At 46.1% G+C, this 288,358-nt stretch overlaps 1 protein-coding gene across 1 annotated transcript; it reads right to left on the bottom strand.

Annotated features, from left to right (window-relative positions):
• Positions 1–26,856: 26,856 nt before the first annotated feature.
• Positions 26,857–231,251, bottom strand: LOC138246797 (killer cell lectin-like receptor subfamily B member 1B allele A). The gene is made up of 6 exons (XM_069201559.1): positions 231,213–231,251; positions 94,273–94,377; positions 71,374–71,454; positions 57,683–57,846; positions 41,706–41,812; positions 26,857–26,992 (listed from the first exon to the last, which is right to left on the bottom strand). Exons 2-6 carry the CDS (start codon positions 94,313–94,315, stop codon positions 26,857–26,859), a joined length of 531 nt encoding a protein of 176 aa, XP_069057660.1. The 5' UTR covers positions 94,316–94,377; positions 231,213–231,251.
• Positions 231,252–288,358: the final 57,107 nt, after the last annotated feature.

Here is a 288,358-nt window from a genome sequence, read left to right on the forward strand (position 1 = left end):
GGCTAACGTCACGGAAAATTACATTAGCCGGGTGGGGGTGGCGGTATAGGAGAAGGGTTTTTGCACGGACAAATGTAGTTTGGCTGGTTAGAGTGAACAAAAATGACTCTAACCAGCCTAACTTCATTTCTCAATGCAAAACCTACCATACCACTTTACTCCTGTCTTATAAAAGACAGGAGTCATGCCCACCACCCCAGTGGCCAGCACAGGGGACAAGGGTCCCCTGGGCATGGCCATTGCACCCGGTGCCATGTAGGGGGGCTCATTTCAGGGCCCCCAATGGCACTTTAAAAATTAAACCAAATACTTACCTCCACTTTCTTGGGATGTCCCCTATCCTCCACTGTCCCTCTGGTGTCCCTGGGTGGGGGTGCCCCTGGGGCCTGGGGAGTGCACCTGTGGGCTTATTCCATGGTGTTCAACCATGGAAATTGAACTAAAGGTACCCTAACACCTGCCCTGACACAGGAGTTTAATAATGGTGCTAAGCAAGCTTAGCGCCTTTATTTAGGCCCGCCTCCCTCCCGTGCACCATTTTTGCATGGGAGGATAAATAAGGCGATAGGGCCTTAGAGGCATTTTTTGGCCGGGAACACCTACCTTGCATCTTATTGATGCAAGGTAGTTTTCCGCTAGCAAAAAATTACTTTAACTCCAATATTTTGACTTTGGACTATTCTAGAGTCAAAATATAAATATGGAGTTAGGTTTGCGATGAATCTGTGTAAAAAAAAAAAATGATGCTAATCCAGCACAGAGTATAAATCTGGGCCTTAGTGCCGGGCCCAAAGTTTAAATTTCACCTGCTCATCACCGAATACCAATCCTGTCTAGTCTCAATTCAACCTCATGCCTCTTCCATCCACCACCATCCATTCCCTGCCTTTTTACCTCACTCTCCTGGTTCTTCTTCTGCATTTGTCATGTTTTTAACATCTTCCTCTCTCTCCTTTGTCCCCCTTTTTTACTGATCACTCTTGATCCGGATCAAAGTCTATTGATTAAAAGAAAGTCCCAGTTCCCAAATATTACTGACAGTGGTCTACACCTGCAACCTCCGGCTCAAATTAAGCAGTGTCCTTTCTCCAGTTTTTATAGGAACCTTTTTTCATTGATTGTATGTTGCAAATGAAACCGTCCCTTCAAAATCACCTCTCTTGGACTTGAACTAAAATATGCAGTAGCTGTGTGACCTGTACACAGGAAAAAACACTTAGGCCCATATTTGTGAAAGGTTTGTGCCGCCTTAGCATAATTTTTTTTGTTACGCAAAAGCGGCGTTATATTTTGACATTAGACCCATCTAGCGTCAAAATATCAGAGGTAGCGTATTTTTGGGGGGAGCGCCAACCCACCTTGCGCTGAACTGCGACAATGATATGCAAGGTTGGCGTTCCCGGTCCAAAAAAATGACGCTGGCCCCCCAGTGCCATGTTTGCCTCCCTACGTTAAAATGACACATACCAAGGAAGCGGACCCAGAAAATTACGCTAAGGCCAAATAGCATCAAATTTTAACACTAGGTGTTAAAGTGATGTTAGGCACTTTTCCTTAGGGAAACACCATGGAGTCCACCATGGTGTCACTATTTTAGGGGCCACCCCCAACCCAGCATCATCACCACCCACACCACTGGGACACTACAAGTGGAGGGAGCCCATCCCAAGTAAGTATATGTGCTTAACTGTTGTCTGCCACTGGGAGCCACTTACATGGGGCCCCCTGACTGGCACTGGTTCTGTTGGGGTTGTCCTCGGTACACTGGTTCCCTGTGGTGGACATTGTGGTTGTTGAACTGTCTAATGTCCAGACTTGGACAGGCGCCATTTTTAGGCTGCTTGTGCGACCAAAGAATGATGCTAGGCTGACTAGCGGCAGAATTTTTGCCGCTAATTAGTCTAGCATCATTTTTAGCCCACTAGCGCCATTTTTTCTAATGCCATCTATCACCGGCTAGCGTAATTTTCTATACCGCTAACCATTACTTTGCACCATTGTGTGTCATTTTTTAAAATATGGCCCACAGATTGCGCTAGGGTATGACTGTAGCTCGTGTTCATTTTTTTGACGCACAACTGCAATAGATCAGTTGCGTGTCATTTTTCATAAATATGGGCCTAAATGGCCTATTTACGAGCTGGTTTGCATTGCTTTTGCACCACAAAACGTGGTACAAGAGCAACAGAAGCATTAAGTGAGATTTATGAAGCCACGAAGACCACCTTGTGTGGCCCTAAGTGGCTCATAAATCTAGAGTAAGGCAACACAGCGCAAAATCGCTGCATTGTCTTACTCTGCCCTGAGAGGCATTCCATGAGGACTGCATGGGTGTTTCCAGGCAACTCCCATGGTTTTTCATACATTCCTAGACTTACTAAAACTGGTAAGCCAGGGAATGCACTAGGGGTACATTGGCAGAACTAACAGTTTTTGGAAATCGGCGCTCTGCTTGGAGCATAGAGTTATCCAGACAGTCAGCACTTGCACTTTGCAGCTTATAAATGGGCTGTAGCACACACCAGAGCAGAGCCAGAGGGAGGCAGTTGCAGAAGAAGACTTGTCGTCGTCGGACAACAAGGAGAGGAGGACCGCCCGGAAGACCCAGGTAAGTCCTCATCTCTTTCTTTTGTTGTCCTTGTTCGTGCACACTGGTGCACAAACAAGGACTGAAACAGCAGCTTTCTCTGCCTACGGCCCAAGCCTGAATTCAGGACAATGCCATAGGCAGTGAAATCGGGTGTATTCAGGACTCCAGGAGGTTTACTGAACTCTGCGGAATTCCACTGTGTTTTTATTCAACTCTGCGGAATTCCGCAGAATTGGACTCCGTCAACTCCGTCCAGCCCTAGAATGCATTAAAAAGATACACCTTCACAGGAGAAGCGTAACAAGGAGAAATATCTTTATTTCTCCTCATTACTTTCTCTTTCTATGTGTGGTGCATTCTGCAGCACACATAGAAAGAGGAATATGCTCCCAGGATGGTTTTTGTGTAAGAATGTGTTCCATCCTGCACAAAAACAACCCTGCATATAATGCATGCACACTTGCACCATGGTGCAAGGGTGGCTGCATTGGAGCTAGGCTATCAAAAAGGCACCATCCCAGAGGAAAAGGCAGAAAGGCACCGTATTGTAGTGTAGCCATTTTTTAATGTAGCTTTCTGCGCGTTTGCTTAAAGTATTAGGCCTCTGTGCACTTTGTCCTAGATGCTTTTATTTAGCCTTGCACTGTTATTTTTACAATAACCAGTTTCATGGTCTTGTTTTATTTTCTTCTATCACACTGTTTAGCTTACTTCAGCACTGAAGTTCTCAAACAATACATTCTTGCTCGCTCTGTGCTTCAGTCAAGGATACAGTCTGGTACATGGTCGATAGACATGGTAGAAGTTTAGTCTTTAGGGTTCGTAGAAAGTACACATTCTTACGTAGGGACGTTTCTTAGAACACCGGCGTGTTAGTTATAAAAACACTTCCTAGTCCTGGTACACGTATGAGGGAGATTCCGACCAGGAACCCACAACTAGACGCTGACTGCCCTGTTGCGGATGCTGATCTTGCTCACAGGCCTTTGCTCAGGTATGAGGGTCAATGTCTTCCCGGGGGAACCTGAAAGGCAGGCTTAGAGCTTAACATGCTGTGCTCAAAATAGAACTTAGAAGAGAGAACGTAATCTAGTTGCACCTTGATAGCGTTATTCTTATGTTTCACTCTCCTCATTACTATTTCAATCCTACTGTGTTGTATGGTTCTGGTTATTGCGGCTCACGCCTTGTTATCTAAAATGCATTCGTTTTATTAAACCAATGTTTAAAACTCAAACTGCCTTTGTCATTTATATATGAGACCACACTGTGTATGAGAGAACTGGTTGGGATCTGAGTGACCACGACTTCCCTGGGAAGCACTACGATGTCATGCGCTCGGCTGCCCAATTGTGTCTCCCCTTTGGGAGAGATGAGGCACTGCTAGTTAGCCGGAGCTCAACCCGGATTTGGGGTGACAAGGGTCCTTCGCCGTGGGTTAGACTTAGTCCCCCACACTGTGAACGATCTTGCCGCCCAATAATCCAGTAGTCTCATTAGGATAATGAGAGCCTACGCAACAGTATTACCATGAATATACAAAAATTCTGCCCCTTCTCTGTCATGCAGTGCAGCGCAACTAGACGACTTGCTGCACTGCACTGCGTAATTTTTTCAGAAACAGGCCCCTTATAATTTATCAACCTCCATCTCATGATCTTTCAGGGATGTCAGCCTCTAGATGTGACAATGTGGCTAAAACCTTCAGCCTTACAAAAAACATGCTCCTTCCCCCAGCCCAACAAAAAAAGAAAACAATTTAGGCAGAGACCCAATGCCAAATAAAAGGCCGACCCGTTGTGCCACAGCCTACAAAAAAGTGGGGCCCACCCTGCACCTGTTGCCACCTAGTCTCCCTACTCAGAAACACCACCTCAAAAAGCCACATAGAACAGAATAGAATAGAATAGAACTCTGTCATTTGGTGGCAAGACATCACCACCCAGTACGCCGCTGCCACACTCTACCTTAACTTCCTCTGTAACGCACATATCAAGCCCCACCTTATAGAGCTACACAACCTACCAATCCAGAAGTGATGCTAATTCAAACTGCTCACCCATGCATACAAAGCTCTCCACAATGTCGGACCTGTCTACCTAAACCACTGCCTAAACTTCCACCAAGCCCCAGGCAACTGCTCTCAGGCTCTCTCTTCCTTGTGCAGGTTCCCTGCATCCACAGGAACAAGTCAGGAGGACGGTCACTTTCCCACACTCCCTCCAAATCCTGCAATGACGCTCCTCACAACATCAGAACCTCCGCATCCCTTCTCTAATTTTGCAAGAAACTGAAGACCTGGCTTTTCGACTCGGAGTCCAATTGGCCTACTGGATATCCCTTGGGTAATAAGTGCTCTATATAAATCCACATAACATAACCCTAATGGTGTGTGGGAAGAGGAAATTGCCTCAATGAAAATTAAAGACTTTCCTGTATAAGCAAGTGCTGGAATGAAGAGAGCAGATGGATTTTCTTCAGAATCTTGGGTGCAACCAACCAACCCCTTTTAAAATATCTTCTCATTTGAGGTTACTCCCATGGAGTACATTTTGGATTCGCAAAAAACCCTTAGGCTAATTCTGGAAAGTTACAACAGGAGTGCCACTCTTTCAAGATTCTTCTTCATTTCAATTCTTTATCAGACCGACAGCCCTCCTGGCTAACAAGCCCATTTAGAGATTGACAGATGTGGCAGGTCCACTGCAAACCATCAGATGTCAGACTCTACCACCATGATTGTTCCTATGCCTTACTGGGAGGTTTGTGAATCCAGATTGTCAGTTCACTCCTCTGTGAGCCATTCCTAGTCGTGGCTCATCTTCCACAGGGCCAATGGTATCTGAACAGGACTTGGATGTTTAGGGCAGGCTTCCCAATGTCAGTTTTCCTGCCTGTGTATCCCATTCTGGCAATATTGGACCAGGGCAGGATAAAGCAGAAACACTCCAATCATAAGGGGTTGAAAACTCTACTTGTCAGAACTATTTAGTATTTGTGTTGCCAACATAAACTCCTGCTTTGTGAGGTTGTTTCTGAAAAGCCAAACAATGCTAGATCGGCTGCCATAGGGTGGTAATCTACTCTGCAATGCATTTTCACTGACAGCGCTGTGTCAGTGGAGTGTTTTATTGCAAAAAAAACTGCCCCGTCATAGGAGGTCGGAAGCCAGGCAGTGGCAGGAGGTTTGCCTTATTGTAGGTGAGCAGAGATGTACAATGGCACATGTAACTTTTTATGTGTTTTACTCCACAGAGACAATATTTCTCTTTGTGGAGATACCCAGACTCAGAAACCTCCATGGAATCTGGAGGAGTTTTATTTGTATGTTACATTTTCCTTTTTTGGAAGAAATATTATATGTATTTCTATTGCTGGAATGACCACGGAAAATATTTTTTGAGTACTCACAAACTTATGTGCTTGTTTATGTCTCATTCATTTTGCTTGTTCAGCCTCCCTTACCCTCATATTTGCCCACCTTTAACCCCTTCGCTGGCAGGCCTTTTCCCCTCAGGTGCCAGGCCTTTTTTTTTTATATTTGGGGCAGTTCACGCTTAGGCCCTCATAACTTTTTGTCCACATAAGCTACCCCCGCCAAATTTGTGTCCTATTTTCCAACTTCCTAGGGATTATAGAGATACCCAGATTTTGTGGGTTCCCCTAAAGGGGACCAAGAAATGAGCCAAAATACAGTGAAAATTTAGTTTTTTTTAAAACAATGGGGAAAAAGGGCTGAAGAAGGCGGCAGGTGTTTTTTTCCCTGAAAATGGCATCACGAAAGGGATTGTAGTGCTAAAATCACCATCTTCCCAGCTTTCAGAAACAGGCAGACTTGAATCAGAAAACCCAATTGTTCAACACAATTTTGGCATCTTACTGGTACATACCCATTTTTACTATTTTTTGTGCTTTCAGCCCCCTTCCAGTTAGTGACAGAAATGGGTGCGAAACCAATGCTGGATCCCAGAAAGCTAAACATTTCTGTGAAATGTAGACAAAATTCTGAATTCAGCAAGGGGTAATTTGTGTAGATCCTGTATGGTTTTCCTACAGAAAATAACAGCTGAAAAAAAATAATATTGGAATTGAGGTAAAAAAACAGCCATTTTTCTCTACGTTTTACTCTGTAACTTTTCCTGCAATGTCAGATTTTTTAAAGCAATATACCGTTACGTGTGCTGGACTCTTCTGGTTGCGGGGATATATAGGGCTTGTAGGTTCATCAAGAACCCTAGGTACCCAGAGCAAATAAATGAGCTGCACCTTGCAATGGGTTTTCGTTCTATACATGGTATACAGCAATTCATTTGCTGAAATATAAAGAGTGAAAAACAGGTATCAAGAAAACCTTTGTATTTCCAAAATGGGCACAAGATAAAGTGTTGAGAAGCAGTGGCTATTTGCACATCTCTGAATTCCGGGGTGCCCATACTAGCATGTGAATTACAGGGCTTTTCTCAAATAGACTTCTTTTTTACACAATGTCTTACATTTGGAAATCAAAACTGTAGAGAAAGACAAGGGGGAATAACACTTGTTTTGCTATTCTGTGTTCCCACAAGTCTCCCGATACAAATGGTACCTCACTTGCATGGGTAGGCCTAATGCTCATGACAGGAAACACAACATGGACACATCACATTTTTACATTGAAATCTGACATGTTTTTTGCAAAGTGCCTAGCTGTAAATTTTGGCCTCTAGCTCAGCCGGCACCTAGGGAACCTACCAAACCTGCGCATTTCTGAAAAACAGACACCTAGGGGAATCCAAGATGAGGTGACTTGTGGGGCTCTCACCAGGTTCTGTTACCCAGAATCCTTTGCAAACCTCAAAATGTGGCCAAAAAACACCTTTTCCTCACAATTTGGTGACAGACTTCTGGAATCTGTTTCAGGGGGGCATCTGCGTTTTTGGTCCTGGGCTCAGCTGCCATATAGGAAAACCTACCAAACCCAAACATTTCTGAAAACTAGACACCCAAGGGAATTCAGGGAGGTGTGAGTTGCATGGATCCCCCAATATTTTCTTACCAGAATCCTCAGCAAACCTCACATTTAGCTAAAAAATCTAATGTTCCCACATTTCTGTGTGGGATAACCACACCAGGATGAATTTCCTATCACCCAAAGTTCCCCTCAGTCTCCCAGTAAAATGATACCTCTCTTGTTTAGGTGGGCCAAGGGCCTGTGACAGGGAAGAGCCAAAAACATGTTAAAATTGAGGGGGAACCAAAGCAGGTCCAAAAGGGCTGTTTGAAAAAAAACATTTTTAGACTGACAAGTGCAGCAGAATTGTTATCGGTTTAGATGAGACAATGCTGGGTGGTAGGAATTTTGTGGATTCCTGCAGATTCCCGAAAGTTCCATCACAAAAATGTGGGAAAAATTTGTGATTTCCAGCAAAGTTGGAGGTTTTCAGGGCATTGTGGGTAAGAAAATGGTGCAGGGTGCATTGGAAGCACACCACCCTGGAATCACCCAGATGTTTAGTTTTCAGATGTGTCTAGGTCTTGAGGATTTTACTACATGGCAGCGTCCCAAAGTCCAAAAAGTGCAGCCTTCACCATTCCAAGTGGGACGAGAGTTAGCCAAATGTAAAACCAAAACCCATAATAATCAAATGTCCTCTTGCTTGCTGTAGGATAAGATGTTTTAGTGTAAGGGGAGAGAGCTGAAAGACTGTTACCCCCTTCAGTTGGGGTGGGCGCTTCACCAGGCCCATACTGGGTGGTAGCCACCATCCCACTACTATATATATTTTTTTAATTCCCTGGCAACTAGTATGCTTTCTGCCCCCACGGGGAGTGGATCCGGGGTAATTGCCCCATCTGCCCACTGGTGGGCAGACCAACTTTGGCCCCATTTATTTGGGGTGGGGATATGGCCATGGAAAAAAAATCTTCCCTGGTCTCTGGTGGGCTTTCTGCCCCGATGGGCCTTCCAAAAATAGGCCAATCTGCTACCGGGGGGGCAAATATGGCCAACAATAATGTGCCCCCCATGGGGAGTGACCTTTGCCCAAGGGGCTGCCCCCCAACCAAAACACACACACACACCATCCCTGGTGCCTAAGTGGTTTCGGCCTAATAGAAATGTGCTGATCTGCCCCCAAGAGAGCAGAAATGGGCTTAAAAAAAAAATTGCCCCCCCAGGAGAGTGACACTTGACTAAGGGGTTGCTTCCCTTTCGTTAAATTGGCGCAAAAAACAAATCCCTGGTTCCTAGTGGTTTCAGCCCCCTTTGGGGGCAGATCGTCCTAATTAAAATAGGCTGATCCGCCCCCAATGGGGGGCAGAAATGGCCTAAAATAAATTTGACCCCCAGGGGAACGACCCTTGCCTAAGGGGTCGCTCCCCCTGCGTGAAATTGACCCACAAAAGTTAAAATCCCTGGTATCTAGTGGTGCCAAGGACGTAACCGTTATGTCCAGGCCACCCGAGTGGTTAACTCTAAAAATATAAGGACAGAAGATCTGCCATATTGGCTGTGCTCACAGATTGTTTGCCATCATAAATTAACTTTACCAATTTCGATACAAAGCTTCAATAATTAGTAATTTAATAACAAACAGTGGGAGATGCTACATTTGGAAACAGAATTCAAAAGTATCTTTTATTTAAAATAAAATCTGTGGTGTCATATTAACATTCCAAGGACATTAATGTCACAATATCTGTGTCAAGTAAAAACGAAATCAACAAAGCAATCAGCAAAGACATTTTGGGACAGATTTATGGAAAGTGGCGCTGCACTGAGTGCAGCGTCACTTACCCTGCGCTCTTAGCGCCCGTACCGCCACCATGTGTGCACCGTATTTAAAATACAGCACACCATGGCGCAGGGTGGGGGCCAATAGTGTCATTTTTCATGATGCTATTGATGTAGTCTGCTGGAGTAGCGCCAACATTTTGGAGCTACTCCTGCAAAGCACATAGGGCCCCGTTCTAAAGAAGGGAAGCTCCCTTTTAATGCTGCTCTTGAGCAGGCGTTAAAAGTGCCTAACAAAAAGCCACAAGGAAATCTCTTAGATTTCCTTGTGCCATTTTTTCACCACCCTAACGGGGGGTTGCAAAGTGGTGCAATGCATGCATTGTGCCACTTTGTAAATATGGCCCTGGGATCTTTGCCCCGTTGGGCCACATTAGCGTAAAAAAAAACAATGCTAATGTAGCGCAAGGCGGCAGTAGGGGCTTATAAATATGCCCCTTTGTGTACAAAGAGGTGCAGAACCTTTGACATTCCTACAGTTTATCTTCCTCCCTTATTAAGAGTGTCCTATTTTCCGTTACAATTTCCTTAAAAGATTCTCTCTCCTTTTGGCTTGAGTAGTCTAGTTATCGGGGCTTCCACTAGCTGGCCTGTCACAATCCCATTTATTTTCATTGTAAAGCTCACCTAGTACCATTATTTATGTGTCAGAAAAGAGAACTATGAGGCAGATTTAAGAAAAGTGGTGCTGCACCCAGAACAGCGCCACTTTTCATGGGGCCCCTTAGCACTCCCTACTGCCACCATATGTGAGCTGTATTTAAAATACGGCGCACCATGGCGCAGGCTAGGGGGTGCAATAGCATCAAAATATTTGACGCTATTGATGTACTGTTCAGGGTTAGTGCCAAAATTTTGCTGCTAACCCTGTAAAGTACATAGGGGTCCATTATAAATAATGTGTGCTCCTTTTAACACCTGCTCTGAACAGGTGTTAAAAATGCTGCAAAAAATGGCGCAAAGAAATCTTTTAGACTTTTTTGCACCATTTTTTCGCCCCCCCAAAGGAGGAACACCCCGTTTCATACATTATGCTTGGCGCAGGCATAATGTGGTGTAAGGGGTTACCCAGTGGCGCAACACATGCATTGAAGCACTTTGTAAATCGGGCGCGCTCTTAAATCTGGGTCTATATTTAAGAGGTTGTGGGCTAAGCCTGGGGCAGTGACATATGAAGATGGGTGGGGGTGGGGGATTCTGACATATATGTTGTTAATTGACCTATTGTGCTGGCGATGGGCTGTCTGGCCCTGTGGCATGGGGTTGGCCTATGGGAATGGTGTTGTCCCATTTACAGTCCTAGGATAGTTTTATGTTTAAATAGCTAATGTTAATTTGCTCATTGTCTTTGGTAATAGTGCAATGTATATAATAAAAATATTCTCCCTTTGTTCAATTCAGATATATATTTTTTAATAATGTTAAATGTAATTACTGTACTACAGTTACATGGATATACATTGCAAAGAGCAGGCCTGCACCAGCAGTGCTCACGACACTGCCATAAAAGTGAACAGTCAGGGACAGGCAGGAATTTTTCTCCAGATGGAAAGAAGACACACCAAGGAGGTGTTAACTGCAAATTGAAACCCAAGAGTAGTCAGGTACCCACAACATGAGTGTTAGTTGCCATAAAGGAAGGCTAATAGATCCGGGCTCTAGAGATGTATATCTAAGCCATAAAATACACAATAACAAAGGGGTACACTTATAGGAAGTCAGGACCCTAATGCTTTCCACTCTATGAAAGCTACTGTTCTATGATGATTACTCTGATTGAAATACCCATCTGCAGCCCTAGTGCTGCCTTCTGAAGAAAACTGATTGTTAGTGTCCCATCTGGTGGAATATATGAGCATATTTTAGAGGATAGAGGGAAGGTAGCTGGGATAAGAGGACTTATCACCTCTCAGTACATCTTCACATCTGTTGTCTGGTTTCCTCCTCCCCATGCAGAGCTGTGTATCCCTCCTCGTCCTCTTGTTTCCTTCTCTCCTTGAACTGCAAAGCTGTGTATCCCGCCTCATCCTCTGGCTTCTTTCTTCCCTTGAACTGCAGAGCTGTGTATCCCTCCTTGTCCTCTTTTTTTCCTCCTCTCCTTGAACTGCAGAGCTGTGTATCCCTCCTTGTCCTCTTGTTTCCTCCTCTCCTTGAACTGCAGAGCTGTGTGTCCCTCCTCGTCCTCTGATTTTCTCCTCCGCTTGAACTGCAGAGCGGTGTGTCACTCCTCGTCCTCTTATTTCCTCCACCCTTTGAAATGCAGAGCGGTGTGTGCCTCCTTGTCCATTGATAAAAATCTAAAACTGGGTTTATGAACAGAGGATGTGATCTTTTAATGTTTTTTCACAAAGTTGGCTGGTTAATCACTGTTGTCTGCACCATGCACAGAAATCAGAAACCACTGGCCCTCTGACAGAAGGTTGCACATTGTGAAGAACTGCCTAACAACCTGTGAAAAACAATTGAAGAAACTCAAGCAATGGACATTTTAGGCACTAAACTTCATGCTTTAAAAGGTATGGGGAGTAAAATTGCACCAGAGACAGCTGGCAAGTAATCCAAGTTCACACATCTCCCTTTTATATCAAAGTGTTCATGACTACTCACACTATAAGACAAAGCCTGATTTCGAAATCAGTGGCATGAAAGCTCTAAGGATTTATAGAGGAAATGTAAAATCCAGAGTTGAAGCTACCAGTTCATGTAACTCCACCACACAGATAAATCAGAAATCAGAGGGTTTCCTGTTATCCCTCAATTCTGCCTTGTGTCCTCAGTCTCTTTGCTTGTGTACTGTTACTTTGTTATCTTTCCCAATCATTCACTCAAACATACATTTACAGGTATAAAACGAAAAATGGAAGCCTGTAAATAACACTCATCTGAACATTTTTGTAATACAAAAAAGCTGTAACATTTTCTAATGTTTACCTATACATTATTACATGGCAAGCATTACAAATTTGTTAAAGGGCCTTCATTAACAACATTTGAACGCCATCAGTGGGAGGTAAAATATTTCCCTTAGTAAGAACATATGAGAACCTGCCTCTCCTGTTGCATCTCAAAGTCTCAGACAAAAGTCAGCTTCCTAATATCCTCAAGCACACAACAAATATAATTTGTTTAAAACGGTAGAGTAATGATTTGCCTCCTAGACAGCATTCTGGTCTTCAGTACATCCACTCTTTAGCAATAGGGTTTAGATACTACAAACCATACAAAGTTCTTACAAGAATGATGGGAAGAATTGGTCCACCATTGACACTCCTTTTTAAGAAAAACAGACAAATTGAGGCTTGTTAGAAATTGGCCTTCTAGTTGGCAGAGTTATGCAAACTGTCCAAGCAGGAACCACAATCGTAGTCAGGTTAAGTACAAACACGCCCTTGGTTAACCTGTGCTCACCCTTCAGTAGCTTGGCACAGAGCAATCAGACTAACTTAAGAGGCAATGTGTAAAGTATTTGTGAAACACTTCAAACAGTAAAGCAGTGAAAACACCACACAAACATAACCCACACCATGTTAGAACAATAGAGCTGAATTGAATAAATAAAACAAGACCAAAACGAGAAACATACGATAAATTGAAGTCTAGATATGAACTTTTAAAGAATAAATGCAAAATAGTGCTTAGAAGCAATAAGTGCTTACATACGATAATTGGCTGGGGACAAAGTCAAAGTTTAGGCTGACCGTAATGAAGCACATGCCAAAGACAGGGACCCACTTGGACCTGCTGAACAAAAGACCATGATCCAGAATGCGTTATTGGCGACGAGGATGAGAGGTGCAGCTGAAGCAATGCATCGGTGGCAAGCCATGCAGTGGATGAGATGCATTGACTTTCTCCATGAAACTGTGGCAATGTGTCAGTTCCAAATGTGATACATGGCTACTGCTCCTGCAGTAAGCGATGCATTGGTTCAGAAGGCTATGTGCTGGTTCACTCGTTGCAACAAAGAGAATACGCTGGTTGTGGCTCACGCATTGGCGAAGATGCACCGTTCCAATGAGGATGTAGCAGTTCTGGTTGTAGCAGCACTTTACATCCACTTCCAAAAGTCCAGGACTGGATTGGCACCACTTGGCAGGGCAAGCCTTGCAGCAAGAAAAGTTCAGGTGCTATAGCAGGGGGAGTTGGAAGTCTTTTGTGTCCCTGAGACTTCAGGAAACAGGAGGCAAGCCAGCTAGTTGTTGGAGTCAGTTTGGTTCTGGGATGGAGAGATGCAGGTCCAATCCTTCTCACTCCTTGGCAAGACGGCAGCAGATCAGCACAACAAAGTAGGAGTCCTGCAGAGAAGCAGCTCAGCAGACTGGCAGTTCTTGTAGCAGCACATCAGTCCTTCTTCCTAACAGAGTATCAACAGGTCTAGAAGTGTACTGAGATGGTGGTGTCAGAGGTCCAGTACTTATACCCAGTTGTGCCTTTGAATTGGGGGAGACTTCAAAGAAAGGTCTTTGAAGGGCACAGAGGTGTTCCCTTCCAGGCCTGTTTCAATACCCACTACGGAGGTATGCCACCCCGTGTGTGGAGACAGACACTGCCTATTCAGGTGTAATTGTCAGCTCCTCCCTCCTGCCCTGCCCAGGATGACCCTTCAGGATGTTGATGCCCCATCAGTCACACCTAAGCTCCCTTTTGTATGTGGCTGTCTAGAGAGAATGCACAAAGTCCAGCCGTCACCCCACCCCAGATGTGTACTGGAGACAGGGAGAAGGTACCAAGTGGCTAAAGTAAGAAAATGCCAACTTTCTTAAAGTATCATTTTCAGAACTGCATTTTAAAATCTGACTTTACCATAAGTTGTGATTTTTTAATATTGATTCCAGAGACACCAAACCTGACAAACATATCCCTTCCATATTGTGAATTACAGTTATAACATGTAATAAGGTAATCCGAATGCTATCCAATGAGAGAAATAGGCCTTTGCTGTAGTGAAAAATGAATTTGTGAGTTTTTCACCACCAGGATATGTAAAACTTAAAAGTAAATGTCCTGCCTTTAAATTAAATTGCACTCTGCTCTCTGGATTGTCCAGAGCCTGCCTCAGAAGTAAACATATACATAAAAAGGGAATGTTTGGGCCTGTCAAAAGGGTTACTTTTGCCAGGTCGAGATGGCAGTGTGAAACAGCACACACAGGCTCTGCAATGGAAGCCATGAGACATGATTAGAGGAATACTTAAGTGGGTCACACAATCAGTGCTGCTAACAACTCTCCATAACAGGACATCAGTGAGTGCTATGCTGGTGGTGCCATGCCCCAGGATGAGGTGATGTCATCAGCCTGTCCAATAGTGAGCATCCCTTGACACTTTGTGGCTCCTCTCAACAGCATGACTCAGTGCCCATCCCTGCAGACTTTCATAAGGTGATTAGGAAGTTGGAGCTGATTTTATTCCTTGCTGGGAACTCTGGGAGGAGATATGCCTGGAGCCCACAGTAGCCACACATGTTCCTCCAACTTTGTGAATAGCTTACTGAATGCCATTTCCGCGTATTCTGCCCTTTTGTTGGATAGTTCATGGGAGCAGCCGAGGATGAGGACATCGTCCAGTGGCATTCTGGCCCTGCATAAGATGTGGCATTGTAGGGTGACCGACTGGCAGCATTGGATCAACTGAGCCCTTCTTTTTGGGGTTTGTTGTCTGTCTTGTACCTGCAAGTTCTCTGAGCCTGGCAGAGAACACATCAATGGATCCACATTTGCACTGGTAGGCCTGACGTAGATTGAACAACTATCCGGGTTAGATTGTGGATTAAAATAAGCATTTACAGCTGGATTAGCACCGTCAAAGTCTGCATTGGCCGTTTTGTCGTGGAGATTTCAGAACAGCTTGAAGATTTCTTCAGCAGCATAGCAAAGGAGCAGGTACCATATTGTTTCTCCACTGGCCTCCTTGGTTTCCCTGAAATAGTTTTTTGTTTCCATGCTCACCTGCACCAGGATGGCACCATTGTGGCAGAGTCACTCAGCTCTCTGAAAGGCAGCAGTGGATTAGCAGAACCCCACTTGAGTGGTGTGGCCTGTTTCAGGGTTGAAACTGTTATTCTGCCCCTCTTGGGGGTGGCAAGTGTTGCTGACCAGGAGCAGCACTTGCACACCTTCAGGTCGGTGCTCATTGTGGGTTGGCCCTGGATATGGCCAAAGCAGCTGGGTGTTGGACTACGGACCAGGCCTTGGGGTGTCGCGGATTGGTAATGTGGGCTTAATGCACATGACAAATGATAGAGGTCTTGCTCACAAAGAAGTCACTCTCCTGTGGAGTAGGATGTCTCTGTCACTATAATGTGCTGCGCAGTTTGTCCTCCCTTCTTTTTCTCCCACGTGGGTGGCTGGTAGTATAAGCATGGTTGTTCTCTTTTTTTCTCTCTTTTTGTCTTTTCTCTCGCTCTGAGCCACTAGTGCATAAATGGCACCCCTCCGGGGTCTCCTTTGAGCGCTGTGCTTGCACTCTGATTACGCTTCATTGCGGGTAGCAAGGCAATAGCACTCCCCCTCAGCGCCAAGGTAGTGGCTCGGCTGTACTAGCCATGCACTGTACAAATAATAAGCCCGGATACATTTGGCTATTCTAGGGAGTAGCTGGCATGTTTCAGTGCATGAAGCCATCAGGATCGTTATTTATTTCTTAACAACACGCCTGGCATTACGATGGCACTATTATAACACATAATGACACATACCCATTAGAAGATGGCGCCCATTATCGTTTTTACCTCTGCATATTATTGCCTGACTTTTTGTTTGGTGACAGCATTAACGCAGGCAATGGAGAAACAAACCAGACTTTGCATGTTGCCAAAGTACCACACTTTTATTTGTTGTCTGTTGTAGGTCAGATATGGGGGTTATAGCATTACCGCCAGACTTGCCACATTGTAACTGTGGAACCAGGGTTGAGTGGCAGCATCGGTCAGTGGCAGCTGGTACCCTAAATAGTGAGGTGAGGCAACCAACCACTGTCCAGCATGCCTTTAAGATCACAGCAAAAGCTGTCAGTCGTGGCTGTTTATAAGCAGTGTTTATAACAAACTATGACTAGGAGCTCTGGCATTGAGGCTGAAGGCAGTGTGAGTCGCTTACAGTGCTTGTCAGTGGGAACTAAATAAAAAGAATAAAAACCTACTTACTCACTCCGCTGGCTGTCCTCCTCCGGTCCTCATGCTTGAGTCCATTGGTGCTGGCCCCAGAGCTGGTCTGTAGCAATTGATTCTCCACACCAATACAGATTCTGACCTGTTGCTGCTGATTATGTGTTGTAATTTAGTCTGGAGGCGTCAATCCAGCAAAAGTAAGTTTATTAGTATGTTGAGCTACACAGCAACAGAGGGAAATGAGCAGATACCTCTCTGCTGTCAACACAGAACAATCTGCAGCTAAACTGTCACCTTACAAGCTTTACATTCCATGGGTCCCTACATCGTGGCATTCTCACATGGAATGCACAGTACTGAGAGTTCAGTGGAGCTGAACTCTCCAGGAAACACATGACAAACACATAAGCACAACAAAAAACACAGCAAACTCATATAACATTGAAACAGTCACAGCATAAAGATGCAGACAACACACGTGCAAAAATAAAACACCATAATTGTTGAAATCCCACCAATGGTATGATGGTTCACCAATTCAGGAGAGAAACCTGCTTGGCTTTATAATGGTTCTGGGACTCTTTTGTCTAACATTACCTTGACGCTAACCACTACCTTTCTGAGAACAACTCATATTGTCTTCTACCACCATGTCACCAATATCACAAGATCCCTCACCATGAGCAGGTAAGTTACCAATCTTGACAACTTTTGCCACATGCTACCAGTGGCATCCCTAGACTTTGATACTGTTTCCACATATTGTATCTACTCTGACGAGAACACCGAACTTGCTCTTCCCTTTTTGCACGAGTTTCAGATTTTATGCGAACCACATCTCCAATTTTAATAAGAACTTTTATGACACTTGTCTTTTTGCCAACCCACGTTTTCTGTTTTTCTTGATTTTGACCTACATTCTTCTTTACCAATTCTAACAATTGCTGTACATCTGACTCACTCCTTGCCCATTTAGATATCCACGCAGGACAGAAACTAGTATTAGCTTTTCTACCTATAAAAAATTGAAAAGGAGACACCTTAGTGGTAGAAAGAGGCGTGGTGTGGTAAAACCACAGCATGCTGCACACAGCCTTCATGACCTAAAAATGTCAGCTTTTTGTCCACTTAATGCATTAATCCACAACTCTGTTCATTCTCTCTCGGAGTCCATTGGAATGTGGGTGGTACAAACAACTCTTCAATTGTATGACACAACATGACACAAGAAAAGATTGGAACTCCTTACTCACAAACTGGGTGCCATTGTCAGAAAACAAATGTTCTGAAAACCCTTCCATCAGGAAACTTTCCCCTAGAAACTCTACAATAGTACCAGCATTGGGTTCTGTGACCAATTTGAGCTCAGGCCATTTCGAATAGTAGTCCTTCAAAACAACAATGAACTTGGATCCTCCCGGTAATGCTTCATACTGCCCCATGATGTCAATACTTAATTTGACCCAAGGACCAGACAGACAATCAATAGGCATCAAGGGTGGAGTGGACTCCTTCAAACGTTTGTCAACAGACCTACAGACCATACATTTTTCCACAACCTCATCTACATCAGAATCTAGACTAGGCCACCATAATAACACGTGTATGTATCCCTTGGTAAGAGAAGCACCAAAGTGCCCTTTATGAGCATTGTTTATTATGCTACTTCTTAAGGTATGTGGGACCACAAACTTGTCTGGCCTTAACAGCATACCACCCTCTACAGATTTCATCAATTACTTTGCAGAATGGCTGCACTAGTGGAGAGAGAATTTTCTCTCTAGGTTAACCATGTTAGACCATTACAATGATTTGTTCCAAAAACTGGTCTTTAGACATAGCCTCTTTCCACTTTCTTTCTGACCATAACTTTACTTCGGGGATGTCTAAGGAACCACTAGACAATCTTCCACTTCCTTGTCTAACAAATTAGCACATTTGGTCCAGTGGTGACCCCTCCCTATTTTCAAATGGTTACCACCACCCTTGTGGAGTTCGTAAAAATGAATGTCTTGCAAATGTAATTCGGTCTGAAGACATTCACATATTTGGCATTTGTAAAGGATGCCCTAAACATACCCCTTCCAAATACCGAATTGTTAAACAGAAATTGTGTTTCAGTAACATGTTACCGGATCACAAGTTGTGCTCTGCATTTTTGCAGTCAGGAACGGACCCATTCTGTGAATCGGGATATTTTCCTACCAGAAAAAGACTTTTGTACATCTGACCATAAGTTATTACATTTCCAAATATGTATTTAGGAGAGGTGTTTGTGCAACACTCAGTGCTGCTGTCTGACACCAAAGTCTGCAACATTAGTACAGACCATCTGTTCTAGCTTGTTCATCTCTCTGTGACCTGAGCGAGAGCGCTGCTATATAAACATTTGGAAACTTTCTACTCTGTGGTGCTGCATGAGATTATGAGGCTTGTGTAATGTTTTTAGTTTTCTACCATAACCTTCCCACAGTGATTCTTAGTTACAAGGTATGACTGAGAATCTACCTGGAAGAGGCAGGGTAGATAATGTAGAAGTGTAGCTAGATTTTGCGCTAAATCATAAGCCATTTTAAAATACATTTATAAAGCCACCTCCATCACATATGGGACCTTAAAAATGTATTTTAGGGAACTTTGTTAAAAAATAGATAATTTTTCCACCATTCTCTCAAAACTATCTGAGGGCAGGAGAAATGAGGCAGAATTCTCTCATCGATCTTCTCCCATCTGGAAAGCTGTGTGACGTGAGTGCACTTGGCGCTCTACACGATTCAAAGGTCAAGACACAAGGTGTCCATCTACGGTTGTTCCACACTTGCATCGACACAGAAACAGGATTTTTTTTTTATGTTTTACCAATCCTACAATGTACGCCATATATTGTGTTTTCATTTTACCTTACTAGTGTGTTCTCTTGACTTTTGTTATACAACCTGTAACTTGCTGCCTTGTACAGTACATGTTTATGTCATGTTTGTGCTTTAGACATCTCTTTAAATAAATAACCTGCAATATTCCTGAGAAGGGTCAGGCTTTGCCAGCACCCCATGAAAGAATTATAATATTTTCGGACTACTCCTTTAAAGCCTAAAGGCCAGATTTCATGTCTCTGTCATAAACGTGAATGAGATCCTGTGTGCCTTATTACAAATGGCATAGCATACAATGCTCATGCAATGAAAAACTGCAGGCCCTATAACTGTTCACCAAATTAATGTGGAAAACTGTGCTTTAAAAGGAACTTTTTGACCCCATGTGTGCAAAATTCCTTGAGGGGAAAACCCACCTGAACGCCTCTTGAAAATGTGGTCTACGGTGTTCCATCTGTTTGCTCCTGGCAGTGTGGCGGCTGATATGACAAATTTGCCAGGGCAGTTTTTGGTTTCCATCCCTCCTTGGAAGTCACACCAAGTGTTACCAGACAACTGAATCTGCAAATGTGAAGAAGCCCTGCTATTGACATGCCGGGTAACATTTTTTTGTTCATACTTTTTTTCTGATCTTTGAGCGCGAGATAGACATGGAGATTGGTTATTCCATCACAAATCAACCAATAGTCAGTCAAAGTATGGTAGGCTTTTACACTCTTTCCTTCACTTAAAATTGTATTTTCTTAGAAGGGAGACTGGTGTTTAAGTGCACATGAGGCCTCCATCCCTCTGTCCATCGTTCCTTTGCCTGTCTATAGCCCTATGCACCTGCGTTATCCAACTTGTCATCTGTCTAACATGCGGCAATTTGAGCGTTACTTTATGTGTATTTGTATTGTTGTTATTTTCTGTATAGTTTTGTTTACTACTATATCTTCTTCAGTGTCGATAGATAGACATACTGTATTGATTTGTTTATTTAGTTAGTTATCTCTGTATCATTCTTTACAACTATTTATATAGTGCAGACCTATTCGCAAGGGCAGTGTAGCCCATGGCATGTAATAAAATAACTCAGGAAACCAGAATAAAAATAAGAAAAGGGAAGGAGTCAAGGAGACAATCATTCTTAATTCCTCATATATAGTTTGAAAAGGTTAGTTTTTGGACCTTTCCTGGAGGCTAGAAGATTTGAGCTGAGTCTGAATTCCTCTGAGAAGTGTCTTCAGGTTCTGGGAGATTCACATGAAAATCCTAGTTACTGATTTCTGTTTATGTGGTTTTAGGTCGGAGTAGGAGGCTAAATTTGCCTCTAGAGTTTCTTTGTCCTACCATGGTGTGGAGTTTATCAGGTGAGAAGGCTGAGGCAAAATACTTTGGTCCTCATTACTAGCCTGGCGGTCTTAAGACAAGTCCAATACTCTGCCCATGCCGTTGTGGAAAAGTTTTCCGCGGTCCTCCGGGCTGGAGATGAGCACCTCCAGCCCGGTGGACACCGTAATAATGCAGGCGGTATCACGATGCAGAAGACCGTCAGCATTTTTCTTGCAGTCACACCACAAGAAAAAGCTGACGGTCTTGAATCCTGGTGACAGGAATCTGCATTCCTGTTGCCAGGATTCTCCCACACACACATCCACATACCCTCACACTTGCACCCACATACTCCCACACACAAACACACCCGTACTCCCCCACGCACTTGCGTCATGCACCCCCATTCACGCTAATGCACAGACACCGCATACATGCATGCATTCCCTCCCCTTCACCGCCCCTCTCAGTGCATACATACATTCACACTCCCGCCCTCCTCCCGCCAGCGCATAAATACATTCACACTCCCCTCCTCCCTGCACCGCATTCACGTACTCACCAGGTCTCCCCGTGCAAACACACTCACCCGCTCTCACTCGCTCTCCCCGTACACATGCACCAACTTACACTCATATAATCTCCCCATCCACTTACACACATGCATACTCCTTCCTATCCACTTACATACGCATACACCTGCACTCCCACACTCACCTCTTCCATCCGCTTAATCACACTCACACACTCAATTGCTCAAACCTGCACACACGCATTCACCCTATCCACAAACACTCACACCCTCACCCCAATCCACTTACACACACACCCTCCTCACCCTGTCCACAATCACTCACACACACACACACCCACAAACACCTCCTCTGCATTCACTACATAGACACATGCACTCACAAACACCCCCCTCCCCTGTCAGACCATCCATTTACCTCATCCACAGAGGAGGTCATCCAGAAGGGGACGGGTCCCGGCGCTTCCACTACCAGCAGCACCCCACCATCAGGACACCGCCACACCGTATTGTCATAATACGGCATGCAGCGTCCTTTTGGCGTGGCGGCAGTGGAACTGCCTCTTCACCGCTGACCACCAGTACGACTGGTGTCAGAATTTCTCCCAATTTTGGGCGGATTTCCGAATTCAGTCATAATAGGGCAGTCTTAAGACTGCCAGCACTGGTGGTCTTTCGGCACCCACAGCTTCGGCGGTCTTACAACAAGACCACCAAAGTCGTAACGAAGACTTTTGTGTGTGAGGCATACCAGTTTTAGATCTGGCCGAAAGACAGTTTTAGTTTTATTAGCATCCTCATGTAGTCTAAAAATATAAACAAATAAAAGATACATTCATGTTGCATATTTGGGTCAGCTCTCTACATCCATTGGTCATTCAATGCTCTGTGCTTGGGCTGCATCCACCTCAGTCTCTGTACGCCTCATAGAGGTAAAGACGTGGCATTGTTTCGGTAGTAGTAGCTAAGAGTGAACTATCTTCAAGCTTTTTAGATCGAGCGTTAGCGTTCGGCCTGTTGTATACTAAAGTATACAATAGAGTGAGTTCCAGCATTTTGATTTGTTAGTTGCCGTGCCCTTCAAAAATCCGTGCTTGCTATTGGTCAGTTCTGCCTCTTTGTCCTGCCTTTTTTCCCCTTTGGGAGCAGCACAAAGTACTGTGTAATTACGCTATGTCCTATTTATCTCTTCTGTAAGGGACTTTTTTTTGGCTTTTGTCTGTTTCACCTCAACAGTGTGGGTGCTTGTTCAGTCCCTCCTCCCCACCAGCTCCCTCTGTAAACATAAACCAACAGCAGAGGGGGGCTTTTCTATTGCCAGCTCACCCTCGCTCTCTTTATTTTCAGCCTTTTGGCAAAAAAAGTCCACTCAGTAATTTACAATGCTAGGAGCTCTAACTCGAGCAAACACGAGACCATTGCATTCCCCACCCTACCCCCGGCTTTCTAAACTCCTAACCGGACTTTTCTTGGCACACAAATGAAAATAAAACACAGCCAATCGTGCTGTGTTTTTTTTTTCTTTTCATTTGTGTGGCAAGAAAAGTCTGGTTAGGAGTTTACAATGGTAATAGCTCTAACTCGAGCAAAGGCGTGACCCGTTATATTGAAAATGCTCATTAAATGCTCTGGGTTACGTCCGATTCTCTCATCTTCACAGGCTGCAGCAGCCCCTCCCTAACCTAGCACGACTATCAGACGGCCCCTCTCACACACTCAATAACAATGGACAACCCTGACCTGACACAGCCTGTGCTGCGCCTCAATGGACCCCTCCTTAGGGCATGACAAGGAGGAGTCACCAGGGGTGATGCTGCTTCTGAACAGCGGCGTTCATTCTCCCCTCCCAAGGACGATAAGCTGCTGCTGTGCAGGAGTTCTCTCTTTGTTATCCCACTGAGTGGTGACACCTCCATTCACTCTGGCCGGGAGAAATATCTCTTCTACACTACTTTAACAAATCCTGAAATAAACGGGAAGACAAGTCCTCTTCTTGCACTTTTATCACTTAATGGAGAGGCTCTGTAAGTGCCATCTGCAACATATTCGCCATGCCTTACAGGCAGAGGGTGGCCAGTCTTTTCTTTACTTTTGTCAAACGAGGGTCCCACCGAAAGTATTTAGGAGTTGTTGAAAAAATCAAATCTTTCATCATGGAATCCTTTCTCAAACAACATGCAAAATAATGCCCCTTCTTACAATACAAGTGAAACTGAAAGAGACAGAAGTATGTAGTTTAATGCTTAGGACGCAACAGTGAGTAATGTGCTCTCTGCTGGGATGTTTTCCTACATTGAACAGGTTTTATTCTGCACACGCCCTGCTCACCCATTCTTTCTGTGGTCGATAAATTTAATCGTAAAGTTAATGACACCTCTTACAGTGCCAGGAAATGACGGAAAATGCTTTGGAATGTTTTTACAACAACTCAAATTGTACGCACCTTTCCTCTTTTTATTCTGTGTTTCTGGAATGCTCTGCTTTTGGACTCTGTTACACTAGTGTCTGCAACTCATTTCATTCTTCCACACCGAATACATCATCGTCCTTTTATCACATTTCTGGCACGCTGTGCTGATTTTTTCCATTTGGTTGCCAATAGTGGGCTCAATCAATTTTTCTTGGGGGCTAAGGCTTATTCATGGCACAAGTCCTAAAGAAAATAAGTGGGGGGACTGACCAAGTTAGACACTATGCAAGTGACATGACGGCACATGACACCACGGCGTGTGAAATTGCACCTGGAATCACAGGTAGTGGCATCACAACCCATGACCTGACAGGAAATTACATCACAAGAAATGAGATCTAGTCTTAAGACCTCACACATATGCTTACCGCAAGAAAGCAAATGCCCGTCGTGGAGCAAATGGTTTCTTCAGCTTGGGCCGAGAGTAAAGTGCAGAATAATTGCAAGTTTTCCTTTGGAAAGTGTGTATTTTAGTGTTATTGCTGTTCTTGTTTATTTATTTTTTAAGACAGGAAAAAAAAGTGTGCAGGAAATAAAAGGTGGAAAATGAAATTAGCGAGGAAGCTGTGTAATTGAGCTAAGACGTGCAGCACCTAGGGTCTGCAAGAGGCAAAATGCTTATAACTCCTGGTATTCCCAGGCGGTCTCCCATCCAAGTACTAACCAGGCCCGACACTGCTTAGTTTACGAGATCGGGTGTATTCAGGATGGTATGACCGTAGGCAGGAAAAGCTGCAGTTTCAGCTCTCTTCTGCTCACCAAGCCCCCCGCCCGGAGCCCACTGCTCTTAATCGCACCTGCACAGGCTTACATTGGGAAGTCGGACATGTGCTCACGGCCAGAGGCCCAGTGCCAAAACCCACATGGAACACCATTTTTAGGGTGGAGCCTGCGTCTCATGCACTTGCACATGCGTTTCGCTTGCGTGACGCATTAGTAGTTAGAAAAGGGCTCGGAGCCCCGCCCATGTCACGTCAGTGTCTTTCATTGGTTCGTGGGCTTGCCTTTCAAAATCTGCTTACTTTCATTAGTGAAAGGCTTGCATTCATCATGCCTTTTCCGGTGGTTAGCCCTCCTTGAGCGCAGCGACCCAGTACTGAAAACATGCAAGGCTCGCTCTTTTCCGTCCGGTTTGTGGACTACTTTTTATCTTTTTTCACAGCGCGATCTCGCTTGGCAGAAGTCGAGCACTTTGCACGACATCGACCCTGTTACATAGTTAATTGCACTTTTGCCTGTTACGTAGATAATTGCACTTTTGCTGATAGGTTAAATGTGGCAGGAAAAGTCTGGTTGGGAGTTTACAACTGCTAATAGCTCTAACTTGGAGAAATGCGAGACCTGTTGCATTGCAAATGCTTGTTTATCGTGGTATTTGTTTAGTGTGACATCCCACACGTGTTCTGTAGCAAAGTCTGGTAAGGGTGGCTCTGTGGTTTAATGTGCCTGATTGCGAGATTGTATGGCTACTTATACACTTATGTTCCTTCAGCAAGACGCTGAAAAGCATCTGAAAGAAAATACGGAACAGGCACCAGTGCAACTTTCCACCAGCATATATGGATTGCATCAATCACACTTGTACTGAGGCAAGTTTCTGCTAACATGTGTTCTCCCTCACATATGCAGAAATGGAATGTGCACTGAATGCCAAGTGGAGAAACAATGTTTGTGCCAATTGACCACTGCAAAACATACAACATTTTGTACCAGTCTTTTGTTCCTAGTTTTTGAGCTAATGTTGATGTTAAATTGCACAGGTGTGCAATCTGTGTATTCCAGTCTCAGGCATGCAGGATCACTGTAGTTCACTAAACAATTCATTGTGGACTTTGATCTAGTTTGTAGATAAACACCAGAGAACCTTCTCTGAAATTACACTTCTAAGCAATGATCTCAGAATCAGACTGAAACATAGCATTATGAAGGCTGCAGTCCCACATCCAGTAACTCCACACCCCTGAAATTAATGTTTTCCAGGTGTCTATTGAACTGTGAGGAATTTACAGGTATTGTGGGTGGAAACCTATGTGATGAAAAAGTGGATTTAGGGAACATGAAAGGGCACCTAAATCTGTATGTTTTGGGTATTGATGCTTTTGCTTGGACATTATCTGTAAGATCTGTCTCCGAACCAATAGGCCCCAGCGTAGTCTTATCGTTTGGGGCCAGATTTACAACACTTTTCTTTGGGGTTGAATCACTGTTTTGAAACAGTCTTGCCAAAAATCCTTTTTCGTATTTAAAAAGCCATAAAATGTTAATTTGCTAATCTTTCGGGGAAATGAAAAGTGATGCAGTGCATTGTGCTCCCTTACATTACTTTGTGTCAGACAGGAGTTCCATGAGTTGTGCCGAGGCATTCCTGCACATCCACCCATTGATTTTGATGCAAACCTCTATCTATAAACAGATGTGAACATGGATGTGCATTACAATGGTGCCCCTGCCTGTGTATGTCTTTATGAACAGAAACATCTTTATTTCTCCTCATCATTTCCACATACAAAGGGTGAAATACCCTCAAAGGATAGTTTTGTGCATAAAGTTGCCCCTTCCTGCACAAAAACTTTCCTGGTAATGGACACACCCTTACACAGTGGGGCAATGGTGCCTGTGTTGGCACTAGGCATCATAAAGTGCACCGGGCATGTGGGTTTTTGGATATTGGCACAATGTGTGAAACTGAGGTATCTTCATTGTGGTATCTTCTGGCTAAAGATCAACCTCATAGGTTGGAGCACTTCCTGCAATCATCGATAACAATACAAAGATTCTGGAACTATCTCAAATTACTCATTGGTGAAGGGAAAGATGAGAGGCTGAGAGATGAGACTCCTCCCAACAATAGAGACGGTTTTAATACTTTGGAGACATGGGGCATGTCAAACTCGAAAAGGCCCTAACTTCTGCCTGGGTATCAGAGTAGCTGGAATGTGACCCACACACACCTGAACTCACTCCTTTAATTACTAGAATACTGAACAGAAGCCACATCCAGCCTGACGAAGGGATGTCTTTTGCCAAGTAGAAATAGAGTGTATATAGCTAGATACCAGAAAATTCAGGCAGGGTCAATCACACCTTTATTACCTGCACCCCTCACTTCCAGAGTGTTTACATTGCTTAGGAGGCGACAAATAGTTTACTGGTATTTTAGTCTCAGATGGTGAACCACTCAAGTTATTGGCTCTAGGTTTAATCCCTGGGGCTGGACATCTCTGCTTCCTTCTGGCAGATCCAGTATAGATCGTTGATGCAACGCGAGGATACAATGGAGCCTCTGTTCACCACCCCACACAAGTCTCCGTCATCAGGGCCTGTGACACGGAACCTGTTAAAACAAGGAAATTAATATGAGACAGCAGCTGTTATTAATAACTGTACAGACTTTTATTACAAAATATTGGCTGACAGACATGCAGCGTTAAGAAATGTTTTAGTGAATAATGTCTGTAAGAAAAAGCTTCCATTTGTATATTCTTTGAGGGTATTCCAAGGAACCACTTCAAAGATGCGTCGTGCAGCCGAAGTTATGCATTGCTTCAGAGATACGGCGAGGCTGCAATGCAAGGGCCTATGGAGCCATTGAGGATCCCGTTGAGTTGGCTTACAATGTGAAGTCTAGCTTTGAGGATGCAGCATGCAGTCAGGGCGATATGTCAGTTCCAAAGTACTGCAAGGCTGCAATCAGAGTAGGTTGCTGTCGACAAGAGATGCAAGGGCCCGCACTGATGATGCATTGCACAGTGGCGGTTCGGAAGGCACTGTGTGCTGGAGCGGAGATGCAACTCTTGCTACTGGTCTAATACACACAGCACCAGAGATGCATTGGTCCTGCTGGTGTTGCACTGTGCAACAGGGCAGATGAATCAGTTTTGCTGGATCCACAGAGGCTGGTAAGCACCGTAAGCTGACTTCCAAGGTTCCAGCACTGGTGTGGGACCACTTGGCGGGATAGACTCACATATGGCAGACTCCAGGTGCAGATGCAAGGATGTTGGAAGCCTGTTGTTTCCCTGATGCTTCAGATCAGGAGACTAGCACTTGGAGGCACTCAAGGTTCAAAAGATGCAGGTATAGTCCTTCTCTCCCAGGTAAGATGCAGCAGACAGAAGGACAGCACAGCAGCAGTTTTGTCAGAGCAGTAGTCCAGCAGAAGGCCTTCCTTGTAGCCGCAGGTTTTCCTCACAGAGTATCCACAAGTCCAGAAGTGTACTAAAGTGGTGGTTTTTGAGGTTCAGTATATATACCCAGTTGTGCCTTTGAAGTGTGAGGAAGCTTTTAGAGACATGCCTTTGAAGTGCACAAGTGCCCTGCTTTCCTGGCCCCGGCTCCAGACTAACCACAGCATGTATGCAGCCCTTTGTGTGGAGACAAGACACAGCCTTTTCAACAGTAAGTGGGACTGTACCCAGCTCCTCCCTCTCATCCTGCAAGTGATGCAAATCCAGTCACACCTAAGCTCCCCATTGTGTGTGGTTGTCTAAGAGGAATACACAAAACCTAATTGTCACTCACACCCAGTAATGTTACCAAGAGAAAGGCTGCAGGCACCAAATGATTAAGGCAAGAAAACCTTTTAAAAGTGGCATTGTCAGAATTGCAATTTAAAATCTGACTTCACCACAAGTTAAGATTTTGAATTGTAATTCCAGAGACAATAAGCTTGAACTTGTTACTTATTCATATTTGGAAATGTAATAATGTAATAATTTCAATGTTATCCTATGGGAGAGGAAAGCCTTGCAATAGTGAAAATGAAATTAAGGCCCTCATTAGGAGTTCAGCGGACAGGAAGACCCGTCTGCTGAACCTCCGACAGGGAGGTTGCAGCCACACTGGCTATCTCCCCACCGGACCCATTAAGACTTTCCCGCTATGCTGATGGGCGAAACCGAGGTTTTCACTAGTCAACCTAGCAGGAAGGTGGTGGCAGCATTGTCTCTGGCTCATAATCAAGCCAGCTGCAATGCTGTCACCTGCAGGGTGCACCAGCACCCTTGCAATGTTCACTGTCTGCACAGCAAACAGTGAACATTCCAAGGGTGCTGGGCATGGGGACCCCTGCACTGCCCATGCCAAGCGCATGGGCAGTGCAGGGGCCCACCTGGGTGCCCCAGGCACCTGTTCACCACCAGTCTTTTTCATGACAGTAATACTGCCATGAAAAGGCTGGTGTAGAACCAGGTCGTAATCAGAAGGCTGATTCTAACCTGCACCCACCGTCAACCCCTCAAGACCCCCGCTCCCAGCGGAAACAGCTGAACCCTGGCGGTCTGATGGCCAGGGTCTTAATGTGGAGGTCCAACCACCACAGCAGCAGTAGTCCTGACTGCCACCTCGAGTCTGGCGGTCTCAAGACCGACGGCCTTGTAATGAGGCCCTAAATGTATTTTACTACCATAGACAGGTGAGACTTCAAAGTACATGTCATGCTTTTTAAATACATTGCACCCTGCTCTCTGGTCCGTCCAGGGCCTACCCTAGTGTTGACACTTGTATTATAAAGGAAGGTTTGGGATTAGCAAAGGGTGTACCTTTCCAGGTCAAAATGGCAGTTTAAAAATGCACACAGGAGCACTGCAATGGTAGGCCTGAGCGATGTTTAGAGTGCTACTTAAATGGGTGGCACAACCAGTGCTGGAAAGTCTAGCAAAAATTAAGTCAGCAAAAACAGGCGGTTTGAAGGCAAAGCGTTAGGGAAAAATCACACCAAGGATGCAAGGTCTAGCAATCATCATATGATCCACTTGGACGGACGAATCATCACTAAAGTGCAGACACAGTGGGATTATGGGAAATGTTCTGCCCTGCAATGTGTTGCACATGTACAATGTAGCCTGAAATTGTACTTAGAAAAGTGTCTTTCAATAGTAATATAGGGAAGAGTTGCATCTGACTGTGCCCAGACCCGCTAAAACTACTCTAATATGTATCTGGAAAACCGTGACTCTTCACAGTGTTACCATCGGCCTGTGTTTTGAGTGTTTACATCATAAATTAGTATAAGTCCTACAGCCCATGCTAAAGCAGTCATACCCCTTAATATCATCAGTTATTGTTTACTACTATGGCTACTAAGATTTGTTATCAACCTCTTTTGATTCCATTGCAATTTTCGAAATGTATACGGGCTTAGAATTAACCCACAACTGATTTATGTCTGATGAAGAGTTTTCAGCTAAGTAAACCAGTTATACATATCCTGGTCCATTCTTGTGATATGCATCTGGTACTTAGGAGCTTGCAATCTCCCCCTTGACATCTGAATCCCTGAAATTTTTAACACTTAAATTAGTTTTTTCTTGTGGCCATTCCATCTGGTCGCAGATATGGAGAAAATGGAGCTTTGCTTTACCGCACCCCATATTTGAGGTTGTTCCAGGAGAAGGGTATGTTATACCCAGATCCTTCCTTTTTACCTAAGGTTTCTTCTGCTTTTCATTTGTCTCTGGATTTAGTTCTTCCGTAATGTCCCTATACAGAAGAGTTTCTTTGGCATACTCGTGACCGTCTGAGAGGCCTTTTATCTATATGACTAGGACTTCATCTTTTAGGAAGGTGGTCTCCAATAAAGCCCACCATACTACTTCAACTTTGATCAAGTATATTAGGAGGGTAATTTCTCTCTCTTATCAACATGATGAAGATGATCTTCCTTCAGACATACAAGGCTGCTGTACGAGGTGTATGTCCTCATCATGGGGAGCTATCAGGGCACCTTCTTAAAAGATACATGTGCAACTGCCTCTCCCCAAACCTTTATCACTCACTAAAAATTAAAAATGGGGGAGGTTTTTCCTTCAGATTTTTGAATGGCTGTTCTGTCCTTTTATAATTGAAATGTGAATAAAACACTTGGGGCCATATTTATACTCTGGTTGCGCCGAATTTGCGTCGTTTTTTTCGACGCAAATTCGACGCAAAACCAACGCCATATTTATACTATGGCGTTAGACGCTTCGGGCGCCAAAGTGCCCGGAGTGTGCGTCATTTTTTAGCGTGAACCCCTTCCTTGCGTTAATGAGATGCAAAAAAATGACTCCCAGGCCTTTACGTGGTATTTATACTCCCGGGCAAAAATGACGCCCGGGAGTGGGCGTGGCCAAAAACGGAGCATTTGCGCCGCTTTTTAACGCCTGGGTCAGGGATGGCGTTAAGGGACAAGTGGGCTCAAAATGAGCCCACAGTGCCCTCCCCTGCCCCCAGGGACCCCCCCTGCCACCCTTGCCCACCCCAGGAGGACACCCAAGGATGGAGGGACCCATCCCAGTGAAGTACAGGTAAGTTCAGGTAAGTATAACTTTTTTAACTTTTTTATTTTTTTTGTGGCATAGGGGGGCCTTATTTGTGCCCCCCTACATGCCACTATGCCCAATGACCATTCCCAGGGGACACAAGTCCTCTGGGCATGGCCATTGGGCAAGGGGGCATGACTCCTGTCTTTACTAAGACAGGAGTCATGAAATGGCGTCTGGGCGTCGTAAAAAAATGGCGCAAATCGGGTTGAGGCGATTTTTTTGCCTCAACCTGACTTGCCCCATTTTAAGACGCCCTAACGTCATTTTTTCCCAACGCCGGCGCTGCCTGGTCTACGTGTTTTTTTTCCACGCAAACCAGGCAGCGCCGGTCTGCTTGCGCCGGCTAATGCCATTCCATAAATACGGCGCCCGCATGGCGCTTCAGAATGGCGTTAGACGGCGCTAAATTTTTTGACGCTAAACTGCGTTAGCGCAGTTTAGCGTCAAAAAGTATAAATATGGGCCTTGGATGTTGCATTGTTCTTCGTGTTACTGTGTTTTTTTCTTAAACAGCTTGAGTGTACACTCACTGGTAAGGAATGGAAACAAAAATGTTTGGTTTTAATGCTTGGTAAGTTGGCTACTTCTTTATAGGTCATGTATTAACTATTTCTAGGGAGTCCTATTGGTTGGGTATATTTTGTTTTTGGTTTGGGTGAATTCTGTGTGTTGGGACATGAAGTGCTCACTGGTAAGGACTGGGAGAAGGAAGAAGGACGACACAGGTCTCTCTAGTCAAAGTTGGAAATCACTCTCCTTGAGGTAATTGAAAATTCGTGCATGCCCTGGACTTCTTCTCACATGGAGTGAGCGATGTCTTCAAGCTGGTGCCCATCTTAGTGACTTACACACTGGAAGTGGCTTGTGTAACAACAAATGCACTGACTTGAACATTTTGTATTGATTTTTCCTTTCTGGATCTCACTTTAATAGTAGGACTGTTTTAGTTCAAATTGTCATTATATGTCAAGGACAAGAAAGATAATTTAACTTTGACTAATTATTTAGAGTTTGAAGAAAAGACCATTTTTGTTCCTTTACAATCAGTTTAGACAAGAATAGACGATACACAAGAAGTAGCTAAAAAGATTTAAAACACATTTTTGTATTAGAAAGTCTCAAAGTTAAACTGTGATTGTTTCCTTGAGAGCACTGCAGACCAGTGAACTTACACACACTTGTGTTGCAGCACTGATGGTGTTAGCAGTAATGTGTGATTTCTAAATGGTTACTCGATAAGAGATTAGAAACCAAATTGTGGTGAAGCGTCTTCTTAAATTGCAAGAGCCTAGGCTCATCAGGAAGCCTCCTTAACTGGGTGACACAGAAAATATGGAACAATTACATGTCTCAGAAAAGCAATGAGACAAACACGTTAACAGTCCGGTCTGCCAGCACTGCTAATTACCTCACACACTGCACCACTCATGACATATTCTATGACATAAGTGATAACATTAGTGCTATATCTGAAATGACTTCAATGATAACACACCATGAAAGTGGGATGTGCACTATTGATACTTTAGGGCACAAGTTGTAGTTACTTGAGATAACAATACCATGCTACTAAAATAATTCCCCCTTGTGTGAAGCAGGGCCTGGGGTGGCGCAATACATTACTTAGGGGAGTGGGTGCATGCCCCCCTCCCTGAGCCTTTGGGTAGCCTCAGAGGCCCCATCCCCAGGAGCTGACATGAATAAATGGGGTGGGGGGACGCGGCTCTGTTCTGCTTTCCTTCTCTTATCTTATGACCGAGCTTACAAAACCTCTCTGGAATGCACTCCTTAGTCTAAAGAAGACATTTATTGTTATTATTACTTCACCCCGAGGTTCCTGAAAGACGAAATTAGTAGTTGGAAGCACACAAAGTATATAAAAGTACTTCTCAGTTGCTATGCACACAGCAAATACATGTGATTATTTTATAGGATAACTTCAAAGCAAAGCATAAAAGTCAAAACTGCATCTCTGTAGGGCCTATCACTCTGCTTCATCTTTCTGGGGCTGCAAGTTGATGACTCCGGTTCAACTGCGAGAAAGAGATTTTCTACCCAAACGGGGACAGGCAACTGATGTTCGTTCCTGTCTGAAGTCAAGATATTTCTCCCTCGTTGTTGCCCAGAGCCATCGTTAAAAGCAAACTCAGTGTGAGAACCGAATAAACCCGGAGAGTGGCCAATTCTCCAAACTTCACTCGTTCTCAGACTGGATTGAGAGGTAAACACAAAATCTACGTGCTCTTATCAGATAGGGTTTGGTGTGAAAAACACAGCTTGGTCTATCATATGGAAAAACGCAGCTTGGAAAAACACAGCTCATCTGCAATGTCTAACTCCACATTGAAGCCAATAGGCAGCTAACCTAAATACCAAATTTAATGTCTAACGCCATGTTAAAGCAAATAGGCAGCTAAACTGAATACAGAATGTAATGGCTAATGCCATGTTAAAGCCAATAGGCAGCTAACCTAAATACCAAATGTAATGTCTAATGCCACGTTAAAGCCAAAAGGCAGCTAAACTGAATACAACATGTAACGTGCTACTGGTAAACATTGAGCAACTAATATGCGCAGAGGTGAAACACAAAGTCATTGGTCAAACACAATTAATAGCATCACACTCCAAACTATGACCAATTAATTTTTGTTTAAATACCTCTTATTTCAAACAAAAACAAAAATCAAAAACACAAAAAACTAATTAAGCAAATCAGATTTGAATGACAAAAGCAATCACTGTAAAGCAATGGAAGTGGATTAACATATCAATCTCATATACATCTACACTGAAAAGACTGAAACTTATATACTCTCATTGGGATATTGAACAGTGTCTCTAAAACAGCGAGTAGATGTAGCATGAGTTCTAGTCATGTAAAGGTGCACGGTCGACCTGAAAGGTTTGCTGGAATGTAAGCGAAAGTCAGAGTTCCACACGAAAAAACACAGCCAATTAACTGATAAGGTTGCTTAGTTCCAGTGGAAGAATGTAATCAAACAAGTTGACAAACTTTGTATTGAACCCAGGTAGACCTTGAACTGAAGGCGCCAGTTGCGCAAAATGGATCCATGGGGTTTGAACTTTAATCAATCAGGTTCAGGTTGGGGGTTCGGTCCCTCCCCCAACCCCACACGCATACACCCGAAGGGAGACCACACAGCACACTTATGGTCAGTGGCGAGTCGTGGTAGCATCTGCAAAAGAAAAAAGTATGACTTTTCTTGCAAATAACTTTTGTCACTTGACGTGTGCCCTTCCTCTTCCTTTCCTTGTTTTATAATCAGCAGGACGTTTTTGGGGCCCTTTGTTATAATTTCTGCAGGTTCTGGAGGGTCACTTGGGGCTTCAACCCACACCTTAGCACTGAGGTTTGTATCTGCTGCACCACAGCTTCCCTTTCCTTGCACTGTCAGAAGGGCTGGGGCAGACTCCTTCTTTACCAAACCTCTATTCGCTGCACTTTTGACAAGTTGGGCACTTCTGTCTCCAATCTGTATGAATAAATCAGATTATCTTCTAGTTATCAGCATAATTTTGATTTCTCCTTGGTAATCTGCATCAATCACTCCCCCTAAAACCTGCCCAATTTGCCATATCGGTCCTGGAAACTTTCCTCTCCCCAACTGATTTTTGACTGTTTGTGGGACAGATTGCTGTTGTGCGGGCTGACAATTAAGACATTGTAAAATCATAGTTTTTATCAAATCTAGGGGAATGTGCATCTCTCTAATCTCTGCCCACCTGTAAGTGGCTTTTTCTCCCAGGTGTCCATATTTCTGGTGCACCCGCTTTGCTATCCCCACTAAGTCGGAATTCTGGGTGGACACTTCTATCTCTGAATTTTGCTCTTTAACATCTGCAAGGGAATTGAACCAGTTAGGTACAAGCCATGTGGAAAACCAAACAGCTAAACCATTGGCATTGATCAAGAATCAGTTTAAAAATGACACATCTCAAGCAGCTCTTGCTTTAAAGTCTGACACACATTGTACAACTCTGAATCAATAGTCAAACAAACATGCCTTTTATCCTCAGGGGACACGAATTCAAATGGTGCACTCAATTTCACTGGTGACTCTTTTACCTGTGGTACTCCCTGCACCCTCTCCTCATCCTGAAAAGGGGCGTGTGGCACCTGTTCATGTAGGGCTGCAGTGCCTCTAGCCCTGTTTTGCATATACCAGATCCAGTGTATGATACTAGCCTCCTTTGCCTGTCCTATACTGTGAGAGTTAGGTGAACCCATCACCCACTGCTTGTTTGATATTTCAGGTTTCAGAATTACATTATCATTTAATGTCATTTGCTCAGTATTCACTAGAGCCCAATAACAAGTCAAAAGCGTATTCCAAAGTTCCAGGGGCACTCTTGTCCTCCCCTGTTCCTGATTTACATGTAAATCAGTGTTTCCCTCTTGCAGTGTGCACAAATGTAAAGCCTGAAATATTTAATTTGCCAAATCAAAAGTGCGTAGCTGCTCATGTTTTTTCCTAGTTGCTTTGTGCCAAAGTGTTAAGATTTCACTCAGATGAGGGCTATACTGTTTCCAAAAATCAAATAAGCTAATGAAACTCGGTGTCTCTTGCTTAGTGCAAATAGTAAGAAACTCTAAAATCTTTTGTTTTACTTGAGACAACATCTGTCTATTTTCTGGATTCCTCTGAATTCCCAGTAACTGCACATTTTGCGACAGTACTTCTGCCTTGTCTGAATTAATTTTAAACATCGTACTTTGCAAAAGTGGTCTGAAAATCACATTCTTAGCTCTGTTCTCAGTGTTATCTGATAAGGAATGCACTTCAACTGCCAAAAACTGTGGGCTGCTCTGTAGATCTGCGCTCTGCACAAGAGACTCATTTTTTTTAACCTTCTCATTACTGAAATGGGAAAAGCCAGATTCTTCTAAAACAGCAGTTTTATAGATTTCAGCATTATCTTGCATTAATGTGTTCTGGCTAATTTGCTCACGTAAATTCGTATTTTCATGTTCTAACTGCCTACATCACTGCATTTTTCTGTAAGCAGACAAAAGTATCCTAACCCTTCTGTCAAGAACAAAGGAACATCATTTCTTTCAAAAGGCACATTTTCTAAATATGCTTCCAAGCACTCATCCCAAGACTCACACAGTCCTGATAAACAAGAAAACATGTTTCTCACAGCACCATAAGGCAGTTTAACTTCACATACATTTTCAAACATGGTCTGCCGTGCTTCTTTAATTCTCTAAACAACAAAAAACAATTACACTTTTAAATAGTGCACTTCCAATCTCTAACTCGGACTCCCAGACTGACAACTCACGCTAAAATGTTCTGCTTTCCTTCTCTTATCTTATGACCGAGCTTACAAAACCTCTCTGGAATGCACTCCTTAGTTTAAAGAAGACATTTATTGTTATTATTACTTCACCAGGAGGTTCCTGAAAGACGAAATTAGTAGGTTGGAAGCACACGTTTAAAAGTAGTCGCAGCAATGAAAGCGAAATATTTCAAAGTACTTCTCAGTTGCAATGCACACAGCAAATACATGTGATTATATTATAGCATAACTTCAAAGCAAAGCATAAAAGTCAAAACTGCATCACCGTAGGGCCTATCACTCTGCTTCATCTAACAGGGGCTGCAAGTTGATGACTCCGGTTCAACTGCGAGAAAGAGATTTTCTACCCAAATGGGGACAGGCAACTGACGTCCGTTCCTGTCTGAAGTCAAGATATTTCTCCCTCGCTGTTGCCCAGAGCCATAGTTAAAAGCAAACTCAGTGTGAGAACTGAATAAACCCAGAGAGTGGCCAGTTCTCCAAACTTCACTCGTTCTCAGACTGGATTGAGAGGTAAACACAAAATCTACGCGCTCTTATCAGCTACGGTTTGGTGTGAAAAACACAGTTTGGTCTATCATGTGGAAAAACACAGCTTGGAAAAATACAGCTCATCTGCAATGTCTCAACTGCAATGTCTAACTCCACGTTAAAGACAACAGGCAGCTAATCTAAATACCAAATGTAATGTCTAATGCCACGTTAAAGCCAATAGGCAGCTAAATTGAATACAACATGTAACATGCTACTGGTGAACATTGAGCAACTAATGTGCGCAGTGGTGAAACACAAAGTCATTGGCAAACACAATTAATAGCTCCCCACCCTGATCCTCAATAGGCCCTAGAAAACCCATCCCTGTGGCAGAATACCAATAAAAAGGGGAGCAAGTTCACCATTTTTCCCCAACCCTCTACGAGCCATGGGGGCCTTATGCCAACTTTATTAAAAAGGGAAGGAGGTGCAAGCAGCACCCTTCCTGACTTTAATAGTTTCTGGGGACCCTATCCCCAGGGGCAGATCTCCAATTAAAGGGGAGGAGTAGCGTGCCTACCCCATGAGCCTGTAAAATCCCTGGGGACCCCTCAATCACTATTTTCTGGGGATCCCACCCTGGGACTCAATATTTTCCATGTCTGCAAAAGAGCGGGTAGGGAAGCATATGTCTTCTCCCACACCGTCAGACAGGGAAGGAATGTCTGCTCCCACTCAGTGGGAGCTTTAAAACTGCTCTTGCCAGGCAGTAGCAGGCTTTTGTTTTCCTGCCATACTCCTGTGGGAAGGGAAGCACACATGACTCCCACCAGGCAGAAACAGTAATGTGGCCAGGGCAGGCATGTCAGCTCCCACTCAGCAGGAGCTTTAAACTTCTCCTACATGGTGAGAACAGGATTTTGTTTTCCTGACACACTCTTGCAGGCAGGAAAACTCACACTGTCCTGCCCAGCATTAGCAGGAACCCGGGCAGAGAAAGCATGTCTTCCCCCACTTCAAAAATGCTCCCGCTGGGTGGGTGCAGACTTGCGGGCAGGAAACTCACACTGCTGCCGCCCAGCAGGAGCAGAGAAAAACAGCTATTCTCATCGGGAGGGAGCAATGTTGGTTTCTGCAGCACCCATGATAGTTGCTTGTGGCGAGCCAGAAGTGCAGTGGGGGCCTCTGGGCTCTTACTGGAGTGCCCAATGTACTGTGAGGTGGCACCAGGAAACCCACCTGAAGCAGCTAAGGCTCAATGGGATTGGGTACCTGGGGCCACTACAGGCTTGCGACTTGCTCCCCTTTAAACATGTTTAGGCTCAGGGGGATTGGCTCTTACACCGAGCAAACATGCCTATTAGCTGCCCTATCTAGGGGATCCTAGACCCTTACGAATGCCCCTGACCTTCCAGCACTTAGAGAGGGCAGAAACATGTTGGTCCTTGTTTTTTAGACTCTACGAGACATTAATACTCAACTGAGTCCCCAGTCCATTTTAACCTACCTGCGTACACCTGTATTAGAAATGCCCATCCAGGACTGGTGATACATACAGTATTTTTACTCCTAACCTCATCTGGATCCCTGTTATTTATCCAGTAAGATTTATTTCAGCACTCCCTCGACTGTTCCTTTAACAACGAGGTTGAGTCCGCCCAGGTAGTACTATTTTACCTGGGTGGGGCTAGGTGGTCAAATGATGAAGCATGACACTATAATGTGTGTGAGACCACCTAGTCCGTAAAGGGAACTCCCCCTTCTGAGACACATCCCTAGCTATCCTTTCACGAACACCTCCATCTAGTATTTATCTACACCTAACTGGTACGAGTATCTGAGGACGCACTAATCCAGCTGCACCCTCCTCTCCGACCTCACACTTCCAGTGGTTTATGGATTTGTATTTTTTGCTTTGGGAGTACGTGTGGGGCGGCAGGACTCCCACCACTCTCTTTTATGTTTTGATGAAGTGTAAATATGTAACTATAGATTTACTATTCTTAACTCCACATCTACATACCTTGAAGATACATATATATTGTCACTGTACATAGTAAAACTTAGCTTACTATTAGATACTTATTTTCATGATATTTTTTCATGGATATTCTTGACATGAAATTTTAGCCCTCAATATTTCTGTTTCCGACATTCTGCCTAAATACTGAGGATAGAATGTATCACGTACAGCAAAGATGCTGCCTCAAGCTAGCATACTACTGTTGCAGAGCATCAATACAATGTTCACTGAATTCTACTTTTGTGAGTGTAACTCTGTCCCTAACTGCAGCGGAATCTCATGATGTTAAGATTATATTATTAGGTGCATAGGGACTTTGTGGAAGGAATATTGACTACAGTAAAGATACAAAACAGGAATTTATTGTGGGTGCCATACATTTGGGCAACAGAAATGTTAGATCCAAAATCTGCACCCTTTTTGCCACCAAGGTGGTTGTAGTGATGAATCTCGATATCCATTATTGTTATTTATTTTTAACAATAATATCACATTGAGTAACATACTGTGTGCTAAGCAAATAACATTCAAACCCGACATTCAACATACTTAACATAGAAGTAACAGTCACATATTGTATATATGTGTCCTTCATTAGCCACTACTAGAGTCCACTGCCTGTCTTTTGATTTCTTTATACTCGTTTAGGCCATTATTGAGAATTATTGAGATTTGAAGAGTGTCTGCACTTCCATCCCAGAAAGTCTCCATCCCTGGGACCTTTTACCACCTAATCTAAAACCAGCCACCTGATTTCATTGGTCTGGTGTTTGGCATTCTTAAAGTCTTATATTAATGGGGCTCCCTATGGGTAACTATTAAACCGACTACAATTGTGAGAATTTCTTCTGTCTCATTTGGCCTATTTAGGCCAAGTTGCATGGGCACCTTATCAAGTATATTATATCACACGTTGTAAAGCCTTTCAATCATTATTCCCTAATGTTGTTTGTGGATTTCACGCACTCTTGCGTAAGCTCACAGGCTTTCCATCTCCCAACATGGGGGGGATATTAAGGAGTGCTAGATGTTTAACTGGTCAAAGTGATTTAGAACCCTCACTCTCACAATATGGTCCCTAATGCTTCTGCCTTGTTAGAATGAAAAGAGGGGTTGATCAGCTGTGTGTAGTTCATCAATTATTACATTGCGATGCCTATACATCATTTTTTATCACATTAGTACAAGTCCATAAAATGGTAACACATACAAGGCTGTTATTGTTGGCAGTGTTACGAGTCACTGATTGCAAAAAGGCATTTCTTGCGCAGGACTAAGCCAATTTTCTGGCTCACCTGTGTAGACCCTTAGGATTTCCTTTGTCCAGTAGTTTGGTAATAAGTCTATCTGATTCTCGGAAGTAATCAACCCTCAGGGCACAATTTCACTTTGCTCTCATGAATTGCCCATAGGGAAGATTGCTCCCCTCAGGCTTCCGGAGCTGTGGCTAAAATACATGAGGAGAGTATTTCTCACAGTAGGCTACCAGTATAGGGTCTTATACAACTTCTTGTTCATATGTCGAATAGTAATGTCAAGGACGTCTGCAAAATACATGCTCCAGAGTATGATAATCTGCGGAAAGTGATCACATTGGTTTTAAATGTGTGTTGGGCCATAATTATCCATAAAGAGATTCGTCAGGTCAGGGGCAAATATTGAACCCATGGCAACTGCCTTACATTTAAGGTAATATGAGTTTTGGAAAATGAAGAAGTTCCTGACCGTTGCAAACTCCAATAGGGCTATAATGCAATCATGGGTTTCTGGCTGTTTTCAAGTATGGATCTAATTACTTCTAAAGCTTTACTTCTAATCTCTTTGTGGGAGGTTCATAAAGAGTGAGGTAATGTCAATGGTGACCAATATCTGTTCCTGGTGCCCTTGACTTATGCTTTAGTTGATCAAAAAATGGCTTCATGAATGTGTCCATGTACTTGCAAAGGTGCTCAAGTAACAAGCCACATCCATATCTGGAGGTTTATCCAGATGTTTGTGTATACTGGGTAAATTTTATATTTTGGAAATATGAGGACATTGCTTATCTTATTCAAATAGATATATTCACTCTCACTCAACTTATCAACATTTGGGGTGTGGAGGGATGAGTAGGCCCCACCCTATCTGGGCCAATTTGGGCAACGTTACCATCCTCCTGGGCTAACTTTTAAAAACAGGGGAGGGGGCGCGCAATAGGGATATAATGTATAATGATACATGGGATAAAATACCCCCCTGATGGTCATACATGTTAGCAATGTGTTATGTGAGCAGCCGGAGGCAGGAGCCAATATACCTTCATATGATCACACAATTCAGAGTTGCTACAGGTTACACATTATTGTAGAGTTGGATGGATCTTATGTCAACATATGCAGGTGAGACAGAACTCCCTGGCATGCCATGGTAGTCATGAATCTGTAAAACCTCTACATTTGAAAACCCCGTTGCTTCTAGCAGCACAGAAGATGCCTTGAGGTTTGTAAAAGTGTTGTTGGTGAGCAGGTGTCATTTTGCATTGCTGGATCCAGCTTCATTGTCATGAAGGCATCCTTTTCTGTCATTGGGACAGGCAGTGAGTAGGGGGTAGAGAAGTACCTGTCTGTTTGACTGAGATACTCCTTTATATTCAACTACAGTCACTTTATGTTACACTCTTATTCATCCAGTGAGGTGGATTGAGAGAAGGGTGCCTTGAATCCTGAATTCAGTGATAGATCAAAGTGCAAAATGCAGTAAAAGCACCAGCCCTTGTATAAACATGTACTTGATGCAGCATGCATGAATGCTGGGGTATTTTGTTGCTTGTGGGCATTCTGCACACTATGAAACCATTTAACACAGTCAAATAAAAAACCTGTACATTAGTGTGAATTAGACTTCTGTAATAATGTTAAAAATACATGTGGCAAACGTACACAGTTTCATTAAGAGCAGATCCATTAACCCAGGTCCAACGTGTCCCTGCAGGAGTGATGAAAAGTCCAATCCATGCCTGGTTGGAGAATTTGGATGTAAGATAATCCTGCACAAAATAAACACAAATATGTGTTAGGTAAAATCTGTGCAGTCACCTTCCCCTCTGCCAGGGCACAGCTATGTCACTGAAACAGATTGTATGGAAATTAGTGACTAAACTCAACATGCAATTAGATGCTCTCACTCTCTTATAGTGTGCAGCCCCCAGCTCCAAGTGCATCCTTCACACAAGAAAGGGAATAAACATATTCTCCTACAAGCCAGGAAAAGACAAAATTGTCCATGTTTGCTGAAGAGTTTGTGACCTTCCCTGGGCTTTTCTTTTACAGAACATTGGTATAAATTGTATTATTCCTGCTAATCACACAAATACTAAAGCTCTAATAATACAGGCTAGAAACATGACATATGGTCCAAAAATACATCGACAATCCTAGCTGTGCAATCCAATTATATAAATGGTACTTATGTTAATTGTTGCAACTGAAATTACATTTTGTGTTTACTAAGGTGACAAGTTGACCTATTTTAATGTTGCCTTCTTCAACAATATTGAATAATCACGATAATTAATTTCACTCTTCTGGGCTATCAAATGTTTTTTTTAAAGTGTTTGCCTAGTTTATGTTTGCAGGTAAGTTTTCCAATGTAGTTAATATTTTTAAATGGACAAAGGAAGACCTTTCTGTCAAACGTATAACTTGGTACAATGGAAAGTCTAGTACAAAGATATCTTTAAAGAACAACCTGGACCAAACATTTAATTTGAAAAATGTGGTCGCAAATTGCACATTTAGGGCCAGATTTAGGAAAAGTGGTGCTGCTGCCAGTGAAGCACCACTGTTCTTCTGCCCCTTAGCGCCCCCCTAATGCCACCATATGTGCGCCATATCTAAGATATGGTGCACATTGGCAATAGTTAGTAAACTAGCATCAGAATTCTTTACGCTAGTTCGAAGGTTTGCAGGATTAGCCTTAAAAATGTTCACGCTAATCTTGCAAAGCCCATTTAGGCCCATTGTAAACAATGGTGTACCTCCTTTTAATGCCTGAATGAGTGAGCTCTGAAAGTGCAAAAAAGAATGGCATAAAGGAATCTCTAAGATTTCTTTGTGCCACTTTTTCGGCCCCCATAATGGGGAAACGCCCCCTTTGCATACATTATGCCTGGTGCAGGGATTATGTAGTGCAAAGGGTTACAAAGTGGCGCAATGCATTGTACATTTGGCGTGGCGATTTTGGCCTTGTTGGGCCACATTAGCTTAAAAGAAATGACGCTAATGTGTCGAAAGAAGGCGCTAGGGGCTCTTTACTCTACCCCTTACATTTTGCAAATGAAATCTGTTTTTGTAAACCAACCAATAGACAGGCAGTTCATCTACACAATAAGGATTCAGAGTGTGTCACAATCTTAATACTGTGCATAAGACAGATTGCAAACTACAACTCAGTTTGGAGTGCATCACAGAGATGATGGCCTTCAATGTCTAGACTACCATGCCTTTGACTGCCTCTAAATAAACTTTTTTTATATGCAGATTTTTTTTCTTAAAGGAAATGAGATTGTTATTTGTTTTAAAAAATATAATTTTAAAATGTGTTTGAGAATTGCCAGTGGTCCTCTGGACTACTGCTTATTCCCAAACACACTTTTTCCAACATCCAGAAAGGGGATGGCGTTCCAAAGCATCATGACCCCTTTGGAAATGGGTTACCACATGGGCCGGACTGGTAACCCAGAGCAGCCCTGGCACATTTTGTCAGACCAGGGCCCAAAGTGTGCATAGCAAGCAGGCATGACTCTACAATGGGGCTTTGGGGAGGGTGATGATCTCCCGATAATGACAATTTGGAAAACAATAGCAAAAAGAGTGCATTTTACAATATATTTTTCATGATATATTCAATTGTATTAGTAGTTAAAGCATAATAAATAGCACCAGAATATCAATCTTTATTGGGGCTCTTCAATTATTCTCTCACCATCACCCCCTAACAGGGCCTCTCATCTCTCCAGAGCACCTCTCACACATGTATTTCATTTGTTTCACAGTGCCTCTCTTTCCTTTGTAGGGTGTTGGAACACTTTACATCACACACACATACAGATACAATGAATCATACATGTGTACATGTAGAAATTGTTATACAAGGCAAAGGGGACTAGTAGGTGTGAGATTCATTTCATCCCTACTGGTAGGCATTTTTTAAGAGTGCTTGGTAACAGGTTGCAAAAACTCAGGATTCAGAATGAAACACCTGGGTTAAGGTTAGCTTACTAATAACAATTTATTTCTGCCATAAAAACACTTTTTTAGCAACATTTGGACAATGGAAGACTGAGAAAAAAACATAACATTTTAACATATACCATGCAGTTTGCATGCAGCTCGTGGGCAGCAGTATATAGCTCACTGTGCTACATTATGATTGTGACTTATGAACTGCACAGCAAAAAAAGGGTCTCATAAAATACTTTTATGTAATCTGCACAGTACATGTTGTTGCAGCAGGCAATGTCACCCTCTATGCTACCTTAGATGAGTTAAAACTGCCACTAGACAAAACCCTGATCTCTCTTCAGCAGGTACATTAATGACCAGAGATATCTTGGCGCTTTTATTGTTGCCTGAAATCTGGTGGCTATATAAGGAGATTTACAGTGCCATTAAAACTGCTTCATTGCTACAATACCGGACCCACAGTAACATAAGCGTATAGCTTCCATTTTAGGACATCCTCGCTCCTCACTCCTCATCCCTGCTTCTCGTCCATCATCCCTACTTCTCATCCATCATACATCATCCCTACTTCCCATCCAGCATTCCTGATTCTCTTCCATCATCCCTACTTCTCATCAATCATACATCTTCCCTACTTTTCATCCATTATCCCTGCTTCTATTCCATCATCCCTGCTTTTCATCCATCACCCTTACTTCTCATCCCTGCTTCTCATCCCTACTCCTCTTCCATCATCCCTACTTCTTTTCCATCACTCCTACTTCTCACTCCTCACCCCTGTTTCCATCCATACTTCTCATGTTTTTGCCATGTCTGCAGGCTTTACATTTGCTGCATTTCCTAAATCATGATATGTGGTTTACCCAAGTTTTGTTTTTCGTTGTTATGATCGCAGGGCTGCTTTTTGCTAGCTCTACTCTCATGGCTCTTGCCCTTCTAAAGGTTATTCCAGGTTTACTGGGGGCTTCCTTCCATATTAGTGGGTTGTTTTTAATAAGACACAAGTGCTTGTGTAATATAGACCTCACTATTCCTTTCTGCTTGCTGAAGGTTATTAGCCTAAAATGCGGATCTATTGCTTTATGCCTTTTGGTCCCTTCATTCCCAAAGAACAATAGTTCTCTGGCCTTGGATTTCACTTTTGTTTGTGCTGTCTTTACACAACTTATGGGATAGCCTCTGATCAAAAATTTCCTAGACAGATGTTCAAGAGCCTGGGCTTTAGAGACAATATCATTACAGTTTCATTTTACTCTTAAGCTTTCCCCATAGGGGATACTATTAATTAACTGACATGGATGGAAACTGAATGCACGTGATAAGGTGTTCCGTGCAATGGACTTTCTATATGATTTCATTTCCAGTTTGTTCTTTTTGACGTAAACTGTGAGGTCCAAAAGATTAATCTCTTCTGTATGTATAGTGTTCTTAAAGTGTAGATTAAAGTCCTTATTTTCAATTTTGTATAGAATTTTCTTGGCACTTTCTTTTCTGCCTTTCCAAAAAAAAAAAGAGGTTATCTAACTATCTGTTTCAATGTTCCATATGGTCATACCAATTTTGATGGTTTTCTGCTTGGATCACCTGCTCTTCCCACCAGCCCACGTGCAAATTTGCATAGCTGGTGGCAAAGCAGATGCCCATCGCTGTCCCACGAATCTGATGGAATAACTCATTGTTGAAAGGAAACACGCTGCCTCTAAGCACCTCTGGATCATCCTTTATAGCACCTGAGTATTTTTCCACTAATTGACAGGTCTAGCATTTGGGAAATGTTGTATGTCCTTCAACCCATCAGCATGCAGTATGCTTGTGTAAAGAGCTTTACATCAATAGTCATCAGGAGGTTATCTTTTTCCCATGGTAAATCATATATTTCTTTTTAAGAAAATGTCCCATGCCCTGAATGTAAGATTGCAGAGTTTTAACGTAGTCCTTCAACATATTTTGATGTATTTTCAAACGTATTGTCACAGGCTGCTATAATAGAGTGCCCTGGTGGGTTATTTCCATCCTTGGGCAATTCTGGTATTAAATAAAGGATGATCTATTTTCAGGACCTGGTATTTCTCATATAAAATTAATCCTTGGTCTCGCCAATCCAACATTTCTTGATTATACTCAGCAAATATTTGTTTTATTGCTGCCACAGAGACTCTAACGTACCATTGTTCATTATTCAGTTATTTATAAGCTTCTGCCACATATTGTTTTTTAGACCACAATACCAGATTTTACCCTTTGTCAGAGTTTCTGATTACACAATTGGTTTGCGACTTACATTTATTCATCAATTTATAATAGCTTTCCTGATTGTAGTTGGAAGATTGTCTCCTATTCATGCTGGTAAAGAGATGTTTAAATTCCTGAGTCACTAGATCACCAAAGGTATCAATTGCATCTATTGCAGTATCTGGTACAAATTTTGACTTTTGGATTACAAACTGCGGATGTATAGTCATAGATGTTAATACCTTGCCCAACACCTATTAAATCTTCAGTGACTGTTACATTAACGCCTGTAATTTCATTCTCATTTAAAATAGGGGATATTCCTGAGCTGATGGAAATCCATGAAATAAACAGTGAAGTATCAGAAAGCCCTGATATGGACACAATGCAACTGCCCATTGCAGAGGAAAGGCCATTGAATAGTGAAGCATCACCTCAATGTGAACCAGAATTAGAAAATGGATTGACGGAGGAAATCAGACAGGACCCTGAGGAGATAACTATTAACATCTTAACCCTACATGAGATGGTATTTATTACTGATGTACTGGCACAAAGTGGATGCAGCCTCAGACCACATTCTGTCCCCCACTGCCAACAAGCAATAAACATTATGTATTCAGTGAGTTTATAGTAGATGATTTAAACTTAAGGAAAAAGTGGCTTAACAGAAGGGACAAAGGGAACTTCACACAGAAGAATTGGACATCATGACCCCAAAAAAGAACAACTCTATGATCATTAAACCATCAAAAAAAGGGATAATATTGTATTGATGGACCATTGACGCTATGTCATTATAAACCTCAATTAATCATGATGACGGATTATCAGAGTGTGAATACTTTTGAGGGTTAGGCCGATTGAACATGGGGAGCACACACAAATAATGATGGATATTCTGCACTTTTGCCTCACCCACAATGTGTTTTCAACAATAAGGACTACCTACAACAATAGGGAAATGCGATGAGTACCTCCTTCACTCCCACTTATGTAAATTAGTTCATGGCGTAGTGGGAGAAGGAGGTAGCCTGGGATGAGGGGTGTGATCAGTAAATGTAGAATCATGATTTATGTACACACTTTATTGATGACTTATTCCTCCTATGTGAAGGAGAGGAATTAGAACTGAATACTTTCGCCCAGAAGCCTTACTCAACAGTTCGAACATCTGGTTCACCACAATGCACAGTCGGGCACACTGTAATTTCTTGGATATTGAGTTAAGTGTTGCCAAAGACAATTAATAACGGCAATTCACATAAAAGCTACATCTACCAACTCAATTCTACTTGCATATAGTGGTCACCCAAGTGTGCTAAAATGGACAAATGTTGAGAGCAAGAAGAATATGCTCAAGAGAGCATGAAATTGGAAATTAGGTGAAGAGGATTATTGAGAGATTTATCCAACAAGGATACCCATTGTCTATTCTGGAAAATGCCAGTGAAAGGGCTTCTAAAATATAAAGAGATTCCTTACTTTAGCTACAAGACAGGAGACCTGACCAGAAAGATGAGCAGATACACAGACTCGCTTAAGAATTTAACCTAGCTCAATCCAACATAAAGGGCATCTTATAAAAGAACTGGCATATACTAGAGAAAGATGAACATTTGAAGGAGTTCATTGGCTCTGGCCTGCAAATAGCTTTGAGTAAAGCTATGGATGATATCCTGATACAAGGGTTTTTTGATCCACTACAGGAGAAGGATTGGCTAGTAGTAGATACAGAGGGCTTTGTCAAATGCAACTCCTATAAGGCCTGTCAACATGGATTGAACCAGAAATTCTACAGAACATTTGAGGGCCGCACTATCACGATTCTAGATAGAATTACCTGTAATACCGAATATGTTGTGTATGCACTGGAATGTTGTTGAAGTATAGTTATGAAATTGAGGATCAGGATCCTCCAGCACATGTGAGCCATCAAGAATAGGGAAAGGATTTACCTTTGAACAATATCATGGACGGTTCATCATACTATGGGATCACAAACATTAAAACCCACCTATGCAGAGGTGATAGGGATGAGGAATTAAGAAAAGAGGAGTCCAGACTGATACTTACTTTGGACGCAGAAGCTCCATGGGGACACAATATTGATGCAGAACTATATGTGCATTCATAGTTTATAAATATATTTAGAACATTAGTACTGATTTGTGCCCTCAGATGTGCCCCATAAGTCCTCGTCTCTTTTATCATGTTCAATAATTTCAATAAGGTTGGTGTTACAATTCTTCTGGGTCATATGAACTGTAAACACACACACTGCACTTTGCATTTAAGGATGAATGTATATTTGAATATGTTCTCTGGTAATATGATATCTAATCAATTGATACTATTTCCTTTTGGTGCCCTTCTGGTAGTAGGAATAGAATTAGAGCGTATAACACATTATCTGTTGAAATAATATTGGAGCATGTTGCACTTTTTCTTAAGGAAGATAAGTTGAATGGCTCCTTTGACATAAACATGTGCACTTTACCCTAAGGGATATATAGAAATGGCCTTCAAATAAGCAATATATTTTGTGCAGTCCCCTGAGGATGATTGTTGTAGTTTCCTGATTGTTGGATTTTCCTGTTTATATGTGAACCTTCTATACAGGGAAAATACAGTAATTGCTTGTAAAACAGAAACATTCCTTTTGGCATTTGTCAGTTTATGAGCATTATACTTGTGCTACTATGCTGCACCTTTGCTTGGTAAAAGAGTTTTGTTGAAAAGTCATTGGCATATGTGGTATATATGTATTTGTCATTTTGTAGATACTTATTAGTATTGTAATCATCTAAATTATGTGCCTTGGTTTAGAAAGAGAGTTACAATGTAATGATATTAGGATATATGAAATACAACAATTTTTTACTTGTACATCTTAGCACTTAATAAGTTATGAAGACTATTGACCACTTAATGGTCTCTTTGGTTGTGCAATAACTGAATGAATTATGAGGATAATTAATATTGCTCTATTATAACTGATTAGGTTTCACCACTTAGAATATTTTACCCCTCTCTGGTCACTAATGCGAACTGGGTATGAGCACAATCTTTCCCTCCTCGTTATTACTGACTAGATATGATTGAATTAATAATACATATGTGAAAAATGCTTTAGTTCTTCATTACTTTGGATACCATGCACACATATAATCTTTGAATGATGTACTATTTTCATATAGTAGGGTCAGAACGTATTTGGAAATTGCAAAAGAAAAACATTGTGTATGGTGTAGATTGGTGTAAGACGATTCGTGCTGGTCTGAATGTGTTGTAACTTGAAAAGAAAGGAAATCTTCCAATGAAGAATGTCACTGATTATATTTTAATGCATGGGATGTGACCTACCACTCAAGACTATAGAGTTTCTAATTACAATTGTGTCAAAAAGTGGTGGCTAAAATGAGTCACAATGTTGATAAGTTAATGCTCTAGTGTTTGATGGGCCAAGGACTACAAGGAAGGACTGTGTTAATAGGTAATGGTCACCATGATATCACAAGAGACCCAGTTGAAGGGATTTTTTGCATCCCTGTACGTTGACTGTTAACAAATATGGGAGGCTTACAATAAATCCCATAGTTGGATCAATATGGATTAACATGAATCGAATATTGTAAACACTCTGTGCTCTTCTATGTACTTACATACACATATATGTAGAAATGTATTAGATAAAGCACATTTAATTTAAGTAACATATACACATTTTTTATAACTAATTTAAATGACATTATTTATATAATATATAATCTCTTTCTAATATAATTTAAATTAAGATATTATAGTTAAATTATAAAACAATGCTTTGATGTTTCTTAAAATATAAAGTTATATGAAAAATTATCTGGTGTTGCAAGTCAGTAGTTTGGCACCAATCAAAATGTACATAGTGTGAAACAGTCCATAATATACCCACTGAAGAAGTGCCTGCCCCGAAAAGCATTAAGGCTCAAAGGCTTTGAAGCGTTGAATATAAAAAAACACCAACAATGTGTTGTATATTGAGTAATTGGAATGTGGAATTCGGGGCTCGGGTCGTAATGTGGAATGTGTGCTTCGAGAGATGGAATGTGGAATGAAGTTGGGGCTGGGAGAGCGGCGGTTGAGAATGTGCTAGCGAGACTCTTCGAAGGTGGCTCCTTGTTTATCTCCAAATAAACATAAAGTTATTCTTACCTCGCCTGGCTGTGTTTACGGGTCACAACGTAATTTTGGCGACGAGCGGTCTAGAAGAGTGGAACCACCTCGGAACTTACGCAGAGCCACAGAACACATTTCAAGGGCAGCAGCGGCACGAATCTCGGAGACTTCGTAATCCTACGGGGTGAGTTTTGGACGCGGCTTTATCTTCAGCCACATTCTTTGTTTCCATTGACACCCGTGAGGAAGTTTTGTGGCGGCTTTCAACTAAAGCAAGGTGCACGCGTTTCTCACACTTAGTGTGACCCGTGTGAAGGCTGTTTTGCGTCACGTGACCAAGCGCGAGCAGAGTGTGCGCGAGCATTCTCTCTCCTCGCTCCGAACGGGCGAATTGTTTTCAAGGTATCCTAGCAACCTAGATGAGCGGAGAAGCCTTCAATGGAGAAACACACATCACTGTAGCCGTATGTTCACGGTTGCACTTGATTAACTCTATTAATCACAGAAGCACTCAAAATGTAGGACTTAAAAGATTGTGACAGCTCTATTTGTTTAAAAAAAAAAAAGAATTACTACAGGCCTTGTTACGGCTGTTCCTGGACAAAGGCAGTATTTTTCTGTCCATAATTTTGCCTCCAATTGACTCTGTCAAGTTTCTAATAATAAAAAATAAATAAAAAATACTACAAGCCATGTTACGGCTGTTCCTGGACAACAGCAGTATTTTTCTGTCCATAATTTTGCCTCCAATTGACTCTGTCAAGTTGCTAATAATAAAGAAGACATTATGCAAATTGTCTCTGCTTCTCGACCATTTTTAGAGACACCTCAATGGTTTGATGCATTTGAAACATATTTAGGGGCTATTGGAGCATCACGTTACAGACCCAAGAGGAAAAAGTTTCTATTATTACATTCACTAGGATTTGAAGGGCGAGAGACGTTGAAACATCTTCCTGAGGTCGAGGCAGTGGATGGCAAAGAATTGGATGAAGAAACAGTAAAAAAACTCGTTCTGAGATTTGACAAACAGCTGAGTCTCGTTGTACTACGCCACAAGTTCTTCAAGAGGGTCCAGTTACAAAGTGAATCTATTGATGAGTTTGTGAGTGCTCTTCGTAAATTGTGTGCACAATCTCAATTTGGCGCATTCCATGATCAGCTGGTCAGGGACCAGCTCATAGGGAATTGTTGTGACAAACACATCCAGCAAAGACTACTTACAATGGGGGATCCTTCACTTGAAGATGTGATCAAGCAGGCCAAGAGCATTGAACTGGCACAATCATCTCTTAAAGAACTTTCGGCTCAACGCAAAGAAGATGAGAAAGCTAATTTCAACGTTGTCTCTACACGCAAAGAACAAAAGCCTGTCAACAATCAATTTTTCAAACGGAGCAATATTTGTTTCAGATGTGGAAATTTTCCACATGCAAAAGATTCTAAGGGTTGTCCTGCTAAGAATGTGGTGTGTCACAAATGCAGCCGCATAGGTCACTTTGCTAGGGTATGTCAGAGTGCTGGGAACAAGAATGTCAAGGTTAACAGTGTGTCTGAAACCAGTGAGGTATCAAACCAATATTTGGAGAATGAGTTCTGTGATATGATTGTAGAGGTCACAGATGAACAAGCTCTATCAGGGAATCCTGAGGAGTATGTGGATCCTTACGTGGATATTTATGTGGGTGGCAAAATTCTCCATCTGCTTGTGGACTCTGGTGCACGTATCACCATGATAACTCTAGACTTGTTTAGGAAAACATGGGGTTCCAGGAAACTGTTCCCACCCGATAGAGCTCCGGTTTCCTCTGAAGGTAGGAGGATAGAACTGAAAGGTTTCATTGAAGATGTTTTGTAATTCAAGGGGCGCAAGATCCGGGAAAAAGTGTATGTTGCAGTCAAGGGTCTCAACATTTTAGGTTGGTTTCATCAAGGCCTCTTTGGTATGGTGCTGAGACCCGGTACCAGCGAGCAGGTGATGGTAGTTAAAGACTATAGTGGTTTGAATCTGAAAATCCTCCATATGATGTTCCCTAGTGTGTTTGGGAAAAAAGTTAGGACGTATCAAAGGTTTCAAACATAGAATCAAAGTTAAAGAAGGCGCCATTCCCATTAAGCACAAATTGAGAGCGATCCCTTTCGGCTTGAGGGAGGACCTTAAGTTGGAGTTGGAAAAATTACACTCGTCTGGGGTAATTGAGCCGATTGAGTCTAGCTTGTGGTTGTCCCCAATTGTTGTTGCTCGCAAACGCAGTGGCGAGATGCGCTTATGTGTTGACTTAAGGAGTATGAACAAGGAGATTTGGGTTGACTCTTTTCCTTTACCCAGAATTAATGATTTGTTAGAGAAACTCAGTGGTGCGTTGTGGTTTTCCAAAATTGACTTGGCCTCGGCATATCACCAAGTTGTCCTTGAAGAAGACTCTAGACATTATACGGCTTTCAACACGCCTTTTAGTACTTTCCAATTTCGCAGGATGCCTTTGGGCATGCTGGAGCAGCCTCAGTTTTCCAGTGCATCATGTCACAATTGCTGAGGGAAGTTGAAGGTGTCCTGGTGTTCCAGGATGATGTACTTATTTTTGCAAAACAATTAACGGAACACGACACAGTGCTAAAACTAGTCTTACAGGTGTTTGAGGAGAATGGGGTGGTTGTAAAAGACGGCAAGTGTGAATTTTGGAAGAAGGAGATTGAGTTTTTGGGGCACGTGGTTTCGTCGGGGGTGTTAAACCGAGACCCGGGTTAGTTGATGCCGTTTGTAAATGTCCTTCCCCAAAGAAAAAGGAGGAGCTTCGCTCTTTTGTAGGATTATGTGAGTTTTATTCCAGGTTTATTCCTGATTATGCCTCCAGGATGAAATGTTTGTCTAATATGTTGAAGAACAGTGTTGCATTCGTGTGGGACAAGGAATGTCGTGAGACGTTTGAGTTGGTGAAATCTGAAATGACCAATGCCAAAGCTCTACGTCCATACGATCCCTTATTAACGTGTAAAATATTGGTTGATGCCAGCAAGTATGGGTTGGGTGCTGTTCTAGTCCAGGATACTGAACAAGGTGAAGCTACAATCAGTTATGCTTCTAGAGTGTTGAGAGAAGCAGAGTTGAATTACTCGGTAATAGAAAAAGAGTTGTTGGCGGGTGTCTGGGCAAGCGAAAAGTTCAGAAGTTATGTGTGGGGTAGAAGGTTTGTTATTGTGACGGATCATAAACCGCTGCTTTACATTCTCAGGGGTGATAGAACCAATTATACTACCCCGCGTATTGCTCGACTCATGACTAAATTGTTGCAGTATGACATAGAGGTTACGTTTTTACCTGGAAAAGTCAATGTAAGAGCTGATTTCCTCTCTAGATTACCTACTGAGGGGTTGGATGATTTTGGTTCTGAGGATGATAGAGAGGATTGTTTTGTTGCCAGTGTGGATCTTCCAGTGTCCAAGGCCTATAACAAAACTGATTGGGAGGTGGCGTTTCTAAATGATCCGGTGTTGGCCCAAGTTAAGGAATTTGTGACCAATGGATAGCCGAAAGAAAAGAATGTTGCTTTACCGTTACAACCGTTTTGTAAAGTTGCAGATGAAATTTCAATAGAAGATCAGATACTCTTGAGGGGTGAGAGGTGTATCCCTCCGCATGGAATTCGTTCTGGTTTGATAAATTCGGCACATGATAGACATTTTGGAGCGACTATGACGAAAAGAAGGTTAAGGGAGAATTATTGGTGGCTATCTATGGATAAAGATGTTGATGCTGTGGTCAAAGGGTGTGTGATTTGTAACAATTTCTGTTGTGTTGTTTGACTTTAGTTTGTTCAGCTAGTCACAGGTTGTTAGCATTAATGATGGGCAGTAACACACATACACTGACAGTGATGATTCACATTATGTCATTAAAACCTCAGAAATATTCTTATTCTATATTACTTTCTATGTTAAATAAGAGAGAATGTGAGCCTAAAAGTAATTTTAACAGAAGCATTTCTACCTAGCTCTGTGCCATCAATGTAAACCCAGTATCAATGATTTTGTACCAGCCCTAGCTTTTCTTTTATGGCTTATATTTAGCTTGCTCTGTCATAGCTATATAATTGAAGACCTACTAACTTACCTGCTAGGTCACTAAAACCTCGCCTAGCACCACCACCCTAAGGGATTTTTCATACAGTGGCAAGAAGCTTACCTGAAAACCCAAGATTGCCTATCACAGAAGCTTTAGATTTCTGGCAGAAAAAATCTGTGAGATTCCTGGATTAAAGTATACACACAGAATAAAAAATTCCTTCTCGGGTAATGCACCCATGGTTAGGAAATTCCACCTTCCTCCTCTCTGTTCATCTGCCTTCTCTTGTTGTTTTCACTGGTGTCACCATCCTATACTCTCACTCTTTGGGTGATTTCTAACCTTTTAATTTATGTTCTACTGTGTACCCACACTTCATTGTTGTGATTTGTAATATCTAATGTTCATTAAAAAATGTTTAATTGACAGTATTGTTTTCAAATGGCTGCACTCCAGCTGGGGTGCTATGTGCAGCAAAACTCTTGGGCTGAAAATAAGCTGTTTAGAAAATGAAATGAATAATATATTAGTGTTAGAAATGGGGTCTCTAGTTGGCAGTCCGTTTGCACCCTGTCCAAGTAGGGACCCTCACTCTAGTCAGGATAAGGGAGATACCCAGCTCAGAGAACCGCCTGCTCACCCCCTTGGTAGATTGGCACGAGCAGTCAGGCTTATCTCAAAAGCAATGTATGAAGCATTTGCACATAACACACAGTAACACAGTGAAAACACTACAAAGGACACCACACCAGTTTTAGAAAAATAGCCAATATGTATCTACATAAAACAAGACCAAATACGATAAAAATCCAACATGCAGTAATACATATATGAATTCTGCAAGTTACTTAAAAGCACACTTCCTTGAAGTCGATAGCTCCACCTGGGGCTATCACGGTGACGTGATCAACAAAAACAACAGTTCAGGTGGGCTGCAGTGTCGTGGGCCAGCGACCGTGTCGGGAAGACCCGTAAACAGTACCTTGGAAATGCAAGGCATTGTGATCCTCATGATGAGATCGAGTGCGGTATCACTGGCATTGCAGGCATCGGTTCCAGAGGTCGGTGCAGGGGTCGCAGGGCCCTAGGAGTCACACGCATTGCATATCAATACCGGGAGGATGATGAAGTCAGGAGCGCTGGCGTGGCTCGTGTCAGGGCTGCGGTGCAAAGCGGGATGATGAGACGTGCAGTGCGCACAGGTCATGGTGCAGGCAGTGGCTCAGTGACGGCATCCAGCAGCGTCAGTGGAACCAGGGCTGAGGTGTGAAGTGGGGCGGTGCGACGTGCGGTGTCACCAGGCCACTGTGCAGGCAGCGTCGTTGTCATTGCTGAAGCGCCGCCATCTGCAGGTCCAAGTTGGCAGTGTGAAGTGGGCCAGGCTCCGATCGGTGCCCAGAGGTTGTGGTGCAGACAGGGACATCAGGTGATGACACTGGAGTCGCTGGTGCTGGTGTGGGTGGACTGAGGTTATGGTGTGGTGGCATTGCAGTGGATTTTCTTCTTGAATAGCACAAAACACACAGTTCCCAGTGCTGTAGGCTGATGAGACTGAAGTCTTTGGTATCGCCGAGGCTTTCAACCGGAGGCAAGCTTTACTCCAAGCCCTTGGAGAACTTTCTCAAGCAGGATAAACAGCAAAGTTCACTATTTGCTCTCTTTTGAGGCAGATGCAGCAACTGTAGGCCAACCCAGCAAAGCAACACAGCAAAGGGGCAGTACTCCTCTTCCTCTTGACAGAGGTTCCTCTTGATCCAGAAAGATTCTAGCAGTCTGGGGTTTTGAGTCCACTACTTATACCCCTTTCTGCCTTTGAAGTTTCCCAACTTCAAAAAACAGTCTCTCTTGTTTACAGCATCCTGTCTTGCCCAGGCCAGGCCCAGACACACAACAGGGGGTTGGAGACTGCATTGTGTTAGGGCAGGCACAGCCCTTTCAGGTGTGGGTGACCACTCTTCCCTCCACTCTAGCCCAGATGGCTCATCAGGATATGCAGGTTACACCCCAGCACCCTTTGTGTCACTGTCTAGAGGAGATGTACAAACAGACAAACTGTCAAACTGACCCAGATGGGGAATCCACAAACAGGCAGAGTCACAGAATGGTTTAAGCAAGAAAAATGCATACTTTCTAAAAGTGACATTTTCAGACTAACAATCTAAAAACCAACTTCACTAAAATGTATATTTTTACATTTTGAGTCCAGAGACCCAAAACTCCATATTTATCTGCTCTCAAGGCGGAAACTGCACTTTAAGAATATTTAAAGGCAGCCACCATGTTACCATATGAGAGAGATTGGCCTTGCAATAATGAAACCTGGATTTGGCAGTATTTCACTGTTTGGACATGTAAATCACATCAGTGCAAGTCCCACCTTTAACATACACTGCACCCTGTCCCTGACGCTTCCTAGGGCCTACCTTAGGGGTGCCTTACATGTATAAAAAGGGAAGGTTTAGGCCTGGCAAGCGAGTACACTTGCCAAGTCGAACTGGCAGTTTAAAACTGTACACACAGACACTGGAGTGGCAGGTCTGAGCCATATTTACAGGGCTACTCATGTGGGTGGCACAATCAGTGCTGCAGGCCCACTAGTAGCATTTTATTTACAGGCCCTGGGCATCTCTAGCGCACCTTACAAGGGACTTACCAGTAATGCAAATATGCCAAACATGGATAAACCAATCAACAGTACAATTTACATAGGGATCACTTGCACTTTAGCACTGATTAGCAAGGGTAAAGTGTGCATAGACGATAAGCCAGCAAAACAGAGTCCAGTATACCATAAAAACAGGAGGTCAGAAGGCAAAAAGATAGGGGAGACACGCCAAAAGCTGCCAAGTCAAACAATTGGCTTCACCTGTATCATGGATAACTTACCAGTTCTGCTTGGTCCTGTCATAAATGCAGGCCAGGTATAACTGACCCCTTACCAGTGCTACCTGCACCTGTATCACTAACGCTTTACATGCTCTGCCTGCTTCTGCATCACTGATGCCTTACTGGTTCTGTCTGCTTCTGTATCACTAATGCTTTACCTGCTCTGCCTACTTCAGTCTCACTGATGCCTTACTGGCTATATCTGAATTAGTAACAGTGATACCTTAACGGTTCTGTCTGTTTCTCCATCATTGAAGTCTTACCAGCTCTGCCTGCTCCTGTACCACTGATATCTTACCATCTCTGTGCTTCTTTATCACTGATTCCTTACCAGATCGTTATTGTCCTCTATCACCGCCAGCCGGGAGTCCCTAGAGGTGCATTCTTCATGGCTCACACTCCAGCTCTTCTCATCTAGTTTTTCTGGGAAAAAATAGCACTTCTCTCCATGCTGATGCCAGTTTAGAGGACAAGATGGTATACAGTGAGCTGCAGCTGAAAGAAGAAATTAAATGAAAGGTTTATGTGGACTTCAAATATCGACTAAAGAAGATGAATAGCATGCCCCAGTCAAGAGTATCATCCTTTCATTACTATTTCAATATGCAGACTTAGCTGCTCAAAACTGAAATTTGTATCTGTTTTATGGCCCACGGAATTGGCTACTGGAAGGTCTGATTCGGGCCTTTCATCCTTCTAAAGCAGATATCTGTAATACTGTGAAAGTGCTATTTACAGTGCTTTAAAACTAAGCACTGATAGCAAATGTTGCTTTTAAGTTGACATTTACAAAGTGAAGACAAACACCCAAAGTTTTCCTGAGGCTGGCAAAAAGAAGAGACTAACAATATATTCCCTACAAACAAAAGGGGGCTGTATCATGAACCGCTGCACTAGCTCAGTGCAGAGCACAGGCGCTTGCAATGTATTACAGGCTTTCATTTATCGCAATATTTATCAGAATTTGTGCATGATTTTCAGACAACACAACGTGGAACAAAAGGAGACATAGGGGGTCATTCTAACCCTGGCGGTCGGTGATAAAGCGGCGGCCAACCCGCCAACAGGCCGGCGGTCCAAAAAAGTTAATTCTGACCCTGGCGGGAACCGCCAACACGGCCCGCCACATTAACACTCCGACCGCCACGGCGGTACAGACAAACAGCGCGGCGGTCACCGCCAACAGGCAGGCGGCAGACAATGTACCGCCCACACCATCATAACTCACCAATCCGCCACCTTTTCCGGGGCGGGAGCCCCGCCGATAAAAACACGGCAGAAACAGACTACGAACGGGAAAACGCTCACCGAAACACACCCCATGAGTACGGAGGACAGCATGGAACCCGAATTAAACATCCTACCTGCTCTCGTCTACCTGCTCATCTACCACGAGTACGAACGCCGGCGCAGAAGACAACGGTGAGTACTGCACCTACGACACACGGGAGGGGGGAGGAGGAAAGGTTACAGCACACACATATGCGACCCCCACCCTCCCAAACTATGTACACACCAATGCAGAGCAACAAGTCACAGTGACACCACCCAAACCCCCCGGAAAAATGCAAAGACAGTATTTAATTGTGATGAAAAATTTATGAAAAAAATAGGCTCTGAAAAATATAGGTCAACTATGCAAAATATCCGAGCCAATTAGTCCAGTACATCAAAAGGAAATCGAATTGTCCGTGGGCCAAAGTGTAGCGACACAAGGGCAAAGCCCACACAGGAGACCTGAGTCCTTTGGAGAGAACACTGCAGGGGCATCTGATGACAAAACTACAGGCACCTCAGGGGGAAGGGAAGGGGGGGGCACCACAGCCACATGAGTCCACGACGCCAGATCCACGAAGGGGCCACCATGCCCACTGTGCCATCCTGGGGAGTGCAAAGCCACAGTCTCACAAGTCTCTACAGTGGGTGGGCTGCCCACTGTGCCATCCTGGGGAGTGCAAAGCCACAGTCTCACAAGTCTCTACAGTGGGTGGGCTGCCCACTGTGCCATCCTGGGGAGTGCAAAGCCACAGTCCATCAGGTGGATTACAGTCTCCACTGGTCAAGGAGAAGGCATGGTGGCCACAGTGAACCGTTAACAGTGCTTGAGACGGCGGTGCCCAGCGGAGCGGTGCTTGAGACGGCGGTGCCCAGCGGAGCGGTGCTTGACAGGAAGGGCCCAGTGGAGCGGTGCTTGAGATGAAGGGCCCAACGGAGCGGTGCTTGAGATGAAGGGCCCAGCGGAGTGGTGCTTGAGACGGCGGTGCCCAGCGGAGCGGTGCTTGAGACGGCGGTGCCCAGAGGAGCGGTGCTTGACAGGAAGGGCCCAGCGGAGCGGTGCTTGAGATGAAGGGCCCAGCGGAGCGGTGCTTGAGACGGCGGTGCCCAGCGGAGCGGTGCTTGAGACGGCGGTGCCCAGTGGAGCGGTGCTTGAGACGACGGTGCCCAGCGGAGCGGTGCTTGACAGGAAGGGCCCAGCGGAGCGCTGCTTGACAGGAAGGGCCCAGCGGAGCGGTGCTTGACAGGAAGGGCCCAGCGGAGCGGTGCTTGAGATGAAAGGCCCAGCGGAGCGGTGCTTGAGACGGCGGTGCCCAGCGGAGCGGTGCTTGAGACGGCGGTGCCCAGCGGAGCGGTGCTTGAGATGGCGGGGCCCTGTTCAGCGGTGCCTATCTTCACGGCGGGCCCTGTTCAGCGGTGCTCTTCTGCACGGCGGGGCCCTGTTCAGCCGTGCTCTTCTGCACGGCGGGCCCTGTTCAGCGGTGCTCTTCTGCACGGCGGGGCCCTGTTCAGCGGTGCTCTTCTGCACGGCGGGGCCCTGTTCAGCGGTGCTCTTCTGCACGGCGGGCCCTGTTCAGCGGTGCTCTTCTGCACGGTGGGCTCTGTTCAGCGGTGCTCTTCTTCACGGCGGGGCCCTGTTCAGCGGTGCTCTTCTGCACGGCGGGCCCTGTTCAGCGGTGCTCTTCTGCACGGCGGGGCCCTGTTCAGCGGTGCTCTTCTGCACGGCGGGCCCTGTTCAGCGGTGCTCTTCTGCACGGCGGGCCCTGTTCAGCGGTGCTCTTCTGCACGGCGGGCCCTGTTCAGCGGTGCTCTTCTGCACGGCGGGGCCCTGTTCAGCGGTGCTCTTCTGCACGGCGGGCCCTGTTCAGCGGTGCTCTTCTGCACGGCGGGGCCCTGTTCAGCGGTGCTCTACTGCACGGCGGGCCCTGTTCAGCGGTGCTCATCCAGTAAGTCAAGGGAGCCACACCTGGGCTGGACTCCCTGCTCAGTCGCCCTCCGATCGTGAGGTTTCGGGACCCTTTGGTGACGGAGTCCTGGGCCCTTTGGTGTCCTCCCTTACAGCTGGGATGGGGCATGTGGGGCCCTCCTGCTCCGCGCTCCTGCTGCCTGACTTCTCCGCCCTGCTGCCCTTTCGCTCCTTAGATGTGGCTCTCGGGCCCTTGCCTCCCCTAGATGTTGTGGCTGGTGAAGTGGGCGAACTTTGCTCCTTGGGGGCAGCCGTGTCACTCCTCTCACGGCGGCCCTTTTGTTTCCTGGTCCTCTTGCCTGGGGGGGGGGCTGGATGTGTCCTTGCTGCTGATCGAAGTGTCACTGCTGGCAAAGGGTGGACTCCAGAACCCTGGAACAACAGTGACACTCGAAGCTGGGCTGGTGATGGCTGAGGTGCTCTTGGGACTCTTTGCAGATGGAGGGGGTGGGTCATCGGAGGGAAAGAGGTTAAGATTAGCAAGGAAAATTTTCTTAGGACCAAGGTAAAGGGTAGGAGAAGTGGTGATGGGAGTGGAGGCAGAGGATGTGGTTGTAGGAGAGTCAGGTGTGCTGTCTTTGGGTGAAGGTGCTGGTGCTGTAGGCTGTCGTGAGGTGGATGGCTGTTGGGTGGGTGGCTGCCTGCGTTTGTGTGTCTTGGAAGAGGGGGTGACAGACACAGTGGGAGAGGACACAGGGGACGTGTAAATGGCAGTGGGGGTGGTGACTGCACGCGTGCGGACTGTACTGGAGGGTGAGGTGGTGATGGAAGCACTGGCTGATGTTGGTGTGCATGCAGGTGTGAATGTAGACGCCACAGGGAGGGAGGAGGGAGACGAGGAGGAGGGGGACACAGAGGTGGTAGTGACTGTTGGAATGTCTGCATCTGGGTGTTGCTTGGGTGAGTGTTTGTGGGATCTGTGGTGCTTGTGTCTGGATGAGCTGACCTTGGGTGTTGAGGTGTGTGCAGGCTGGTCAGATGGTGTGTATGGGATAGGCTGAGGAACAGGAGACAGAGACAGGCTGGAGGCAGTCAGAAGAGGGAGGCAGGAAACAGGGACAATGGCTGCCGTCAGTGCTGAGGCCAGTGAATTGAACGATCGTTGATGGGCAGCCTGACCCGAATGAATGCCCTCCAGGTAGGCATTGCTCCGATGCACCTCCCTTTCTACCCCCTGGATGGCATTCAAAAGGGTAGTCTGCCCAACAATGAGCGTCCTCAGGAGGTCACTGAGCTCCGCACTGTTGGCAGCAGGGGTGACAGGGGCAGGGGCTGAGGTGCCTGGGGCGAAGGAGACGCCCGCCTTCCTGGGCGAACGGGCACGGAGCGTAGGCTGAGTGGCTGCTGGGAGGGCGGGGCTGGTGCGGCTGTACCTGTAGAGGCGGGGGGCACGGATGTTGCCGCCACCGCTAGGGAGCTCCCATCCGAGGACGTGTCAGTGCCGCTGGTGTCACCACCGGTCCCCGTTGTGGTGCTCCCCTTGCCCTCCGGATCACTGGTGCCCTCGGTGTCTGTTCCTGGGCCCACCGGGGCCTTGTGACTTGCAGCTCCCTCGTGCTCCGATGCCATATCTCCTCCGCCTGATGATGCTAATGCACACATGCACAAGAAGCTGAAGAAGAAGGGTGGGGGGAGAAAAACGAAGACCAGGTTGAGTGCATGCAATGTCAACACCGTTGGAGGAGAGGACAGACACAGGAGCCTCATGCACTAAGCCGCGCATTCGGGGTACACTACTCAGTACTTCTGACTAGGACAACAGATCTAGAGACGACAAACGCGCACATGTGTGATGCTAGACCATCAATAGCTGTACTTGTCACCCTACAGAGGTGGGGGCCATGCCTAAGGGAGAGGACTACACTACAGAAAGCGCCCTGGCCTAATGTCACCCACAGCCCTCCTCCCCCACCCAGACGCCTCCACTGCGCAGAAAGATAGGAGAATGTGCTGATACTCACCCCCTTGTGTCTGCTGTGATGTCCTCAAGCGCCCATCCAAATCAGGGTAGGCCACCACCAGGATCCGGGACATCAGGGGGGTCATGGTACGACTGGCACCCCTCCTAGGTTGGGAGGCCATCCCCAGCAGTGACTCGGCGGTCTTCCTGGTCCCGCGGCGGATGTCCTCCCACCTCTTGCAGCAGTGGGTGCCCCGTCTGTTGTGGACCCCCAGGTTCCGGACTTCCTTGGCGATGGCACGCCAAATGTCGACTTTCTGATGGGCGCTGACCTATTTGACATGTACAGGGTGGGAAGGAAACAATCATCAATGACCTGCATGTTAGATGTGATTGGCACCCCCCCACCAACTCTGCCATATGGCACATGCTCTCATGCTCTCATCTGTTGGGCGTTGCACTCCTCATTCGCCCCCCACCTCACCAACTTACATCCACCCCACTCCACACAGGCATAGCCCATTCCATGTGCACCCGGTGTACTTACCTGTTGGTCTGGAGGACCGTAGAGTAACGCATACTGGGGGAGGACCCCATCCACGAGCTTCTCCAACTCTTCAGACGTGAAGGCAGGGGCCCTTTCCCCAGTCGCAGCAGCCATTGTCCCTTCCAGACCGAGCTCACAGCAGCACTTGCAGTATAGGTCCTCTCCTGTGGATGATCAGGTCTCGAGTGATTAAGCAGATAGAAAATGGCGGTCACGCCCGCGGCGGTGCGTACCGCGGCGGTGCGTACCGCGACCTCCGGCGCACATCGTCATTGGCTCCTGAAACCCGTAGGCTTCAATGTTAACCAATGCGGCTTCGTATAGCGGTCTTCGACCGCCTACCGCCACGGTGTCCAAAGCCAGCGCATTGACCTCACATCCCATTGTCCCACTTCACAGGTCAGGCAGCCGCCATTTCAAGGGCCCACATGGCATGATTTCAACTGCGTCACACAGGCCTAGGCCTTGCATTGCCACACATACACGCCTTTCAATACATAGATAACCGTGTGCTATGCAAGCTGTGGTGAACGTACCTGTGATTTGCTTGACTCTGTGCTCCATGTTGTCCTTCCTAGGCACCGTCCGCTGGGACTTGCGAGGAGAAGGATGAATCCTCGCGTGTACCGACCGCTGGTGGACCTGTCAACAATGGAAGAACGCCACATCATACTACGATACCGACTTGACCGTGCCACTATCCATGAACTGTGTGCCCAGCTGGAGCCAGCCCTGATGTCCCCCATCCACCAACCCACAGGAATTCCCCCTCTGGTGCAGGTTCTGTCAGTCCTCCATTTTCTTGCAAGTGGCTCATTCCAGACAACAGTGTCCATGTCATCTGGAATGTCTCAGCCCATGTTTTCAAATGTTTTGTCTAGAGTGTTGTCTGCCCTGACGAAACTCATGCGGAGTTACATTGTATTCCCTGAGGAGGTTGATTTGCCCACTGTGAAGGGTGATTTTTATGCCCTTGGACATATTCCCAACATCATTGGTGCCATTTATGGGACCCATGTGGCCTTAGTACCCCCAAAAGACGATGAGCAGGTGTACAGAAACAGGAAAAATTACCATTCTATGAACGTCCAGGTGGTCTGTTTGGCTGACCAGTACATCTCCCATGTGAATGCCAAGTTCCCTGGTTCAGTGCATGACGCGTATGTGATGCGTAATAGCAGCAACCCTTATATGATGGAACAGCTACAGGGACAACGTGTGTGGCTAATAGGTGACTCTGGTTACCCCAACCTGCCTTGGCTATTGACCCCAGTGAGGAATCCCCGGACCAGGGCAGAGGAACGGTACAATGAGGCCCATGGGTGAACTAGGAGGATCATAGAAAGGACCTTTGGCCTCCTGAAGGCCAGGTTTAGGTGCCTGCATATGACAGGGGGATCCCTGATGTACTCACCAAAGAAGGTGTGCCAGATCATCGTGGCCTGCTGTATGCTTCACAATCTGGCATTGCGACGCCAGGTGCCTTTCCTGCAGGAGGATGGTCCAGATGGTGGTGTTGTAGCAGCTGTGGAGCCTGTGGAGAGTGAAGAGGAGGAAGACTCAGAGGACGACACAGACAACAGGGACAGAGTTATCCAACAGTATTTTCAGTAGCACACAGGTAAGAATCACCCATGCCATTTTACATTTCCTGAAAGCCTCCTGCATCTCAACTTGGTCTATTTCCCCCCAGTTCTTTTAAACTGATGTTTGATTTTCCCTTCCCTTTTCAGTGCTGTATGACCCACTGTGTGACTTCTGCTTGGTTAGCCCATGGACTTATGCTTATTGACCTCGGTATGTGTTCAGCACAAAGTTAACAGAACATAATTGATCTGTAATGTGTTCTACTTTTGTAAATAATACAGGCTGACTCCTGATTGATTTCAGTGCAATAAGTGATTTATTTTTAGTGCTATAGATTGGTACATGATGGTGAAACAGTGATGGGTGGGGGTGGAGTAATGTCCATGGCAGAGTCCAGTTCTCAGTCTCACAGGTGCATTGTATATATGCCTGTGGAAGGATGGAGCAGGGGCAGTTCAAGGTTGGACAGGGTGGCAATGTGGGACAGTGGGATGACTTCAGGGGGTATCTCATGCTGGCGGGGGTCTTGACATCCTACTCTGTCTATTTTTTTGATCTCAGGCTCCTCTTGCGGGGTGGTTGTTCTTCAGCAGGAGGTGGGGTTCTGGTGGGCTGTCGTTGTGGTGGGGCCTCCTGTCCACTAGCGCCGGCAGAGGTGGTAGGCTGTTCCTGGTCCGGGCTAGTGACAGGGGCCCTGTGTGGTGCCACATGGTCTGCCAACGTGTCTTCTATACGGTTGAGGGCCTGGACTATGCTCCCCATAGCGGTAGAGATGTTGGTGAGTTGATTGCTGAACCCCATGTAGCGTTCCTCCTGCTGTGCCTGGATCTCCTGGAACCTGGCCAGTACCGTCGCCATCGTCTCTTGGGAGTGGTGGTAGGCTGCCATGATGGTGGTGAGGGCCTCTTGGAGAGTGGATTCCCTGGGCCTCTCCTCCCCCCCCTGTCGCACAGCAACCCTCCGAGTTGCCCGGTTTCCCCCGGCCTCTGTCCCCTGGACGGTGTGCCCACTACCACTGCCCCCAGGTCCCTGTTGTTGTTGGGGTGGTGGGTTAGCCTGGGTGCCCTGTAGTGGCAGACACACTGCTGCTTGACCTGTCCTAGAGACAGAGGCATGGGCCCGCTGGGTGGGAGCTGTGCTGTTGTTCCCAGAGGGGGTTGGGTCTGCTGTGGCCTGTGTCTGGGTGAGGGGAACCGACTGTCCAGAGGTCCCCGATGGTCCGGGCTGGTCATCAGGTTCCGGGTCGACGGAGCTGCTGTCATCACTGGGGGCCTCTTCCGGGGGTGGGATGGACATTTCTGGACCCTCCTGACCGGTGTGTTGGCGTTCGGGTCCTGCATGGGTTAAGAGAGTATGGTTATTGTTTCTGTGTGTGCTATTGCGTGCAATTTATGTGTGCCCTTGTCCCCCAGTGCTGGCATTCCCTTGGGGGAGGTGTTGTGTGGGTGTGTTGTGGGGGGGGGATGGGTATGTGCAGTGGTCATGCTTAGGTGATGGGTGTCCTTAGTTTGTGGTGGCATGCAGGGGTTGGTGTTGGGTGGGTTGTGCTGGAGAGACATTCTCAGGGAGGATGTGTGATGGGGGGTTGGGGATGAGGGTGGGGGTGGGGGTTAGCATGCTTGGGGGGGTGAAGTAGTTGAGATTGTACTTACTAGAGTCCATTCCTCCGTGTACTCCAGCGAGGCCATCAGGGTGCAGGATGTTTAGTACCTCTTGCTCCCATGCTGTGAATTCGGGTTGAGTGGGTGGGGGTCCCCCGCCAGTCTTCTGCACTGCGATGTTGTGTCGCGAGACCATCGAGCGCACCTTTCCCCGTAGGTCGTTCCAGCGTTTGCGGAAGTCGTCCCGATTTCTGGGATGCTGTCCCACCGCGTTGACCCTGTCCACGATCCGCTGCCATAGCTCCGCCTTCCTGGCTATAGTGGTGTGCTGCACCTGTGAGCCAAAGAGCTGGGGTTCAACTCTTATAATTTCCTCCACCATGACCCGGAGTTCTTGGTCCGAAAAGCGTGGGTGCCTTTGGGGTGCCGTGGGGTGGTGTGGATGAGGTGTGGGGTGTTGTATGTGGTGATGGGTGTGTTGGTGTGTGGTGCTTTGTGCTTCTATGTGGTGTGTGTGATGGTGTAGTGTGCCTCTGTGTGATGTAGCTCTCTATTCCGTGATGTGTCTCTCTCTCTTTCGTCTCTGATCTTTGGTCGTAAGGGTTTGTGGGTGATGTGGGTGTTTGTTTTATATTGTGTTGGGTATGTGGGAGTGTTGTGTGTATGTGTTTCAGGTGTGTGTATTTCAAATTGTCCAATGTGGTTGTGTTTTGTAGATGTGTGTGTATTTTGACCGCGGCGGTGTGTACCGCCAATGGACTACCGCGGTTGAAAGACCGCCGCGTGAATTTGTGGGTCAGAATGACATGGGCGTGTTTCTGTTGGCGTGGCGGTGGAGGTTTGGTCATCTCCAGTTTACCACTGGCCGCTGATGTGGCGGCCTGCTGTGGAGGTCGGATTTTTGGAGGTTTGGCAGTTGTGGGTCAGAATGACCGTGGCGGTTTGCCGCGGCGGTAGAATGGCGGACTTCTGACCGGCGGTAAAGGCCTTTTACCGCCGAGGTCAGAATGACCCCCATAGGCTGCTTACTGTGTTGCCTGTAAATCTTGGATCAACCTAAAGAAATACAGTGAAAGAAGATAAAAACTGCTGCTGAGATGTGCGCTGCCCCAGGGCAGTGATGATGACGGGGCCCAAAAGAAGCACCAATGTTCACTCTAAAGAAAGAGAGGCCATTACATTTTGCCTGTCAAAGTGTCTGCCAAAAACATAAACTTTTATGTTCAACTTAATTTGGAGTAATATTTCTGCATACCTAAATACAGTGCTCAACAAGTGTTAAAAATGCATCCTGTCTTGAATCTCCTTAAAGACATAGAAAAGTTCATTCAAGAAGCTCAGAAGTTCTATTAAAACATTGGCATCTCTAAAGACAATTGAGCTGCAGGTCCATATGAACTTGTATAGGCCCGCTGCTCTGAACATTTCAATGTCCTAATTCACAGCCACTGTGGCTCAGTGTTACTAGGGCTTCAGAAGGAGGGAGGGGTGAATGATGCCCTGCTCCTGTGCTGCTCAGCTACTGGGTCTCCCTGGATTAACTGAACTGCAAAAAGCAGTGCAGCTAAGCTAGGGAGAACCAAAGGCTGGCTACAGCCCCTTTCACAGCTCTTCCTGCAAATGTACAACAGCTAACAGCAGTCATCCTGCACACAACTGTTCACTGTAAAACATCTGCAGCCAGAGCTGTGAACAAAGGCTTCAGAGCCGAGGGAGATCTTAACTCTGGTAGAGTGGGGATATCAGTTAAATATCAGTTTGCGAAGTAAGGCTTACCAACTTATCAGGGAAGAAATCCCTATGTCACAGGCAATGAACCTTGCACATAGTTAGGATTAACCAGGAGCAGAACAATAATGAACTAGTCATCACCAGTTCAATAATGTTTTTCAGTCAATGATAAGAGTTGGTGTGAGTTCAAAAGCTTTATTTATCAGTCATTTTAATTGTTCAATCTTTGTTGAACCCAGCATTGAATATCATCAATCCATAGTTAATAAAGCATAGTTTTCAATCATTAACAGAATAAATACATTAAGGGTCATATTTATACTTTTTGACGCACAACTGCGCCAACGCAGTTGTGCGTCAAAAAATTTAACGCCGGCTAACGCCATTCCAAAGCGCCATGCGGGCGCCTTATTTATGGAATGACGTTAGCCGGCGGAGCTGACTGGTGTGCGTAAAAAAAAATGACCCACACCAGGCAGCGCCGGCGTAAGGGAAAATGGAGCTTGGGCGTCAAAAAATGGGGCAAGTCGGTCTGAGGCAAAAAATCTGCCTCAACCCGATTTGCGCCATTTTTTTTTACTCCCAACCCCCATTGAAATGACTCCTGTCTTAGCACAGACAGGAGTCATGCCCCCTTGCCCAATGGCCATGCCAATGGTCATTGGGCATAGTGGCATGTAGGGGGGCACAAATCAGGCCCCCCCTATGCCACAAAAAAAAAAAAACATTACTTACCTGAACTTACCTTAAGTTCCCTGGGATAGGTCCCTCCATCCTTGGGCGTCCTCCTGGGGTGGGCAAGGGTGGCAGGGGGTGTCCCTGGGGGCATGGGAGGGCACCTCTGGGCTCCTTCCGAGCCCACAGGTCCCTTAACGCCTGCCCTGACCAGGCGTTAAAAAATGACGCAAAAGCGGCTGGACGTCATTTTTTTTGACCCGCCCACTCCCGTGCGTCATTTTTGCACGGGAGTTTAAATAAGGCGCACATGCCTTGGAGTCATTTTTTAGACGGGAACGCCTACCTTGCATATCATTTCCGCAAGGTAGGTGTCCACGCTGAAAAATGACGCAAACTCCAAGATCTTTGGCGCTAGACGGGTCTAACGCCAAAGTATAAATATGGAGTTAGCTTTGCGTCAGATTTGCGTAAAAAAAAACAACGCAATTCCGGCGCAAACAGAGTATAAATATGCCCCTAAGCGTGTTCCATGAAGGAAATAATCCTCGTTCTAAATCTCATGATGGATTTGGGAAAACAAGAAAAAAGTGTCAGTCATAACAAATAAGAAGCTCCAAACAGAGAGGTAAAGACATAAAGACATAAAGCTTCAGAATCAAATGCCAAATATCAGTCAATGCAGAACTTCCCATAAAAAGAGGTTCAAAACTCAGTTGAGTCTCAGAACAGCATAAATTTGGCAGGAAAGTGAATAGGTCTGGGGAGAAGATCCCCGGAAAGAATGTCTTGGAAAGTGTCTAGTAATGTATCTGAGCAATAGTGTAAGAGCCTACTCTAGGAACACACACTAATATAAAAAATTATATCTAAACATTTCCAACTTGTTTCTTCTTCCTCTCGTCAGCCAATCAGCTCTTAGAGTTTTCATGAGAACAAGGAACATTTCGTCATCTTATCGCAGAAACAATAGTCCACAGACAACAATGTTTAAATGAACCATTTTTTATCAAAACTTTGTATAAATCCATGAGGGTTCTCATCATTCAGTTTGCTTAAGAAAACTTCAGTTTCATTGCGAAGTTTTTACCTCATTTTACTAAAGGCAAAACTACCTATTTATTCTCTATACTGTCATTGACTGATTAGAAACATTTCGCGGAGTTAAGATAAAACATTTTACTACATTAATATATGCTACCAAAATGTGTCTATGGGGAGGTCTAAACTAACCTCTTTTACATTAAATCATAATTTTCACATCGTGGTAGCTTGTCAAAAGTTTAACATTTCACATTCGTAACCTAGGTCAGATTTGCAGAATTTGCAGTATCAGCTATTCAAGCCTATTATGTGTGAGTGTGATAACCTACTGCTTTTGTACTTGAATTAAAAGACATTGCATTTTCATTTAAGGTTTACATGTTAATTCTACCCATTATTGCATTAATTTTCATAATTTAAAAAAACACTTCTGCAACCTCCTCAAGCTCTGAGAGGCCTTCGTTTTTCTAATTTGAACCTTCTGCCCTCATGGGGGGGAATCTTCTAATAGCTTTCTAGCCTGCATTGCAGTTTTAAAAATCTGAGCTTTCAGCACCTTCCTGCATATAAACAATCACATCCTTCAGTGCATACACCCTTGCACTATGGTGCAAGGATGCCTGCGTTGGGGCTAGCAGCTAAATGTATCTCCGGTGCAGTGGGAAACACATGGGGGTGTCATATTCCTGTAAATACTGTGCATCCCTGCGTTTCAGAACTGGTGCAGTGCAGCGCTGCTGATTTTGGTGCAGCACCGCACTGCACCAGTTTGTACTATATCTGGCCTTTGTTCTGTTCTGTACTGTTATGCTATGTTATTTGCATTCATCCACATATTCCATCTGGCATTGGTACTGAGCCTCGCAATCAAAAACATATATATATCACGAGTTCTTTACATATTCTATTTATGAATGAGTTGAACTATATGCAGTTCAGGATTGCACTTCTGCACGTACTGAATGAGGAAGGCATATGCAGTCAACACATCACAGTACCAGTGAAAAAAAGAATCTCTCAAGCCAAACTTTAGACATTTGCAGCATGAGGCAGGCATTAATGTGTTTCTGTCTGTGGGCTTCAAAACATGATCTCATTCCCCAGGGTGATTGCCAGTAGAATTCCAGGGAAATGCAGACTTCAATCCTTACCACAGCCAAGGTCCATCAACAGGAACTCTATACCCATGGGCAGTATGCCCTGGATTGCACTGATGATGCAAAGTAGAGTTGATAGTAGAAACAATCAGGCAGGCTGTTTTGTTTAATTTTCTGTCCTTGGTGTAACCTACTTTGGGAATTGGCCTTTACCGACAGGATCGCAGGACATTCTTATATCTGCTCCAAGATCTGGCCTGGCAGGTGACTGGATCCAATCGTGGAAGTATTATAAGAGTGGGAAAGCTGACCGTGGGCTCCTCTTTTTGTTCATATCAGAGCAAAATGGAGATCTGGTGGAGGCATCAACCCTGGGCCCACTGGATGTGATAATTGTGAGATCTGTGTGAGCAAATACAGGTTGGAGAGGATGGTATGTACCCCATCTCTAGCTAAGGTCATCCAGAGGACCCTACTGGACCACTTGTAGGTCATATAATCCTACACTATACTGTGAAGAAGATACTTTTGTGATATTTACTTTAGTTTTGAGAAAATGAAGCAAAATAAACCTTGTTAAAAGAACAATGTGAATTTACCTGATTTATTGGTGCACTTACATTCTTCTCTCTGTTTCAGGCTCATCTTCAGGCCCTCGGTCTCCCTGTGTAACCTGAAAACTGAAGCAAGAGGAGTTAGAAGAGAAGGAATCATCAGAGTGAAGTGCAAAGGTGAAGGAATGGTAGAGAGAGGAAGTGGTCAGCCTTTGGATTGGTCCTTCTACACCTCGAAGAAACTGACCTTCACAACACTTGTGATTCACAAGCCTTCAGATCCTCCTCTGCCTTTTCTATGAAGCATGAATTATTCCTCTGTTTTCTGTTATTTAAAAATATCCAGACATTCATCAGAACATAAATGTTTAGCTCTCCAAGCTTGGAATTTGTACAGTATTGGACCACATTAGCTAGTCACTGTTTGTATGACATTAGTGTAATAGTTTTAGTGACCCTAAAACTAAATGTGCTCTAGAGGGAGGAAAGTAGGGCACCTGGAGTGAGACTGATTTTCTTGTTGCACTTTGCTGGTGTCGTTAGATCCCCAGATTTTGGAGCAAATAAGAACAAATGACCAGGTATATAAAGGCACAAACCCAGGTGTACCACCATAAATTACAAACAAAATGATCAGTATATGGTGCTCAGTAGAGGACAGAGAGACCACTTCAAATTCCGTATGTAAGCTGAGGCTTCTTAATCAAACACCACTGAGCCCTGAGCAATCAAAGATGCATTGATAACATCAAATGTTCAAATTTTCCAAAACAAGTAAAAAGGATCAACGAAAGACATATTGAGACCATGAGAGTACCCTCTAAAATTGTGTTACACATAATCATGCAGTAAGTACTAAATACCAACTAGCAACTCCAAAACATCCATCAACCCAGACAGTGTTACAAGAGTGGTCCAGCATGCCTGTAAGGTCTCCGGAGATGGAGGAACATATTACTATCAACATTTTCCAAGCAGGAATGGACGCCAAACGAAACCATGTCAGTAACTTGTCTTACCAATAGTCACAACATTATGGGGGTCATTACAACATTGGTGGTAAAAGCCGCTTACCGCCATGCAGAAGACCGACAACACACCGCTGTGGCCGCGGAAATCCGCCTCAGCTATTATGACCCACATCCTAAAATCCGACAAAATTCTGACACCCACACAAGTCCGCCACACCAAAGGTCGGTGATAAACTGGCAAAAACAAAACCTCCACCGTCACGCCAACAGAAATACGCCCACACTATCACGACCCTCGAATCCACGCAGCGGTCTTTCTACCGCGGTATTCCATTGGCGGTACATACTGCCGTGCTCAAAATACACACATATCTCCAAAACACAGCCACATTGGACAATTCGAAATACACACACCTGATACACATACACACACCACTCCCACACACACTCAATACTATATAAAACACACACCCACATTACCCACAAACCCCTACGACAACAAAATCTGAAAGAAGGCCAGAGAGAGACACCACCATCCACAAACTAGCAGCAACAGGCACTCAACCCCATCACCCACACTACTTCCACGCACAAAACACCACACACCACTACATATCACCACACTTATCCCCACATACACCACCCCACACATCACCTACACCACCCCATGGCACGGCAAAGACACCCCAGGTTCTCGGAGGAGGAGCTCAGGGTCATGGTGGAGGAAATCGTCTGGGTAGAGCCTCAGCTATTTGGAGCACAGGTGCAGCACACCTCCATAGCTTGGAAGATGGAGCTATGGCGAAGAATAGTCAACAGGGTCAATGCAGTGGGACAGCACCCAAGAAATAGGGATGACATCAGGAAGAGGTGGAACGACCTACGGGGGAAGGTGTGTTCCGTGGTCTCCAGACACAACATCGCGGTACAGCAGACTGGCGGCAGACCCCCACCTCCTTCCCCACAACTAACAACATGGGAGGAGCAGGTCTTGACTATTCTGCTTCCTGAGAGCCTCGCAGGAGTCGGTGGAGGAATGGACTCTGGTAAGTCAAATCTTAACTATCATATCCCCCACCCTTCTTGCATGCTATCACAGACCCCCACCCTCGCCCCCTTCCCTATAACTCCAACTCCTCACTAATGTACTAATAACACAAACCACACATCCCAACACCAACCCCTGCATGACACAACAAAGCATGGACACCCATCACTAAAGCATGCCCACTGCACATACCCATAACACCCCCCTCAACCATCATCACACAAGCCCCCACACAGGAATGCTAGCACTGGGGTACACGCTCACCCACCCATTGCACATAATGACACACACAGATGCAATAATCATGCCTTTCCACCCCTGCAGGACTATCCAACGTCACCAGACAGGAGGGTCCAGACATCTCCACCCCACCCACAAAAGAGGCCCACAGTGATGACAGCAGCTCTGACCTACTGGTACAGATGCTCAGCCCGGACCATCGTGGGCCTCGGGACTGTCGGTTCCCCTCACACAGACACAGCCCACCACAGACCTTCCACCCTCTGGTAACACCAGCACAGCACCCACCCAGCGGGCCCATACCTCCATCCCCAGGACACGTCAATCAGCTGTGTGTCCACCACTACAGGGAACCCAGGATAACCCACCACCCCAACAACAACAGGGACCTGGGGGCAGTGGTAGTGGGCACACGGTCCAGGGGACGGAGGCACAGGAACACAGGGGAACTGGGAGGGCTGCTGTGCGACAGGGGGCGGACAGGCCTAAGGAACCCACTCTCCACGAGGCCCTCTCCTCCATCATGGGAGCATACCACCACTCCCAGGAGACGATGGCAATGGTCCTGGCCAAGTTTCAGTAGACCCAGCGGCTGCAGGAGTAACAGTATATGGGGTTCAGGGAGGAACTGAGAACCATCAGCACCGCCCTGGGCACCATCGTAGGGGTGCTGAAGGAGATACTTAACACCAGGAGGGACACTGTGGCACTCCAAGGGGCCCCTGACACTAGCATGGACGATGAACTGCCCACCACCTCTGCCGGCGCTAGTGGACAGGAGACACCACCACACCAGCACCCCACCCCCTGCAGACGGAGAACCACCCCGCAAACGGTCCCTGAGATCCAGGAACAAGACAGAGCACGATGCCAAGACCCCCGCCAAGAAATGAGACCACCCTGATTGTCATCATACTGTCCCACTTTGTAACCCTGTCCATAATGGAACTGCCCCAGCTCCACTTCCTATGCCCACATGGGCAATGCACCTGTGAGACTAATAGACTGGACTCTGCCATGGACATTCCTCCACCATCACCCCTCACCATTTTACAACCCCCTCCAATATTTAGCACTGCAATAAACACCCTTGAAGCACAAAACAATCTGGAGTCAGTCTGTGATTTTGAAAATGTGTATTAGCAATGACAGTGACAAAATGCATTCTCAAATGTAATGTCAACATACCTATGTCACACATCTCAAGTCCATGAGGAATCTAAGCAGATGACACACGTTGGAAACTACACCTGTGTAACCGTAATGGAAATGTACAACTGAGTTATCATATAGTGGTTGAAATCGACAGACAGGATAGAGGTAGAAGTGTGAAAGTACTTGTAGTAGGCAGGAATGTAGTCTTACCTGTGTGTCACTGGAAATATTGCTGGATAACTGAGTCCCTGTTGTCAATGTCTTCTTCCTCTGCTTCCTCCTCATCACTGTCCACAGGCTCCACAGCTGCCACAACACCGTCATCTGGACCATCCTCCTGCAGAAAAGGCACCTGTCGTCGCAAAGCCAAATTGTGAAGTATACAGCAGGCTGCGATGATCTGGCACACCTTCCTTGGTGAGTAGAATAGGGAACCACCTGTCATATAGAGGCACCTGAACATGGCCTTCAGGAGGCCGAAGGTGCGTTGGATCACTCTCCTAGTCCGCCCATGGGCCTCATTGTAGCGTTCCTCTGCCCTGGTCCTGGGATTCCTCACTGGGGTCAGTAGCCATGACAGGTTGTGGTAACCAGAGTCCCCTAATAGCCACACCCGGTGCCTCTGGAGTTGACCCATCACATAAGGGATGCTGCTATTCCGCAGGATGTAGGCGTCATGCACAGAGCCAGGGAACATAGCATTTACCTGGGAGATGTACTGGTCTGCCAAACATACCATCTGTACATTCATCGAATGATAACTCTTCCGGTTCCTGTACACCTGTTCACTCCTGTGGGGGGGGACCAGAGCTACATGGGTCCCATCAATGGCACCTATGATGTTGGGGATATGTCCAAGGGCATAGAAGTCACCTTTCACTGTTGGCAAATCCTCCACCTGAGCGAAAACGATGTAGCTCCGCATGTGTTTCAGCAGGGCAGACAACACTCTGGACAACACGTTGGAAAACATAGGCTGGGACAACCCTGATGCCATGGCCACTGTTGTTTGAAATGACCCACTTGCAAGGAAGTGGAGAACTGATAGCACCTGCACTTGAGGGGGGATCCCTGTGGGATGGCGGATTGCTGACATCAGGTCAGGCTCCAACTGTGTACACAGTTCCTAGATTGTGGCACGGTCAAACCTGTAGGTGATGATCAAATGTCGCTCCTCCATTGTCAACAGGTCCACTAGCGGTCGGTACACCGGAGGATTCCGCCATCTCCTCACATGTCCCAGCGGATGGTGCCTAGGAAGAACAACAGTGACCACAGAGTCAAACAACTCAGAGGTATGTACCCACAGTCTACACAGAACACCATTCATACACAGAATATGGCCTGTATTTGTGTTGTGCGACAAGGCCTAGGTCTGTGTGACGCAGTTGGTAATTAGGCCATGTGGGCCCCTGAAATGGCGGCTGCCTGACCTCTAAAGTGGGACAATGGGATGTGAGGTAACTGCGCTGGCGTTGTACACCGTTGTGGTAGGCCGTCGAAGATGTTGCATTGGTTAACATTGGACCCTATGGGTCCCAGGAGCCAATGACGATGTACGGCGGCGGTGATGCTACGCACGCCGCGGACGTGACCGCCATTTTCTATCTGTTGAATCACTCAATACCTTATCTTCGACAGGAGAGGACCTACACTGCAAGTGGTGCTTTGACCTCGGTCTGGAAGAGAAAATGGCTTGTGCGTCTGGGGAAAGGGCCCCTGCCTTCACTGCAGAGGAGTTGGAGAAGCTCGTGGACGGGGTCATCCCCCAGTACACGCTACTCTACGATCCTCCAGACCAACAGGTAAGTACACAGGGAGCACGTTGTATGGGCTATGTCTGTGTGGAGAGGGCTGGTTGTAAGAAGGAAGGGGGCACAGTTCTGCGTGCAACGAACGACTGTGAATGCATGTGCCACATGGCAAGGCTAGGGATGTGGGCCACTCACTTAGACGGTGCAGTTGCTAATGACTTCTCTTCTTCCCCTGTACATTTCCATGTGCCATCGCCAAGGACAACCGGACCCTGGGGGTCCACCACAGACGGAGCACCCACTGCCGGAAAAGATGGGAGGACATTCGCCGCTGGAGCAAGAAGACGGCGGAGGCTCAGCTGGGGATGGCCTCCCAACGTGGGAGGGGTGCCCGTCGCACCATGACCCCCCTGATGTTCCGGATCCTGGCGGTGGCCTACCCTGATTTGGATGGGCACATGAGGGCATCTCAGCAGACACAAGGGGGTGAGTACAACATCATTCAGCGGACAGTGAAGGTGTCTGGGTGGGGGAGGAGGGCTGTGGGTTTCCCCAGGCCAGGGCGAGTTATGTAGGCTAGGCCCCTCCGTAATGCAGGCCATGTGGCAACCCACCCCACCTCTGTAGAGTGCCAAGTACAGGTATACATGCCCCTGTGTCATCTATGTGTGCAGATGTCGACCATAGCCATGTAGGCCATATCTAAGGAATTGCATCTGTAGACCCCAACAGCGCGGCGTAGTGCAGGGGGCTGCTGTGTCTGTATTGTCCGCCAACGGTAGCGGTAAGTCATGCACTCAACATGTCTTTCTTCTGTCGTCTCCCCCCTTTTTGTGGTCTCCCTGTTCTCGTGTGCATCAGCATCATCAGGTGGAGGTACAGTGGCACCGGAGCACGAGAGAGCTGCATCCCACATGGCCATGGAGGGCACACGAGACTCGGAATACACCAGTGGGACGGAGTGCGAGGGGAGCTTCACGGCGGTCACAGGATCGGCAACCAGCGACATGGACTCGTCCTCCGATGGGAGCTCCCTTGTGGTGGCGGCAAAATCTGTGCCCCCCACTTCTACAGGTACAGCCGCCACCCCCCTACCAGCACCTCCCTCCCAGCAGCCCCTCGGCCTTCGCCCCGTGCCCGCTCACCCAGGAGGGTGGGCATCACCTTCGCCCCAGGCGCCTCAGCCCCTGTCACCTCTGCTTCCCTCAGTGAGGAGGCCATTGACCTCCTCAGGTCACTCACTGTTGGGTAGTCTACCATTTTGAATGCCATCCAGGGTGTAGAAAGGGAATTGCAACACACAAATGCATTCCTGGAGGGCATTCATTCTGGTCAGGCTGCCCTTCATCGAATCCTGCAAACTCTGGCCTCAGCACTGACGGCAGCCATTGTCCCTGTCTCTAGCCTCCCCCCTCCAACTTCCTCCACCCAGACCCAATCCCCTGTACCCCAGCCTATCCCAAGCACACCATCAGACCAGCCTGCACAAACGTCAACACACAAGGGAAGCTCTGGCAAACATAAGCACCACACATCCCACAGGCACTCACGCAAGCATCACACACATACAGACACAGCAACATCCACTGCCTCCACTGTGTCCCCCTCGTCGTCGTCTCCTTCCTCCCTCCCAGTCTCGTCTACACTCTCACCTGCATGCACTACCACTACAGCCACTACGTCCCGCACTAGCACACCCACCACTACACCCCGCTCACGTGCACTCACCACCCCCACTACCATTTACACGTCCCCTGTGTCCTCTCCCAGTGTGTCTGTGACGCCCCTCCCAAAGTACACAAATGCAGGGACACACCCACCCAACAGCCATCCACATCACAACAGCCTCCAGCGCATGCACCTTCACCCAAAGTCACCAAACGTATACCTCCTACAACCACTACCTCTTCCTCCACTCCCACACCCCCTCCAGTTACCCGTCCCAGTGTTCCTAAGAAACTTTTCCTGACCAAGCTTGACCTCTTTCCCATTCCCCCCTCTAATTCATAGGTCCCGTACTAGCACCTCAGCCAAAAAATCTCCGGGACCAGTGATGCCTGTTGTTACAGGTATGTGGAGTGCACCGGGCACCAGGGCAGCCAGTGTGACACAGAGCCACAGCACAGCCAGCCCCCCCCATGTGAAGCACCAGAAGTTGGACAGTGCCCAGCGGGAGAGGGTGAAGACTCCAGCCAGCAAAGCCGCTCACAAGATCCCGGGGGGAGTGTCGACTCAGCTGTGACTCCTCCCAAGGTGGGGAAGGGGCAGAAGAAAACACCAAAGTCTGGGAGGAGCAGCACGGCGGAGAAGACCGCCATCATCCCGCTGGCCAGGAGGCCACAGCCAGCCCAATCGTCACTGGCCAGGAGGCCAGAGTCAGTGCCCAGGAGGGCAGCCCGATCGTCACTGGCCAGGAGGCCACCGCCAGAGTCAGTGCCCAGGAGGCCACCGCCAGCTATAGCCCAGCTGCGCAGGAGGGCCCCGGCATCCACAGCCGAGCTGCGCAATGAAGGACCGCCAGCCCCAGCCAAGCTGGGCAATGAAGGACCGCCATGGCAAGCACCGCTGAACAGGGTAAGCACAGCTGAACAGGTCAGAAACTGCAAACTCAAGCACCGCTGAACAGGGCAAAGACCGCCATGGCAAGCACCGCTGAACAGGGCAAGCACTGCTGAACAGGTCAGAAACTGCAAACTCATGCACCGCTGAACAGGGCAAAGACCGCCATGGCAAGCACCGCTGAACAGGGCAAGCACCGCTGAACAGGTCAGAAACTGCAAACTCATGCACCGCTGAACAGGGCAAAGACCCCCATGGCAAGCACCGCTGAACAGGGCACGCACCGCTGAACAGGTCAGAGACAGCAAACTCAAGCACCGCTGAACAGGGCAAAGGCTGCCATGGCAACAACCGCTGAACAGGGCAAAGACTGCCAACTCAAGCCCCGCTAGCCCATGGGCGGCTGGGACAGTAATGCAACTGGGACCGTCACGGGGTGAGTGATGCACTCTGGGCACCAGTCACCCTCCAGAACCAGTGGAGACATGCATCCACTACCTCTGTCCTTCACAGGATGAAGCACTCTGGGCACCAGTCCCCCTCCAGAACCAGTGGAGATATGCATCCACTACCTCTGTCCTTCACAGGATGAAGCACTCTGGGCACCAGTCCTCCTCCAGAACCAGTGAAGACATGCATCCACTACCTCAGTCCTTGGAAGGATGAAGCACTCTGGGCACCAGTCCCCCTCCAGAACCAGTGGAGACTGTTATCCACTTGAGAGACTGTGGCTTTGCACTCCCCAGGATGGTACAGTGGGCAAACCACCCACTGTAGAGACTTGAGAGACTGTGGCTTTGCACTCCCCAGGATGGTACAGTGGTCAAACCACCCACTGTAGAGACTTGAGAGACTGTGGCTTTGCACTCCCAGGATGAAGCAGTGGGCAAACCATCCACTGTAGAGACTTGAGATACTGTGGCTTTGCACTCCCTAGGATAAAACAGTGGGCAAACCACCCACTGTAGAGACTTGAGAGACTGTGGCTTTGCACTGCCCAGGACAAAACAGTGGGCAAACCACCCACTTGAGAGACTTGAGAGACTGTGGCTTTGCACTCCCCAGGATAAAACAGTGGGCAAACCACCCACTTGAGAGACTTGTCAGACTGTGGCTTTGCACTTCCCAGGATAAAACAGTGGGAAAACACCCACTTGAGAGACTTGTGAGACTGTGGCTTTGCACTCCCCAGGATAAAGCAGTGGGCAAACCACCCACTGTAGAGACTTGAGAGACTGTGGCTTTGCACTCCCCAGGATACATAAATGGGCATGGAACCCCCTTGTGGATCTGGCGTGGTGCACTCATCCGGCTAAGGTGCCCCCCTTCCCTTCCCCCTGAGGCACCTGTTGTATTTCTATCTGATGCCCCAGCAGTGTTCTCTCCGTTTTGATCAGGTATCTAGTGTGGGCCTCGCCCATGCATTTTGGGCCCAGTGGTCCACGGACAATGAATGGTGCATTACCTGCACTACTAATCGTGGTGTATATTTTGTTTCATGTGTAGATATATATATATATATGGATTTATTTGGTTACTGTATTTTGATATATTACAATGGTTCCACTCATTTCCTTTTGTCTTTGCATTCTTCCGGGGCGGGGGGGTTGGGGGTTGTTACTGTAATGTTTGGATATGCATTGGTGTGTGTGTTATAGTAAGTGAGGGTGGGGGTGGGGGTGTTGTGTGTGTGTGTCCCTGTCTTTTGCCTCCCCCTCCCCTATGTCGTAGGTGCAGTACTCTCCGTTGTCTTCGCCGCCAGCGTTGATGATCGTCGTATAGGAGCTGGAAGACTAGTGCAGGGAGAATATGGAGTTCCGGCTCCATGGTGTCGTCGTTCCTCGTGGAGTGTGTAGAGGTGAGCGTTTTCCCTTTGAAATTCCTGTTTCTGCAGTGTTTTTATCCATGGTGAATCCGCCCTGGAAAAGGTGGTGGATTCGTAGGTTGTGATACTGTGGGCGGTACTTTGTCTTCCGCCTGTCTGTTGGCGGTGACCGCCGCGCTGTTTGTTTGTACCACCGTGGCGGTCGGAGTGATAAAGTGGCTGTCTTTATTGCCGGTTTCCGCCACGGTCATAATTCCCATTTCTTTTCCGCCGGCCTGTTGGCGGTCTTACCGCCGCTTCAACACCATCCGTCAGGGTTGTAATGACCACCTATGTGTCATAGCCAGTGCACGTCGTAAGCTAATGGCAGTCCCAAATGTAACAGACCAGTTTAATCCTACAACTCAATGTCTAACCCTACCCACACTGTCAATAATAAAGACCAATATAATGTGACCAATAGCTTAATACCTGATTGAAAACAATGTTGCAACTGAAATGATAACTTATTACATCCCTCATCATGCAGGTCAAAAGATACTGTTCTTTTAGTGCCAGAAAGAACACATCAAGGCTAATAATGTTAGACACTGGAAGTGCTGACACTTCACCCCCACTTGTGTGCAGATTTAAAAGTTGAATATTGAAGTATTAAGAGGGTCTGAAAAGAAAGTTATTGGTAAATAATCACAAGACAACCTATTAGGAAATCTGTAGGAAACAGAAGGTTGCAATAGTCTTTGTTAGCACATAGTTGAAAAGAACAGTCTGCAAAGAAAGTTGTTGATAAATAATCGCAAGTAAGCTCAATAAGGAACTCCCAGTAAAGGAACATTGCTATATTCTTTTGTTAGCGTATGATTGACCATACATAACACATCGTTGAACATCATGGTGGACAGAGATCTGCATCATTAAACCTTCCTATGTCCAGAGAAAGTATTGAATTTCATGATCAATGTTGAGACCTCGTTTGTCTGTGTGAAATTGCATAAACCAACGTGCTTCCCTCTGATGTAGTTTCAATTTCCGGTTTCCACCCCTAACATCATTCTTGACCAAATGGATCCCATGAAAACTAAAACATAAGTATGTGTCCTAAACTACACATTCTCTAGCATGTAACACTAATGGGTATTTAGCATATTGTTGCTTTAAGGCTCTTAAGTGTTCAGCCAACATGTTCTCTAGGTGGCCTAATAGAGCTTCCCACATATACCTTATTACCCTTACACATAACTGAATAAATTACATACCGGGTGCCACAATCCATATGGGTATGTATTGTATATTCACATAAGCTGTGATACATGAACTTGGTTGTTCCATCTATAGCCCATCTACACTGGGAAGAGTGGCTGCATTTAAAACATCCTTTAGTCAATCGTGTTAACCAAGGTACTTGTCTCTTGGGTGTGGGGTAGCTAGGACTGATAATGTTCCGCAGTGTCTTCCCTTTTGATATGTAACACTTGGATGTTTAGCCAAAAATGGCTGAAGGTCTCTGTCCTTAATTAACAGATCCCAAAATTCTTGTAAGATTTTAAACATCTTATTAGGCATAGGATAAAACTAGCAACCAATGTGATAAAATTATAATGTTTGTGGTTCAGTTTTCTATCCACAAGTGTACTTTTGCGGTGTCAATGATGCAGGCTCCTTTGCTTGGCTTCTTCATCACAACCTTATTATATCCATGTATTAAGAATCTTTGCTCTATATTGCTTAATGTCTGTTTGAATGTTGCTTCCATCTCGCCCCCAGCATTTCCCCATAGGGGATAAAATTGATTTGTGATTTGGGATGTTCACTTGATGCGTGTAGAAGGGTATTACCAGCTATCTTTTTCCTATACATTTTGCTATGTGAAGACCATTCCTGATATATAATTGTAAATCCAAGAACACACTTTTCTCATCACTATATTCATATGTGAATGATAAATTGTATTCATTTGACTTAAGTTATTATTTTATAAAAAGGTCAAGTCACTCACAATAGCCAGTCGAAATCATAAAGCAATCATCACTGTAACGTCCCCAGTAAAAAATATTATGAGCCCCAGATGTGCACCTCCTCAAGTCACCACATAAAGCAATTCGAACAAGAGAGCGTAAATCTAGAACTCATTGATAACCTACGAAACAGTTTTTACCATGTTCCATTGATTAGATAAATATTGTTTTCTAGAATTCATCGTGACATAGTAAGAAGCATTTCAGTATGTTCGGAAAGTTCAATGGGCCTTCCGTTAAACAAATGCCATACTGCATTAATGTGGTATTCATGTATAATGCTACTATATAATGATAAAGTGTCCATAGTAAAAAACAACATGCCATAGTCCCATATTACATCATGTACCAGGTTCAGATTATGCTTTATGTTATGTATGTAGGATGGTAATTTGGAAACTAAGGAAGGTAAAATAAATCTTCAAATTCAGATATTCTCTTTGTTGGTCCACCAATGGCAGAAATACTTGGTCCGCTGGGAGGAAAAGGCAAATTTGTATGTATTTTTGGCGGTGTATACATGCATGGATATCTCGGGTGATGTGAAAACATGCAGTAGTATTCATCAAAATTGAGCAATCCTGAATCATTCTAGTATTTCAATTTAGTATTCCCCAATTTAGACACTTCAAACATAGAATTGTAACTAAGTTCTAGGTAACATCAGACGTTACACAGTTGACTAAGAATCTCATTGTCATATTCTTCCTTATTCATAATTACTTTGTTTCCCCCCCGTCTGCCTCTCTGATAACAATATATACACAGATTACGGGCATGTATATCACTGCATGGACCACAGAAAATAAGTGTACCAGATGGCTCCATGTTCCCAAGGTCATAGAGCTCCACTCCTGAGGTTCACTCTAACCAGAGAATGCATCGTGGGAGTTGTAGTACTGATGCACTTCCTTTGAGTCAATTAAACTACACATCTTAAAATAAATATTTGTTAAACAAAGCCAAGCAGTGGATCATTACACCCTCGGTGACCCAAAGTCTTCTGCTAACCTTAATCGTAAGGCACTCTGGTTTCCACCATCACACGCTGCATACTAGCAGCCCAAAGTGCCCTTTGCTGCCAGGCTGCCAGTGAAGTTTTCCATCACCCAATAATAGTGTTTCCATGGCAAGGTTGAGTGGACATCAATCCAAGGCTTACTTTAACCCCTTCTGTGCCCAGGACGTAAGGGTTACGTCCTGAGGCACAGTGCTGCTGTGCCCAGGACGTAACTATTACGTCCTGGGCACAGAGCTCAGAGGGGTTCCCCCCTACCCCCCCAAGGCAGGGATGGTAGGGGAAGCCCTCCCCCTTCCACCCCCAACCTCCCCTCACCCCCCGGGACGTCAGCGCGTGATCGCGCACTGATTGTCACAGGGCCTCCTCCCATCGCGCTGGAAGCGTCGGAAGAGAAATGCAAAGCATTTCTATTCGGATCACGTGGGGGAGGCCGAGAGAGGCTTCAAGGGGAAGGAAAGTTATTTCCTTCCCTCTGAAGTCTCTCTCTGCATTTCAAAAGCCGGATTGCAAAGCAATCCGGCTTTTGAAACGCCCACTAGACACCAGGGATTTATTTTTTTTAATGAAACTGGCGTGAGGGAGCAATCCCTTGGGCAAGGGTCGCTCTCAGGGGGAGCATTTTTTAAGGCCATTTCTGCCCGGGGGGGGGGGGGGGGTGGGCAGAAAGCTCTAGGCACTGGGCAAAAAAAAAAGAAATTGTTTTGTTTTTGTTTTCTTTTTTCTTTTAGAGGTGGGGAGCGACCCCTTAGTCAAGGGTCACTCCCATAGGGGGTAAACTATATTTAGGCCATTTCTGCCCCCCATGGAGGCAGATTGGCCAAATTTTTATGAGGCCAATCTGCCCCCAAGGGGGACAGAAACCACTAGACACCAGGGAGTTTTTTTTTTTGGTTCGTGAATTTCACGTAAGGGGAGCGACCCCTTAGGCAAGGGTTGTTCCCCTGGGGGGCAAATTTATTTTAGGCCATTTCTGCCCCCCAGGGGGGCAGATCAGCCTATTTTAATTAGGCCGATCTGCCCCCAAGGGGGGCAGAAACCACTAGGCTCCGGGGATTTTTTGTTGTTGTTTTACAGATGGGGAGCGACCCCTTAGGCAAGGGTCGCTCCCCTGGAGGGGCAAATTGTATTTAGGCCATTTCTGCCTGCTTTGGGGGCAGATCAGCCGATTTTAGGTCAATCTGCCCCCAAGGGGGGCAGAAACCACTAGGCACCAGGGATCTTTTTTTTTGCGCCGTCTTGCAAGGGGAGCGACCCCGTAGGCAAGGGTCGCTCCCTGGGGGGGTTGGGGGACAAATTTATTTTAGGCCATTTCTGCCCCCCTGGGGCAGATCAGCCTATTGTTATTAGGCCAATCTGCCCCCGGCGGGGGGGGCAGAAACCTCTAGGTGCCAGGGCTAATTGTTTTTTTTTTTTTTTTTTTGGTTTGTTTGTTTTTTTAGAGATGGGGAGCGACCCCTTAGGCAAGGGTCGCTCCCCTGGAGGGGCAAATTGTATTTAGGCCATTTCCTCCCGGTTTGGGGGCAGATCGGCTGATTTTAGGTCAATCTGTCCCCAAGGGGGGGCAGAAACCAGTAGGCACCAGGGATTTTTTTTTTTGTGCCGTCATGCAAGGGGAGCGACCCCGTAGGCAAGGGTCGCTCCCCGGGAGGGGTTGGGGGGCAAATTTATTTTAGGCCATTTCTGCCCCACCTGGGGCCGGCTGAGCTAGAGGCCAAAATCCACAGGTAGGCACTTTGCAAAAAACACCTCTGTTTTCTGTGAAAAAATGTGATGTGTCAATGTTGTGTTTTGAGCCATTTCCTTTATTGGGCGCTAGGCCTACCCACACAAGTGAGGTATCATTTTTATCGGGACACTTGGGGAAACATAGAATAGCAAAACAAGTGTTATTGCCCTCTGTCTTTCTCTACATTTTTTCCTTCCAAATATAAGAGAGTGTGTAAAAAAGACGTCTATTTGAGAAATGCCCTGTAATTCACATGCTAGTATGGGCACCCCGGAATTCAGAGATGTTGAAATAACCACTGCTCCTCAACACCTTATCTTGTGCCCATTTTGGAAATACAAAGGTTTTCATGATAGCTATTTTTTACTCCTTATATTTCAGCAAATTAATTGCTGTATACCCGGTATAGAATGAAAACCCACTGCAGGGTGCAGGTTATTTATTGTCTCTGGGTACCTAGAGTTCTTGATTAACCTACAAGCCCTACAGTATATATCCCCGCTACCAGAAGCGCCCAGCAGACGTAACAGTATATTGCTTTAAAAAATCTGACAGTGCAGGAAAAAGTTACAGAGTAGAAAGTAGAGAAAAACTTCAGTTTTTTTCAACTCAATTTCAATATTTTTTTTTCCAGTTGTTATTTTCTGTAGGAAACCCTTGGAGGATCTACACAAATTACCCTTTGCTGAATTCTGAATTTTTTCTACTTTTCAGAAATGTTTCGGTTTCTGGGATCCAGCATTGATTTCATGCCCATTTCTGTCACTGACTGGAAGGAGGCTGAAAGAACAAAAAATTTTAAAAATGCGGTATGTCCCAGTAAAATGCCAAAATTGTGTTGAAAAGTTAGGTTTTCTGATTCAAGTCTGCCTGTTCCTGTAAGCTGGGGAGCTGGTGATTTTAGCACCACAAACCCTTTGTTGATGCCATTTTCAGGGAAAAAAACACAAGTCTTCTGCAGCCCCTTTTTCCCATTTTTTTGAAAAAAACGAAATTTTCACTGTATTTTGGCTAATTTCTTGGCCTCCTCGTGGGGAACCCACAAAGTCTGGGTACCTCTAGAATCCCTAGAATGTTGGAAAAAAAGGACGCAAATTTGGCATGGGTAGCTTATGTGAACAAAAAGTTATGAGGGCCTAAGCGCGAACTGCCCCAAATAGCCAAAAAAAGGCTCGGCACAGGAGGGGGAAAAGGCCTGGCAGCGAAGGGGTTAATGAGTTGATAACCATTGGTGAAATGTCTCAGTACAGTTGACTGTAGCGTACTGTCACGTGTAGACTTTTGGCGCTATTGAAAAAAGGTCAAAGGTAAAGGGCATCAGATGCACTAGTTCTTCTGTCCCTACCACAGAGCCTTGCTAAAACTAGATCTTGAATCACAGATATTCTGCAGTTGACAAACAAGCCTTTTCAGTAACATTTGCCAGCAGAGGGAGGCTAGTTGGTTTTAGCATTAAAGGAGGACACGTCCATGAAGCGTAGGTTGAACAGTCAAACACCAATTGTTGAATATTTGTTCTTGAACAGGGTTGGCATGTCACTCCATGTAAGGAAGATACCATATAACCACTTGTGTGCTTTCATTTGAGTTGTGCCTGCTTAATTAATAGAATTGACACAGCAAGTCCTGGAAACTCGACTGAACTCGCTACACAATGTCCTCATACAATGTACGCACAGATTTATGTCATGCAAAGTGGCACACATTGGTACAAAGTCTTGCTAAAGTAATTGCTTTTCAGGGCAGATTGTTTTGCACTGGAGAGTAGTCCATAAAGTAAAGCAAAAGGTGCTTTGCACTACTTTGTATTGAGGGGTGCCATGAGTGGTACATGGGCATTTCCACAGGCTATCACCAATGGTTTTTGACCCAAAACCCTGTCTACTAAAATTGATACAATTAAGGGCTTCTGGCAAAAATATAACACCTCCTTGATTTTGGTGTTAATGAGAAGAAATATTATTATTTCCCCTACTTTTGCACACATTGCATGTCTGCTGCACTGACCAGCAATCACCCAAAGAACACAAAGTTTTAAAGTTAGCATAAGCATAGTATTTTGTACTGGAATGGTAAACTTCTAGTAACACAACCTATGCCAGACTATGGTGCAGAGGTGTGTGTGACATGATAAAAGTGACACTGCCTAAACACTGAGGCATGCAAATAAAAAATGCAAATCTTTTGAAAAGAAAATTATGGGTGTCACCTCGAAGACAGATGTACCTACAAGAGGCATAGTAACCCTCTGACATGAAGATATATTTTAAACACTTAAGGAAGACTTCAGACGAGAAAAAATGAATAAAGAATGGAAAGGTAAAAAGCATGGTGCAGTAAAGTATTGGCTCACCAGATGTGGCACCACCAGCTGTGGAACTCAAGGGCACTGCTTGTTGGGCAGAACTACTGGCTTTTAAGTACATATTCACCCTATGATCAAGCAAAATACCACAACTCACAGTGCAGGAGGGGTAATGGCCAAAGTGGGCTCACCCCTTGCCCTGGCTGTGTGCTGTGGAGGGTGCGTTACACATGTGGATGACAGCTGAACAGAAGAGTCGGGGAAGATGGCTAACTCAAAGACTCTGTATGTATGTATGTATGTGTGCATCGTTGTTTTAGGGTCTGTCAAGTTTTGATTTTACTCATGGTATATATAGCATATATTTTGTATGGGGCCTTTCAGAGTGTCTTCTACGTCCATTTGCCTGTTGGTGTGTCAGGCACACTGTTCATCCTCATAATACAGTATACAGCCTGGGGATTTTTTTGTCCTTCCAGTTTTTGCCTTTTTTCTTGGCCCTGATTCTGGGTGGTCTGAGGCTTCCGCTCCATCCAGTCTGGGATGGTTCAGAGCCGAACCTTTGCCTCGTTTGAACATTTGCTGCTCCTTCCCGAGTTTCTGATCTTCATTGTTTTATCTTTCCCGTGATGGATTCTGAGAAGTGTTGGTCTCCTCCCGCATATCGGAAACGGGCAGGCTGGCACTGTCGCTGCTGGGAACAGCCGCCCTGAGGCGCCGATGCAAACAGGGCGAGAGCTCGGACTTTGCCCGCCCTTGAGGCACAAGTGGTAGATAAAAATGTATCCGGTCACTGGAGCCTCGAACCCACCACAACAGGAATAACGTTTGTTAATCTTCACAAAAGGTAAATCAGCATTAGATGTATGCACGTCCTAACATACAACACGAGCCGCATGTGATCCACTGCTCAATCCCCCCCCCCCCCCCCCCCCCCCCCCCGACGCCTCTGCAAGTCAAACAATCATAACTGATACCAACACCGAGTTACATTGGTTGGAAAAATGAAGTCTAAGGATGGCCCTGGCCTGCTGCATTGTGGAGCACCAGTTAACATCATAGAAGAGTCTTGCTATGGACACTTGTATTTCTAATTCTGGCAATTGAAAAAGAGGAGGTTTTTCTAACCTGAGCATTAGATTGCAGTATGCACAGAAAATGTCCAGCTACCTACCCATGCGGCTATTGTCACAGTAAGATATGTTTACTTTGCATCCACTGCACACGCAGCTTTCTTTTACTTTGGAAATGAAAAGTTTATCAGTACAGAGACTGATGGCCTCACCCTATCGGCCCTATAATCCTGACAGGTGGTAACAATACTTCTGTGCCATCAGGGTAATGAGTACCGCACGAATACTACTCAGTGATATTGTAAACAGTAGGCAAAGTCTCATGGAGGGATACCAGGGAAAAACATTCGGAATTCACATGGTAAATCCGGGTCCCACGTCTTATTTCCAAACTCATGTGATCCCAGTTGTGCTCCCCAAACCCAGAATTATCGGTTCACCAGCTCGTGCACATTTCTGAGTGCGAAAGGAATACCGAAGATTTTTTCAAGCCACTTGTAATGAGTGCCTAAGTCTGAGTAACATAAGCAGTTACTGTCATTGAACAAACACCCGAGGTTTAGCTTGACTATTTGTCTAAACAATCCTAGGAAGCTCCAGAAAGATGGACTTGTTGTAGGACGTACTAACTGCTCCTGAACTTGGCGTACAATGCACAGTGCAGTTAAAAATGGTCTGTTACAAACGAGTGACCACTGCCTTAAAATAAATAACTAAAGTGTGTGTACAGCCCCCATAAGAAAAATACAACGTTAAAATATAGTGAGTGTGTTGTCCCCCAGAACTATTGCCGCCTATCCCTGTGGCTGTGAAGTCTAATCTCTTTCTGATTTCAAAAACAAAAGAGTTGGCATGTTCATGAAATGTGAAGCTAGCAAAGTTTTGAAAGGAATGAATGTGAGAAAATGCAATCCTGTGGCACAGAGTGAATTTTCCTGCTGCCACGCAGGGAGGGGACTTGCACTTGGCTGCCCCACAAAACTTGTTTAGGCGAGTCACTAATGACACTGGTACTTCCCTAGAATGAAGATAAAGGTATATCAACAGGGCCAAAGAAAGACCTAAGGCCTGATATGTTGTCCATTATAGATGAGACAGCAGAATGCAAGAACTTGGTCAATGTTAATTATGCATCATATGGTAAACTTTGGGAACTTGGAACTTTTACGAGAAGTACAGAGATCCCTGAATTCACCAAACTACACAACCTAAACAACAATTCACCCATGTGTACATGTGACCAAAGCCTCAGATGCCTGCCATCTTGAAATTGGCAATTTATCCCTGCCAAGGAAGGTTGCACACACCTTGAGATTATTACAGACATGTTGACATGCTTACAGTGAGCCATTGTGTGTCACACTTCTGATATGCATTGGTTTTGTCAATATACTAGCTGATTGGCCATTGAAACAAATGTAGCTCTTTTTTGTAGCCTTTTTTTAATATATTTTATTAAACATTTTAACTGCTCAACACAGTTTCAATACATCATAGCTCATTTCATCAATATAGCACATAGCAATAGGCAAGAGAGTCTGACAGTGAGGGATAGTAACATGCGCAGTGGTGTAGTTGTTGATACGCACACGTTCTTAGTGCTCAGGATTGCTGTGCTGTCTAATGCACTGTATGAGAGTAGTCAGATTTTTATAAAAGAAAGAAAATAACGAGGAAGAGATGTACAATTCTAACAAAGGAAGGGGAGAACAACTTGGTGACCACAGAGGTGGAAAAGAGTGTCCTTGACCAAGCGTGTGCTAGGCATAGGCCACATGTGTGGTTTGCTTTCGGGCAAAGGTGAAAACGGTTCTCAGGCATCCATTAGCAGGATTAGTTATATTCAAGAAATAATGAGTAACATATAGCCCAAGAGGAACTAGACAAGGTGAATGGAGAAACATTAATGCTAAAGGGCCCTTTAATTGACATGGTAGCCGACGATCACTGCTTGCCAGAAGGGCGTCATGGGGAAGAGCATTGCTTCATGGTTTGCCAGTAATGCATGAGTGCGGCTTTACAGTTGATACCTGTCATCCTTGGTGTTAGATACAAAAAGAGTTGTTAGCTCATCCCATTAAAGGCTTCAGGAGCAATTGTGGATGCCTTTAGCCTTTACCATCTGTTGCCATCCCTCACTGGCTTCCCAAAGGCACATTTGGGCACATTTGGCTATTAAAAGGGGTTGATCCAGGAAATGGACCAAACCATAATGCTTTTTCTAGCGTTTAAATAACCCTAATGTGCAGATGTCCCAGCTTTGCAGGTTATTGCCCAAAAGTGGGAGTGTGCAATATATGTCCAAAACATGTGCGGTAGGTCCACGTCTTGTTCTCTATAATGTGTGTGTGTGTGTGTGTGTGTCTCTCCACAGATGCTCTGTACAGTAACCGACTGCCCACTCCCATGATGTAAATGTATTGTAGTATTTCTTGGCTGGGTGGTTCCCTCAATGAACATGTCATAAAGTGTGTAGTGTGTGGAGCAGCACTTTGAATGCCTGTAATTGGGCTTAGGGTAGTTGTGGTGTGTGCTGAGTGCCTCCAAGGGTAACAGTTGTCTGTTCTGAAATATGTCTCCTATGGATTCTAACCCCGCCTTAGAACACCACCGTACAAGAAAAAGACTATAGGTGGTACATCCTTTTCCATTCAAGCACCCAAACTAGGGAATTAATTTCCCCCAAATATCCACGGATAACTATCTTGTCTTCAGAAGACTACTCAAGAGCTGGTTATTTCCTTCATGACCACCATATTCAAACAACAATGGACTGCATATACCTGTGTTGATAAATATTTTTATTCTGAATATTTGTATATTCTAGATATGTATAGTTCTTTAGGAAATATGTATTGCTACTATATCATAACAATACATTAAATTAAACACATGCTCTTTAAACCAGTTTAACAAATGTATATTTTCTCATGATTAAATATGTACAGGTATGTGAAAATATATATACATATGTGTGTATAAGTGTGTGTATAAATAAAAATAAATAAAATGAAATCTATAAATAAAATTAAAATAATAAATAAGTAAATTAAAGTAAAAAATAATAATAATAATGAATAAATAAATTTAAGAAAAATTAAATAATAATTAAAAAAGCATATAGATATATAGATATATATAGATAGATATAGATATATATATAAAATTATAAATAAATGATGATAATATACATTTTATTTCTTGTAAGCTTTACTTTGTCTACCCATCACCACATGACATCTATCTATCAATCTCTCCTCCATCCTCACTTTGACTCATCCCCAACCCATTCTACTACTTTTATCTCCAAAAATAACTCTGCCTAAGCTCTTCTCTCCTCTTCCACATCTAGCTCACCAAATCCTCAGTTTACTACCATGATCTCCCAAACAACCCTACTAAATTATCTCCCTTATTTATCTCACCTTTGACTCATCCAAAACCCCTCCTGCTAAAATGATCCTAACCCTTTCCACAGACTCTTCCCTCCTCCATCTCTCCTTTACTCATCCCAAGCCTCATCCTATTACTATAAACTCCCAATTAACACTTCTGGATTCTCCCCTCCTCTATCCCTCCATTACTCTAATCAATCCAACTAATACACTCAATTATCCTCTGCCTAAATTAACTCATAAAAATACTAAAACTGAACTCATATTTCCCTCTACTAATCAACCATTAATTCCTCTTGGGTTCCGGAGTAGCATGCTACTCACCGAAAAGCGCATCGATGCATTGTCAGGGGTAGTAAGCGCTATATAAATGCTATTACAATACAATACAATGGGTGTGACCATTTCAGTCATTATTTAACTTCACTGTGAGTAATGGAATTCTGCTCTTTCACAAAGAGCACATCAGTACCATGTACTTCTATGGGAATTAAGGTTTTTAAGACCAAAACATATTTGTATTTACTTGCTTTTATACTGGTGAGGAACTGGCATCTCCCCCAAAAAGAAATTTTTCGAAAAAAACATAGCAATTGAAGCACTGACAAAACCAAAAGGCTGGCAAGCAATACCAGAGTTTCTGGTTTTGACAATGCTGGTTTGTTTTAAGACTGGCTTCTGAGACAGCCGTAGCATTCTCACCAGGTTATCACAACAGCATGCAGTATGGAGCAGCGGGTGAGGCCAGCTTTGCCCACTGGATCCATTCTCTTTGAGTGACTGCATCTTGTTCACATCCACTTCAAAATACTGTATTTCACATCAATGATCAATCTGGTTCTAAGTGCTAAGTTTGTTTTTTCAAGTGTTTTGAGGACAGTGTAGCATTTTAGCTGCCAATGGTATGACTGTCTATGGTGTGAGTGCTTGGTTAGCTGGTGATGTATTCTTGTCTCCTTCACAAATAATAACAGTAATAAAATGCATGCCACAGCTGAAAAGGCTTATATTTAAAAAGTTACAGCCACATTAGGGACTGTTTTTAAATAAAAAAATGTTTAGTGCAAGAATATGGTGAAAATGTTTAGGTGGCCATATTTTATTTTTTCCTCTTTGTTTCACATTATTGCTAATAAAAGGGCAAATCTATTGCCTTTACCAATGATTACCTATTACATGATGCTGGTGCAATAGTAAACGCTGTTTGCAGAGCTGTGTCGCATTTCAAAACTGCAGCTCTGGACACTGGATTGAATAAATTGGCAGTGGAGGGTGCATAATTGTTTTTTTGCTATCAATATACATTATCTGGAAGGTTGTTATTTAATGTCACACAGATCAATGCAAGTCAATGATTGGTGCAGCGGTGTAACACAGGCCCCTGCAGTCCCTACAGCATAGGAGGAACCTTCTACCTAGAAAAGACAGTTGTTGGGATACTTATCAGGAAATATATGTTCTAGGATACATATGGAATATAGATCTACATTGAATGATGGGAGGGGCTTGCATGTGTGTATAAACGTGTCTGTGTATGCACGTGCATGCACGTGTGATTGTGCATGTGCATACACATGTGCACTTGTATGCATATGTATGTGGGTGCATGTGGGTGCCTGCATGTGTGTGTGTTGGTGTGTTTTGGGTCTCTAGGGTGGGTTGATAATGCATTTGTGGTGACTGAGACAGGGCTACATAGGTCTGAACCTGATTTTACATTAACCTCTCCTTCTGCTCCTGATAATTGGTATTACATTATTTGATAATCTTGAGGCTATTTCTGCTATTATTTATCTATTCAGCTACAAAATTCTCCTTGATTTTCCATGCTATATTTCTGTGAAATTATTCACTTACTCCAAACGCCAGATCCCACAACAGCCAGGACTAGTAGGACCATTAGGACTGCCAGCAAGAGAATCCATGGAGCAGGTCTGTGGAAACAGGGTCCCTGTAGGTCAGCTGCAAAATTAAATGAGGAAATATTCCATTAAGAATCCACAGGGATGCACAATTACAACCATTATGGTTACATACTCAGAGAATAAAGATCTGGAGAACTCCAGGTACAGTCAGAGATGTTGGAAAGCTCACCGGTTTATCACACATGTATTACCACTTACCCTTATCTGCCCAGTTGCCAATGAAGGCCAATTCCGCACTACCAAATACGTCTTAAAATTAGTTTATGCTCATGTATTTCACAGGTCTAAAGAAACTATACTCAAAGGAACTGCAGGAACCATGTATTCTTCATTCCATTGACCCAGGTTCTAATCTAAGCGAATGTGAACATTTTTCTCAGGATACGCAGAAAAATACATTAATATGCCAATTGATATCTACCAAATGGTCCATCAAGACTCTACATTTCTTGGCCAGTTTTGAGACCAGAAACAATACTTAGACCTTACTTCTGGGTTGGATGGTACTATTTGGGCAAATTGGCATATATAACCAAAACAGCATTGCAAGTTGTGTGTATCACGCTTTCACTCCACAAAGTTCGACAAGTAATGCAGTCAGCCTTTGCCTGGGAAACAATTTCAAGAGCTCTCTAATCACAGGGTAAATAAAATAATTATTGATGTAGTTTTGCACATTTTTGTTAGTGAGTGTTTTGGCAGTAAACCTTTTGTACTTTAAACTTCCTTCTCTGTGCATCTGTGTATTCTGTTCTGATTGTCATTTGAATAGATACCAGCCTTGTGTTAACATGGTAGAAACCATAAAGGAGTTCACTAAAGCCAATTTTCCTAGATTTTCAATTGATAAAGGTGCAAAAAAGTAACACAATCATTTGACCTTCTCAGCTTGTCATCTGTTGGGTTTAGAACACTGAGCTGTTTTTTTTAGCTTTGGGCAGATATATTATTATGTGTTTCTACTGTTCGGATGGCCCTCTACTGTGGGTTTGGGCATTACCAATATTGGAACAGTGAAGGGTGTTTTCATTGAGACACACCCACGGAGCAGAAAGTGATAGTATGATCTGCAATTACATCATTAAAATAATAATGTGCAGTCAGCTTGCACTAGGGCAATATAGTGCCTGCAGTGACAGCACCTGAGTTATTATTTACACCAGCAGCCTTAGACTGCGACATAACAGAATGGCCAGGAGGCAGAAGGAATAGTGTTCACCTAAACTACGTCGGTGATCTGCAGTGCTGCTCTTACGTATGTGCCAAAACTTGGACTTCTCAGCTGGTTTTCAGGATCCCCTTGGTGGCTGGCCCACTTATGGAGTTTGACCCTGACTCATGGTGGCAGTCCTAGCGGTCGCCCTATGGAAGGCCAATGACAGAAGACAACATGGGTGACTTGCCAAGTGCATGCTTGAGCACGGCCCTGCTGTGAGGCATTTATCTATGCTGCACTTCACGTCCTCCTTGCAGCTGGCACCATGAAAGGAACAACACCCTGCTCATGTCAGTTCCAGGTGGTATAATAAACTGGAAGACATCAGCTAGCCCTCTTGACATGAGAACTCACTAGCCTTGCTCAGCAAAACAGTGCTCACGTCTTAGAGGCCACCATTGCAGACCTCTGACTCTGGCAAACTCAGTGCCTGATTATGACCTTGGCGGAGGGGATTACTCTATCCCAAATGTGATGGATTTCCCATCCACCAAAAGTTTCATAGGATATAATGAAACTTGTAGTGCGGCGGGCTGGATACCTGTCAAATTTAGGATGGAGTAATCCCCACCGCCAAGTTCATAATCAGGAGCTCAGACTGTGAACACTTGCGGGCCACACCTACCATAGCCATGCTGCTGGTGCAGTGCCTTCCCAGGGATGGTAGCTGCCATATCAATTGTGAAAGACCACACTTTTGTAGGGATGAGGCCAGAGCTCATTCCAAAGGCTCACAAAGGATAGGTTTATCCACTGGTGCTTGGCATCCATCCCAGCCTTTGAGCCATTTATCTTGACTGGGCCACATCTGCACCGACCCCAAGATGGAAACTGTAGTTCAAGCGATTAGAGATGTACTTTGCAGCCATAGCAATTGAAGACTGGAAGAAGCCCATGTTGCTTTACCTAGCAGATGAGAAAATCTCCTACAGCTCTAGAAAGGTTGCAGAGGACAGACCACCTTTCACATTTGCTACATTAAATATATCCCTTAACAACTATTTTATACCGATGGCCAACCCTGATAACAAGTGCTTTCTACTGCGACTTGCCAAATCAGAACACAATGAATGATTGGGTTCTTTTTACACACATGCACACACAGAAAAAAATATAACTCAGTGAAATGGCCAGGACATGTACTCACCCAGACTAGATGGGCAAAATAAGAGCCCAGTTCATACAGGGCTGTGCATCAGGAAAAATAAATGTACAAATACTACTATACACAGGAAAATCCATGATGGACATCCTTACATTAGGACACTCCAAAGAACTCTTCAAAGTCATGGCTACCCATATGGAAGCAGCACTGCAGAAGTTGATTTAGACATAACCAATCAACCAAGTGTCTATGGGGCTTGCAACAGGAAAAAGTGAAAAACAAAAGGTACAGCCACCCCGCCGGTCATGCAGATGTTGCAACATTCGCTTCCTACACACGGGAGAGCCCTGGATGGGCAAGAAGGGTTTATTGTACAGTAAACTGAATCACTACACCAAGATGTCTCTGATGTCACAGATCAACACAAAGAAGGCAGTGAGTGCATTAGAACCCACACCCGACACACCAGAACATGATAACATGAATGACGATGGGCTAGAAGACACTCTTATATATCGTTTAGACTGTAAAGCTGTTCTACACTCAGTGAGGACCACCCTGGAATGTCAGGTGTAAGTGAAGGGCAGATCCTACCAGCTGTTATTGATACTGAGGTGTCTATCAACATTGTGGCACAGGAAGTGTTTGAGATTATAGAAAAAAGCCAAAATTCTGGGCAATCCTTGTGTGAGGTATTCAAATGGCAACATTGAACACCTTGTGCTAGCAGGTTTGTTTGCAGCAGACATCAGCCATGAGGGGCACTCTACTACTTCCAAAATACATGGCCTCAAAGAAAACTAGGGCATGGTGCTTTGTGGTCAGACTGCAAAAACAATAAACAGTTTGTGCTGAACAGATCCATGTTAGGAAAGGCTTGAGGTTGGAAGTATCCCAAACACTGTTTCATGGAATATGATGCTTGAAAGATATGATGTATGGATTCACATAAACTGGTCTATTCAGCCAATAGCACTACATCATCACCAGCGGCCTTCCAACTCATGCCCAAAGGGGAGAAGGAGTTGAAGTTGAAGCCAGGTGACAACATTAAACAGGTGAGAGATCCCACTCTGTGAGTGCCCCCAATTGTGGTGACTCAAAAACAGAAGCAGCCAGGTGTAGTAAGGATGTGTGTATATTTGCCTCCCTAACGCAGCCATCAAGAGGGAGAGACCCTAACAGTTAATGACATCTTGAGTGAGTTCACAAGTTACTGTTGGTTTTAGAAGATGGACCTCAGGTCAGAGTATCATCAACTCATGCCAGCTGCAGAGTTGCAATACTTAAATGCATTCTCAACTCAATTTGGTCTCCCATGTTACAGGCGCCTCACTTTGGCGTATCCAGTGGTTCAGAATTGTTTCAAGACACCATGGGGCATATTTAAGAAAAGTGGTGCTGCACCCAGTGAAGCACCCCTTTTCTTTTGCCCCTCAGCGCCTCTCTAATGCCACCATGTGTGTGCCGTATTTAAAATATGGTGCTTCATGGCTGTAGTGAGGGGACTAGCGGCAGAATCACCACCTGCTAATCAGCACATATTTATGATATTTAACTGCTGACATAGTTCAGCCAAATGAGCAGTCATGGCTAAAATCTGTTTACTCCTCTGATCACAAATCTCACACTTGGCAAAGCCAACTCACCATTTCATCCTTTTGGGGTCAATTAATTTAGTACCTTCATATTTGATAATATGAACACATATGGTTGTGGGAGGGGTGGCCCCTCGTCTAGGACATGGAGGTATTATAACCCCCCCCCCCCAGTGAGGCACCAGTGCAAGATACATAATAATATAAGAATTAAGTCCTGCTCGCTCTCGAGGTTAATGTTGTAGGGTGCTGGGGCAGGTTTACAAAGAAGAAAGGGTTGTCCAATCAGGGTGATTGGCATTGCTGTCAAGTTGCATTAGCTGAAGTCAAGTGCCCATGCCTGGCTGGACAGGTTTCTCACTGTGGCCAAGCCAACATGAACACTTCAGTCCTGCTCGCTCCCTAAGTTAATGTTGTAGGCTGCTGGGGCAGGTTTACAAAGAAGAGAGGGTTGGCCAATCAGGGTGATTGGCATTGCTGTCAAGTTGCATAAACTGAAGTCTAGTGCCCATGCCTGGCTGGACAGGTTTCTGACTGTGGCCAAGCCAACATGAGCACTTCAGACCTTGAACTAGCACTTTGTAAGGGAGCAGGGGGACACAGCACACACCCATGTTCTTCTGTGGAGCGATGAACTCACCTGTCCTAACCAATCCTTGCTTTGCTCCAATGCAGATTTAAGTATAAAAAGCATAAGAGAAAAGCTTGGATTGTTTTGGGCGAAGAAGCCCTTCACCAGGGCCACACTTTCAAGGCAACTATGGGAGGGATGATGAAGTACTTGACCAATCACTCTGTGGCTTTATACTTTTTTATTGCATTTCTTCAATGGTGAAATGATAGCATAGCTTTTTTCCCTCATGGCCAACATCAGTGATGGCATTGTGTACAAGGGGAGTGGAGAATATCAGTTGCATGTATCCTGTTTGCAGGCCCATATTCAGAGCACAAGTAAGCCAGCTACATGCCTGTACTGAGTTAATGGTTCTGCAGAGTTCAGGGCTGACTAAAGTGCAGTACCTTGACAGGACCCACGTAAGCCATGCTGAGCAAATGTACCTTAATCCTGATCGCAAACAATGAGATGCAGGTTTTTAGACCAGTGACGCGTTAGTGTTGATCCCGCAGACAAGTAGATGTGTTGGTTTTCTCCATGCAACGATGGCCATGCATTGATTCCGAGTGCGAATCACCTGTCCTGGGATGCATTAGTTCTGAAGCCGATGTGCTGAGTTTCTCCATCCAGTCAAGGGGATGCATTGATCATTCCCCGCAGTTGTGGTGGTGATGCTGCTGTTCTGAAGCAGTGGTTCTGATGGAGTTGCAGGATTCCAAGTGCAATGCACTGGTTCTGTTCCCGCAACAGTGGTGACACATTGATTCTGCTCTAGCAGCAAAGGATGCATTGGTTCCTCTGGAGCAAGCACCTGGGTTCACTTCCATTGAACCAGGCCAGGAGCAGTGTGAAAGACTTTGATGTCCCTCAGTTTTTGAAGAATAGGAGGCTAATCATCTATTCCTTGGAATCACTCCTGGTAAAGCGATGAAAGCCCAGTCAGCGAGAGCAGCAGGCAGTAGAATGCACAGCAAGGGAGCAGTTTTCCAGAGCAGCAATTCAGCAGTGTGGCAGTCCTTAGCATTGCATTTTTCATCATGGCAAGTTGGTTTCCTGTCCTGAAGTGTACTGAGTTGGTAGGGTCAGAGGTCCAGTACTTAAACTCAGTTTTGTTCTTGAAGTGGACATGACTTCAAAGAAGGATCTTTTAAATGCGCACAGATTCTTTCTTTCTGCCGCGAGGAGTATGCAGCCCTGTGTGTGTGGACAGAGCACAGCCTATTCAGGTGTAGGGGTGAGGCTGCGCCTGGCTCCTTCCTCCCTTCTCCTAGGAAGATGCATGAAGTCACACCCAGCCTTCCTTTGTGTGGGCCTGTCGGGAGGGAATATACATAGTGAACTGTCCCCTAGCCCAGTCAGTGATTAGAGACAGGCAGCAGATACCAAATTGGCTAAGAGCAGGAAAATGTCCAACGTTCTAAAAGTGGTATTTTCAGAATGGTACCTACAAATCCAACTTTACAATTAAAGAGGATAGGAGGTATTGTTACCACTCCATAGGTACTAAACATAATAACTCTGTCTTCTGTCAATTATGAATGACATCTTAAAATTTTAATTAGCAATACCTTATAAGGGAGAGGTAGACCTCTCTGTAGTGAAAAACAAGTTTGGGAGTTTTTCACAACCAGGACATGCAAAACTTAAAAGTGCATGTCCTTGCTTTTTAGTTACATGGTGCCCTGTCCTATGGGCTACCATGGCCCTACCTTGAGGGTGACATATGTATTAAAAGAGGAGTTGAAGGCTTGGCAAGGGGTTTTAAATGCCAAGTCGACATGGCAGTGCAAACTGCACACACATGCTCTGCAGTGGCAGGCCTCAGACATGTACAAATGCTACGTGTCTGTGTGGCACAATTAGTGCTGCAGGCTCACTATTAGTATTTTATTTAGAGGCCCTGAGCACCTGCAGTGCACTGTATGAGTGCCTTATAGGTAAATTAAATGTGCCAATTGTGGATATGTCAATCTAATCATATTTTAGGGGTGAAACGCATGCAACTGAGCCCTGGTTGGCAGTGGTAAAGTACTCAGAGTGTCAGTGCCAACAAAAAGAATAGCAAAAATGTGAGGCGAGCATGCAAAAGGTTTGAGGGAAGACTTCGCTAGGGCTGTCAAGTCTAACACACCCTGAGTTACTGTAGCCCTATGAAGTGTTAGGAGATGATAAGCGAAGCACCCCCAAGTGAGTAGCAAACAGGGGAAAATCCCAAAAAGTACAGGAAGAGCACAGACTGCCAAACCTGACCTGAAGATGTAAACCTGTTACATGTCATGGATGCTGTCAGATGGCGGAGGTGGATGAGGCTAAAAGAGGATGAGTTGTGGAGACCAACATACATACTTTTAAGGTAAAACACCTTGGGCCGTATTCCAGAGAGTACACCGGGGTGAAATGGCCATATACGCTTGCTTTGTACGCCCTCAGGGCACTTTGGTATTACAGAAGGGGCCGCAGATGCTTGTGCAGCCCCCTTCTGTAATACTGATATCGCTAGCACACATGTAGTGCCAGCCCTATCTAAAGAGGACGTTGTATGGGGTCCTCACCCCTTGCAAATGAGGGAATCCATTTTCCTCTGCTCTCGCGCCGTATTATGAACAGGGGCTGAGAGGCAGACATGCATTTAGGAGATGCACTGACAGTGCGCCACAAAAAGAGGGTGCACTTTCAGTGCACCTCTTAAAGAAGGGGGGGGCAAGTCCCTGGTCCTCCCAGACGTTCCCTTGCAGGCAGGGGCAGTCAGTCATTGCACTTCCTGCAACAGCATCTCTAAACCTTCTCAAAGTGCAGGCAGCTGCTGATTGCACTGTGAAACATGGAGCAACTTTAAATAAGGCGTTCTGAATTTCATTTGAATGCACCGTCCCTAGGGCAGCGTGTCTATGTGGCTGCCCTGACGGCGGTGTATTCACTATAATCGGGGGCACTTTCTCTGTGACACCCAGTGCACATGGCGATAAACCCATCTAACCCATCACAGTGATTCAGGAGCACAGATTCCTGGAGGCTTCACTTTTAGGCATCCTTAGCTACTGCTACTGCAAAAGCTGAATATTAAAAGACTAGCCCCAGCCCCTCACCACACACACATAGATGCCCCGCCCCAACCGCTGACTTCCTCCTGCAGGGACCTGGCAGAGGGTGACAGGGAGACAGCCAGGCAGAGTTTCCTCCGAATTTGGCTTTTCTACCAACAGACCGCACATACTTTCTTTTCAGTCAAAATTGCTCCAGAAAAAAAAAAACCTCAAGGGGATGGGCCCGCGACAGGCCAGTGCTTCCGGAAGCCCCAGTGGCACTGATGGTCACATACACAGCTTTCCCCCAAAACTGGCCAACTATGGAATATGAGAATGGAAATGTGATCAATGTGACAACATTGTGTGTAAAACCCCATAATATGACGCGCACAAGTGAGAGAATGAGGTGAAATCACTAATGTGCAAAGATATAGCATGTAGGCAGGAGTTCCTTGCGCTTCACAAAAAAACACTACCAAGGTTTAAAAGAGCGGACCACGTCAGAGCGCTTTTACATAGATGTCAACAAATGTACATTGTGTAAAACACACAACTAGCAGCAGAAAGATACCAGAAGTCGAAGCGATATTTGAAAGCAGCATCTTCAGAGTGTTATCTTCAGGATTGGCTACCCCACCTCCCCAGACACAGCTTATACCACTCCCGCCTCCTGCCTGACCGCAGCAGAGAAGAGGTTCAGTGGGGGCTGCAGTCAGAAGTGACAGCACTTCCGGTCCACACAGACAATGTCTGCTCGCAACATACCTCTTTTTAGGCATACCATGCTCCAAAGCAAAACAAAGGGGCATGGTTAAGATCTCCTAGCGCCTCCTTGCTCAACATTAGAGTCATTATATTTTTACTTTAATGTGGCCCAACAAGGCCAAAATTGCTGTGCCATACTTACAAAGTGGTGCAATGCACTGCAACATTTTGCGCCAATTTCTAACCCTTTGTGCTACATTATGCCTGCACAAGGTATGATGTATGCAAAGGGGGCACTCCCCTTTCGGGGGGGGCAAAACAAATGGCGCAAATAAATCTAAGAGATTTGTTTGCGTCATTTTGTTTGGCACTTTTAACCCCTGCTCAGTGCAGGTGTTGAGAGGAGGCACACCATTGTTTACAATGGGCCTCAATGGGCTTTGCAGGATGAGCATCAACATTTGTTATGTTAATCCTGCAAAGCTCTGGACTAGTGTAAAAAAGTCTGATGCTAGTCCCCTAACTTCCGCCATGGTGCGCAAAGTATTTACATTTTTCCCACCCTTTCTTTGCATTTTGTAAATTATTGTAGCAGGCAGTCTCCTCACACATATGCCATATTATTATTACTATTATATAATCAAATGCCATTGGATTGTATGGCTCAAAGTTGAGTGAAAGATGAGACTGGACCTAAGAAAAAAAAAACAGGTCGCATTGTGATAACTCGTCCCAATCTAGCTAATTTATTCACTCTGGGACTCGTTTTAGGCCAACAAATCTTTTGACTCTGATTGAAGACACCTTAGGACGAGATAACGGATCAATATGTCAATCAACAAGTCAATAACATTATCAATAAGACTCGGAACCCACCATGACCTTTCAGTCATGAATAACCACACCAGTTTAGTACGATTTTGTGATGTTTATTCCCTATTGATTACAATTCTACTAGTAAGTTTATTAGTCTCAGAACCATGAAACACATCAACATTGTCATAATATGGCAACTCAAATAAGATTTCATCAAAGCAAAGATCATGAACATTAGAACATACCACGACGTCAACATGGATTAACCTTAGCAGAGTATCATTAGCACGTTGTTCAACAAAGCATTGATTCAGTCATTTGTCTATTTGCGTCCGTTTAGTGAACCCCTTTAACTAGCTTCAAATTAGCATTGGCATGTTGGGCTTCATGCAAAACAATTTGGTAACAAAAATTTCGAAAAACATCTAACTAGGGTCTCCGTCATAAGAAGCAGTTGGTACCTAGAAAGGAAAGGCAAACAGACAATTACAATTTCATCATCATATAGTTACCCTCCATAACGGGTCAGCATACAGAGTCAGTCTTCATCCTCAGGATATCAGTTGATTCGCCATCAGCCAGGGAATTCAGCAAGACGGGGTAAAAAGGGACACTTCCCTCATAGGGAGAAGTACAGAATGGGCAAGGTAAGGGTAAGGATAGTTTGAAGAGTCAAACAGCAAAGTTTTAGGCAGAGTGGCAAAGTGTCTGGGTCATAGCAAAAGTTTGCAATGGCATCTCCTAATGGCTCCTCGTGTCAAAGGTTTTTATCCCTTTTCTGTTGCGCAGTCCCCTCATTTTTAATTGGGAAGGGTTGACACCCCACTATCTCCATCCAATGATTCTCCAGTCAAACCATCAAAATTGTCACCTCATAACAGTTCTCACGTAGTTTATTGGTTCTTGTGATTGATGTCTCCAGCGGGTAGAATGTCCGGTGTGATTTCATACTCTTGTGGTCCTCTCGCATCCCTAGTCACTGGTTCCATTGTCTGTACCGGTTCAGGCAACCTTGCACCTGTAACGAGTCTACACTGTTGCATTCAGCAAAAATGTCTCCTTGAGAGAGTCGAATTTCATGAGAGCGGATCTACTACGGTTACACTCATCTTCTAACTTCTGGAAAAGTACAAGTACATGTCCTTCAGCAAGTCAGCACACTGCACGTTAGAAAAACACATTTAATATGAGACCGGGCAGCTAGGCCTCGACTCATGCTTACTACGGCCTAGTGATTTATTAGCAAGCCTTTAACATATAACTCTTAATATTAGTGTAAAATCATACATTAACGTATCATTATTTCATCATTAGTCAATTTCATTATTCATTGTATATATTGACGGCCACTCCCCGTGGGCACATTTCAAGCGCACATTTAGCATAACACTTTAATACATTCTCTATGCAACATTATTATGCATTAGGTCATATACATTTCATGTTAATTTTGGATATAAGAGCTACGCTCCCTCACTTGCACCAGAGAGAAGGATTGCCATGCCTTACCATTCACTAGTTACAATCTTTATTTTGTAAAAATCAAAGCACTTCACCATTCTGAGAGGTCTGTACTGGTGCAGACTCGTGTTCACAGTACATTTGCTAAAATGCCACGAGGAAAAAAAATCACAGCTCAATTACTTGAAAACAAAGCTCTTAAGAACAAGGCTACACAATCTACAAATCCTTTGTGAAAATTCTTCCTTTCACATAAATATGCTTTAAAATGCACGGTTGGCCACTTCTGTTTTCAAACACTTCAGAAGGGCGAGACACCCAGAACGCCCTCTAGTTATACACAACGTTTGCACCCCACAAACTTCACGAGTCACCACCCACCGCTGAGTTACACACAGGAAAGCCACAGTATTAACTATATATAAACAAGTTGTAATAAATTCCTGCATTTTATAAGCTGAGAAGCAGGGATTGAAGAGTTTCCAAGGTTGGTAAGAGGCCTGCTGAGATCGGCTGCTCTACCCAGTAAAAGGGATCTGCTCCCGTCCTAAAGCCTGTCCATGGTGTAGTCTGGTACCAAACCCGCCTGAGGGGCAATAGTGCGAGACTGCTGAGGTGTCTGCTGAGCAGGGGCTGTGTGGAATACGCAAAACCAATGACAGTGTAAGGAGCGGAGGCCAGCAGCAACAGAGGTGGAAAAAGATGAATTAAGTCCCTTGATGCCAACCCCCAGAACCTACTTGTGTCTAGAAATCTTTCCACCCTCGGCCCACGGCTCGGGAATGCCCTCCCAACACACCTGACCATTCTTAGGAGCCCTATCTTAGATAGAGCTCTGAGTGGATGAATCTGTGAGTTAGCTTTTGCTGTTCACAGGAGCCACATGTTTAATATTCTATGAACCTAACCTGAAATCATTGGACGTGTTAGATGTATTGATTATAATATATAACATGGCCTATATAAAAAAACAGAGAGGCAGATTTATGGAAAGTGCCGCTGCACCGAGTGCTGTGCCACTTTCCCTGCACCCCTTAGCGCCCCCCTACCACCATCATGTGTGCGCAGTTTTTAAAATACAGCGCACCATGGCGCAGGGTAGGGAGCAATAACGTAATTTCACATTATGATATTGATGGTCTCTGCAGGAGTAGCGCAAAAATATTGGCGCTACTCCTGCAGGACACACAGGGCGCCATTCTAATGAATGGAAGCCCCCTTTAGATTTCCTTACACCATTTTTCCGGCTCCCCTAATGGGGAGAACAGCCCCTTTGCATACATTATGCCTGGCGCAGGTATAATATAGCGCAAAGGGTTACAGGGCACATGCATTGCGCCATCCTGTGAATACGGCATGGGGATTTTAGCATCATTGGGTCACATTAATGTCATAAATAATTATGCTAATGTGGCACAAGGTGGCGCTAGGGGACTATAAATATCGCTGTGCATTGGAAGCTTGAGTGCACCGTAGCAACATCAAAACACCGACTGAATTAATGTTTTTTTAGGAATGGGGCACTTAAGGACTGGTGTCTTTAGAAGTAATGTTCTTAGTGATTCTGGGTTTTTTGACACAGAACTCAGTGCATCTATGTATTATGAAAAGCAATGATGTGAGGTTCCCTGATTTTCTCCAGAGCAGGTGTCTGTCTTCTTTCAGATATTAATAGGAAGCTGAGTTCTGGGTGATTGTGTATACTATAGAATAGAGCTCTGAGTGGTTGTGTATTCTATAGAATAGAGCTCTGAGTGGCTGTGTATTCTAAAGAACAGAGCTCTGGGTGGTTGTGTATTCTATAGAACAGAGCTCTGGGTGGTTGTGTATTCTATAGAACAGAGCTCTTGGTGGTTGTGTATTCTATAGAACAGAGCTCTGGGTGGTTGTGTATTCTATAGAGCAGAGCTCTGAGTGATTGTGTATTCTCCAGAACAGAGCTCTGAGTGATTGTGTATTCTCTAAGACAGAGCTCTGAGTAAATGTGTATTCTCTAGAATAGACCTTTGAATGATTGTGTATTCTATAGAGCAGAGCTCTAATTGATTGTGTATTCTCCAGAACAGAGCTCTGAGTGATTGTGTATTCTCTAGAAAAGACCTTTGAATGATTGTGCATTCGATAGACCAGATTAAGTATTCACAAGAATAGCTAGAACAACTTCTGGGTGATTGTGTATTATATAGAGTAGAGCTCTTAGTGATTGTGTATTTTATAGAACAGACCTCTGTTTGATTGTGTATTCTCTAGGACAGAGCTTTGAGTGATTGTCAATTCTCAGGAAGAGAGCTCTGAGTGATTGAATATTAACTAGAACAGAGCTTTGAGTGATTGTGTATTCACTAGGACAGAGCTCTGAGTGATTATGTATTCTCTAGGACAGAGCTCTGAGTGATTGTGTATTCTATAGAGTGGAGCCCTGAGTGATTGTGTTTTTTTTTTATAGAACAGAGCTCTGGACGATTCTGTATTCTATAGAACTGAGCTCTGAGTAACTGAGTATTCTCTAGGACAGAGCTCTGAGTTATTGTGTACTCTCTAAGACTGAGCTCTGAGTGATTGTTGTTTCTGTTGTTTCTACAGAGCAGAGCTCTGAGTGATTGTGTATTCTCTAGAACAGACCTCTGAGTTTATTGTGTATTCTACAGAACAGAGCTCTGAGTGGTTGTGTAGTCCACTGAACAGAGATCTGAGTGATTGTGTATTCTTTAGGTCAGAGCTTTGAGTGATTGTGTATTCTATATAGCAGAGCTCTGAGTGAGTTGTATTCTTTAGAACAGAGCTCTGAGTGAATGTTTATTCTCTAGAAGGGACCTCTGAGCGTTTGTGTTTTCTATAGAGCAGAGATCTGGGTGATTGTGTATTCTACAGAACAGAGCTCTGAGAGATTGTGTATTCTCTAGAACAGACCTCTGATTGAGTATTCACTAGAACATACCTATGAGTGACTGTGCATTCTGTAGAACAGACCTTTGAGTGAGCCTGGACACTATCAGTCAGGCAAGGGTGTTGGACCTAGCCCTTTAACAGGGTCATTCCCCAAACGTTTTGCCTTTTTCCTCCTTATTTTTCTGACCCTTTTTGCCTGACATTATGACTCTGAGCTCTTTACCACTGCTAATCAGTGCTAAAGTGCATGTGCTCTCCCTTGTAAACTTGGTATGATTGGCTTATACCTACTTGCATATTTAATTTACCTATAAGTCCCTTGTAAAGTGGTATCTCTATACTCTGGGCCTGTAAATTAAATTCTACTAGTGAGCCTGCAGTGCTGCTTGCGCCACCCTCTGAAGTAGCCTTTCAAACCTGTCTCGGGCCTGCTGGCGCAGGGCCTGTGTGCGCAGTTTTCTGCCACAGGGACCTGGCATCTATATTTACTTGTCAGGCCCAGAACTCCCCTTTTACAACATGTAAGCCACCCCTAAGGTAGGCCCTAGCTAGAACTATGGGCAGGGTGCAATGCATGTAGAAGGAAGGACATGTGTCTAGTAATGGGGCCTGTCCTGGTAGTGACAAACAGCCTATTTGGTTTCTCACTGCTGTGAGTGCTGCCTTCTCATAGCATTTTATTGGAAATGCCCTGCCTCATGTGTAAGGGGTATTGTCTGATTTATGAGGGGTAGCGCTAGGCATGTTTGGTATGGTTGTAATGGTAGTGAGAAATGCTGCTTACTGGTGTAGGTGGATTTGTTACTATCATTACAGAAATGCCACTTCTAGAAAGTGAGCATTTCTCTGGGCTTATGGCTCTGGTGTTTTGCAGCTTGCCTCCATGTCATGTCTGGGCAGAGTGACAGCTTGGCTTTGTGCATACTTTTCAGACAGCCTGAACACAGGGAGGGTGGAGGTGTCACAGAGGTGCATCTCCATATTGAATGGTTTTCCTGGACTGAGAGAAGGGAGAAGCGGGGCACACCTGCATTTGTAAAGGCTGTGCCGTAGCCTGGCACAATAGGGTTGTTTCCCCCCAGCTGATGTTTGGAGCCTGTGCTGGAGGAGAGAGGGGACACTCCTAGAACTAGTTCTAACTGGTTGAAACCACCTCTCCTCCTCATTGAAAATGCTTTGCAGAGCTGAGCATAAGTAAAGGGGACTTTTCCCCACAATTTAGACTTGAAGAGACTTACTTGGAACTGGACACAGGAGGCTGCTGAATAGGACTCACCAGGACCCACCTTGGACTGCTGCTGCTGTGCTGACCTGTGACCTGCCTGGTCACTAGGAGGAACTGCCACCATCTCCATCCTTTATGCTGGCTTGCTGGGCATGCTAGCCCTATGATTCCCCCCTCTCTTGTCTCCAGGGGCAGGGTGACGTGGCCCCTGCCCCCTGCAACTATTCACAATATGAGGAGTGCTTCTCTTCTGCACCTATAGTGCCTAGAGAGCACTTGTCAGTGCCTCTCTGCACTTTTCATTGCAGTCACTGTGAAGAACATACACCGCTATGACCCTGGCTTTGGGAATGCCCCCCTGCACCTGGAAAAGCACATTGTTACTGTAAAGCACTCACCGCTGTGACCCGGCTTGGTATTTTTGAGCGTACCGGAGTCGTGCTTTTCCCGGACCCCCAGGTCACAAAAAGGCAAACAGTTGAGCATCTGTGCTCCCACTAGTACTCCTGGGGCGACGCACGTGGTGAGGAGCACCCCCGGAGCAGGAGCTGGCACCTCCTTTGGTGCGCTTTCACTGCTACGGCCCGGGAAGGGCAGAAGAGCGGTTTGCGCACTGTGTCGGTCAGGGAGGGCCCACCGCTCCACCAGGCCCCAGTTAACAAGGGAGCGCAAAGCGAGGAGGGAGTCCTCAACGGAGGCTCCCCCCCATTTTTTTGCACCAGAGATCTAAAGCGGGTGGACGCTTCATCAGAGGCCACCACTTCGCCAGGTCTCTTCTCTCCCCGTTTTGCAAGGTTTGTATTCGCCCCTTACCCGTTGTGGAGAGGCCTGCAGAGGCCCAGGGAGGGGCTCCTTAGAGATCTGGGTCCACCTCCCATTCCCCCTGATATAAACAGCCCCCGTTTTGCGCATAGGAGCACCGGGGACCCCTATATCAATCTTCCTGGCACAGGAGGTCCCTTCCAAATGCAAACAGATACCTTTCAGAGACTACCCATCCTTTTCTAATGCTTCTGCTATGGGCATTATGGGCCTGATATGATCACCTGTGTGTTTTATGACATAACCTATGCTTTCTAATGTTCCCCTTATGGGCATTTATGGTAATACCAGGATTAGTGTATTGGTGGTATAATGTGATTCCTGACTACTGCTTATGTTACAGAATCCTGAGTACTTATGTGTTCTAATGTGACTACAGCTTATTCTTGCAGAGTATTAGTAACCTGTGTAACGTTCTGACTACTGCTAAGGTAGCAGGGTATTACTGACATGTAATGTTTGGTCTAATTATGTGTTGTGCAATACAGTTTATATTTACATAGCTCAGTGTTGTGTTTACTTTGTGGAGTGTATATTGCGTCACATGTGTTTTGTATATTGTGCAAACGCTTTACACATTGCCTACGGGTTAGGCCTGACTGCTCGTGCCAAGCTACCAAGGGGGTGAGCAGGGGTTATCTTGGACGTGTAACTCCCTTCTCCTGACTAGACTGGGTGGGTTCTGCCTGGCTGAGGTACATACCCTAGCCAGCCAAAAACCCCATTTCTAACAAGGGGTATTCATTTATCAAGCTTTGGGAGTCTGCATTACTAGAGCCAGAGCTCTGATAAACTGTAGATGTTTGTAAAGAAAGAAAACATTGTGTACACTAAAAAATAAGTTATCGACCATTATAAATTAATGAGACAAAAGCTTCCACTCGGTTACTTTTGACACACACCACATACAAACACAGACAGAAAGTTTATAATTCATTATTTAATGAAATATTCTCTATGGAATTGCATCTATCAGTTGTTAATATTAATCCAAATCCTATAAAAAGACTATTATAATTACTGTGATCTATGACACACATGCTCAGATAAAGATGACCTATGTCACCAGATTCCCATGCTGATGATTATATCTCTGACCATCTATGGTGAGGTCATAGTTTATAGCACAAATTATTTGAGAGACATCTGCTTCTGATACTGTAAGTGTTGTTGTTCCCTACAGAAGTTTCCGAAAGTCACTGTAACAAGGCAGGGCACTAAAATAGGACATTGTTCAGCTTTTTCTGGCTATTGATTTTATACAACACGTATGATGGTTCTTGCATCTGTACACGTTCACCTTTTACAACAACTGTTCTACTTTTACACTACAATTATCAAGCAGGTCGTTTAGGTTCCAGCGGGTCACATAGGTGGTCATTACAACCGTGGCGGACAGTGTTAAAGCAGCGGTAATACCGCAAACAGGCCGGCGGACAAAAAAAGGGAATTATGACCCTGGCGGAAACCACCAACAAAGACAGCCACTTTAACACACCGCCCGCCACGGCGGTACAGACAAGCAGCGCGGCGGTCACCGCCAACATACAGGCGGAAGACAATGTACCGCCCACACCATTACAAGCCGCCAATCCGCCACCTTTTTTGGGGCAGATTCACCGTGGATAAAAACACGGCGGAAACAGCTTTTGCAATGGGAAAACGCTCACCTGAACACATCCCACGAGGATCGACGACTCCATGGACCCGGAACTCCAAATACTACCTGCCCTTGTCTTTCTGCTCGTTTACGACCAACACGACGTAGGCGCAGAAGATACCGGTGAGTACTGCATCTACGACACAGGGGAGGGGGGAGGCAAAAGTCAGGGGGACACCCACCAAACACCCCCACCCTCGCATATTACAACATACACACCAATGGAGTCAAAAATATCACATTAACAACCCACAATCCCCCGGGAAGAATGCAAAGACAAAGCGAATTTCGGTCAAACATTGTAATGTGCCAATATACATGTCATACAAAAATATACTGATATATATCTCTAAATCACTCATAATTATATACACAATACAAGAAGTAGTGCAGATATGTACACAACAATGTCCGTGCACCAACAGTCCAACAATGCATGGGCGAGGCCCACAATAGATACCTGGCCAAAATCGGAGAGAACACTGCCGGGGCATCAGATAGAAACACTACAGGCACCTCAGGGGGAAGGGAAGGGGGGGCACCTCGGCCAGATGACTGCAAAGCCAGATCCACGACGGGGCTCCATGCCCATTGATGTATCCTGGGGAGTGCAAAGCCACAGTCTCTCAAGTCTCTACAGTGGGTGGGTTGCCCACTGTGCCATCCTGGGGAGTGCAAAGCCACAGTCTCTCAAGACTCTACAGTGGGTGGGTTGCCCACTGTGCCATCCGGGGGAGTGCAAAGCCACAGTCTCTCAAGTCTCAACAGTGGGTGGGTTGCCCACAGTGCCATCCGGGGGAGTGCAAAGCCACAGTCTCTCAAGTCTCTACAGTGGGTGGCTTGCCCACTGTGCCATCCTGGGGAGTGCAAAGCCACAGTCTCTCAAGTAGATGCAGGTATACACTGGTTCTGGAGGGGGACTGGTGCCCAGACTGGATGAGTCTCCCCGTGAAAGTTCCTGTCCTGTCACTGTCCCAGCTGCACATGGGATAAGGATGCCTGATGTGGCGGTACATTCATTCCTACACGGTGCATGCCCTGTTCAGCGGTGCTTTGCCATGGCGGTTCAGGACTGTTCAGCGGTGCTTTGCCATGGCGGTCTTTGCCCTGTTCAGCGGTGCTTTGCCATGCCGGTCTTTACCCTGTTCAGCGGTGCTTTGCCATGGCGGTCTTTGCCCTGTGCAGTGGTGCTTTGCCATGGCGGTTCAGGACTGTTCAGCGGTGCTTTGCCATGCCGGTCTCTGCCCTGTTCAGCGGTGCTTTGCCATGGCGGTCTTTGCCCTGTTCAGCGGTGCTTTGACATGGCGGTCTCTGCCCTGTTCAGCGGTGCTTTGCCATGCCGGTCTCTGCCCTGTTCAGCGGTGCTTTGACATGGCGGTCTCTGCCCTGTTCAGCGGTGCTTTGCCATGGCGGTTCAGGACTGTTCAGCAGTGCTTTGCCATGGCGGTGTTTGCCCTGTTCAGCGGTGCTTTGCCATGCCGGTCTCTGCCCTGTTCAGCGGTGCTTTGCCATGGCGGTCTTTGCCCAGTTCAGTGGTGCTTTGAAATGGCGGTCTCTGCCTTGTTCAGCTGTGCTTTGCCATGGCGGTCTTTGGCCTGTTCAGCGGTGCTTTGCCATGGCGGTTCAGGACTGTTCAGTGGTGCTTTTCCATGGCGGTTCTGATACTGACATTGGTGTGTGGCATGACGATCTCCATACTGGACATTGGTGTGTGGCATGAGGATCTCCATACTGGACATTGGTGTGTGGCATGACGATCTCCACACTGGACATTGGTGTGTGGCATTACGATCTCCAAACTGGACATTGGTGTGTGGCATGACGATCTCCACACTGGACATTGGTGTGTGGCATGACGTTACATCATTGGCCAGCGGGGCTGTGGCATCCTGTCCCCTCCTGGGCTGTGACTCCGGCGGTGGTCTCCTGACCAGTAACGATACTTGGGCCCTCCTGGGCTGTGACTCCGGCGTGGTCTCCTGACCAGTGACGATACTTGTGCCCTCCTGGGCTGTGACTCTGGCGGTGGTCTCTGGACCAGTAACGATACTTGTGCCCTCCTGGGCTGTTACTCTGGCGGTGGTCTCTGGACCAGTAACGATACTTGTGCCCTCCTGGGCTGTTACTCTGGCGTTGGTCTCTGGACCAGTGACGATACTTGTGCCATGACGATCTCCACACTGGACATTGGTGTGTGGCATGACGTTACATCATTGCCCAGCGGGGCTGTGGCATCCTGTCCCCTCCTGGGCTGTGACTCCGGCGTGGTCTCCTGACCAGTGACGATACTTGTGCCCTCCTGGGCTGTGACTCTGGCGGTGGTCTCTGGACCAGTGACGATACTTGTGCCCTCCTGGGCTGTGACTCTGGCGGTGGTTTCTGGACCAGTGACGACGGTGCTGGCGGTTGTGTCTGGACTGCCGGAAATGATTGGGCACTTCTCCGCCGTGACACTCACAACAGGCTGGGGAGACTTCTTCTGGGCCTTCCTCACCTTATTTGGCGTTACAGCTGACTCACCATAGCCTTGGATCCCATTTCACTTGTTGTCCCACCAGGAGTCTTGACACGGTCCCATCGTCCACTCCCCAATTTCAGAGCCTTTACAGGGGGTGGGCTGCCAGTACCTTGGCTCGGGGTCCTACTGCCTGCCCTGGTGGACGGTGCACTCCAAAAACCTGGAACACGCACCACTGGTACTGGAGGCTTTTTGGCTGAGGCGCTACGACGGGACTGATGAATTGGAGGGGGGGTGGGGGCAAAAAGGTCAATTTGACATAGGGACAGTTTCAGACGGACACTGGGATGGGTAGCTGGAGGGGGTCTGGGAGTGGAGGAAGAGGAGGTGGTTGTAGGAGGTGTCACTTTAGGTGTTTTGGGTGCAGGTGCAGGTACTGGAGGCTGTCGTGAGGTGGATGGATGTTGGGTGAGTGATTGCCGGCGTTTGTGTACTTTGGGAGGGGGCGTCACAGACACACTGGGCGAGGACACAGGGGACGTGTAAATGGCAGTGGAGGTGGTAAGTGCAGGTGAGCGGCTTGTGGTGCTGGGTGTCCTGGTGCGAGTCCTAGTGCCTGTAGATGTGGTGCATGCAGGTGTGTGTGTTGACGAGACTGGGAGGGAGGAGGGAGAAGAGGAGGAGGGGGACACAGTGGAGACAGTGGATGTTGCTGTGTCTGTATGTGGGTGAGGCTTGCGCGAGTGCCTATGGTGTGCGTGGTGCCTATGTTTGCTTGAGCTACTTGTGTGTGTTGACTTGTGTGCATGCTGGTCTGTAGGTGTGCTTGGGATGGGCTGGGGTACAGGGGATTGGGTCTGGGTGGATGAAGTTGGAGGGGGGAGGCTGGACACAGGGACAATGGCTGCCATCAGTGCTGAGGCCAGAGATTGCAGGGTTCGCTGAAGGGCAGCCTGACCAGAATGAATGCCCTCCAGGAATGCATTACCGTGTTGCAACTCTCGTTCTACACCCTGGATGGCATTCACGATGGTAGACTGCCCAACAGTGAGTGACCTGAGGAGGTCAATGGCCTCCTCACTGAGGGCAGCAGGGGTGACTGGGGCAGGGCCTGAGGTGCCTGGGGCGAAGGTGATGCCCACCCTCCTGGGTGAGCGGGCACGGGGCGAACGCTGAGGGGCTGCTGGGAGGGCGGTGCTGGTAGGGGAGGTGGCGGCTGTATCTGTAGTAGTGGGGCACACAGATGGTGCCGCCACCACAGGGGAGCTCCCATCGGCGGATGAGTCTGTGTCGCTGGTTGGTGATCCGGTGGCCAACGTGAAGCTCCCCTCGCCCTCCGTCCCACTGGTGCATTCAGAGTCTGTGGTGTGGCCCTCCATGGCCATGTGGGATGCAGCTCCCTCGTGCTCCGGTGCCACTGTACCTCCGCCTGATGATGCTGATGTACAAAAGGACAGGGAGAGCAGGAAAAGGGGGGGGGGGAAGACAGAAGAAAGAGAGTTTTAGTGCATGGCATACCGCTACCGTTGGCGGACAAGACAGACGCAGCAGCCCATGCATAACGCCGTGCTCCTGGCCTCTGCACATGCAATTTCTGGTATATGGCCTACATGGCAATGGTGGAAATCTGCGCACATGGATGCCACAGGGGCAACTATACCTCAACTTGCCACTCTTCTGAGGTGGGGTAGAGTGCCACATGGCCTACATTATGGAGGGGCCTTGCCTACCTAACTCGCCCTGGCCTAGGGACACCCACAGCCCACTTCCCCCACCCAGACCCCTCCACTGCATGCAAAGTCCGCAGAATGAGGTTGTACTCACCCCCTTGTGTCTGCTGTGATGTCCTTAAGCGCCCATCCAACTCCGGGTAGGCCACCGCCAGGATCCGGAACATCAGGGGGGGTCATGGTGCGACGGGCACCCCTCCCACGTTGGGAGGCCATCCCCAGCTGAGCCTCCGCCGTCTTCTTGCTGCAGCGGCGAATGTCCTCCCATCTCTTCCGGCAGTGGGTGCCCTGTCTCTGGTGGGCCCCCAGGGTTCGGACCTCCTTGGCGATGGCACACCAGATTTCCCTCTTCTGGTGGGCGCTGACCTACATGACATGCACAAGGGAAGAGGAACAGTCAATACCAACTGCACCGTCAATGTGAGTGGTCCCCTCCCTACTCTGGCCACGTGGCCCATTCATTCCCATGCATTACTGTTCCATGTACTCTGCCCCCTTCCCTCTTCCACCCAGCCCTCTCCACCCAGGCCTAGCCCATACAACGTGCTCCCTGTGTACTAACCTGTTGGTCTGGAGGACCGTAGAGTAGCGTGTACTGGGGGAGGACCCCATCCACAAGTTTCTCCAACTCCTGTGCAGTGAAGTCAGGGGCCCTTTCCCCAGACTCAGCAGCCATCATCACTTCCAGACCGAGGTCACAGCAGCACTAGCAGTGTAGGTCCTCTCCTGTCGAAGGTCAGGTATCTAGTGAGTGAACAGATAGAAAATGGCGGTGACGTACGTGGCGGTGCGCATCATCACCGCCGGCGCACCTGTTCATTGGCTCCTGGGACCCATAGGGTCCAATGTTAACCAATGCAGCATTGTGCCGCGATCTACGACCGCCTACCACAACGGTGTGCAACGCCAGCGCTGTTACCCCACAATCCCATTGTCCCAGTTTAGAGGTCAGGCAGCCGCCATTTCAGGGGCCCACATGGATTCATTTTCAACTGCGTCACACCTACCGAGGCCTATACTCAACACACATACAGGAAGGGTTTATTGTCTGGTGTAGTCTTGTGTGTAACTGTGGGTACATACCTGGAGGAATAGTGACTGTTTCTTGGCTGTTGTACTTCTCAGGCACCATCAGCTGGTACATATGAGAAGATGGCGGAATCCTCCGGTGTACCGACCGCTGGTGGACCTGTTGACAATGGAAGAAAGACATTTAATCGTCACCTACAGGTTTGACCGTGCCACAATCCAGCAACTATGTACCCAGTTGGAGCCAGACCTGATGTCACCAATCCGCCATCCGACTGGAATCCCCCCTGACGTGCAGGTGCTGTCAGTGCTCCATTTCATTTCAGACAACAGTGGCCAAGGCATCAGGGATGTCCCAGCCTATGTTTTTCAACGTGTTGTCCAGAGTGTTGTCTGCCCTGCTGAAACACGTAAGGTGATACATAATTTTCCCTCAGGTGGAGGATTTGCCTACAGTGAAAGGTGACTTCTATGCCCTTGGACATATCCCCAACATCATAGGTGCCATTGATGGGACCCATGTAGCTCCGGTCCCCCCCCACAGGAGTGAACAGGTGTACAGGAACAGGAAGAGTTATCATTCAATGAATGTCCAGATGGTCTGTTTGGCAGACCAGTACATCTCGCAGGTAAATGCAATGTTCCCTGGCTCTGTGCATGACGCCTACATCCTGCGGAATAGCAGCATCCCTGATATGATGGGTCAACTCCAGAGGCACCGTGTATGGCTATTGGGGGACTCTTGTTACCCCAACCTTTCCTGGCTACTGACCCCAGTGAGGAATCCCAGGACCAGGGCAGAGGAACGCTACAATGAGGCCCATGGGCGGACTAGGAGGTTTATCGAACGCACCTTCGGCCTCCTGAAGGCCAGGTTCAGGTGCCTACATATGACAGGTGGGTCCCTATTCTACTCACCGAAGAAGGTGTGCGACATCATCAACGCCTGCTCCATGCTCCATAATTTGGCATTGCGACGCCAGGTGCCTTTTCTGCAGGAGGATGATCCAGATGACGGTGTTGTAGCAGCTGTGGAGCCTGTGGAGCCTGTGGACAGTGATGAGGATGAAGCTGAGGAAGAAGAAAACGACAACAGGGAGTCAGTCATACAGCAATATTTCCAGTGAAACACAGGTGAGCACATTTTCAGGTTTAACATTATATAAACTTTCACACTTCTACCTCTATCCTGTACCGAAATTTCACTCACTATTTGTTAACTGAGTTGGCCCCTTCCATTTCAGTTTCACAAATGTGGTAACCTACATGTCAACTGCTTGCATCCTTGAAGGGCTTGTGATGTGTGACATTGGTATGTTTGCCTTCCAATGGGTAACCCATTATGACACTGTAATTAATAATACAAAATTACAAACATAGACTGACTCCATTTTATTTAGTGTTTCAAGGGTGTTTATTTAAGTGCAAAAAAATGAGGGGGGTTGTAAAATGGGGATGGGTGATGTTGGAGGAATGTCCATGGCAGAGTCCAGTCTATTAGTCTCACAGGTGCACTGCCCATCTGGGCATTGGAAGTGGAGCTGGGGTAGTTCCGATTTGGACAGGGTAACAAAGTGGGACAGTGGGGGGACAATCAGGGTGGTCTTATTTCATGGCGGGGGTCTTGCCATCTTGCTCTGTCCTGTTCCTGGATCTCAGGGCCCGCTTTCGTGGTGGTTGTCCGTCTGCAGGGGATGGGGTGCTGGTTTGGTGGTCCTGTGGCGGGGCGTCCTGTCCACTAGCGCCAGCGGAGGTGGTGGGCAGTTTGTCGTCCTGCCTAGTGTCAGGGGCCCCTTGGAGTGCCACGGTGTCCCTCCAGGTCTTTTGAATGTCCGTCAGCACCCCTACGATGGTGCCCAGGGCGGAGCCGATGGTCCTGAGTTCCTCCCTGAACCCCAAATACTGCTCCTCCTGCAGACGCAGGGTCTCCTGCAACTTGTCCAGGACCGTCGCCATCGTCTCTTGAGAGTGGTGGTATGCTCCCATGATGGAGGAGAGGGCCTTGTGGAGAGTTGGTTCCCTTGGCCTGTCCTCCCTCTGTCGCACAGCAGCCCTCCCAGTTCCCCCATGTTCATGTGCCTCCGTCCCCTGGACTGTGTGCCCACTACCACTGCCCCCATGTCCCTGTTGTTGTTGGGGTGTTGGGTTAGCCTTGGTGCCCTGTAGTGGTGGACACACTGCTGATTGACCTGTCCTGGGTAGGGAGGTTTGGGCCCACTGGGTGGGTGCTGTGCTGGTGTTACCAGAGGGTGGAAGTTCGGTGTTTGGCTGTGGCTGGGCAAGGGGAACCGACTGTCCTGAGGCCCACGATGGTCCGGGCTGGTCATCAAGATCCAGTAGGGCAGAGTTGCTGTTGTCAATGTGGGCCTCTTCTGGGGGTGGAGTGGTGTTGTCTGGACCCTCTGGTGTGGTGACGTTCCTTCGGATTCCTGCGGGGGTATAAGTACATGATTATTGCATGTGTGTGTTTTATGGTGTGCAATGGGTGGGTGTGCGTGAACCCCAGTGCAGGCATTCCTGTGTGGGGGCTTGTGTGCTGATGGTTGGGGGGTGTTCTGGGTATGTGCAGTGGGCATGCTTTAGTGCTGGGTGTCCATGCTTAGTTGTGTCATGCAGGTCTTGGGGTTGGGATGTGTAGTTGGTGCTATGGGTACATTAGTGAGGAGTTTGGGTGATAGGGGAGGGTGTGAGGGTGGGGGTGTGTGATAGCATGCAGGTAGGGTGGGGGATATGATAGTGAAGATTTGACTTACCAGTGTCCGTTCCTCCAACGACTCCTCCGAGGCCCTCAGGATGCAAGATGGACAAGACTTGCTCCTCCCATGTTGTTAGTTGAGGGGGAGGAGGTGGGGGCCCGCCGCCAGTCTGCTGTACTGCGATGTGGTGCCTGGATACCGTGGAACGCACCTTCCCCCGTAGGTCGTTCCACCTCTTCCTGATGTCCTCCCTATTTCTTGGGTGCTGTCCCACTGCGTTGACCCTGTCCACTATTCTTTGCCATAGCTCCATCTTCCTGGCTATGGAGGTGTGCTGTACCTGTGAGCCAAATAGCTGTGGCTCTACCGGTAGGATTTCCTCCACCATGACCCTGAGCTCCTCCTCGGAGAAGCGGGGGTGTCTTTGGCGTGACATGGGGTGATGTGTGTGATGTGTGGGGTGGTGTATGGGTTAATGAGTGTGGTGAGTGTAGTGGTATGTGGTGTTTTGTGCGTGGATGTTGTGTGGGTGATGGTGTTGTGTGCCTCTGTGTGATGGGGTTCTCGATTCTGTGCTCTCTCTCTCGCCTTCTCTCTGAATTTTTGGTTGTAGGGGTTTGTGGGTGATGTGGGTGTGCGTTTTATATTGAATTGGGTGTGTGGGAGTGGTGTGTGTATGTGTATCAGGTGTGTGTATTTGTAATTGTCCAATGTGGCGGTGTTTTGTAGATATGTGTGTATTTTGAGCGCGGCGGTGTGTACCGCCAATGGAATACCGCGGTTGAAAGACCGCTGCGTGGATTCGTGGGTCGTAATTGCATGGGCGTGTTTCTGTTGGCGTGGAGGTGGAGGATGTGTTTCCGCCAGTTTATCGCTGACCTTTGGTGTGGCGGTATTGTGTGGGTGTCTGAATTTCGGCGGATTCCGTGATGTGTGTCATAATAGCTGTGGCAGTCTACCGCCGCCGCTGCGGTGTATTGCCGGTCTTCTGCATGGCGTTAAGCGCCTTATACCGCCAATGTTGTAATGACCCCCATAGTGTTTCTAAGGGGTGTTTTGTTGCTTCTGAGTTGTGTCAGCTACATTGAATGGGACAGAAAAGTATCAGAACAATTCATCATTTTGTCAAGAGAAGAGGTCAGAATCAGTCTCTGCATGATCAAAAAATGATGTTATGAGCAATAAAAATAGATATTATCATTAACTATGTGCGTTCACGGCATTATCAGTAGAAAGTTATGAGCGACTTATTCACTTATTGAGAACACTGATGAGGACTGGGCATTATAAGGAGCAAAGAGCTTAGACAAGATATCTATGTTTCAAGTAGCAAAGTTTAGAGTCTATAGAACAGAGCACCAGATGACTAGTGCACATACTACTTCACAAATATCACCACTCTCATTTTCTACGTTTGCTTGCTCAATGATATCATACTGGTTCTAATTCCATATGACTGGACAAAGTGTCACTACAGGAAAGTCGTCCACTATGAAAAGAGTTCCAGCACATAGGTGTTACTTATTCACCCTATTATTATGCAGAGCACATATTCTGATTTTATAATGCACTTTACTTTATTCTATTGTTTTCACTTAAAACAAAAATCACTTTTGTAGCACTTTGTTGCTTGTAAAGTTTTCTGGTGCCTCTTCGATCTTGTTTTCCCCATACAAAACTAAACTTAAATGTATAGAATTACAGATGGGTAACAGTGAATTATGGAGATGCTTTTCAGTGGGGGGTTCTGAGTGACGTCTCATGTAGACAAGAGCAAATCTTGAGCTGTCTATGAAGTCACTGAAAGCTTGAGTTATCTACGATGCCACTTTGAAAGCTTTAGTTGTCTATGAAGTCACTGAAAGCTTGAGTTATCTATGATATTACACTGAAAGCTTGGTAGAGTCACAAACTGAGTAAACATACTATTTGAGGAGTTAAACAGCCCTTCATACCTAAGTATTCCTGCAGACTAAATTTATAGGTGGGCAGCCAAGAGCTCAGTATGTATAGGTCTACCTGTTCTAGAATATAGCAGACCAGACTAAAAAGAGGGTCTCCTTCAATCTGAAGTGCCACATTCACCTTAAGTCTGTCATGAATTCCCATTATACTCCAGTGCACTGGGGTCTACTGTGTTGATTTGCAGAATGATTTGCAGGGATTCTAGAGGTGCCCATAGTTTGTGGGTTCCCTTGGAGGAGACCAAGAAATTCACCAAAATACAGCTAAAATTATTATTATTATTTTTTAAATGAGAAAATGGCTGCAGAAGAAAGCTTATGGTTTTTTTCCCCTGAAAATGCATCAACAAATGGTTTGTGGTGCTAAAACACCATCTTTCCAGTTTTTAGAAACAGGCCGACTTGAATCAGAAAACCCAATTTTTCAACACAATTTTGGCTTTTTACTGGGACATACACCATTTTTTCTATTTTATGTGCTTTCAGCCTCCTTCCAGTTAGTGACAGAAATGGGTGTGAAACCAATGCTGGCTCCAAGACAGCTAAACATTTATGAAAAGTAGACAAATTTCTGAATTCAGTGAGGGGGCATTTTTGTAGATCCTTCAAGGTTTTCCTACATAAAGTAACAGCTAAAATAAAAAACAATTTGAAACTGAGGTGAAAAAAAGAGCCATTTCTGTCAACGATTTCTTCTAGAATTTTTTCATCTATGGCAGATTCTTAAATGCAATATATCATTATGTCTGCTGGACTCTTCTGGTTGCTGGGATATATAGGACTTGTAGGTTCATCCAGAACCCTAAGTAGCCAGAGTCAACAAAGGAGCTGCACCTTGCAATGGGTTTTCATTGTATACCGGGTAAGCAGCAATTCATTTGGTGAAATATAAAGAGTGAGAAATAGGTATCAAGGAAACCTTTGTATTTCCAAAATGGGCACACAATAAGGTGTTGAGAAGCAGTGGTTATTTGCACATCTCTGAATTCCAGGGTCCCAATACTAGCATCTTTTATACACATTGTCTTACATTTGGGAGGAAAAAATGTAGAGAAAGACAAGGGGTAATAACACCTGTTCTTCTATTCTGTGTTCCCTCAAGTCTCCCTATAAAAATGGTACCCCACCTGCATGGGTAGGACTAATGCCTGCGACAGGAAATGAAACATGGACACATCACATTTTTACATTGAAATCTGGCGTGTTTTTCAGAAAGTGCCTAGCTGTGGATTTTGGCCTCTAGCTCAGCCTGCATCTGGGGAAACCTAGCAAACCTGTGCATTTTTCAAAACTAGACACCTAGGGAAATCCAGGATGGGGTGACTTGAGGGGCTCCCACCAGGTTCTGTTACCCAGAATCCTTTGCAAACCTCAAAATCTGGCAAAGAAATACTTTTTCCTCAAATTTTGGTGACAGAAAATTCTGAAATCTGGAAGGAGGCACAAATTTCCTTCCACCCAGCATTCTCGCAAGTCTCCAGATAAAAATGGTACCTCACTTGTGTGGGTAGGCCCAGTGCCCGTGACTGGAAATGCCCCAAAATACAACATGGACACATCACATTTTCCCAAAGAAAACGGACCTGTTTTTTGCAAGGTACCTAGCTGTGGATTTTGGCCTCTAGCTCAACCGGCAACTAGGGAAACCTACCAAACATGTGCAGATTTTAAAACTAGACACCTAGGGGAATCCAGGAAGGGGTGAACTGAGGGGCTTTCACCAAGTTCTGTTAGCCAGAATCCGTTGCAAACCTTATAATTTGGCAAAAAATAAAAAACCTTTTCCTCAAATTTCTGTGATAGAAAGTTCAGGAATCCGAGAGGAGCCACACATTTCCTTTCACCCAGCATTCCCCCAAGTCTCCTGATATAAGTGGTACCTCACTTGTGTGGGTAGGCCTTTTTCACGCGACAGGAAACGTCCCAAAATGCAATATGGACACATCACATTTTTATACTGACAACTGACTTTTTTTGGGAAAGTGCCTACCTGTGGATTTTGGTCTCTAGCTCGGCCAGCACCTAGGAAAACCTACCAGACCTGTGCATTTTTGGAAAATAGACACATAGGGGAATCCAGGAAGGGGTAACCTGTGGCGCTCTCACCAGGTTCCCTTACCCAGAACCCTTTGCAAACCTCAACATTTTGGCAAAAAACACTTTTTACTCACATTTCAGTGACAGAAAGTTCTGGAATCTGAGAGGAGCCACCAATTTCCTTACACACCAGCATTCCCCCAAGACTCCCAATAAGAATGGTACCTCACTTGTGTGGGTAGGCCTAGTGCCTGCGACATGAAATACACCAAAACAAAACATGGACACATCACATTTTCCCCAAAGAAAACAGACCTGTTTTTTGCAAAGTGCCCAGCTGTGGATTTTGGCCTCTAGCTCATCCAGCACCTAGGAAAACCTTCCAAACCTGGACATTTCCGAAAACTAGACACCTAGAGAAACCCAGGATGGGGTAACTTGTGGTGCTCTCACAAGGTTCAGTTATCCAGAAACCTTAGCAAACCTCAAAATTTGGCAAACGAAAAACACTTTTTCCTTACATTTCGTTGATAGACAGTTCTAGAATCTGAGAGGAGCCACACATTTCCTTACACCCAGCATTCTCCCAAGTCTCCCAATAAAAATGGTACCTCACTTGTGTAGGTAGGCCTAGTGCCCATGACAGAAAATGCCTCAAAGCACAACATGTACATATCACATTTTCCCAAAGGAAAGTGACCTGTTTTTTGCAAAGTGCCTAGCTATGGATTTTGGCTTCTAGCTCATCTGGCACCTAGAAAAACCTAACAACGCTTAGACATTTCTGAAAACTAGACACCTAGGGGAACCCAGGATGGGGAAACTTGTGGTGCTCCCACCAGGTTCTGTTACCCAGAATCCTTAGCAAACCTCAAAACTTGGCCAAAAAACACTTTTTTCTCACATTTCGGTACTGCCAAGTTGTGGAATCTGCAGGGAGCTACAAACTTAATTCCACCCACCATTCCCCCAGGTCTCCAGATAAAAACAGTACCTCACATGTGTGTGTAGGCCTAGTGCCCTCAACAGGAAATGCCCCAAGACACTAGGTAGACACATCAAAATGATTAAATACAAAACTACTTGTCTTTGAGAGGGTCACCTGCGTTTTTGGTCCTGGGCTCAGCAGCCATCTAGGGAAACCTACCAAACCCAGACATTTCTGAAGACTAGACACTGAGGGAGCCCAGGGAGATGTGACTTGCGTGGATCCCCCAGTATTTACTTACCCAGAATCCTCAGCAAACCTCAAATGTAGCAAAACAATCTCATTTTTCCCACATTTCTGTGTGCGATCAGTGCACTGGCACAAATTTCCCACTACCCAATGTTCTCCTCGGTCTCCCGATAAAAATGACACCTCACTTGTGTAGGTGGGCTAAGTGCCTGTGACAGGGAAGAGCCAAAAACCCCTTTAGGGTCGGAAATGGCCAACAGTAATATGCCCCCATGTGGAGCGACTCTTGCCCAAGGGGCTGCCCCCCCCAAACAAAACACACACACCAATCCTTGATGTCTAAGTGGTTTCTGCCCCCAGTGGGGGCAGATCCGCCTAATAGAAATAGGCCGATCTGCCCCTAAGTGGAGCAAGAATGGCCTAAAATAAATTTGCCCCCCCAGGGGAGCGAACCTTGCCTAAGTGGTCTCTCCCCATCTCTAAAAAATACAAAAAATCCCTGGTGCCTAGTGGTTTCTGCCCCCCCTTAGGGGCAGATAGGCCTAACTAAAATAGGCAGGTCTGCCCCCAAGGGGGGGCAGAAATGGCGTAAAATAAATGTGCCCCCTCAGGGGAGCAACCCCTGCCTAAGGGGCCGCTCCCCTTGCGTGAAATAGGCACAAAACAAAATCCCTGGTGTCTAGTGGTTTCTGTCCCCGTTGTGGGCAGATTGGCCTAAGAAAAATAGGCAGATCTGCCCCCCAGGGGGGGCAGAAATGGCCTAAAATAAAATTGCGCCCCAGGGGAGCGACCCATGCCTAAGGGGTCGCTTCCCATTAGTAAAAAAAATCCCTGGTGACTAGTTGTTTCTGCCTCCCTTATGGGCAGGTCAGCCTAATTAAAATACCCCCAAGTGGGGCAGAAATGGCCTAAAATAAATTTGCCCCCAGGGGAGCGACCCTCGCCTAAGGGGTCGCTCCCCTTTAGTGAAACTGCCTTAAAAAAAACCCTGGTGTCTAGTGGTTTCTGCCCCCCTCGGGGGCAGATTGGCCTAATAAAAATAGGCAGATATGCCCCCAAGGGCGGCAGGAATGGCCAAAATACAATTTGCCCACCCAGGGCAGTGACCCTTGCCTAAGGGGTTGCTACCCTTTTGTGATTTTCTTTTTTTTTTTTAAATGATCCCTGGTGCCTGGTGGCTTCTCACCCCTCTGGGGGTAGATCAGCCTAATTAAAATAGGCTGATCTGCCCCCGGGGGGGCAGTAAAGGCCTAATTAAACTCAGGGGAGAGACCCTGGCCAAAGGGGCCACTCCCCTCATACATAAACACAAACAAAACAAAAATCCCTGGTGTTAAGTGGGTATTTCTTCTGCCGTACGCTTTACGATCGGGCTGCAGAAATGGTCAGAGAGACATGAAAGAAAAGGAAAGCCTTTTCCTTTCCTTTCATACCTCTCTGCCTGTCCCCACCCCCTGATCGGAAGAGAAATACTTTCATTTCTCTTCCAATGGGGGCGGTCGCGCACAATCGCGTGCTGATGTCCCCAGATGTCACTGGGGGTGTGGGGGTGCAATGGTAAGCGATTCCCCTTCCATCCATGCACTGGGGGGTTGTGAGTGGGAGGCCCATGGGGGAGTGCTCCCCCCATGCTCCAGTGCCAGGATGTAATGGTTGCGTCCTCGGCAAAGGAGCATTGTGCCGTGGGACAAAACCATTACCAGCACACGAGTGGTTAAAGGAGAGATTTCCCCGTGCACTCCGTTAACTCATACTTGATGAGAGTCATATAAAACAATTTGTCATGGCCCTCTTTTGAAGTAACTGCTGTAAATAAATCCACTCATAATAATATCCATCTTCAGCCCTAGTGCGACCCTCCAAAGGAAAGAAACAATTTTGAGAACCCCGTAAAGGCACATAGGCCATATTTATACTTTTTTAGCGTCTCATTTGTGTCATTTTTTGATGCAAAAGCAATGCAAACTTACAAAATACAATTATATTTTGTACGTCTGTGTCGCTTTTGCATCAAAAAATGATGCAAATGTGGCGCTAATAAAGTATAAATATGGGCCATAATATGTAGAAATGATGTATAGAAAAGCAAAGACAGGAGAAGTAAGGGAACCTCTAACCTCTCGGTACATCTTCACGTATGTCCTCTGGTTTCTTCTTCTCCTTAAAGTGCAATGCTGTGTATTCCTCCTCATCCGCCATAGTTGAGCTTCTAAAACTGGCCTTTTGATCAGACAAGCTGATCTTGAGTGGAAACTCACAGAGCTGCTAAACTGCATCTCTGCTTTTGGTCCCCTGCACAGGAACCAGAAACCACCAGCACTTGGACTGAAGAAGCCGGATAGTGTAGTACTGACCACAAGTCTCTGAACAACTAGTGACAGAGATCAAGCAATAGAGGTTTAAAACTTGAAATATTCATGTTTTGTGTTTATATCATCTTCTAAAACAGTACCCAGGCCTTGGCCCAGCCTATCTTAAAATGGGATGCCCAACGGTGAGTCACTTTGGTTATACAAGGCTCCCCACCTGAGGGTTCAGAGTGAGTAGAGACGAGCCCCATAATGTAACTAACACAGAAGCTGCTTTCGATCTCAGTGGACATAGAAAGCGCTAGGTAGATTTACTCACATTAAACAAAACAGGTATTTGGAAACTTTTCAGATTGAAAACCTGTCATTATTCACTGACAATTCTGTATGTTTGACACCAAAATGCCCGAAGGATTTCTTGTAATGCCCTAGTAGGAAATATTGGCTGGTTAAAGGACAATTTACAAATTGAACCCTGGCCTGCTGTTCACAATAGACTACAGAGACACATTTCCACTACCCATGGGGGCGGCTCAATGCAGTCACCAAGTAACAGCATGTAAAGCCCTTTTATAATGTGCTTGCTGTGGTGTCTTGGTGTTAGAAATTGGGTTTGTGGTTGTCAAAGTATGCGCCCTGTATAAGCAGGAGCCACAATCCTAGTCAGGGTCTGCCAGATACACACTAAAAGATTACCTGTGCTCATTCTCTGGTAGCTTGGCACAAAGCAGTCAGGCTAATCTAAAGAGGACATGTGTAAAGTATTTGTGCAACACACAGAAACACAATGAAAATACCACAAAAAAGAGTCCACACAGGATTGGAAACATAGATTATTATATTCTGAAAACAATAAGACCAAAGTGACAAAGATATAATAAGTACAAGTCGAGCTATGAATTATAGAAGAGTAGTGTAAAAATAGAGATTAGAAGCAAATAGCACTTTAGGGGTCACGCTGGACCGGGGAAAAAGTCAACAGTTCAAGCTGACAGCAATGGAGCATTGGCTGGGTACAGGAGCCATTCAGGCCTGGGGAACAGAGTACTTCCTTCGATCCTTGTCCCAAACATGAGATGCGGGGTTGATTCACTGTCGAGGAGATGCATTGATTTTTCACATGCATTGATTGTGACGCCTTGGTTTCTAAAGATGAGTTTTGAAGCCATGAAGCACTGATTCCAAAGGCAACGCACTGGGTTTCTCAATGCTGTTGAAGGTATGCTTCAATTGTCCTTTAGCAGTGCTCCATCAATGCCAGTGTGCCAGGTTTCTTCACACATATAAAAAGGGATGCATTGATCTCCCATCTGTGACTACGGCACTGTGTTGGTTGATGCAGCGGTTCCGGAGATGCTGCTCTGGCCCCAAAATGCATACACCTATTCTGCTCCTGCAATAGGGTCGATTTCCCAGTTGCTGCTTCCAGCAGGCAGGAGATGTGTTGATTTCACTGGCGTGAGTATCTGGATCCACTTCCAGGCAACCAGGCACATGAGCAGGGGGAGAAAATGTGATTTCCCTGAGTCTCAGCAACAGGAGGCAAGCCAATAAGCCCTTGGAGATCACTTTGGGTTGCAAGGCTGAGTTCAGCTCCACCTCAGCAGGGTCAGAGAGCAGCAGGCAGCAGGGCAACACAAGAGAAACACAGTTCTTCCAGGGCAGCAGTCCTACAGAGTGTCAGTCCTTAATGCAGCACAGCAGCTCTCCTGACAGACTTCGGTTATAGATCTAGAGGTATCTGATTTGAGGGGGTTACAGACCCAGTTCTCTTACCCAGTTGTGCCTTTGAAGTGTGGGTGACTTCAAAGAAGGGTCTGTGAAATTGGCAGAAGTCCTTTCATTCTAGTCCTAGCTCCAGACATCTGAGGGTAATGAGCCCTTTGTGTGGGGACAAGACATTATCAGTTGAGGTGCAAGTGCCATCTCCTCCCTCCCTTCCTGGCTAAGAGGGCCATCAGAATGCAGATGAGTACTCATACACACCTAACCTTCCTGAGTTTGTGGCTCTCAAGAGGGAAGGCACAAAGTGAAGCTGGCACCCATCCCAGACGTGTATTGGAGACAGGCCGCAGGCACACAAAGCTGTAAGAGCAGTAAAATGCCACTTTCTAAAAGTGCATTTCTAAAATAGTAACGTTAAATTCCACTTTACCAGTAAAGAGGCTCTATCCTTACTATTCTGAAGATATGAAACATGGACATCTCCTCCCTTCTAATCAGGAATTACTGCTTAAAAGTGTATTAAGGAATACCCAATGTTAACCTATGAGAGGAGTATGCCTCATGCTAGAGAAAAATGAGTTTAGGTGTTTTTCAGTGCCAGGACATGCAAAACTTAAAAGAATCCATCCTACCTTTTATGTGTACATCACCCAGCACCAGGTCCTACCTTGGGGTGACTTGTGTGTCATAAGGGGAGCTTAAGGCTTGGCAAACGGTTTTGAATTGCAAGTTAAAGTGGTAGTGAAAATGCACATGCCGGCTCTACAGTGACAGGCCTGAGGCAAGTTTGAAAGGGCTAGCTTTTGTGGAGGCACAATCAGTGCGGCAGGACCACTTTTGGCCTTTACATAAAAAACTTTATGCATATGGTATACCACTTTACAAGAAACTTACAAGTAAGCTGAACATGCCAATTGTGTATACACCAATATTAGCATGTTCAGGGGAGACACACATGCATGTTAGCACTAGTCTGCAGTGGTAAAGTGCTCAGAGTCCCAACCTCAACAAAAAGCAGCAAAGAGAAAAGATGAAAAGCAAAACGTTTTGGGGATGACCACTCTAAGGATGACAGTTCTAACACTTGGTTAAAAACATCTCTTTCCACTGACAGCAATTTATCTTCTTTATAAGTGAGCTAACACTACTGCTGACCAATCAAATGTCTTTAAAGAAAAAAGACAAAAGGGAACTGAGGTGGAGCCAAAGCCCTTCTTGCTGTACTGTTTTTTGAGTAATCTGTTTTAGTGATTAAATGAGGAGTATTTTACTGGAATTTCCACTACTGAATACCATGGGCCCTAAATATCACAACAAAAATAATGAAGTCAAAAATTTCATGAAGATTCGTATATATAGGTAAACACAGGTTTACTACTCATATATCTACCTTGAAGAATTGTATACCTTCAAGGTATGAAGATGTGGATTTAAGAATAGTACATATATACTTATTTCTAATCTCTGACCTTATCAATATTTTGGTCCTCAATATTCTTGCCTGAATGTTTTGGGCCCATGATATTTTCTTCCTTGATATTCTATCAAACAACCCTGGCAACAGATAAAGCTGCCCCATTCCTAAAGATGACACTTCTGTCAATTACATTACACATTGGTTCCTAGCACCATGATAGTCAGGAAAAGGAAACACAGTGTTCAAATTATGAGGGTGGCTTGGCCTGAACTATCTACAAAAAATAACTCTGATTTACTCACACAGCTGCAACCTTAGTTCAATTAAAACAAATCTAATTAAAATATTTACTTCACCATTTAGACGACTGACCTACTGGCAGGACACTACACCTAGAGGGAAACAATAGAAAATCCCTACTTCCCTCTATATATCTTGATGCTATACTACAAGTAGTGTTGTGGAAGAAATATCTTTGCATAAAGATATCAAAGACACATATTGTGCATTTGAGGTGCATGTCTATGGAATTGGCCTCTTTCAAATAAAACTCAAAATGTATCAGGCACACCTTTCCTTCTAATTAAAGGGGCTTCGAGAGACAATGGCCTTCAGTACAACTTTGGCGGCGGGCAACCGCCCCCGCCAAGTTGTAACCGCAGCGCGGCCGCCAATGCGGCCGCACTTCCGAGGTGGCCATTATGACATCCCCGCTGGGCCGGCGGGGGTGTCGGCTGCAACACGGGAGCTGGCTCCAAATTGAGCCGGCGGTATTGGGGCGGTGCGAAGGGTTCAGTTGCACCCGTCGCGCTTTTCACTGTCTGCTATGCAGACAGTGAAAAACTCCATGGGGCTGTGCCAGGGGGCCCCTGCACTACCCCCCAGGGGCCCCGCGACTCCCCTTTCCGCCAGCCTTTCCATGGCGGTTCCTACCGCCATGAAAATGCTGGCAGGAGGGGGACTCATAATCCCAGGAGCAGCGCTGCAAGCAGTGCTGCCCTGGAGGATTAAATCCGCCGGGACCACTGTGGCGGAAAACTGTCGGTCCCGGCGGTGCGACCGCGGCGCTTCCGCCACGGTCGTAATACCAAAGATTGCACCGCCAGCCTGTTGGCGCTGCAATCGTCGAAACAGCCCTGGCGGTCTTTGACCGCCAGCGTTGTAATGAAGGCCAATATGTTCTTCTAAGCAGAAAATATTGCAGAAACTTCAAAACAACTTCCAGATCTTGTTGACTGCTGTAACTGTTAAACCACAGGAGGAAATCGGAGTGCCACAGTACCAGTCCCCACTAGCCTTACCAGTCTCTGTCAGCCTTAGCATGAAAATGCCCAAAGCCCATTGTGCTTGGAGATGAAAAGAGGATCAGAAAAGTCAAGCATCAAGAGGCAGAAGAACAAGAGCACTCTGACTCTACTTCTGCATGACAGAGAATTGGAAGCATCCCAGGAAGGCACCCAGATGACAAGGTGCAACTCATCCAGTCCCAAGCACGCAAGGCACACCATGCCACACTCTTACCCACCATGCCTAATGCCAGAAAAGCCTATAGGAACAAGCAATACACCACTCGGAGAAGAGGAGGCAGAAGCTAAGCTCCCCACAGAGTGGGATCTCCAAGACGGTCTTGGAAGAGGGAACACGTGATGCATCGCTGAATGCCACACAGCACCAGAGAAGATGAAGATAATTGGATCAGCAACTGCCCTATCATCTCCAAGCCACAGCCCAACACCCGAGATCAGTGGCCATACTACAGAGACAGTTTACCACTGAGAAGCCCTGCTGGCCAGCTCCGAAGTAGATGCACAGTGCTACACCCAAAAGAAGAAGAAGAGAATCAAGAAGTCAGAAGTGTCAACAGCATAATTCAAAGTGAAGGTACATGCCAAAGGAGAAAGAAGACAAGGAAGTGTGACCAGTCAGTTCACACTAGGAAACCTGATGACTGACCAAGCCCAGCAGGAGGGAAGATCAAGAGTGGCTGGGCCTGAAAGGCACATTTGAAAAGGATTTGTGCCACTGATGGAATGCACCTACCCAAACAAGTGAGCCACTGAGGTGAAGTGGGGACGGCCTGAGAACAGCACAGTAAGATAACTGGGAGCAGGCTGCAAGCATGAGTAAACCGAGCCTCTGCCCCAAGCCCTGAGGGAGAACTGAGAGTAAACCATAAGCACACACAAACCAAATCCCTGCTCCATGCTTCCCAGCATAATTGTACTTTCACGGTAATCAGTGGATCTGCAAACCAGAGCATCCAGGCTGAAATAGGCAGATGCCTCTATGAAGTAAAGATGTAAGCACCTGGCCACCATCACTTCAAATTGGCAATGGCTTAGGAATGAATGAATGTGACCATCAAGGCAAGTTGTTTCTAGCTATCATACAGGTTCACCACACAGCTGGCAATTCCATCACACCAGTCCCTGTCTAGTGCATCTTCACCACCACCCATGACACATCAACCAACCAGATTGGAGTCCAACCCCATCCTTATAGCTACAGAGAAGAAGCCCAAATGACTATCTTAAAAAATCAGTTATCCAGCAACTACCCCTGAGGCTGCATGAGTGACTAGGCAGTGGCTCCTCGGAGGTCTTGCAGTGGCCCAGATGCAGCACACTTGCAGGCTCAGTGCAGGCCACAGGCAGCCTTGTGGAAACCCACCTAAGGGACCCCTACAAGTGAGAGATGGAACTGATATTACCCCACCAATGGATACCAGCAGGTAATGGGGCATCAGTGAAGAGACTCCAACAGGTGGTAGACTGGCTTTGTCCTCAGGGAGTCAAGTAACACCACCAGTCAAGCTTTGAGATGAACTCCAAAAATGCTCTGATGCACCCATTTTGAACTGTTGACCAAAAACCGTCTTGAACGTTAGCCAAGTAGACCTACTCCACACAACCAACAGGACTCCAGCCGGCAGGCACCAGAAGGTTGTGGACATCTTTGACCCAGTGTTAGTGTCCTGTCTCACACAGGTTCAATTATGAAGGAAAGCAAAGATGTAATATTGCAGCCAGCATCATTAGACAATACATTCATTGCTGTCCAGATGACAGATTCTAGAGACCTGTAGACTAAGGGGTTCTAGTTTTTTTTTTTTGTTTCCAAAGGTTGGACCTGTGCCCTTTTTGGCTAGATTTTGGGAGGCATGTAGATGCGTGATGGACATAGCTATGCAGCCTCTCCCCTGAGGCTGCACTAACATCCATCCCACAACCCTCCATTACAAGTGTGTCACCACCCAGGTGATCCTGCCAATAAACAATTCTTCCCCTCACATCTGGTGTTTGTGTCCATCATTTTATTAGTGTGTGGGCCTAGGACCCACAAAATTACAGACTGCTGATTGAGAAATAAATATGACTATATTTCAGTTTTTTGTTCAATATTTTTGTTTCTGCACAACAAAAGGTCACGGGTAATGCTAGAGCTAATAAAATAATTATTTTTTCCTTCCTTATATGAAGCAGGAATCTTTTTGGATCAGCGCTTAGAAGAGATTTGGTTAGTGATCAGTGGCGTAGCGTGGGAGGTGCAGGGGGGGCCGGCCGCACCGGGCGCAACATCTGGGGGGGGGGGGGGGACTCGAGTGCTAAAATCCACGGGTTAGGGGGCGCAAATTACTTGCCTTGCCCCGGGTGCACCCCGGGTGCTGACAACCCACGCTATGCCACTGTTTGTGATACCAGCTAAAGAAATGTCCACCCTTAAACACTCAGAGGTTATACTTCTGGTAAAACTCAGTTTTTCACACATCCTTCGCTATGTCATGCACCACAGTGCCCTTTAATGGTACAAAGTTAGAATGCACAGCCCTTCAAATTATCAGCCATAGATAGCCATGTTATAAATTATGCTGCAGCGCATTGTGCAGTAGTTATTTCTTCCACCATAACCCAGGGCATGCCCAACCGCACTCAACCCTGGTGACAGAGCAGAGGAGTGACAACCAACTTTGACAAGGAGGTTGTAAACAACACAGGATTAACGTGTACGGAATCAAACAGTATGATTGTCAGTCTATTGTACCCCCTTATAAAACTTTTAAATCGCTTGCATGTAACTCTGATTCAACAATATCCCACAAAGCGATGGAAGGAATGCTTGACTTGATTTCCCACTGGCTATCACTTGAGCCACATTTCAGTCCATTGCTTTTCACCCACTGTGCTACCCCTGACGAGAGACCAGTGGGTGCATATCAGCACTACCTCCCACTCCTGGGCCTTGTCACTTGGAAACAAAATAAACCTCAGACCAGGTGAGGCCCTTTAAACATTGCAGGATCAGCCTGGAAGCCAACATCTGCACTGGCAAAAATGTTAAATCCAGTCCCACACTGGAGGAGGCCTTGAACAGAATGATATGTGGCCATGGTTGCGTCACGCAAGTGCAACCTGCTCTCAATACAGCCCCTTATCCTGCAGCCCATGAAAAATTACCTGAGTGGCACAATGCCAGTCCAGTCTAAAGGGCATCAGTGAAGTATGGCTTGAACTCTGTCACACAGTGAGCACAGGATGCATGTCTAGGCATGCCGGTCACACTCAGGACTTTATCTGGTATCACTAACACACTGCCAGCCTTGGTTTGTACTGTATCACTAATGCATTACCTGCTCTGATTTGTACTGTATCACTAATGTCTCACCAGCTCTGCTTTGTACCATCTCTGCCTTGCACTGTAACACTATTGCCTTACCAGCTACACCTGGTTAATATCACTACTCCTTATAACCTGTGACAAAGCTGTTGTGTCCTATATCACTAACCTTACTTGCTCTTCTTGGTCCACTAACATTACCCCTCACTGCCTTTACCTTGTCCTGAGTCACTAATGACTTACCAGCTGTACGTTGTCCTGAATCACTAATGACATACCAGCTATACCTTGTCCTATATCAATAATGCCTTACCAGCTGTACCTTGTCCTATATTGCTAATGCCTTACCAGTGGTACCTTGTCCTACCGGCTGTACCTTGTCCTGGTCCTGAGCCAGATCTCTGCTTCAGGGTCTGCTGCTCTAACCATTGTGCCACACTGTAGCCACCAGCAGGGATTACTAGCCACCAGTATAGGTCAAGTCATGCAGTAATACAATTATTCCAGAGAAATGCACGACTTTTCCAAGAATATACATGTAAATATCAGAAATGTTTCTGAATAAATAATAGGGGAAGCAACATTCCTAATGCAGGTGAAATACACTGCCAGGATAAGGCATCATTGCCTCCCCCTGAGAACACTGCACAGTGCTGAGGGTATGCTGCATGGCTTCCAGGAATACCAGGTGTGAGACCCTGGTCAAAGGATAGATTTTCTAAGATGAAGATACAACATCTGAAGACACTATGAGGAGTCATTGGTAAATTGATAAAGACAGGAATCTGGTGTCCTGGGATGACACAGCATGCAGTGATGGACCTGCCTGCTCCTGTGCAGTCTACTGGTTCCTGGTTGAATCAGTCCTTGTCTCACACTTTGTCTGATGCTGGAGACAATGCTGGTGTCTCTTGAGAGTGCTTGAAGATTAGAGGAGACATGAGTTCAAATGATAGGAAGTCATTAATGAGTGAAGAATGCTGGTGTAATTCAAGAACATAACATCAGTCAGCAGGTTTACATCAGACATGATGAGACATAGAGATTACGGGAGTCAATCAAAGAACAGGTAAGAACTAAGGGACAGATGTATGTAGTTTAATGTTTGCAATTTCCTAATAGCAAATCTTGGCCATTCGCTAATAGGAAATTTCAAACTGTGATGTATGGCAGTGTGTTTGACACTGTTAGTGATTCGTAGTGGTTCGCAAATGAACCTTCCTCATCAATATTCATGAGGCAGGTCACAATTTGCAAATCACTGTGGGGTGGCTGCTGAGCTCAGCAGACCAGCATGTCTGTGATTGCTTTCAAATAAAGCAATCTTTTTTTTTGTAATACACCCATTTTCCTAAAAGGAAAGCCAGATTCATTACAAAAAGAAAATTGAAAAGTTTTCCTTTAATTTTTAAGAGTATGAATGAATAATTGATTGTACAGCTAATAAAATCCAATATAATAAAAAAAAAACAGTCAGTAATACATTTACAATCAAATTTGAAATACATGCTAAAAACACTCCATAATTTAAACGGACATACAATAATAAAAAACGTTCCTGCGTGATAATGTAAAACCATCAATAGGAATACAAATAAAGCTGGACCACCATAGCCCAGGACCCCACGTGATTCATGATAAACTGAGGGGCTCACAGTACTCAAGCCCTAATGTGCTTGAGTGCGTTGAATGATCATTAAGTTAGATACCAGTGATGGTCGGAGCCCAAGGTGCGACGTTGAAGCTCAACAACCTAGCAAATTACTACAAACCAACGAGACAAGAGGGGGAGAAAATGCGAATCATAGTTATCCACTGCTCGCACTGCCCCTAAATTTGGTTTGGGCGATTTTAATAAATGTAGTCAATAATACATTCAGCATTCAGGATCCAAGGACTTAATAATGGCCTGTCGACAGGAGCGAATCCCCAGTTCCTTCCATTTACTCCGAAGCAGAGATCTACGTTCCTTAAGTAGAGTTGAACACAAACAGACCACATGTTCAATTGTTTAATTGTTTAATCCACATTACCACAACCCCTGCACATCACACCCTCCCCAGGAGTTGACGCCAAAAGGGTAGATGTTTCTAGGAACCCCGATTGCCCATCCTTAAGGCCATGAAGGCTTCTTTCAAATGAAACCCATTAGGAGCAGGAGAAATAGCTAGATGGAGTGCCTGGCTTAAAGGAATTAATTACCGGCCAGGCGTGCTTATGTTTAGCAAGGAGGGAGCAATCCGAGTGATACGAGTATAACTGTATGATCTTTTTAACACATAGTTTAAACAAAGAATGAGGTGGATTAAAAAGTAGGGGTGCAAGCACGCAACCCTGTTTCACACCACGGCCAGTGAAAAGTTTTCAGGAAAGACAGCACCAAACACTTAATTTAATATGGACCCAGGTATCTGTATGTTGTTCCATAATTGCACCCATGAGAACTGAAAGAATACCCATGTTTAATAGTTTTGGCCCACAGGGCACTCCTAGGGATCCGGTCGAATGCTGCCTTGAAATCAACAAAACAGCAATGCAGCTTAAGGCCTGATAGAATCGCCCTATCGATCAAAATAGAAAGGGCTAATAAATGCGTCAATGTGCCTGAAACAGCGTAGAACCCTTTTTGAACAATGGGGATTAGTCCCTTCGATTCAACCCAGGCACGAAGATCTTGCAGCAAAAGACTGCCATAAAACTTGGTCTCATTGTCAAGCAGGGCTATCATCCTAAAATTGTCAGGATCCGACCTTTAACCTCTTTTATATAGCGGGTAAAGAGTGGTACCACGCCAGGACTCAGGGATTCTTGAGGTCAGAAGGCAGTACTCAAATAGATGGGCAAGATGAACTGCCCAAAAGGAAGGATCCTGTTTGAACAATGTCTGTGAAAGGTCATTGGGACCTGGGGCTCCATATCGCTTAGCCCTTGAGATGTTATGAGGGAGACGTGATTGAAAAGAAATCTTCACTCCATGAGGGGGAAATGAAAACCCAGTGGGCAGAGAGCAAGACTTAACCAGAGCAGCAGTGGTGCAAAAAGCCCCCTCATTCAACAGTTTCCCATCCTGTTCAATTGCAGAGAAGTGAGTAATCACATAGGACGTCCAGACTCCTTCAGAAATATTAACAGTGTCAATATTCCTTTGATGACTTTGTAGGTTGTGGGACCACTGCCTGCTCTTAAAACATGTTTGCACCCCCATTCGCAAAGGAGAAGGGATCCCTTGGGGACCCCTTCCCCTATGCAAATGTGTTAGCACCAACATGAAGTTGATGATATCTGTGAATGTTTTGCAACCTCGTTCCTGGTTGCAAAACATTCTTACATCCCCTTGCAACTCACTATTAGGAAGGGACACCCTTGGCATGCCCCTTCCTAGCAGCGACTCGCAAACCTATTTTGTGAGTCCGTAATTGGTTACTGACTCACAAAATAGGGATGATATAAGGGAAAAAGCCTTTTACAAGTTGCAAATGGCCTGATGGGCGATTTGCGACCAGTAAATGAGATTTATACATCTGGGGTCCAAAGACTTTTGTTACCAGCGGCCTGCAAAATGTTCCATTATTTCTTCCTACAGTCAGATTGGTTTGGTGAATGTTTTGTGAATCTTGTGTACAATATTATTTTTTTCATTCTTTCTGGGAACCTGTTTTGTCTCTTAGGCCCTCATAACTCCCTACACATTAATACCACACCCGGCAGTTAAGCATCCAATGGTATAACCCATACTAATGGCAAATGAACAAATGAAAGAAAAAAATGGACAAAGAGGGGAGAGATAAACACAGTGGTGGTCATTACAACCCTGGCGGACGGTGTTAAAGCGACGGTAAGACCGCCAACAGGCCGGCGGTAAAAAAATTGGAATTATGACCGTGGAGGAAACTGCCAACAAAGACAGCCACTTTAACACTCCGACCGCCACAACGGTATAAACAAACAGCACGGCGGTCACCGCCAACAGACAGGCGGAAGACAATGTACCGCCCACAGTATCACAACCTACCAATCCGCCACCTTTTCCAGGGTGGATTCACTGCGGATAAAAACACGGCGGAAACAGCCATTTCAAAAGGAAAACGTTCACCTCTACACATTCCACGAGGAAGGAGGGCACCATGGAGCCCGAACTCCATATTCTGCCAGCGCTAGTCTTCCTGCTCCTCTACGAGGATCATCAACGCCGGCGGCGAAGACCACGGTGAGTACTGCACCTACGACATAGGGGAGGGGGGAGGCAAAAACACAGGGACACACACAACCAACATCCCAACCCCCACCCCGACCCTCACCCACTACAACACACACACCAATGCATATCTATACATTACAGTAACAACCCCCCCAGAAGAATGCAAAGATAAAAGGAAATGAGTGGAACCATTGTTCAGAGGTCCTTGGCCTGTTCAGCGGTGCTTGAGTTGCCAGTGTCAGACCTGTTCGCCGGTGCGGTCCATAGCGGTCTTTGCCCTGTTCAGAGGTCCTTGGCCTGTTCAGCGGTGCTTGAGTTGACAGTGTCAGACCTGTTCAGCGGTGCATTCCATGGCGGTCTTTGCCCTGTTCAGCGGTCCTTGGCCTGTTCAGCCGTGCTTGAGTTGCCAGTGTCAGACCTGTTCAGCGGTGCAGTCCATGGCGGTCTTTGTCCTGTTCAGTGGTCCTTGGCGTGTTCAGCGGTGCTTGAGTTGCCAGTGTCAGACCTGTTCAGCGGTGCATTCCATGGTGGTCTTTGCCCTGTTCAGCGGTCCTTGCCAAGGCGGTCCTTCATTGCCCAGTAGGGCTGTGGCTGGCGGTCCTTCATGGGTCAGCTGGGCTGTGGCTTGTGGGGCCCTCCTGGCCAGCTGGGCTGTGGCTGGCGGTGGCCTCATGGGCAGTGACTCTGGCGGTGGCCTCCTGGGCAGTGACTCTGGTGGTGGCCTCCTGGCCAGTGACGATGGGGCTGACGGTGGCCTCCTGGGCAGTGACAATGGAGCTGACGGTGGCCTCCTGGCCAGTGACTGTGGGGCTGGCGGTGGCCTCCTGGGCAGTGACGATGGGGCTGACGGTGGCCTCCTGGGCAGTGACTCTGGCGGTGGCCTCCTGGCCAGTGACGATGGGGCTGACGGTGGCCTCCTGGCCAGTGACGATGGGGCTGACGGTGGCCTCCTGGGCAGTGACTCTCTGGCAGTGGCCTCCTGGCCAGTGACGATGGGGCTGACGGTGGCTTCCTGGGCAGTGACTCTGGTGGTAGCCTCCTGGCTAGTGACGATGGGGCTGACGGTGGCCTCCTGGGCAGTGACGATGGGGCTGACGGTGGCCTCCTTGGCAGTGACACTGGCGGTGGCCTCCTGGCCAGTGACGATGGGGCTGACAGTGGCCTCCTGGGCAGTGACTCTGGTAGTAGCCTCCTGGCTAGTGACGATGGGGCTGACGGTGGCCTCCTGGGCAGTGACGATGGGGCTGACGGTGGCCTCCTTGGCATTGACACTGGCGGTGGCCTCCTGGCCAGTGACGATGGGGCTGACAGTGGCCTCCTGGCCAGTGACGATGGGGCTGACAGTGGCCTCCTGGGCTGTGACTCTGGCGGTGGCCTCCTGGCCAGTGACGATGGGGCTGGCGGTGGCCTCCTGGGCAGCGGGGATGATGGCGGTCTTCTCCGCCGTGCTGCTCCTCCCAGACTTTGGAGATTTCTTCTGCCCCTTCCCCACCTTGGGAGGACTCACAGCTGAGTCGACACTCCCCCCGGGACCCCTGTGAGCGGCTTTGCTGGCTGGAGTCTTCCCCCCTCCCACTGCGCACTATCCAACTTCTGGTGCTTCACAGAGGGGGGACTGGCTGTGCTGTGGCTCCGTGCCACACTGGCTGGCCTGGTGGCCGGTGCACTCCACATACCAGTAACAACAGGCACCACTGGTCCCGGAGATTTTTTGGCTGAGGTGCTAGTACGGGACCTATGAGTTGGACGGGGGGGGAATAGGTAAAGGGTGGAGAGGAAAAGTTTCTTGGAGACACTGGGACGGGTAGCTGGAGGGGGTTTGGGAGTGGAGGAAGAGGTGGTGGTTGTAGGAGGTGTAACTTTTGTGGATTTGGGTGCAGGTGCATGGGCTGGAGGCTGTCGTGAAGTGGATGGCTGTTGGGTGGGTGTGTGCCTGCGTTTGTGTATCTTCGGAGGAGCCATCACAGACACACTGGGAGAGGACACAGAGGACGTGGAAATGGTAGTGGGGGGGTGACTGCATGTGAGCGGGGTGTGCTGGTGGGTGTGCTGGTGTGGGACGTAGTGGCTGTAGTTGTAGTGCATGCAGGTGTGAGCATGCAGACAAGACTGGGAGGGAGGAGGGAGACGAGGAGGAGGGGGACACAGTGGAGGCAGAGGATGTTGGTGTGTCTGTATGTGTGTGATGCTTGCGTGAGTGCCTGTGGGATGTGTGGTGCTTTTGTGTGCCTGAGCTTCCCTTGTGTGGTGAGGAGTGTGCAGGCTGGTCTGAAGGTGTGCTTGGGATAGGCTGGGGTACAGGGGATTGGGTCTGGGTGGAGGAAGTTGGAGGGGGGAGGCTAGACACAGGGACAATGGTTGCCATCAGTGCTGAGGCCAGAGTTTGCAGGGTTCGATGAAGGGCAGCCGGACCAGAATGAATGCCCTCCAGGAATGCATTTGTGTGTTGCAACTCCCTTTCTACACCCTGGATGCCATTCAAAATGGTAGACTGCCCAACAGTCAGGGACCTGAGGAGGTCAATGGCCTCCTCACTGAGGGCAGAAGAGGTGACAGGGGCAGGGTCTGAGGTGCCTTGGGCGAAGGTGATGCCCACCCTCCTGGGTGAGCGGGCACGGGGCGAAGGCTGAGGGGCTGCTGGGAGGGCGGTGCTGGTAGGGGGGTGGCGGCTGTACCTGTAGAAGTGGGGGGCACAGATGTTGCCGCCACCACAAGGGAGCTCCCTTTGGAGGATGAGTCCGTGTCGCTGGTTGCAGATCCTGTGACCGCCGTGGTGCTCCCCTCACCCTCTGTCCCACTAGTGTATTCTGAGTCTGTGGTGTGGCCCTCCATGGCCATGTGGGATGCAGCTCCCTCGTGCTCCAGTGCCACTGTACCTCCGCCTGATGATGCTAATGCACACAAGAACAAGGAGACCACAAAAAGGGGGGGGGGGCGACAGAAGAAAGACAGGTTGAGTGCTTGGCATACTGCTACCGTTGGCGGACAATACAGACACAGCAGCCTCCTGCACTATGTCGCGCTGTTGGGCTCTACAGATGCAATTCCTGGGAATTGGCCTACATGGGTACGACATCTGCACACATAGATGACACAGGGGCATGAATACCTGTTCTTGGCACTCTACAGAGGTGGGGTGGGTTGCCACATGGCCTGCATTACAGAGGGGCCTAGCCTACGGAACTCGCCCTGGCCTAGGGAAACCCACAGCCCTCCTCCCCCACCCAGACACCTTCACTGCGCGCAAAGTCCGCTGAATGATAGTGTACTCACCCCTTGTGTCTGCTGTGATGCCCTCAAGTGCCCATCCAACTCAGGGTAGGCCACCGCCAGGATCCGGAACATCAGGGGGGTCATGGTTCGACGGGCACCCCTCCCACGTTGGGAGGCCATCCCCAGCTGAGCCTCCGCCGTCTTCTTGCTCCAGCGGCGAATGTCCTCCCATCTCTTCCGGCAGTGGGTGCTCCGTCTGTGGTGTACTCCCAGGGTCGGACGTCCTTGGCGATGGCACGCCAAATATCCTTCTTCTGGTGGGCACTGACCTACATGACGTGTACAGGGGAAGAAGAGAAGTCATTATCAACTGCACCGTCAAAGTGAGTGGCCCTCATCCCTACCCGTGCCATGTGGCACATGCATTCACAGTCCTTCATGCACGCAGAACTGTGCCCCCTTCCTTCTTACAACCAGCCCTCTCCACACAGTCATAGCCCATACAACATGCTCCCTGTGTACTTACCTGTTGGTCTGCAGGACCGTAGAGTACCGTGTACTGGGGGAGGACCCCGTCGACGAGCTTCTCCAACTCGTCTGCAGTGAAGGCAGGGGCCCTTTCCCCAGACTCACGAGCGATTGTCTCTTCCAGACGGAGGTCACAGCAGCACTTGCAGTGTATGTCCTCTCCTGTCGAAGATCAGGTATCGAGTGATTAAACAGATAGAAAATGGCGGTCACGTCCGCGGCGGTGATGTCCGCGGCAGTGCGTACCATCACCGCCGGTGTACATCGTCATTGGCTCCTGGGACCCATAGGGTCCAATGTTAACCAATGCAGCATTGCGCCGCGGTCTTCGACCGCCTACCGCGATGGTGTACAATGCCAGCGCAGTTACCTCACATCCCATTGTCCCAATTTAGAGGTCAGGCAGCTGCCATTTCAGGGGCCCACATGGCCTAATTACCAACTGCGTCACACATACCTAGGCCTTGTCTCACAACACAAATACAGGCAATAGTTTGTGTATGAATCGTGTTCTGTGTAGAGTGTGGGTACATACCTCTGACTTGTTTGACTGTCTGGTCGCTGTTGTCCTTCATAGGCACCGTCTGCTGGGACATGTGAGGAGATGGCGGAATCCTCCGGTGTACCGACCGCTGGTGAACCTGTCGACAATGGAGGAAAGAAGTTTGATCATGACCTACAGGTTTGACCGTGCCACAATCCAGGAACTGTGTACCCAGTTGGAGCCTGACCTGATGTCAGCAATCCGCCATCCCACAGGAATCCCCCCTCAAGTGCAGGTGCTATCAGTGCTCCATTTCCTGGCAAGTGGGTCATTTCAAACAAGAGTGGCCATGGCATCAGGGATGTCTCAGCCTATGTTTTCCAACATGTTGTCCAGAGTGTTGTCTGCCCTTCTGAAACACATGCGGAGCTATATCGTTTTCCCTCAGGTGGAGGACTTGCCTACAGTGAAAGGTGACTTCTATGCCCTTGGACATATCCCCAACATCATAGGTGCCATTGATGGGACCCATGTAGCTCTAGGTTTAAAAACAATGTTGGAAAAAATTGTTGTAATGTTTTTGAAACTTTTTCTAATAAAAGCAACATTTTTTTTTTTTTTGTGTCAAGTTTTTTTACCGTTTCCTGGATATCAAGATAAAGACCATGTTGTTGATGGAGAAACGTTTGATTCATAAATGGATTACTAATGAAGATTTTCTTGGATTTTCTTTTTGGAGTTTGGATGTTCTTTCTTCAAGTTTTTAAACAAACTGCTTTTTTATAGGGAACTTATTTTTGGAGTTGTTTCACTTTTTATCATTTTGTGGATTGCTAATTAATGGAGTTTAGTAGATTTTTTTTTTTTAAGCGAGTGTTGGCATTTTCCATGGATTTTAGTTTCACTGTTTGGATTATTGGACTCATCAAGACTCTTGATGACAGGTGGTATGAAATATCAAAAACAGTTTAAGAAAGAAGACAAATGCAAGTAAGATCTCTAAGGTTTCATTTAATTTGTTTTAACAAATTTAAAAAAATGCTAATTGAATTAGCAAGTGCTGATAAAATAGGCTAGTAATTCCACTGTTTGTTAGTGTATGTTAGAAGTGTTAGATGTACACAATATAATCTAGGTAGTCTGAACCACCCACTAGTGGAAATTGATGGATTTTAGCCAATAGATACTCAGACATTGCTTCAGATACATAAGGGTTCAGACTATCTGACAATGATTGTGTCATTCTCATTTCCCGGAAACTTTGTTCTTTTTTCAAAATGTCCAGAAAATGATAAAGGTTAGGATGAAATCTTCCAAATGAGTTGTTAAATGAACTCTGCTACCCCTCTATGGCATTGTGTGTTTTTGCACCTCACTCTAAGCAGGTTGAGTAACAGTTCTACCAGTCAGCGGGAAAACCTGGCCTCCTCCGGTGCCCTGACGAACTTGGATGGCGTTTCAAAGTGTCCTCAATGTAGTTTAGCAGTGAAGTAAATTTCTCCTCATTTTGTGTAAATTATTTACATTCTGTAAGTGATGTGTAGAACACATCTACACACCAAAGCGGCACAAAACGTAAAGCTGTTAGTTTTTTCAACTACTAATTGTATCTTTAAGAATAAAACATATATACCAATTCAGACAGATGACTGTGAGTATGGAATTTGGACCCATATTTAAGAAAACGTGGTGCATCAGAGCTGATGCGCCACTTTCTCTGCACTCCCTACTAGCATCTATAAACACCATGGATTGCACAGTATTTATAATTTGGTGCATGGTGGCGGTCGTTAGCACAATAGCGTTAAAATATTTGAGCCACTGTGGCACTTAGCTAAACTCTTGTCAAAACTTTGACGCCAATGTAGCAAAGTGCAAGGAGGCCAATAGTTTTTTATGGGAGAGGCATTCTAACACCTTCTCTGAGCAGGCATTAAAAATGACGCCAAAAATGGCGCAGTGAAATCTGTTACATTTCACTGCACCATTTTTGCGGGCCTCCTAGCACCGAAACGCCTGCTGTGCATACATTATGCTTGATGCAAGCATAATGTGGCGCAAGGGTTTACAAAGTGGCGCAATGCATGCATTGCGCAACTTTGTAAATTTGGTGTGGTGATTTTGGCCTTGTTGGGCCACATTAGCATAAGACGAATTATGCTAATGTGGTGCAAGGAGATGCTAGGGGCTCTTAAATCAGCCCTTTAATCTCTAACTTTGCTCTTGGAATCAGCAAACTCTAGAAGCTGTGTTGTGGACCAAGAAGCCTTATAAAGAGTTGCTAAATTAAACTGATTCCTATCTGTGTGGCTGTCACGTGTTGCACAGGTTGAAATGAGATAAAATGAACAAAATAAAATTTATGAAAGTCACTAAGACCCAGGCAGGGCATATGGGCACTAAAAATTCTATTTATATTTAGGGGCTCATAACGAGTTTGGCAGTCGGAGGAGCTGATCACCAAACTCAGCGGGATGAAGTGGCCATCAACCTGACTGCCTAACCCCGCCGTATTGTTCCCATTGATCAGCCCATTGCGAACAGTGCTATGGTATAGGTTTCCATTCACTTAAGGGAGCCGAGGCCGACACCGTAGCACAACAGCACCTTCAGAATGCCCACTATCTGCAAAGAAGACAGCGGGCACTCTGAGGGTGCTGGGCAGGGGGGCGCCAGCACTGCCCATGGAATGGACAGTGCAGGGGGCCTCCCTTGTGGTCCCCCACACTGTGTTTCCACCAGCCTTTTGATGGTGGGGTCCCCGCCATGGAAAGACTAGAGGCTGGTGGATACAGGAGTCGTGATCAGCACGGCCGCTGTGAGTTCAGCACGGCAGTAGCTGACCACAAGTTCAACTGCCATCATCCACCATGTTCCCGGCGGTGACTGCGGTCCCCTATCGGTCTAACGCCAGGGTCGTAATGTGGCAGTCGGGCTGGCTGGAGTGTGGCAGTCCGATCGCCACTGCGAGGCTAGCGGTCCTTGTACCACCAGAGTTGAAATAAGAACCTTAATGCATGTAAAATGCAGTGCCACAATTATGTTCTTATTTCCACAGGTGTAGTTCTGTTATAGTTGGTAATTTTCTATGTTTTAATGTATGAAGGTTTGGCATGAAAGCCTTTTTGACTTTTAAAAGAATTGCTAAGCTGCACATGTGCAGTGAGCCACTGAAATAAGCATGGCAGGTACAAGAGCAGTACATGCCTTTGCCTTTCACCCACCACCATGGATTGCATTGTCCCAAGCCAGCTTTCTTCATTGCATGCTTTCTTCACAAAGATGGCAGCTGCTGGCTTGCTTCCAAGGAGATTGTGGCTCAGGCTAGATGAGCAATGGGCAGCACGATCACATGCTAGTGGTTCCCCAAACCTGCCTTTTGAACAACAACGGTAATGTGTGCTTGGATGTTTCACGTCTATGTGTGCATGCATTCATGGTCCCTGAACTCTGCCCCCTTCCCTCTTACAACCAGCCCTCTCCACCCAGGCCTAGCCCATACAACGTGCTCCCTGTGTACTAACCTGTTGGTTTGGAGGACCGTAGAGTAGCGTGTACTGGGGGAGGACCCCGTCTACCAGTTTCTCCAACTCCTGAGCAGTGAAGGCAGGGGCCCTTTCCCCAGACGCAGCAGCCATCGTTGCTTCCAGACCGAGGTCACAGCAGCATTTGCAGTGTAGGTCCTCTCCTGTCGAAGATCAGGTATCTAGTGATTGAACAGATAGAAAATGGCGGTGACGTCCGCGGCGGTGTGTATCATCACCGCCGGCGCACCAGTTCATTGGCTCCTCGGACCCATAGGGTCCAATGTTAACCAATGCAGCATTGCGCCGCGGTCTACGACCGCCTACCGCCACGGTGTGCAACGGCAACGCAGTTACCCCACAATCCCACTGTCCCAGTTTAGAGGTCAGGCAGCCGCCATTTCAGGGGCCCACATGGCTTCATTTACTTCTGCGTCACACATAGCTAGGCTGCACATACAGGAAGGGTTTACATACATAAATACAGGCTCAACACACATACAGGAAGGGTTTTGTGTTTGGTGTCGTCTTCTGTGTAACTGTGGGTACATACCTGGAAAAAAATTGACTCGATCGTCGCTGTAGTCATTCCTAGGCGCCGTCAGCTGGGACATTTGAGAAGATGGCGGAATCCTCCGGTGTACAGACCGCTGGTGGACCTGTTGACAATGGAGGAGCGACATTTAATCGTCACATACAGGTTTGACCGTGCCACAATCCAGGAACTATGTACCCAGTTGGAGCCAGACCTGATGTCACCAATCCGCCATCCCACTAGAATCCCCCCTGACGTGCAGGTGCTGTCAGTGCTCCATTTCCTTGCAAGTGGGTCTTTTCAGACAACAGTGGCCATGGCATCAGGGATGTCCCAGCCTATGTTTTCTAACGTGCTGTCCAGAGTGTTGTCTGCCCTGCTGAAACACGTAAGGAGACACATCATTTTCCCTGAGGTGGAAGATTTGGTTACAGTGAAAGGTGACTTCTATGCCCTTGGACATATCCCCAACATCATAGGTGCTATTGATGGGACCCATGTAGCTCTAGTCCCCCCCAAAGGAGTGAACAGGTGTACAGGAACAGGAAGAGTTATCATTCGATGAATGTACAGATGGTATATTTGGCAGACCAGTACATCTCCCAGGTTAATGCTATGTTCCCTGGCTCAGTGCATGACGCCTACATCCTGCGGAATAGCAGCATCCCTGATATGATGGGTCAACTCCAGAGGCACCGTGTGTGGCTATTAGGGGACTCTGGTTACCCCAACCTGTCATGGCTATTGACCCCAGTGAGGAATCCCAGGACCAGGGCAGAGGAACGGTACAATGAGGCCCAGGGGTGGACTAGGAGGGTCATCGAACGCACCTTCGGCCTCCTGAAGGCCAGGTTCAGGTGCCTCCATATGACAGGTGGTTCCCTATTATACTCACCAAAGAAGGTGTGCCAGATCATCATCGCCTGCTCGATGCTTCACAATCTTGCTTTGTGACGCCAGGTGCCTTTTTTGCAGGAGGATGGTCCAGATGACGGTGTTGTGGCAGCTGTGGAGCCTGTGGACAGTGATGAGGAGGAAGCTGAGGAAGAAGACAACGACAACAGGGAGTCAGTCATACAGCAATATTTCCAGTGACACACAGGTGAGAACATTTTAATTTTTACCATTACATTCACTGTCACACGTCTTAATCTATTCTGTGTGTAATTTCATGGGATTATTTGGTAACTGAGTTGTTTCTTTCCAATACGGTTTCACAGGTGTGGTTACCAATGTGTTTCATCTGCATGCATTCTTCAAGGACTTGTGATGTGTGACATTGGTATGTTGCCTTTACAACTAAAAATGCATTTTGTCACTGTCATTGATTATACATTTTACCAAATCATAGACTGACTCCAGATTGTTTTGTGGTTCAAGGGTGTTTATTTAAGTGCTCAAAAATTTAGGGGGGTTGTAAAATGGTGATGGTTGATGGTGGAGGAATGTCCATGGCAGAGTCCAGTCTATTAGTCTCACAGGTGCACTGCCCATATGGGCATAGGTAGTGGAGCTGGGGAAGTTTAAGTATGGACAGGGTAACAAAGTGGAACAGTGGGAGAACAATCAGGGTGGTCTCATTGTCTGGCGGGGGTCTTGCCATCTTGCTCTGTCCTGTTCCTGGATCTCAGGGACCGCTTGCGTGGTGGTTGTCCGTCTGCAGGGGGTGGGGTGCTGGTGTGGTGGTCCTGTGGCGGGGCGTCTTGTCCACTAGCGCCGGCGGAGGTGGTGGGCAGTTCATCGTCCATGCTAGTGTCAGGGGCCCCTTGGAGTGCCACGGTGTCCCTCATGGTCTGCTGTATGTCCTTCAGCACCCCTACGATGGTACCCAAGGCGGAGCTGATGGTCCTGAGCTCCTCCCTGAACCCCAAATACTGTTCCTCCTGCAGGCGCTGGGTCTCCTGAAACTTGACCAGGACCGTTGCCATCATCTCCTTGGAGTAGTGGTATGCTCCCATGATGGAGGAGAGGGCCTCGTGGAGAGTGGGTTCCCTTGGCCTGTCCGCCCCCTGTCACACAGCAGCCCTCCCAGTTCCCCTGTGTTCCTGTGCCTCCGTCCCCTGGACCGTGTGCCCACTACCACTGCCCCCAGGTCCCTGTTGTTGTTGGGGTGGTGGGTTATCCTGGGTTCCCTGAAGTGGAGGACACACAGCTGATTAACCTGTCCTGGGTACGGAGGTATGGGCCCGCTGGGTGGGTGCTGTACTGGTGTTACCAGAGGGTGGAAGGTCAGTGTTGGGCTGTGCCTGTGCAAGGGGAACCGACTGTCCCGAGGCCCACGATGTTCCGGGCTGGTCATCAGGCTCCAGTAGGGCAGAGCTGCTATTGTCACTGTGGGCCTCTTCTGTGGGTGGAGTGGAGATGTCTGGACCCTCCGGTGTGGTGACGGTCCTTCGTGATCCTGCAGGGGCATAAGAGCATGATTATTGCATGTGTATGTGTCATGGTGTGCAATGGGTGGGTGAGCCTGTACCCCAGTGCAAGCATTCCTGTGTGGGGGCTTGTGTGATGATGGTTAGGGGGTTGTTATGGGTATGTGCAGTGGCCATGCTTTCGTGATGGGTGTCCATGCTTAGTTGTGTCATGCAGGGCTTGGTGTTGGGATGTGTGGTTTGTGTTATTAGTATATTAGTGAGGAGTTGTAGTGATAGGTGAGGGGGTGAGGGTGGGGGTGTGTGATAGCATGCAGGTAGGGGGGGGATATGATAGTTAAAATTTGACTTACCAGTGTCCATTCCTCCACCGACTCCTCCGCGGCCCTCTGGATGCATGATGGTCAAGACTTGCTCCTCCCATGTTGTTAGTTGTGGGGGAGGAGGTGGGGGTCCACCGCCAGTCCGCTGAACCGTGATGTTGTGCCTGGAGACCGTTGAACGTACCTTCCCCCGTAGGTCGTTCCACCTCTTCCTGATGTCCTCCCGATTTCTTGGGTGCTGTCCCACAGCGTTGACCCTGTCGACTATTCTGCGCCATAGCTCCATCTTCCTGGCTATGGATGTGTGCTGCACCTGTGAGCCAAATAGCTGTGGCTCTACCCGTACGATTTCCTCCACTATGACCCTGAGCTCCTCCTCGGAAAAGCGGGGGTGTCTTTGACGTGCCATGGGGTGGTGTGTGTGATGTGTGGGGCGGTGTGAGTGTTGATGTGTGTGGTGACGTGTAGTGGTGTGTGGTGTTTTGTGCGTGGATGTTGTGTGGGTGATGGTGTTGTGTGCCTCTGTGTGGTGGGATTGTCTAATCAGTGCTGTCTCTCTGGCCTTCGTGACAAATTTTTGGTCGTAGGGGTTTGTGGGTGATGTGGGTGTGTATTTTATATTGTAATGGGTGTGTGGGAGTGTTGTTTGCATGTGTATCAGGTGTGTGTATTTGGAATTGTCTACTGTGGCGGTGTTTTGGAGATGTGTGTGTATTTTGAGCGCGGCGGTGTGTACCGCCAATGGAATACCGCGGTTGAAAGACCGCTGCGTGGATTCGTGGGTCGTAATAGCATGGGCGTGTTTCTGTTGGCGTGGAGGTGGAGGATTTGTTTTCGCCAGTTTAACACTGACCTTTGGTGTGGCGGACTTGTGTGGGGGTCTGAATTTCGGCGGATTCCGAAATGTGGATCATAATAGCTGTGGCGGAATTCCGCGGCCATGGCGGTGTATTGGCGGTCTTCTGCACGGCAGTAAGCAGCTTTTACCGCCAATGTTGTAATGACCCCCAAAGTCGTTACCATGTATGTGTCTTTACCACTCATTTCATTACCACGCATATACCTTTCCCACACATGTCATTACCATGGATGTGTCTTTACCACACATTATATCTATACACATTTACCACGCATGCCTGTATCACGTAACTTTGGTAAATGCATTATTGGGTACCTATGTAGGTAATGTATAAACATTATAAGATATGATATTTAGCAATATTATTATTTTTTATAATTAGTTAAGACTGTTACACAATCCTTTAGGGACAGGATGAAAGGGATATACGGGTATTAGGTGGGGAATGAATGTATTAATACTCCAGTATTAATTTTACTACTTGAGTATTAATGTTTAAACATTACATGATGTGATGGTAATAATATTATTTTTTTAAATATTTGCTAGACTGTAACAATCTTTTATGGGCAGGATGCCAGGGATTTAGGGGTTTCGGGTGGGAAAGTGTATTAATACTTGGGTATTATTTCTAATATATGGTTATTGTTTATACATTAAAGAAAATATGAAATTTAATAATAATATGTTCTAGAATGTTTTTCCAGACTGTCACACAATCCTTTGGGGACAGGATGCAAGGGATATAGAGGTATTGGTTGGGAAGGTTTATTAGTACCAGGTATTAATTTTTAACATTACTTAACTATTTATTTGCTATTATAGTTAATTATGAGTCAGAATAATTTGAAACATATGTACAATTTTTTATCAACCAACATTACATTTAAAATTTAGAAACATTCCTCCATTTCTATTAATTTTATTTTTAAAGATAAATAACCACTCCATGTTTATTAGTTAAAATGTATTACCATATTTTTTAAAAATTTCAAGATTTTTTAAAATAAATAGTAAAAAATGATTTTCACACGGTTTCCCATTGAATCTAATGAAGAAAATTGTCCTTTGTTCCTTTTTACTTTCAGGCATGATTTGCATGGTTGTGCATCTGTTTTGACAGTTAGAGAAGCATCACCTTCAAGACTGGATGCCAGGGAGAGCTGCTGTAAGGTAAGAACAATTTACTTGTTTAGACATATAGGTGGCTAGGTTTATTGTAAGCAGAGCTGGAGGAGGTAGACAGTAGTTGTATAGTAAAGAATGTAACCACTTTTGCACCCCCCCATGCAAGATGCAAGTTGTGTTCATATTCACACGTTGGGATGGTTGTTTTTATTTGCAAATGAGGTTTAAAAAAAAAAGTTGGAAAAAATTGTTGTAATGTTTTTGAAACTTTTTTGTAATAAAAAGCACATTTTTTTTTTTTTGTGTCAAGTCTTTTTACCGTTTCCTGGATATCAAGATAAAGACCATGTTGTTGATGGAAAAATGTTCAATTCATGAATGGATTACTACTGAAGATTTTCTTGGATTTTCTTTTTGGAGACTGGATGTTCTTTCTTCAAGTTTTTAAACAAACTGCTTTTTTTATAGGGAACTTATTTTTTGGAGTTGCTTTTCTTTTTATCATGTTGTGGATTGTTAATTAATGGAGCTTAGTAGATTTTAATTTTTTTAAATCGAGTGTTGGCATTTTCCATGGATTTCATTTTCACTGTTTGGATTATTGGACTAATCAAGACCCTTGATGACAGGTGGTATGAAATATCAAAAAGAGTTAAAAAAAGAAGACAAATACAAGTAAGACCTCTAAGTTTTCATTTGGTTTGTTTTAACAAATTAAAAAAATGGCAATTGAATTAGCAAGTACTGATAAAACAGGCTTGTAATTCCACTGTTTGTTAGTGTATGTTAGAAGTACAATATTATCTAGGTAGTATGAAGCTCCCACTAGTGGAAATGTACTTTACCTGCTTCAGATACATAAGGGTTCAGACTATCTGACAATGATTGTGTCATTCTTATTTCCTTGAAACTTTGTTCTTTTTTCAAAATGTCCCGAAAATTATAAAGGTTAGGATGAAATCTTCCAATTGAGTTGTTAAATGAACTCTGCTACCCCTCTATGGCATTGTGTGTTTTTGCACCTCGCTCTACGCAGGTTGAGTAACAGTTCTATCAGTCAGTGGGAAAACCTGGCCTCCTCCTGTGACCTGACCAACTTGGATGGCCATTCGAAGTGTCCACAAAGTAGTTTAGCAGTGTAGTCAATTTCTCCTCATTTTGTGTAAAATATTAGATTCTGTAAGTGATGTGTAGAACACATCTACACACTAAGGCGGTACAAAACGTAAAGCTGTTAGTTTTTTCAACTACTGATTGTATCTTTAAGAATAAAACATATATACCACTTCAGACAGAGGATTGTGAGTATGGAATTTGGGCCCATATTTAAGAAAACGTGGCGCATCAGAGCCCGGTGCGCTACTTTTTCTGCACTCCCTATTAGCACCTAAAATCACCATGGTTGCACAGTATTTATAATATGGTGCACAGTGGCGGTCGTTAGCATAATAGCGTTAAATATATTTGAGCCATTGTGGCGCTTAGCTAAACTAGCGTCAAAACTTTGACACCATTGTAGCAAAGTGCAAGGAGGCCAATAGGTTTCTATAGGAGAGGCATTGTAACACCTTCTCTGGGCAGGCATTAAAAATGACACCAAAAATGGTGCAGTAAAATCTGTTACATTTCACTGCACCATTTTTGCAGGCCTCCTAGCACCGAAACGCCCCCCTTGCATACATTGTGCTTGATGCAGGCATAAATAATCCATTTGAGGATAGCGCAAAGGTTTACAAAGTGGCGCAATGCATGCATTGCGCCAATTTGTAAATTTGGTGTGGTGATTTTGACCTTGTTGGGCCACATTAGCATAAGAAAAATTACGCTAATGTGGTGCAAGGAGGTGCTAGGGGCTCTTAAATCAGCCCTTTAATCTCTAACTTTGCTCTTGGAATCAGTAAACTCTAGAAGCTGTGTTGTGGACCAAGAAGCCATATAAAGAGTTGCTAAATTAAACCGATTCCTATCTGTGTGGCTTTCACTTGTTGTACAGGTTGAAATGAGATAAAATGAACAAAATAAAATTTATGATGGTCACTAAGACCCAAGCAGGGCATATGGGCACTAAAAATTCTATTTATATTTAGGGGCTCATAACGAGTTTGGCAGTCGGAGGAGATGATTACCAAACTTGGTGGGATGAAGTGACCATCAACCCGACGGCCTCACCCCGCCGTATTGTTCCCATTGATCAGCCCATTGCAAACAGTGCTGCGGTATAGGTCTCCATTCAATTAAGGGTCCCCGTCATGGAAAGACTAAAGGCTGGTGGAAACAGGAGTCGTGATCAGCAGGGCCGCGGTGAGTTCAGCATGGCCGTAGCTGACAACAAGTCCAACAGCCATCATCCACCATGTTCCCGGCGGTGCAGCAGTCCGATCGCCACTGCGAGTCTGGCAGTCCTTGGACCACCAGACTTGAAATAATACCCTTAATGCATGTAAAATGCAGTGCCACAAATATGTTCTTATTTCCACAGGTGTAGTTCTGTTATAGTTGATAATTTTCAACGTTTTAATGTATGAAGGTTTGGCAAGAAAGCCTTTTTGACTTTTTAAAGGATTGCTAAGCTGCACATGTGCAGAGAGCCACTAAAATAAGCATGGTAGGTACAAGAGCAGTGCATGCCTTTGCCTTTCACCCACCACCATGGACTGCATTGTGCCAAGCCAGCTTTCTTCATTGCACACTTACATCACAAAGATGGCAGCTGCTGGCTTGCCTCCAAGGAGATTATGGCTCATACTGGATAAGCAATGGGCAGAACGATCACATGCTGGTGGTGCCCCAAACCTGCCTTCTAAACAACAACAGTAGTGTGTGCTTGGGTGTTGCATTTCTATGTGTGCATCCACTGTACATAATCCAAACCTATTTACTTTGCCAGTGTATGGCAAATCACAATCTGGTCTGTAAATGCAATGTACTGTTTTGCACAGCCATATACATGATGTAGTCTTAAACCTGCATATTCCAAGACAATCATGTGTGGAACTTACAAGGTCTCAGTGAGTTGGTGACATATGCCCCAGATTCTATGATGCACTGAACAAAATATTGCAACCACCTTTGAGTGGTGGAGGCTCCGCTTCTTTCTTCTGAGGCAGCATCCACTGATGTGGTTGAGCACCTCATAGGTATAAACATGTCTCTGTGGTACTAGCTGTGAGTAAAATAGCCTAACACTTTCTATTGCAGCGCTTGTATAGTGGTCTATATCACTCTTGTGCCTGTGAAGCATTAATGGATACAAGTAGGTAAAAGGCTACATAGCCTGTTGCATGTGGCACTGTATGTCTTCTTATGTTCCTTTAGTGGGAGGCTGACAAGCATCATCATACACAGCAGGCACCAGTGTGACTTTGCATTGGCATTTACGAGTGGCATATATCACACTTGTTCAGATGCAAGTTCCCCCAACATTCACACTCATTATTATGTACAGAAATGCCATGTGCACTGCACGACAAGTGGAGAAAACAACATTTGGTACCACTTTGTCGCTCCTACGGTCAGAGCTAATTTTGCCTCTTGGTGCACTGGCATGTGCAGTTTATGCAGTCCAGCAGGATCACAGTCACTCACTAACTTAATTAATGCTGGACTACAATCTCAAATTGAGGCTCAAACATTATAGCATTGAAAGGGCCCCAACCCACATCAGGTAAATCAAAAACTTTGAAAGTAACATTACTGGGTCCACTTAAATGTAGGGGTGCAGAATTAGCAGGTTTCTGAATGGAGCCCTAAAGTTCTACTGAGAAATGGGTAATTGTGAGTTGAATCTGTAAAGCCACGTACAATTCATTCAGAAAATCCTTATTCCTTTCTCCAATTTCCCCAGAGTGTTCAGCTCTCCTCCACATGCAAGTAGTTTGGGGGAAACAAGAGGCTTATGCAGTGTACCAAGGTTACCGCCTTGTTTCTAATTCATAATGAGCCCCATAATGGGGTGATCATACTGTCGTACACGTGGATGATTTGTAGGGAACTTGAGGTGACATCATTATTAGTCTGTGTCACTTGCTAAGGTCCACATCGGCCACTTCAACATCAACAGGACCCAGCGCAGTCCCAAAATATGATGTGCAGACCTGCCCTTGTATTTATTTTGGTAGCCTTTGCTGGACATAGAGGCCAACAAGCTGGTACCTGAACCAGGGAAAACTCCTAATACCAGATGCACTGTCCCTTAGGAATGTCTAAAAGTTAATACCAATAAAGTTACTTGTTTAAGCTAGAGTTCTATGCACCTGGGCACGTGGGTTATTGGGCATTGGTTCTGTTGGGACAGTATGAGAACCTGAGCTCTTCTCACTATGGTGTTTTCTAGGGAAAGACTGAAACACAAACACACACCACAGCCAGGAGCACTCACTCAAAAAAATACAAGGATACTGGAACCAACAGGAATTGCTCATTGGTGGAGAAAGATGTGAGATTGGGTGATGAGGGTCCTCTCAATAACAGAGCTGGTTTTAATAGATCAGAGACATGGGGCATGTTTACCTTGCAAAGGTACTAACTTCTGCCAGGGTCCCCAGGGTATCTGCACTGGGACCCATACACACCTGAAGTCAAGTCTTTGATTTTCAGATTATTCAGCAGAAGCTATGTCCATCCTGACCACAGGGTAGCATTGCAAGTAGTATTTTTTTTCAAGCAGAGTTCATCAAATTCAAACCATGCCAAATAACACCATTATTTATGTATGTAACACTTGCAAGGAGTTTCACATTTTTCAGGGGGCTATAAAAGGTTTCCTTGGGAAATATTTATGGTCAAGTCGCGCGGTGCAGCAAGCCACCTTGCACTGGTGTCCTTTTGGCTGCAAAGCTCCAACACAGGTATCCATTCATCATGGTGGAAGGGTCCCTGTGTTGCATGCAAGGTTGTTTTTGTGCAGGAAGTTGCCCCTTGCAGCACAAACAACAATCCTGGGAGGCATTTTAGTCTATGTGTGCTGCAAAATACAGCACACTTTGAAAGAGGAAGAAACAAGGAGATATTTTTCCTAAATATACCTCCCCTAGGGAGGGGTAAGATTCTGGTTCATCCCCAGGTTCACAAATTCTTGTAAGCCTGGGGATGCGTCAAAATCCATGGGAGTTGAATGGGAACACCTAAACAGTGCCCATGGAAAGCCTCCCTAGATCAGAGTAAGGCAACGTGGCAATTGGCACTGTGTTGGCTTACTCCATATTTTATAAGGGACTCAGAGCCATGCAAAGTGGCTCTGCTTGGCTTCAAAAACCTGACTTTGGGTTTGTGTTGCTCTTGCACCACATTGCGTGGTCATAAATATGGCCCTTAGTATTTGTGTTCCCATGGGTTAACCACTCATCTTGTTGGGCTTTCCTTTAGGCTAAAGTCATTGTAGGGCCTGTGACATGAAATCTGTACAAATAGGGACATTAATTTGACCAGCGGCTGCTAATAATAACAAGACGTTTATTACAAAACACTGTGCTGATAGACATATAGTGTAAGAAATGCTTTAGTGAATATTAGTAAATATTGTCCGTAAGAAACAACTGCCATTTGTGTATGTCGCAAGATATCTAAAGACAAACGTGTGTTCCCCTAAACTTATCTGTGCTCCTAGCTTCAAACCTCAGATGTGATTTTCTTCCTTCTGGCAGAACTAGTTATAAACTGTACTTCAATCATTGGTAGGAAAACCATCCCCTTTCATGGTACCAGAGCTGTCTGTCTCTTGCAGCACAAACTCTCGTAGGAACCTTCAAATAACAGTGCAGTAAAGGGAGTTCCAACAGTAGATAAGTCCACTCACAGATCTACTTTAAAGAGCTTTGACACTTACCTGAGAGGTTTAAACGCAACCCAGAAGTAAGGTTTTCGTAGGGCGCTACCCATGAGGTAACAGATTTGCCTAAATAAATATGGATTCATATGCTGAACATACTTTTACACATGTTTTTTCTAATTTTATTATGGTTTGGAGTACCACTATCAGCTTCACATGAAATTAACCCCAGATATTTTTGCATGCCTTGATCTTGGATTATAGTATAATTGGTGCAGCAATACCTACTCCCATCACAGGATTTACTAATCAATCAATCAGGGATTTGTAGAGTGCGGCTATTCACCCGTGAGGGTCTCAAGCAGCTGGGGGGAAAAAAGGGGGGTGATGAGGATCAGTCGAAGAGCCAGGTTTTGAGGTCCTTCCTGAACGGAGACGGGGGGAGATTGCCTGAGGAGGATGGGGAGGGTATACCAGGTCTTGGCGGCGATGTGGAAGAAGGACCTTCCGCCGGCTGTGGTTTTCCAGATGTGGGGGACCTTGGCGAGGGCCTAGTCAGCGAAGTGGAGTTGTCTGGCGGAAATGGAGAAGGACAGTCTTTGGTTGAGGTAGGCTGGTCCTGCACCTGTATGGCCCTGTAGGCGTGGGTCAGGAGCTTGAAAGTAATTCTCTTGTCGATAAGCAGCCAATGTAGGTCACATAGGAGGGTAGAGGTGTGGCTGTGTTGTGTGGCATTCTTGATTAAAAGAGCGGAGGCGTTCTGAATGCATTGTAGTCTTTTCCAGGTCTTGGCAGTGGCTCCAGCATAGAGAGCATTGCCGTAGTCGAGGCAGCTGCTGACAAGGGACTTGTCGACTGTCTGGCTTCGATGGGGATCCACTTGTATATTTTTCGAAGCATGTGCAGGTCGTGGAAGCAACACAATGAGACTGTGCTCACCTGTCGGTCCATTTAGAGCGATGAGTCTAATATGACACAGAGGTTGTGGGCGTAGTCGGTGGGGGCATTTCCGAGGGCAGAGGGCCACCAAGACGCGTTCCAGGCGGAGGATTTGGATCAGAGGAAGAGGACTTCTGTTTTGTCTGAGTTCAGTTTGAGACAACTATCTTTCATCTAGGCGGCGACAGCTTTCATTCCTTGGTGGAAATTGTTTTTGACCGTGATCGGGTTGTTGGTGAGGGAGACTATCAGTTGGGTGTCATCGGCTTAGGAGATGATGTTGAGTGCATGGCTTCTGACGATGACGGCTAGTGGGTCATGTAGAGATTGAAGAGGGTGGGGCTCAGCAGGGATCCTTGGGGGACGCCGCAGCTGATCTTGGTGGCTTCCGAGAGAAAGGGGGGAGTCGGGCCCTCTGTGTTCTGCCGGGGAGGAATGAGGAGAGCCATTGCAGTGCTGAGTCTCGGATGCTGGCGTTGTGGAGACGGGTGCATAGTGTGTTGTGTGAGACTGTGTGAAAGGCAGCAGAAAGGTCCAAGAGGATGTGGGTGACAGTTTTACCTCAGTCGAGGAGGGTGCAGATGTCGTCTGTGGCAGCAAGGAGGGCAGTCTCGGTTCTATGGTTGCTTCTGAATCCTGACTGAGAGGGGTTCAGGATGTTGTTGGTTTCCAGGAAGGCAGTGAGTTGTTTGTTGACTGCCTTCTCAATTACTTTGGCCGGAAAGGGGAGCAGGGAGATGGGCCGGTAATTCTTGAGGTCTGTTGGGTCGGCGGTGGGTTTCTTCAGTAGAGGTTTGATCACAGCGTGTTTCCAACTCTCTGGGAAGGTGGCAGCTTTGAAGGAGCAGTTGATAGTGTGCTGGAGTTTGGGTGCGATGATTTTGCTGGGTCCCTGTGTCGGTGATGTTGTTCCAGAGGAGGAGGGTGGGGGAATGCGGTCGACGGGCTGATGGTGAGAGTCAGGGGGGGCCTCAGTGGTGAAGCTGTCATAAATGTCTGCGATCTTGCGATGGAAGTAGTTGGCGAGGTATTCACAGAGTTCTTGCAACGGGGGGATGTCGGTGGAGCTGGAGTTGGGTTGGGGAATTCTTTGATGATGGTGAAAAGTTCCCTGTTGTTGTGGGCATTCTTATTGATGCGTTGTTGTAGGGTGAGTCTTTTGGTGGTCCTAATGAGCTGGTGGTGATGTTTGACAGCCTTTTTGAAGGTTTTGTGATTTGCGGCGGTCTTGTCGGTGCGCCATTTCCTCTCTACACATCTGCAGACCTGTTTTGATTCTTTGAGTGCAGGCCTAAACCAGTTTGCTTTCTTGGCTGTCCTTCTGTAGTGGGGTGTCTTGAGAGGGACGAGGGTGTTGGCGCAGTCGATGATCCATTTGTGGAGGTTGAGTGCGGCAGTGTTGGTGTCGTCGTCAGCTTGGAGGGTTGTTGGCATTGAGGCTGGCGGTGAGCTGGGCTTCAGTGACCTTGTTCCAATTTCTGCAGGTAAGTTGGACAGTGTGGTGTCGACCGACGGGTTTGTTGAAAGTGAAGTGAATGCAGTGGTGGTCCGTCTATTGGTGGTCGGTGGTGTGGCTTACAGAGACGTGGTTGCTGGCAGAGAAAATGGGGTCCAGAGTGTGACCGGCCGAGCGAGTGGGTGTGGTGATGAGTTGCTTGAGTCCGAGGTTGGCGAGGTTTTCTATCAAGGTGGTGGAGTTGTTGTCATTTGGGTTTTCCAGGTGGAAGTTGAGGTCCCCCAGTAGGATGTAGTCCTTGGATGTAAGAGCGTGGGTGGAGGCTGTGTCAGCAATGGTGTCGCATAATGGGGGGCAGGGGTCCGGCGGCCTGTAGATGAGGGTGCCCCGCAGAGTGATATTAGGGTTGGTTCTAATCTGGAAGTGAAGGAGTTCCATAGTGATTGCGGAGTTTTTGGTGCTGGTGGATAGGTGTAGGGACTTTTTGTGGACAATGGTGATTCCTCCCCCGGGGCAGTTTGTGCAGTCTCTGCATATGATCTTGTAGCCATCTAGGATGATGATGGCGATGTCTGGACCTGAAGAGGGGTTAAGCCATGTTTCCGTGAGGAAGGCGACATCCGGGGATGTGGTGTCGATGAGGTTCCAGAGTTCCATGGCGTGGTTGTGGATGGATCGAGTGTTGATCAGGATACATCTGAGGCTGTGTTCTGCTTTGTGGGTCCTCTGGGGTGGGCTTGACTGACGAAGGCTGGTGAATTTGCAGTGGCGACAGGTGAAGGGTCCCTTGGAGTTGCTTGGTGATGCCTGCTTGCAGTTGTTGTTGTGTCCTGGGTTGAGTGCAATGAGTGCTGCTGTTGTGTAGTGGTGGTGGGTCAGTGGTCCAGGGGTCGTGGCGCTGGTCGCGGACGGGCACAAAGGGGCTTGCCTTAGGCACGCCAGCGATCCCCATTAAGTAGGGAGGGGCAGGAGAGGACAGCTGGGAGGCAGGATCGGTAATGGCACGAAAAAGGGGGGTGGGGCCGCAGAGGAAGCAGTGGGGAGAATGCGAGAGAGGAGGGGGCGGAGCCACAGGGGCAGCGGGGAGAATGTGAGAGAGGAGAGAGAGAGAGAGAGAGAGAGAGAGCATGAGAGGAGTGAGGGGAAACACGAGGAAAAGAGAACAGAGATAAAAAGGCACAGAAACATCACATTAAAAGAAAAAAAAGGAAAAGAAGCAGAGGAGGAGGAAAGCGCTGAAGCAAAAGGCACCAAAAACAGCACACTGAAAGAAAAGGAGGAGAGAAGAGAAAGAGGGAGAGGGTAGCCCAGCAGATGAGCAGAGCTCTCCCACTAGGCACCAGGGATGAGGTGTAGGCAGAAGCCTGCGGATGGAGGAGGGCCTCAAACTTCTGACAGAGGTCAAAGTTCGAGTCAAGAAGGGCTTCCACTTGCAGATGGAGCTATGCAGAGGCAGATCAATTCACTGACCAGGTCACTATATGTGACTTCATGTACACAAGTCATTGTTCTGCAGTGCAGTAGTGTGATTGATTCATTTGATCCAGGACTACAAGACCCAGAATGCACTGATGTATATAATGGCAACTCTGGAAACAGAGACCATTTGGCAACCCTCCAAGCTAAAGAGTAACCTGCAGACCGCTGGTGACATTACCCTTTGTAGATTATTGAGCACACATGTACCTTCAGTTGTCATGGTGGCTGTTCAACTTGAAAATGGAGGTGAATCCTTTCAGACTTGACGAGTGAGAAAAGCAGACAACCTTGTCTTCCCCTAAGCAATTCAGGACCACAGGGTTCTAATACTTTGAAAGACATTGGACAAACTTCTCCCTTTTACAGACCATTTCTTTTTTCAAACCACTTTAAGCTGATATAAAACTGAACATCACAATACACTGTGTCCAGACCAAAAAATATGGAAACTCACATCACTTCAGGTAGATTATAAGTAGAAGTTTAACTTAAAAACCGCATTATAAAATAATTAGTGACTCAGGACCAATCAGATAGGATGTCAGAAGATGGGGGAGGGGCAAGAACTGTAGTATTGATATAGAAACGGATCACCATTTGCTAGCTGAAATAACACTGGTTCAGCTGCCCTGGGGCGGACCGGTCCTCTCCACACCCCAAGCATACTGGAGCTCTGGGATCAGGAAGAACATGCAATGACTCAGATGTGCATGAGGTTATCATGCTCCCACAAAAAAGTGAAAACATCTTTTGCAATGATGTCCCTTGGTAGCAAGTTCCATGATTAAGGAGAATATTACCTTCAGTCCTCTGACACTCAGACCTCAGCCAGACCTCACATGGGAAGCCTTGCTACCCTTATTACACCAACAGCATCTGGAAACTCCACTTCAGGTACCTCATAGTCCAGGACAGCAGCTCCTCCAGTTACACACCTTCACAATTTTGAAGCCACAGTGCACTAAGGCCCTTATTCTGCGTTGTTTTGAGGGAAAGTGGAATTTATCTCATTCAATAAAATGTAACATCCTGCTGTGATAAATTCCACCTATTCCAAGGTTTGGGGAATAATTTGTGGGTTTTGCACTAAAACCCACTTGTAAAAGTAAAAACCTTTTTTTCCCCTTTTAATATCCAACAGGTTTGAATTTAATGAAAGTTCAGGATATTATGAGGTTTTCATTTTTTTATACAAATAAGGCTACAATTTAGACTAAGATATGCATACTTAATTATAAACTATAGACATATTGTAAACCACTCTGTAGGGATTTACTACAGTGACACAAAGGTACGTTTCCCTAAATCCCAATGCAGTTTGGGTTGAAAATGTGGAGCAAAAACTCACCCATTCTGATCTTGTAATTACGTGTAATAAAATCTTATAGCAGTGCTTCTACAGGGATATAGTTGCATATGGCATAAAGTACCCCCAGATGGACAGATATGTCAGTAATGTGTTATGTGACCTAGTAAAACATGGGGCAAGAGTCCAAGGCCCATATTTATACTTTGACGCAAAACTGTGCTGGTGCCAAAAATACTACAGCCGGCTAACGCCATTTCGGTGCCCCGTGCGGGCATCAAATTTATACTTTGACGCACAGCGGCGCAAACCACAGGTGTAAGACATTTTTTTAACGCACACTGCAGCGCCATGTCGTAAAGCAAAACGACGTTAACGCAGCAGAAATGACTGTGGGTCGATTTACAACACCGCAAACCGGATATGCAGCGTTTTTGACGCAATAGCGTAAAAATTCCCCACAAACACAGCCATCTCAGCAGAGGAGAGACAAAATGGATCCCAGATGCCTGTACCGACCCCAGGAAGATGACAACAGACCAGGAACCAGCCAGGAGGACCCACACAAGAACCAGGACATTTTGAAGAAAAAAAGAAAGTGTTGCTTCGGTGCAGAGGAACAGGAAATTCTGGTGAAATAGGTGACGGAACACCAGCACCAACTGTTTGTCACCTCAAAGTTGACAATCAGTAGGAGAGAGGCAATACGGCAACAAATTGTTGTCAAGATTAACAGTGTGGCAGAAGTACGCAGAACAGTCATCGAGTGCAAGAAACGATGGCATGACTGCAAGCGCAGGACCAAGGAAAAGATGGCCAGGAACAGGAAGGCAACACTGCAGACTGGAGGTGGGAGTCCAGCACACCAGGATGCCCTGGAGATGGTCACAGCCGTCATCCCGGAGGAGATCGTCACAGGATTCAAGGACAGGACAGCGCAGACTACCAGGAGACAACACACATGCAGGGTAAGTCGCATGGGGAATTAAAATGCACTAATGTCAACTACAACCGGGGGGGGGGTACCGACAACAAAATGCATGGAAGTCATGATATACATGGAGTGGTATGGGTAAACGGGTATGGCATGGCCTGTACAGAGAGAAGCTGGGGCACACCATAACACAACACCAACAACAGTTCCATGGGGGTATGCTGCCATGACAACAACGTAGCAAAGGTAAAGCCACACCAGGAGGGAAGGGCACAACATCAAACTGACATCCCGTCACACGTCAGCCACTATACCCCCTACATTAACTAGGGCCCAATTAACAGCCTCTAGCCATACCGACAACTGGAATGTAACAGCGACAACAGTTGCCACTACCACCTCCGCTGTGTTTGCAGCTCAAGTAGCCAATGGCAGTAACGTCCCCATGGATCATACACACCTAAATTATTGGGTTGAGGATGACAACTTTAACAATCCCCTGAAACAAGACAAATGTTCCAGTCCTGTCAATTGTGAATGCCCATAGTTCCCGCAAACATCAGCCAATGTCATCAACATTAGGAGCTACACAGCACTAATGTCATACACATGCTGCATATGTCAGGGTCCACCCTGTGCCTGGGTCACAATGCAACATCCCAATTGTCATACTGCTCAGGCAACAGCATTGAGGGGGAGGACATATGTAACTGGTCACTGAAATACACCTGCACAGTCAGAGGAGGAAATAAGACACTGCTACGACTATCAGGACAATCCAATCTCCACACATTCCCCAACATCAGCTGTACACATTACCAATGCTAACATCCATATCGTGCCATAACAATGCAATGCATAGGATACGCTACATTTCAACTACATATGAGTGGATGTGAAAGATCAGAGACTGGGGCAGGTCCAGATTGTTAAGTGTGCTGCTAGTGCCATCATAGCACCCACAGCCAGTGAAAGGTCTCACCATGAGAATGGATGTAGATGGAGGGTTGAGTAGGACAAGAAGGTGGCAAATCACTATTTGGCCTAAAACAACACTAGAGGAGATGATGCCGACAAGTCTAATGACTTACTACAATACATGTGACATGTAGGTGGGGCATAGGCCTGGGAGAATGCCCATCTGAAAGACTGGAGCAATGAACAGGAAACAAGATCACAATGTGAAATCATCACAAGGCAGGCATGTCACATCACCAATGCCACAAATCAGATACACTAATTGTACCCTATTTCATTGCAGGGGACGATGGATCACCTGCGGATATGCCTGTCCAGGACTACCCTGATGACATGGATGATGAGCTGACAAACATCAGCCACCACACCTTCCAAGATGTCCTAGGAACCCTCCAGACCCCACCTTCTGTCACAAGGAGGAGCACAGAACAAGCAGCCATCACAGAGGACTCACCCACAACCCCAATTGTAAGACCTGCCAGCTCCAATACAGCTGAGGACTCAGATGACACAGGCACCAGCTTTGAGAGAACTGTAGTCGGAGTACAGCTGTGCTGGCCAAGGAGGTGCGGGTGGGGGTGCAAACTATGACAGCCAGCCTAGAGAGGGTGCGTTCATGCATGATGTCAACTGAAGAACAGGCAGCAGCTATGCAAGGGCAAACAACTATCTTGCAGAAACCTAAAAAAAGGCTGAAGGAAATCAGCACAGCTGTAATGCAGTTGACCCATCACCTACAACAGCAATCCTGTTAACGCGTGCACAAATGCAACATTGAACCCCTCAGGGCTAACCTGGCTGCCTACCATCATGATGTGGCTGCTATTCTCAAGAACCAGCAGGCCCTCCTTGCAGCAGTACTGCCCTCAAGACCTTCACAGGTAGCAGCGACCGGGATGTCTGACTCCACGTCTTCTAACACTGAGGTGTGTGTTGCCCCTTCACAACCACCACCACCAAGGACAGAGGAGGCAACACAAACATCAGAAGAAGAAGACATGGAACAGATCACCTTCACATGTAAAAGTACCCGGAAACACTAGTCCCTGCCACATGGCCACCTATTACCAAAGTCCAGCGCTTTGTAACATGCCAGTCTTGCAACAACTGTACTCAATGACTGTTCTGCAAACCACTGTATTTCTTGTCAGCCTGCCCAGGGCTTGCCTCTCACTTACTCATTGGCAAATCCTGTCCCTCTGCACTGTCTGACACATCACCTCAGCATGTCAAATGTATTTTCTTTTAGCACTTGTGTAGGCTCACAATGGAAGATGCCACTATAATTGACTCACAATCATGGACAATGTACATATATCACTACAGCACTTTTCAATAAATAGCACTTCCACAACCACTTTGTCTCTGTGTAATGTGACACATCAACCGTGCAGTAGATCACTGAAATTTGCCTCCTGTCAAATTACATAGCTTGTCAATACAACTGTCCTGAAAAAATGTAGTCTGCTAACTATGCTCAGTGGCCTGGATTTCACCATACTCTGCCCTTCCTGAGGGTAATATCTGATGAAAAGAGAAACCATACACCATAATGCTGTGTTGGACAGATTAATGCTTCCTCAAGGGATATCTAAGCCATTAAAGAGTGGCAGCAAAATGTTGCCACCATGCAATACTAACACATATAACATTGCCCACAAATCTAAGCAAACAGTCAACAAACTACATAAATGAAGGTGTCTGAGTTTACATCCAAATTAGTAATCATGCTGAACAGTGTCACAAATGATATATGTGAGTCATGAACACGATACTACAAGAGTGCTTACTACCACTCAGCTAATAAGGGTTTCCTTGAACATCACACTACAGTCAGACATAACACAGTGTCCCCAATCATAAATCTGGAAGCACGGTATGCGACATTGAAAACATACTTAATGAAAAAAACACATTGGGATCCATAGTAACTGTGATTGGTGGTTGCAATGAATTGTCAAATCTTTGCAAGGTAGCTATGGGGTAGATGCCAATGTTACAGCTCAGTTGGGATTTGTTCGTAGCATAGGAAACACATGTAATACAACAGAATTCATGTACACTTATGCAAAGGCCCTGTTCTACAAGCATTTCACACATACTGTAATGGGTTCACTACATATTTATTAAACAGTAATAACATAAGAGAAAACTCGGGGAAAAGCCTTACCCACCCTAATCTTCCCTAACTACTCATTACCCACAACTGTCCCTAACTAACCTAAGCTAAACTTACTTATCAGATGTAACAAAACATTCTAAACATCAACCGCCCACCCCCCCATATGAGACGGGACACATGGAGGACAACAGATACTAACCTAAACACATACTATACTAAACAAATATATATTTTTTTGTATATTTTTTATATATATATTTTTTCAAAACACACAAGAACCCCAACATAACCCCCCCACCCACCCACACACTCAAAAAGAAAAAAATTAAATAATCAGGACCCTCCACCCCCCACCCACTAACACTAACTTAACTAACAGCCTATACTAACCTAACACTAAGCCCCCTAAACCCACAAAGTATAAGAATAAGGAAAGAGGAGGGAGGGGAGGGAATCATGTGCATCAAAAATGTCTAGAGGTTGGCCCTCCGGAGGGTCCGCTTAATGGACCGCACCTGCCACTTGATATGGCGAACATTCTGCCGCAGGCGACCCATTTTCCTGAGGACACAGTCCATTTTGTGCTGCATGTCCACAAAAGCAGCAGGGCCAATTGTTGCAGCTGGGGTGGTCTGTGTGCCAGCTGAGGAAGTGTGGGGCCGTGTATGGTCAATGCCTGTGGGCTGCCCTGAAGGTGGTCCAGTGCTAGGGCCTGGAGCACTTCCTGATGTTGGCACAACGGTCCCAGCAGTTGGAGGTGCCACCTGGGTGGTAGTGGTGGTGGTGGTGCTGGCTGTGGTGGGCAAAGAAGGGCCACCCTGTGGGAATGCCCTTCAGGCTCCGGAGGCCAGTTCGGTCCTGTATCTTCGGGCCATCCTTCTGTACCCGACTCTACCTGCAGTATATTCTGGTAGCGCATTGCCCGCCTCTGGAATTCACGCACCTGGATGGGTGTCATATTAGCAACTGTGAAGACAAATTAAAAAAATTACATTAGGAACTGCATTGTCTGAAATGGCACAAGAAGTAAATCAGACAGTACATCTACTGTACTTGTAACAGCTCATATCATCATACAGATCATTGAATGTCCCTGAGGAAGCACATGGAAGGCCAGCCTACAAAGGTCGTATCACACATAGCACATCCAAATCATACAAGATGGGTAACAACTGGCATGATTTTGGCATCAGAGTTCTGCCAGTTTGTCAGCTAACAATCATGCTGCACATCCTTCGCCAATGCCAGGGCTACAAATGTCAGTGTACAGGATGGAAATCTAGGGCCACATGATCTGCAAGTGGTAAATGGACTTGCTAGTATAGTACTCATGTGCTAAACCTGAGTGTGTGTATACTAGGTTCAGACCAAAGATTCACTGATTTACATGTCTCTGTAACAAACTTGTATCATAAGTCCTAGGTACACTATTCACAAACCCATGCCTGTGTTTGAGGGTGGGGGGTGGAGAAACAACTAACAATTTCAAACAACATGGACACCCAGGAAGCTTATGAAAGCTGGACATGTGTTTGGCTCAACACACACACCACAGGTAAGGTGTATCTACAAATAGGAGACAGCAAACCCTTGACCAATCCCAGCGCCACACATGTCTGGCAATGCAGACCTTTGTCCACATCATATACTTCCAGTAAGCCATGACTTACAACTAACACAGAGAAGCAAGAACACCCCTGGCCATGATTTGCATGCACACCTAGGCCATTGCACTCAAGTGCCACATACTCGTAGCACTACATGTGCAGCTACATGCTGCTAGGAAGTTCAACCGACAGTTTAATCAGTACATTAGTGAATAGGGAAGCAGAAGTCTGTGGGTAAGCATTTTGCAGCCCCATTCTGGGAGAATGTGGGTCTGAGAGGCTGACTAAATCACAGATTAGGTCCAGTGTGACTCTTGCTGATACAAGTGTTATCCAAATGGCTCATCCCCATTCACATTGCGGGGCCTACAGGACTGACCTAGAATCCCTAAATAAGACAATAGGATAAGGATTGGCCAACTCTAAAATGCTGAGAAAATGAAATCCCACTCATGGAACAAGACAAATGATGGGTCAGCGCATCACAACTTTCTATTTGTTCAACACACAGGAGTCCATCATACATTACCAGCAAACACAACCCATAACAGACATATCAACACTTACTGGAGTTGTCGGGGTCCTCGAATGAAGCCACCTCGCCCACAGTGTAGGGTGCGGGTCCACCTGTAAGGCATGGAAGGGAGAAATGTGCTCAAATTCTGTGCACTGACCAACAACTCCAAAGACAAATACTATGTGTAAGATTACATAAGTAAGTAAATCCACTCAGACATGATGATACTGCATCCGATATAGCACAGCTAACTTTTACATACCATGGGTCTCCAGTGAAATTTACACACATATCTGCACACATGCAGTGGCCCTAACTATCATGTGGTGGCAAACATGCTCCTTCATTAGTGAGCAGACATAAGAATGGAGTGTATTCGTCTCATCATGTGTATCCAAGAGAGACATCCAAAGCCAGTTTCCTTGAGGAGTGCATTACCAGTCAAACAGCCATTGTGGCCATGACAAATGTATGACGCATAGGTACAATGTACAGAGGGGCAGGGACATTTGTAAGCCCTCATGTTGTTACAGTTTCTTCATTTGATGTGGTCCAGCTATGATGAGTTGCACCAACCATAGAGATACGAACCCATGTGCATACCTTTGGCCTGCCATCCCTAAACGAAAGGTGGAACAACAAACACCAAATAACAGTGTAAAATGTTAGCTGAGGGCACCTTGCACTTTTTCCCTATGTCTCCAAATCCAGATCTGACATGTATCCGAAATGATGAAGGACCACAATAATCCCAAACATTTATAGAACTTCCGTGAACGCTTTCCTTACACACTCACCAGACACACATGAGACATATGTCTGGGCCACATTGCTATCAGCAATTGACGTGAAGCATGCACTCATTTTCTGCATCATGTAGTGTTTCAAAAGTCAGTCTAGCTGTTGCGTCAACAAAGGTCGGTAATGTTTTGGAAAACCTATACCTTACTGGCAAATGTGACCTATATATACATAATTGGCTCCTGATTTGTGTTGCTGTCTGACACCAAAGCAGCACCAACTTACATTAAGCAAAAGTATTCAGTAAGTTTGCAGAGCACTTGCTTCCTGACAGCTAGCAATTGTGGTCCTTAACATAGTCCATCAATGACCCTGTATGTTTCCAAAGCATTCCACACACTCAACAACATAGCCGGCAGATATTGTACTAATAATCTGATGTCACTATAGAGCTTTTAATTGTGCACATTTACATGATTTGTACTCACCAACAGGGCCACCAATCACAATTCCCAGATGGTCCAGCAGATCTTGCTCCCTGGAGATGAGGTCAGCCCAGCGGTGCTTCAGCTGGTGGTCATTCCTTTGGCCCCGATACACACGTTGCAAGTGATGCCCTAACCTTTCCCCACCAGATTCTCCATGCCTCGGTGTGATACCCCTGTTTCACCCGCCCACATGCCTCAATCATAAGGGGGAGGAAATGGCACACCAGACATATGAACCCCCCAAGCTCCTCCTCACCCATCTTGCCAAGACGTGGCCTACCCAACATCTTAGCACAGAAAAAGTGGAATAGGGGATGAAGAAGAGCAAAGGAGAATAGGGGGAAAGTAGAATAAGAAAAAAGTAAGCTAAACAACTAAAGGAGCCCGACTATCCACAAACTACTACCCACAACAGACTCCCACAAACAACAAAGACAATACAATACTGGACAATAGTACACAATAAACACTCAGACAGGATACAACCACAATATTTAATTCACAAACTAACAAGTAATGGACCACACAGGAGACAAAGGCACCATTTGACTGGACAAAACTCAGAACACAGCCACAGAGTCTAGAAAAATCACAGACTGCAAAGTGAAAGTGAAAGGACATCCACTGTACATAATCTGTAAACACGATATCCTATTACATCACTTCCTGCATAAAATGGCCGCCGTTTTTTTCATTATGCGTCAAAAAAGTTTGACACATGCAGTATGTGCATCATTTTTTTTGACGCACAGGAGTAAAAATTAGGCTGCATCCATATATTTGGAAATAGTCTAACACTTAACCAATTTTCAGGGCATAATGTGTCGTTTTTCAGGCATAAGCGTCATTTTTTGACACTTGTGTGTCATTTTTTGACGCGTATGCGTCAAAATTTCAGGGCATTAACTGGGTTTGGGTCATTTTGCCATTTTAATGTTATGTAACATTTGTGACACAACTGAGATAGGCTGATTGCACCCACTTTGGTCTTGACGGTGTATGGTCACATGTGAGACATCATACTGCTGCGGACCATGATCCGCTACTTGCTTAACAGGATTTTCACTCTTGGCTGACGCACTAGATGGCCATGTGTGGCCTACATATATGCATTGCACAAATTGGGCATGTTTGGCGTCAGGAGAGGATAACAAGGTGACGCACATAAGTTCAATACCTCAAAGCCTATGGCTCAAAGTGTGAGCATTGGCTACTAATATAGTTGTTGACCCAGTGTGTGTGCATCATAAGATGCATTATTGAAAATATGCTTGTATGAATGTGAATTCAATGTGTCCAAACCTTAGATGCAAGTCAGTGTGGAAATGAGAGAGAACATGTGTAAGTCATACATGTAGCAACATCTGTTGTGTGCACTTTCAAGGTTTTGGGTGACGTAGACACCACAAACGACAAAGCATGCACCGGATAGATGGCAGCCCCTTGTTCATGTCAATGGTCCAAAAGTTGCCCATCCCATGTCCTGGAAATTTGTTAAGTGGTTCCTAGGCACTTGTTGGCGAACCCACCGTGAGTCACGCACATGTACAGACTAAGTGGGTACCATGTTATTGGCACAACCAGCCAAAGGTGACCCACAACTGTAATATCACGCCACAGTTGTGGTCATATGACTGAGCCACAACTCTCCTGTGGCAGTGGTGGACCAGCAGACGAGGCAGCATGTGGCCACATATTTTCAGTGATCAATTGCACAGAGGTGTCTGGTTCATGTGTGTGGTCCAATGTTGATCCTGTATATTTTTAGGGGTCTATGTTGTCACAGTTAAGTCCAGGTCTCATCATGAGTCAGTGGTGGCTATTCCTGTATCTACTGATTATCCTGAGATCAATGGAAGTAAAGTCGATGAGGACATGAGAGCCTACATGGGGATGGTCCCACCCCGTCACCCTCAGACGTGTTATGAGACTGTCAACAGGGCAACCTAGGTGTGCTGAGTGAGATCATATCCCAGGAGTCATGTTCTGGCAGGTGTCATTACAACATTTGTACACAGGTTGGCCTGTAAAGTTCCCACTGCATCTGGGAACATCATAGCCTCTGTGTTGATTAATCTTGCAGCTATTCAGCAAGCACAGCCCATCAATATGTTGTGAGCAATGTGATTCAGCGTGTGAACTGTCATGGTCTTAACATGTGTGGACTTTTCATGCACATTATCAGAGGTAGCTGGTTCTGCTGGAGGCACCATACCCAATCCCTGCATATGGCCATGGTACACTGTCACACTTTGTCCTTCATGCATAAATGAGACCCAGACAAGGGGTAGGCCATGGTTTTGGTATTTCAAGCCAATTTTACAAATATGGTACAATTAAAAAGCAGATGATGCTATACAATGTATTTGGGTATGCATTGAGGAAGCACCTTACAAAATACCCACTGAGGAATGTGAGGTTTGGTAAAGCAAGTGTGGTACATATGTAGCCACAACGCACAGACAGGTGCCAGTCAGGCTGACAGGATGCAGGGTCAATCAGGATCCAGCAATTTCACAAGGTACATACTCAGTGGTTTGACTTACACTGGTCGGAGGAAGAACAAGACAGTTGACATGGGAAACTGTGTTTGTCCTGTGTTTTGGAAGGTGACACATAAACCCAAGGGCTGTGTTGCATGGCTTAATTACTAGCAATGCATAACAGTGTATTTGACAAAATGGCAACTTCTATGCTGTTACAAGCATCTGCAGGGGCAGTGCATGTTGAAATCGGTGGTGTGCATGGAGGTGATCACAGGTGTGTGCTGCATCAGTTTATCACAAGTCCTGTAGGTGAGATTCCAGTTCAATTGGCCAACAGTACCTTTCACACGGGAAGCAATCTACAGGTGATAACAGGGCTTAGAAACTACAAGCCAGTGTATTAATAGACCTGACGTCCATGCAGTCATATGTACTATGACAATGGCATACCATAGGAAAGGGTGTAGCACACTGGATTACTATTGTTAGTCTGTGTATGTAGAGGAGGAAATATCGGGGTACACATATTACCATTCCAGGGACCTCGTCAGACAGGTGGGTGGAGACCAGGAGCATGGGTGTGTCAGGAGTTAGGAAATGGGCTGACATGTACATGGAATGTCATGTGCCCAATGCTTGTCATAGGTGTGGCACTTGTGTTGTCTATGTTCTGCTTCTATGGAACTCTAGTCACAGATAGTCCTTGCAAAGATAGGTGCTGTACAACTTACTGCCGTCAAGGGTCTGGACATACATTCCTGTTACCAATGCAATACCACAGCCACTGCTTCATGTATGAGGCATTTTTTTCACTTATAGACTGATGGTGCCTTAGTTGTGTGCCACATGCTGCAATGAACCATGTTGCCAACCTGTATGTGTGAAATAGGTGTGGTCCTCTGCTTTTGCCCTTCAAAGGTGGAATGTACAGGATATATGTCATTTACAGTGTGTGTGTATGTGACCGTTGTATAATACGCATCACAATTGCTTTGGAATTTTCTGTGTCCTGATCGGTATATCAGCAATGCTCCATGAGGCTACACTCTTATTCTGATAGTTAGACATAAAGGTGAACAAAAATGATTACCCAGACCATGATATGGTGATTATTATCGGTGTATATTTACATTAGTTAATACAGTGGTGATGGTGAGTTGTTTTAAAAGAAATTGTTCACAATATGTTGGCGCCTACGCAATTCAGCAGCTGTGTTTTGTTGTTCCCCCTCATGTTGCAGGCCAGAATCCTCCTCTTCCTCCTCTTCAGGCATTTGTGGCTTTGGTTCTAATAGGGGAATGTTCCTTCGTATGCAAATGTTGTGCAGGATGGCACATGTTAAAATGATCTTACAGACCATTTCTGGTGAATATAGGAGGCTGCCACCAGTGATGTCAAGGCACCTGAATCTCGACTTGAGGATGCGGAAGGTCCTCTCAACTATGGTGCGTGTCCTCCTATGTGCCTCATTGTAGGCACGCTCTGCAGCAGTGCTCAGGTTGCCAAATGGTGTCATAATCCATGGCTGGATCCCATACCCCTGATCAGCTGAAAAAGAAAATGAATGGGATCATGTTCATGTAGCTTACCCCATTAATATCACCTTGCATGGCAGTAGTTGTCTTGTGATGTCTGTGACTCTTGCGTTTTTGTGTTCCTTCCTAGGCTTGTAGGATGTACCATCTGCATTGTGTTGTTTCCTTGGCTGAACAAGTGTTTGCCTGTTGACCGGTTGCCAGCAGTATGTTTGGGTATTTGCAGTACAGTGTGCACTCCCTAGCATTGTGACTTGTGATACAGGTGTCCCTGTGTCTTCACTGGGGTGAGATGATAGTTCCAAGCACAGATTCAGATTGACAGTGGTGTCAACACGTTAGCATCTATGTACCCTGGACATCCCATACCTTTAGACTTATGCAATGGATTAATTTAAACATCAGTGATACGCTTACATTTTGCAAGGTGACAATTTGCCAAACCTCTCCATACGTTTTGATCATTGACGTCTTAACATTTGACTGTACACTAATTTCACATGTGTGACACATTCACTGCATACCTATCAAACAAGGCTAGCGATGTCACGACCTCAGTGTGTTCCTGTCCACATGTTGCTGTCGTGGTGTATGTGTTGTGTGTCCTAGAGGGTTGCTGTGCAGTGTGAATATAAGTAGGTTTTTGTACTTACCAACAAGTAGTCCATTGCCATATCGTCCATCCTGGAAGTGTTGATTGATGGTACAGTGACAGAAGATGAATGAGTCATGGACACTCCTAGGATACTTTGCCACGATGTTGGTGATCAATCCTTGGTGATCCACAATGGCCTGCACATTGATGGAGTGTGTGTGCTTCCTGTTGCGGTAGTGGTGTTCAGTTGCAGCAGGTGGCACTAGGCATCCATGTGTGCAGTTGATGGCACCAAGGACGTGTGGGAATCCATTAATGAGGTAAAACCCCTGTTTTGTCTTCTGCTGCTTCTGCAGTGTGTTTGGGAAGCAGATGTGGCGGGTGTGAGTCTGATGATGGCATCCAGTACTTTGGGCAAGAAGGCAGAGAATGATGGCTGTGATATTCCGGCAACCAGGGCACCAGTGCTTTGAAAGTAGCCACTTGCCAACATGTGAAGTACAGCTAGCAGCTTGGTTTCTGTTGGGATGATGCGGGTGTCAGCAAGGTGGGTGCCAACTGTGGCTCTATGTTGTTCAGCAGCTGCTGAATGGCCTGCCAGTTCAATCTGTACCTCTGGATGATATCATGTTCCCTGAGGTCATGAAGGGTTGTTCTGGTGCGGAATATCCTCTCCTGCCTTCTGCGCTGCCTTTGGGGCCCCTGCTGGTGTTATGGTAGCTGCTGTTGTTGTTGCTGGGCTCTGCGTCTGCGTGCACACTGGATGTGAAGCACCTCCATGTCTTCCTTTTGCTGCTCTGCTGTTGCTTCTGTGTTCTGATTAAATACAGGTGTGTTTGTCCCATTTTAACGCCTGCCCTGACCCAGGCGTTAATTTTTGACGCAAATCGGGCTGTGCGTCATTTTCCACCTCCGCCTCCCGGCCGTGCAGCATTTTTGCCCGGAAGCATAAATACGACGCACGACCGTTTAAGTCATTTTTTGGACGGGAACGCCTACTTTGCATATGATTAACGCAAGGAGCTTTCCCGCATCCAGAAAATGACACACACAGCTGGATTTTAATGTCCGTGGGCATCAAAGCTTAAATATCGGGCAAGTTTTGCGCCAAATGTGCGTCAAACATTTTTTGACGCACATTCGGCGCAGATGGAGTATAAATATGCCCCCAAGTACCTTCACTAGATGAAAGAACTCAGGGGTGCTTGGGGTATACTTTTAATGTACAGGTGGGTGGATCTTATGCCATATTATGAGTGACTTCTGACAATGATCCTGGCCTGTCATGGACTTCAGGGAGCTGTATTACCTTTGCGTCTGAAGATTCCATTGCTTTTATCTCTAACATAATACAATCTGCATTGAGATTGGTAAAGGTGTTTTAGGTGAGTTGTCAGTGTGCATTGCCAAATCCAGCTTCACTGTCATGAAAGCACCTCATCTGACAGGCAATGAGTAGGCGTAAGACAGGCACTTGTCTGTGTGACAAAGATGCTCTTTGTAGGAAACTGGGTTATTAGTTAAGGGGTAGAAGACTGTTAGAAAAGGGGTCTCTAGTTGGCAGCTAGTTTACACCCTGTCCAAGTAGGGACCCTCACTCTAGTCAGGTTAAGGGAGATACACAGCTCAGATAACCCCTGCTTACCCCCTTGGTAGCTTGGCACAAGCACAAACACCACAAAAGGACTCCACTCCAGTTCAGAAAAATAGTTTATATTTATCTAAATCAGACAAGACCAAAATGACAAAAATCCAACATACACAAGCAAAGATTTGACTTTTTAAAGTTAAAAGAGTCTTAGTCCATAGAAATCAATGGATGCGTTGTTTTAGCAAAAAGTTCCTGGTATGTGTCAAAAATAAAGCTACACGGGTGAGCAAGCAATGTTTTGATTCCTTACTCGCAAGTGAGGCCATGTGTCAATTCTTTTCTCGCAGGGAAAGGATGAGTCGATTTCTGGACAAGCAGTCTCAGTTCTATGCAGTGATGTTGAAAATTGTGACACCCAGGGTAGATGTGTCAAAAATTCCGACATGTTGGGAAAAGGCGAGATGTAGATTCTCCAGCCGCGAGGCAGGCACTGCTTCAAATTTTCAGCCGGGGACCAGGCGCAAGACCTATTTTACTGACGTGCACACAGCGGTGCATGGATAGTCCCCTGCAGGTTATCAACTTCCACTTCTAAGGACCCATGGGCTGGATTAGGCACCACTTAGCAAGTCATGACTCTCAGCAGAAGAGCCCAGGCACTGTCATATGAAATCTTTGATGTCCCTGAGACTTCAGAACAGGGGGCAAGCTCAGTTCAAGCCCTCAGCGAAACTTCACAAGCAGATTTTCAGACAGCAAAGTCCATTCCTTTCCCTCTTAAGGCAGAAGCAGCAGCAGCAGGCCAGCACAGAAAAGCAACAGGCAGAGTGGCAGGTCCTCCTCATGCATGAACTCTTCTCCTTGGCAGAGGTTCCTCTTAATCCAGAAGTAATCTATAATTGTGAGGTCAGCAGTCCAATACTTGTGCTCATTTCTGCCTTTGAAGTAGGCAAACTTCAAAGGAAAGTCCTTATAGTGCACAAGGAGGACCTCTTCCTTGCCCTGACCCAGACATACACTAAGGGGTTGTAAACTGTATTTTGTGAGGGCAGGCATAGCCCTCTCAAGTGCAGGTGTCAGCTCCTCCCTCTGACTGTAGCCCTGGCAGAATCATCAGGATATGAAGCACAGGCCTCAGCTCCCTCTTTGTCATTGTCGAGAGGGAATTTACAAACCGCCCCACTGTCAGTCTGACCCAGACATATATTTGACAGTAAAGGAGAGGCACAGAATGGTTAAGCAAGAAAATGTCCACTTTCTAAAAGTGCAATTTCAAATAGACAGTCTAAAAACCAACTTTACCAAAAGATGTGTTTTTAAATTGTGAGTCCAGAGACCCCAAACTTGAGATCTCCATCTGCTCCCTATAGAAAACTGCAATTAAAAGATATATAAAGGCAACCCCACTATGGGAGAGATAGGTATTACAATAGTGAAAAACGAATTTAGCAGTATTTCACTATCAGGACATATAAAGCACACCAGTACATGTCCTACCTTTTAAATACACTGCAGCCTGCCCATGGGGCTACCTGGGGCCGACCTCAGGGGTGCCTTACTTGTACTAAAAGGAAAGGTGTGGGCCTTGCAAGTGGGTACACTTGCCAGGTCGAATTGGCAGTTCAAAACTGTACCCCCAAACATTGCAGTGGCAGGTCTTAGACATGTTTACAGGGCTACTCATGGGGGTGGCCCAATCAGTGCTGCAGTCCCACTGGTTGCATTTGATTTCCAGGCACTCCGCGCCTCTTTTGCACTTTACTTGGGATTTACTGGTAAATAAAATAGCCAATCATGGATAAACCAATCACCAGCATATTTTAGACAGAGAGCATATGCACTTTAGCACTGGTAAGCAGTGATAAAATGCCTAGAGTCCTAAAGCCAACAAAAAAAGGTGATAAAAAAATAGGAAGAAGGAGGTTAAAAGTCTTGGGAAGGACCCTGAAAAAAGGGCCAGTTCCAACAAAGACCTGCTCAGTCAACAACCACAATCCTTGCCAGAGTGAACCACAAAAACCACTACATTAACCCTCGGATCTGGGCACAAAGCATCAGGCTTAACTTAGAGGCAAAGTGTAAAGTATATTTATCCAGCACATAAGCAGTCAGGTGGTGCAGGCAGGCAGCCATTACTAGAGCTTTGTGTTGGTGGTCACTGTGGGCTGTCGTTGCTGTAGCATGGGCTGCAGACCTCTCTCTACTGGTTGTTGCTGGCAATTGCTGTAGAGGAAAGAATCAAGTTCACCAGAGCTTCATGTTGGTGGTCAACACAGGCAGTTAAGTTTTGGAGGGAGTGGGCCCATCACTTTCTTTGAGAGGAGTGCACCCAGATGCCAATCAAGGGTCCAGAACCTGGAGGGTAGCTTTTGGAGGTCAGTTACGTATTCTTGTAGGAGCCCGAAGATCTCAGGCCAAATACACTGCATGCTGCACATGGGGCTACCTAGGGCCTATGGAGTGTACTGAAGAGGTGTTCTGAGGGTCCACTATTTATACCTGGTGTCAGTCTTTGAAGTGGGGATTTTCCCTAATCCACCCCCACATGATTCTGGAAAGTTCTTCCCTTCAACTGCCAAGGCTCCAAGAAGTCTGGTGTGACAAAAGGCCAGCGTGGTGTTTCTTTGTGTGTGCTGAAGGCAAGCCCTTTGAAGTGAAAGTGGGTAATTGAGCATCTCTGCCCTATTCATCCTGGTAGGATGACCCAATCTGCCCACACCCAGTCCCCTTTGTCTCGCTGTCTGACAGAAATACACAACCCCCAACAGCAGAGTCATGTGACCCAGGATACTGACAGAATGGTTAGGACAAGGAAAGACAAACATTCTAAAAGTGGAATTTTCAGAATTGTGACTTAAAATCTGACTTCACAGTTAAAGGGTGCTTCACATTACAGTTCCTTTGATTGTTAACATGACATTTCTATCTGCTCTGAATCCAGATTTATCCCTTATCAAATGTAATAGGGCAACCCAATGTTATCCAATGGGAGAGGTCAGCCTTATAGTAGTCAAAAACAAATGTAAGAATTTTTCATTACCTGGACATGTATAACTTAGACTTGCATGCCCTACTCTTTAGATGTAATGTTACCTGCCCAATGAGCCTTTAGAGTTTAGCTTAGGGGTGATTTATATATATTAAAAACGTAGGTTTGGGCCTTGGACAAGGTTTATTTTGCCAGGTCAAAATGGCAATTTAAAACTGTACCACATGCTGCAATGGCACGTCTGAAGTCTTTATAACTACAACACAAACAGATGATGGATGGAATGCTAAACATTGTCAAACATTCACCCCGGGTCACAGATCTGGGATTCATCCATTGTTATTTTGCTCCCCACGCCATTCCAGTTTGGACCCAGCAATATGCAAATCAGCCTTGACCCTGCTCCCTATGGGAACAGTCCAGCCCAAACTGCCAGACCAGGTCCTCCCTGGACTGGAAAACAAGCATCCTGAGACCGGTTTCTGGGTATCACCCCTCATCAGCCAGGCTAGCTTAAAACCGGGGGCGTATCGACCACAAGACCCATGTCCCATGCCCATCTCAGCAGCCATCTTTAACTCAAGTAACATACATAGATTTACATTATGGCAGCCAAATGTTAAAAATTACATTTTCATTTGAATAGCAAATGATTTTCTGCTACAATTACAGGAAATAAAAAAATACATGCATTAGATGAACAAAACAACACAACATGTAAAATGAAGAAACAAATAACAAAACGACAGTAAACTTGAATATAGAGGTATATAATGATGAGGAAAACCTAGGGAAACATTTCAAGCATCATTTGTCAAAGGCTTTTACCAACTACTGCATAAAGATGGGAAAAATGGAGATGGAGATTTGAGCATTTTCTAAAAGCTACATGTAAAGATTATCTTATGAACAGGCAAAATAACTTTTACTTAATTTATCAGGTATTGGCGTGGAAGATTTATTAATAAAATTTGCAGAACAGGGAAGAAACATGGAATGCCTGAATGAGAGATCTGACTTGCAAACAAACTTGGATTTTGAAAGATGTAATTTTACTATGGCATATCGAGGAGCAGACAAATCCATTGATGAATATATAACAAGAGTAATAATATTGGTAAGATTTTGTGAATTTGAAAAGTTCAATAATGAAGAAGTAATAATAGAAAATGTAATTGTTTATTATTACTATTATTAAATTATTTATTATTACGTCTTCATTATTGAACCTTTCAGTAGGATTAGAAAGAAACTGTTGGAAAAAATGTTTGCCTTGCAGGAGATTTAACAAATGGATTGAACAGATGCACAAGCAGCAAGAAACATGCTGAGAATATGGAGCAGGGAAGAAAATGATAGAGCAAGTTCAACAGATCTCCAGGAAGGATCACAAAATAGAGAAGACAGAATCTCAACATTGAGAGTAAACAATATGTTAACAATGTGGTTTGCAGTTTTCACTTTCAAAAACTTACCCAGCTTGAGGGCACCAATGCAGAGAATGTGAAAAGTTCTGAAATGTTGCAAGTATGTGCAGCCTCAACCAGGACAAAAAGGAAAGTGTTAAATTCGGAATAAAAAGGTATCAAACGTGTAAGACCAATGGACAGTGAGGAACATGATTATATTAACAAGTCCAAATAATCAGAGCAGTTGTACAAGATGTATGATGAAACCAAGGGAAAACAAATTAAGAAGAGAAAGCATCAAAAAAAGTTGACTGTAGACATACAGGTAGGATCTCAGAGGGTCCCCTTTGTCCTTGATAGTGGGGCAACATGTAATATCATAGGTGTCACTAAATATCACAAAATGCAAGAAAAGTCACTATTAACTCCTACAAATGTTAGTGTTTTTACGTGGGGTGCTAGCCATCCCGTTTTGTGTCTAGGAAAATTTGAAGAAAATCTGCAAAATGGAAATATATCTGGCAGACAAACAATACATGTTTTGGAATGTGACGTTCCTGGTCCCTATCTGGTAAATATTGTCAGCGCTCAAGTCATGGCTTTAGTAGCAATGACTTGTAATGTTATGACAGAACATCCAATTTTAAAGAAATACCTAGAGTTATTCAAAGGACTAGGAAAGTTAAAGGATAAGACAAACATTAAATATCAATGAAGCAGTAAAGCTGGTGGCGCAAGTACGCTTGCAAATCAAAACAGAAAAAGAAAAAAAAAATCACTACTTCAGCAAGATGATATTGACCATGCTACTTCTCCAACACCATGGGTATCTCTTACTGTAGTTGTTCTGAATACAAACACAGACAAATCAGAATTTGTGTTGACATGTGACTGCCCGAAGCAGCAATTGAGAGAGAGAGAGATCCAGGACCACATTTGCATGACATGATTAGCAGTTTTAATCGAGCCATTATTTTTTTCAATATTAAATTTGTGCAAGGGGTTTAACCAGCCTGAAATTGATAAACAATCAAGATACATAACTACATTTTCTTGGGTTGTTTCGATAAAAGAGGCTAAATTGTGGCATATTTTCAGCTGCAGAGATCTGTCAGGAAATTATAAAGAATATAATGAGACCAGTGAACAATGCTATGAATTATAGTGACACATTTTGCTTTATGGAAAATCACAAGAGGAACATGATTAGGCTTTGAATAATATATGCCAACAACTTATGAAGGCTGGTCTCACTCAGTCTATAAAAATGTCAAATGAACAAGCCACATATTCTAATGTGAAGGGATGAGACCAGTTCCAGTAAAGGTCTTGTCTTTAAATACTATCATCAGTCCTAAGGATGTATTTGAATTGTGTCCTTTGCTAGGGATGACAAGTTATTACTCAAGATGTATTAAAGACTATGCCACCAGTCGTACGCCACTTAGGGAACTAATGAGAAAAGGAAGAACATTCAAATGGGACAACAACTGCGAACATGCATTTAAAAAGATAAAAGAAGATATATCTTTTGCAAAAAAACGTAAAATATTTTGATCCAGAACTATGTACAGAATTAGTAGTGGATGCTAGTCCTGTGGGCCTTGGTGCAATTTTGGTACAACACAAGCGAGGCAGAGAAATACCTCAATAGGCAATATCACATGCTAGTAAAAACTTGTCTGAGAAAAAAGTATGATTAACCCGAAAACAAAGATTTGCTGTGGTCTATTTTTATGAGCATTACCATAATTTCTTATATTGCAAGCCTTTTGTAATAGTAACGGATCATCAAGCTTTGACTACTATTTTTGGAAATTCAAAGGTAAAAATATCCCCATGAACTGAGATATGGAGAATGAGATTAGTGGATTACAATTTTAAAGTTGCTCAAAAACCAGGAAAGCAACATAATCCTGTGGATTATTTACCTGGACACACATTTGAAAGTAAAAAGAAACAATAGTCTGAAGAATACATATTTCATAATCAGGATGACACTACTGGAAGTAATTTCAGGGAAAGGATTAATTGATGTTTCAGTAAAAGATTAAACAAATTAAGAGCTAAAAAAGACAACACATTCAAACAACTGGAGATTAATACACAAGGCAGCACAATGTCAGCCTAACATAAGAAAAAGAGATACTCTTGCATTAAACATATTCAAGCTAAATTACCCAGTGTTTCATCTGACAACCTTCTGAGAGGAAATAGTTTGATCATTCCTTTGAGTTTGCAAAGACCTGTGATTGACTTAGCCCATGAGAGTTACTGAGGGGTATCAGTGACAAACAATTTTTTATGAGCACAAATGTGGTTTCCAAGGTTAGATTGTCAAGTGGAAGAGATTTTAAGACTGTGTAATTTAATATCAAAGAAAGGAACACAGAAGAATTGCAAATGTCTAGATTACCAGATGCTGTACGGTCTAAAATGGCAGCAGAGTTTTATGGTATATCACTACAAACCCCCCAGCTTTATGAACAGAAAATCTAAAAGTAAGAAAAGAAAGAACCCACAAGGGAAAATTGCATCAACAACGTGGCCTAGCTATGATAAAGTAATCTTGTTTAATAGGAAGAATTCCCTTACCCACCCAGAGGTGGCATGCTTCATCACAGGGAACCTCCTCGCCCTGTGATGGCTACCAACCCTCCATCTAGGAGGGGAAAACTCTGTTTTAGGAGGTACAATCAACCCATGTTGATGTGTGAGGTGTGGTGAGAGGACAGAGGATTAACCAATGTCAAAAGAAGAAGTCCTGTGTGTTAAAACTAACTACAGAGTATGCTAATGGATTAATTTGTGCATCTCTGGGTCAAGATTAAAACCATGACAGAACAGAGTTAAACTTGACCTGTCTGTTCACATTTAAAAAAAGGTTGACATGTTTCTGCCTGTCACCCTCAAAAGAGTTGTTGTGGCTTTCTTCAGGACCTAGTGTGAACTTCTGGTCAAAAACCTAATAAAAGAAGTGTGCAAAATGTTTACAGCACCGTGCAGTGGTTCCCAGCAATCACCAAATATATAAGAACAGTATGTTTTGTCCACTGGCGAAACCTGTGAAAGATACTGCAGTGCTTTGCCACATCAATATATAATTTACACCTGGGACACCCTCCTAGAGAGTCTGATGAGCACCGAGCCCCCATGTGAGCGTATAACCTATACTTTATCGGTGCTCAATCTGAAAATCTTGTGAAAAAAAATCAATTACAGGTATATACATCAAAACAAAATCAAAGTCGCTTTTAAGAAAGACCTGGAATGTAATTCCCTAGAGAGAGTCTACCCATACACGAGTGACAGCAGTGTAAGGTCAAGTGGACCACAACAGCGAAGCCAACAGTGGAGAAGTCGGGAGAGGGGGTGTGCACAACAGTTGTGACTGCCACAACAGCAGTGGTGGCCCCCATCATCTTGGGGCTACCAGATGGAAAACTTCCAACCACAATTTCAGTCACCGATGCCAGATTTTCAATAACTCCACCTCCTTCTATAATCAGATGGTTTTCGAACAGGGCCGCAGGAGATCCAGAGGCAGAAGAAGAAAACAATAGGCACAAGTATATTGGAACCTGCCGTCATCCCCAGGCCACATGAGGAGCATGACAAAGGCACCCTCCCAACCCAGCACGATTGGAGCAGCAACCTGGTCATGAAAATCAGTTCACCCAGCTGAAACCCTACAGAAAGGCTAGTACTAAACAAAGGATTAGGCTTCCTACCTACCTACAAATGTGATTTTTTCCAGATCCAGAAAGAACTGGCACAGTTCCTATGGAAGATAAGACTAGATGTCTTTTTAGCTGAGAACACCGATATGGAAGGAGCAGACTCAGGTTAACACACACCTGTGCAAGAAATCCACTTTCAATCCTCCACCACATATGGTTCCACCGGAACTACTGACCTTTGAGAAAGTGGTCCTTAAGGAATAGAAGCCAATAAGGATAGGTTAAAGGAACCTTGCTATAAACTTTCAATGGAAGAAAGGTCAGCCCTGGCCACCTTGAACAAGGACAACTCCTTCACAATTAAGCCGGCCAATAAAGGTGGAGCAGCAGTCATTCTGGATACTGACACATATAGAGCTGAATGTCTGAGACATCTAGGAATCAGAAAGTGCCTATCGTTCACTTAAATGTGACCCAGCCAAAAGATTAATTGTGGTGATAAAAGAAATGGTGGAGGAAGCCAAGGACAATGGTTGGATAACAGCCAAAGAAGCAGACTTTGTAGTAGCAGACAATGCAGTGCTTCCATACTTTTATGAAGCACCAAAGATCCACAAATCCAAGTGACCACCTCCAGGCAGACCAATCATTTCAGGGATAGTCTCCATGCTGTTTTGTGGATTTTGTCCTACGCCCACTGGTGAAGGAAATGCCCACTTATCTTCAAGATACAAGGGATGTCATAAGTCTTCTAGAAGATGTTGAAGTGAATTCAGAAACCGACTTCCTAGTGCCTTTTGATGTGGAATCACTATACACATGCATCCCCCAAGACCAGACTTTGGAGACAGTATAGTCCTTACTTCACACCAGGAATATGGATGCCTTGACTATGAAAGAAACTTTCTTTCAGTTTGAGGACTGTCTGTACCTCCAGATGCCAGGAACATCGATGGGCAGTAATTTAGCCCTCAGCCTTGCAAAACTCTACGTGAAAGCATTTGAGGCGAGAAGTTTACTTGTGTCCACCAACCCATACCTCCCCCACAATATTATGTGGAAGTGCTATGTAGATGATATTTTGGTCATCTGGAGGAGAGCCTCAGCATCTATCATAATCTTCCACCATTGGCTCAACACACTCAACCCCTTTCATAAGTTTATTTGTGAGTACAGCAAGGACCAACTTCCATTTTTGGATCTAGGGATTTATCCCTGAGCTGGATTCCTTGAGATTGAGCTTTTCAATGAACCAATGGCATGGAATGCCTTGCTATCGTACAACAGCTACCATCCCAGGTCCTTAAGGGATAATCTCCCATTTGGTGCAATGGTTCCCAAGTGCAACAGTATAAAACACATACAAAAGCATTGTTCTCCCAACTACAAGAGAGGCACTGTGCAGTTTGAATCATGAGGAAATCAGCCAAAAGAGCATGCAAGAACAACAGAGAAGCACTCCTGAAAGTCAGACTACCTAAGCCACCTATGGAGAGGCTGGTGTGTCAATACTTTTAGTAGCCTCTCAGGACTGCTGATACAAATTAAGAGTGACAGAAAGATCTCTTTCCCAATGTGTGCCTTTAAGAGCAGCAGTGACTTGAAAGATGCACTTGTGTACACCAGACCAGCGCCAACTCAGTTAAAAAATCCACAACACTTTGGGGTCTTTCTCTAGTGATGAGTCACTTCTCCTGTGGCAACTGTGGGGTATGCGTGCAGATGACCCATTCCACCAAGTTTGATGCAGACACAACCAAACCTTGGGAGCAAAGTCAACACACCAATTGGAATAGTGACAAGTGGACAAACCAGATGTACCCACATCAGTTACTAGCATCACACAAATTCTGTTAATCCTCTGCCCTCTCACCACACCTGCCACATGAGTAAGGGTTGATTGTACGTCTTAAAACATCCGTAAGAGCTCCCCCCTCCCAGAGGAAGGTTTTGTAGTCCGCACTGTGATTAGCCATCACGGGGCAAAGAAGTTCCCTATGACAAAGAATGCCTCCTCTAGCTGGGTGAGGGAATTCGTCCGATAATGAAGATGTCTTTATAATAGCTAGACAATGTCAATTACGTCGTTTTCACATGTGGGTTCTTTCTTTTCTTACTTTTCTTAGACTTTTCTGGTGATGTACTGGGGGGTTTGTAGTGATGATGGTGATTGAAATGAGGGGGAGGCAACCCCTGTTGGTCTTCAAAGTTCCCCAAGGGCGGGTGTGGCCAAGATGGTGGATGGGTGATATGTACTCTCCTGTGAGAGAGAGAGAAGTTGAGAGAGTTCATGCTTCATTGACAGCCTTGTGGCATTTCATTATACAACCTACCAGATTATCAGACATCCTGCTTCATACTTTTTGTGACAGTGTAATAATGCACATGCATATGAGAAGCAGTGCACTAGTCCTTATTCTGATTCTCTGCTAATACTCTGGGTTGAATTTCCATTCTTCATTATTGACAGACACATAAAACATCCACACTATCCCCTCACAGAAATGGCAAAAAGAGGGAAAGCAGAACTGTTTCTTGTTCCACTTGCAGACTGTATGGAACAATTGTGCAGCCTGTTATCGCACACCATATTTATAGGGAAGAAAATGTGTTTAAGACAAAAATTGTTAAATACATGTAGGAGGCTGGCCTGGCTTATGGTGGGTACCTTGTGGTGCTTAACCTTGTGCCAGGTCCAGTTATCCCTTTTTAGTAGATTAGGAGTGTTCTAGCAGCTTAGGCTGATAGAGGTAGCTATAGCAGAGCAGCTTAGGCTGAACTAGGAGACATGCAAAGCTCCTACTATACCACTTATATCATATAGCACTATACATACGAAACACAATACTCAGCGTCACTAAAAATAAAGGCACTTTATTTTAGTGACAATATGCCAAAGGCATCTCAGAGGATATACTCCCTTATGAGGAAAGTAATATACACAAAATATACACACAAACCAAAATCTGGTAAGTAAACAGTTAGAAAAGTAGTGCAAACACTGTAGAACACAATAGAATGCAATAGGAGACCATGGGCCAGATGTATCATGATAGGGCATTGCGAATTGCAAATAGCGATTTTTAAGAAATCACTACTTCCGAGTTGCAATAGGCCATGTATCAATATTGCAAATCGGAATTAGCGATTTCTTAAAAATCGTTATTTGAGGTTTGTGAGGCCCAAATACCGAATCACAATTTGCGAGAACACAAATTGCGATTCAGTAATTGAAAATCGCAAATTGCGAGAACGCACACCTGGAGGAGCCTGACGACATCACAATCAGGAAGGGAGTCATCCCAGGCAGTTTGCAGGTGCCACACCCAAAGTAGCACACAGAGAGAGACAGCCCAGCCACAGTGAGCAACTCTGTGAAGAAGGCAGGACTTCAGAACCACCATGGACACCTCTTCACAGGGAAAGGAGAAGGGAGAAAGGAAAAGGAAACTAAAGTTTAGTGACCAAGAACTGGAGGTGCTCACTGAGGAGGTTGTGAGGAGCCATGACCGTTTGTTTGGGAAAAGCTCCATCAGGTGCCTGAGAGTGAAAAGCGCAGACTCTGGGCAGACATTCAGACCAAAATCTGCGCTGTTGGAGTAGCGCAGCGCTCTGTGGAGGAGATAAAGAAGAGGTGGTACGACCTGCGGTCCCGTGCCAAGGAGAGGGTGGCAAGACGACTGCAGGTGGCCAGGAGCACAGGAGGCGACCCACCCACAGAGACACCCTCCACCCCGACGGAAGACCTAGTGGAGTTGACACTCCTCCCAGAAGCAGTCAGTGGGGTCACTGACATCGACACATCCGGCACACCAAGTACCAGTAAAGGTAAGTGCAATATTGAAATTTAACCCCATATGTGTATGTACAAAAGTCCCTTCGGAAATAGCAATTAGTGCAAAGCATTGTGATAAGCAGTCCATTCCACATCTTAGATGCAGCACAGCAATGCCTTATGGGAGTGTGTGAGAAAACAGGGCTGATTGCAGAGGCCCCCTAACTTTTTGCCCCCATTTTCCACTTTTTGCTGGTGTTTTCCTGACTCTGATGGTGCCCTGGGTACTGCTAACCAGTCCCAGGGCCTGTGCTCTGTGTAAAATGGATATGCAAATTAGGCTAATTATAATTGGCTAAGTTAACCTACCTATAAGTCTCTAGTATATGGTAGGGCATGTAGGTTTAGGGACCATAGCATAGGTAGTGCACCCATAGGTGCACTGCTGAGGTGGCCAGTGTCATTTTAAAGGCAGGCCTGCCTTGCTGGCTGCTTTTAAACTAAAGTTATATGCAAATTTGACTTTGGAATTAAAAGTAGTTCCAAAGTCTTAAACTACCTTATTTTTACATATAAGTCACCCCTAAGGTGTGCCCTATGTGCCCTTAGGGCTGGGTGCCATGTAACTATAAGCAGGGACTTTATAAAAATAGTTTTATAAGCCCTGGTGAGGTAAAAACAGCCAAATTCGTTTTTCCCTCATTGTAGTAAATGGCCTTCATAGGCTAGAATGGGGAAACTTAATTTTAATTTTTAAAGTCTCCTTAAATTATGCATACCAAGAGTTTGGTATCAAATTAATTGTTGTAATAAATCCCACAACTTCCAGTTGTGGGATTTAATATAACTTGTTCAGGTAAAGAGTTTTAAACTTTACCTGAAAAGTTGCCAATTTCAGCCCTGCATTGTTTTTGCTGCTGTGTTCTGATTGGCCAGCCACTAGCAGCTTAGCCAGGCTGCCTTGATGAGGTGTGAAGTGGCCTGGCTTCACACAAAGGAAGGTGCCTGTGGGAGGGAATCTCCCCTCAGCAGATGGTGAGGCAGGAAGGGGGAGGGCTACCAAACTGGTCTTCAAAGGCAGAGAAGGACATTTGGAGCAACCAGCAACACCCCCACATCCTGCAACCCCAGACAACTAGGTGCCCCCTTGATTAGATTAGGAGAGGGCAGGAGAGGGGTGTGTTTATGATTTTTAGCCACACCAGTGGGTGGGCTCAGCCAGATGTAACCTCCAAAAATCAAATTCAGCCATGATGGATTTTTGGAGAATGTGTCAAAGCCCAGCTCACCTGAGTTCTTGTTCAGTTCTGATGGAGGTTGAAGACAATCCGACCCCACCCTGAAACTGCTTGTTCCAGCACACTAGTTTTTAACACAGTGCACTAAGAACAGAAGCTCAAGGGAAGGGGGGAAGTGGATAAAATAAAATAGAGAGACAACACCGTTCTTGCGTTTCCACTGTTGAAGTGCTGCACAAATCTGCGGCCCTTTCGGACTTCTGTAGAAACAGGTGCCACTGGATTCAAGCTAGCCTGGCTGAGGAGGGGTGAAACCCCGAAACCGGTCCCAGGATGCTTGTTTCCGGTCCAGGGAGAACCTGGCCTGGCAGTTCGGGCTGGACTGTTCCCATGTGGAACAGGGTCAAGACTGATTTGCATATGGCTGGGTTCAAACTGGGGTGGCATGGTGAGCAAAATAATGGATGGATTAAACCCAGATCTGTGACTGGGGGTGAATGTTTGATTGGTTCCGCATTCCGTCCATCCAGTTACGCTATCCCACAGCGTTTGTATTTTGCTTTGCTTTTGCCGCCCTAAGTGCGCCGGGTATGCCCAGACGTGGGTCCCGGGCTCACTGTGCCACTGGATTCAAGCTAGCCTGGCTGAGGAGGGGTGAAACCCCGAAACCGGTCCCAGGATGCTTGTTTCCGGTCCAGGGAGAACCTGGCCTGGCAGTTCGGGCTGGACTGTTCCCATGTGGAACAGGGTCAAGACTGATTTGCATATGGCTGGGTTCAAACTGGGGTAGCATGGTGAGCAAAATAATGGATGGATTAAACCCAGATCTGTGACTGGGGGTGAATGTTTGATTGGTTCCGCATTCCGTCCATCCAGTTACGCTATCCCACAGCGTTTGTATTTTGCTTTGCTTTTGCCGCCCTAAGTGCGCCGGGTATGCCCAGACGTGGGTCCCGGGCTCACTGTGCCACTGGATTCAAGCTAGCCTGGCTGAGGAGGGGTGAAACCCCGAAACCGGTCCCAGGATGCTTGTTTCCGGTCCAGGGAGAACATGGCCTGGCAGTTCGGGCTGGACTGTTCCCATGTGGAACAGGGTCAAGACTGATTTGCATATGGCTGGGTTCAAACGGGGGTGGCATGGTGAGCAAAATAATGGATGGATTAAACCCAGATCTGTGACTGGGGGTGAATGTTTGATTGGTTCCGCATTCCATCCATCCAGTTACGCTATCCCACAGCGTTTGTATTTTGCTTTGCTTTTGCCGCCCTAAGTGCGCCGGGTATGCCCAGACGTGGGTCCCGGGCTCACTGTGCCACTGGATTCAAGCTAGCCTGGCTGAGGAGGGGTGAAACCCCGAAACCGGTCCCAGGATGCTTGTTTCCGGTCCAGGGAGAACCTGGCCTGGCAGTTCGGGCTGGACTGTTCCCATGTGGAACAGGGTCAAGACTGATTTGCATATGGCTGGGTTCAAACTGGGGTGGCATGGTGAGCAAAATAATGGATGGATTAAACCCAGATCTGTGACTGGGGGTGAATGTTTGATTGGTTCCGCATTCCGTCCATCCAGTTACGCTATCCCACAGCGTTTGTATTTTGCTTTGCTTTTGCCGCCCTAAGTGCGCCGGGTATGCCCAGACGTGGGTCCCGGGCTCACTGTGCCACTGGATTCAAGCTAGCCTGGCTGAGGAGGGGTGAAACCCCGAAACCGGTCCCAGGGTGCTTGTTTCCGGTCCAGGGAGAACCTGGCCTGGCAGTTCGGGCTGGACTGTTCCCATGTGGAACAGGGTCAAGACTGATTTGCATATGGCTGGGTTCAAACTGGGGTGGCATGGTGAGCAAAATAATGGATGGATTAAACCCAGATCTGTGACTGGGGGTGAATGTTTGATTGGTTCCGCATTCCGTCCATCCAGTTACGCTATCCCACAGCGTTTGTATTTTGCTTTGCTTTTGCCGCCCTAAGTGCGCCGGGTATGCCCAGACGTGGGTCCCGGGCTCACTGTGCCACTGGATTCAAGCTAGCCTGGCTGAGGAGGGGTGAAACCCCGAAACCGGTCCCAGGATGCTTGTTTCCGGTCCAGGGAGAACCTGGCCTGGCAGTTCGGGCTGGACTGTTCCCATGTGGAACAGGGTCAAGACTGATTTGCATATGGCTGGGTTCAAACTGGGGTGGCATGGTGAGCAAAATAATGGATGGATTAAACCCAGATCTGTGACTGGGGGTGAATGTTTGATTGGTTCCGCATTCCGTCCATCCAGTTACGCTATCCCACAGCGTTTGTATTTTGCTTTGCTTTTGCCGCCCTAAGTGCGCCGGGTATGCCCAGACGTGGGTCCCGGGCTCACTGTGCCACTGGATTCAAGCTAGCCTGGCTGAGGAGGGGTGAAACCCCGAAACCGGTCCCAGGATGCTTGTTTCCGGTCCAGGGAGAACCTGGCCTGGCAGTTCGGGCTGGACTGTTCCCATGTGGAACAGGGTCAAGACTGATTTGCATATGGCTGGGTTCAAACTGGGGTGGCATGGTGAGCAAAATAATGGATGGATTAAACCCAGATCTGTGACTGGGGGTGAATGTTTGATTGGTTCCGCATTCCGTCCATCCAGTTACGCTATCCCACAGCGTTTGTATTTTGCTTTGCTTTTGCCGCCCTAAGTGCGCCGGGTATGCCCAGACGTGGGTCCCGGGCTCACTGTGCCACTGGATTCAAGCTAGCCTGGCTGAGGAGGGGTGAAACCCCGAAACCGGTCCCAGGATGCTTGTTTCCGGTCCAGGGAGAACCTGGCCTGGCAGTTCGGGCTGGACTGTTCCCATGTGGAACAGGGTCAAGACTGATTTGCATATGGCTGGGTTCAAACTGGGGTGGCATGGTGAGCAAAATAATGGATGGATTAAACCCAGATCTGTGACTGGGGGTGAATGTTTGATTGGTTCCGCATTCCGTCCATCCAGTTACGCTATCCCACAGTGTTTGTATTTTGCTTTGCTTTTGCCGCCCTAAGTGCGCCGGGTATGCCCAGACGTGGGTCCCGGGCTCACTGTGCCACTGGATTCAAGCTAGCCTGGCTGAGGAGGGGTGAAACCCCGAAACCGGTCCCAGGATGCTTGTTTCCGGTCCAGGGAGAACCTGGCCTGGCAGTTCGGGCTGGACTGTTCCCATGTGGAACAGGGTCAAGACTGATTTGCATATGGCTGGGTTCAAACTGGGGTGGCATGGTGAGCAAAATAATGGATGGATTAAACCCAGATCTGTGACTGGAGGTGAATGTTTGATTGGTTCCGCATTCCGTCCATCCAGTTACGCTATCCCACAGCGTTTGTATTTTGCTTTGCTTTTGCCGCCCTAAGTGCGCCGGGTATGCCCAGACGTGGGTCCCGGGCTCACTGTGCCACTGGATTCAAGCTAGCCTGGCTGAGGAGGGGTGAAACCCCGAAACCGGTCCCAGGATGCTTGTTTCCGGTCCAGGGAGAACCTGGCCTGGCAGTTCGGGCTGGACTGTTCCCATGTGGAACAGGGTCAAGACTGATTTGCATATGGCTGGGTTCAAACTGGGGTGGCATGGTGAGCAAAATAATGGATGGATTAAACCCAGATCTGTGACTGGGGGTGAATGTTTGATTGGTTCCGCATTCCGTCCATCCAGTTACGCTATCCCACAGCGTTTGTATTTTGCTTTGCTTTTGCCGCCCTAAGTGCGCCGGGTATGCCCAGACGTGGGTCCCGGGCTCACTGTGCCACTGGATTCAAGCTAGCCTGGCTGAGGAGGGGTGAAACCCCGAAACCGGTCCCAGGATGCTTGTTTCCGGTCCAGGGAGAACCTGGCCTGGCAGTTCGGGCTGGACTGTTCCCATGTGGAACAGGGTCAAGACTGATTTGCATATGGCTGGGTTCAAACTGGGGTGGCATGGTGAGCAAAATAATGGATGGATTAAACCCAGATCTGTGACTGGGGGTGAATGTTTGATTGGTTCCGCATTCCGTCCATCCAGTTACGCTATCCCACAGCGTTTGTATTTTGCTTTGCTTTTGCCGCCCTAAGTGCGCCGGGTATGCCCAGACGTGGGTCCCGGGCTCACTGTGCCACTGGATTCAAGCTAGCCTGGCTGAGGAGGGGTGAAACCCCGAAACCGGTCCCAGGATGCTTGTTTCCGGTCCAGGGAGAACCTGGCCTGGCAGTTCGGGCTGGACTGTTCCCATGTGGAACAGGGTCAAGACTGATTTGCATATGGCTGGGTTCAAACTGGGGTGGCATGGTGAGCAAAATAATGGATGGATTAAACCCAGATCTGTGACTGGGGGTGAATGTTTGATTGGTTCCGCATTCCGTCCATCCAGTTACGCTATCCCACAGCCTTTGTATTTTGCTTTGCTTTTGCCGCCCTAAGTGCGCCGGGTATGCCCAGACGTGGGTCCCGGGCTCACTGTGCCACTGGATTCAAGCTAGCCTGGCTGAGGAGGGGTGAAACCCCGAAACCGGTCCCAGGATGCTTGTTTCCGGTCCAGGGAGAACCTGGCCTGGCAGTTCGGGCTGGACTGTTCCCATGTGGAACAGGGTCAAGACTGATTTGCATATGGCTGGGTTCAAACTGGGGTGGCATGGTGAGCAAAATAATGGATGGATTAAACCCAGATCTGTGACTGGGGGTGAATGTTTGATTGGTTCCGCATTCCGTCCATCCAGTTACGCTATCCCACAGCGTTTGTATTTTGCTTTGCTTTTGCCGCCCTAAGTGCGCCGGGTATGCCCAGACGTGGGTCCCGGGCTCACTGTGCCACTGGATTCAAGCTAGCCTGGCTGAGGAGGGGTGAAACCCCGAAACCGGTCCCAGGATGCTTGTTTCCGGTCCAGGGAGAACCTGGCCTGGCAGTTCGGGCTGGACTGTTCCCATGTGGAACAGGGTCAAGACTGATTTGCATATGGCTGGGTTCAAACTGGGGTGGCATGGTGAGCAAAATAATGGATGGATTAAACCCAGATCTGTGACTGGGGGTGAATGTTTGATTGGTTCCGCATTCCGTCCATCCAGTTACGCTATCCCACAGCGTTTGTATTTTGCTTTGCTTTTGCCGCCCTAAGTGCGCCGGGTATGCCCAGACGTGGGTCCCGGGCTCACTGTGCCACTGGATTCAAGCTAGCCTGGCTGAAGAGGGGTGAAACCCCGAAACCGGTCCCAGGATGCTTGTTTCCGGTCCAGGGAGAACCTGGCCTGGCAGTTCGGGCTGGACTGTTCCCATGTGGAACAGGGTCAAGACTGATTTGCATATGGCTGGGTTCAAACTGGGGTGGCATGGTGAGCAAAATAATGGATGGATTAAACCCAGATCTGTGACTGGGGGTGAATGTTTGATTGGTTCCGCATTCCGTCCATCCAGTTACGCTATCCCACAGCGTTTGTATTTTGCTTTGCTTTTGCCGCCCTAAGTGCGCCGGGTATGCCCAGACGTGGGTCCCGGGCTCACTGTGCCACTGGATTCAAGCTAGCCTGGCTGAGGAGGGGTGAAACCCCGAAACCGGTCCCAGGATGCTTGTTTCCGGTCCAGGGAGAACCTGGCCTGGCAGTTCGGGCTGGACTGTTCCCATGTGGAACAGGGTCAAGACTGATTTGCATATGGCTGGGTTCAAACTGGGGTGGCATGGTGAGCAAAATAATGGATGGATTAAACCCAGATCTGTGACTGGGGGTGAATGTTTGATTGGTTCCGCATTCCGTCCATCCAGTTACGCTATCCCACAGCGTTTGTATTTTGCTTTGCTTTTGCCGCCCTAAGTGCGCCGGGTATGCCCAGACGTGGGTCCCGGGCTCACTGTGCCACTGGATTCAAGCTAGCCTGGCTGAGGAGGGGTGAAACCCCGAAACCGGTCCCAGGATGCTTGTTTCCGGTCCAGGGAGAACCTGGCCTGGCAGTTCGGGCTGGACTGTTCCCATGTGGAACAGGGTCAAGACTGATTTGCATATGGCTGGGTTCAAACTGGGGTGGCATGGTGAGCAAAATAATGGATGGATTAAACCCAGATCTGAGACTGGGGGTGAATGTTTGATTGGTTCCGCATTCCGTCCATCCAGTTACGCTATCCCACAGCGTTTGTATTTTGCTTTGCTTTTGCCGCCCTAAGTGCGCCGGGTATGCCCAGACGTGGGTCCCGGGCTCACTGTGCCACTGGATTCAAGCTAGCCTGGCTGAGGAGGGGTGAAACCCCGAAACCGGTCCCAGGATGCTTGTTTCCGGTCCAGGGAGAACCTGGCCTGGCAGTTCGGGCTGGACTGTTCCCATGTGGAACAGGGTCAAGACTGATTTGCATATGGCTGGGTTCAAACTGGGGTGGCATGGTGAGCAAAATAATGGATGTATTAAACCCAGATCTGTGACTGGGGGTGAATGTTTGATTGGTTCCGCATTCCGTCCATCCAGTTACGCTATCCCACAGCGTTTGTATTTTGCTTTGCTTTTGCCGCCCTAAGTGCGCCGGGTATGCCCAGACGTGGGTCCCGGGCTCACTGTGCCACTGGATTCAAGCTAGCCTGGCTGAGGAGGGGTGAAACCCCGAAACCGGTCCCAGGATGCTTGTTTCCGGTCCAGGGAGAACCTGGCCTGGCAGTTCGGGCTGGACTGTTCCCATGTGGAACAGGGTCAAGACTGATTTGCATATGGCTGGGTTCAAACTGGGGTGGCATGGTGAGCAAAATAATGGATGGATTAAACCCAGATCTGTGACTGGGGGTGAATGTTTGATTGGTTCCGCATTCCGTCCATCCAGTTACGCTATCCCACAGCGTTTGTATTTTGCTTTGCTTTTGCCGCCCTAAGTGCGCCGGGTATGCCCAGACGTGGGTCCCGGGCTCACTGTGCCACTGGATTCAAGCTAGCCTGGCTGAGGAGGGGTGAAACCCCGAAACCGGTCCCAGGATGCTTGTTTCCGGTCCAGGGAGAACCTGGCCTGGCAGTTCGGGCTGGACTGTTCCCATGTGGAACAGGGTCAAGACTGATTTGCATATGGCTGGGTTCAAACTGGGGTGGCATGGTGAGCAAAATAATGGATGGATTAAACCCAGATCTGTGACTGGGGGTGAATGTTTGATTGGTTCCGCATTCCGTCTATCCAGTTACGCTATCCCACAGCGTTTGTATTTTGCTTTGCTTTTGCCGCCCTAAGTGCGCCGGGTATGCCCAGACGTGGGTCCCGGGCTCACTGTGCCACTGGATTCAAGCTAGCCTGGCTGAGGAGGGGTGAAACCCCGAAACCGGTCCCAGGATGCTTGTTTCCGGTCCAGGGAGAACCTGGCCTGGCAGTTCGGGCTGGACTGTTCCCATGTGGAACAGGGTCAAGACTGATTTGCATATGGCTGGGTTCAAACTGGGGTGGCATGGTGAGCAAAATAATGGATGGATTAAACCCAGATCTGTGACTGGGGGTGAATGTTTGATTGGTTCCGCATTCCGTCCATCCAGTTACGCTATCCCACAGCGTTTGTATTTTGCTTTGCTTTTGCTGCCCTAAGTGCGCCGGGTATGCCCAGACGTGGGTCCCGGGCTCACTGTGCCACTGGATTCAAGCTAGCCTGGCTGAGGAGGGGTGAAACCCCGAAACCGGTCCCAGGATGCTTGTTTCCGGTCCAGGGAGAACCTGGCCTGGCAGTTCGGGCTGGACTGTTCCCATGTGGAACAGGGTCAAGACTGATTTGCATATGGCTGGGTTCAAACTGGGGTGGCATGGTGAGCAAAATAATGGATGGATTAAACCCAGATCTGTGACTGGGGGTGAATGTTTGATTGGTTCCGCATTCCGTCCATCCAGTTACGCTATCCCACAGCGTTTGTATTTTGCTTTGCTTTTGCCGCCCTAAGTGCGCCGGGTATGCCCAGACGTGGGTCCCGGGCTCACTGTGCCACTGGATTCAAGCTAGCCTGGCTGAGGAGGGGTGAAACCCCGAAACCGGTCCCAGGATGCTTGTTTCCGGTCCAGGGAGAACCTGGCCTGGCAGTTCGGGCTGGACTGTTCCCATGTGGAACAGGGTCAAGACTGATTTGCATATGGCTGGGTTCAAACTGGGGTGGCATGGTGAGCAAAATAATGGATGGATTAAACCCAGATCTGTGACTGGGGGTGAATGTTTGATTGGTTCCGCATTCCGTCCATCCAGTTACGCTATCCCACAGCGTTTGTATTTTGCTTTGCTTTTGCCGCCCTAAGTGCGCCGGGTATGCCCAGACGTGGGTCCCGGGCTCACTGTGCCACTGGATTCAAGCTAGCCTGGCTGAGGAGGGGTGAAACCCCGAAACCGGTCCCAGGATGCTTGTTTCCGGTCCAGGGAGAACCTGGCCTGGCAGTTCGGGCTGGACTGTTCCCATGTGGAACAGGGTCAAGACTGATTTGCATATGGCTGGGTTCAAACTGGGGTGGCATGGTGAGCAAAATAATGGATGGATTAAACCCAGATCTGTGACTGGGGGTGAATGTTTGATTGGTTCCGCATTCCGTCCATCCAGTTACGCTATCCCACAGCGTTTGTATTTTGCTTTGCTTTTGCCGCCCTAAGTGCGCCGGGTATGCCCAGACGTGGGTCCCGGGCTCACTGTGCCACTGGATTCAAGCTAGCCTGGCTGAGGAGGGGTGAAACCCCGAAACCGGTCCCAGGATGCTTGTTTCTGGTCCAGGGAGAACCTGGCCTGGCAGTTCGGGCTGGACTGTTCCCATGTGGAACAGGGTCAAGACTGATTTGCATATGGCTGGGTTCAAACTGGGGTGGCATGGTGAGCAAAATAATGGATGGATTAAACCCAGATCTGTGACTGGGGGTGAATGTTTGATTGGTTCCGCATTCCGTCCATCCAGTTACGCTATCCCACAGTGTTTGTATTTTGCTTTGCTTTTGCCGCCCTAAGTGCGCCGGGTATGCCCAGACGTGGGTCCCGGGCTCACTGTGCCACTGGACTCAAGCTAGCCTGGCTGAGGAGGGGTGAAACCCCGAAACCGGTCCCAGGATGCTTGTTTCCGGTCCAGGGAGAACCTGGCCTGGCAGTTCGGGCTGGACTGTTCCCATGTGGAACAGGGTCAAGACTGATTTGCATATGGCTGGGTTCAAACTGGGGTGGCATGGTGAGCAAAATAATGGATGGATTAAACCCAGATCTGTGACTGGGGGTGAATGTTTGATTGGTTCCGCATTCCGTCCATCCAGTTACGCTATCCCACAGCGTTTGTATTTTGCTTTGCCTAATAAAACATAAACAAAGAACAGATAAGTGCAACCTATTCCTAAATGGGTTCCTGACTATTCCTTTATTTATTTGAAATTCTCTTCTAAAAGTACCTCTTGGATCCTGGTCTCTAGTTTCCAGGTTTGGAATGTGTTACTGCTCTGGAATGTGCTTTCTATCACTGTAAAGCTTCTAAAACATTAAACAAATACCGTTATCAGAATTACCAATATCAAACATTCATCTTAATATAACTAAAGCCTAAATTCCCAATAGCAGACTCACTTTTCCCATATTTCCAGAATCTTTTATAAAACAAATACTGTACTTTTACATCAAAATACAGCATGTAATTTGTGCAAGTCCTTGATTTACTGTTTGCCTTGCTGTTAATGGTTCTTAAAAGTTCCATTAAAAAAAAACAATTAAAAAAAAATGTTTGCTTCACAAAGTTCCGCAAAGTATTATTGTAACAAAGAGTTTGAATCACAATGTTCGTGGAAGGTATCTTGTTTCAAATTGTCTATACACGAATCCAGAAATTGTTGTCAAAGTTCTTTCAGGTAATAAAAAGTTTTGCACTTACTTGTTGCTGGCAAGAGATACTGATCAGTCTAACCTTGTCTTCTTTCTCTTTTGCAGGTTGCTTGTAGGAGAGAGGCTGAGGCAAGGAGGAACCGGAAACAGGCAGAAGGAAGAGCCAGCAGCTGCGCCCATTGAAGCCAATGAAAGTCTGTAGAGAGCAGGAGTGCCAGCCCTGAGGGATCTGTTCTCAGGTAAGCGGGAGGTAGACGAGCACAAGCACTGGGTGAGGCTCGGGGGCTGCCTTTTATAGACAGGGCTGGGTGTGGTTCGAAGAGCTGGGTGTGGTTTGAAGGGCTGGGTGTGGTCCTCACATGCTGCACATGTTCTTGAAAGGTGAGCAGAGCTGGGTGTGGTTTGAAGGGCTGGGTGTGGTCCTCACATGCTGCACATGTTCTTGAAAGGTGTGCAGAGTTTCAGTTATTATGCAAATGAGTTGAATTAACACATGGCCTAGGGAGGAGTGTTTTAAAGAAGCCTTGGTAAAAGCAAGGCCCAATGTGTAAACAAAACAGCACATTAAACAACATACACAGAAGCCTAGGGGGGGGGGAGGTGAGATAACAAGAAAGGCTTTCAATAGTAAGTTTAAAAGGGAGCTATTACAGAACCCACTAGTGCAGTGAGAGGGGACATGCTCTTTGCGGTGCACAAACCCTAACATAATGTTGCCTCCTTGGATTGGTTTTTGCCACTCTTCCCAGGAAGTGGTCATCACAGGGAGAAGGACCCTGCACCTGATTGGAGAACCAGGACCCCCTGCTTTTCACCCAGGAGCAATGATAAAACTGTCAGACCTGCACCCACACCTCAGTTCCCTACCACATCCAACAAGGAAGAACAACAGAAGAAGAAGAAGGACTGCCCTGCTGGACCCCTGGCCTGCACCTGGAACCTGCACTCAGAAGGACTGCACCAGCTGCATACTTGGGCTTCACCACAAGAAGGACTTTGCCTGGCTTCAACTGGTTCGATGAGGGACTCCCTGTTTGCTACAGTTGAAAAATTGCTAACCAGAGTCCCCTGCACCAACTCCTGAAGAAAGCGACCAGCTGACCACTGTCCAATGGCCAAAAAGGAGTTTGCACCAGGTGCATTCTGGGAGTTGTAGTCCGCACCCCCCAAGGACCATCTCAGAACTTCTGGACCCTTGGGGTGAGCTGTGGACCTCGAAAGAACCTTAAAAGGACATCTGGGAGAAGCCCCAGAAGTTTGGAGAAGTTTGGACAACTTTTGAAAAAAAGCTCCATAGAGGGACCGACCCGCCGCAGCAATTCTAGCCGGCTTGCCTCAAACGCGACCCGGCCTGATTTGCTGGTTCGTCCCGGTAAAGAAAATCTCCAAAAAAGAGACTAAGTCCGAAGTAAAAAGTTGACCAGGACCTCCCAGCCGGCGTATCCGAGGAGGGCTCCATGGACGTCAGATCAAGATCCAGGTTTACCCCAGTCTAAGGATTTTCACCTCGAAAAAACGACTAAGTCCGAAGGTAAAAATCTCCACCAAGGATTCCAGCATCGCGTATCCGGAGAAGGGCTCCAGGAAGTCGGATTGGACTGGCAGGTTCGTCCCGCTGAAGAAAATCTTTGAAAAAAAGACTAAGTGTGAAGGTAAACATTTAACCGAGGCCTCCCGCGGCCTGTAGCCAAGCAGGGCTCCATCGCGGTCAGCCTGAAACTTTGACTTTGCCCCAGTCGAGGTGCAACCAGATGACTCGATTGGCGCTTTTTGTTTCTAGGCGCTAAAAAAAAAAAAAATTATTTAAAAATTCATATCTCCGGTTCCCCTTATCCAATTTTATTTGTTTTGGTGTCATTTTAAAGATAAAAATATAATCTATTTTATAAATTGGTTTTGGATTTTTAAACTGTTTCCTGTGTTTTATTTAATTACTGTTTTGTGATATTTGAATGCTTTACACTCTGTCTCCTAAGTTAAGCCTTGACGCTCGTTGCCAAGCTACCAAGGGTTGAGCTGGGTTTAATTTACTGAGACCTAACTGGACCTTAGTGGAAGTTAGTGGCCTATTGCTAAGTGTAGGTACCTACCTGCCCTTACCAATAACCCATTTTCCAACAGAGTGGTAGTCCACAAGCCAGAGCTGAAAGTAGCACATAGAAAGTAATTAGGCAGAGCGATACCCAGAAGAACACAACACACATAACATTGTGATGAGAAGTAACTGTACATTTATTACCATTGTGTGACCTTTGGTGATACATACATTACTGACATGATGCATATTGTTGTTGCAGGTGGCCCAGTCCCAGCAGCTTCTGCAAGTGCCATTGTGGGGGATACAGAAACCCACCCTGCATCTGACTCTAACACAAGTGAGTCACAGAATATAGTGCCCATCCGACGCAGGGTAAGGGCAGTACCGCTACCGGAACTTAGCCAGGACTCTGAGGACCTGCAGGATGACTCCCACACACCTTCCCCAAGTGGCAGATGCACTGGTATGCAGGAGACCCGGCCACAGTGTAGCACAACACCCCGCAGGATGCCTACGTATGCAGGCACACAGGCTTTCGAAGCAGGTGAGAGACCATCAGTGTTCGGTGGCCTGGAATCTGCTATGTTAAAGCAGCAGCGACTGCAAAGCAAAAAAAATCTCTGCTTTACAAAGGCAGATGCAAGCACACAATACAAACATGGGGGGGCTGCATCGCCAGCTGGAGTGCCTCAATGGGAACCTCAATAAACTGCATGAGGGCAGATCCAAGCATCGGAGAACACCAGGGAGCTGACCCGTGCAGTGAGGGAACTGTGTCATGAGCTTCGCCACGACAGAGTTAGCCACAGCACGCAGGAGAGACGTTTTATGGGGAAGTTTGGTGGGTTTTGTTGCTCTGTCAATCGGCTGGCAAATTCAACAGCCCTCATATCGCGGCGTGCTATGGCCGCACAGGTGGAGGCAGCGCACAGCAGTAGGGATGTGGCACAAGGACTGGTGCAGATCACAAATGTGATAGACATTATGATGGGTAACCGCTCCGCCACACCTAGTGAATTGGGACTGGGGACACTGAGGACACATCTAGCCTCAGCAGGGTAGCTGTGTCCACAACTGATGCTAGAATTCGTAGTGCCAGGCACAGCACTGTCACCGAGGCAGAACACAGAGGTGCCAGTGAGGCAACTGCGCACTCAAGTGGCTTGCGTGGCCGGAGGAAATGAGAGTATTGGCCACAGGGGACTGTTAATGTTTGTGCCATACAGGAAACTATGAAGGAATAGTGAAATTCTGTTATCTGCTTTTGTTTATTGTTTCATTTACTTATGGTTGCTACTAGTGAAATTGATGTTATCTGACATTAAGGTAATAAATTTACTTACTACAAGTATAAATGTCAGCGGATTTGTGTTGTTCATACTTACATCTGAAATGGTTGTGCAGCACGCCTTTGCCTGCCCTCTGCTGCAGTGGTCCTGTCTGCTGGCTGTAGGGGTGGTATGGGATCATCATCCTCATCAGTCTGGTCAAAAAGTGTAATGCGCACTCTGAAAATGCGCTCCTGTCTCCTCCTCCCTCTCCTCAAACCTTACAAAATCCTCATTCTCCTCGCCATGACGTAGAGTGCAGCCATTGTGGAAAAGGGTCTGAGGCATTCTGGGCCTCTTTATATAGGTTGCACCTGGTTACCACCTGGTTTCACTTAGTGGTATTTTGCATGTGCAAAACCAAGTCGCAACGCAAAAAATCTCAATTTTTGCGATTTTGGATTTTTGGTCTGCGAATGCCTTTCATGCAACACAGACCACGTTTTTGCATTCGCAAACGGCCCAATTGTGCGATTCCCACTGTCTGCAAATGCAAAAACGTTTGATACATCTGGCCCAATAGGCCTAGGGGCAACACAAATCATACACTCAAAAAGTGGAATGCGAACCACAAATGGACACCAGGCCTAGTGTAGTGTGTAGAGGGTAGCTGGGAGTGTAAGAAAACACTAAGGGTGCCCAAGATACCCCACCCCAAGACCCTGAAAAGTAGGAGTAAAGTTACCCTACTACCCCAGAAAGACAAAGTCGAGATAGGGGATTCTGCAAAGGAAACAACTGACTGCAAAGCGCTGAAGACGGATTCCTGGACCTGAGGACCTGCAAAGGAAGGGGACCAAGTCCAAGACTCAAGTAAGTGTCCGGGGGGGCAGGAGCCCACTAAACTCCGTATGAAGGTGCAAAAGGGCTGCCTCTGGGTGGAAGAAGCCAAAGATTCTGCAACAACGGAAGGTGCCGGGACGTCAGAAGATGTCCCACGGTGTGCTGAAGGATACAGAGCTGTTTCCATGAAGAAAGACCGCAAACAAGCCTTGCTAACTGCAAGAGTTGAGGTTGAAGATAATGAGTGCTGCCACGGCCCAGGAAGGACCAGGAGGTCGCCTCTTGGAGGAGGAGTCAGAGGGGGTGCTCAGCAATAGAGAGAGCCCAGGCAGAAGCAGGCAGCACCCGCAGAAGCACTTGAACAGTTGTCCAAGAAATCTGAGCATGGCAGTCATCTCAGCACAACAAAAGAGGGTCCCACGAAGTCGGTGGTCAACTCAGAGAGTTGAGCAATGCAGGACGGAGTGCTGGGGACCTGGGCTCTGCTGTGCAAGAATGAATCCTTGCAAAAGTGCACAGAAGCCCGAGCAGCTGCAGATCACACAGTACACAGGATTACTGTCTGGCGTGGGGAGGCAAGGACTTACCTCCACCAAATTTGGACAGAAGGACCATTGTACTGTCGGGGCCACTTGGATCCAGCTCCTGTGTTCCAGGGACCACGCTCGTCAAGATGAGAGGGGACCCAGAGGACCGGTGATGCAGAAGTTTGGTGCCTGCGTTAGCAGGGGGAAGATTCCGTCGACCCAGGGGAGATTTCTTCTTGGCTTCCAGTGCAGGGTGAAGGCAGACAGCCCTCAGAGCATGCACCACCAGGAAACAGTCAAGAAAGCCGGCAGGATTAGGCGCTACAATGTTGCTGGTAGTCTTCTTACTACTTTGCAGGCGTCCTGGAGCAGTCAGCGGTCGATCCTCAGCAGAAATCGAAGAGAGAGATGCAGAGGAACTCTGGTGAGCTCTTGCATTCGTTATCTGAAGAGGAACCCACAGGAGAGACCCTAAATAGCCCTCAGAGGAGGATTGGCTACCTAACCAGGTAGGAGGAGGTGTCTCTGATGTCACCTGCTGGCACTGGCCACTCAGAGGCCTCTATTGTGCCCTCACACCTCTGTATTCAAGATGGCAGAGGTCTGGGACACACTGGAGGAGCTCTGGGATCCACCCCTGGGGGGGTGATGGACAGAGGAATGGTCACTCCACTTTCCTTTATCCAGTTTCGCGCCAGAGCAGCGGCTGGGGGATCCCTGAACCGGTGTAGACTGGTTTATGCAAGGAGGGCACCATCTGTGCATTCCCAGATATCAGGAGAGGCTACTCCTCTCAGGCCCTTAACACCTATTTCCAAAGGGAGAGGGTTTAACACCCTCTCTCAGAAGAAATCCTTTGTTCTGCCTTCCTGGGACTGGGCTGCCCATAACCCAGGCGGGCAGACACCTGTCTTAGGGTTGGCAGCAGCGGTAGCTGCAGAGAAAACCCCAGAGAGCTAGTTTGGCACTGCTCAGGGTCCATGCTGGAGCCCTGGGGATGCATGGAATTGGCACCCCAATACCAGATTTAGCTTGGGGGGACAATTCCATGATCTTAGACATGTTACATGGCCATGTTCGGAGTTACCATTGTGAAGATACATATATGTATTGACCTATATGCAGTGCACGCGTGTAATGGTGTCCCCGCACTCACAAAGTCCGGGGAAATTGCCCTGAACAATGTGGGGGCACCTTGGCTAGTTCCAGGGAGACCTCATACCTAGTAACTTTGCACCTAACCTTCACTAGGTGAGGGTTAGACATATAGGTGACTTATAAGTTACTTAAGTGCAATGTAAAATGGCTGTGAAATAACATGGACGTTATTTCACTCAGGCTGCAGTGGCAGTCCTGTGTAAGAATTGTCTGAGCTCTCTATGGGTGGCAAAAGAAATGCTGCAGCCCATAGGGATCTCCTGGAACCCCAATACCCTGGGTACCTAGGTGCCATATACTGGGAATTATAAGGGTGTTCCAGTGTGCCAATCAGAATTGGTGAAAATACTCACTAGCCTGCAGTGACAATTTTAAAAGCAGAGAGAGCATAAACACTGAGGTTCTGGTTAGCAGAGCCTCAGTGATACAGTTAGGCACCACACAGGGAACACGTAAGGGCCACAAACTATGGCTAGCAGGGTCCCAGTGACACATAGCAAACACACTCACAAATAGGGTTTCCACTATGAGCACTGGGGTCCTGGCTAGCAGGATCCCAGTGAGACAGTAAAAACCACCCTGACATATACTCACAAACAGGCCAAAAGTGGGGGTAACAAGGCTAGAAAGAGGCTACCTTCCTACAATACAATAATACGAAATGTGGCAACAAGATAGATCTTGACCTGGAAGCATGCTTTTTATGATTTGATGTAAACTTGATGGGTAGTTTTTGAGTGATCAGGGTTCCAAAATATTTGTACATCTCAACAGTTCAATTTGAGAGTGTCTTGCATGAGTCCCACAAACCCAATTTAAATAAAAAGAGCCTTCTAATAGACCATGGTGGCTCTTTTCCCTTGGATCAATTCGATCCTGTGGGGGGTCAGGCTCCGGTGCAAGCAAGTGCTCTGATTGGCAGCCAGCTACACAACATGATTTTTTTTTGCTGGCAGCCATCATAGGACTTGGGGTCTTAGACCCCAATCCTGAAGTTTTAAAATGAAAATAATATTAGGGGGCATGTTGTATATGCCCTTCCCCCCAGGACCCTTTGTGGGGCACCCAGAGTGGATCTCCTAGGACCAAAACAAAGCAGTCTTTTTTTGTTGCAATCCCATGGAACTCCTACATGATAGCTGCAAAATTGTGTCCCACCTTTTTTCTAAATATTTGGGGATGGATGTGAGTGGGGCCCCACTCCCCAAGCCCTTTTTGGGCCCCAGAGAACCCATCCCCCAGGGTGGGGTACCTTTAGTAAGGGGAGGGTGGTGCACGGCCCTCCCCGGGACACCCTCCCCTGCGGACGATTGGTAAGAAAAAAAAGGGAGGGATACCACATGGCCCCACCATGAACCTTTGTAGACCCTGTAAACCCCATCCCCCAAAGGGAAAATGAAGTTTAACAGAAGGAAGCCTTAAAGCCCTACTCCCAAGCCTTAAAAGGCCGCTTGGATACCAGCCATACGGGCTGACCCAGTTGATGTGTTCTAGAGAGCCCATCTCCTGGACACAGTAGTATCGCTGCCAAACATTTTGCACCATGCCTAGTGCAAGCATTTTAAAATCTCCCACCAGAAAGGAGCAAACATGTTTTCCATGCCTGCCGGAGTGCAGGAAGGGATGGCTAGTTAGCTCCCAGTTGATGGGAGATTTAAACATGCTTCCACAGGGTGGTAGTACTCTTCATTTTCCCTACCTGCGTTTCTTCAGTCAGGGAAAAAGACATTGCTACCACCTAGATGGAGCATGCAAAGATAACTGCTCCCCCCAAGTGTGAGCAGTACCGGCTCTCATGTTATGCAGAGAGACAACTGGGGCCATAGGGGCCATAGGGCTCCCCTGCAGCCCTCAACTTCAGATCTGTGGGTGCCTCTGTGTGGGGTATGTGGTCCCTAGGCACAAGAAGGCTCACAGAAGTGGGCTACTCGCACTCTCCCCTCTTTAAATGCATGTTGCCCTGAAGGATGGGCTCCCCGGGCTGAAGAAGGCTCAAGACAGGGGCCGCACACCCTTCAGGCCTGCTTAATTGCATGTGGCCCAAGAAAATTGGTTCCATGGGGCACAGGAAGGCTTAGGGAGTGGGCAGCATGCCTAGTCTTCTAAATTAGGAAATTTTGTCCAGGTGGAATGGGGTCACAGGGGCTTTCAAAGGCTTGTGAGGGTGCTACCACAAGAAACTCCTCCCCTTTTTTATTGCTTTTGGCCCTGGGGGTTGGGGTCCCCAGGGCTAATAAGGCTAGATCACGGGGGCACGTAGGCATGCACAATATGCCTGCTAAATAAAATGGATATTGCCTATGTGAGGGGACTGTAGTTGAACTATGCAATCGAAAGGGCCATCTACAAAGTGCTGCATTTTAAAATAACACTCTGCATCTTCTACTTTTTTACTTTACTTTGATGGTATTTGCTATAATATAGTAATATGTATACAAAGCACTATAATGATTTTTGTACTTAAGCTAAAGGTTTAGCTGTTGGTGTTAGTTATTTACAACATATATACTTTAGATTACTTGATTTCTTGAGTTCGCTTTCTTTTCTTTGGAGTCAGATTCTTCATTTTTTATGTCTAGGATGCAGCAGAGTGTTGCTTCCTGGAACCGTTGGTGTTTTTGTTGTAAATTAACACATACCTTTTTTTTTTAAAGGTTATGTATTTAGTGAAGTGTGTGTGTTGGTTAATTTTGCTTAACAATTAGTTTAATTGGTTGGTTTTATTTGTGTTTATTTGGCTTAGGTCTTATTTAGCCATTTATACCTAGTATTTGTGAGTTAATGTTATGTAGCCATTTATTTTCTAGATATATTTATTAAACTTTATTTAAGTAAAATTATATAATTATTGTTGTATGTTTTGCATTTGTTGCTTATATTTATCATTTTGATTTAATGTTGGTTTAATGTAGTTTTTACTTAATTTAGTTTATGGTTACCTTTACATATTTTATTTAATATTCATAAATGTTTTATTTTGTGTTTATATTTTGAATAAACGTTTATAATATTTGAATCTGTTATTTCTAAGTTTATGGCATTTTAAAAAAGTAGTTTAGTGGATTTTGATTATAGTTACTTTTTTATTATGAAATACATTGGTTGTCAATAATTTTCTTTTCCATAATTAGGTTGTGTTCTATTGGTTAAACGTGTGTATTTCTTTATTTTTGTTTGTTTGGGTATTTCAGATATTTGTAAAAGCAATATTTTTGCAATTGATATTTGTGGCCGGTTTTTTTAAGAATAGGATAACAATATTTTTATCATCGATATTTGTTTGGCAATATTTCTGTATTTTGATTGTGTTGTTTTCAATATTCTGTAAAACAACCACTTCTAGAAGTATTACCACTTTGCATAGTTTGGCCAGCTAGTTTTATACCTGCCACTGAATGCTCTCTAATCGATGCTCTCTTATCACTGTCAATGCATGCCAGTGTGACTCTAGCAAGATAATCATTAATCTCCTTATCAATTACAACTCCCTGAGAGATATATTGGTCAGTGTAGAAGGAGGCAAACGGACAAAATGGCATCTATATCCTGCAGTTGATCTCCCACCCCTTGCATTCCAGGCAGTGTGCATTCCAAGGGTGCTGGCTGGGTCCCCCATGACCCCCCCCCCCACTCTGGCTTTCTGCAAGTCTTTTCATGGTTTGTTTCTGTTCACGAGTGCTTCAACATAGGGGTGGCTCCTTTGCAATGGCAAAAGAGCTTCGCCCCAGTGGCTGAGCCAGCAGCTGAAAAATAAAAGGATATTTTAATACTGTTTTATTTTTCAGCTGCTGGCTCAGTCAGCATGTACAGGGAGGGGTGGGCTGGTCCATGCAAGGGAGGAGGAGCAGGAGTGGAGCCATCCTATGCCTGCAAACTGACATGCGCACTTAGGTTTCACCAGCCCGGCTGTGTTGCACAATTGCAGTGTTGGTTGCTTTTGGGTGATGACTTCCCTGTTACAGACCTCTCAGCCCCACCAAGACTGATAACATTGCTTTTGCAGAGAAAACTAGCACAATATGTTGAAGGACAGTTTTACATTAAGGGAAGAAGCTTAATCAATACCTTGCCAGTGCCTGCCTGCAGGCTACTCACCAACCAAGGCCCATATTAATACCTTTTTGACACAAAAGCGGTGTAAACTTACCAAATACAATTATATTTTGTAAGTTTGCTCTCGTTTTGCATCAAACAATGACGCAAATGCAGCACAAAAAAGTATAAATATGGGCCTAGGTGTCAATGTAATGTTTACTGGAACACTGCAGGTGGAAGATTGCAGAGTGATGAGTATGACTGAGGGAAGTCGAAAGAATAGGGGAACATGGCGAAACATACCAAGTGCTGGAATGCTTCAGGGTAAATATCTGAGTGTGACATTCATCTCCATCCATCTCCTCAGATAAGCAGCAGCTCCAGGTGAGTCATGTTTATCTTCGGATCCTCCTACCCACTACACACATGCCCTGTGTGGATGTGCAAAGGGGGTGTTTTGAGGAATCGGCAACTGCATGTGGAGCAATGCATCAGTAGCCACCATGAGCTGGGGAATGCTGACGACAGACAGATGTAGCACTCTTGGGGGAAAGGGGAGCATAGAAGGGGAATATTTGGTTGGAGCACAGTTGGGTTGTGAGTGATTCTGAGTTCCTTAAAGGTTGGATGCCCCAAGCAGCCTCAAAAGAGGGCTGAGGTTTACACAATGTGCGATGAAACTTCAGTCCACGCAGGGCAGTTTTAATGAAGTTTTCTGTTATTGGACTGGGTCCAGCACATGCTTTACTCTTTCATTTGATTTTCCACTTAAGCAAAAACATTATTATACAGCTAGGAGTGAACGTAACGCATTTGTAATTCATATCACTCACCCTTTTAAAGTTTTTATGAAAGCACCATTAAATTTTTTTTTCTGATCCAATATAATAGTTCTATTTGAACTAAGTAAACATTTGAATAGTTACAGTATTTAAAATGAACTTCCGGTTTGTTGTTACTAAAAAAGAGTGAAAAATACTTTGGGGTCCATTTAGCAAGTGTCCCTTCTGAACTATGCTTTTTAGGAGTTGGTAAGATAGTGTTAGATCCAAACTATGCTCTGTCAAGGAATAACTCTTAAGTGCGAGTCAACCTTACGATAGTAAGTAATAAAATTGCGGAGCGGGTACAAAGCTGATACATAAGCTCCATCTTGAAAGTCTTTTGCCCTCTGGGTGTTATTGCAGAAGCACATTTCTGTGACAGTAAAACCTGTTGAATGGAAACCGTCTGTGGTCATTCGCTTCCTGTGGTTCTGTAGTCAGTGGTCCCTGGCGTGTTTCTCAGAAGTGAGCAGGCGAGCGTTATCGCTGGTGTGTCTGTGACCAGACAGTGTGGTGAGAACCAAGCTGAAATATTTTTGTATTTGGTTTGTTAGAGAAACTAACATCAAAAGTCTGAGGGTGGTATGTCCAGCATGTGTCAAAACCACAGACAGATACCAACATGAAAATTCTAAATATACAACATTGTTTCAAGTCAGTTGTCCTCAGGGGTACCTGGGCAATCCTTGTTACAAATATTGTCTGTTTTACCAATACCACAAGAGCCATGATGCTAATGCAAGCTCACTGAATTGCCACGTACCTCCTTTCCAGGATTTGACATTGAAGGACCAGAGAGGCTGAAGAATCAATGTTTACTCTAGAATATAGATTTTTGGTGGCACAACAAAACGTGACTCCCCTCCTGCAAAGTACATGGAGGGGCCCCTCAGAAGTCAGTCAGGAGCTCTCAGGCCAGTGAGCCTCCAGAAATTCTGAAATCGTCTTCTGTCTATAAATCAATCATAGTAAAACTGACACATGCATCTCACATGATAGTGGGTTTGGTGCTATCTACTAAGACAGGCTCAGGGTAATAATGGCAGTTGCTAGCGATTTGAGATTTAATACCTTCCGTCCCTTCCCAAACACCAACAAAAACTATCACTACATCTGAGTGATCACTAAGCTGCCTCACAAATGTAAAATGCAATATTCTGTAGTTTCCATAGTAGGAAATTTTTAGGACAGCCTGGGAAAACTTTCTCTGAAGAATCCTTAAAAAGCTGCACTGCATAAGAAAGCATAGCAGCACAGAGGAGCAATGCAATGGTTCTGTGATCTCTTACAGTATCAGTGTGAGGCAGTCCACAAGATGTGTTTTGGGGAGTCTCTTAACCTTACTCCTATCTCAAGCTCAAATATATTGGGTACACCAATGAAACAAGCATTGGCACACTCAATCAGTCTTACTTTGTAAACTTATGCGTGTTCTCAATAGGATCTGGGCAGGCAAGTGAAAAACAGCAAAGTATGGTGCGAGAGAGATGCAGTGGAGTGATGGGAAGGTCGAACGGGAGGCAGGTGGAGGGATGACAGGGGAGACACTAGACAAGGAGGCGGAGTGTAGCGATGAATGGAAGCCAAGTGACGAGGCAGCAAGGAATGATCAGCATTGAAATGAGGTGGGAAGAATTTGTGTTAAATAGCAATGTGATGCTCAAAACCTGAAAGTCACACTATGCGAATCCTTGGATTTGGAGTGCTTCGAAGGCTCATCGAAACAATGGAAGGAACGTCCGGCCTCTTCAAAGAGGTAGACACTCACAACTTGGCCATCTTAGATTTCAGAGTGCCATTAATGTGCTCCACAGTACCAGAATCCACCTGGCCTGTAACTACAGGGAAATCTCCAATAAATCTGTAGTGCTACACACAATAACTTCATTACATCTGTTGCGAAGTGTGTCCTGCAGTAAACCAGAAGGCAGAACCAGAGAATGAATTCCGCGGGAAGCGCATCGGAGGTGCCGGGGACCAGTGATTGGGGCAGGAGCCCTTTAAAATTCAAATCGTGCTCCCGCCGTCGCGGGAAGCGCATCGGAGATGCCGGGGACCAGTGATTGGGGCAGGAGCCCTTTAAAATTCAAATCGCGCTCCTGCCGTCACGGGAAGCGCATCGGAGGTGCCAGGGTCCAGTGATTGGGGCAAGAGCCCTTTAAAATTCAAATCGTGCTCCCGCCGTCGCGGGAAGTGCATCGGAGGTGCCGGGGACCAGTGATTGGGGCAGGAGCCCTTTAAAATTCAAATCGCGCTCCCGCCGTCGCGGGACACGCGCGGGCTGCTCCCGGGTGAAGCGCGGGCCAAGGGCGGGCCCGTCCTTGCCCGTCATTGCCAGGAAGAGGCAGGGCAGGGCCACCCCCTTGACATCCATTCAAAGACGTCTGGATTAGGCAGCTCATATGCTCATGGCTGCCTGAAGGTACTGTGCCGGCGATTATTTCTAAAAAAAGGTCTTTATAGAGGATTCCAGCCATACTGACGGGGTGGAAGTCCCCCTTCACTGGTGTAGTGTGCTCGATATTGTCCGCCAGAGTCCGGAGAAGGCTGGGCTGGGCCCCCCCTTCTCATTTTCAGTAAGAGATCTGCTTGTATTTAAAAGAGTAAAGCTTAAATCTTAAAATCTGTCACTTTTAATCTAAGAAGCTAATACTCGCTATTCAGCCTTACCCTCACTAGACCTTCTTCCAAACTCTTCTACCAACAATAGTTTTTGGATATAACTTGGAGGGCTTCACTTAACAAGTCTACAGCCAGCGTGTGGGATATTCCCACCCCACAGCAGAGATTAACAAGCAGGTCCAGACATTTTCGAGGCAGGCCCTTAATTAAAACAATAAAAGTACCCACCTGTATTCAAAAGGACTTTACCTCATAGTCTCCTCAGGGATTAAGTAATCCGTGCCTGGCGCTTTAGGCCACTCCAATCAACACCATTAGGGCAAGAATCCGGAGGCCTGCAACTGGTTCCAGTAGAGCCGAGCATTAAATAGGTGGCTAAAGATATGGGAAAACGCAAGGCATGAGAACCCCCAAGGGGGAAGGAGAAATCTACAAAAAAACTTAGGAATGCAGGTGAGAATTGTACTATAGCTGAAACTGATGATCTCATTGAGGAGGTAGAGTGACTACTATGCAATAGGGCTACCCCCGGGAAGGTCCTGATAAAAAGATTACCTCCTATTACACAAAGAAAGCTGAAATAGAGAAAGATAAACTGACTGAGAGTGTTAGCCAGCAAGAGTGGAAGGTATCGCCCGATATTAGGACAGGCAGCCCCAAAGACGCTACAACTCGAGCCACACACCCAAGCACCATAGATAGTATCAGGAAGAAGGGCCACATGCAGAAGAGTGATGTTGTGTGCTCCAATAAGTACGCAGTCTTGGCAGAACTCGTTACTAAAAAAGTAAAGAATGCACAGGAGGGGGAATCTGTGGATGAGCTAGATCTAACCATCCCAATAGTACAGTCAGCTAGAGAGAGGATATCACCACCCAACCAAGAACCAGTGAATTATTTAAAACACAAAACAAGAACTCTAGCAGATCTTTATGATCTACTTTTTGGTTTAATCCAGGAAGTTAGGGAATTAAAACACGAAATAAGAACCTTATCAGATATTGTGGAAAAGGAGGGGGGTAGGGGAACCCACAGAGCTCAGAGCGAGAAGGAGAACCCACTTGCACCACTACATCCACAAGGTAGACCTATATGTCCTCAAAGTTTGAATACCCATCCCAACCCTATCCCAGCTATAGCCAAGATTTTACACCAATCACAGGGATGCACGAGAGGGGTAAATGAGGGAAATACCGGATTACGCAATTACCCTATAAGCAAGGCTGGTGTTCTACGCTAAGAAACAGGGAACTTTCTAAGAGAACCCCGCCGGGAAACAGGGCTACAAAAAGAAAAGGTGGTACCTACTCTGAAGCCCTATTCCCGAGCACATAATGATCGTATCCTTCCCACCACATGGAGCCGTTACTTTGAGGGGGAAAAGTGTCCTACTAGGACCAATGTTGTTTATCTGTTAAATGTTCCGAAATTGGCCCAAAATAGCATAGAAGACGAGGATTCCTTAAAGAATAAGCGTATACACTGGATTAGGTCCAAAAGACACTGCCTTTCTATAATTCGCTCAGATATTATGAGGGCAGAAAGATTCCCAGGAGAGACGGGGAAACAGGACGTTGTTGCACTGATACTCAAGGATGGAAGATTAACTGAAGGTCTGATTGATATGGAACAGAGAACCACTGCCCCCAAAATTAATGCTATGAGATTTAGCCTGGACCCATTCATTACCAAACCTATAGTCCAGAGGGTCAAGCATAATAATGGGGGATTGCGAATGAGAAATGGAGATTCCAATCTTGAAATAGTAGATTGACTAACCCAGTTAGATCAGGCACATGTGGGACCAATTGGGGACTCAATAGTAGCTGAGCCCCATGAAGGGAATAATCTTCATGCTAGAGGGGTAGGGAGTATAGGGGAGTATTTGCCCCGTAGGAAAGAAGTGACCACATACCTGAGCCCCATTTCTAATGTCACGACCTCAAATGGAAGGGGAATAGTCACTATGATCTCCTGGAATGTAGCGGGACTAAAAACTTAAGCTTATAGATCCTGAATGGCAGGACTACATTGATCATTATCATGTTGGTCTCTTCCAAGAGACCTGGCTTAAGGATCCACCGTACAAATTGGGATATAAAACCTTTTTTATCAGCGCAACTTCAGCAGCCAGAGGGAGGCCGTCTGGGGGGTTGGTTGCATGGGTGAAAATTTCACTAAATACTGAGATACGTACGCAAGTCGCAGAGTTAGAGGATATTTTGTGGTTGGTATTGGGAAAAAAAAATAAGGTGATATCCCACTTGTTCAATGTGTATATAAGGCCTAGAAAGACAAATCTGGAGTCGCCTGAAGTAGAATTATTAGATGGCTTGCTCAAAAAGATTCAAGTAGGAGAGACAATTATGATAGGGGGCGATCTTAATTGTAACTATGAACCTATAATTGGACTAGAACATCTAGCAGAAGATGAAGATCGAACAAGAGCAATCCCTCATCTAACAATAGAAAAAACTGTCCCTGGTACAGTGGCCGCCCTGCAACTTATGGGCCTCACATTAAAGCACGGACTGAGGGTGTGTAATGGCAGAGTGGGTGAAGGAGGCCTTAATATGGATACTTTCCAGAGAGGCAACTCAACCTCGAAAATAGACTACATTATGCATAGCATAAGTACATGGGAAAGATTAGAGATTTTTAAAATAGATAAAAGGAGGGAAAGCGATCATTTTCCGTTAATAATTGAACTCAGGGGCCACCTCCTTGATCTGGAACATATAGAACATGACAAGGTGGAGTTACAACCCACTCTTAGCAATAATAGAAGGGTTGTAAAATGGCCAGTAATATTAGTCAATTTGGGCGTTATGACAAATATCTATAATACATATGCTGATCTTTTGGAGCCTCATGCTCATAAAAATTGTATTGATATCCCTATTATGGCCATCCATCTGTCAATGAGCACTGCACTAAGACCTTTCCTAACCAAACAGATACAGCAAAAGCATAAAAAGGAGAAGGTGCAAACCACCCCATCCAGTCCTTGGTATACTATCAAATGTAGGGAGGGGAAAACAATATTGATAGAGGCTCTAAAACAAAAAAATCCACTAGCTGTACAACAGGCAAGGGCTAGCTACAAAAAAATACTGGCAACAGCCCAAAGTAATTGGGAGGATCAAAAATGGCAAGATCTGCTGGAAGCAGCCAAAAGTAATGACGCAATGACCTTCTGGAAAATAGTTACTCATGGCAGTAAAGTGGGGATATTCAATACAGAACATCATATAGACTCCAAAGCGTAGGTTAACCATTTTACATACCTTTACTCTGATCCCCCCAACCTTGACTTTTATCCCTCCAAGCATAACATTCTAGTTACTTGGGGCACTCTACCTGATATACAATTTAGCCTGGAGGAGACGGTGACTGCCATTAAAGCGATTAAGCCAGGAAAAGCCCCCGGTTTGGATAAGATCCCTGGGGATATGTTCAAACATAGTATAGAAATGTGGGCACCCTATATAAATCTACTAAGCAACGCTATAGCAAGGGGAGGCCCAGTGCCTGAGACAAGGAAAGGGGCAGAAATAATCCCAGTCTATAAAAAAGGATCTAGGGAAGATCCTGGTAATTATAGACCAATCAGCCTCATTGATGTTATGCAAAAAATCTATGCTAGGCAGTTGCTGAATAGAATTAGCAGCTGGATAGAAGAAAAGAGCATATTGAATATATATCAAGCAGGATTTAGACAGCAGACGAGTACAATCGATCAGGCCTTTAGGCTACTGGCAATAATGTGGAAATACACTAAATTAATGAAGGGTCACCTCTATATTGCTTTTGTGGATTTGCGCGCGGCCTTTGATTTGGTGCCAAGAGACTCCTTATGGGCTGCGTTAGGGAAGCAGGGCATGCCGGGGAATCTCCTGTGCCAGCTAGAGAGGTTGCACGAAAATACATTAGCAAAGGTTCGGTGGGGTCCAAAGGGAGAGTTGACAGACCCAATACCCATCAAGAGGGGGGTGAGGCAGGGTTGTGTGCGTGCCCAAACTCTCTTTTCATTATATATTAATGATCTGGTTGAACACCTAAAACAGAGTAACCATGATTCGCCAAGACTGAATGGTGATCCAGTTCCTGCCCTCCTTTTTGCAGACGATACCATCTTAATATCTCAAACTCCCATGGGCTTGCAAACCCTACTAGGGAAATTTAGTGAGTACTGCAGCTCGAAGGGACTAGAAATAAACACAAATAAGACTAAATATCTGACCGTCAACCCCCATAAAGCACTCAAGAGAAACATTCGGATTAGATGGCAGGAATTGGAACGAGTAAAAAACTTTAACTATCTAGGGATATTGTTGGACGCCAAGTTGTCATGGGCGCCGCACGTCAATAAAGCTGCAATCTCCTTAGTCCATAGATCCATGGCGATTAGCAAAAATTACAAATGCTCAAAATCCAGGATAGTTTCACCAGTATTTGAGATCTATAGGTACAAAGCACAGGCTGCTGCCTTATATGGTGCCGAGCTCTGGGGAACCACAAACTTAACCCCGCTGGTAACCCAGGAAAACAATTTCATGAGGGGGGTATTGGGACTCCCTCCATCTACTCCATTGATTCCTCTAACTTATGATATTAATATGAAACAAATAGGTAAACTGGCAGCCCTGGGGCCATTGCTTTACTGGTGTAGACTTTGGACAACTCCTGAACTGATCCAGTATAGGCAAGTACTAATCGAGATCATGGACCTGGACAAGACCATCTCCCTCCCGTGGCTCCACTACATAAGGCATTGCTTCTACAATTTAGGGCTGAAATCCTATTGGGAAGAACCGCATACACTCAACACAATCCAAGATTCGATTAAAGCAAGTATATTGGGACTTCTCTCTAATCAGCCCTCTCCACAGCAAGGACCTAGGTAGACTGACCTCAAGTTTCCTGGATATCAAACCAATACCGAGAGCTGAGGAATGGATAGATACTATCCAACCCAGGCGAGCAAAAGTAATATTTATGAAGTTTCGATATGGGATTCTTCAGGTCAGGGCTTTTACTTCCAAATGGGGCCCCCAGAGTGGGAGAAGACACGAGGCGACATGTGGGTTGTGTAATATGGAGACCTCTGAAACAGCGGATCATGTTCTTTTAACTTGCAAAGCTTATGACAAACTAAGGAGGAAATGGATTCGACCTATTTGCAGGAACGTAGGAATCAGAAACTATAACGAAGCGGCTAGATTCTTGAGATCTAGTACTATTCCATTTGTTGTTTTTGGTATAAGCCGGTTTCTTTTAGCAATTTCATTTATCAGAGACAAGGCGGGCCTGAGGCTCTAGGTGTTTTAACCCAGATAAACTCCTACAGTTAAATTTATGGTGCCTGAAATGACAAATGGGAGCTCTCTCCTGCAAGTCAATGGACTCTGGATATACATTATGCCTAGGATGTATCTAGTCCAGGGGATATTGATAATGTTTGGGCAGGACACGAACTATAGAAACATTTCGCTTCTTAGTGCTAGGACTGTTGTTAACTGAAGTATTTTAAGGTTTTTTTAGAAATACTATTTATCACTCATGTAATTATTTTTTTATCTTTTTTATAATAGTTGTATAATTATTTAATATCTTATGATGATGATTATTTTTATGTTTTTCCCTTTTATGGCTGACAGCCAAATAAAGGTGTGTGTGTATTGTATTGTAGAATTCCGTTGGGACTAACATGATCACTTTAAGGCTGTCACACCTTCTGATATATATATATATATATATATATATATATATATATATACACATATATATATATATATACATACACATACACGCACCAACATATATATAACTCTAATACACCCCGTTAGATAAAAATACAGGGAACAGGCTATAAATGAGCATACAACCTTAAATTGATGCAATATTAAGTAGGTAATAAACAAATGAAAAGTCCTTAAATTAACATTCAAAGTTTCATAGCAGAAGAAAAGAAAAATAATTATGCTTAGAACGAAACATGAAAACACAAATAGAATGAACACTATTTCATAATTTAGGTGGTCATTATGACATTGGCGTGAGTGTTAAAGTGGTGGTAATACCGCCAACAGGCTGGCGGCAATTACCGGCAAATTATGACCACGGCGGTGATACCTCCCATAGACAGCCAATCTACTACACTAACCACCAACAGGGCGTTAACACCACTGACAACGGCAGCAGCCATCAACAGCCAGGCGGAAGCCAATGTACCGCCCACCATACTATGACATAGTAAACCGCCAAGATTTCCGGGGCGGTACCAACGCCATCAAAAGTGTGGCAGAAACATAACACAGAAAATGAAAGACTCACCACCAAGTACAAACAGGACTCTGCCGTCACCATGGAACCGGAACTTAAAGTCTTCCCGATGCTCTTCTACTCCATGGCCCTCACGGAACACCAGGGCCGACGAAGACGATGACGGTGAGTACAGCCACCTAGAAGACAAGGGAGGGAGGAAAAGGAGAGTGACAGACACATGCACAACCCACACCATCCACACACACACCATACACAGATCCAGCAGGAGAGTTAAACCAACATCACAGGACACACGTTAAAATAAGACAAGGACCACAATGAGAATCAACTAGCACTGTAATTTGATGCCAGCAGCCACCATATTGTCCATTTGAATACAAAGGCAGGCGACAATGTCCAGAATGGGCCAATGGCCAGTCCAAAGTACAAAAGGGCCACATGGCCATAGGGCACAGTCCAATGTCCAACTTGACTCCTGACACAATTTGGAATCCACTGTTCAGGGGCATCATGTTGGAAATAGGCAGGCACCTCATGGGGGGGAAGGGGGAGGAGGGGTGGGGGCACATCAGCTGAAGTGGGGAACTTACCCACTGGTTCTGGAGGGGGCTCCATGCCCAATTGTCTTTGGTGGGGAGTGCAAGGCCACAGTCTCTGAAGTGGGGAACTTGCATACTGGTTCTGGAGGGGGATCCCATGCCCAATTGTTTTTGGTAGGGAGTGCAAGGTCACAGTCTCTGAAGTGGGGAACATGCCTACTGGTTCTGGAGGGGGGGCTCCTTGCCCTTTGCTGGAGGTGAGGGCTGCTGTGCCTGTGCTGGAGATGAAGGCTGCTGTGCCTATGCTGGAGATGAGGGCTGCTGTGCCTGTGCTGGAGGGGAGGACTGTTGTGCCTGTGCTGGAGGTGAGGGCTCCTTGTCCTCTGCTGGAGGTGAGGGCTGCTGTTCCTGTGCTGGAGGTGGGGGCGCCTTGCCCTCTACTGGAGGTGAGGGCACCTGTGCCTCTTCTGGAGGTGGGGGCTCCTTGTCCTCTGCTGGAGGTGAGGGCTGCTGTGCCTCTGCTGGAGTTGAGGGCTGCTGTGCCTTTGCTGGAGGTGAGGGTTCCTTGCCCTCTGCTGGTGGAGTGGGCCTCTTTCCTTTCATTGGTGGTGGAGTGGAAACCTTCCCTTTCATTGGTGGTGGAGTGAGAACCTTCTCTTTCTTTGCTGGTGGAGTGGGTACCTTACCTTTCTTTGTTGGTGGATAGGGAACCTTCCCTTTCTTTGGTGGTGAAGGGGGATCCTTGGCAATCTTTGTTGGTGGAGGGGGATCCATGTGTCCCCTCTTGTGACGGGTCCCCTTGGCCATTGACATGTCACTTGTGTCCTTGCCTCCAGGACCAGGAGTTGCCTTCACTGTCCCCATCTCAAGTCCTTTGCCTTTTACCACCCTAGTCCTTCCTTTCTGAGCCAGAGGTGTGCTCTCAGTAGGAGTGGCAGCTGTCACACTCTTGGGCCCCTTTGTGCCAGCTGCTGATGATTTGATGAGAGCAGTGGCAGACTATTTGGCTGAAGTACCGTGCTGGGTCATTGAGGGAGGGGTGGAGGTTTAGGAATGAGGTCAAGTTGGGCAAGGAAAAGCTTCTTAGGGACGTTGGGGTGGGATGTGGGAGGAGGAATAGGAGTGGAGGTTGAGGAAGTGGGTGTTGGAGGTGTACGTCTGCTGGACTTGTGTGCAGGTGCATAGACAGAGTTTTGGTGATAAACTTGGCAGGGTGCAGTAAGTAATTAGTAATCGTATGTTTCACATAGACCTATGTGAGGTGGATGGCTGTTGGGTGTTTGAGTGCGTGCGTTTGTGTCTCTTAGGAGGGGCGGCAGAAAGGGTGGGAGGGGACAAAGGTGACATGTGGATGATTGTTGTGGAGGTGTCTGCAAGTGAGGTGTGTGCGCTGCTTGATGTGGTGATGTTGGCTGTTGATGCAGTGCATGCAGCTGTAAGTGCGGATGTGACTGTGAGGGAGGAGGAGGAGGGAAAGACAGTGGAGGTAGTGGATGTGTTTGGGTGTGCAACTGTCTTTTGTTTGTGTGAGTGCTTGTGGCCTGAAGTGTGCTGCCTGTGTTTGACTGTGCTACTCTTGTGTGATGTTTTGTGTACATTCTTGTCTGTATCTGTGCCTGTGATGGGTTGGGGTTGAGGAGACTGGGACTGGTAAGTGGTAGTTGGAGGGGGGGGCAGTAGGAACAGGGACAATGGATGCCATCAGAAAGGAGGCCAGGGCCTGAAACGATCTCTGTAGGGCCACCAACCCACTGTGGATGCCCTCCAGGTATGCATTGCATTGCTGCATCTGGGATGCTGGCCCCTGGATGGCATTCACAATGGTTGACTGCCCTACAGAGATGGATCTCAGGAGGTCAATAGCCTCCTCACAGAGGGCAGCAGGGCTCACTGGGGCAGGGCCTGAGGTGCCTGGGGCAAAGGAGATGCCCACCCTCCTGGGTGAGTGGGCACAGGCAATTCGGTGGGGGGCTACTGTGAGGGCGGTGCTGGTAATGGGGGCGGCGGCTGTACCTGTAGCTGGGGTGGTTCCAGAGGTGCTCACCACCACCCGGGAGCTTCCATCGGAGGAGGAATCCGAGTCAGTGTTGTCACCTCCTGTCTCCGCTGTGGTGCTCCCCTTGCCCTCCGTCCCACTGGCCCCCTCAGTATCGGTGGACTCTGCCTCCTGGGTCCTATGGAATGCAGCTCCCTCAGTCGCCGGTGCCCCTGCTTCTCCGCCAGATGATGCTAATGCACACATGGACAGGATGACAGACGAAAACAGGGGACGGAGAGAAAAAAAGGGAGCACTGGGTCAATTACAGCACCAACATCACAGTTGGCATACACATTTCCATCACACACAGGGATCAGGAATGAGTGCTATGCATCGCACTGGCATTCCATTGGCTAGGTGCCACAGCAAAATGAGAGCCAACCACTGCCAACTGCACCTCTCCTGGGACCCAGTAAGCCCTGTCTGACATAGAATGCAACCTAGCGAGGTTACTAGATTTTGCTATACACCCATTTTCCTTGAGCTGGATCATGCAGCAATGGCTGAGCTGGCATTAAGGGGCACCCACTAACTGAAACCCACCACTAGGATCCCATGCCAACCAAAAAAAATGGTTGTCACGCTCACTGTACTAACCCCCTTATGGCTGCTGTGCTACCCTCAAGCACCTATCCAGCTCTGGGTACGCCACTACCAGTATGCAGGCCATCGGGGGTCAGGTTCTGACGGGCACCCCACTGTCGCTGGGAGGCCATTCCCAGCTGGCCCTCTGCGGTCTTCCGGGCCCAGCATCTCAGGTCCTCCCACCTTTTCCTACAGTGGGTGCTCCGCCTGCTATGACCCCCTGGGTCTGCACGTCCTTGGCAATGGCAGGCCACAATCCCTTCTTCTGATGGGTGCTGACCGGCAGAGGTAAAACAGACAGGAGGACTGCATTAACCATGCAATCCAGCCTGTCACACATACGGCCCACCAATTCCATTTCCCTACTTCACTGGCACATACATCACCCGGAGCACTGCATGTACACTACCACCAGACATGCCCCTAACCCAAATGACACACTTCTAGCACACACATCTCCATGCAACCTTGTCACATGCATCGTGCCCATGGTGTACTCACCTGTTGGTCTGGAAGCCCATACAGCTGTCCATACAGGGGTAGGACCCCATCCACCAGGAGCTCGAACTCCTCTGAAGTGAAGGCAGGGGCCCTTTGCCCTGTCAAATTGGCCATGGCAGGTTTTAGACAGAAAATGGCGGTCACGTCTGTGGCGGTGTACACCATCACCGCCACCGGAGATCCCTATTGGACACTGTACTCCATAGAGCCCCATTTTAGCCAATGAGGAATAGCATGGCGGTGCAAGAACGCCTTCCACCATGATGCCCAACGCCGGTGGAGTTGCATCACTTCCACATGTCCATACTTACAGGACAGGTGGTCGCCATTTTGTGGTGGTGGACAACATTGCTGTAAATTGCACATACATTACCATTCACATTGACCGATTACATACATGCTCTATGCACACTGAGGTGGAGATTCCATTGTTCAGTGACACCCTACTCAATCTTGTGTCCCTTAGATACCTAGCACTGTGGAGGAATAGGAGGAGGAGACAAGACCCTGTGTACAAACCCCTTGTGGACTTGGCTACACTGGAGGACAAGCACATAATATTCACCTAAAACTGGACAGGGCCACAATTACAGAGCTGTGTACTGAATTGGAGCCTGATCTGATATCAGCTATCCGTCATCCCTCTGGGATCCCCCTTGTGTGCAAGTTCTATCAGTGCTTTATTTCCTGGCAACTGGTTCGTTCCAAGTGACGGTGGGGTTGGCAGCAGAAATGTCACAGCCATTGTTCTCAATCGTGCTGGCAAGGGTTTTGTCTGCCTTGGTCAAACACATGTGCAGCTACATCGCTTTCCCCCAAGTTGAAGATTTGGCCACTGTGAAGGCTGGATTCTATGCGATGGGACATATTCCAAATATTATTTGGGTGATTGACGGAACACATATTGCATTTGTCCCCCCACCGGCACAATGAACAGTTGTTCAGGAATCAGAGGAGTTTCCACTCACTCAATGTGCAAATGGTGTGCCTGAAGGACCAGTACATCTCCCACGCCATTGCCAAGTATCCTGGGTTGGTGCATGACTCCTTCGTCCTGAGGAATAGCAGCATCCCAAATGTGATGGCACAACTACAGAGGCACAGGGCGTGGCTAAAAGGTAAGCCAGAGTCCCCATCCAATGTATGTCAGTGTATGACTTCAGGAGCCACTCCCCATACCATTGTGTAAGGCTAATGTTTGTCTCACAATTCTTGCAGGCGACTCTTGCTACCCAAACCTATTGTGGCTCCTGACCCCTGTGAGGAATGCCAGGACAGGGGCTGAGAATCGGTATAATGATGCTCAAGGGCGAACCAGGCGGATCACAGAACGTACCTTCAGCCTTCTGAAGGCCAGGCTCAGATGCCTCCATCAGGCAGGTGGATCCCTCTGCTACTCCCCTGAAAAGGTTTCCCAGATAGGTGTAGCATGGTGCATGTTGAACAACCTGGCCCTCAGACGACATATGCCTTATCTGCAGGAGGAGGAGATTGGAAATGCCCCCGTGGCAACAGTGGACCCTGAGGACAGTGAGGATGAGGAGGATGTGGACAACAGGACATCAGCTATATGGCAGTACTTCCAATGACACACAGGTGACACAGTGGAACTGACCATTCCTCTGATTTATCTTTTCAGTGTGGCTGTAGAAGGATGGCAGTAATTTCCTTTGCATCTCAACTGACTGTCACCTATGCCTTCTTATTTTGCAGATGTTGGTTTTATAACAACTGTGTACTGATGTGATGACTACAGACAGCTACACATCATTATTTGCACAAGATGTAACTGTTACCATAATTGCACATGTTTGTCAAATAAAGCACTATCACTCAAGTTGTGCTCAATGGTGTTTATTGTAGTGATATTTATAGACGGACTAGTGCAATAGAATGGGGTGATGGTAGAGGTAAGTCCAGGGTATTGGTCCAGTCTGTTTGTAGCACAGGTTCAGTGTCCAAGGGGCATAGGAAGGGGAGAAAAGGCAGTTCAAAGTGGACAAGGTGACAGAGTGGGACACAAGGGGGACATTCAGGAGGGTCTCATTTCCTGGTGGTGGTCTTGGTCTTGGCAAGTGTCTCTGGCGTCTGTCTGGGTAGCAGGGAACGTATGCGGGGTGGTTCACCTTCTGCAGGGGTGGAATGCTGGTGGCCTGTGGGTCCTGTGGCAGAGCCTCCTGTCCACTAGCTGCAGCAGATGTGGAAGGCTGTTCAGTTGACTGGCTTGTGGAAGGGGCCTGCTGGTTTGATGGACAGTCTCATTATGTTGGCCATATCAGCCAGCCCCCCTGCTATGGAGACAATGGTGGTGTTGAGGGCCTGTAAATCTTTCCTGATCTCCTGATGGTGTACCGCCTGCAGCCGTTTGTTCTCCTACATTATGTCAAGAATCTGGCCCATCTTGTCCTGGGATTGTTGGTAAGCCCCAAGACATTAGTGAGTGCCTCCAGGACAGTTGGTTCCCTGAGTCTGTCCTCACCCTGTCGCACGGCTGTCCTCCCAGTATCCCTGTCCCCCAGTGCCTGTGTCCCCTGAACGGTGTGCCCACTGCTACTGACTCTAGGACCCTGATTGTCTTGGCTGTGAGGTGTGGACTGGGATCCCTGTACAGGTGGGCACACTGCTGATTGATGTGTCCTGGGGACAGAGGTGTGAGGACGTTGGGTGGGTGCTGTGGTGTTGGATACTGAGGGAGCAGGCTCTGTGGTGGACTGGGTCTGAGCTGGGGTGGCCGACTGACCAGTGGTCCCTGATGTGCCAGGAAGTTGATACATACGTCCAGAGTTACTGTCATCACTGGGGGCATCTTCTGTTGGGGGACTGGATAGCTGTGGCATCTCCTTGCCACTGGGATTGGCTGGGCACTTGTGGAGATGTAAGTCATGTATTATGCTTCATGTCTGTGACATTCTACATTGCTAGCTTCCCCTATATTGTTGCTATTGCCCTGCCACCTTTGTTTGTGTATGGTGATATATTGTTGGATGATTATTTCCCATGCTGTGCATGCATAGGTGGTGGGTGTGCATGCAGGGCTGGGAGGGCTGTACATGAAGTGGGTATGGCATTCAGGGCTTGGCACTGGGGTTAGTCATCTGTGTAGGTGCACTGTGTGGGATGGAGTGGAGTGATAGGAGTCAGGGTGAGGGGGTGAGATGGCATGCAGGTATGGGGGGGTGATAGATGGTAAATATTGACTCACCAGTGTCCATTCCTCCGGCTATTCCAGTGAGTCCCTCAGGATGCAGTATTGCAAAGACTTGCTCCTCCCATGCTGTCAGCTGTGGGGGAGGAGATTGGGATCTACTGCCAGTTCTCTGGATGGCGAGCTGGTGCCTTGCTGCCATAGAACGACCCTTCCCCATAGGTAGTTCCACCTATTCCTGATGTCATCACTTGTTCTTGGATGCTGTCCCATGGCGTTCACCCAGTCCACAATTCTCCGCCATAGCTCCATCTTCCTTGCAATGGAGATTTGCTGTACCTATGTTTCAAACAGCTGTGTCTCTACTCTGACTATTTCCTCCACCATGATCTGCAACTCCTCATCTGTGAAACAGGGGTGCCTTTGTGGAGACATGGGTGTTGTGTGGTGTGAGTTGTGGATCACCTACAGGTGATTAGCCCCACTTAATAAATCACTGATTGATTGATTACCCTAGAACTCAGCTGGACAGAAATGTACAAATAGCATTAGGAAAGCATACCATCCCCACTGAAATTAGTGTCGCTTGGTTCATAAATTGTGCACCAGGGACCTTCACCCCTTCAATGATCTTGTTCTGTGCTTATATTCTAAATCAGCTGCAAATATGCCTTCTTTGTGCAGGTTTGTATCCTCCCCATTTTTTTTAATCTTCATTTGCTATTAACTCTGGCCCAGATTTACAAGCGGCCTGCACCACCGATGCATCACTTTTTTTTATACATTGGCAACGCAGGCTGCCGACCCATATCTACAGAGCCACGAACAGTCACTTTGAGCGGCTCTAGGTGGCCTTGTAGATAGGGAGTAAGGCACCGCAGAGCAAGTCACTGCATTGCCTTACTTTGCATTAGGGAGGCTTTCCATGGGTGTTCCCAAGCAAAACCAATGGATTTTGACGCATTACCAGATTTACAAGGTTTTTTAAACCTGGGAAAATGACTCTAAACCTTGCGCCACTCCAGGGGTGGTTAGAAGTGACGCAATGGGGAGAATTATTTGTATTTCTCCCCGTTTTTTCCTCTTTCTATGTGTGCTGCATTGTGCAACACACATAGAACGAGCAAAACACCTCTTGGGTTTGTTTTTGTGCAAGAGGGTGCCTCTATCTGCACAAAAAACAATCATCCCTGCAACGCAGGTACCCTTGCACCATGGTGCAAGGGTGTCAGCATTAATGCACGACAGCAAGTTGTGTGACTGCGCAGGGGAAATGGACAGGAATATGCTTTATCTCATAGATATAGCACATTACTGCCCTTTTGTTTTGACACAGGGCAGGGCAGCACAACAAGAAGGCTTGTTTCACTGCCCTGTGCCAAAACATTGTAAATCTGGCCCACTGTCCACTGGCGAGCATCCAGTATAACTCTTACATTTTGTAAACCCTATTATTTGATGATTGTAAGGATTTTCAATTAGTTTCACAGGCACCATGGTCTTTAAAATCTTTATTTTACTGTCCGTTCTGCTAAGCTTGTTTTTAGGCAGGCCTATTTTTGTTTGTATTCTTGATATCCATTTCTCCTCATAAACTCAGAATAGTACATGTATTTAGTTTGCATGGAAAGGTAGCACTTACAAATCAAGGCTCCTTGTGCATGTACTGTCTACCACCCAGCTATTGTTGTAATGTCAGCAACAAGCAATGATGGACCAGGATTTTTAGGGCTCTGAGGTACTAGAAACTAGAACTGTCTCTCTTATACAAAAATGGTAAGAAAGCACCTGTTCTACCAGAGAATCCACTTTGAGCTTAGATATAATTATCAGTGAGCTTAAATCACTTAAATTACCATTGCTGTGCTGTCTCCAGTGAATGACACAAATTCCAAAGATACTCCCACTCTCATTCATAAAGCACATTTCTGCCACTAGTGTGACCTTGAAGCACTATTACCTCACACCAGGAGGCCTGCAAGGGCTTGAGCGTGTGGATGAGAATGGTATTGTTGGTGCGGCCCATGTATGGAGAATAGAGTGCTGTATGCCATGAGTTAATGTTAGAAATGTTCTCTACCTCAATTATAAACAGAGGTTCTGTTAAATAAAACATAGGACAATGCAGGAGAATCATTTGAAGCAAAATATGTAGATTGAGTAGAGAGCAGAGTCTCTTATTTAGAACTGGGCCCTTGAGTATGGGATGTGCTGGAGGGTGATTATACTCAGAGTTTTAGGAGAATATAAGTATAATCAATTCTAAAGTTGGCGGGGCTAACTTTAAGGGAATCCATTTAGTTCTTTTGTTTGAGACATGGGCTGACAGTCATATAGAACTAACACAATGACTGATTCTATGTTAGAATTGGAGGCTCAGATTATGGTTTACATTCTTTCTTTATTTTGCTCAGCAGCCCAAATTCAATTTGAACAGAGTATACCAAAGGACTCCATTTCTCCAGAGTCTAGTAAAAGAAGCAAGGATTTGCCAATGAGGGATGTTGACCTTTCCATAAGAACATCCACGAGGAAGAGTGATTTTTGCTGTGGATCTACTTATTTTATTACAATATATAGATTACATTTGTCAATTTATGATTAATGGATTTGTTTCGGGGAGTGATTATAGTTTAATATGTGCTTAGGGGGTTAGTTTCATAGTTGTTTTGCTTGTTTAATGCAGGCTGATTTCACCACATTTAACAATGTCCCTCTCTGCAGGACAACTACAGCGGCAGAGCCACTTCTTACAACCTCCACTGAGCACCACCACACATAGGTGGATTACTAGCACTTCGGACCCCCATGAATGCTGTTACCACTCGCCACCACTGGGGACTCTGCAGACTTGCAAGGCCACTCTTCACAAGTGTCTTTTGGTCTCTTCATCCACTTTGGGAAAGGAGGTGAACCTTGCGTTCTCCTTGACCTGCTGTCTCCTCCCCAAAGCAAAACAGCTAATAATCAACTTAAGCAGGGCCTATATGTACAAAATCTATCAGTTAAGGTCCAGTCCTTCCCACCAAGGCAAATGGACAGTAGGCATCAGATCAGTAAAGCAGGATAGCAGTCCTTCAGACCTTCAGAGCAGCAGTCCAGCAAGGTAGCAGTCCTTTCAGCAGCACAGTGGTTCTTCTTCTTGGCAAAGTATCCAGAGGTTCATATGTGTATTGTACAGGTTTCCTGCTACCCCTGCCCTAGCTCTAGACTAACTACATGGGGTACGCAGCCCTTTGTGTGGAGGCAGGCCACAGACTATTCAATTGTAAGAATGTGGAATATGGCCCTCTACTGCAGAAGCACTTGTCAGTTCCACGCCCTTCTGATTTCAGTTTGGAACCCTCTGTCTGCACTTCTCCTCACCTGTGGACCCCATACGTGCTGCACTTAGCCTTAACTCACAGATGAATCCCAGTAGGCAGACAGTACCACTTTGGTCAACAAAGTGATGTGGCACACTCCATCCCTTGGGTCACAATTCTGTCCCAAACCCAAAGAAAATTTGGCCAGTAAAGTCAGAAACCAAGAGAGACCACTAACAGCTGTCAGTGTCAAAAACCAGGCCATCCAGGGTTCTCTAGCCTCCGTGGTTTCTTAACGAGGGAGGCAACAACCCCTTGTGTTAGGAACCCTTTATCCACTCCCTTCCCTACTGGTTGAGTGGTGGTAGTCAGAGACTATCCACTCAGCTCAGGCTGTGCATCCTATGACTGAGCAATGGTCAGTGCTGAGTCTTTCCTACCCCAGCGACTCCATCTAGGCTTCTATTCCCTCCATTTGGGAATAGCAAGTCTGGATGTGTGAGCTTTCAGGGAACTCTGGGTAGCTCACCCTCCCAGCTTCCCTGACACCAGGGGCAACTCATTCCCCAGTAAACAGTCTATGGGCAACGGGGAACTAACTATGTGACCCTTCTCTGGGTCACCTCCCCACCCCATTCCAGGGACACCAGGGCAAGAACCTGCCTCTGGGCCTGTGTTATGCTACACACTTGGCTGCTGTACTACTCTGGCAAACCAGTCTTTCCACCGCCATGTTTCGTCTGGTTCAGTGTCCCTCAGAGCAGTGACTGGGAGCCCATTCGCCTTGAAGGGATGGATGTGAGGACCCCAACCGTCAGGACTCCCAAGTCTACTCTGAGTCTATCTCCCAATTATAGGAGATTAGGGTATGATCTACCTGCTGACCTTGTGAACTATTTACTGCTAAGGCCATATTTGCCATGACTGTAAAGATCCAGCCAGTGGGTGTTTTCTTAGGACAAACAGAGTCCCCCTACTTGTGTCCTAAACAGGAGCACTCAAAGCGGCAGGTTTAAAATCGGGTGTCCGGGGCCACCAGAACCACTGGTTTCTCAGAAAGGCTTGGAAACCCTTCGCCCGCCTTACACTGGGACGCGTCTGGATCATCTTTAACCTCCCCCACACTCTGCAGGAGGGAACCTAAACCTAAACCACCCTTCTTGGGGTCACTCCCAGGTAACTTCTTGAACACTCTGGTCCTGTACCAGAAGTCCACCTGTTCAGCAAGCTTCCTGGGATCAGTCAGCCTGCTAGCCACTAGAAGCTGGTGCAGCGCTGTAAAATAAATCTTGAGTGTGTGCTCCCTCAGAATCAGGCTGTGCAGCTCATCATGATCATTAACTTTTCTGCCCATCACCCAGTCATTCAGTGCTTTATTATAGGAATCTAAGACATCTACATAGGACTGTTTTTGAACTTTGTGGCTGTCCCTGATCCTCTTGGGGTATTGCTTGGGGGCATGGGGGGCACCCCAAATTTAGAAACAAAGATGACTTTAATGGGGACATACTTGATCTGGTCATCTACCACTAGTGTGGGAAGTGTGTCCCTCCCCACTGTAGGATTACGCATCCACATGCAACCCTCCAGTACTCCTCTGGTATCTTGTGCACCCTCAGGACCCCCTCATATGCAGCAAGACACTTGTCAGTATCATCTTCCACCACACAGTTGGGGACCAGGCCGTTGGGTATTGGGACCTTCTTGTCACCTTCAGACACTACAAGTCCAACATCAGTGATTACTGCCGGCAACTTAGAACCAGCTGTAACATTAGGAGCTGTGTCATAGTGAAAGCATCATGATGTCAGAGTTAAACTACTGCAGTACAGTGTAGGTTTCTGCTTAGAAAAGTATACTTCTATCTCACTCACAGGGCACGGAACTCGGCAGTTCAGCTTCTCATTCATGACAGCTACTTAGAGCAGCTGGTGAGGAGACGCATCACTGAAGTCACTTCAGTCTATCACGGAACCCAACAACAGCTCCTCAGGGAACTGCCTTTTAAAGAACCTGTTTGATGATCTGTCTGAATGTCCTCGGGTACAACCAGGGATGAACAGGACCAGGCACAGGGGGTCTGGTCCTGGGCATGCGCCTCACAATAACATTTCACTTCAAATCTTCTGGTTTTCAAAAGGAAATTAAAACTCTCCAAAGTTTAAAGAGTCGTCCAAATGTGTACAGACTAATTAGGGCCACATCAAATCTCACTTAGTTTGAATTTAAGCACGGCTTCTTTAATCGTTTGCCTGTGGGTTAATCTGTAGAGTGATCCGATTCTGCACGAGGAATCATTTATAAAATAAAATAAAAAAATAATATTTACCCTGATACTACGTTTTCGCTCCACGCACCTCCAAATGACATCACTTAAAGGTCAGACAATTTGAGTGGGTTCGCTGAGGGAGTGGAATGTGTCTGAGGAATCTGCGTAAGTGGCGTCATTCACACCTAGTCACATAGAGCTGCCACACTTCCGCTTCTTAGAGGCGCTACACACTTCGCCTCTGTGACTCCAGGAGCTGAGACTTGTGCACCGCAGGACCCCGAGAGCTCGTCCTTCCCAGCACTTCACATGGCGGGGGATGTTGTGTATGCAGATATCAGGATTCCTGGGAGTGCCTCGCGCGCCAATGAGAGGAGAGCAGCAAGCAGGCGCTGTAAGTAGTTATTTATTTATAATTTTCTTTAGGCGCTTAACGCCGCTGCAGAGGTGCGTCAGACAGCCTAACTCCTACTGAGAGTTTACCTTCTAATTACAATCTGTAATATTCAGTGTTACACCGGCCGATTCCTCTCACACACTGTACATTTCTCGGTGACCACCTGACAAATGTAGGGAGATGTAAACTACATTAACCAGATGTGAGTGCATCTGTATGATGGATGGTATAGCCACAGAGTAGGGGCGCTAAATATAGGGGTGATTTGCTGCTATTGATGGTTTCGTGAGTGGTGAGGATTACATGCTGCACAATGTGAAAAAATCTCTAAGAAAAACAGAACCTTATTAGTAAAATACTCGTGAAGCCTCAGTTCGCACCCCAGTGACGGTGCCTGCCTCTTGGAGCCCAAGGGGCACAATTTACTACTCATGCTGATCGCTGGCCCCCCCTTTCCTCCTCTGGTAGCTGCTTCTGCGTGTTCACCGATGCCAGGCATCCTCTAGGATGCTACCATCCCAAATGCATTTAAACACACAGGTATTTTTACATTTCATTTTACGAGGGAGTTATTCCTTTAATGCATTGGAATAATGTTGCAGGTGAACGTGGGAGAGCCTGGTCCCTTCAGACTATTCTAGTGAGGGTCAGTTATAACTCCATCTCTGTAGCAGCTCTAATCAGTGAGGGTGCTGAGTCTCCTAGGAATATCCCAGCTTTTTATTTACTGAGTAACGCAACACTTTATATGCATCACAATAACTTTAATTTGTTTTTATTTAAGTTGCCCATTTAATTCTTTACTTCTTTTCGTATTGATACCCAACTTAATGACACTCAAGTGACTCACCTCAGAAGGATAAACAGCACAGTTGACCTCGCTGGGATTCGCGACAAGAAGGTCACAGCAGTAGTCACTGAGACAAATGCAAAGGAAAACATTTCACAAGGGCTGAGAAGAAACTGTGCTCTCCTGTGCATGGAATTCCTTTGTGAAAATTAATCTTGCTTGGCAAGTTCCCTCATAAAATGTGGAGAGGAAACATTCCACCTGCAGAATTGGTGAAATTTGGTGACTTCGTGTTACGCCTGTAACCCAGAGCTCCGGACAAATTCTGGCAATCGCCACATGGCAGAATGTTTCATGCAATGCTCCAGAAAAGCAACACAAGAGAGATTTCGCATCCCCAAGCTCCATTTTCTAATGCGGATGGTGGCAGGCGTCGTGAGTGGTCGCAGTCAGAGGGCTGCTGCTCAAATAGATTTGCTGCTGCTCGAAAAGATTTGCTGCTGCTCGAGTGAATCTTGTATTTGAGAGGAAGCAAAATCAACTCGAATGGTAGTGCACTCTTGCACACCGCATGCTGCTGTTTGCGCTGATTTTCTAGTGCTGCTCATGCTACTTGTGCTAAATTGCAGTGCGTGCAGCGGGATATTCATATTTTCCACCCATTGTAAGAAGTTGCAGAATCTCACTGAGTTTTTATGTGGCTCTGTGGAATTTTGCGGAGTGAAACTTTGAGAGTTCTGCCCACCCCTAATAAAACATTTCAGTTTAATTCAGGAAGGGCTCCCCGGTAAAATGTGTGAGGTGATGATACTATTTTGAATCCTAAATATCTTGCCTCTCTGTCCAGTTGAATGAAGATCCTAGTAAATCCTTATGATTTCTTCAAACAGTGGTCTCACTGAAGTGATAGTAAAAGCTCCAGCTACTGTGACATCCCAAAAGAAATTCCTTGACATAGTGACTCTGTACGGTATTCATTGAACAAAATTAGCCCATGAGGGCCAAGTTCCCTGAACCACTGATACCTTCAATATGATGATTCACAACTAAGAGGTCTGATGATTGGGAGATAAAGGTAAAGACGTCTCACCGCTCACATTCTGTTGATTTACCTTTCAATAGTGCTACGTTTTCTAGAGCTTTGTGGTAGCTTTTATACGCCTTATAAAGTAAAACATCTCTCAACTTACAAAAGAATATGTCATCTTTACCTATAAACGCTTTTTTACCTTATATAGCCTTCAATACGTTGAGTGAAATTACAGCTATGGGTGTGTCTGCTATCAGTCATTGACAAGAGAGCCAGAATCCCCCCACATTTGTCCCAAATTCTTGACTTCTTACAAAAATTCTTTGCTTTATTAAAAAATTGTATCTTGACATCTTGGGTTCTTTTCATGTATATGTTACCCATGCCTTTTCTAATTTTAATAATGCTTAGTGTTGTCTAATATCATCAGCTATGCCTCAATCAAAAATTTGCAAAAATATGGGAGCCTTGGTTTCAAGTACAGCAATAATCTTCTCTCAAACCAGTGTCTGAAAATGTCTGAATTAAACTACTCTCCAAGATCATACGTGTAAAAGGACTAGGAGAAAATGAGCATGACCAACAAGAAGTAAACAGAGTATTAATTTTTTTTAACAGAAATTGTAGTAGAAACATTTGATTGTATGGAAAATATACAGTTTGAGTAATTGTGACAACCCAGGAAGTAGACATAGGCCCTAATTCTGAGTCTGACGGGCGGCGGAGGCCGCCCGCCAGACTTCCCCCCTCCGAAATACCGCTCCGCGGTCGAAAGACCGCGGAGGGTATTCCGAGTTTTCCCCTGGGCTGGCGGGCGGTCTTCGCAAGACCGCCCGCCAGCCCAGGGGAAAACTCCCTTCCCACGATGACGCCGGCTCGTAATAGAGCCGGCGGAGTGGGAAGGTGCGACGGGTGCAGTTGCACCCGTCGCGTATTTCAGTGTCTGCTTTGCAGACACTGAAATACTTTTAGGGGCCCTCTTACGGGGGCCCCTGCCGTGCCCATGCCATAGGCATGGGCACGGCAGGGGCCCCCAGGGGCCCCGCCACTCCCCCTCCCGCCATCCGGTTCCCGGCGGGAGAACCGCCAGGAACTGGATGGCGGGAGGGGGAGTCGGAATCCTCCATGGCTGCGGAGCGCGCTCCGCAGCCATGGAGGATTCCTACGAGCGGCGGAAAGTCAGCGGGAGACCGCTGGCTTTCCGCGTCTGACCGCGGCTAAACCGCCGCGGTCAGAATGCTCGTAGGAGCACCGCCAGCCTGTTGGCGGTGCTCCCGTGGTCGGTGGCCCTGGCGGCCACCGACCGCCAGGGTCGGAATGACCCGCATAATCTTTTTTATTAGGCATTTTGCATTGTGTTTGCACCACACAATGTGGTACATGTCCGACACACACCCAAAATATGATTTATGAAGTCATGCAAGACCACATTGTGTCCCCCTCGAGTAGCTTCATTAATATTAATCTGGAATGAGCCAATGAGGCAAAACAGCGCAAATCGTTCTGTTGCCTTACTCTGGCCTGGAGAGACTATCAGTGTGTGTTGCATGGGTGTTCCCACACAACTCCCATGGAATTCAATGCATTTCAACATTTACCTGAATTGGGAAATCTGTGAATGTACCAAAACACTATGGGGGTGATTCTGACCTCGGCGGTAAAATCCGCTTACCGCCGGTCAGAAGACCGCCATTCTACCGCCGCAGCCGCGGTAAACCGCCACGGTCATTCTGACCTCCAACTGTTAAGCCGCCAAAAACCCGACATCCACGGAAGGCTGCCACAGCAGCGGGCAGCGAAAAACTGGAGAAGACCAAACCTCCACCGCCACGCCAACACAAACACGCCCATGCCATTCTGACCCACAAATCCACGCAGCGGTCATTCAACCGCGGTATTCCATTGGCGGTACACACCGCCGCGGTCAAAATACACACACCCTTACAAAACACAGCCACATTGGACAATTTGAATTACACACACCTGATACACATACAAACAACACTCCCACACACCCATTACAATATAAAACACACACCCACATCACCCACAAACACTTACGACCACAATTACTGAGAGAAGGCCAGAGAGACTGAGAGAGAGCACAGGGAACGCTAAGCACAACACACACAGGAACCCAACATCATCACCCACACCACATCTACGCACACATCACCACGCACATCACCACAAACACCACCCCACACCTCATCCACACCACCCCATGGCACCCCAAAGACACCCCAGGTTCTCGGACCAAGAACTCAGGGTCATGGTGGAGGAAATAATCAGGGTAGAGCCCCAGCTCTTCGGCACACAGGTGCAGCACACCACGATAGCAAGGAAGGCTGAGCTATGGCAAAGGATTGTAGACAGGGTCAACGCTGTGGGACAGCATCCCAGAAATCGGGACGACATCAGAAAGCGATGGAACGACCTACGGGGGAAGGTGCGCTCCATGGTGTCGCGACACAACATCGCTGTGCAGAAGACTGGCGGCGGACCCCCACCCACTCCACCCCAATTTACAGAATGGGAGCAAGAGGTAGTAAACATCCTGCATCCTGACGGCCTCGCTGGAGTACACGGAGGAATGGACTCTGGTAAGTCGAATCTCAACTACTTAACCCCCCCCCCAATCACCAGCATGCCAACCCACAACCCCACCCTCACCCCCAATCTCAAACCCCCCAGCACACATCCTCCCTGCCATTGTCCCACCAGCACAACCCACCCTAAACAACACCAACCCCTGAATGCCAACACAAACCATAGACAGCCATCACCAATGCATGACCACTGCACAGACCCATCCACCCCCCCCCCCAACCACCCTCACAACCCCTCCCACAAGGGAATGCCAGCACTGGGGTACAAGGGCACACACAAAATGCACGCCATGGCACACACAAAAACTATAACAATACTCTGTTACCCCTGCAGGGCCCGAACGCCAACACACCGCCACGGAGGGTCCAGATCTGTCCATCCCACCCCCAGAACAGCCACCCAGTGAGGACACCAGCTCTGTCGACCTCGACCCTGACGACCAGCCCGGACCATCGGGGACCTCTGGACAGTCGGTTCCCCACACACAGACACAGGCCACAGCAGACCCAACCCCCTCTGGGAATACCAGTACAGCTCCCACCCAGCGGGCCCATGCCTCTGTCTCCAGGACGCGTCAATCAGTGGTGTGTCCACCACTACAGGGCACCCAGGTTGACCCACCACCCCAACAACAACAGGGACCTGGGGGCAGTGGTAGTGGGCACACCGTACAGGGGACAGAGGCCCGGGGAAACAGGGCAACTGGGAGGGCTGCTGTGCGACAGGGGGGGGAGGAGAGGCCCAGGGAACCCACTCTCCAAGAGGCCCTCACCACCATCATGGGAGCATACCACCACTCCCAAGAGACGATGGTGACGGTACTGGCCAGGTTCAGCGAGATCCAGGCACAGCAGGAGGAACGCTACATGGGGTTCAGCAATGAACTCACGACCATCGGTACCGCTATGGGGAGCATAGTCCAGGTCTTAAACCGGATAGAAACCACATTGCGGGACCATGTGGCACCCCAAAGGGCCCCTGTCACTAGCCAGGACCTGGAACAGCCCACCACCTCCGCCGGCGCCAGTGGACAGGAGGCCCCCACACAACGACAGGCCACCAGAACCCCACCTCCTGCTGAAGAATAACCACCCCGCAAGCGGAACCTGAGATCTCACAGGAAGACAGAGTAGGATGCCAAGACCCCCGCCAGCAAAGGATACCCCCTGATGTCATCCCACTGTCCCACATTGTCACCCTATCCAACCTTGAACTGCCCCTGCTCCATCCTTCCACAGGCCTATGGACAAGGCACCTGTGAAACTGAGAACTGGACTCTGCCATGGACATTACTCTACCCCCTCCCATCACCGTATTAATATCATGCACCAAAATCTAGCACTACAAATAAACACTCATTGCACTTAAAACATTCAGGAGTCAGCCTGTATTATTTACAAATGTTTCACACAATACTGTACAATGATGGTCAGACAATTTGTGATGACAACATACCAATGTCAATACGCTTTTGTCCATGGGCTAAACAATCAGAAGTCACGCAGTGGGTCAAACAGCACTGAAAAGGGAAGGGAAAAGCTAAAATAAGTTCAAAAAGAACTGGGGGTAAATGCAGAAAGTAGAGATGCAGGAGGCTTTAGGGAAATGTTAAATTGCGTGGGTGATTCTTACCTGTCTGCTACTGAAAATACTGTTGGATGACTGTGTCCCTGTTGTCTGTGTCGTCCCCGTCGTCTTCCTCCTCTTCACTCTCCACAGGCTCCACAGCTGCTACAACACCACCAGCTGGACCATCCTCCTGCAGGAAAGGCACCTGCCGTCGCAAAGCCAGGTTGTGAAGCATGCAGCAGGCCAAGATGATCTGTGTCAAATGCACATATTTGCAGATACTTACAAATGCATTTACAAAGGAGTTTTTGACACGGAGAGCCGGAGTGAAAAATCAATGACCAAAGGTCTGTTTATTTTTGCTGCAGCAAAGAGGACAGGTTTACCACTGGCATCCCAGGCCCGAAGTAAAGTGTGCTAGCATGAAGCGTTTAACAGTGATATTTATACTCATACATCAAAGGATACATAAAATGTGTAAATAATGATATACGTCATACAGATATTTTAAGGAGTTAATCAGTTTCCACACACCGGTTCCATTCCCAGCTTTGTCCTTGCCTCCCCTCTGCAGCTGCCTGACTCCCCACATTCTTGAGACCCTTCAAAGGATTACGTGGTTCAAAGGTATAGATATCAGCCTTTCCCTCCCCAAAATACCACAGCCGAGGTCAGTTAGTTATTTTGAACACACAATTATAATGAGTACAGTGCCCCAGTTAGGGAAAGAAACCAGCTGAAAACCTATGGCGTGGAACCAGGCTTATTTTACTTAAACAAATATACATAAGATAACATATGTGATAGACAGTGCGTTCAGAGACAACAAAAGCTCAAACTTACACGTGTAAAAGAAACGAAGCAATTCAAAATGGATTCTAACAATCGACCCTTTTTGAGTTTTTTTTTTCTTCTGAACATAATAAACGTTTGAATAGTTCTAAATTTCCTCATATATGTTGAATTTTACTCCTACTTCCTTGAAATTTGCATTCATGGGGACATAAACAACCGATGGGTATGAGCAACCAGTATCTGTAGTGAGGATAGTGGGGTCAATAGCCATTAGGGAATTTATCTCTTCTCTCTGCATCATAGCTCGATTTGTTTCTAGTATTTTCACTGGCGGAAGTTTACACAATTTTAAACAGGAACAGAGAGCAGGTAAGCACTGTACTAATAAACAACTTAATACAATAGCTATTATTATAAAAAGTATGTCTTTAAACAACCAGCCCCACCCCCCAAACCAAGACCATAACCATGATAAACTCAAATCGCCTCCTTCATATTGGCCCCCCTTTTCAAATACCTGTACTGCTTCTTTTATTTTCCCAATATCCAATTCTATCTCTGATGACTTGTTGACAAAATAACAGCACTTTTGCTGGTACTGATGTTGGATTAAAACACATACTCCTCCTTGTTGTACTGTAATCAAGTCTAGGGCAAGCCGATTTTGTATCGCCAATTGGGCTGCAGAGTTTATCTCTATCTGTACACTTCCTATGGCCTCCCTGGTGGCATTAAATGCAATGGCTAATTCAGCTGACATATTCATCATTGCCAGTTGTAAATCGAAAATTCCAAATCCTGGAATAAGAACATGTAGCACTTGAAATACCCAGTTCTTTCGCTCCTCCAGTATGGGTGTCCCTCGTTTGTACCTATGTGCAAAACTCCCCATGTTAAGGGGCTGGGAAGATGATATATTTGATATCACAGTAATGTTGGGTGCCAAATATGCCAGTGAACATATCCCTTCCCAGTTTAGAGGTAGTACTTTATATGCAGTTCTTCCACATACGAAGTACATGCCTCCCTGGATTTGTGAATTTATAATGCTGTATTTTATTCGGGGCAATCCTACACCCTCTGGGGTGTCATGCTCAGAATTATTGCAATACTTGTAATCCTCCCAGATTGTATTTAGCAATGATACATTTGCCCAGGGTGCAACATATGAACATCTAGCCGTCCAGAGGGGGCCAAGGAAAACCCGGGATAATATTACAGGTGAATTTTTCCCATTTCTATCTTGTTCTCTCGAGGGATCATATAACAATCCTTCTGGATCTACCAGAATCTCATTTTCTCCCACAGTCAGGTTCCAATAATTTACAGTGTAATTTTGATGAGTCCCATTAATTAACGCTGTCCAATTTCTGTCTATTTTCTCCTCTCCTTCAAGATCCCAATTCCCTGTTTTTATATCAAATAACAAAGTGTAAACACACTGTTCAGGAGGGATCTTTCCCATGTATTTTGCCTCTGGGTTTTGCCCATAAAAATAGGTACCAAAACATATGGGAAACATTTTAAGTGTGGCATTCTCTCCAGGCATCGGGGAGAGCTTGTATTCTGCCTGAGTATTAGGGAGCACCGCACACCTAGGGTACCATTGATATTCTTGTTGGTCACATCTCCAAGTGGTATTTGGTACAAGACACACTTCCCCTCTTTCATATTCGCTTGGTGATACTGGTACTTCATAAAGGCCTATAGGATCCTCAGGGTGTCTAGACAAGTGCCGGCAAATCCAGCAGTCAGTGAGACTTAATGTCTCAGCTAACTTTCCATGAACCTTTATCAATGGATGTAAGGTAGGATTTTGCAACAATGATGCAACACCACTGGACATTATACATATTAACATGAGGGTCACTAGGTACTTCATTGTTGTTTTGTAGAAATAGTTATAAGGCCACTCTTCCCTATTCTCTAGAGGGATATTTGTCCTGCCAAATGGATATATTTTCATAATTTTATTGTGCTCTCTTCCTTGGTCCTACAACCTTTCTATGATACCGTTTTACTCGTCTCAACCGCCTATGTGTGTTAAAAAATATACCCACACAATTACCCAATATGTAAATGCAAAATATTGATATCACTATACTAATAATCATATACGTATAGATACAAATAAGTGAATTTTCCTTCAATGTTCACACCCACTAGGGTTCAGCACCGCCGTGCTTTCCACTCTAGCAGTTAGGCTGCACTGGTTGGTCCATGAACAAGTTTTTCAAATACAGGACAATAGATGTTGGCTTGATCCTAGGTCCCTTATCTTCTCCTTTTCGAGTTTTAACTCCTGATGAGTCTCAACTCTCAGTGAGTAAGTCGCGATACTTCAAAGTTCGTCTTCAGTATAGTTTGTCAGTTTCGTTCAGTGTCTCAGCAAAATGAGGGCGGAGGCCAGCAATTTTCAACCAGATCAGTGATGTGCTTGGGTATTAAACAAAAAAAGGGCACCTTTTTTACCGCTGGGACTACAAACCGCACCAACCCTAATGGCTGGCCGCTTCCGTAGAACTGGTACTTGGTTTTTCTCGCCAGTCACAGAACTGTTAACTCCATTTACCCACTGCTTGAAACACAGAAAATAGCGTTGCACAAGCTGCATCCCACTATTCTTGTGTTCTCGTTGAGACAATTGTTCTGACCAATGTTCTGGTGTCGTTGCACAGGCTAGTCACCCGTGTTCCTGTTCATGCTGAAAATTTAGTCATCACAGTCATTTACAACCTCGTCGCCCAAAGTGTGCGTAACAACAGTGAGGATAGCTCGTTTTAATGCTGGTACATCAATGGCATCGGAAATGCCGGTGGCGGTGAAAGCGGGGAACTGTATTTCATGAAGGCAGGCGTGCCGTATTCTGCTGAGCAAAGGATTCCTTGGCCATTCAGAAAAGACCTCAGTTTGCAGTTCCAAGCTAGGAGCTATCAGGGTGATGTAAATGTAGCTTTTCGTAGGGGTCACCACTTTACGCACCTTCAAAATTCTGTTCATTTGGATGGGCGAGGACGCAGGTTGTATCGATGAGTTTGTTGATCTTCAAACAGCAACTCTTCGTCACTGGGCTGCTGTGTCACCTCAGGAGCAGAAGTAGCACTTGAAACCTGTGGAGGTGTTTCCTGTCTCCCTACTTCTCTGTAATCAGGAGACAATGGTAATTCGGCTGTTAGAGTACTTTGTAGTGGAATTGGTGCACGCTTACAGTGGCTAGCATGTATCCAGTTTTTCCTTCCTTCCACTTTCACCGCTGTCTGTGTTGCAAGCAGTACCTGGGCTGGCCCCCGCCACCTGGGCTGAAGACTGTTGGTTCTTTGAAAATTCTTTGTCATAAGCCAATCCCCTGGCTTAAAAGGGTGACCAGGGCCTTCAAGAGGAGTCGGTAGGCTGGCCTTGACGTGTTGGATCAAACGCAAATCTTTAGTCAATTGTTTACAGTAATCTACAAACAAAGGATATTGCACTTCAGAAAGCTTCTTTGGTCGTGGTACCCCCCAGATATTGGCTGGCCTCCCCATGACAACTTCATAGGGGGATAATTGTGACTTGCTACTGGCAGTCATCCTGATGGACATTAATGCTAGGGGCAAAGCATCTGGCCATTTTAAGTTGGTCTCAGCACAAATCTTAGCTATTTTGCTCTTCAAGGTGTAATTATACCTTTCTACAAGGCCCGCTGATTGTGGGTGATTTGCAGCATGAAATCGATGTTTGATGTTAAGGGCGGTACAGACCTTCTCCATTACCTCATTAGAAAAATGACTGCCATTGTCACTCCAGACTAATCGTGGCAATGCGTATCTAGGAAAATATTCTTTTAGTAATATTTTGGCGGTAGAGAGGGCACCATTGTCTTTTAATGGGTAGGCCTCTATCCATTTTGAAAACATGCATACTACCACTAACACGTATTTCAGTTTGTTACACGGTTCCATGTGGATAAAATCCATCTGTATAGCTTCAAAGGGGAGATCAGGAGGGGCAAAGTGGCCAGGGGGCGTAGGGGTCCCTTTTCCTGCATTGTGCACTGCACACACCATACAACTTTTAACCAGGTTATTAGCAGCTTTGGATATCAGAGGATTACTCCAAACATGGTCCAAAGTTGTCTTGATGCCTTGGGCACTGATGTGTGCAGGACTGTGGGCCATAGTAACCATAGCGTGTACATAACAATTAGGTAACATCCATCTTCTTCTGTCTGTGTCATCTGTGTAACAACCCTCACTGTCTAGTCTACCGTTCTTCTCCCACTGTTCCCTTTCCTCTGCTGTTGCTTCTGCTTGAATATCTCTCACACACTGCATGGTATTTTCTAATACTTCGTACTGGGGCTCTCCCTTGATGCTACTCTCAACATATGCATTGTCAAATGGTGCTCGTGCTGTTGCTTTCGCTGTAGCATCTGCAAAAGCATTTCCTCGTCCTATATCATCAGTAATTTTTTTGTGGGCACTTCACTTAATGATTGCGACCTGACGGGGCAGGCTGAGAGCAGTCAAAAGTGTCACAATCAAGTTGCCATGCTGAATGGTAGTGCCATGTGACGTGATAAAGCCTCTATTCGCCCAGAGTCGCCCAAAATTATGAGCTACTCCAAACGCATATTGGCTATCAGTGTAGATGTTAACACTAAGATGTTCACTTATTTCACAAGCTCTGGTGAGGGCAATTAATTCTGCAGCCTGTGCCGAATTTTGCGGGATTCTATGAGATTCAACCACTGTTTTGACTGTGGTGACGGCATAGGCTGCAGTGGTCGTACCATCTGGTAACTTGAAGCAAGACCCATCTACAAACAGCTCTCCCTGTGGGTCAGATAGGGGAGTGTCTGTTAAGTCTACCCGTCCCTTGGTTTCTTTCTCAGTGGTAAAAATGCAATTATGATCAAATTCCACATTGTCCTGAGGGAGGGGTAGTAACGTAGCTGGGTTCAAGACATTGCACCGCTTCAAAGTAATATTTGGACTGAACAATGTTAATTCGTAACCCGTTAGACGAGCACTGGTGAGGTGCTGCGTCTGTGTCTTGTTTAACAAAATATCAACGGCATGAGGAACCATCACAGTGAGCGGATTGCCACCAACAAACCCTTCACTTTGTTTCACCGCAGCTGCTGCAGAAGCCACTCCTCTAAGACAAGTAGGCAAAGCTTGCGCCACAGTGTCCAAGGTGGAAGAGAAGTATGCACAAGGGCGTTGTCTCCCACCTTGATCCTGTGTCAAAACAGACAATGTACAGCCATGCTTTTCATGCACAAATAAAACAAATGGTTTGCTGTAATCCGGATTACCCAATACAGGAGCAGAGCACATCGCCTTTTTTAAATCTTGAAAAGCCTCCTCACATTTGTCAGTCCAAGGTACAGGAGAGGGCACATCTGAAAGTGTCAGAGCAGTCAATGGTTTTGCTATAAGTGAAAAATTTGGAATCCATTGTCTGCAAAAGGATGTAAATCCCAAAAATGCTCGGACTTCAGAAGGGGTGCGTGGTGCAGTCATTGTATGAACCAGTTTAATTCTGTCTGGATGTAATCTCCTTCCCTCCTTAGAGAGGAGGTGTCCTAGATAGGTGACCTCCTCTCTACAATACTGCAATTTTGGAAGGGACACCTTATGGCCCAGAGGTGCTAAATGATGTAATAATGCAACAGTATCAGTCTTACATTGTGTCATGGAATCTGAGGCAATTAAAATATCATCAATGTACTGCAACAATGCAGAGCCTGAAGGTGGATTGAATTGGTCTAATTGACGTTTAAGACATTGACTATATATGCTCGGGGACTCAACAAATCCCTGAGGAATTCTTGTCATCGCGAATGATCTACCAAAAATCGCGAAGCTAAACAAATATTGAGATTCTTCGGCAATTGGAATGCTGAAGAAAGCATTCTTCAAATCGATTACGGTGAAAAAACACGCAGAGGGTGGAATCATGGTGAAAAGACTATTCATGTCTGGGACCACGGGAAACTGGGGAATTACTATTTTATTAATTTCTCGGAGATCAATAACTAATCGATATACTGTGTTATCAGTAAATGATTGCTCACCATCTAATCTATTAGCATCATTTTGTTTCTTTACAACAGGAAGGATTGGAATGTTACATGGGCTGCTCACTATTTCCTTTATGACACCTGCATGCACAAGATCAGATATGACTGCCTTGAGCCCTTTTTCGCTTGATTTAGGTAATTTGTATTGAGAAACACGAGGTAACCGGGCACCTGGTTTGATTTTTATTACAATAGGGTCGATATCCATAATGCCTACATCATTCTTGCCTTTGGCCCATAAGCGAGGGTCTATTTCCTTTAGCTCTGGGGGTAAGTCGTATTCCTGTGAGAACATGCACCGAGTTGGGGAAACACTATCCATAGTTACATAGACACCATCCATTGAACAGTGAATAACTGCATTTAATTTCTTTAACAAATCTAATGCAAACAAGTTTTCATTGCAACCTGATGTTAAAGAGAGTGGCGTGTGTACTGTAAATGGGCCTACAGTTACTCTCATAGGTGTTGAGATGGGGCTCACCACGGGGATTCCAGAAATCCCAATTGATGTGGTATGAAGCCCAGACAGGGGAGCCCCGGGGACTGCAGAATGTGCAATAGATGTTCTGGTGGCACCAGTATCTAGAAGAAACTTATGGCCCTCTCCTTCGATTTTTACATCAATGTAGGGACCATTCTGATCTACAGGAATACTTACTCGCCCCTGGCCCTGTCTGTGGCTGTCCTAATAATTGTAGGATTCAGAAAAGAAATCATCAGCATAATATTGTCGTTCAAATGCATTGTCAAAAATATTAGTGTTACGCGGGACCTGATTCTCATTCTGCGAATTCTGATCAGTTCTACCTCTTCCTCGTCCTCGTGCATTACCTGCCGCGTTCCCTCTATGAAGTGACATACTTTGTCTTCCTTCCAGTAATGGGCAAGTATCACGCCAATGTCCATCCTGCTTACAGTAGGCACATTGGTTGATATTTAATCGGCGGTCTTGGGGTGGTGCAGATGCACCTCGGCCTCGACCCCTTCCCCGTCCCCTTGGTGGGCCACCCCTTTGCTGAGGGGTTGTATCCCGCTGGGGGTATGCCTGCTGTAATAATACCTTTTTCTTCAATTCTTTTACTGACTTCTCGTTCTTTTCTAATTCTTCCTTGTACCTGCTCTCATAGTATTGTGCCATCTGTAAAATCTCTGCCTGTCCCTTCGTCATCCACGAACTCTCTGTTGCTTTTAATTTTTGTGATATTTCAGGTAGAAGGCCATTAACAAAGCGTTCTACAAATAGTGTGACACCTGTTACGGTGGCGAGGTCTTGACCGCTAAAATCTATGAAAGCTTGTTCAATTCTAGTAAAATAATCTGGGACATCTTCACCTATTTTCTGTTTATAAGTGGCAAGTTTTCCCCAATCCACAGTCTGAAGAGGTATAACAGTTTCTAACTTAGTCAATATCCGGTTAGGTAAATCTAAAATATCCTGATGCGGCAGGGTTCCTGGTGCCCTTTGTGCTTCTCGTGCTTCTAAACCCCCCCATGTATTTCCCAAAGTAGGTGCATCATCTACTCTTCTAATTTTATGCCAAACTTCAGGACCCAATAAAACACCAAAAAAATAGTCAATGTCTTTGAGTGTCATAGTTGTGGTGGAAATGGCAATTCTAAGGTCCCGATAGAATCCAGCTGGATTCTTTCGAGGGTCTGGCAAGTCTTTCTTTATAGCCATTACCTCCTCCCTTTTCCATGGTATATGGACAAATTGGGCCACCGGCCCGGGAGCTGGTTGTCCGGCGGCAGCTGCTGCTGCAACTGCAGCTGCAGTGGGCATATCAGGGTGCACTTCCCTCATTGGGTACCCCTTGTCATATATATTGAGAACATCTTCCCTGGCTATGACACAAATGCGTACTCCCTCATTTATGCTGTTACTATCAAGAATACAAGCCACACTGTCCCGCCATAATTGGTATAATTCTTGTTCATAAGGGAGAGGGGTAGAATCTGTAATACAAGACTTCCAATCCCTCTCCAATTTTTCAATCATATACTGTAGTGCTAATTGCTGTCCAAAATGTGACATCTGTTGTATTGTGTCCATAATATCGGTGTGGGTGTAAATAGGATGTGACATCCAGTTCTCTGACTGATTCTTGATAACCCGTTTTTCCCCATCCCCAATAGTGGAGCGGGTACTAGGGGGCGAAATCGACTTAATAGATGTGCTCCATATGGGTGAAAGTGAGTGTGTGGCTGTGCACTGTCGGCGTTGTCCATTTGGGGTATTAGGGACAGGGGACATTATTTGTAATCTTGCAGTGCTGGCTGGTAGTGGTGGGGCAGGTGGCGGAGGGATTAGGACTTGGGCTATTGGGTAGCTTGGGTTAGAGGCTGTGGTGGTTGTGGCACATGCTGCTGTAGTGGTGCACCTGGATTTCCCAAATTGTGCCCTAGCCCTTGCTGCTGTTGTTGTGCCCCCATGATAGGTTGGGCTACTGCAGGGGGTGTGTAAGGTGGAGGTGCAGTAGGGCTATTATCTAATAGCTGTAGCATTACCTCATCTTCCTCTAATGCATGTTTGGTTTCTGTTGGCTTTGATACATAACTTCCCTCCACCTGGGCCCTATGGACTCTATCTTCAGATTCAATCCCTTTCTGGGTTTGGGACTGGTGATAAAGGGCGGCCTTCTGCATGATGGTTCTCCTGTTTTCCCTCTCTATCAATTTATCTGATTTAATTTTTCTTTTATTGGCCTCCATTTCCCATTTTCTGTATACCTCAAACATATGTTGTCTAGCCTTTTTATGAAACAAACATTCCTGTAGGTAGGTTAGTTTCTTTAAATCAAAAGACCCATCCTCTGGCCACTGGAGGTCAGGACAATGTCTAGTATACCTGCGCCATATACTATTATACAAATTATTCTCTAAACCATAATCCTTTAACATGTCCCACCCTGGTGTTCCCTCTTTTGGGATCGGTTGCTTTTTATCTAAACGTGGCACATGATTTCGGCGAAAACAAAGACATAACCCTTGCCAACATTTCTTATTTCCCATATCTAACCTTTTAAATTTTCAAAAGACAACACACACCAAATTTCAAAATGCAACATGCACCACAGAAACCCTTTTTCAAATGTGCACCAAAGAAAAAAAAAAAAAAACCCTTTTTCAAATATTTACCAACTTTACAAATTGCTCCAGGCCTGGGCAAATTACTCAAACAAGAAAAACACGTGTAATACAAATTGTCAAATGGTACCTTGTACAAATGCAAATTTACCAAGATAAGTTATCCAAAAACAATTATTCTCTCAAATGCAAGTTAAAGCAGACAAGTAGCCAGCGAGGAACAGTCTTACCTGACTATCTGCTTTTTCCTGGATTTCTCTCCGGCCGCCCGCGTCAGACTAATCAGTCAAGATAAAAACCGATGTTTTCAGGGACTTCGCTGGGACATCATGAGAAAGCGGGGAGAGGCCTGCCCGGTGGATAAGATGCAGCTGCTTTTGAAACTAAGTCTTTGTGCAGGGGCCCCTGGAATCTACACCTCCGGAACGGCGTCCCTCCACTGGCAGCACGTCTCTTGACAGAGCTACTGAAGATATCCACTGGAAGGTCCCTGTTCGGGCGCCAAATTGTCAAATGCACATATTTGCAGATACTTACAAATGCATTTACAAAGGAGTTTTTGACACGGAGAGCCGGAGTGAAAAATCAATGACCAAAGGTCTGTTTATTTTTGCTGCAGCAAAGAGGACAGGTTTACCACTGGCATCCCAGGCCCGAAGTAAAGTGTGCTAGCATGAAGCGTTTAACAGTGATATTTATACTCATACATCAAAGGATACATAAAATGTGTAAATAATGATATACGTCATACAGATATTTTAAGGAGTTAATCAGTTTCCACACACCGGTTCCATTCCCAGCTTTGTCCTTGCCTCCCCTCTGCAGCTGCCTGACTCCCCACATTCTTGAGACCCTTCAAAGGATTACGTGGTTCAAAGGTATAGATATCAGCCTTTCCCTCCCCAAAATACCACAGCCGAGGTCAGTTAGTTATTTTGAACACACAATTATAATGAGTACAGTGCCCCAGTTAGGGAAAGAAACCAGCTGCAAGCCTATGGCGTGGAACCAGGCTTATTTTACTTAAACAAATATACATAAGATAACATATGTGATAGACAGTGCGTTCAGAGACAACAAAAGCTCAAACTTACACGTGTAAAAGAAACGAAGCAATTCAAAATGGATTCTAACATCTGGCACACCTTCTTTGGTGAGTACATCAGGGATCCCCCTGTCATATGCAGGCACCTAAACCTGGCCTTCAGGAGCCCAAATGTCCTTTCAATTATCCTCCTCGTTCGCCCATGGGCCTCATTGTACCTTTCCTCAGCCCTGGTCCGGGGATTCCTCACTGGGGTCAATAGCCAAGGCAGGTTGGGGTAACCAGAGTCACCTATTAGCCACACACGGTGTCTCTGTAGCTGTTCCATCACATAGGGGATGCTGCTATTACGCATAACATAGGCGTCATGCACTGACCCAGGGAACTTGGCATTGACATGGGAGATGTACTGGTCAGCCAAACAGACCACCTGGACATTCATCGAATGGTAATTTTTCCTGTTTCTGTACACCTGCTCATCGTCTTTTGGGGGTACTAAAGCCACATGGGTCCCATCAATGGCACCAATGATGTTGGGGATATGTCCAAGGGCATAGAAATCACCCTTCACAGTGGGAAAATCAGCCTCCTCAGGGAAAACAATGTAGCTACGCATGTATTTCATCAGGGCAGACAACACTCTGGACAAAATCTTTGAAAACATAGGCTGAGACATTCCAGATGACATGGCCACTGTTGTCTGGAATGAGCCACTTGCCAAAAAATGGAGGACTGACAGAACCTGCACTAGAGGGGGGATCCCTGTGGGTTGGCGGATGGGGAACATCAGGGCTGGCTCCAGCTGGGCACACAGTTCATGTATAGTGGCACGGTCAAGTCTGTAGCGTAGTATTATATGGCGTTCTTCCATTGTCGACAGGTCCACCAGCGGTCGGTACACGCGAGGATTCATCCTTCTCCTTGCAAGTCCCAGCGGACGGTGCCTAGGAAGGACAACAGGGAGCACAGAGTCAAGCAACCCACAGGTACGTAACCACAGCTTGCACAGTAATTGAATCGAAATGCAGTGACAGGCTTGTATGAGTGGCAATGCAAGGCCTAGGCCTGTGTGACGCAGTTGAAATTAAGCCATGTGGGCCCTTGAAATGGCGGCTGCCTGACCTGTGAAGTGGGACAATGGGATGTGAGGTCAATGCGCTGGCGTGGCACACCGTGGCGGTAGGCGGTCGAAGACCGCTGTACGAAGCCGCATTGGTTAACATAGAAGCCTATGGGTTTCAGGAGCCAATGACGATGTGCGCCGGTGGTCGTGGTACGCACCGCGGCGGTACGCACCGCCGCGGGCGTGACCGCCATTTTCTATCTGCTTAATCACTCGAGACCTGATCATCCACAGGAGAGGACCTATACTGCAAGTGCTGCTGTGACCTCAGTCTGGAAGTGACAATGGCTGCTGCGACTGGGGAAAGGGCCCCTGCCTTCACGTCTGAAGAGTTGGAGAAACTAGTGGATGGGGTCCTCCCCCAGTTTGCGTTACTCTACGGACCTCCAGACCAACAGGTAAGTACAATGGGTGCACGTTGAATGGGATATGCCTGTGTGGAGTGGGGTGGATGTAAGGGGGGGGGTGGGGAGCGAATGAGGAGTGCAAGGCACGACAGATGAGAGCATGTGCCATATGGCAAGGTTGGGGAGGGGGGGCCAATCACATCTAACATGCAGAAAATTGATGAAATTTTCCTTCCCACCCTGTACATGTCAAATAGGTCCGCGCCCATCAGAAAGTGGACATTTGGCGTGCCATCGCCAAGGAAGTCCGGGCCCTGGGGGTCCACATCAGACGGGGCACCCACTGCCGCAAGAGGTGGGAGGACATCCACCGCGGAACCAGGAAGACCGCCGAGTCACTGCTGGGGATGGCCTCCCAACCTAGGAGGGGTGCCAGTCGTACCCTGACCCCCCTGATGTCCCGGATCCTGGCGGTGGCCTACCCTGATTTGGATGGGCGCTTGAGGACATCACAGCAGACACAAGGGGGTGAGTATCAGCACATTCTGATATCTTAACGCGCAGTGGAGGCGTCTGGGTGGGGGTGGAGGGCTGTGGGTGACATTAGGCCAGGGCGCTTTCTGTAGTGTAGTCCTCTCCTTTAGGCATGGCCCTGTGCCCCCGCCCCCCACCTCTGTAGGGTGCCAAGTACAGCTATTGATGGTCCAGCATCACACATGTGCGCGTTTGTTGTCTCTAGACCTATTGTCCTAGTCAGAATTACTGAGTAGTGTACCTCGATTGCGCGGCTTAGTGCATGAGTCTCCTGTGTCTGTCCTCTCCGCCAACGGTGTTGACATTGCATGCACTCAACCTGTTCTTTGTTTTGCTCCCCCCCCCCCTTTTTCTTCATCTTCTTGTGCATGTGTGCATTAGCATCATCAGGCGGAGGAGAATTGGCATCGGAGCACGAGGGAGCTGCAGGTCACAAGGCCCCGGTGGGCTCAGGAACAGACACCGAGGGCACCAGTGATCCGGAGGGCGAGGGGAGCACCACAACGGGGACCGGTGGTGACACCAGCGACACCAACACGTCCTCGGATGGGAGCTCCCTAGCGGTGGTGGCAACATCCGTGCCCCCCGCCTCTACAGGTACAGCGCCACCCAGCGCACCAGCACCGCCCTCCCAGCAGCCCCTCAGCCTTCGCTCCGTGCCCGCTCGCCCAAGAAGGCGGGCATCTCCTTCGCCCCAGGCACCTCAGCCCCTGCTCCTGTCACCCCTGCTGCCCTCAGTGCGGAGATCATTGACCTCCTTCAGACCATCATTGTTGGGCAGACTACCCTTTTGAATGCCATCCAGGGGGTGGAAAGGGAGGTGCATCGGAGCAATGCCTACCTGGAGGGCATTCATTCGGGTCAGGCTGCCCATCAACGATCGTTCAATGCTCTGGCCTCAGCACTGACGGCAGCCATTGTCCCTGTTTCCAGCCTCCCTCTTCTTACTGCCTCCAGCCTGTCTCTGTCTCCTGTTCCTCAGCCTATCCCATCCACACCATCAGACCAGCCTGCACACACCTCAACACACAAGGCCAGCTCATCCAGACACAAGCACCACAGAAGCCACAAACACTCACCCAAGCAACACCCAGATGCAGACATACCAACAGTCACTACCACCTCTGTGTCCCCCTCCTCCTCGTCTCCCTCCTCCCTCCCTGTGACGTCTATACTCACACCTGCATGCACACCACCATCAGCCAGTGCTTCCATCACCAGCACACCCTCCAGTACAGTCCGCACATGTGCAGTCACCACCCCCACTGCCATTTACACGTCCCCTGTGTCTTCTCCCACTGTGTCTGTCACCCCCTCTTCCAAGACACACAAACGCAGGCAGACACCCACCCAACAGCCATCCACCTCATGACAGCCTCCAGAACAGGCACCTGCACCCAAAGACAGCACACCTGACTCTCCTACAACCACATCCTCTTCCTCCACTCCCATCACCACTACTCCTACCCTTTACCTTCGACCTAAAAAAGTTTTCCTCTCTACTCTTAACCTCTTTCCCTCCCCTGACCCACCCCCTCCATCTGCAAAGAGTCCCAAGAGCACCTCAGCCACCACCAGCCCAGCTTCGAGTGTCACTGTGGTGCATGGGTTCTGGAGTCCACCCTTTGCCAGCAGTGACACTTCGAACAGCAGCCAGGGGCCAGCCAGCCCCCCCCCCCCCAGGCAAGAGGACCCGAAAAGTAAGGGGCCACTGTGAGAGGACTGACACGGCTGCCCCCAAGGAGGAAACTTCGCCCACTTCACCAGCCACATCATCTAGGGGAGGCAAGGGCCCGAGAGCCCCATCTAAGGAGCGAAAGGGCAGCAGGGCGGAGAAGACAGTCAGCAGGAGCGTGGAGCAGGAGGGCCCCACAAGCCCCATCCCGGGGGTTCGGGAGGACACCAAAGGGCCCAGGACTCCGTCACCGAAGGGTCCAGCGACAGCAGGCCAGGTCTGACTCCCTTGACTTACTGGACGAGCACCGTTGAAGAGGGCCCTGCCTTGAAGACAGGCACCGCTGAAGAGGGCCCCGCCGTGAAGATAGGCACCGCTGAACAGGGCCCTGCCGTGCAGAAGAGCACCGCTGAACAGGGCCCCGCCGTGAAGATAGGCACCGCTGAACAGGGCCCGCCGTGCAGAAGAGCACCGCTGAACAGGGCCCCGCCGTGCAGAAGAGCACCGCTGAACAGGGCCCCGCCGTGAAGATAGGCACCGCTGAACAGGGCCCCGCCGTGAAGACAGGCACTGCTGAAGAGGGCCCCGCCGTGAAGACAGGCACCGCTGAAGAGGGCCCGCCGTGAAGACAGGCACCACTGAAGAGGGCCCCGCCGTGAAGACAGGCACCGCTGAAGAGGGCCCCGCCGTGCAGAAGAGCACCGCTGAAGAGGGCCTCGCCGTGAAGACAGGCACCGCTGAAGAGGGCCCGCCGTGAAGATAGGCACCGCTGAACTGGGCCCCGCCGTGCAGAAGAGCACCGCTGAACAGGGCCCCGCCGTGAAGATAGGCACCGCTGAACAGGGCCCCGCCGTGCAGAAGAGCACCGCTGAACAGGGCCCCGCCGTGAAGATAGGCACCGCTGAAGAGGGCCCCGCCGTGCAGAAGAGCACCGCTGAACAGGGCCCCGCCGTGAAGATAGGCACCGCTGAACAGGGCCCCGCCGTGCAGAAGAGCACCGCTGAACAGGGCCCCGCCGCGAAGATAGGCACCGCTGAACAGGGCCCCGCCGTGCAGAAGAGCACCGCTGAACAGGGCCCCGCCGTGCAGAAGAGCACCGCTCCGCTGGGCCCTTCCTGTCAAGCACCGCTCCGCTGGGCCCTTCCTATCAAGCACCGCTCCACTGGGCACCGCCGTCTCAAGCACCGCTCCGCTGGGCCCTTCCTGTCAAGCACCGCTCCGCTGGGCCCTTCCTGTCAAGCACCGCTCCGCTGGGCCCTTCCTGTCAAGCACCGCTCCGCTGGGCCCTTCCTGTCAAGCACTGTTAACGGTTCACTGTGACCACCATGCCTCCTCCTTGACCAGTGGAGACAGTGATCCACCTGATGGACTGTGGCTTTGCACTCCCCAGGATGGCACAGTGGGCAATCCACCCACTGTAGAGACATTGAGAGACTGTGGCTTTGCACTCCCCAGGATGGCACAGTGGGCAATCCACCCACTGTAGAGACATTGGAAGACTGTGGCTTTGCACTCCCCAGGATGGCACAGTGGGCAATCCACCCACTGTAGAGACTTGTGAGACTGTGGCTTTGCACTCCCCAGGATGGCACAGTGGGCATGGTGGCCCCTTCGTGGATCTGGCGTCGTGGACTCATGTGGCTGTGGTGCCCCCCCCTTCCCTTCCCCCTGAGGTGCCTGTAGTTTTGTCATCAGATGCCCCTGTAGTGTTCTCTCCAAAGGACTCAGGTCTCCTGTGTGGGCTTTGCCCTTGTGTTGTTACACTTTGGCCCACGGACACTTCGTTTTTCTTTTGTTGTGCAGGACTAATTGCCTCGGTTATCCCTTGCAATGTATATAGTTTTTTTTTTTTTTTTTTTTTTGGCTAGTTGACCAATACTTTTCTGAGTCTATTTTGTACATAAATTTTAATTCAAAATTTAATACTGTCTTTGCATTTTTCCGTGGGGTTTGGGTGGTGTCACTGTGACTTGTTGCTCTGCATTGGTGTGTACATGGTTTGGGGGGGGTCGCATATGTGTGTGCCGTAACCTTTCGTCCTCCCCCCTCCCGTGTGTTGTAGGTGCAGTACTCACCGTAGTCGTCTGCGCCGGCGTTCGTACTCGTGGTAGATGAGCAGGTAGACGAGAGCAGGTAGGATGTTTAATTCGGGTTCCATGCTGTCCTCCTTCCTCGTGGAGTGTGTTTCGGTGAGCGTTTTCCCGTTCGTAGTCTGTTTCCGCCGTGTTTTTATCGGCGGGGCTCCCGCCCCGGAAAAGGTGGCAGATTGGTGAGTTGTGATAGGGTATGCGGTACATTGTCTGCTGCCTGCCTGTTGGCGGTGACCGCCAACCTGTTTGTTTGTACCGCCGTGGCGGTCGGAGTGTTAAAGTGGCGCTCTCTGTTGGCGGTTCCCCCCAGGGTCAGAATTTCATTTTTTGGACCGCCAGACTGTTGGCGGGTTAGCCGCCGCTTTAACACCGACCGCCATGGTTAGAATGACCCCCTATGTCTTCCCAGGGAAGGCATAGCAAGGAGAATTATTGGTATTTCTCCTTGTTACTTCCTCTTTATATATGTGCTGCATTCTGCAGCACATAGATGGAGTATGCCTCAGGGGATGATTTTTGTGTAGGAAGGTTTCTCTTCCTGCAAAAAACAATCCTGAATGCAAGGGAGACACAGTTGCACCATGGTGCCAGGGTGCCTGTGTTGGTGCTGGGCTGCCAAAAGGGCACCACTGCAGAGGAAAAGACAGGAATGCACCTTATTGACTTAAATGCAGTACATTACTGTCCTTTCCCTGTCACTTGCTGCGCTGCGCTGCACTGCGTGACAATCATATAAACATGCCGATCACGGCCTCCTTAAGAGTTTTGCCCTCCAAACTCTTTAGGTCATAAGACCACCAGTCCGGTCCCTATTAAGAATTTCCTGCTGGGCCAACGGGGGGAACAGCATTTCCACCCGCTGGCCCAGCAGGAAACTCACCACAACATTGAAGCCGGCTCATAATCGAGCTGGCTGCAATGTTGCTGTGTGTCAGGTGCGACAGCACCATTGTGCTGTCCCTGGGGGCCCCCGGCACCCCGTCTCCATCAGTCTTTGCTGGCGAACACAGGGGTCGTAATCCCCAGGGCAGCACCGGATTAAGACCGCCAGCACCGCCAGGCTGTTGACCTGCGGCAACATGGCAGTGCCGGCAGTCGGACCATGACGCTTTCGCTACGGTCAAAATGTGCAGCAGTCCGACCTCTACTGCGACCCTGGTGGTCTCATGACCGCCAGGGTCGTAATAACAGCCTCAGTCTTTATTTGTCACTTAACATTAACAACATTAGCAACATTCATAAAATGAAGCATTATGTGGTAAATGAAAATACATAAATTAATGTCACTCTGAAATAGAAATAGTTTCTTTTAATCTATTTAAGACAATATTGTGGTAGTTATACTTGTTCTGTAGTTGAGGAAAAAGTAAGCCACTGATCACTAGCATAGATTTGACACCAGCAAAAAATACCCCCTTCTACCTAACTTTTCCAAAAGACAGTTCTAAATGTACAATATAGGTGAAGCATTAACTATATTTTTATCACTGGTTTTGCCAGTCAAAATAAAGGGTTGATATAATGAACACATATTTTTCAAAATAGGCAAAGCTAAAGAGATAGGTTTTTTTTAAATACCAATAAAATCAGAGAAACAAAATAAAGCAATGAATGTTATCTCTAACTTCACCTTAATCTGAGAACCATAAAAGATGAGTCCAGTAATCAAAACCAGAGCTGGCTCAGAAAATCAATTCATGATAACAACACACAATGAAGGAACTTAAAAAGTATTCTTTCCTTGAGTAATTTAATTTATTAAGAAGTATTCAGATTTATTGTTATTTTGACATAAAATGTTCACAATAAAATATCTATTTTCATAAAAAAAGGTTTCTGTTACATTAGCAGGTAAGATTGAAAGAAAGTACAGAAATACTGGTGAAATTGCTACTTTTTAGTCGACTCCTGTCTACCCTCACTAAGAAAGATATAATGGTGACCATGTGCTAATTAAAGAGCAAAAGTTATATTTTAATTTATGGTTGACTGACCTAGAGAACAAAACACCTGTGATTTATTCTTTTGATTACACTAAATTAAATCATATTTTTTAAACTCATCTTTGATGCACAATTTTATTTAAAAGAACTTCTCATTGTTTTGAGTTGTAAAGTAAATCATTCACTTGTTGGGTCCAACTTAGCTGTTGCAGTTCTCTCATCTTATGTGGTGCTTACAGTGGGCAGACACCCTATGAGAGAGTGTAATGGGTTATTATTAGGATTGCAGTCCCTCAACACTTTCCTGAGGTCCAAACACTCCAGGCCTGATTTAGCATGCGGTGGACATATTAGTCCATAACAACAGTGATGGATATCCCCTCCTCCGAAATCTAAATCCCATTCTATCCTATGGGATTTAGATTTCAGTAGATGAAATATCTGCCACCCTTGTGTCAGAGTAACCCATCCACTGAGTTCTAAATCAGCCCTTCATCTCCAGTATTTTATGCTATTGTTATAGAGGGACTACCCTTGCATTTTCTTCTGAGACAGTACTAGAAAAAAAGTACTTTTCCAAACTTGTACAATTCAACTAAGCAGCGAAGATAAAGTGAGACTGATATTTAGCAAAGTACAAAACATCAACCACTACACGTTAATTAACAGAGTCAGTCTAGTGATTTATTGTAACTAGGTATCTGGTCAAAGATTATCGTGATAACACAGGTTTGTATTTCTTTCAAATGAATCACTACTTTTCACATCTTGCGTTAGTCAACACCTTTTGTTTAAAAAAATGTATATATACAATATATATGTATATACTGTGCTTAGTAACTTGCTCAGGCTTTCAGTCAGCTCTAGTAATGCATTGGTCTGCTGCAGTGATGTTCATTCATTTTACTTCCACCGTCCACAACATGCAGAATGAGGCAGAAGCTCAGTCCACTTCACATAATGGCTTACCTGACTGCGAGTGACAGCATTCTCCTCTTGAACAATGTGCACATCTGCACAATAGGTAGCCCCTTCAGTGTCAGGCACCACTGGTGCAATATATATATTTTGGCCTTTAGACTATTTACTCAGATAAGTGCTTGACAACTCTCCCAACACCTACTGGGCTGATCCTGAGTTGTGTGAATTCATGAAAAAACACTATTCCTTAAAAAAATATATTATTAATATAATTATAAATTATTATCAGTTGCCATAACCAAAGAGTCAACACTCAATGCCTGGAAAATTGGCTTTGCTATTAACTGTTTGGGTAGTTGCCAAGCAAAAGTACCTGCTGGACAAAAGTAATTACCTGAATAAAGACAGGAATATACACTTTTGGCATTATTTTTACATTTTTTGTATACACCTCAGACTAGCCCTGCATACTGTGTACCGGGGACTAACTAATTCAGTCAATGGAAGAGAAGCAGATTCAATGCCAGAAAAATTATGCTTATCATCATAAATAAAAGCCAATTTGTCTGGCATCCATTTTGAGCCTCACCAAACATTCTGCCGTTGCCACCATGCAGATCAAATAGGTTCTGGGTATGAATGGATCGCAGATGGCCCAGCAGATGATATTTCCTTGTCACCTGGTCTGAAGGGCACATCTCAAAATTGAAGTCCAGGGGACCTACTAGAGGGCACACTTTTCCTGTGTGCACCACGCTGCACCTTTAAGCAGATGTGCCAGGCGCAAACAGAAAAAGTGTGCCGTATCACTTAGAATGCGTTGCCTTCTGGGCAGCAGCGAACTTGCCCTGCTTCCAGGGCAGCGCATTCAAGAGAAATACTGAGCAGCTGTATAAAAACTACTCTGGGTTTTTCTGTGCATGCGGCAACCTGTCTTAACTTTGAAGAGGGGCCTGAGATCCCCTTGGTGGCAGGTTCAGTGATTGACTGCACTTGTCTGTAAGGGGGTATCTCGGAGGTCCATCCCTCCAGAGGGCTGCCTTTAGGAGACACACTGAAAGCGTGTCATCTTTTTGTGGTGCAATTAAAGTGTGTCTCCTAAAGGCATGTTTGCCTCTGCGCCCGTATCCGTGATATGGCACGGGCAGAGAGAGAAATTCCTTCATGTCCCCATGCAAGGAGGGAACACCCTCTTGAGATAGCACTGGCAATACATGTGACAGCACTATCTGTATTACAGATGGGACTCACATGCATTTGCAGGCCCTTCTGTAATACCAAAGTGCCCAGAGGAAGCACAAAGCGGGTGCAAATGCACTTTGCTCCCCCGGGGCTCTTCAGTAACACACTTCCCCATGTATGAAACCATTTGCAAAATCACAGAGTTTGCAAAACATAAACTGCGTTTTTACAGTGTTCAAAATGCATTTTGTGTGTTCAAATGCGTTTCTCACTTGCAAAATGGGGTTAGTGACCCTTACTGAATAGCATCAACAGTCAGCAGTTGCAATATATTGATTAGTTATCAACATCTCAAAGGTTGGGTTAAGTGATTTGCAAAGGCTATGGGGTCCTCTAGGGTCCCCTTACCTTTTGGAAATTGCTTCTGATGTCATCCTAGGGAGCTTCCTACTCCTTCCACCCCCAGATATCTTCCCAAACTAGAAACTGTTGTTCCCTTAAACAATGGGGGGTGTTTAAAATGCAAGGCTTGATTTAGTGTTTGGCAGATGGGTTATTCCATCACAAATGTGACAGATATTCCATCCGGCGTATTACAATCTCCATAGGATATAATGAAATCATAATAGGGCGGACGGGATATCCATCATGTTTGTGACAAAGTAATCTCAACCGCCAAACTCTAAATCAGGCCCAAAGTCTCCTGTTTGGGAATGTAAACACAGGGATGGTGTCTATTGTTCCTTGCATTCCTGTGTTTGCAGCCAATTACAAAGAATCACAAATAGTGATCTGCTTAAATATTATTTATTAGGATGGTCACTCTGAGACTCTTGATAATTGTAGATTTTGTCAAATTAACTATTAGTACAAACTTTACAAGACAATATCAGAGTATGGTCACAGAAATTAGAGCACAGTTTGCAAACATATATATATATATATATATATATTCTGAAATATATGATTAAGATAATAAATACTTCTAGACATATGTGAAGCATTACATAATAGTTCAACAAAATGTGAAGCGCTACATAGTAGTTCAACCAAATAGAATTGTGACTTTAGTAAAGGAACCAGAACAGTTCTTCCTCTCAAAATATGAAGCCAAGACTTATGCATGCATGTTTTCTGGATGCAGGACTAATGAGGATACGACTGTAATGAATTCTTAATTGAGACATTTAAAAAAAAAATGAAGCAGATCCCTCACCCAAAATAGGTTACATGATGTATCATAAGGGTTGCTCCACACCAGTAAACAAGTTGCTTATTGGGATCAACCAAAGTTCTTAGATGTATATTTCTTGAGAAAAGTTTGATGAGTATGTTCTATCCTTGTCCCCTACTTAAAAAACTCCATCTGGTGATACTACCTCATTGACTTATTTATTTTGTAGTTCACTAGTACAAAATTAAAACTAGTACGAAAGGAAATGTGGCAACATGTTTCTACCCCAGCTTTCCTACTGATATGGATTATTCTACTAAAAACCCTGATATAGAGAACAGATGTAGAAAAAGTCTAATGAATTTTATTTTAATTTTGAACCACATGTACATAGCGATTATAAAATAGCCCAACACTTGGGAGACCAGTTTCCACAGACTAGAAGCATCAATTTATTCAACTTTAATCATTTAACCATATTTTAAGCTCTAGAAATTGAAATAAGATCTTAATAGAAGGCTCTTGAATCTGCTATTTACAGGTTAATATGTGAACTTACAAAGCTCATCTGCAAAGATAATATTAATGTGTCTAAGGAGCTGTGATAAAAGATGATCTCCTTCAAAATTAAGGAACTTATTTAAGCTTTGGAGAGGGGGCATCAGACTGTTCTGCCAAGGGATCGAGGTCAATTTGTAATTTGGAGGAAAGGAGTTACGTCATACTGTCATTCTATTTTGTTACCAATGATACAAAACCAAATCCATCATTTTAAAATATATTAACAGTAAATGTTATTTCTATATAATTGCTCCTGTGTAAACCCCCAGCTAACTTAAATCTTCAAACTATAATAATATCCATTAACACAAAACAGGAACATGCAAATATTGCCTTATCTTCTAAGTATGCTAATAAAACACCATGATCTATACCGTTATAAGATGTAATTCTTCATTCTGTGTACAAACCACTTGGAAGCCCGCAAACCCATCTTCGGAGTGCCTAAAGGTTAATCGCTCAGCCTAACCCTATTCAATTCTTACATGATCCCTCTGGCGCGTATCATCTGTGCACACTTCATCAACATCCTTTTTTACGCCAATGACACTCATACTCTCCTTCTCGGACAAGACCCCCAACACTAGAATCAAGTTTACTGTCTGCATGACCGAAATCGCTAACTGGGTGAAAGCCAACTGCCTCAAATTCAACACCAACAAAAAAGAAGTAGTGATTTTTGGCAACAGCACCTCACCATGAAACTCCAACTGGTGGCCAGCCATTATCAAGTCACCACCATCACTGCATCCGTTTTCCACTACCTGAAGATGCTGAAGAGGCTCTTCAAATGGCACCCAAGCAACATTAGAAAAAATGTCACTCTCACCAGCAACGTGGACTATGAGAACATCCTCTACATTGAGATCACCAAGCAACTCATTAGAAGACTACAAACCATCCAGAACTCAGCAGCCATACTCATCATCAACCTCCCACACAGAATGCACATCACACCTCATAGAGCTCCACTGGCTCCCGATCCACAGGCACGCTCATTTTAAACTCCTCACACACACATTTAAGGCAGTAGATAACTTAGACTCCACCTACCTGAAAAGTCGTATCTCCTTCCAGCAACCACCCAGTCACCTCCACTCTGCAGGACTCGTACTCACACACATCTCAAGCATACACAGAACCAGATCAGGAGAATAGACTTTCTCTTACATCCCTCCTAAAGTGTGGAATGACCCCCCACTCCGCATCAGAGTATCTTCCTTTCTTCCTGAATTCCACATGAAGCCTAAGACCTGGCTTTTCAATTAACCAACCTGCAATAGTCAGGCTAGGTGCACACACCTGCTCAGTGCCAGGATACCCTTGCAGTTGAGAGCGTGCTTTAAAATGCGCATAACAGGTAAAATTGTTCTAATATTTACTTAAATCAGACTTCCCTTCAGATTGCCCAGCTTCCTAATGCCATGGTGTGGATTCCTCAGAACTCAGAGTTGATGTCAGCATGATGCCAAACGGCAGTTAGTTCACAAAGTTATGGGATTTTTGAAAACCTGGCATATTTTACCAAAAATGTGAGAGTAACTTCAAATCATTTTTTACTGTCCACTCTGAAGATATTTCAGGTGGCCAAGTTTAAAAAGCTATCCTATTGTTCAGTCGTGTCCTACCATAGCCTTCAGAAGATTGTTATCCATTCCCTGTTCCAAGTGGTAGTAATAATCATTTGATACTCTAACACAGCTGCTATTGAGTACTTCTCAATAACTGGCCCAGCCTCCACAGATTATTGAAAAGCATAATTTTGTTCACCAAACCTGCTGTTTTTATTAGACCAAATACATCTAGTAACAATTCCATTTAGCTCATTAAGGTGGTCATTACAACCCTGGCGGACGGTGTTAAAGCTGCGGTAATACTGCAAACAGGTCGGCGGAACAAAAATGGGAATTATGACCGTGGCGGAAACCGGCAACATAGACAGCCACTTTAACACTCCGACTGCCACGGCGATACAGACAAGCAGCGTGGCGGTCACCGCCAAGAGACAGGCGGAAGACAAAGTACCGCCCACAGTATCACAACCCGCCAATCCGCCACCTTTTCCGGGGCAGATTCACCATGGATAAAAACACGGCGGAAACAGCTTTTGCAATGGGAAAATGCTCACCTTAACACACTCCATGACGAAGGAGGCCACCATGGAGCCCGAACTACAAATACTCCCTGCGCTTGTCTACCTGCTCCTCTACGATCACCATCTACGTAGGCGGCGAAGACAACGGTGAGTACTGCACCTATGACATAGGGGAGGCGAAAGTCAGGGGGACACACACGCAACACCCCCACCCCCAACCCGACCCTCACCCACTGCAACACACACACCAATGCATTTCCAAACAGCACAGTAACAACCCCACCCCCCCCGGGAAGAATGCAATGCCAAAAGGAAATCAGGTCAAACATTGTAATGTATCAAAATACAGTAAGCTAATATATACAGATATATTTACACATTCCAGAATTGATACATGACGATTAGTAGTGCAGGTATGCACATATCAATGTCCGTGCACCACTGGGCCCAAAATGCATGGGCGAGGCCCACACTAGATACCTGTCCACAAACAGAGAGAACACTGCAGGTGCATCAGATAGAAATACAACAGACACCTCAGGGGGAAGGGGAGGGGGGGGCACCTCAGCCGGATTACAGCACCACGCCAGATCCACGACGAGCTCCATGCCCATTGATGTATCCTGGGGAGTGCAAAGCCACAATCTCTCAAGTCTCTACAGTGGGTGGGTTGCCCACTGGACCATCCTGGGGAGTGCAAAGCCACAGTCTCTCAAGTCTCTACAGTGGGTGGGTTGCCCACTGTACCATCCTGGGGAGTGCAAAGCCACAGTCTCTCAAGTCTCTACAGTGGGTGGGTTGCCCACTGCCATATCCTGGGGAGTGCAAAGCCACAGTCTTTCAAGTCTCTACAGTGGGTGGGTTGCCCACTGTACCATCCTGGGGAGTGCAAAGCCACAGTCTCTCAAGTCTCTACAGCTGGGTGAGTTGCCCACTGCCATATCCTGGGGAGTGCAAAGCCACAGTCTCTCAAGTGGATATCAGTCTCCACTGGTTCTGGAGGGGGACTGGTGCCCAGGTTCCTGTTCTGTCACTGTCCCAGCTGCACATGGGCTAACGATGCTTGATGTGGCAGTCTTTTCCCTGTTCAGCGGTGCTTGACTTTGCAGTTTCTGACCTGTTCAGAGGTGCTTTGCCCTGTTCAGCGGTCTTCACCATGGTGGTCTTTTCCCTGTTCAGCGGTGCATTGCCATGGCGGTCTGTGCCCTTTTCTGCGGTGCCTGACTTTGCAGTTTCTGACCTGTTCAGCGGTGCTTGACTTTGCAGTTTCTGACCTCTTCAGTGGTGCTTGACGTTGCAGTTTCTGACCTGTTCAGCAGTGCTTTGCCCTGTTCAGCGGTCTTCACCATGGCGGTCTTTTCCCTGTTCAGCGGTGCATTGCCATGGCGGTCTTTTCCCTGTTCAGCGGTGCTTGACTTTGCAGTTTCTGACCTGTTCAGCGGTGCTTGACTTTGCAGTTTCTGACCTGTTCAGCAGTACTTTGCCCTGTTCAGCGGTCTTCATCATTGCGGTCTTTTCCCTGTTCAGCGGTGCTTGACTTTGCAGTTCCTGACCTGTTCAGCGGTGCTTTGCCCTGTTCAGCGGTCTTCACCATGGCGGTCTTTTCCCTGTTCAGCGGTGCTTTGCCATGGCGGTCTTTTCCCTGTTCAGCGGTGCTTTGCCATGGCGGTCTGTGCCCTATTCAGCGGTGCTTGACTTTGCTGTCTAACCTGTGCATTGGTGTGTGGCATGACGGTCCCTCATTGCCCAGCGGGGCTGTGGCTGCCGGGGCCCTCCAGGGCACTGACGCTGGCGGTGCTCTCCGGACCAGTGACTACAGTGCTGCCCTCATGGGCAATGACTCAGTTGGTGGTCTCCTGACCAGTGACGATTGTGCTGCCCTCCTGGGCAATGACTCCGGCAGTGGTCTCCTGACCAGTGACAATTGTGCTGCCCACCTGGGCAATGACTCCGGCGGTGGTCTCCTGACGAGTGACGATTGTGCTGCCCTCCTGGGCACTGACTCCGGCGGTGGTCTCCTGACCAGTGACGATTGTGCTGCCCTCCTGGGCAATGACTCCGGCGGTGGTCTCCTGACCAGTGACGATTGTGCTGCCCTCCTGGGCACTGACTCTGGCGGTGGTCTCCTGACCAGTGACGATTGTGCTAGCGGTGGCGTCCCGGCCGCCAGGGAGGATGGCGCCCTTCTCCGCTGTGCTGCTCTTCCAAGACTGTGCAGACTTCTTCTGGCCCTTCACCACCTTTGGAGGAGTCACAGCTGACTCGGCACTCCCCCTCGGACCCTTGTGAGCCGTTTTGCCGCCAGGAGTCTTCACCCTGTCCCGTCGGCCACTTTCCAACTTAAGGTGCTTTACAGGGGGTGGACTGGCAGTGCTTTGGCTCCGTGTCACACTAGCTGCCCTGGTGGCCGGTGCACTCCACACACCTTTAACACGCACCACTGGTACCGGACTTTTTTTGGCTGAGGTGCTACTACGGAACCTATGAATTGGAGGGGTGGGGGTGGTGGCAAAGAGGACAACGTTGCTGAGGAAGAGTTGCTGACGAAGACTGGGATGGGTAGTTGTAGGGGGTCTGGGAGTGGAGGAAGAGGAGGTGGTTGTAGGAGGTGTAACTTTAGGTGATTTGGGTGCAGGTGCAGGTACTGGAGGCTGTCGTGAGGTGGATGGATGTTGGGTGTGTGTGGGTGCCCGCGTTTGTGTATTTTGGGAGGGGGCGTCACAGACACACTGGGAGTGGACACAGGGGACGTGTAAATGGTAGTGGGGTTCTGGTGCGAGTCCTAGTGCCTGTAGATGTAGTGCATGCAGGTGAGAGTGTAGATGACACTGGGAGGGAGGAGGGAGACGACGAGGAGGGGGACACAGTGGAGGCAGTGGATGTTGTGTCTGTATGTGGGTGATGCTTATTTGAGTGACTGTGGGTTGTGTGGTGCTTATGTTTGCCTGAGCTACTTTTGTGTGTTGAGGTGTATGCATGCTTGTCTGATGGTGTGCTTGGGATAGGCTGGGGTACAAGGACTGGGTCTGGGTGGAGGAAGTTGGAGGGGGGAGGCTAGACACAGGGACAATGGCTGCCATCAGTGCTGAGGCCAGAGATTGCAGGGTTCGATGAAGGGCAGCCTGACCAGAATGAATGCCCTCCAGGAATGCATTACCGTGTTGCAACTCCCTTTCTACACCCTGGATGGCATTCACAATGGTAGACTGCCCAACAGTGAGTGACCTGAGGAGGTCAATGGCCTCCTCACTGAGGGCAGCAGGGGTGACAGGGGCAGGGGCTGAGGTGCCTGGGGCGAAGGTGATGCCCACCCTCCTGGGTGAGCTCGGCACGGGGCGAAGGCTGAGAGGCTGCTGGGAGGGCAGTGCTGGTAGGGAAGGTGGCGGCTGTACCTGTAGAAGTGGGGGGCACAGATGGTGCCGCCACCACAAGGGAGCTCCCATCTGCGGACGAGTCCATGACGCTGTTTGGTGATCCGGTGACCGACGTGAAGCTCCCCTCACCCTCCGTCCCACTGGTGTATTCAGAGTCTGTGGTGTGGCCCTCCATGGCCATGTGGGATGCAGCTCCCTCGTGCTCCGGTGCCACTGTACCTCCGCCTGATGATGCTGATGCACACAAGAACAGGGAGAGCACAAAAAGGGGGGGGCGACAGAAGAAAGATAGGTTGAGTGTATGGCTTACCACTACCGTTGGCAGACAATACAGACACAGCAGCCTCCTGCACTACGCCATGCTCTTGGCCTCTACAGATGCAACTCCTGGGATGTGGCCTACATGGCTATGGTGGTCATCTGCACACATGGATGACACAGGGGCATGTATACCTGTACTTGGCACTCTACAGAGGTGGGGTGGAGTGGCACATGGCCTGCATTACAGAGGGGCCTAGCCTACGGAAGTCGCCCTGGCCTAGGGAAACCCACAGCCCTCCTCCCCCACCCAGACCCCTCCACTGCGCGTAAAGTCTGCAGAATGAGAGTGTACTCACCCCCTTGTGTCTGCTGTGATGCCCTCAAGAGCCCATTCAACTCAGGGTAGGCCACCGCCAGGATCCTGAACAACAGGGGGTTCATGGTGCTATGGGTACCCCTCCCACGTTGGGAGGCCATCCCCAGCTGAGCCTCCACCGTCTTCTTGCTCCAGCGACGAATGTCCTCCCATCTTTTCCGGCAGTGGGTGCCCCGTCTCTGGTGGACCCCCAGGGTCCGGACGTCCTTGGCCATGGCACGCCAAATGTCCTTCTTCTGGTGGGCGCTGACCTACATGACATGTACAGGGGAAGAAGAGAAGTCATTAACAACAGCACCGTCGAAGTGGGTGGCCCCCATCCCTACCCTTGCCATGTGGCACATGCATTCACAGTCCTTCATGTTCCCTGAACTCTGCCCCCTTCCTACTGACATCCAGCCCTCTCCACCCAGGCATAGCCCATACAACGTGCTCCCTGTGTACTTACCTGTTGGTATGGAGGACCGTAGAGTAGCGTGTACTGGGGGAGGACCCCGTCCACGAGCTTCTCCAACTCCTGAGCAGTGAAGGTAGGGGCCCTTTCCCCAGACGCAGCAGCCATTGTCTGTTTCAGACCGAGGTCACAGCAGCACTTGCAGTGTAGGTCCTCTCCTGTCAAAGATCAGGTATCGAGTGATTCAACAGATAGAAAATGGCGGTCACGTCCGCGGCAGTGACGTCCGTGGCGGTGCGTCTCATCACCGCCGGCGCACTTCATCATTTGCTCCTGGGACCCATAGGGTCCAATGTTAACCAATGCAGCATTGCGCCGCGGTCTATGACCGCCTACCGCGACGGTGTACAACACCAGCGCAGATACCTCACATCCCATTGTCCCACTTTAGAGGTCAGACAGCCGCCATTTCAGGGGCCCACATGGCTTTATTTACTACTGCGTCACTCATACCTAGGCCTACACTCAACACACATACAGGAAGAGTTTTGTATTTGGTGTCGTGTTCTGTGTAGCTGTGGGTACATACCTGGGACTTTGTTGACTCTGTGGTCGCTTTTGTCCTTCCTAGGCACCGTCAGCTGGGACATGTGAGGAGATGGCGGAATCCTCCGGTGTACTGACCGCTGGTGGACCTGTTGACAATGGAGGAGCGACATTTAATCATCACCTACAGGTTTGACCGTACCACAATCCAGGAACTGTGTACCCAGTTGGAGCCAGACCTGATGTCACCAATCTGCCATCCCACAGGAATCCCCCCTCAAGTGCAGGTGCTATCAGTGCTCCATTTCCTTGCAAGTGGGTCATTTCAAACAACAGTGGCCATGGCATCAGGGATGTCCCAGCCTATGTTTTCCAACGTGTTGTCCAGAGTGTTGTCTGCCCTGCTGAAACACGTAAGGAGCTACATCGTTTTCCCTCAGGTGGAGGATTTGGCTACAGTGAAAGGTGACTTCTATGCCCTTGGACATATTCCCAACATCATAGGTGCTATTGATGGGACCCATGTAGCTCTGGTCCCCCCCCGCAGGAGTGAACAGGTGTACAGGAACCGGAAGAGTTATCATTCGATGAATGTACAGATGGTATGTTTGGCAGACAAGTACATCTTCCAGGTTAATGCTATGTTCCCTGGCTCAGTGCATGACGCCTACATCGTGCGGAATAGCAGCATCCTGTATGTGATGGGTCAACTCCAGAGGCACCATGTGTGGCTATTAGGGGACTCTGGTTACCCCAACCTGTAATGGCTATTGACCCCAGTGAGGAATCCCAGGACCAGGGCATAGGAACGCTACAATGAGGCCCATGGGCAGACTAGGAGGGTGATCGAACGCACCTTCGGCCTCCTGAAGGCCAGGTGCCTCCATATGACAGGTGGTTCCCTATTCTACTCACCAAAGAAGGTGTGCCAGATCATCATCGCCTGCTCGATGCTTCACAATCTTGCTTTGCGACGCCAGGTGCCTTTTCTGCAGGAGGATGGTCCAGATGGCGGTGTTGTGGCAGCTGTGGAGCCGGTGGAGCCTGTGGACAGTGATGAGGAGGAAGCTGAGGAAGAAGACATAGACAACAGGGAGTCAGTCATACAGCAATATTTCCAGTGACACACAGGTGAGAATATTTTGTTTTACTATTACATTCACTTTCACACTTCTACCTCTATCCTGTCTGTCATTTAGTAGCAGTATATGGTAACTGAGTTGTACCTTTCCATTACGGTTTCACAGGTGTGGTTACCAACGTGTGTCATCTGCTTGCATCCTTCATGGACTTGTGATGTGTGACATAGGTATGTTGACATTACAATTGAAAATGCATTTTAACACTGTCATTGATAATACAAATTTACCAAATCACAGACTGACTCCAGATAGTTTTGTGCTTCAAGGGTGTTTATTTAAGTGCTCAAAAATGGAGGGGGGTTGTAAAATAGTGATGGGTGATGGTGGAGGAATGTCCATGGCAGAGTCCAGTCTATTCGTCTCACAGGTGCACTGTCCATATGGGCATAGGAAGTGGAGCTGGGACAGTTCCAATATGGACAGGGTTACAAAGTGGGACAGTGGGAGGACAATCAGGGTGGTCTCATTTCCTGGCTGGGGTCTTGCCATCTTGCTCTGTCCTGTTCCTGGATCTCAGGGACCGCTTGCGGGTGGTTGTCCGTCTGCGGGGGGTGGGGTGCTGGTGTGGTGGTCCTGTGGCAGAGAGTCCTGTCCACTAGCGCCGGTGGAGGTGGTGGGCAGTTCATCGTCCATGCTAGTGTCAGGGGCCCCTTGGAGTGCCACGGTGTCCCTCATGGTCTTTTGTATGTCCTTCAGCACCCCTACGATGGTGCCCAGGGCGGAGCTGATGTTTCTGAGCTCCTCACTGAACCCCAAATACTGCTCCTCCTGCAGGCGCTGGGACTCCTGAAACTTGTCTAGGACCGTCGCCATTGTCTCCTGGGAGTGGTGGTATGCTCCCATGATGGAGGAGAGGGCCTCGTGGAGAGTGGGTTCCCTTGGCCTGTCCACCCCCTGTCGCACAGCAGCCCTCCCAGTTCCCCTGTGTTCCTGTGCCTCCGTCCCCTGGACCGTGTGCCCACTACCACTGCCCCCAGGTCCCTGTTGTTGTTGGGGTGGTGGGTTATCCTGGGTTCCCTATAGTGGTGGACACACCGCTGATTGACGTGACCTGGGTACGGAGGTATGGGCCCGCTGGGTGGGTGCTGTGCTGGTGTTACCAGAGGGTGGAAGGTCAGTGTTGGGCTGTGCCTGTGCAAGGGGAACCGACTGTCCCGAGGCCCACGATGGTCCGGGCTGGTCATCTGGATCCAGTTTGCCAGAGCTGCTGTTGTCACTGTGGGCCTCTTCTGTGGGTGGAGTGGAGATGTCTGGACCCTCCTGTGTGGTGACGTTCCGTAGTGGTCCTGCAGGGGTATACGAGCATGATTATTGCATGTGTGTGTGTCATGGTGTGCAATGGGTGGGTGTGCGTGTACCCCAGTGCAAGCATTCCTGTGTGAGGGTTTGCGTGATGATGGTTTAGGGGGTTGTTATGGGTATGGGCAGTGAGCATGCTTTAGTGAGGGGTGACCATGCTTACTTGTGTCATGCAGGGCTTGGTGTTGGGATGGGTGGTTTGTGTTATTAGTACATTAGTGAGGAGTTGGAGTGATAGGGGAGGGGGTGAGGGTGGGGATGTGTGATAGCATGCAGGTAGGGTGGGGATATGATAGTTAAGATTTGACTTACCAGTGTCCATTCCTCCACCGACTCCTCCGAAGCCCTCTGGATGCATGATGGTCAAGACTTGCTCCTCCCATGTTGTTAGTTGTGGGGGAGGAGGTGGGGGTCTGCCGTCAGTCCGCTGTACCGCGATGTTGTGCCTGGAGACCACTGAACGCACCTTCCCCCGTAGGTCGTTCCACCTCTTCCCGATGTCCTCCTGATTTCTTGGATGCTGTCCCACAGCGTTGACCCTGTCCACGATTCTGCGCCATAGCTCCATCTTTCTGCTATGGAGGTGTGCTGCACCCGTGAGCCAAATAGCTGTGGCTCTACCCGTAGGATTTCCTCCACCATGACCCTGAGGTTCTCCTCGGAAAACCTGGGGTGTCTTTGGCGTGACATGGGGTGGTGTGGGTGATGTGTTGGGTGGTGTATGTGTTGATGTGTGTGGTGATGTGTAGTGGTGTGTGGTGTTTTGTGCGTGGAATGTTGTATGGGTGATGGTGTTGTGTGCCTCTGTGTGGTGAGGTTGTCTATGCTGTGCTCTATTTCTGTCGCCTTCATCTCTAATTTTTGGTCATAGAGGTTTGTGGGTGATGTGGGTGTGGTTTATATTGAGTTGGGTGTGTGGGAGTGGTGTTTGTATGTGTATCAGGTGTGTGTATTTTGAATTGTCCAATGTGGCGGTGTTTTGGAGATGTGTGTGTATTTTGAGCGCGCTGGTGTGTACCGCCAATGGAATACCGCGGTTGACAGACCGCTGCGTGGATTCGTGGGTCGTGGATTCGTGGGTCGTGATAGCATGGGCGTGTTTCCGTTGGCGTGACGGTGGAGGAATTGTTTTCGCCAGTTTAACACTGACCTTTGGTGAGGCGGACTTGTGTGGGTGTCTGAATTTCGTCGGATTCCGAGATGTGTGTCATAATAGCTGTGGCGGAATTCCACGGCCGCAGCGGTGTATTGGCAGTCTTCTTCATGGCGGTAAACGGCTTTTACCGCCAATGCTGTAATGACCCCCCTAAGCTATTGATTAACTCATAAGTCAGTGTTTGGAAAAAAATACATTGAGGAAGAACAGTCATCCTAAATAAGATAATCCTGGCAACTAATGAGAACATTTTTTGGTCCCGTCTTTGTACCTGTCTCATAATCTTAACCTTAAGAGGACATAGCTAAATTCCTAACATTGCCTTAAATCATTAGTTGTGTGGATTCCGAAATACCTAACATGGTTATTCAGCTGGATTGTGTTTAATAGTGCTGGTAATGTGTAATTCCTGGGGCCATGACTCTGGCTCAATCTTAGTATAATTTATTTCATACTCATGTACTTTTGAAACATAACAGATAATACCCAAAACCTGTTCCTTATTCTGCTGCCCTGGATCCAGATATAAAACTGCATAGCTTGCAGCTAATATTGTTTTTCAGTCCGCTTGAAGACAACTCTGCACCAACTTCTTCGTGCAGATTTTTTATGTGAATGGTTCAATACACAAAGCAAATAGAAGAGACAACGACACCTCTGTCCCATTGTATGGCTAACCTTGATCTATTCTCAATTTATGCTACTCATCTTTAATCTGATCTTCACTCCTGTGTATAGATGTGAAATTGACCTCTTAAACCGGTTTGAGATTTTCTTTAGAACTTTCTACAGTTTTACCATATCAAGCACTTTCTCAGAATGCATCCAGGTGCTTTTTGCTCCTAAAGATAAGAGATAGCTTCCATCAGTATTTTTGTTTTTGTTCAGAGAAATCAAACTCCTTTGTTAGTTTTGTCTGAGAGTTTGTTTTCCCTCAGCATAAACGTTTCACAGAGTAGGCACTTTCACTACTTTGAAGTAAGCCCCATGGAAGCAGCTCTCTAGCTCCTTGCAGAGCAGAAATATCCCACCTAGTAGGCCATGATCTCTGACCTTCTCCCATTTGCAGGAATGTGTCAAGCCCACTAAATGCTAAATAAAGCCTAACATAATGTGTTGTACATCCCATTTGTGGGCAATGCTGAATCACATTGTATACTGCCCCTGAGACAAACAACTAAGGCTTTATGATACCGTCTGGGGCAAGACTTATCTTAAAATACAAATTTTGGACTAGACTCATATATTCATAGTTTATGGATGTATAGTTAACCAGGCTTACACTAGCCTCTCTCTCAATAGAATGCCTGGTCTGAGAGTCACAAGCTATCTCAGCATGTAGGTGACTCAATCTGAGTAATACGGCCCTTTCATAAATTAAATGTATCTGCTATGCCCATATAATCAAAATACTGAAAACCGTGCAAAACACTATGGGGGTTATTACAACTTTGGAGGAGGTGTTAATCCGTCCCAAAAGTGACGGTAAAGTGACGGATATACCACCAGCCGTATTACGAGTTCCATAGGATATAATGGACTCGTAATACGGCTGGTGGTATATCCGTCACTTTACCGTCACTTTTGGGACGGATTACCACCTCCTCCAAAGTTGTAATAACCCCCTATATCATTTCTTCTAGATGACTTTCCTCTGCTTGGCAACCTTTTCTTCTTATCTATGCTTTAAGCTCAGCTATAAGAAATTTCAAAGCGAGACGATTTTTATTGCAACCCAATTCAATATTTCATCTAGCAAAGTACATATAGCACGAAAAGAAGTGGATTTTTCATACTTTGAGAACGTATTTCACCTCATTCTGATGGTTTATGACCTTCTGGTACAGTATCTCATCTAAGGCAGCTAAGAAGTATCTTCTTAGAGCTGACAAAATCAGGTTTCAAGGATGGAGATGTGTCACTTTTCCACTACTGCTCAAAGTAACCTGTCTATACCTAACCTTCATGACCAGCTTTTTTTTGCATTCAACACAATATTACAGTGAGGTGATAGCAGAGCTTCTGCCAAACATCCATGAACACCCCATCTACCACTGATGGTTATCTCACATCATTTCAACAGCAGAGGAACCTCTTCATTCCATCAGCAGGCCCGCCATAACAAACTCTTTGCCATTGGACCATTTGCCACAGGCCCACCTAGATAACAGTGTTAGACAGTTCCCCTTTGAAGGTGTGGACCTTCTGATACTATTCCTCCTGTTCACAACTGCCCTCAAGCTGTGGTCATCACAAACAGGAAAAGAAGGAGAACCTTCAGCCCTGTGCTGGAAGAACTACCAGCATACAAGGGGCACTTCATTTGCGTTTTTCAAAAGCAAACAACTGCTTTGGATATTGTTTCTGCAAATAATTAAAATGTTCACCGGGTTGCATGATATGGGAGCCCAGCTGGTATTAACAGTTTTGCTTTCATTGAAAAGTACCTGCTGACATGAACGAGATGTCTAAATTGTATCATGAAGCATAAAATGAAACCTTAAGTTCCTTGTGAAAATGATGTGAGCGAGCAGTGTTTTTCAAGTGGTGAAAACTGGTCTTTACAATTTGAAGAGAAGAGGAGATGCATTAGAGAGGATCTCGAAAAATAGTTTATTTTATCTAAATTTGAAGTTAAGTTAAATACATTTCTTTCATTAAGGGTACACGTTTTCTTAGAGGTATGGTCGTCTGCAAGGTATCTATCACTAACTACTTTCCCATTACTCTTAAAAGTCTACATTTGTTCCACACCTGATTCTGTTAGATCCTCTACTTCGGAACAGGGTAACAAGTGTTTTTCAGTTCACCTGCTCTAAATGTTTCCTCTACCTCACTACTGCTTTCCTGGGTCTGGCTAATTCTGTAAATGAGTATCTTTCAGGGTGGAATTCTAAAAGTGTGCAATTTTATGTTGACAGTAGACTCAAGTGTGTGTTTCCTTTTAATTACCAGCCCTACAGCTGATTCAGTCCTTCTGTCCTTGACAGAGATAGATGGACCACTGCTACACTGTGGACATAGAAAGAGAAAATATTTCTCTTCCTCAACCAAGGATGTTTCTTTAGTTTCCATAGATTCAGTGTTTTGAAAGTTATTTCTGAGGTGCTCTTCACAGTTAGGTATTATTTAGGAAGTCATTAACAGGCAATGACTTTAAAGACATTTCTTTTTATGCTGCAAACCGTATGTCACTTTGCAATTCTACAGTAGGGGAACTACAACAAGATAGAAATTCTTGAGACGTTTTATAAAACCATTCATGCTGTGGTTGGCTGCATTAAAATAGAGCAATCCCTTCATTTGTTGTAAGTACTCTGTAAAGATGGCTCTACCCCCACTTATGATGTAATTCATGTGGTTCTCAAACTCCGGCTTTCACATTGGCAATGGACGCCACCTGGGCCTGTTTCAGTTTCAACTGAACAGAAAGTCAACAATATCTCTTAAAATTCCTAATCTCCCAATAAATTGATTGGGTCTATTATATTTACTCACTCACAAAGAGCAGCCTATAAATAGGAGTAGGTGGAACCTTTCATTGTCCCTACAGAACTGGTGGAATTTGGCGATTTCACATTATTCTTGTAAGGTAAAGTGCTGGCCAAATTCTGCCAATCAAAGCATGGTCGAATATTTTCCCACTGAGGTTTCAGAAATGCGAGCAGCCCTTCTCGACATTTTCTAACGCAAGTAATTGCGGGTGGTCACGAGCGGTAGCCGTCAGTGAGCTGTTTCTTAAGTAGATTTCCTGATGCTCTAGTAGATTTTCTAATAGAGTGGCAGCAAAACAACCAAAAAGGCTGTGCATGCTTGAGCACTGTATATTGTCGTTCTCTCTGATGTTTCAGAGATGCTCACGCTACTGATGCTACATTGCAGCGCAACATGCATATTTCTGGCTGTTGCCATGGAGTGAAACTCTGCATGTTCTGCCATCTCCTAGCCTTCGTTTGGCAAAGGGGTGCAAGGAATCACCTCTATGAATCCAATTCACATTTCCTATAGGTGGCACCCAGCTTTGATGAACATTCGGGGTGGAGGACAAACCCATCTGTCAATACCAGAGTCAGTGCTCAGAACTCCTCCGATCCTAATTACAACACCATAAAAGTTACAGATGAGATGTGGTCAATCAAAGGCTACTTCTCTGTCATTTTCAGCTTCTACAAAAACTACATCTTAGTTGTACCGGTAACTAAGTAATGACCTAAAATTATTATTGCATGCATACTGATTAATTATTGATATACTCTTATTTTCTCAAACTTTCATCTTTACAGCTGATTCCCAGTGTCCGCAGTGGCATAGACGTATACTATGGGTCAGTGGAGCTCTGCTTATAATTGCTGTCCTTGTTTTCATAGGAAGTGGTGTTTGGGGTAAGTGCTGACATCTATGAAATTTAAAAATGTTACATGTGGAGGCCTCGATAGCAGGTCCAACAAAGTAATCAATCAGAGGATTTGTAAAGAGCACTACTCACCCGCGAGGGTCTCAAGGCGCTGGGGGGGGGCTGCTACTGCTCGAACAGCCGTGCCTTGAGATGTCTCCTGAAGGTGAGGGCCTGATTTAGATTGCTGCTCCATCACAGCGGGGACAGATATGCCATCTGCCGAAATCTAAAGTCCATTATTGCTTATGGGATTTAGATTTCGGCAGACGTGATCTGCATGTGAAGGTAACTTACACCTGTGAACAATTTACACGTGTAATTTACTATTAACCTTCTGAGTAACTTTGCTACTTTTACGTACGTAAAAAATCCAAGTGTAAAGTTACTAAAAAGTGAAGACTTACATGTCTCCTCCTATCGAAAAAGGGGGCAGAGACAATTTTACAAGTGTAAGTTACTACTGCCAGAAAAGAAACAGTAGTAAGTCCAGCACCACACATGGCCACCCACTGATACACCCTCCCATCGAAACTAATGTAGGTAGGTAGGTAACATTGTAAAACAATACAATTTAATGTTTCAAACATCTAAAAATAGTTCAGATTTATTATTTAATTATAAACAACTTTAATAGTCACTTTTAATTAACTCCATACATCACCTATAATTTGAATTAATTCATAATGAATAATAATTGTGGTGGGAATTTTTTATATAATTTATATTTCAGAATTTATTTTCTAAAATGTATACATTTATTTATTTTAAATGTAGAACAAAAGAAACAATGCTACAGCACTGGTAACTTAATTTTGTATTACATTTTGAACTAATGATATATATATGTATCAAATTAATAACAGAAAAAATAATAATTGAACATTATTTCAATGGGGTTTTATTTTAAGTCCCTACATCTATCATTTTCTGTGGGATGGTGTTACAGGACTTCTGGTTGGCTATGTGTGAGGTGCTTGACTTACTTCAGGTCTGTGCTGGGGTAATTTACAACTGTTTTGGCTGTCATAACTTTAGAAATGCATTTTTTTTCTGGATGGGTGTATGGGTGTATGCCCCTCCCTGAACCCCTTCCTGAGCCTCTCTAAACACCCTCCTTAATCCTTCTAAATCCCCTCCCCTTTGGTCATATCTGTTCCCCATTTTAAGCCATTCCCCTTGTCCCACCCCCACATTTAATGCTAAAATGTATACTTACGTATGCAGAGACTCTGCAGTCAGGGTGGAGACTGACCCACAGGAAAAGATAAGTCAGGCGGAGACAGAACCTCCACACAATATGTTTGTGAATTTCATTTTAAAGTATGGTTTGAAAACTATTATAGTGCTATAAAATGTACAACAATAAGCAGTTTGTGAACAGGCCTCCTAAATTGTAATGGCTCAAAATATGTTAAGATATTTGGTATCCATTATAGATAGTGAAATTTCTATAGTAGCATATAGCAAAGGATTTGAATGTTCAGATTCTACTCAAGGTATTTACTCCAGCTTGTGGACAATTGGAGATCCCGATTGGTGGTGCCTCAGATAGCCCTCAGTACATTTGGAATTCTGGAAGGGAGCCACAGAGAGAGGTACATGTAAATTCATGACCCATTATGCCACTACCAGTCTGCTGTGGCAGTCAGAACATGTTAATGCTACATGACAGACAAAAAAAACCTAACACACTAAATGAAATATTGAATATGTTGACTTTTCAATCAAATTGTCTACTATTAGATATAAGCATTGTTCAGCTCCTGTCTTCTAAAATCTATTGATATAGAACATTTGCTAATTACACTACAAGGGAGTAGAAGGGCAAGCTGCCCAATAGTAAATAACACAAATGCCAAATCTCCAGAAGCTATCCAGCATGGAAAGGGGCTTGTACCATCAAATTGTTGTGCTCAGTACCAAACCGTTAACTCTAACCAATTTATCGACAATTACCTTCGATGTTCTATCCTATCTCCTAGAAATATTTTAGAAAAATTTGCACAATGGAATGTAGCCCTACTCAAAAGATATCTATTAACTGCAGTGAATGATTAATAACATTTGCTTAACAAGTATCACATCATATGCTTACAAGGAAGTAAGGGTACTGAACTATAAAGGATCTGAAGTTTTACTTTTTGTGACCCATAGTGGTGAAGCAGACATCCCATCGGATTAATAATGATATACAACTAGTTGGGACACACAGGAAAACACATACACTCTACTTCCAAAACACTTTTGGCAATGGAATTCAAGTTAGTGCATCATTAATCCGACACTAAAAAAGTAATATTGTTTAATGATCATCTGCCACCTAAAACAAGAAAAGCTCCAGTCAGTTTTACCCAGATCTATCCTAAGGGATATTGTTTATTACTGGTGGCGTTAATGCCTGCATCTTCGGAGAAGGCAAAGGGGATAGGGATGAATTATTCTCCATTTTATCTCAATTACGTCTTCCTGCTCAGCAGTGATAAATCATTTTATTGGTTGATTATGTCTCCAAGTCATTAGAGGTCAGGTTTGTAGGTTAACAAAGGTGTGCAGTTTATATCTAAATTGATGAGGGACTTTCTCATGGTGAAAGCATCAATCTTAAACATTGTAATTTCTATCATCTTCAAAGTCATTGGATTGCAGAGAGGATGAATGAGATGGGATAGGGTGTGAGAGGGAATGGGTATGATGGTACCAATGGGAGAGTGATGCTTTTGGATCCATGTAAAACTACCAACAATATCACCAATGTGATTCCCTTTTGTGCACTTTGGAGGAGAAGGACTTTTGATTTCCTGAGTCCAGCATGTTTGTGTACAGCTGGCATGGTTGGTGCTGATGCATTTCGTGAACATGTCAGTACTGATTTTTTTTTCCATAATAAAGTTTGAGAACACCCCTTGAGAAAGAAATTCAGATATTATTTGATCAACCACGCCAAAAGGTTAAAAATCAACAAGGGGATTTGAGATTACCAAAGTGTAGCATGAGAAAGATGGATGTAAGGTCATATATACCCCTTCCACACATGTAGTTATGGTTATGTCTCTAGGTGGAGTCCCTCAGCACAAAGAATAGAGCCATTTACAAATTGTTAATTTTAATGTTTAAATCTAATAACAATTAAACCTTCAGATACCTATGTCACTGTTTATCACTATCCACTATCTTGTAGACTTAGATTGCCAGACAAGATGCTCTGGCCTCACCAAAGCATCATGTGCCATCACAATGGTTTGCCCTCTTTACTTATTGAGTTCCCCCATCTGAATCTCCCTCCCACCTGATATTGGATCCTTTCACTTCTTGCTGTTATTTAATAGTGTGCTGAGGGAGACTCTGCTGAGTAATTCTGAGGCCCAGTATACATAGATTATCTACTTCTATGACAGTCTTTCCTAGTCGTGTCTGCTACTCCCTAGACTCATCAGTGGTGAACAGTTTTCCGAGCTCAAACTGTCTCACTTCTTAATTTATTATAATGATTGTTCATATCTTTTGTACTGGTATTTGGCACCTACTAAATAAAAAATAGATGAATAAACCTAAAAAACACTGTAATTGGGCCGTTATGATCGACTACACAAATCATAAAATCAACCCCTGCCATGAAGAGAATAAATCTACCCAAAATAGATTCCTGATCCCACACATAATATGACAGATGCCTTCACAAATGACATCACTATTAACACTACATATCATCTTACCATTGCCACTACCAATGGCATCCGTATGTATTAGTATAATTCTTTATTTGGCTGAATCCTTGGTGTTCTCTTGTTTAGTATTATAGCTTTGGTGAGGTCTTAAAGGGTATGATACTCAAGATGAGTGTGTTTATCATCATTTCTGTAGCTAACCACGCCTGGCTCTTTTCAGAGGGGCTTAGTTTTATTATGCAACAATACCTTCACTTCAACTGTTTTTTTCAAACTTTTGAGCTGTTTGAGTTTTTAATTTTTTTTTACACGTTATGGTCAGAATATTAATTGTGAGTTTAAAAGACTCAGAAACACATTTTCAAGGTAAGGCAATCACAAATTTGAGGCATGAAGCGATATCTATGAGGTAAAGGTATAAAGAGATGACTAGAAGTTCCTGAAGATCTCCAAAATCTCAGAGGAATTAACTTTAATTAAGCCTGCCGGATCTTTGATTGAGAACATTCAGTTACTTTTAAAAAAAAATTGTAAATAAGGTGCCAGCGTCTTTTTGAAGTATTGAGATCAAGTTTTTTCCTTTTCCATGCATGAGCCTAAAGATTAGTGCTTTTGCTGATGATTGATCGCTTTGTACTCATGTTTGTGGCATTTGATGGTGGCATGGATGGAAGAGTCGTTAAATTCATTAAATCTGAAAAGAATTTCATTTTCTTTAATGTTTTTTATCAGCTTATCTATAGATGAGTTAATATCTTTTTGGCTTTTTTTTAGCCATACGTATAATTGTCTGACCCTTCATTGGACATTTCAGGGCATCCCAAAGAGTGACAGGGGCAGAAACAGAGTTACTAATTTGTTGGATAAACCATTTCAGCTGTTTTTTAAGTTCATGAACATCAGAGGCATGTTTTAACATTTGTGGATTCATCCACCAAGAACGACCTGTTGGACATAGTGGGCAATCTGCATGGCCACAGATCATGACTGGTTCAATGGAGAAGGATACTGTATCTTGAGGTAAAGAAGAATTGACTAAGATGTAGTCTATTCTAGTAAAGGATTTATGTTGTGGTGTAAAAAGTTAACTAACTACTTTTAGGGTTTAGCAGTCTCCACATATCAAGCAGGCTGTAATCGGTGCAGAGGGAACGCATACTCTTGTGAACAGATGGAGGCCTGAATGTGCATGCTGATAGCCTGTCAAGGATGGGTTCCAAAACTGGGTTAAAGGCACTTCCAAGTATTATTTGAGCTGCAAGAGGAAGAGAAGCAAGATTGAATTTCAAAGCAGACCAAAATTGATCAATTTCGCTATTGGGAGTGCAAATGTTCAGAGTGTATAATTCTAAATTGCCACTTTGCAGCTGAGCAACTAGCTTTGATCATCATGCTCTGATGAAATAATAAATAGACCAGAGGCTTTGAGGATGAGGGTGAGTACACTATTTTTCTTACTAGAAGTAGGGCAGTGTGCCAATCCTGAACCAAGCCACTAACCATGGAATGCACCTCTCTGTAACCTATTTCAGCTTCTCATAAGAAAACAATGTCACTTTCAAGTTTGTTACAACAATCAAAAAATTGCAGTGTTTCACAGGTTGGTTCAAACCTTTACAGTTAAAGAAGATTACATAGTGATGGCAGTGAATAAACCCCAGTAGTGATGGCAATATGCTGAATGTAAGAATAGGAAAAGGTGTTGAGACAAAAAGCAACCCACAGAAAGAGCCAGGACCCATGACTACCAAATGGGCAGATCAGAAAATAAACGTAAAAAAGTAGACAGAAGTACCAAAATGTAAACACATATTAGGAGGAACCAAACATTTGAGAGCAATGGCCTAACCCACAGAAAAGCGTGAAGTCCCAAAGTCTCGGAAGCAACAAAAGTAAAACGCTCAGAGAATATTAAAAAAAATAAAAGGTAAAATATAAAATTGAGAGGAACCAATCATATAAGAGCAATAGCCTATCTCACAGAAGAATGGAGTGTCTGAAAAAGGGACAAGGTCATCGAACAGGACTAGTGAGGACCCGAGTGGGAATAGCTCCACCACAAAACAATGGTATAATAAAACAAGAGTCTCCAGTAGGTTCTTATTATCACCCAAGCAATGTATAGAACTAGCGACAAATGAATTAGGCCAATGGACAGCTATAACAAGATCATCAGCAGCAATCATTGTAAGCATGCAAAGTAATATATGCGGGTATAAAAAAAAGAGACAGTATAGAAGAAGCGAGCGCATGTGAGCATTAATATTGTACGGTAACATCAAAGTACATAGTCCTGCAAAATAAAGCAAGGTGCAAACATTAACAAGTTTAAACCTTCATGAATAGTGGAAAGTAGTACGTATCAGCACAATAACAGCATAAATATTGACAACATTGTAAAGCAACACGATTATAACATCAGGAAACAGAGCAACAACATTGAGCTATGAATTAGAAAGTTATGTAAAAAAAAGACAATGATGCGAAAGCATCCAATACTTCAGTTCACAAGGGAAACCATCTCAAGCAGATCTGTGGATCTGCTATGCCTATCATATCAGGTAATAATGTTGTTCGCAACCTTAAGAGTTTTAGATTTATTTTCTAAAAATGACCCCAAGCCAGCTGGCTCCATGAAGACAATTGTTTCCCCTTGAAATACTATTTTGAATTTTGATGCGCCAATTAATGCATGTTGGATAGATTTGACAATAATTCTTTTTCTGAGCATCAGGAAGACTTTCCTATGGATTTTCATGTAGTATTCAGACATAAAGATCTTTGCCCCATGCCATGAAAGGGATTAATGCTTCTCTTGTGTGCAATAATCAGTTCAGTGTGATGTTTGCTTAATAATGGTTTGAAGATCATTGTTCTCAGGGAGGATGAATTGTTGTTTTTGAAAGTAGGAACCCCATGAGCGGGCTCTAGATCAAAGTCTGTAGATAAAATAATGTTAACCATATTCTGAGTCCAGGATTAGAGGAAAGAAATCAGCAAAATACCCTATGGAAGGAAGAGGATTCTGAGTTTCCTCCTTTAAATCTGGTCCTCCAAAACATTAATGTCTATTTTGAGAGAGGAGATTAACACATCTAATTTGTTGAACTGTTTCTATTGTGCTAAGGCACCATCTTTCACCAAGTTGATTAATCCCTCCACACTCATCAACCTGATGTCAGAACCTTGAGATCTTTCCGAATACCAGCAACTTCCACCTCCAGTGAATCTGTGTTGGTTTTGGTACTTTGCTCAATATAATGTATTTAATTTTACTTTTTTTAAGATGGTCTCAAGGATGGAGGAGTCATCCATTTTGTCCTTTGCTGCTAAAGAATCAGTTCTTGTTTGGTATGTTTGAGAGTTCCTTTTGGTTATTTTTCTTTGGAGGTTTTAAAGCCCAACATTTTGAGAGACAAAGAATTCCTGAACCGATTAATAGCAAAATTCAGTCATACAAGCAAAATTTGGGAACCAATAGGTAATGTGAGTGTTTTGTATGCAGCGGGCCCTCTGGAGCCTCAGAGAAAGACAACAGCATTGTGAAATTCAGGGTCGCACAAACACTCCACCACAGATAGAACCTACAAGGAAGTACACCATGGTATAGGATATTGAAACCAATTGGGTCAAGCACTTCCCACAGGCAGCCAGTTCCTTAGCTGGAGCTGCATAACTCAGTTGTGAATATAATTGCTTTGAATGTAGGCACATATCTGAGCACATTATAGCCGCAGGCTTAAGTATAAGTGGCTCAAAGTAATTGTATTGGTCACAAAATAGCCTAAACTGAAAAGGGTACAGATCACATGTCCAAGTAGCAAGAGATAATTGAGCAAATAAGACAATGAGCTATGCAGAAGCAGCTTAAAACAGATCAAGCAGGAGGAGGATGTAGCAATGTCCTAGCAGGACATCTGCTTAAGGCAGTAAGAAGAATAACAAAACCCAAGTTCATGCAGATGCCCTCTCCAGGGATAGGAAATGATCGAGCAGGCATTAGAGCTTTGAAGCCACACCCCTGCTGCCACCCTCGTACTAGTTGTGGCCAGCCATCTTGAATCCTCCAGACATGGAGCAGCTGGTTCCAAAAAAGTTCTGAAGTCCCATCACAGAATTTACATCTGTGATGCACTTGTTTGATTGGTTTATTGCGGACTCTATGAGATGAGTACATCACCAGAAGTGTCCAGGAGCAGCTCTGTACTGCAAGAATTGCAACAGGCTTCACAGAGCTTAAGGGAGAGTTGCCATTTCACTCAGGCTCAAGTAATACCCCCAGAATTATTGTTGATAGCATGCAAGTTTGGTTAATGTGCTTAGTAAATAGTAAAATGAATATTTAGATAGTTAACAATTTTAGTGCTAATTCATTTATATATTTTTGTAAATCTCCTTCGGGGGGAAGTAGTTCTGAGCACAAGGCTTGTGCTAAGGCCAGTCCCTTTTTCAAATTTCCTGACTGTAACCAAATATTGAGCACAGTGGGCTCTAGGGGAAGCAATATAGTATTAAAGGTTTGGCCAAAGCCCAGGGTCAGAGTCTACAGTCTGTTGACTGCATCCTAAAGTAGACGTAGTTTTCTTTGTGATCATGAACTCTGGGGTACGTCATTACAGTGCTCAAGGTGTGACCAAGAGCCAGACCTGTGCCAAGAATCTATCTGAAAATGTCACAGACCAAACACATTGAACTCTTTGGTCCGTGAGTTTTAACCTACTTCACAATGTAATTGATGATGTTGATAGTAATGTAATATGTGGTTTCACTGGTGCTACCATTTATAATTTCATTTAGAATTTCATTTTGATGTTGTCCCTGACATAATGTGTGATGTCAGGAGCAGTGTGTTTATGGAGTAATGGTTGTGCAGTCTTTCAAAACTTGCAAATATCTGTAAAACCTATTCACAGAAGCAGTTTGGAATATGTAAAGCAGTGCTCTTGTGGTACTTTTTCTTGCCTGTGTAGAGGGACTTCAAACACCTAAAATGGATATGCAATGTGACTGTTCAGGAAATATTCATCTACATTTATGCAAACTGAAAGGAATGTGCTATCTTTATACTAATAGGGAGTATGTTAGTAAAAGTGCAAAGAGGGCATATCATTTTTATTTGTACTAAATGCATATGAATGTTGCTTTGAATATTCAGTCTATCCCCATTTTAGACTTTTTGGGGCCAATCCTCAAAGGCATGTAAAAGTACAAAGGACTTTATGGGCAGAATATGTAAACAAGTGTGATTGTTGCACTATTTCATGTATACATAAATACTTTTGTGAATCAGATCGACGTTTTTTAAAATTTTAAACTCAATCAGAATGCCCCCTCAATGGATTTTAAGGGGAATTTCTCAGTTTTCTTAGAACAAACTTTATAAACACAAAAACATAACAAATAAACATAATGGGCCAGATTACGAGACTGGCGGTATGAAGGCTGCCAACCTCGCAGAGGAGGTCGGACCGCCACAATTATGGTGATCCGACCACCTCATTACGAATGTTCCCAACAGGCTGACAGTGGTCTAGGAGTTCAGCTATGACGGTGCTCAACACGGTGTCGCCATGCTGATTACAATCTCGTTTTCCGCTAGCCTTTTTATGGCAGTTCAACCACCATGAAAAGGCTGGCGGAAAGCAAGGGTGCCACATGGAGGCCCCTGGACTGCGCATGCATATGGCATGGGCAGTGCTAGGGCCACCCCACCCTAGCCCTGCCCCTAGCACCCTATCCCTTAAAATGTGTACCGTCTGCTGTGCAGACAGTGCTTGTTTCAAAGGTGCTGGGGCTCCTTGAGTGCTGCAGTATTACCGCTGGTTCCATTAAAACCCGACAACAATGTTGTTGCACAATTCCCACAGGGCTGACCAGCTCGCTGGTCAGCGCAGTGGGACACCTAAAATTGGTCCGGTGTAAAGATCTTCAGGTACGTGGTGGTCTTCACACCAAAGGGCTGAAGGGGGCAAATGGTCGGCCCCCCAGCCTCATAATGAGGCTCAATGGCTCTTTAACAAATTTGTCATTCAAATTCTTTAGTTTCTTACCAAAGTTAAAGCCTGCTGCAGAGAGCTGTTCTCTCTTTAGATTTCTCAGTGCTTTGCTATTACTGAGCTCATCGAGCAATGGGTTGAAGGCTGGGCATTGGGCCAAGCCTGCAACCAATTCACCTGCATATAGTGCCAAAGTCTTTCTCAAGAATGTCTGAGAATGCAGGTGCCGTGCAGGGCATTGCCAACCCTAGGACGAGGCATCTTCAGGCAACTAAATTAGGCTCAGAACTTTGTCTTAGGCGAGGCTCTGTGTCTGTGGAGAAACACCTTTTGTTCTTCCTTTGCACTTCAAATTGTTTGGCCTATGGCCAAAGTATATCAAGACTAAACCAAAACAATGTTTGAAAAAAAACCTTTGATACATTGGCTTATGATGTTTTGAAGTCATCTGGGTAAGCTCTAAATCACAATGGACCATGAAGCATAATAAAGTGATGAATGTTGTAGCTAAAAAAGATGTGAAGACTCAGTTGCTGCACAAGTGGTATCAAACGTACTATTTACGATGAAGAATGTTTTCCTATATTTGAACTACCTTGCCACATATAAATATACTGTCTGCTCTAATTGTTACTGCCTGCTCTAACTCTATGTTTCTCTTGCAGCAGCTCACGGGTTACACAAGAAGAGCGCTGCAAAAGAATGTAAATGGAAGAACTCAACAGGCAACTCGGGTAACATGTTTTAACTCATTGGGATTCTATTTATGTGACAGACTAATTTGTTTAACACCTTTGATTCTTATTTAATGTATGCAGCATCCACTAAGACATAGTAACAGGACCTTGATGAGCTGTCAGCCCTAGGGCGAACTTTCCCCAAACGTTTTGCCTCTCTGCCCCCATTTTTGCTGGACATATTTCTGTGGGCTCACTCCCCTAAAACAGGATTAAATTGGAGTATACCCAATTGGCACATTTAATGTACATATAAGTCCCTTTTAGAGTGGTATATCATATGCATTGGGCCTGTAAGTTAAATGCCACCAGTGGGCCTGCAGCACTAGCAAGTTAAAACATGTCCCAGGCCTGCCCCTGCAGCCTGAATGCAGGTTCAAACTGCTATGTCAACTTAGCAATAAAAACTCCTTGCCAAGCTCTAACCTCCTCTTTTATTACATATAGGCCACACCTAAGGAAGTCTCTAGGTAGCCCATAAGGCAGGGTGCCTTGTAAATTAAAGGTTGGACATTAACATTTTAGTTTTACATGTCCTGGTAGTGGAAAAATCCTAAATTTATATTTCACTGCTGTGAAGCCTATCCCTGCATAGGATAAACATTGGAGATTCCTTATCACATTTGATAAGATGTTATTTCTAATCGGGAGCAAGAAGCCTATTTCATGTTTGGTGTCTTTGGCATTATAATGAAAACCCCTATTAAATGGTGAAGTCAGTGTTTTGATTATAATTTTGAAAAATACAGCTTTTAGAAAGTTTATTATTTTTCTGCCTTTAGCCCTTTTGTACCTGCAGCCTGTGTTGTGCCACATGACTAGGTGTAACTGAAAGACTTTGTAAATTCTCTAGACCGTCACACAACAGAGGGATTTATTGTGCCTGAATTTGCCATCTGCTGGCAGGTTGGGGTGGGGGGGAGATCGCACAGCCCCACTGGCAAGTGAATAGGCTCTGCCTTCACATAAGGGACCTATCATCTCCACATTGCCATTGCACCCAGCATGGAGCCAGGGCAGGGAACTCAGGAAATTTCATGCACTTCAAAGACCCTGTCTAGAAGCTTCTCCCACCTTCCAGAAGTAGTGCACTAGTGTATAAAAATAGGACCTCGGACACCAAGTCTTCAGTTCACTCCTTGACATGCTGGAGGACTGCCTGCTGCTGTTACCTGCTGAGCATGCTATGTGACTGCTTTGTTGTACCTGGAATGACTACTTTGTTGCCTGAAGCCAGCCTTGAACCCCCTTGAGGCCAGCCCTGCTGTTGCACCCTGCATCCTCACCTGAACCCAGGGCTGCCAGAGTGACTCCTACAGTGAATTTGCCGGCCTCCTGTTCAAAACTACAGGGACACAGAAGGCTTCCACCATCTTGATTCCACACCTGGACCCGCATGAGTAAGTCCTGAATGCCCAAGTGGTATTCTACTAGTCCTGGACCCATGGCTGAGGTGTTAACGGTGCCCAGATGGACAAATCCCAAAAATGAGGACTTAGAAATGTTTTGCCCAATACTTGCTCTGAGATCTAGGAGGAGTTTGGCACCAACCTGGTTGCCTATCCACCTAAGGTGCATTGCTGGCCAGATTGACTTTGCAGCTTTTCTTGCTCTGTTCTTCCCTGCAGCAGCATATTCAGTTCTGTGGTCCTTCAACAAAGGAGGATCCAGACCTGGTGAACTGTCTTTGGCTACAGCCCTCTGCCTAGTCCCACTGGAGATTTTTTGACTTCCAAAAAAGAGACTTGGGCCTGATTTAGATTTAGGCAGGTGGGTTACATCATTACAACGGTGACGGATATCCCATCCACTGAAATATAAATCCCATTATTTCCTATGAGAAATCAGGCCCTAAGTCTGAACATAGAAATGTTCACTAAAGCTTTAACTCAAGGCCTCCTGACACTAACAGTTCCTCCTCGGACCCCCCCTGCTCCATGCCCCAATTGGAATTTGCCTTCCCAGAACATTTTCTCAAAAGTCTGAAAGGAAACAGTGACTGGGCCCAAGCCACTGCTTATATCCAAAACATTCTCTTTCGCAGTCAGTCATATTTTTCGACTTTGGCCTGGTCTTCCATGATTAGATGTCCGTATTTTGATCTTTTAGGCACTAATTATCAAAAATGTAAAACTTCATAACTCAAGTTCTACTGATTGGATGTGTGTTGTTTTAGTGTGAAATGGTTTACCAAAATGTACTCAATTTGTCGAAATTGGTGTAGAATCTTTCTTGTATTGTACTTTCACTTCATTACTATTTTTGTGCTGCATAAGTACTATTCACATTACCTCTAAATTTAGATTTATCCTGATTTCTTTCTGTGCCAAGCTACCCAGTGTTAACCACAGGTTAATTTGGTGACATTTTGGGGTTTACCCTGCAAGCGATTGTGACTGTGGCTTGACTGGGGTCCACACCCTACTCAACCATCAACCCAAATTCTCATATTGGCATTCAGTGGTGTGAATCAGGACTTGTTTTTGTGCAGTGCCATGCAGTCATTTGTGTAAAATAAAATCCCAGTTAAATAATTTGATAGCAATTCAAGACTTTTTAAATTCTTCTTAGTTTTCCATTATTCTTTCCTTTCTAAACTAAAGTGCCCTAAGCTTCCAAAGGAAATCTACAGATAGCCCTCTTGGCCTATGAGGAATTTAAGAGGTTGCAGGCACAGACAGTAGAGGATGACCCTGCGGAGGAGGGGATGGACTTGATTGAGAAGAGGATTAGGTCCCAGAGAGAGACTGTAGGTTATAGGGATAGCCCAACTGCCCCCCAAAGGAGAAACAGGATACCCAGAGTGAAGCGGGAGCAGTGTGTCTTCCA

The sequence above is a fragment of the Pleurodeles waltl genome, chromosome 7, assembly GCF_031143425.1.
Source record: "Pleurodeles waltl isolate 20211129_DDA chromosome 7, aPleWal1.hap1.20221129, whole genome shotgun sequence".
NCBI classification, from domain to species: domain Eukaryota; kingdom Metazoa; phylum Chordata; class Amphibia; order Caudata; family Salamandridae; genus Pleurodeles; species Pleurodeles waltl.

What these genes read in the sequence shown, in the direction of transcription:
- LOC138246797 (XM_069201559.1), bottom strand. Translation starts at nt 94,315, where the DNA reads ATGGTCCTACTAGTCCTGGCTGTTGTGGGATCTGGCGTTTGGA. An exon ending in TGTGGGATCTGGCGTTTGGA is followed by an intron (nt 71,455 to 94,272) that starts GTAAGTGAATAA and finishes CTCTTGCTTCAG; the next exon opens with TTTTCAGGTTACACAGGGAG. An exon ending in TCTGCTCTTAATGAAACTGT is followed by an intron (nt 26,993 to 41,705) that starts GTACGTTTGCCA and finishes TTGTTTTAACAG; the next exon opens with GTTCCGTGTCACAGGCCCTG.